General features: G+C 42.9%; 6 protein-coding genes across 9 annotated transcripts; 3 read left to right on the forward strand and 3 right to left on the reverse strand.

The window, feature by feature from the left end:
• Positions 1–21,009: 21,009 nt before the first annotated feature.
• On the forward strand, positions 21,010–28,906 carry LOC139377276 (diencephalon/mesencephalon homeobox protein 1-A-like). Its single transcript, XM_071120280.1, has 5 exons — positions 21,010–21,095; positions 26,717–26,882; positions 27,030–27,208; positions 27,498–27,876; positions 28,167–28,906. The coding sequence occupies exons 2-5, from the start codon at positions 26,729–26,731 to the stop codon at positions 28,589–28,591; spliced, it is 1,137 nt and encodes a 378-aa protein (XP_070976381.1). The 5' UTR covers positions 21,010–21,095; positions 26,717–26,728; the 3' UTR covers positions 28,592–28,906.
• Positions 28,907–45,340: 16,434 nt separating this feature from the next.
• On the forward strand, positions 45,341–46,968 carry LOC139377277 (cytochrome b-c1 complex subunit 6, mitochondrial-like). Of its 2 annotated transcripts, none has more exons than XM_071120281.1 (4): positions 45,341–45,478; positions 46,059–46,118; positions 46,271–46,432; positions 46,589–46,968. In XM_071120281.1, the coding sequence occupies exons 1-4, from the start codon at positions 45,431–45,433 to the stop codon at positions 46,619–46,621; spliced, it is 303 nt and encodes a 100-aa protein (XP_070976382.1). In that variant the 5' UTR covers positions 45,341–45,430; the 3' UTR covers positions 46,622–46,968. The 2 variants fall into 2 exon arrangements, with proteins under 2 accessions (XP_070976382.1, XP_070976383.1); XM_071120282.1 differs by having other exon boundaries at positions 45,342–45,478; positions 46,281–46,432; positions 46,589–46,634.
• A 1,963-nt stretch (positions 46,969–48,931) lies between these two features.
• On the reverse strand, positions 48,932–58,869 carry LOC139377278 (PIF1 5'-to-3' DNA helicase homolog (S. cerevisiae)). Its single transcript, XM_071120283.1, has 13 exons — positions 58,832–58,869; positions 57,916–58,500; positions 57,562–57,691; positions 57,305–57,430; positions 56,872–57,025; positions 56,569–56,683; positions 56,181–56,287; positions 55,687–55,826; positions 52,666–52,772; positions 52,399–52,486; positions 51,858–52,003; positions 51,174–51,365; positions 48,932–49,222 (listed from the first exon to the last, which is right to left on the reverse strand). Exons 2-13 carry the CDS (start codon positions 58,480–58,482, stop codon positions 49,175–49,177), a joined length of 1,920 nt encoding a protein of 639 aa, XP_070976384.1. The 5' UTR covers positions 58,483–58,500; positions 58,832–58,869; the 3' UTR covers positions 48,932–49,174.
• Positions 58,870–120,735: 61,866 nt separating this feature from the next.
• On the forward strand, positions 120,736–122,386 carry LOC139377279 (prostaglandin E2 receptor EP4 subtype-like). Its single transcript, XM_071120285.1, has 2 exons — positions 120,736–121,587; positions 121,763–122,386. Exons 1-2 carry the CDS (start codon positions 120,736–120,738, stop codon positions 122,384–122,386), a joined length of 1,476 nt encoding a protein of 491 aa, XP_070976386.1.
• Positions 122,387–123,859: 1,473 nt separating this feature from the next.
• Positions 123,860–145,122, reverse strand: LOC139377280 (artemin-like). The gene is made up of 4 exons (XM_071120286.1): positions 144,871–145,122; positions 129,134–129,225; positions 128,761–128,959; positions 123,860–128,333 (listed from the first exon to the last, which is right to left on the reverse strand). The coding sequence occupies exons 1-4, from the start codon at positions 144,959–144,961 to the stop codon at positions 127,858–127,860; spliced, it is 858 nt and encodes a 285-aa protein (XP_070976387.1). The 5' UTR covers positions 144,962–145,122; the 3' UTR covers positions 123,860–127,857.
• A 17,082-nt stretch (positions 145,123–162,204) lies between these two features.
• On the reverse strand, positions 162,205–239,953 carry LOC139375919 (CMP-N-acetylneuraminate-beta-1,4-galactoside alpha-2,3-sialyltransferase-like). 3 transcript variants are annotated; one of them, XM_071117883.1, is made up of 14 exons: positions 239,698–239,921; positions 221,280–221,392; positions 220,939–221,087; positions 208,081–208,134; positions 207,554–207,601; positions 205,728–205,770; positions 203,150–203,242; positions 198,513–198,607; positions 193,422–193,485; positions 191,769–191,864; positions 189,776–189,962; positions 170,878–171,024; positions 167,992–168,138; positions 162,205–164,834 (listed from the first exon to the last, which is right to left on the reverse strand). In XM_071117883.1, exons 3-14 carry the CDS (start codon positions 221,045–221,047, stop codon positions 164,745–164,747), a joined length of 1,173 nt encoding a protein of 390 aa, XP_070973984.1. In that variant the 5' UTR covers positions 221,048–221,087; positions 221,280–221,392; positions 239,698–239,921; the 3' UTR covers positions 162,205–164,744. The 3 variants fall into 3 exon arrangements, with proteins under 3 accessions (XP_070973984.1, XP_070973983.1, XP_070973985.1); XM_071117882.1 differs by lacking the exon at positions 221,280–221,392 and having other exon boundaries at positions 239,698–239,953; XM_071117884.1 differs by lacking the exons at positions 208,081–208,134; positions 221,280–221,392 and having other exon boundaries at positions 239,698–239,909.
• Between the last annotated feature and the right edge of the window lie 32,662 nt (positions 239,954–272,615).

A 272,615-nucleotide genomic window follows, 5' to 3' on the forward strand; every position in this document is an offset into this window, starting at 1 on the left:
CAATCAGTCGTATATTGCACAAATCTGGCCTTTATGGAAGAGTGGCAAGAAGAAAGCCATTTCTTAAAGATATCCATAAAAAGTGTTGTTTAAAGTTTGCCACAAGCCACCTGGGAGACACACCAAACATGTGGAAGAAGGTGCTCTGGTCAGATGAAACCAAAATTGAACTTTTTGGCAACAATGCAAAACGTTATGTTTGGAGTAAAAGCAACACAGCTGAACACACCATCCCCACTGTCAAACATGGTGGTGGCAGCATCATGGTTTGGGCCTGCTTTTCTTCAGCAGGGACAGGGAAGATGGTTAAAATTGATGGGATGATGGATGGAGCCAAATACAGGACCATTCTGGAAGAAAACCTGATGGAGTCTGCAAAAGACCTGAGACTGGGACGGAGATTTGTCTTCCAACAAGACAATGATCCAAAACATAAAGCAAAATCTACAATGGAATGGTTCAAAAATAAACATATCCAGGTGTTAGAATGGCCAAGTCAAAGTCCAGACCTAAATCCAATCGAGAATCTGTGGAAAGAACTGAAAACTGCTGTTCACAAATGCTCTCCATCCAACCTCACTGAGCTCGAGCTGTTTTGCAAGGAGGAATGGGGAAAAAATTTCAGTCTCTCGATGTGCAAAACTGATAGAGACATACCCCAAGCGACTTACAGCTGTAATCACAGCAAAAGGTGGCGCTACAAAGTATTAACCTAAGGGGGCTGAATAATTTTGCACGCCCAATTTTTCAGTTTTTGATTTGTTAAAAAAGTTTGAAATATCCAATAAATGTCGTTCCACTTCCTGATTGTGTCCCACTTGTTGTTGATTCTTCACAAAAAAATACAGTTTTATATCTTTGTTTGAAGCCTGAAATGTGGCAAAAGGTCGCAAAGTTCAAGGGGGCCGAATACTTTCGCAAGGCACTGTAGGTACACTTCAACTATGAAAAAATCTAGAAAATCACATTGTAGGATTTTTTATGAATTTATTTGCAAATTATGGTGGAAAATAAGTATTTGGTCAATAACACAAGTTTATCTCAATACTTTGTTATATACCCTTTGTTGGCAATGACAATGGTCAAACATTGTCTGTAAGTCTTCACAAGGTTTTCACACACTGTTGCTGGTATTTTGGCCCATTCCTCCAGGCAGATCTCCTCTAGAGCAGTGGTGTTTTGGGGCTGTTGCTGGGCAATACGGACTTTCAACTCCCTCCAAAGATTTTCTATGGGGTTGAGATCTGGAGACTGGCTTGGCCACTCCAGGACCTTGAAATGCTTCTTACAAAGCCACTCCTTCATTGCCCGGGCGGTGTGTTTGGGATCATTGTCATGCTGAAAGACCCAGCCACGTTTCATCTTCAATGCCCTTGCTGATGGAAGGAGGTTTTCACTCAAAATCTCACGATACATGGCCCCATTCATTCTTTCCTTTACATGGATCAGTCGTTCTGGTCCCTTTGCAGAAAAACATCCCCAAAGCATGATGTTTCCACCCCCATGCTTCACAGTAGGTATGGTGTTCGTTGGATGCAACTCAGCATTCTTTGTCCTCCAAACACGACGAGTTGAGTTTTTACCAAAAAGTTATATTTTGGTTTCATCTGATCATATGACATTCTCCCAATCTTCTTCTGGATCATCCAAATGCTCTCTAGCAAACTTCAGACGTGCCTGGACATGTACTGGCTTAAGCAGGGGGACACGTCTTGCACTGCAGAATTTGAGTCCCTGGCGGCGTAGTGTGTTACTGATGGTAGGCTTTGTTACTTTGGTCCCAGCTCTCTGCAGGTCATTCACTAGGTCCCCCTGTGTGGTTCTGGGATTTTTGCTCACCGTTCTTGTGATAATTTTGACCCCACGGGGTGAGATCTTGCGTGGAGCCCCAGATCGAGGGAGATTATCAGTGGTCTTGTATGTCTTCCATTTCCTAATAATTGCTCCCACAGTTGATTTCTTCAAACCAAGCTGCTTACCTATTGCAGATTCAGTCATCCCAGCCTGGTGCAGGTCTACAATTTTATTTCTGGCATCCTTTGACAGCTCTTTAGTCTTGGCCACAGTGAAGTTTGGAGTGTGACTGTTTGAGGTTGTGGACAGGTGTCTTTTATACTGATAACAAGTTCAAACAGGTGCCATTAATACAGGTAACGAGTGGAGGACAGAGGAGCCTCTTAAAGAAGAAGTTACAGGTCTGTGAAAGCCAGAAATCGTGCTTGTTTGTAGGTGACCAAATACTTATTTTCCACCATAATTTGCAAATAAATTCATAAAAAAATCCTACAATGTGATATTCTGGATTTGTTTTTCTCATTTTGTCTGTCGTAGTTGAAGGGTACCTATGATGAAAATTACAGGCCTTTCTCATCTTTTTAATTGGGAGAACTTGCACAATTGGTGGCTGACTAAATACTTTTTTGCCCCACTGTATATCCTGTCTGTCCATCTCTAACTGTCATACACACACACATACAGTACACATGCACCCACTCCATACCTATTCAATCACACTCTTGTTATGTCTCTCTCTCACACGCATGCACACACACACACACACACACACACACACACACACCAAATGGCAGGCGGGGATGCTGTGTCCTGAAGTGGCAGTAAATAGGAGCTCGGGAAAGTACATTATGACACTAATCAGCCTTCGTGCCGCATTTCCCCCGAACCCCTCCGACTGAGCCTCGCCGACTGAGCCTCCCTCTCATTGAGAGGTGGAACGAGGAAGGGAGTGGTGAGGAGGTGGAGGGGCATGGCCAACCACGTTTAACAGCGCGGGCGCTGGCACCAATTGTGACCGCAAAAAAGACCAGCTATTGCCGGGATGCAACAGGTGTGACACCAAAAAAGGTTACAGTGAGGTTGACACAAAAAGAGATAGAGAGAAGTAGACATAAAGAGATAAAGAAGTAGTAACTCACCCTCGATGGTGTGGTAACTCAACCTCAATGGTGTGGTAACTCAGTCTCGATGGTGTGGTAACTCAACCTCAATGGTGTGGTAACTCAGTCTCGATGGTGTGGTAACTCAGTCTCGATGGTGTGGTAACTCAGCCTCGATGGTGTGGTAACTCATCCTCAATGGTGTGGAAACTCAACCTCGATGGTGTGGTAACTCAGTCTCGATGGTGTGGTAACTCAGCCTCGATGGTGCGGTAACTCAGTCTCGATGGTGTGGTAACTCATCCTCAATGGTGTGGAAACTCAACCTCGATGGTGTGGTAACTCAGTCTCGATGGTGTGGTAACTCAGCCTCGATGGTGTGGTAACTCATCCTCGATGGTGTGATCACTATCTTGAGACCACATGATTGCAATCTGGGTCTGGTCCTTGGGTCCCTGGATTTTGGAATCAATTATGTTGGTGTGGGCCTTGTTTTCTTACATTTCTCATCAAGGTCTCAATAATACACAGTTTCTCGGTAGGTCTGTGTCGAGGGCTCCTGTCATTTCTTCATCTCTGACGTAGAGTGATCAGAGAGATCATTAGTGACCTATTCAGTAAACCCAGCACTATCGGACAGCCCTCATCACATAGCAAACCATGGCCTCATTGGCATTGGGTCTCTCCAGTCTCCGGCCTCCACTCAGGCCGTATTAGTGTTCACCTCCCTGGCCTGAAGCCCTTATTTCCTCTTGATGGTTGTTTCTGCTGCTGCAAGCTCACCCATCACTCCACATTGATCGACCCTTCATCCCCAAAGTCCTTCCTGTATACCTGGCTAATGCTGCCTCGCGCCCTCTTCATCCAGAGTGAGAAATATATAACAGAACCAAGTGGGTGGGGTCAGGGGTCGACTAGGTCCTTAACAAGTGTGTCGGGGGAGGGAGGTGTGTATGTGTGTGAAAGGGGAAAGGAATGGCCTAGTCTCACAAACACTCAAACTGGACAGTTTGATCTCAATCCCTTCATTCAAAGACTCAATCATGGACACTCTTACTGACAGTTGTGGCTGCTTCGCGTGATGTATTTTTGTCTCCACCTTCTTGCCCTTTGTGCCCAATAATGTTTACACAATGTTGTGTTGCTACCGTGCTGTTGTTATGTTGTGTTGCTACCATGTTGTTGTTATGTTGTGTTGCTACCACACTGTGTTGTCATGTGTTGCTGCCTTGCTATGTTGTTGTCTTAGGTCTCTCTTTATGTAGTGTTGTGTTGTCTCTCTTGTTGTGATGTGTGTTTTGTCCTATATTTTTATTGTAATTATTTTTGTATTTTTAATCCCAGGCCCCGTCCCCGCAAGAGGACTTTTGCCATTTGGTAGGCCGTCATTGTAAATAAGAATTTGTTCTTAACTGACTTGGTTAAATAAAATAAAATAAATAAAATAGGCTATCTGTGATGAGGCTAAGGTTGTATGGGTGTGTGTTGTAGAGGCTATCTGGTGAGGAACCCGTGTGTGTTACTATGTGATTAGTAGGGGAACACATGGTAGAAGGTGAGCAGTCATCTGATCAGCAACGTTATATCCAATGAGGGAAATGTGTTAGGTAAAGACTCTACAACGGTCCGAACATTTCCCTCCATTTGACATGCCCTGGATTTCAGTATTCTGAAAAGTATACTATCAAAGAGAAAAACAGGTAATTGGTCCACCCACCCATCCATAATCCATCCATAAATCAATCAAAACCATCCATAATCCATCCATCCATAATCCATCCATCCAGCCATCATCCATCCATAATCCATCCATCCATAAATCAATCAAAACCATCCATAATCCATCCATCCAGCTATCATCCATCCATAATCCATAATTCATCCATCCCGCCATCATCCATCCATAATCCATCATCCATCCATAATCCATCCATAAATCAATCAAAACCATCCATAATCCGTCCACCCATAATCCATAATCCCATCCATAATCCATCCATCCAGCCATCATCCATCCATCCATAATCTATCCAACCATTTCTAATCCATCCATCAATAATCCATCCATCCATAATCCATCCATCCATAATCTATCCATCCATTCATAATCCATCCATCCATAAATCAATCAAAACCATCCATAATCCATCCATCCATCCATCCATAATCCATCCATCCATAATCTATCCATCCATTCTAATCCATTCATCCATAAATCAATCAAAACCATCCATAATCCATCCATCCACCCATCCATAATCCATCCATCCAGCTATCATCCATCCATAATCCATCCATCCATAATCCATAATTTATCCATCCAGCCATCATCCATCCATAATCCATCATCCATCCATAATCCATCCATAAATCAATCAAAACCATCCATAATCCGTCCATCCAGCCATCATCCACAATCCATCCATAATCTATCCATCCATTCATAATCCATCCATCCATAATCCATCCATCCATAATCCGTCCATCCATAATCCATAATCCATCCATCCATCCAGCCATCATCCACAATCCATCCATAATCTATCCATCCATCCATAATCCATCCATCCATAATCCATCCATCCATAATCCATCCATCCATAATCCATCCAGCCATAATCCATCCATCCATAATCTATCCATCCATTCATATGCACTAACCTCCAGTTCCCTCTGTAGTAGTACTGCTGTAACCACACAGCTCTCCGACAGCTCTCCTGAGATTGCAGCACTTAGCGATCCCCCTCTGCTGCTCAATTTGGCCGCTCTTTTCCCACTGTTTAATTCCCACTGCAATCTCCCCAGTCCTGCTCAATCACCAGACTTTTCTATTCAGGAATCAGCTCAGGTTGGGAGTGTGTGTGTGTGTGTGTGTGTGGATAAGGGTGAGTGTTAATAGCCACAGTTAAATGACTGCCATCTTCATCATGCGAGTAATTATCACTGATGTACTCCCACAGAGAGAGAGAGAGAGAGAGAGAGAGAGAGAGAGAGAGGAGGGGGAGAAGGTGAGGAGGGGTTCTCCCCTCTTAACATAATGACATGATCATGGAGTGGGGAAACCCCACACATGTAACTCACTCATGAAAGAACAGGGACACATACAGTTAAATTGAGAGACAATTCCACCATCTGTGAATATGAAGTGAAACTTCTTGATAGTAAATTAATCATTCCATAACTCTTAATTAATAGGCTAAAATAATTAATAGGCTAAAAACTGGTCTTACCAATATATTATTTTCTTGGCTTCTATGTTTATTCATAAAACTTGAAGCAGGTGTGTGTGCTACAGAGGTGGTGCATGTGCTTCAGTAACGATGGAAGGGAATGGGGCTGGGGAGAATCCATTTGCAATTTAAGTGGAAATTGTATGACCCCATGGTGGCAGTGAATTAGCCTGCTGATCAATTGATCATGTCAAGGATAAATAGGTAAACAAACATGTCCATTAGCTCTGTACCTCCTCCTCCTACCCTGACCCTAACCCTCCCTGCTGGGGAAGAATGCTGGGGGATCACTGCATACGCATGCTTTCACACACACACACACACACACACACACACACACACACACACACACACACACACACACACACACACACACACACACACACACACACACACACACACACACACACACACACACACACACACACAGTCTCCCCACACTCCCCGCTGATACGGACCTGCCCACCTCTTTACACGGGCAGTTGGACTCAGCAAGACTCCTTTGAGACATGTTGGAGAGGGATGGCAGTGGAGGGAGTGAGGAGGCCTCAGAGACACTACAGAACAAGTGAGGAGGGTCCCAGAGCACAGCCAAGTGGAACCAGACCTGCTGCCAGGTCTCACCCAATCTGCCCCGCAAAAAGAGGCATCTGGGAGAGGATGAGGTTTGTGTGTGTGTCTTGGAGTTCCAGGGAACCCTTGGTTATTGTTAATTGGTATGGAAGATGGGTTTGATGCTCAGTAATTGTGGGCAACTGCCATGACGGCATATGTCTTACCGTTTGTTAAAAAGGGGGACCCTGGGGTCTATTGTTCCAATGCTGCACAAATTCAAGCATGACATTTATAAAAGAAGACGAAAGCACTGGGATCTACAGCCTTCAGAAAGTATTCACACCCGTTGACTTATTCCACATGTAATTGTGTTACAGCCTGAATGTTTTATTTATTAAATTTAGATTTTATATTACTGGCCTACACACAACACCCCATAATGTCAAAGCTTTTTTCGAAATGTTATACATTTATAAAAATGAAAAGCTGAAAGGCCTTGAGTCAATAATAATTCAAACCCTTTGTTATGGCAAGCCTAAATCATTTCAGTAATACAAATGTGCTTAATAAGTCAAATAAAAAGTTCCATGGACTCACTCTGTGTAGAATAATAGTGTTTAACATGATTTGGGAATTTCTACCTCATCTCTGTACCCATACATACATAATTATCTGTAGGTCCCTCAGTCAAGCAGTGAATTTCAAACACAGATTCAACCACAAAGACCAGGCAGGGCAAAGAAGGGCACCTGGGTAAAAAAAAAGCAGATATTGAATATTCCTTTGAGCATGGTAACTAAACTTCGGATGGGGTGGCAGGTAGCCTAGTGGTTAGAGCGTAGGGCCAGTAAACGAAAGATTGCTGGATCAAATCCCCGAGCTGACAAGGTTAAAAAAAAATCTGTAGTTCTGCCCCTGAACAAGACAGTTAACCCACTGCTCCCCAGGTGCTGTGGATGTCAACAGCAGCCCCCTGCACCTCTCTGATTCAGAGGGGTTGGGTTAAACGCCTCACAAGTCCTCAACTGACAGCTTCATTAAATAGTACCTGCAAAACACCAGTCTCAATGTCAACAGTGAAGAGGCAACTCTGGGATGCTGGCCTTCTAGGCAGAGTTCCAGTGTCTGTGTTCTTTTGCCCATCTTAAACTTTTCTTTTGAGATATGTTTTTTTTTACTTTGCAACTCTGCCTAGAATGGGGCGCCAACCCAGACAGGAAGATCAGAGAGAGACAGCAAGGGCGGTTCGTTGCTGCAGAGCCTTTCCGTTCACCTTCCCACTCCTGGGCCAGACTACACTCAATCATATGACCCACTGAAGAGATGAGTCTTCAGTAAAGACTTAAAGGTTGAGACCGAGTTTGCGTCTCTTACATGGGTAGGCAGACCATTCCATAAAAATTGAGCTCTATAGGAGAAAGCCCTGCCTCGAGCAGTTTGCTTAGAATTTCTAGGGACAATTAGGAGGCCTGCGTCTTGTAACCGTAGCGTACGTGTAGGTATGTACGGCAGGACCAAATCAGAGAGATAGGTAGGAGCAGTGTTGTACCAGATCTTCAGTTTCTTGGCAATTTCTCGCATGGAATAGCCATCATTTCTCAGAACAAGAATAGACTGACGAGTTTCAGAAGAAAGGTCTTTGTTTCTGGCCATTTTGAGCCTGTAATCAAACCCACAAATGCTGATGCTCCAGATACTCGACTACTCTAAAGAAGGCCAGTTTAATTGCTTCTTTAATCAGTACAACAGTTTTCAGCTGTTAACATAATTGCAAAATGGTTTTCTAATTACCAATTAGCCTTTGAAAATGACAAACTTGGATTAGCTAACACAACATGCCATTGGAACACAGGTGTGATGGTTGCTGATAATGGGCCTCTGTACGCCTATGTAGATAATCCATTAAAAATCAGCCGTTTCCAGCTACAATAGTCATTTACAACATTAACAATGTCTACACTGTATTTCTGATCAATTATATGTTATTTTAATGGACAAAAAAATTTGCTTTTCTTTCAAAAACAAGGACATTTCTATGTGACCCCAAACTTTTGAATGGTAGTGTATGTAAATTAGATATTTCTGTATTTCATTTCCAATAAATGTGCAAACATTTCTAAAAACATGTAAAAACATTATGGGGTATTGTGTACCTATTTTGGTTAGGCCAGGGTGTGACTAGGGTGGGCATTCTAGTTTCTTTATTTCTATGTTTTCTATTTCTTTGTTTTTGGCGAGTGTGGTTCCCAATCAGAGGCAGCTGTCTATCGTTGTCTCTGATTGGGAATCATACATACAGTGCCTTGCAAAAGTATTCGGCCCCCTTGAACTTTGCGACCTTTTGCCACATTTCAGGCTTCAAACATAAAGATATAAAACTGTATTTTTTTGTGAAGAATCAACAACAAGTGGGACACAATCATGAAGTGGAACGACATTTATTGGATATTTCAAACTTTTTTAACAAATCAAAAACTGAAAAATTGGGCGTGCAAAATTATTCAGCCCCTTTACTTTCAGTGCAGCAAACTCTCTCCAGAAGTTCAGTGAGGATCTCTGAATGATCCAATGTTGACCTAAATGACTAATGATGATAAATACAATCCACCTGTGTGTAATCAAGTCTCCGTATAAATGCACCTACACTGTGATAGTCTCACAGGTCCGTTAAAAGCGCAGAGAGCATCATGAAGAACAAGGAACACACCAGGCAGGTCCGAGATACTGTTGTGAAGAAGTTTAAAGCCGGATTTGGATACAAAAAGATTTCCCAAGCTTTAAACATCCCAAGGAGCACTGTGCAAGCGATAAGATTGAAATGGAAGGAGTATCAGACCACTGCAAATCTACCAAGACCTGGCGGTCCCTCTAAACTTTCAGCTCATACAAGGAGAAGACTGATCAGAGATGCAGCCAAGAGGCCCATGATCACTCTGGATGAACTGCAGAGATCTACAGCTGAGGTGGGAGACTATGTCCATAGGACAACAATCAGTCGTATATTGCACAAATCTGGCCTTTATGGAAGAGTGGCAAGAAGAAAGCCATTTCTTAAAGATATCCATAAAAAGTGTTGTATAAAGTTTGCCACAAGCCACCTGGGAGACACACCAAACATGTGGAAGAAGGTGCTCTGGTCAGATGAAACCAAAATTGAACTTTTTGGCAACAATGCAAAACGTTATGTTTGGCGTAAAAGCAACACAGCTGAACACACCATCCCCACTGTCAAACATGGTGGTGGCAGCATCATGGTTTGGGCCTGCTTTTCTTCAGCAGGGACAGGGAAGATGGTTAAAATTGATGGGAAGATGGATGGAGCCAAATACAGGACCATTCTGGAAGAAAACCTGATGGAGTCTGCAAAAGACCTGAGACTGGGGCGGAGATTTGTCTTCCAACAAGACAATGACCCAAAACATAAAGCAAAATCTACAATGGAATGGTTCAAAAATAAACATATCCAGGTGTTAGAATGGCCAAGTCAAAGTCCAGACCTGAATCCAATCGAGAATCTGTGGAAAGAACTGAAAACTGCTGTTCACAAATGCTCTCCATTCAACCTCACTGAGCTCGAGCTGTTTTGCAAGGAGGAATGGGAAAAAATGTCAGTCTCTCGATGTGCAAAACTGATAGAGACATACCCCAAGCGACTTACAGCTGTAATCGCAGCAAAAGGTGGCGCTACAAAGTATTAACTTAAGGGGGCTGAATAATTTTGCACGCCTAATTTTTCAGTTTTTGATTTGTTAAAAAAGTTTGAAATATCCAATAAATGTCGTTCCACTTCATGATTGTGTCCCACTTGTTGTTGATTCGTCACAAAAAAATACAGTTTTATATCTTTATGTTTGAAGCCTGAAATGTGGCAAAAGGTCGCAAAGTTCAAGGGGGCCAAATACTTTCGCAAGGCACTGTAGGTAGCCTTTTCCCCACCAGTGTTTAGTGGGTAGTTGTTTTCTGTATAGTTTGTTTGCCTTACAGAACTGTTCGTGGTTCTCTTTGTTATTTTGTTTCGAGTGTTTTGATCAATAAATATCATGAACATTTACCACGCTGCGCTTTGGTCCATGCTTTCCGACGAGAGACGGAACACTACCAGTCACCGTTGCTTAGTTCTTTTATCAGTCAGATTTCAATGTTCTATGAGAACTCTTGGGCCGGTCAATCTCTTAACATAATTTACCCTAATGGGAAACTGATAAAGACTTTCTTTGGCTTGATAGGGTTTCAAAAGATCTTGATTACCACAATATGGCAGAAGTCTGCATCAATAGCTCTAGGAGGAAAAGCACCACTGCTAAACAAAAACAATCAATGGATGCAATTGGGCTCAACAGATAGGTTAAGGTTCTGAGGAACTTTTAACCTGTATCTTTTAAAGTTTCAGACGTATCGCTGCCGAATGCTGTGGTAGCCTTGCTGGTATCTTTGAAAGTTGGTCCCCCGAGTTCCTTATTTTGGGTTCTTTTGCTAAATCTCACCAGCTCCAGGTGGCCTTTTCCAGGTACCTGCTCAGCTAATAGGGTGGCAGGTAGCCAGGCGATTAGAGCATTAGAATATAGGGCATACTTTACTTTTACAAAGAGCCTGCTTCTGAAGCAGAATATTACCCTCAGCCTTTGAGGGCAAGGACATACAGTACCAGTCAAAATTTCGGACACCAACTAATTTAAGGGTTTTTCTATATTTTTACTACTTTCTACATTGTATAATTATAGTGAAGACATCAAAACTATGAAATAACACATGGAATCCTGTAGTCACCAAAAAAGTATTAAACAAATCAAAATATATTTTAGATTTTAGATTCTTCAATGTAGCCAAATCAAATCAAATCAAATTTTATTTGTCACATACACATGGTTAGCAGATGTTAATGCGAGTGTAGCGAAATGCTTGTGCTTCTAGTTCCGACAATGCAGTAATAACAAGTAATCTAACTAACAATTCCAAAACTACTGTCTTGTACACAGTGTAAGGGGATAAAGAATATGTACATAAGGATATATGAATGAGTGATGGTACAGGGCAGCATAGGCAAGATACAGTAGATGGTATCGAGTACAGTATGTACAAATGAGATGAGTATGTAAACAAAGTGGCATAGTTTAAAGTGGCTAGTGATACATGTATTACATAAGGATACAGTCGATGATATAGAGTACGGTATATCCGTATGCATATGAGATGAATAATGTAGGGTAAGTAACATTATATAAGGTAGCATTGTTTAAAGTGGCTAGTGATATATTTTACATCATTTCCCATCAATTCCCATTATTAAAGTGGCTGGAGTTGAGTCAGTGTGTTGGCAGCAGCCGCTCAATGTTAGTGGTGGCTGTTTAACAGTCTGATGGCCTTGAGATAGAAGCTGTTTTTCAGTCTCTCGGTCCCAGCTTTGATGCACCTGTACTGACCTCGCCTTCTGGATGATAGCGGGGTGAACAGGCAGTGGCTCGGGTGGTTGATGTCCTTGATGATCTTTATGGCCTTCCTGTGACATCGGGTGGTGTAGGTGTCCTGGAGGGCAGGTAGTTTGCCCCCGGTGATGCGTTGTGCAGACCTCACTAGCCACCCTTTGCCTTGATGACAGCTTTGCACAATCTTGGCATTCTCTCAACCAGCTTCATGAAGAATGCTTTTCCAACAGTTTGAAGGCATTCCCCCATATGCTGAGCACTTGTTGTCTGCTACTCCTTCAATCTGCAGTCCAACTCATCCAAAAACCATCTCAATTGGGTTGAGTTCGGATGATTCTGGAGGCCAGAACATCTGATGCAGCACCATCACTCTCCTTCTTGGTCAAATAACCCTTACACAGCCTGGAGTTGTGTTTTGGGTCATTGTCCTGTTGAATAACAAATGTCCCACTAAGCGCAAACCAGATAGGATGGCGTATCGCTGCCGAATGCTGTGGTAGCCTTGCTGGTTAAGTATGCCTTGAATTCTAAATAAATCACAGACAGTGCCACCAGCAAAGCACTCCCACACCATCACACCTCATTCTCCATGCTTCGCAGTGGGAACCACACATGCAGAGATCATCCGTTCACCTACTCTGCGTCTCACAAAGACACAGCGGTTGGAACCAAAAATCTCTCATTTGGACTCATCAGACCAAAGGACAGATTTCCACTGGTCTAATGTCCATTGCTTGTGTTTCTTGGCCCAAGCAAGTCAATTATTTGTATTGGTGTCTTTTAATAGTGGTTTCTTTTCAGCAATTCGACCATGAAGGCCTGATTCACACAGTCTCCTCTGAACAGTTGATGTTGAGATGTGTCTGTTACTTGAACTCTGTGAAGCATTTATTTGGGCTGCAATCTGAGGTGCAGTTAACTCTAATGAAGTCATCCTCTCCAGCAGAGGTAACTCTGAGACTTCCTTTCCTGTGGCAGTCCTCATGAGAGCCAGTTTCCTCATAGCGGTTGATGGTTATTGCGACTGCACTTGACAAAATGTTCCTGATTGACTGACCTTCATGTCTTAAAGTAATGACGGACTGTCGTTTCTCTTTGCTTATTTGAGTTCTTCTTGCCATAATATATATCTTCTGTATACCACCCCTACAACACAACTGACTGGCTCAAATGCATTAAGAAGGAAAGAAATTCCACAAATTAACTTTTAACAAGGTACACCTGTTAATTGAAATGCATTCCAGGTGACTACCTCATGAAGCTGGTTGAGGGTGGCTACTTTGAAGAATCTCAAATATGAAATCTATTTTGATTTGTTTAATACTTTTTTGGTGACTACATTATTCCATATGTGTTATTTCATAGTTTTGATGTCTTCACTATTATTCTACAATGTACAAAACATTTTAAATGATGAAAAACTCTGGAATGTGTAGGTGTGTCCAAACTTTTGACTGGTACTGTATATAAATAAGAATTTGTTCTTAACTGACTTGCCTAGTTAAATAAAGGCTAAATAAAATAAAATTAAAATAAAAAGGTATTTGAGAATTATAATATCTTGGATACTGTGCTATTTGGATTGCATGACAAGTTCTATACTATCCACTATTCTGCGACCACTACAAATTCTTCAGGATTGGTGCCAAAACCTTGTATCCCTACAGAGCTAGCTTCTGAAGCAAGCCTTTACAGAGTCTGGTCTGACCACTGTCATAGCACACCCGTAACACAACTATGACAGTCTTACGAGTCGCATATCAGGCCATGGTGTCTAAAACACAGTGAATGAAATAAGAATCGAAAGCCACAATCCAGAAAACGACGAGACAGTAGGTTAACACAGGATGAGGTTTTTATTCGATACAAGGCAAATAGCTTTTAAAAGGGCCATTTGTAAAACAAGAAGTTTAAACCCAGATTATAGGACAACAATAACCCAATCCCTTATGTTCATTCCCATAATACGCTGTGAAGAAGAGGATTTGTACTTATTGTGGCGCTGCAGAGCATCAGGCAGCTTCACTGGGAAACATTTGCTCCTAAGGCCAGGTTTAATCCCTGTGTGGCGAGAAGCTGTGATTTGATGAGCCAAAATGACAGCAGTATTAACACTTTACCGCTAAGGGGGAAAAGTAATTAAATCCACCAGTCTGGTTGGGTGGTTGATGATGCCATTGTGACTCTTCTCAACATCTCCCTAAGAGTTGGATTGCATTGGATTGGCTTAATTGGCTCTAATGGCTAAATTGTCCTCGCTTCTCGCTTCATTAGCTTAGCGTTAGCTCTGTTTAAGTGGGAAGAGAGTCAAAGGGAGACGGTAATTGTCTGACTGTTAATGAAGGCATCACAGGGAAAGCTTCTAAATGTAACTCTTCTATAAACGTACAACGCTGCTAAGGTCTGCTGAAATGTCCCATCGTCAAGTGTATTTTTACCTTGCAAGCTTTCGTCAGATGTATTCCTCAATATCATTTTAAAGCTGACAGTTTAGCCAAATCAACTGCAATCTGAGGTTTTAACCAAATGGATGCACTGTGACTACCTGTATTTAGGTCATAACGAGAGTGATGAATAGTGTGAACAACAGGTGGGCTCAACAGTATGAACACAGGAGTCCCAGACAAAACATCTAAGTGTTTGTTTTATCTGTATAAGATACTAGTCAAAACAAAACCCACTTTGCTACGTTCGAAAGTTGCATCAAGTACAATACACAGAAATGGTCTATTCAGCACTACGACAATTATTGTATATTTTCATGTTGATCTTCTTGCTAGATCTCCTTCAAGATATCTAGCCTACCTGGTAAAAAAAAAAAACTATGCCTACATTCCCAGTGCAGAATGATCAGTCCCTTGCCTAAATTGCCTCACTATCTAGTGCAACAGGTAATACCAACTAGATGACACCCTATCCTCCACAGCCCTCACTAAACCCTCCCCACACGAGCTTCCATTCTCTAACCCAGATTACGGGTTGATATTCCAAAGAGGAGCAGATACAAAGGGATTTGGGAAAGTAAAGACATATGTTTTAGGCGATCAACAGGGAGGGATTTTGCCTCAGGGGAGCAGAGGGCTTTGTCATCGTCAGGCAGATTGGCCCTTATACTGAACCCATCCCTTTAAATGGGGGAGGAATTTTGGACAAATTCAGATCACAGCCTTATCTGGCTATGCATATTAGCAGAGTGGGGATGAGGGCAGACCTAGCATTAATTCCCTATTTATTTATTTATTTATGTAACCAGGCAAGTCAGTTTCAGAACACATTTTTCATTTACAATGACGGTCTATCCTAGGCCAAACCCTAACCCGGGCGATGCTGGGTCAATTGTGTGCCACCCTATGGGACTCCCAATCACGGGCAGTTGCGATACAGCCTGGAATTGAACCAGGGTCTGTAGTAATGCCTTTAGCGCTGAGACGCAGTGCCTTAGACCCCTGCGCCACTTGGTAGCCCAAACATATATATAGGGTGGATATATGGCGTTGTCTTCTATCAGATGGCATCATTCTAACGCAGTTGCCAGGAGCCATCAGTGCAGACGGACCTCGCGCTATCTGACGTTAGACAATGGGACATATGGTAGATCAGGGAGCTCACAATGCCAATTCATCCACTGTCTGTTATTGGGCTAAAGGTATGTAACAGAACCTGGTCTAATTAAGCCCCCATATGGGTACTAAATAAATATGCATAATCTTATATTTACTGATATGTTATAATTGGCTCTAAAAGCCTGTTGTAGGTTCAACTATTTCTGCACTGGTCAGAACATACCGTTTCTATCCAACCCAATAACATAAACCCTCAGTACTGCAGTTGGCTGCTCAAAATGGCTACATTACTTTACATGGGAGGCCACAAATTAATAGGTGCTCTGTCTGGGGATGCTGGTATTCCCACCCTGTAGCCCACCACCACCACCACTTCTCCTCCCTGCTGGCCTTCCCATTATAAGCTGCTGATTCAGTACTAATCACCCAGTCAGTGATGAGGTTGAGTCCTGGGTTCTCCAATCATCCTCCGTACTGAGCCCTCTCATTCTATAAAACTAACTGTGAGTATAAGGCTACAGCAGCTGATATGACCTAAAAAGAAACCATTGTTTAACATTGACTAGATATTTCTGACATTTCCAACACCTTTGGTGACTCTGAAGTGAATACTTTTAACACTAACAGGGAGGCCCTTTTTGTTGTGACAGTGCATAGGAACCCATGTCATTCAAACTAGTAACGCCTCGCACACTTTGTGTCAGAAATATGTTGACTCAAAATAACATACCCAGGCTGTGAGTACATACTGGAAACAGCTTTCTTGACCCTGTGGGAGAGCCAGGCTCATTTTAGTGCCTATATAACCTGATACAGAAAAATGCAACCATCTCTCAAGTGCAATGCAAACCGTAAATGACAATAAGCATGCAATAACTTTATTTTGTGGTTACCAGGGGGCAATTTCATAACTGATGACAAAAGCTTGTCAGTAATGGTTAGTTTCTCCAGGAAATTCATTCCTTTGGGTCTTAGCTCCCTGTTCAACCCCAGAGTGTGTGAGATTTTTTCACCCCTCTCTGTTTTTTTTTTGCCCCTTTTCTTTTTTCGAAGAGAAGGTGGATTATGGCAGAGGGGCTTTTGTTTAGATAAAGGGAGGGATTAGGAAGAGATTTGCCCCCATAAAGTTGTGGGCTTGATGGGCCTTTTATCCCTCCATGTTGCTAAAGCTGTGTTGCCTCTGGATTAGGATTTTACAATGGGGCCCCTTGTGCTGAGAGATCCGGGCCAGAGAGAGAGACAGACAGAGAGAAAGATAGAGAGAAAGAGAGACAGACAGAGAGAGAAAGAGAGAGAGAGAGAGAGAGAGAGAAAGAGAGAGAGAGAGAGAGAGAGAGAGACGGAGAGAGAAAGAGAGAGAGAGAGACGGAGAGAGAAAGAGAGAGAGAGAGACAGACAGAGAGAGAAAGAGAGAGAGAGAGAGAGAGAGAGAGAGAGAGAGAGAGAGAGAGAGAGAGAGAGAAAGAGAAAGAGAGACAGAGAGAGAAAGAGAGAGAGAGAGAGAGAGAAGGGTGAGAGAGAAGAAGGAGAGGGTGAGGAGAAAAAAGAGAGAGAAATAAAATGGGGTAAAAGGTACAAATAGAAAGAACCGAGGGTAGAGAAAGGGGTGAGACAGAAGGATAGAGAGACAAGGGTAATAAGGGAGGGTGAGAAAAAAGAGAAAGGGATTGAGTGGAGAGTGAAAGAGGGGGAATTATACAGCTTTTAGAGAGAACTGACAGGTTGAAAACTTTTAGTGTGGGATTTGCTGAGGAGATCCTGAGATCTTGTCGCCAATAAAAGGATATCACCAGGATTCGGAGGAGTGGTGTTGACCATAAAACGAAAATTGGAGGTGTTCTTTAACGCAGGTATCTAATTAGGGAAATAAGGGAGTAAGTACATGGGGTTAAGATGGTTTGCTAATAACGTGTCTAAGAGATAGCTCCTGGCAAATTGCTTTGTTATTCTTGTCAAAAAAAGGTCTATTGGAAGTAGTCGATTCTAAACTACACATCAAAATGATTAATTGCCATGGGATGAACAGATGCTGAAATACCCTTGAATGGAGCCGCGGAGGCTAACGCTGGCTGGATTGCAGGCCTTATTAGTATTCATGAAGTTGCAGAAACACCATTAGGACTATTAATTAGCTATTAGCGAGCAGTATTCACTGTCAGTAATACATTTTTCCCTCTTCTATCCCCCCCCACCCACAAAAAAGTAGCCTACTATTTCATTCGTTTTCATGTAAATAGAATTGCAGGCAATCATCCAAAATTGAAAGTTCCCATAACCGCGCCATTATCAACGTTTTATAGGCTGCCATCATACAACATAAATGTTTTCAATTGGCGAAACACTTACATGACTAGACATAATATGGAGATCAATGAACAGGACATAGGCAATTAATACATGTATAGACGATTAGGTCTAAAAGCAACTCACATCAAAATGATTTGCATGATGTAAAGGCGAGAGTAAGATAAATCGTAAACTCAAGGGTCTAAAATAACAAGTGACAAGCCGCAAAAAAACCCAGGATGAACCTTGGGATAGCTCCAGTCCCAGGACCGTGGGGTCATAATTCGGAGAGGTGAGGACACTTGGCAGGGCTCGAGAGGTATTCTTATTGGGAAGCTCTTGTGACACTTGGGCGTTTAAACCTTTCAGATGCGCCGGACAGTAGTCGCACTAAGCCCAGCGCAAAGCAGCTTTGGAGAAGAGGCGCTGAGAAGAACGCGTTCTCGCTTTAATTGCTTTAGAAACGGTCCTCACAAAGAGACACTGCCCAGATTTACCTCCCGTTTAAGTTCTTATTTCCATTGGTTCACAAGTTAATCCTCTTTCTTTCTCAGACCTCAAGAAGAAACCGAGTGATAGACGAAGGCAACAGAAACCAGAGAGGGACAAGAGTTTGTTTGCGGGGCAGATTGACAGTTGAGCCAAACTTTTTACAGTTGAAATGACTATACCATAACTGTAATAGTCTATGTATGGACGGTATATATCTGCAGATATACACAAAGACATAGCATAATAACCATAATAATAATTATTATTATTATTAATACTGGTAAAAACAGAAATAAAAAAGGTAATTATTGTTGTGGTGATTGAATGTTATGACGTTGGAATTATATTCATTTCAATCACGCTCATTTAGCCAAGTAGCCTATGCATCATTTAGTTAACTAAGTAAATAGTCAAAAGCTTCACTTTTACAGTTGTACAAACCCGAGCACATAATTGAACCCCAAAACAGCCTAATTTAAAGCAAAGATGAGGACCAACTTCTAAGCGTGCAACTTCAGAATCAGAATTCTGTATTTGGACCATAAGGAGCAACAATAGACCTATACCACCTAATTGGAATATAGACAATATGTAACCCTTATATTACCTATTGTCTAAAGATGATGTGTAAAAACTACGTTATACCTATTTTCTTGGAAAATCGTAATCCTGTTTACTGCACAAATGTGCTATTGCTACCAGTTTCTCTAACTTTCATATAGAAAAACAAAAAAACGCATTAGGATTCATCCCATGCAAAATCATATTTCATGTGGTTTAGTTTCAGACTGCAGATACTGACAGCAGTGCCTTAATTGGAATAGTAATTGTATAACATTGTTTACAGTGTGTAATTCGTGCGTAATGTCTACCAGTCTTTGGGTACCTGCAAAATACCTCTCACTCACTCTCTCTCTCTCTCTCTTTCTCTCTCTCTCTCTCTCTCTCCCCCTCTCCCCCCCCTCTCTCTCTCTCACACACACACACACACACACACACACACACACACACACACACACACACACACACACACACACACACACACACACACACACACACACACACACACACACACACACACACACACACACACACACACACACACACTCTCTCGGACAGAAGTATGCTCGGACAGAAGAACTATACTAGTCCATACATATTCATGCGTTTGAGTGCCATACATATTTCAAAGGGGGCATGTGTTATATAGAGGGTGAAAATGCAATATTCTCTACTCCATAGGATATTTTGTTTGCAATTCAAATGTATGTGGATGAGAAACATGGTCAGAGATAAAACTCCGGCTAGGATTTTGTCCCTGGCCCGCTTTCCCAAAGACATTTTTATAAAATATGCAAGCTTTACGTTAAAAGGCTACTTGGCGCTGCCCTTAATTCCCACCTAAACGGTTTTGCTCCGGGAGAAGAGATCTTCTCTACGACCCCTTCAAGAAGAGGAGGGCATTATTGTTTTAATCCTCTTACCCGCAGTCATTTGAAGACAGGGGTTTTTGGAGGCTGAGATGGCGTCTTGTCTTCCCTATCCTAGCCCAAATCCTTCAAGGCCGGGTGAGATTCTAAAGGCACTAGCCTGGCATCTATTAGCAATCTCTCCAAAAGTCTTTGCACCGCGCTCTCTCCTCCAATGGCATGAGGAAAGCCGAAATACAAATAAAACCACCGTATGAGGTTTTCCAAAACCCAAAGAGATCCATGTACATCACTAATGCCAAAGTATTCTGAGGAATATACATTTCATTTCTCAGAAAAAATACATTCAGAAATATTTGATAAAAAAAAAACACAAAATAATGTTAGACCCTGCAACCACAATGTCTGTCACTGGTCATAGGAAACACTGACGTTACCACACTGAAGTTAAAACAGGCTCCTTTGTCAATTTATAAATCAATACAATTCATTATTATAAAATTATCAAAAATATTAGAAAATAAGTATTGAATATTGTTTTATCTTTTTAAAGATAATTGAACAGCGTTTAAATTCTGGAAATGTCATCCATCTCCCAATTAGGGGCTACTCAATTCACTGATCCAATATCCCTCAAAGGCAAGAAAAATCGAAGTATACTTGTTTTTTACGTCTTGCTTTCCAGAATTTAAAGGAGATGATACTCTTCTTAATCCATGAATTGACTGAATGTTTATCAATTCAAACGCAAATGCGAAACAAATACATGTTGATTGCATATGGGAATCCGCATACATTATGTTCTGAAGTTGATGATTTCGAATATAGGTATGGTCATTGGCCAAACGTCCGCTACTAATGGTGGAGAAAGAGCCTCTTTATTTGATTGACAGCTTCAAGGACCACTAGAAAGCTAACATGACCTCACAGAGCACGCTTTAAAATCCCTCATCAGCTCATGGCCCAGTAGATGGCAGCCTACAATGTTTAGCGCGAGACGCACAGGATTCAGACACGCGTAAAGTAGCAGAGCACGCGTTTCACACAGAACTATATGGACTTGTAGTCGTTCGTTCCCAATCGCATGAAGAGCACGAGAAAGGTGGACATTATTAACAAGGAGCCATAGCAATAATACGAATCTTAAGAAAATCACTTCAGAATCGGGATACACTTCCAAGCAGCACAACATCCAAAGACAACTCGGCTGACTAAGCAAGAGGTAAGAACTTTTAGGACATCTCTGGGACTGGGTCAACTTGTTAACAGCATTGACAGGTTGGTTACAACAGTGTTGATACACATGTGGTGGAACAATATTTACATTATTGGTGCACACTTTAATCGTATAATAAACCTAATGGTAATTGCACGATATGATATTATGTTTTACAAGACGTTGTCGAACAAATATCGAGCAAGCATTTACAGTATAGCGAGCACAGTAAAAGTATGTTTTGGCTGCAGATGTGAAGGACTTGACATAAGTGATAAAGTAGGCCTATTCAATTGGTAAAGATTCAAGTACATTTTTGTAGAATTAAAATGAGGACATCCAAAAGGGAATGAGAGATCTTGCAAAAAAAAATGGTACATTAAAAAATAAATCAAATTAATATGTAAGATATACAGGGTTTTGTGGAAGTACTTCAGTCATTTCCATCTGGGAATTATGACGCAATAATTTGTTGAGCGCATGAGGATTTCATGGCCTGGTATTGTAACTGATATAGGCATAACAGCTACATTTCATGTCATTTCCCTTTCATAGTTATTAACATTCAGGATAATGAAGTACATTTTCAACCCTCAGATCTATAGGTTCAGATTAAACAAAAAAAAAGTGTTTTATTTTATCTTTCGTTTAGCAGGGAGTCGCCATTGAGACTGGTGTCGCTTTTTAAAGGAAGCTCTGCATATACAATTTCATGGAACTATAAAATCAAAAACAATATCAAATAAGTAAAATACAAAAAACAACACCAATTGCACAGACCCATGCCATTGTGTCCATGTAAAATTGCAATTAAATTGTTTAAACTAATTGTAAATGAACGAATAGTTTGTCAGGACTAGTGGTTAAGGCTACGTTGTTAACCCGTGTTGCCTCCGCCTCCTCACGTTAAATTCGCTAATCAAATACTTTTCTCGCGGATATGAACAGTCTGGAATACAAAATATGACTCTGACACCCCAAAGGGCAGATTGTCGCTTGCCATCCACCTCCGGCCGAAGGGTTTTTAGCAATAACATTTTTCCTAATTTAGTCAGATCAAAGGGTTGCAATGTACATGCCAAATTTCATAATGCGGTTTTAATAACCGAAGCTTTGAACAGTGCTGCCTGGGGCACTCAAAAACATACAGCCCGGAGAAGGGATAGGCATATAAATAGACAACAATGGCAGCTAGACAGAATAAGTAGGCTTGTGTGGTAAATATGGTAGGCCTATCATAACAGTACAAATATCAATAACAATAAAATGCATGAAAAACGTGAAAGTACAAAATAAGAATTAGTATGAGTAAGTAGTCTCGGTATCTTTCGCTCTACTCATGCACGTGCACATGGACGCACACACACGCGCGCACGCTGTTGAACCGCACTGTATGTCCGTCGGTGTCAGCGTTGATGAGAAATGGAGAGCCTCGCAGTCGAAACCTATTTGCACTTCCATTAGACGGGGAGCCAAATGGGGATCAACATGCATATTTTACCCACGGAGAAGCCATACATCTCAGCCAAAACGTTGCCCCGCGGGGCGATGTGATAAGAGACCGAGAGAGAGGGGAGGGAGGAAAGCGGGCCCATTCAACTCAAATACTTGGGGGACCAAAGTAAATGTTTAGCGAAGCACCGTCCTTCTGTCCAGGCGAATTAACCTATTCCCTCTTGCCCTGTGATCACATTCATTAGGCACTGCAGTGTAATAGGTTGGAAATAGGCACTGCGGGCGTCATTCATACACACAGCTCCCTCATGCACACACAGCTCCCTCATGCACACAGCTCCCTCATTCACACACAGAACATGGACAGCAGCTTCACGGTGTTATAGGTCTGATTTTATTGCTCAGATTAGGAGTTGTTACAAAAAGTTGCATAATGCAAAAAGGGGAAAAATGGCAAATTCCTATTTATTTGGATGGAGTGTTTGATTCGTTCATTTGATTTAATTGTTACTCAAACACATTTTTATTTATTTTATTTTTACGGAGTCAATGCTGAGACCAACGTCTCCTTTCCTCCAGATGAGCCCTGTTTAGCACAACAATGCACATCAAAAAATAATATACACATCCACATTCAAATACACGTTATTATAAACAACAATACATGAAAAGCAAAACGCAATGATAAAAAACAGATACATTCTGTAGTGATGGTGCTTTGGCCTAATAGAGATCTCTATTTGAACGCAATAAAATATTGAAATAAACGTTGTAATAATACAACTGTCAAAATCATTCATAATGTAATAACGATAGGTCTAACATTATAAAATAACAATAATAGAAAATAACAGTTTACCAGGCCTATTACATTGTTGTGTAGGTTACAACTATATCATTTAAGGTCTTACTATATCATAAATTAACATCATTAAGGGATTAAGTGACCTTGAATGAAGTATTGTCAAGGGTATTGAAGTCAATGAACTTCAAGCAAAGGCTTACTTCTCAAGCATGTTAGCAATTACAGTTAATATTCAATTAAATACATCAATTTGATCCTTATCACAGACTGCATTAAGTGCAGCGTCACAAAAAAAATTTGAATTGCGTGTGGATTAAATTCTTGACTGAATTTGAATTATCACAGCCTCCTTTAGCCTTGGGCAAGACTTGAGGCAGTTCATTCTGTTGTATAATGTTCTTATGTACAATTTAATATGTATAAATTGACTAGAATAAATATGAGTCTCAATGCGCTCTTATATCAAGCTTATCTTCTAGGTTGTGGTGATAGAATCAAGATACAGTCAATGAGCAATTGAGCACCATGATATTTCGAAAACGACTAACTATTTGAATGACTTGAATAGGCCGACGTACATTTTCAATCAGCCGAATAACGCATGGACATATACCCTTTTTGGTTTAATTTCAATCAAAACATTCATATTATACATATTCTTTTTTGAACTTCGATTTGAACTTCCCCAAATCAAATCGTATTTGTCACATGCGCCGAATACAACAGTATACCTTACCGTGAAATGCCTACTTTCAAGCTCTTAACCAACAATGCAGTTAAGAAGAATAAGAGTTATGAAAATATTTACTAAATGAACTAAAGTTAAAAAATAGTAACACAATAAAATAACAATAGGAGGCTAATGGCTGGAGTCTTTAGCCATTTTTAGGGCCTTCCTCTGACGCCTGTTATAGAGATCCTGAATGGCAGGAAGCTTGGCCCCAGTGATGTACTGGGCCATACGCTCTGTAGCGCCTTGTGGTCGGATGCCGAGCTGTTGCCATACCAGGTGGTGATGCAACCAGTCATGCTCTCGATGGTGCAGCTGTAGAACTTTTTGAGGATCTGAGGATTCTTTATCGCCCATCCTGAACTGGCCAATGAAAATAGACCTAAAGGAGCACAGACACCAGCAAAGATGAAAACATTAGAGGCCTAGCATGTCAAAATGCTATAGTGAGGCAATTTAAAACTTTAGGAAACCTTTCCCGCTTCCAAATCTCCTGATGCCTGCCATGCATGGGAATATTTATATATTTTCTCTCTGTTATAATCATAACCGCTTGAGCCTCGAAGATGTCTCTTCTTGTCAAAGACCTCGACACTAACATGTATCTATCTAATCGTGTCCTGAAGCATTTCATTTTATCTATGAAAATCTTAAAGGGGCAAATAATAACCTACAAAAATGCAGGATGAGATATTTTGCCTCGGAGACCTACATATAACCCACTGGCCACAGACGTCAGTCAATTCAACGAATATTCCACGTTGGTTCAACATCATTTCATTGAAATGACGTGGAAACAGCGTTGTTTCAACCAGCGAGCCCAGTGGGAAGGCTTTGATTCCTTTTCTGAAAAGTTGTTCTGTCCAATAAAATGAAGGATATACTTTTAATTAGACTTATTATAAAACACATTTTCTAACCTTTATTTAACTAGGCAAGTCAGTTAAGAACACATTCTTATTTACAATGACGGCCTTGGAACAGTGGGTTAACTGCCTTGTTCAGGGGCAGAACGACAGATTTGTACCTTGTCAGCTCGGGATTCGATCTAGCAACCTTTCGGTTATTGGCCCAACACTCTAGGCTACCTGCCACGAGAAAAGTGTTTGATTAGCGAATTTCACGTAAGGAGTCAACACGGGTTAACAACGTAGCCTAAATATAAACCAACATGGTCCAACAAATAGTAGGCCTAGTTAAAAAGAACTAAAGTGGCTACTAAAATTCATAGGCTAACCGAATGAGATAATTCAGTAGGCCTAGCTAAAGCATTGGTATTGACAGAACCGCCTATCATTACCGTTCAATATAATACATTTTCGTCATTTAGCAGACGCTCTTAATTAATCAGAGCGATTTACAGTAGTCATTTTCTTACTTGCATGTACTGGTCCCCCGTGGGAATAAAACCCACAACCCTGGCATTGCATGTGCCATGCTCTACAAACGGAGCCACACGGGACCTCTTTGACTTCAGGTTGCCATCCCGGCGTGGAACAAATCTTGTTATATCATCTCCAAAGCGTTTCATCAACGCAATGATCTCTCAACGCGGCGCTTTCAAAGGGGATTTGCGCTTTTGCTGCGATCACAGGGAAAGTAAGTAAATCAATTCCTTCATAAGGCATCCGTTACGCTTTACTACGTGAACGAGTGACACTTACACCCTACCCCAATTCAAATAATTGTGTATAATGAATGGCTTGAACCAAGCGATAATTGGATATGAATGGTTAACGTTTTTGTCCAGATATTAAAATGTATTGCCCCTGAGCCATACGTCTACCTTAACGAAATGCGTCTGTATGCGATTCAAATGACCTATGGCTATTACAAGCACCACACGACTCTGATAACTTTAACATGAACAAATTAAGTCATGGTTTGTCAAGGATTAACCAACCTTGGTTGTACAGATAAACACAAAGGTCTGCATAAACTGCAACTTTATATGAGGTGATCATATTATGAACTGCAATATGCATAAACTGCAACTTTATATGAGGTGATCATATTATGAACTGCAATATGCATAAACTGCAACTTTATATGAGGTGATCATATTATGAACTGCAATATGCATAAACTGCAACTTTATATGAGGTGATCATATTATGAACTGCAATATGCATAAACTGCAACTTTATATGAGGTGATCATATTATGAACTGCAATATGCATAAACTGCAACTTTATATGAGGTGATCATATTATGAACTGCAATATGCATAAACTGCAACTTTATATGAGGTGATCATATTATGAACTGCAATATGCATAAACTGCAACTTTATATGAGGTGATCATATTATGAACTGCAATATGCATAAACTGCAACTTTATATGAGGTGATCATATTATGAACTGCAATATGCATAAACTGCAACTTTATATGAGGTGATCATATTATGAACTGCAATATGCATAAACTGCAAGTGCACCACTGTCTCACAACATACAAAATATCCTGAACTGTCAGATCACTAAACCAACAGTGAATTTAGACCGTTCATTACGCGCGTATCTAAAATTGGAACGTTTACGCATGCAACAATAGCCTGTCAAACTCTCCGGACAGATAGCCAAATGGAAACATTCAAGCAAATGCTAACATGATCTATGCTTGTTTTCCAACAGGTAGTGCCCGTCATGCAGCACTATGGAGTGAACGGCTACTCTCTCCACGCGATGAACTCCCTGAGCGCAATGTACAACCTGCACCAGCAGGCCGCGCAACAGGCGCAACACGCGCCAGACTACCGACCTTCTGTGCACGCGCTCACCCTCGCGGAGAGACTGGCTGGTAATTTAGTCCAACAAACAAACTTTTACACACACTAGGCATCACCTTTGATGATCACTTTCTGACATATCCCCCTATAGGATAGGGTACTATCCAATTAATTAAACTTGCCGTGTTTCTTCTCTTCCAACGGCTGCACATTTCAAGACATCATTCTGGAGGCTCGCTACGGGTCCCAGCACCGCAAACAGCGCCGGAGTCGCACCGCGTTCACCGCACAGCAGCTCGAGGCACTGGAGAAGACCTTCCAGAAGACCCACTACCCCGATGTTGTGATGCGCGAGCGCCTGGCCATGTGCACGAACCTCCCCGAGGCCCGCGTGCAGGTAACTAATTCATTAACATTCCGAATGCATGGTACCTGTAGATTGAAACACAAACAATATTGGTTATTGTACCTGAATTATAATTCATGAAATATATTTACCACTGGGTAAACATTGCAGAAAAAAATGACTTTAGTAATTTGCAATTCTTCTTGGCTTGTCTTAAAGATAAACAGTAGGCAGACCTACACCAATGTAACACACATGTACATCCACAACCATTTGGCTTAATCTCTTGCACACTGAGTATGCTTCTGACTGTCTCCCAATATGGCAACCTTTCAAACAGGTGTGGTTCAAGAACCGCCGGGCCAAATTCCGCAAGAAGCAGCGTAGCCTGCAGAAGGAACAGTTCCAGAAACAGAAGGAGGCCAACATAGAGGGAGGTGACGAGGAGGAGGCTCCCACCACCATCACTCCAGGGAACCAGCTCCCCCCATCCTCTTCCTCCTTGGAGGTTGAGGGTCCGCCCCTTCTGTTGGTGCCGGAAATTAGCGTGGAGTTGAACGTGACCTCGGCGGAGCAGTCAGGCAGCGAGTCGGCCACAGAGGACAATGCCACCGATAAGGAGGAGGAGTCTAACCCACAGAGGGAGGAGTTAAAAAGTGAAAGGGTGATGACGCCCGGCAACGTCTCTCCACCCTGCAAACGACTTAGCCCCAAACCTGGTAAAGGACAAGCTCTTGTGACTGGCACTTGTACAGCTCTAATATACTGTAGCTGGGGGGGCATTAGAAAACAGAAAGTCAATCAGAGAATTCCTTTAGGATGGTCAATAAAGAGTAAACATATGAAAAGCTCACATTGTTGCCCAACATCAGTTCATTTGTCATACTGGCAAATGAAGAGTGGCACAACAGCTTTGCTGGTTCTTTGTTAGTTCTACATATGTCTGCCTCCCTGCCCACCAGTAAAACGTAGTTTAATGTTATTGACTCTGATTTTTCCCCTTACCCAGAATCCCCTATGGTCTCCCGGTCTGTGACGCCCTCTTCCAGTGGTGTCAGCGGTGGGATCTCCCAGAGCCACTCCTACTCCTCCTCCCCGCTCAGCCTCTTCTGCTTGCAGGAGCAGTTCCGCCAGCACATGGCTGCCACCAACAACATGGCACTCTACCCTTCCTTCGACATGGGCACCACCCCAACTCTGCCCTACCTGGGCATGAATGTCAACATGTCTCCGGCGCCGCTGGGCTCCCTTCCCTGCCAATCCTACTACCAGTCCCTGTCCCACCACGCAGCGCAGCAGGTGTGGAACAGTCCCCTGCTCCAGGCCTCCGGAGGGCTCCCCAGCCAAAACAGCAAGACCACCAGCATCGAGAACCTCCGGATGCGGGCCAAGCAGCATGCGGCCTCCCTGGGACTGGACACGCTGCCTAACTAAGCCCAGGATCTTAGTGCGACCTAGCTGGGAGATCGGTACTACATCCCACCCATCCCTTGTCTGTAACCTCCGTAGCCCTACAGGAACCATATTCTCCAGCAGATGGTTTCGGGGCATTAGTAGCCAGAGTTTTGAAAACCAAAATGGCAAATCACCCTGGACCGAGTTCTCTCCTGCTTCTTGCTTTATCAGTTGCCTAACGTCTGGGATTGCACAGGCTATACACAGGATCTCTAAAGCAGAGCAAATACACTTCATACGTATTTACCTGTCTAGTGTTGCACTTGGTGATAAAGACTTTGCAATGTTTACAGATAAAAGATGAATTTAGACCGTTTTAAGGGAATTTGGCTCTTCAAGGGGGAAAAAACATTTGTGCCAGCATTGGTGGCATTGAGAGACTATTTGTACCGTGGGGCCATTACCATTTCAATTAGGTCATGTAGGTACATAGCACATTCTAAAAACGCAAGCACATACATAAATATAAACTCAAGCCATGTTCTCCTCAATATCCTAATTAGAAGTGACTAATTTACCAGTTTAATGCCCAGTATTAAATCATGTTGTACAGATACTGGCTTGGTAATGAGAAAATAATTTCAGTGACTAAATGTGCAAAACTTTTAATTACATTTTGCCCTGGGCAGAGGGGAGGGGAGCATATGCAATTATGAACATGCACACTATTTATGATTCCCTTATACGTAACTTGGTAACAGCATCCCTCCACAAACAGAATAGGGGGCCTTTAGGGCTGGGGGGCGGGGGTAGTCTCCAGTCCTTTCTGTTGTACTCTTTAAGCACTTTAAGGAGTGGCCAATCTTTAAATTGTAGTCAATTATGCACCTGAGATTCTCTCTGTGCTGGGATCCCATCAAGTCCATCCACTCCGATAATGTAAATAATTGTAATATGTAAATTAAGAAGAAAAATAAGTATATCTATTAATGTTTACTGATAAGGCAAATGTAAAAGTGTTCATATGTTGTTAATTGATCATAAACTGTCCAAGTTGGCAATTCCTATAGTTGTCAGAGTTGTACAATAGTATTTAAACGGCTCACGCCATTCCATTACCTTCTATTCCCTGGACTACTGAAGCTATACTGTCTGGTAGTCTACATATGAGTTCCATTGTGGCTCTGATTGTAAAAGTTCTACTGTTTCTCTCCAGCCTGTCATACTAACTGGTCCCGTGGTAGATTTTAAATGTTGGCGAGACTAATCTGGAAACCATAGGCATTATAATTTTATCTCTTTAACAATGTAAGTTTGAAAAGTGATGTTGTAAAATAAATCCTAAATAAAGCCATGCTTGGTCTTTACATACTGTAGCTTCCTTCTCTCGGTTCTTGTTCTCACATGACAAAGCCACAGCTAAGGATTTTACATCAGTCTTCTTCCAGGGGAGGAAGCAGTGCAGTGTGGACGAAGGGAATTCACTTTTAGAGGAAGAGAATGTGAGAAACGAGGGGGAAAAGGAAGGTGACAGGGATAACGAGAGGGAAAGACAGGCAATATACAGTATGGTAACACTTTACTTGACACCCAATGTCATAACACATTAGGACACGGTCATAACCTGTCATTATGGTCATAACAATCATGACCCATACATTTACACTTGTTGTGACATATATTGCGTTATTTTACGTCTGGTTATGACACCTACATAAGTGTGTCAAAACCCACATTTATTCAAATTAGTTTCTTTCCCTGCCAAGAAGTTTCCTTCCGTTTTGAAAGTTAAAAAAAAAAAAAAAAAAAAAAAAATCAGTTGTAATGAATTCTTGTAGAAAAGAGACTTCATGACACTGTTCTGACCATCATAATCATATAAGCCAGATAGGCCTATCATGTACATGCCCATATGTCAGTAGTCAGTCAAAAAGAGGGTGTCTTGTCCTGCTCCTGAAACCTGCTCCTGCATTCATCCCAGTCATCAGCAGCAGAGCATTGGGCTAGGTGCATGTCTGACCTCAATGTGTGTGCAATTACAATAATAATTGAATATGGTAAATAAAATAAAGATATATAACATAAAAATACTGTTGACACATAGGCTATGGTGTAATGGAATGTTCTGCCTTGTGTGCTAGGTTTTGGGTTTGGGTTTTACACTCTTATGTAGGTGTCAAAACCAGTCATAAAATAACACAATATATGTCACAACAGGTCTAAATATATGTGTCAGGAGAATGTTATGACCATATATTAACAGGTTATGACAAGTTAGGTCAGCTGTTCTGACATATTATGACATGGTTATGACTGTGTCATAATGTGTTAGGACGCTGGGTGTCAAGGAAAGTGTTACCCTGAAAATATATATATAAAACAGGAAAAGGTCAGAGAGCGAGAGAGAAAGAGAGCGAGAGAGAAGAAGGTAATCAGGAGAAATAAACAGCACAGGGGACATAAGCCATCCCCGATGAATAAGCAGCCTATTATCCTGAAGAATGGTGACCTGGGGCGGTGATTATGCTGCTATTATATCTTAAACAGCATGGTTTGTCAAAATGCACAAGACCCCCCCCCCCCCCCTCCTCTCTCACACACCTTCCCCCCTCTGATAGCGTTCTAGGTTAGGATCGCTGCAATCCCCACCAACACCATGTTAACTGCCTCCTAGCTCTGCCTACTAAACTGCATGTTGATTGCCTGGCTGTGACATTGTTCAACTGCTAATTGATTTATCCTCGTTAGATATATCCTCCCTAACGGTGTAAAATGCAACCAGTCATGGATAAACACTTCCTCAAAAGTGGATACATGGGACAACAACCCAGATTAGCATAGTGTTAATGTGAATGTAACAACTTCACACTTCACACAACCTTGCTGTGTGTTATTACATTGTAGGTGTCCTATTTAAAAGGGCATTCTTGCTATAACACAGATATGCCTCTCGATATGTAAAGCTGAATTTCCTTGTTATTCCGGGTAGCAATTTTCCCCTGGGATGATTTTGAACCAGCAAACTATGACAACACTACCAAGTGGTCTTTATCCAACCCCCAAACACATCAATGTAGGGACACACAGATACACACACCAGTGCCTGAGGGCCCAACGGGGACTGATGTAGCGTAGATTGTAATGCCGCCGGGTCAAGCGTTTTCAGCCTTGATGCAGGATAAGGTGCTCTTCTCTAATATCCTACCTCCCAATCCCCAAAAATCCCTCGACATCCATCGAGCTGGAATAAGCCTCTATTCCTGTATACCTCACCAGATCATTTAGTTGAGATAAATCAGTAAGAACATGACCCTTATCTAGCCAAATACTGCTTCACTAGGTAAAGATGTGAATCTGGAACCCTAAAGGAGGGTCAAATCCCAAAAGATAAACCTGACGATGTGGGCATACTGTAGTGTAGATGCAGCTGAACTTGCAGATTGCTGAACTCTCAGGACAAGAGATGTCCAAAACGTTGTGAGGAAAGATGCACCCTGATATTTTAATTAGTCTGGAGCCCTCCTGCACAAATATCACAGGGTACCATTCAATCAAGGTTTTTTCTCTCCCGCCTCCATGGTTAAAGGTTTTAACCCAGCCAAGAATGAAAAGTGCCACCGTAAGAAACCCGGCCCATTGAGGTGTGACAGGCTCTGCCAGAATATGATTCGAATCCTGTTTCCAACATTCTTTTAGCCCACTGGCATCGCAATTTCGCCACATATTCTCCGAGCTGTCAACCCAGGGAAATCCCTCTAATAGCACATTGCCCAGATACACATTAAAATGCTCCTGGAAACCACCGGGAGCTTAGTGACACACACACACTTCTGATGTTCAACAGGCTTTTAAACATTGAAGTATTGAACGTGTGAAGACTACCAATCCTTTAAAAAAATATATTTTACCTTTATTTAACCAGGCAAGTCAGTTAAGAACAAATTCATATTTTCCATGACGGTTAACTGCCTGTTCAGGGGCAGAACGACAGATTTGTACCTTGACAGCTCGGGGATTTGAACTTGCAACCTTTCGGTTACTAGTCCAACGCTCTAATCACTAGGCTACCCTGCCGCCCCTTGTACTATTTCAAATTGTATGCAAGACCATGCTCCGAATAAATGTATTGTCGTTCTACATTTTTGTTGAAAAAAAGAAACAGTTCTGGATAAAAAGAAAGGAAAAGGAGACAGAGGACAAAAGGGGAGGAGTGATGGCCACAAGAGGACAAAGGAGAGGAGTGATGGCCACAAGAGGACAAAGGAGAGGAGTGATGGCCAGAAGAGGACAAAGGAGAGGAGTAATGGCCACAAGAGGACAAAGGAGAGGAGTGATGGCCAGAAGAGGACAAAGGAGAGGAGTAATGGCCACAAGAGGACAAAGGAGAGGAGTGATGGCCAGAAGAGGACAAAGGAGAGGAGTGATGGCCAGAAGAGGACAAAGGGGAGGAGTGATGGCCAGAAGAGGACAAAGGAGAGGAGTGATGGCCACAAGAGGACAAAGGAGAGGAGTAATGGCCAGAAGAGGACAAAGGAGAGGAGTGATGGCCAGAAGAGGACAAAGGGGAGGAGTGATGGCCACAAGAGGACAAAGGAGAGGAGTGATGGCCACAAGAGGACAAAGGAGAGGAGTGATGGCCAGAAGAGGACATAGGGGAGTAGTGATGGCCACAAGAGGACAAAGGGGAGGAGTGATGGCCAGAAGAGGACAAAGGGGAGGAGTGATGGCCAGAAGAGGACAAAGGGGAGGAGTGATGGCCAGAAGAGGACAAAGGGGAGGAGTGATGGCCAGAAGAGGACAAAGGAGAGGAGTGATGGCGAGAAAAGGACAAAAGGGGAGGAGTGATGGCCAGAAGAGGACAAAGGAGAGGAGTGATGGCCACAAGAGGACAAAGGGGAGGAGTGATGGCCACAAGAGGACAAAGGGGAGGAGTGATGGCCAGAAGAGGACAAAGGGGAGGAGTGATGGCCAGAAGAGGACAAAGGGGAGGAGTAATGGCCAGAAGAGGATAAAGGGGAGGAGTGATGGCCAGAAGAGGACAAAGGGGAGGAGTGATGGCCAGAAGAGGACAAAGGGGAGAAGTGATGGCCAGAAGTGGACAAAGGGGAAGAGTGATGGCCAGAAGAGGACAAAGGGGAGGAGTGATGGCCACAAGAGGACAAAGGGGAGGAGTGATGGCCAGAAGAGGACAAAGGGGAGGAGTGATGGCCACAAGAGGACAAAGGGGAGGAGTGATGGCCACAAGAGGAAAAAGGGGAGGAGTGATGGCCAGAAGAGGACAAAGGGGAGGAGTGATGGCCAGAAGACGACAAAGGGGAGGAGTGATGGCCACAAGAGGACAAAGGGGAGGAGTGATGGCCACAAGAGGACAAAGGGGAGGAGTGATGGCCAGAAGAGGACAAAGGGGAGGAGTGATGGCCACAAGAGGACAACAGGTGGTTGACACTCTTCTTTAGTTCCACTTCATCTCCCATTCTATTGTTGGCCGTTTTAAATACTCAGCCTGCCATCTCAAGGATAATCCTCTTAGAGGAGGAAAAGAAAACAGCAATGTGAGTTGGGAGCAGTGCATTGCCAGTCCCTGGCCTGGTTGAGACACTGTGCAAGGCACGAATAGTTACACATCACACTATTCCATACTATGTTGAGATGATTTTCCATCCCGAGTTTGTTTACTATTTGTTTATGTAAAGTCAGTTGAAGACCAACAAGTACAGAGCAGTGTTAGCCCATCCCAAGTTTTGTCAAAGTAAGACCATTTACTGTAGCCTATGTCAAGTCAGTTAATACCTAATAACGTTTTCAAAGCCACTGAAATAGTGTAGCGCTGATCGGGAGGCCACGCTGTGTCGTGTTTGAGCCCTGTGGCGGGTTGGTTGCCTGCTGGGCCCACTCTTCACAGTGTGTCTGGGACAAAGACCCCCGCTGGTGAGATCCTCTCACTCACAGCGGACTGGGCCAGCCGTCTGATCCTCGCCTGTGGGCCTTAACACCCAGCAGAAGTTCCTATATGAACACATAGGCCTTGGGGGCAGGATCACATATCTGTCATAACCTTTAAAGGGGGGTTGCCTTTTGTCCTGACATCCCGTCTGATGGTTGTGGTATCTAAAAGGGAGTAAACATAGCTGTGTATGCAGTCACCAACACAGTAGGCCTATGTCTCAAAGGTTTCTGCTCGTTCAGCCCAAACTGTTATTACGTCGTATGCTGATATCACACCACAACATAAATGTACCATCTCATAGGGACACACAAAAGTCCCACTACACTCATTCACTTATCTTGGCTTACTCTCAATCTTCCTCTTCTGCTCGCTCCCTCCATCCCTTTCTCCTTCCCTCCCTCTCCTAAACAGACCAGACACACACATCCTATTGATATAATTCCCCTCTCCCATACCTAGGCCTACAGCAAAGGAATACCATTGGCTAATTCAATAAGGAACAACCTAATACAAAGGGAAGAGAGGAGTAAGTCATTCCTAATAGTCTCTGGTCTCCTGAGCGTTAAAACATGTAAATGTATGTAAAACCCATAGGAAACATATTTACAATACCTTTAGGTAATCAGAAGATGCGGCCGCGGCGTCCTGGGCCCGCCGACTGAAGCAGTCAATACAGAAATAGTTTTAGTTAATGTGTCATTAATTCCCTTTGCATTCGCCGATACATCCTCTGTTACCGTGGTAATACAGTAATCACTCACAATCACATAGTGAAAATATCTGCACTCATCTGTGGAATAAAAAGACCATACCATTTTAGCATCTCTCTTTCATCCTTAATGTACATCTGGGAGACGCCGAGCAAACAGCCTCTCTTCTCCCTTCGTGGCGACAGGGGCGCCCGCTTAATGGCAGCGGGAAGTCGATGACACTCGGCGGCACCGCTCGTTAGCCGTGTCCACACCGCTTTCATGCTACATTGCCCAGTTGGTGCAACAACAGAGAGGGTCATCAGCGGTGTGATGGGAGGAGAGGTACTATACTATACTCACGTTAGATCTGAGAAACAAATACGTTGTAGGCTGCCTTTAAGTGACATTAAATAGTACATTGAGAAAATGCAACTGTTGTAACGACAGGCCTAGAGATTCTCAGAGAGATTCTCAAATGTGACAATGATTGTTTGAGTGTTCATTATGAAAATGTTTAGAATCTGAATGAAAATGTCATGATGGTATTACATTTAAAAGAAAGAGTTCCAATGACATCAGAAAATTATAAAATAATGAAGGTCACTATTGGACCACATCAACCAGATTTGAATTGGTTTATTTCAACCTCAGTGACTGGGCAAAATGATCTATAAGCAAATAAACATTCTGTTTATTTGATAGGGCACTGTTTCGAGTGTAGGTTGAGTTTATCCTCAAAATAATTTAAAGCTAATCTATGGGTCTAGTAACTTCAAGCCCTGTTTTCAATACAGAGAGCTCGGACTTGTATAATTGTCTAATACTGACACCTAGAGGTCAAAGGTAGCACTGCATACAAATGCATAAGTCCGTTGAAAAATGACTTAAAACCGGTTAAATCAGGTCGAACCGAAGGGGTCAATAAGATAAGGTACTGTAGTGAATCCATGTCCATCAGTTCTAGTTTAACCTCTGCAGCTTGTACATGTAGATGGGCCCAAAGTTAGTGGTGAGGTGGGCAGGACCAGCTGTCCCAGGTTGGCCTGGAGCCAAGTGGAAGGTGTCCTTAAAGAGGTGTGTGAGGGGTCGAAGGTCAGCTACCTGCAGGCTGATGCCATGTTCCTCCCGGGCCAAGTGCATGGCGTGCTCCACTACGCACTAGTTCTGCAGCTGGGACAGGGAGCAGGTGGAGTAGACGACCTCTCCCCGCAGACGAACTGCCTCGATACCAGGTGAAAGAGGATCAGGGAGAGAGATATGTGATCAAGTATTATCAGATATCATATGATCAAAATAGGACCGCTGAAATACAAAACTGGCATACATTTTAGCAGACACTCTTACCCAGAGATACAAAACTGCCATACATTTTAGCAGACACTCTTACCCAGAGATACAAAACTGCCATACATTTTAGCAGACACTCTTACCCAGAGATACAAAACAGCCATACATTTTAGCAGACACTCTTACCCAGAGATACAAAACTGCCATACATTTTAGCAGACACTCTTACCCAGAGTGACTTACAGTTAGACCATGCATACTGTAGAAAACATTAAAAGATACAGTCCCTTCAGAAAGTATTATCATATTGTTGTTACAAATTGATTTGTCAAAAAGCATTTTTACATAAAATTAAAATACTAATGTCAAAGAGAAAGAAAAATTCTAACATTTTTTAAAGATTTCTGAAAAATAAAACACAAATATATCTTAATTAGATAAGTATTTAACCCCCAGACAATACATGTTAGAATCACCTTTGGCAGCGATTACAGCTGTTCGTCTTTCTGGGTAAGTCTCTAAGAGAATTGCATTTCTGGGTTGTACAATATTTGCCCATTACCCTTTTTTAAACTCTTCAAGCTCTGTCAAGTTGATTGTTGATCATTGCTAGACAGCTATTTTCATGTCTTGCCATAGATTTTCAAGACGATTTAAGTCGAAATTCAGGCTGTAACACAACGAAATGTGGAAATGTCAAGGAGTGTGAATACTTTCTGAAGGCACTGTACATAAATACAATCATAAACATATTTAGAAATTAGGAAAAAAAATCACAGAAGATATTGTAAATTGCATTTCTTTTAAAGATAACATGAATAATAATAACTCCTAACACTTACAGGAGGAGTTCTATCTGCAGCAGAGGCAGCCTCCCCTTCGTCCTGGCCCTCTTGAAGATGTTGTTCTCCACCAGCTTCACCTGGAATGCTTTTCCTACAGCCTTGAAGGAGTTCCCACATATGCTGAGCACTTGTTGGCTGCTTTTCATTCACTCTGTGGTCCAACTCATCCCAAACCATCTCAACTGGGTTGAGTACGGGTGATTGTGGAGGCCAGGTCATCTGATGCAGCACTCCATCACTTTCCTTCTTGTTCAAATAGCAGGTTACACAGCCTGGAGGTGTGTTGGGTCATTGTCCTGTTGAAAAACAAATGATAGTCTGATAAGGGAATTATATGCTTAAAGGTAATGATTAAAGAATTCCACCCTGAAACATAACTATTAGCGATTATTAGTTTATGTAGCATGTATAATGAATTATTAAAGTACTAAACGTAAGTCCAATAAGGTTTGGTAGAGACATGTGAGGGAGAGAAATGTGTGTGTGTGTGTCTGAGAAAATACAGAGAACAATTCAACTGTGTTTGACCCGACCTGGCTAGAACTCTGAGAAACTTATGATAGGACAAGGAGTCCTTTCAAGGTTCCTCTAATCTCGGGGGAATGGAACTGTCGGCTTGGTAGTGATAAACAGTGGTGAGAACTATGGGGAAAGATACAACTCATCTACTGTTCGTGTGTATGTATGTGCGTAGGATATCTACTGTTTGTGTGAAGGTATGTGCGTAAATAGGGAGTGAGTTATAAAATGGATGTCTTTGTATTATGGACTTCAGAGCGCTCTCATGAATAAACTGCACGAACCTTTTGCATAAGCTGAGTCTTTGCCTAATTATTATTAAACCCAGGGTATTACAAACCTCGGGGATTGGTCAAAGCTTATTGATTGTTAGTTATTATTATTGGGATTGAAAATTCTCGTGACATAGTCCCACTAAGCGCAAAGCTGATGGGATGGCTTATCGCTGCAGAATGCTGTGGGAGCCATGATGGTTAAGTGTGCCTTGAAAAAAAGTGGGTTAAACATTATGTAAACATTGTGATCAGTGTTCAATGACTATGTATATAGTGCAAAGCAGCCTAAAGTGCAGGGTAGAGTACAGGGTGGTAACCGGCTAGTGACTTAGGTTCAGGGCAGGGTACTGGGCGGAGGCCGGCTAGTGGTAACAGTCTGATGGCTTGGAGATAGAAGCTGTTTCTTAGTCTGTCCGAGCTTTGATGCACTTCTACTGTCTCCTACTTCTAGATCAAGAATGGGCAACTTTGATGGGGGTGGGGGCCACAAAAAAATGGATGTCATCATGATGGACCGCAGTGCTTTGTGGTTCTGCCTACCCACAAGCCACTGCGGAAATTTGACCATGCTTACTACAGGTTTAGATAGCTGACCACTAGACTAAATTACCAATCAACAAAAGGTGCCATTTATAAATGTGGTTGTGCTTCAGCAGTCAATTAGCCAAATTTTTAAAAATTATATTATTCTAACAGTAAGTTGAGATGCCAACTGAGTTCTACACAAAATACAATTTTGCCAGTTGCCCAACCCAGTTCTAGACGGTAGAAGGGTGAACAGGCCATGGCTATGTTGGCTTTAGGTCCTTGATGATCTTCTTGTCTTTCCTGCAACACTGTGTGCTGCATATGTCCTGGAGGGCAGGCAGTGTGCCCTTAATGAGGCGTTGTGCTGAATGCACCACGCTCTGGAGAGCCCTGTGGTTGCAGCCTGAGGTTGAAGAGGCACTGTTGCGGCTTCTCCACACTGTTTGAAGGGACCATTTCAGTTCATCAATGATGTGCACGCCGAGGAACTTGAAGCTTTTGACCCCCCGTTGATGTAAATGGGGGCGTGCTCTCTCTGCCGTCTCCTGTTGTCCACGATCAGCTCCTTCGTTTTGTTGACGTTGAGGGAGAGGCTGTTTTCCTGGCACCACTTCGCCAGGCAGGGGCACTGCCAGGGATTTTGGGCCCCATGAAAAGATATCACATTGGGCCCCACCAACCCTGCGCAATTGCTGTAACCACACACCTCCAGAACCCAATCAACCCATTCAAAGCTTTAAATAACTCTACCTTTGCAGGCTTGCAACTCTCTTGTAGTCCAATATTTACTGTACAACATTTACTGACAGTGAGCTGTGAAAATATAACACTGTGCCGACATGCATGCAACATTCTGCATACAGTGGAATTCACTATTTGATGCAGGACTGATCCCCTCTATAAGAAATGTGCTAAAGGCCATCTTTTACAGTAAAATGTCATTTTAATGGTAAAATTCTTGAATGGAAAATTCTTAACATTAATGAATAACTTAAAATAAATATAACTTAAATATACATTAACCTCTTAAATTAAAATAAATGTACATGATCATCTATAGAATGATATAACAAACAAAATAATAAAATCAGCAGCAGATTTTTGAACTAAGTACACATACCGACTAGAAAATAAGCAGCTGTAAAAATGAAAAGGCCTGATGGTGGCGCTAGAGGAAAGGTCAAGAGGTCACCAAATCAATAGGTTTCTTCCACTTGGGGTCTTGATTGTGCACAACAAATTTTACAGCAATCCAGCCATTACTTTGAGATTTATCTTGTTCTGTCTTGTTCTCAGCCTGTTCTCAGTCTTGTTCTCAGCCTGTGGGCATCACGTGTGTAGTGATCCAATATCCATAGCCATGCCATTAAACAGTTATCACTGGCCCTTGCTCAGCCTTACTCACCAAGAGCCCAGCGCCGAGCCTTCTTGCTAGCAATGTCACTGATTAAGTCTTTGAAGTCCAGCTTTCTAGCTAACTGACTTTCAATGGACAGCTTGGCAAGACTGCAAAGCCTGTCCTGGGACATAGTGGACCTCAAATAGTTTAGTAGTTTTAACTTACTGAAAGCTCTCGCCACCAGCAAGTCACAGGCAGTGTGCAAAATATACGTAAAGCAATGCACACTTTTCCAAAAATGCTTTGCAGCTGCATCTTCCAAATTGCATTCAGGAGCCCAAGAGGGGACAAGTTAGGGGGGAAAGTGGCAGAATATACAGTGTTCAGGTGGCTTCATTTTGAAACTCAGGTGTCAGATCTCTGGAATACTTCATAATCAGTGGTTGGCACACAGAAGAGACTTTATCCTCACTAATCTGCCCGACTTTCAGAACAGCAGAAAATCATTCTACAATTTTTGCAGTGGTGTGGAACCCAGTGTCCAAGTCACTTATGATGTTGTCCATAGCAGTAAAAAATACTATGTTCTGAAACACCGTTGCTGCACTGTCCTGAGCTGTCTCCTCTTGAGGTCTCATCATGGAATCAGAGGCTCTCTGGATGTTTACTTTTTGCCAAAAGCAAGAAAAGAAAAATAGATCATTAGTTTTATTAGCAATATGTAAATAAAATATTATATTAATGATGATTAACCTGTCATTTAATTTTGAAAAAAAATGTACATAATGTTCTAATAATTTTTTAGGGCCCCTGTCAGCCACAGGCCCTTAGAATAGTCCTAACTTTCCCCTCCCATACGGCGCCAAAGCCGCCTGGGCCCTCACCTCCTCTCTGTAGACTGTCTCGTCATTGTTGGTAATCAGGCCTACCACTTTTGTGTAGTCAGCAAACTTGATGATTGAGTTGGACACGTGCGTGGCAAGTCGTGGGTGAACAGGGAGTACAGGAGGGGGCTGCCCCTTGTGGGGCCCCCATGTTGAGATTGGCATCAAATAATATCACAATACAGGAGATATGTAGCTACAGTAAATTGTGGTGATGAAACAGACTGAAGCCCAGATTTCAGCAATTTCTTCTCTCGTGTCTGTAACAGAAGTGTTGCAAATCTCACCTGGAAGGCTGGAATCTGGAGATGTCTTCACTGGGGGGGGGGGCACTTGATATTGGTGCTGGGGTGAGGAGGAGCCATATCTTGACTGGCACCAACAGACTTGAGTGATGAAGGGTTATCGTGGGAAGGAAATCCAGCTGCCTGCAGTCTCTCCAGAGCTTCTTCTCCAACTGGCTGTCTGACAAAGTCTCTACATCCCTGGGAATGCAGGTCCGCGATGACGGCATGTTGAAAGATTACAAAAGATTTGGAGGCGTTGAATACATGGAGTTATTGATGTGTTTGTTTTATGCTCTAATTTGTTGGGGGGGGGGTTCTATGGGCTGTGTTTAAAAAGGCAGCCTTTCCTGATCTTTTTTTCACCTTTTTGTTCCAATCAGATCAGCTCTGAAAAAGCTGTAATGTGAAAAGATCCGATGTGATTGGTGAAAAGAAAAATTAGTGGGGAAAAAAGATCAGAATTGGGCCGTATGTGTAAACGTAGCCTATGCAGTATGTATCTATTTTAGATCCTGCATGAGTGCTGGGGGGAGAGACTAGGAACCAATTTGGAACTATTGTAATTCGAGATATATATTTCTGAATGATCCACAATGCAACACAAGCCCTGAGTGCACCTTCTGCCCAGGTGTGGCAAATCAACCTTAACTGGGGAGTCAAATTTTTTCACAAAGATCAAACTTTGTGCTTTGGCAAGTTCACCCTTCCTTTGTAATGTTTGTCTTTTTATTTCTCTTTTATGTGTAAAAAAAAGTGATTACCGTGGCAAACAATTTTCCGCATGTGACACGAGTTCAGTATAGGGCCATTTCCATGGTAACGGAATTATGCTGACTCAGATTTTTCACTTTAAAATGTATACCCAATGCACAAAGATGACATTTAACAATTTCCACAGAATTTGACTAAATATTTACAGGAATAACTCTACATATACAAGGTTTGTTAACAGAATACAATGAGGATGATAACCATGGCATCCTCTTGTAACTAGCTAGCAAGAGCCAATTTATGCTCGATCCGAAAATGTGGTCGGAGGTGCCGCCGTATGGATGGTGACGCAATTGTGAGGCCTAATTGAGCTAAGTACCACATCAATGTGCACCTCTCAAATTTTGTAACAATGCGGAGGGCTCCGTATAGCGCCGCATTGACATGATTGGTTGACGGTAGATGAGGACAGGAGATCCTGTATAAACACAAACTCATTTTCTCACAGTGGCGTGTATTCACGGATGCCAAGGGAAGCCAGGCCTCCCCCAAAAAATGAGCAAGAAAAATGTCCATAACATTTTTTACCTTTCAATGTTTTTAAAATTTTGTCTCTGTGTTTCATAATTGTCCTTCAATTCGCAAGAGGCTGAATGTATCGCTCAGGAGAAAGAATCAAAGCGAGCAAAACAGAGCCACACTCGACGTGTAGGTCATCCATCTGATGCTGTCGGGTCCAAACGAGTATGACATTGTTGCCACCCATAGCATTGAAGCAAGCATAGAAGTAGTTTAGCTCGTCTGGTAGGCTCGTGTCACTGGGCAGCTCTCGGCTGTGCTTCCCTTGTAGTCCGTAATGGTTTGCAAGCCCTGCCACATCCGACGAGCACCGGAGCCGGTGTATTACGATGCAATCTTTGTCCTGTATTGACGCTTTGCCTGTTTGATGGTTTGTCGGAGGGCATAGAGGGATTTCTTATAAGCTCCGGGTTAGAAAGCGGCAGCTCTAGCCTTTAGCTCAGTGCGGATCCTGCCTGTAATCCATGGCTTCTGGTTGGGGTATGTACGTATGGTCACTGTGGGGACGATGTCATCGATGCACTTATTGATGAAGCCAGTGACTTATGTGTACTCCTCAATGCCATCGGAGGAATCCCAGAACATATTCCAGTCTGTGCTACAAAACAGTCCTGTAGCTTAGCATCTGCTTCATCTGACCACTTTTTATTGATCTAGTCACTGGTGCTTCCTGCTTTAATTCTTACTTGTAAGCGGGAATCAGGATAGAATTATGGTCAGATTTGCCAAATGGAGGGTGAGGGAGTATGCGTCTCTGTGTATGGAATATAGGTGGTCCAGAGTTCTTTTCCCTCTGGTTGCACATTTAACATGCAGATAAAAATTTGGTAAAAACTGATTTAATTTTCCCTAGATTAAAGTCCTAGTGGGGCTAGGAGTGCCGTCTCTGGGTGAGCATTTTCTTGTTTGCTTATGGCGGAATACAGCTCATTCAATGCCATCTTAGTGCCAGCCTCTGACTGTGGTGGTATGTAAAACAGCTACAAAGAATACAGATGAAAACTCTCTCTGTAGGTAGTGTGGTCTACAGCTTATCACGAGAAACTCTACCTCCGGTAAGAATTAGCTCGAGACTTCCTTAGATATCGTGCACCAGCTGTTGTTTACGAAAATACATAGACCGCCGCCCCTCGTCTTACCAGACGCCCCTGTTCTATCCTGCCGGTACATCGTATAACCAGACAGCTGTATGTTGATGTTGTCGTCGTTCAGCCACGACTCCGTGAAGCATAAGATGTTACAGTTTTTAATGTCTCGTGGATAGTTTAATCTTTTGTGTAACGCGTCAATTTTATTGTCCAAAGATTGCACATTTGCAAGCAGAATGGAGGGAAATGGGGGTTTATTCGATCGCCTGCGAATTCTCAGAAGGCAGCCGGACCGTCGGCCCCTTTCTTCGCCTCCTCTTCACGCAGATCACGGGGATCGGGGCCTGTTCCCGAGGAAGCAGCGTATCTTTCTCGTCAGGCTCGTCAGAGTCATGAAAAGAAAAAGAGGATTCTGCTAGTCTGTGGTGAGTAATCGCAGTCCTGGTGTCTAGACACATAGGTTGCAATATGGCTTCCCCAATGATTTTACCCACACACCGCTGTTTCCTTGACAACTAATCTGGACTGCTCTGCCCGGACTTCTGCAGAAGCCATATCAACTTAAATGCCACATGGCCAATGCAGATGTCGGAATGGCAATGCAGCCAAATTATGCAGATCCTTTAATGTTAAGTTTAAAGCCAATTTATGCTTGATCTACGAGTTGTATGACGCAAATACGGAGTCTCTGGAGGCATGCAGAGGTCAAATGGAGCTCCATTCTGCATCGCTGTGCACCTCTGAAATTCTGTAGCATTGCGGAGGGATCCATAAACTGTAGCTCTATATAGCTCCGCATTGACATGATTGGCTGAGAGAAGGCGGCGACGGGAGGTCCCGAATATTAACAAACTCACTTCCTTGACAACAGCTCTGCACTGCTCCGCGAAGCATGAATGCCTTGATTTTGCAGAGGCTGCACAGCCAATGCAGACGGTGGATTGACCATGTAGTGCCTTTTAGATAGTGAGCACTAGATCTGCACCGTGTGTGCAACATCCCAAACTGTCCATAAACAGAAAATGGTGGTGGATTTTTAAAATGTTATTAAGACATTACAGATTTTCACTTTTTTTGTGTTTTCGGTGGCTCGCCATTAAAATATAGTTAAGGAAGGGAATTATGCCTTTTCAACCTGAATGGAGGAGGGCGGCGCATAATTGGCCCAGCGTCTTCCGGGTTTGGCCATCATTGTAAATAAGAATTATCTTAACTGAATTGTCTAGTTAAATAAAGGTTAAAAAAAATGATGGTTTATGTCCAAGCCGTTCCCTAGTGTATTACAGAGAATGCACATAAATCCTAGACGATAGTGCAGATCCAGGACCCATACCCTAGGCTAATTTAGAGACTAACTTGGTAACATCCTTGTTGCCAGTAAATAAGCAGTTCTCACTCTGTTGACTCCTTCATCGGTGATGATTAAAATATGAAGGTATACAATTGTGCGCGAAAAAAATACCCTCCTCACACAAAGTGAACGGGTGCTAGATTTTTTTTTTCGCGAACTTGTTTTGTGGATTTTTTGTTGTTGCTTAAACCAGTCTACACGTTATACGTACAATTTTGCTTTCACGCGATTCCGTTAGACACCGTAGATCTTAAATTTTTCTAAATCATATTCTCGTGTCCATGGACGCTGCCATGTTGGTGTACGACACTGTTTCCAACCCGTCTTGCCATCGGGCAGAATATATCAGAACATTGGTTCCCCCAGCGCATGGAGATGGTTGGAGGGCTGCCATCTAGTGAACGAAAAGAAACATTCTTCCGGCGAACTTTCTAGCTAGCTATTTCCTGCGTGTGACGTAACACGTCCTCCAAATCAAAGCTGGTGTTCTAACGTTAGGTCGTGTCTTCTGCCGGTGTTGTCCTTGCCAATTTTAGGACTAAAATCATGGTTTTCGAAAACAAAATGATAATGAATGGGGAGCCTGATGATGAGGTATTGCACAATATCAAAATCTTCCTATTGCTATGTAGTTTTCTCTGCGAATCCTACCAATATATCAAGTTATGCAACCCGAATGCTATCAGTTAGCTAGCTAACGGTAGCTGCACACAGTAACTTGCTAAATGCATGGCTAGCCAGGCGTGCGTCCTTGGCAGCTAGCTCTGGACACCCCTCGTTTAATTAACATGGAAGATTGAGATTGGTGTAACGTCGTTACCACTTGTTATTTACACCTGGATTTTATATTTAGAAACAAATTAGTTTTAGTTCAAATGTCAACCTAGGTTTGAAAACTAGTTTTAGATCATTTGAATAAATCAAGTTGATGAGTTATATATATATATATATATATATATGGAACGCTATTCAACCCATAACCTAATATTGTTGTTTGCTTTTACAATAGATCAACTCATTCACTTCCTATAGATCTCATTCAGAAAGTTAGTCCTGTCAGATGGAACCTTATTGTGTAGAACAGAAATGACTTTTGTAGAATTAATAATTGATAATTGATAAATGTTTATATGCAAGGTGTATGTTGCACCCCACTAATGTTGTCACTGACCAGGAGGAAGAGGCACCGGCAGAGGAGGAAGGAGATGAGGAAGAGGAGGAAGAAGACATGGTGGTAAGACAGTTGAACTTACATTTACCACACTGTCCTTTGATGACTAATATTTGAATATGAACACACACATTAAGATTCCCTGACTTTTTTTTGTACATTGAGAGGTACTGTTTTTTTTATGAGTCATCTGCAGCTGTGTTGGTCTCTGCCAGGATCCCTTAGAAACAATACGGGCAAAGTGTGAGGCGTCAGAGCACTGCACCCACACAAGGGAGAGGCTGGAGGCCTGCACGGCCCGAGTGGGCTCAAGATCACACACACAGGAGGAATGCACAGAGGAACTCTTCGACTTCCTACATGCACGGGACCACTGTGTAAGTGTTTTTTTTAAGGAACCCTGTGAGCACACACACTACTGCATGCAGGAAAATGTCAGGCTTACATGTGATCAATTTATTATTTGGGGTAATAATCTGTAAATTACAATACATTATCATATTGAACTAGTTATTTCTCCTTTTTTCTCACAGGTAGCGCACAAGCTCTTCCACAACGTCAAATGAACTTCTCCATTCTCCGTCAATTCCAGTAGTTTATTGCAGCTGTGGAATCTGTTATAAATACTACAGATGTGCAGTGTCAGGGAAAGCTTGAGACCAGAGCCTGTGTTCTACCCATGAATGTTTAATAAATTAGATCTTGTTAGTTTTTTTCTGGACAAAATGCAGTTCTGTATACACCAGCAACCTGAGCCATTACACATATGTACATTTTAGACTGTATATGGCCAACCTGCTGCTTGTATTGGTAATAGATGCAAACTTCTCAGATCTTTGTGGCCAGTAAATGAAGACTGGCCAGGTGACTAACCACTCAGGAGTTTTACTGCATTAAAATTTCAAGCACTGCAGACCCTGTGTCCCCTCTACTTCTTCAAACCGTACATTTATACATGAATGTGTTGGTCCAGAGAAGAAGAAGGATGACCAGTGAGATACCTGCTGGAGCATGTGCTGCTATGGTGACCAGTGAGCTGAGAAAAGGCGGGGCTTTACCTAGCAGAGACTTGTAGATGACCTGGAGCCAGTGGGTTTTGCGACAAGTATGAAGCGAGGGCTAGCCAACGAGAGTGTACAGGTCGCAGTGGTGGGTAGTATATGGGGCTTTGGTGACAAAACAGAGACTGCATCCAATTGGTTGAGTAGAGTGTTGGAGGCTATTTTGTAAATGACATCGCCAAAGTCGAGGATTGGTAGTTTTGGGTATGTTCGGCAGCATGAGTGAAGGACGCTTTGTTGCGAAAATAGGAAGCCGATTCTAGATTTAATTTTACATTGGAGATGCTTAATGGGAGTCTGGAAGGAGAGTTTACAGCCTAACCAGACACCTAGTTATTTGTAGTTGTCCACATATTCTAAGTCAGAACCGTCCAGAGAGCAGTGATGCTGGACGGGCGGGCAGTGATCGGTTGAAGAGCATGTATTTAGTTTTACTAGCATTTAAGAGCAGTTGGAGGCCCCAGAAGGAGTTGTATGGCATTGAAGCTCGTCTGGAAGCTAGTTAAGTGTCCAAAGGGCCATAAGTATACAGAATGGTGTCGTCTATGTAGAGGTGAATCGCTCGCAAGAGCGACATCATTGATGTATACAGAGAAGAGTCGGCCCGAGAATTGAACCCTGTGGCACCCCATAGACTGCCAGAGGTCCGGACAACAGGCCCTCCGATTTGACACACTGAGCTCTATCAGAGAAGTAGTTGGTGAACCAGGCGAGGCAGTCATTTGAGAAACCAAGGCTGTGGAGTCTGCCGATAAGAATGTGGTGATTGACAGAGTTGAAAGCCATGGCCAGGTCGATGAATACAGCTGCATAGTAATGTCTCTTATTGATGGCGGTTATGACCGCAATCAATTCACATATGATGTCCAGGGCACAGCTGGGGGCAGAGGGTGGTCTATAGTAAGTGGCAATGGTGAGAGACTTGTTTCTGGACAGGTGATTTTTAAAAGTAGAAGCTCGAATTGTTTGGGTACAGACCTGACCTATTAAACCACATTGAAGCAATCAAGGAGCCCCGAGTCATCTTGGAAATCAAACAAGATGTTTCTTGGTACTAGGAGTATGTAAGCCCGAGAATGTGATGCTCTAAATACCTCAATCGAATGTCTTTTTGGTTTATGACCTTACAATATAGGCCAAGCCTTGAAATTATCTGGTCATAGTTACTGTACAAAGTCTACTGGGGAAAATAAATATGCAATGATTTCATATGAAGGAAATCTGTCAATTTAAGTTAATTAGACCTAATTGATGGATTTCACAACTGGGCAGGGGCACAGCCATGGGAGGGCATAGGTCCACCCACTAGGGAGTGAAGCCCAGTCACTCAGAATGAGTTTTCCCCTCAAAAAAAGGACTTTATTACAGACAGAAATAGTCCACAGGTTCATCAGCTGTCCAGTTGGACATATTGCCAAATTCTCTAAAATTACAGGTGGTTGATGGTAGAGAAATTAACATTAAATTCTGGCAACAATTCTGGTGGACATTCCTGCAGTCAGCATGCCAATTGCACACTTCCTCAAACTGAGACATCTGTGGCATTGTGTTCTGTGACAAAACTGCACATTTTAGAGTGGCCTTAATGTCCCCCGCACAAGGTGCACCTGTGTAATGATCATGCCGTTTAAAATGCCACACCGGCCAGGTGGTTGGATTACCTTGGCAAAGAAGAAATGCTTACTAAACAGGTATGTAAACAAATTTGCGCACCAAATCTGAGAGAAATAAGCTTTGTGCAAATGGAACATATCTGGGATCTTTTATTTTAGCTCGTGAAAACAAAACTTTACATGATGCTTTTAAACTTTTCAGTTTAGTTCTACTAAAACTTTATTTGCTTAAAAAAGTCATAAACATTCCCACATGGTCAAGATCATGACAATAAATAACAAGTATAAAACTAAAGTTGGCAGTACAAAAGTCCATGATGTGTATACACTTTTTTAAAAAGTCGACAGCCCGAGACAATCACTTGAAAGATGGAAATAAAACCACAAATCAAATGTTCAATTAAAATAGTTGGCACGGTTTGGGTTGTTGAGGGGTTCCTTCTCATCAACGATTCGCCTTGTTACTTTTGCCCACAAACTCATTCATTGAAGCCTGCAGAGATACAGAGTGTTATACAAGCCCTTTGCTTTGGACACTGTCACACAGCTGTGGATGGCCACACCCAACAAAGATCATTATTAGACCTAACCCACCCTCAGAGGCCAAATCTCTGGAAAGCATTGCACCTCTTGACACAGGGTGGCAGTACACAGCAGGATACTATTAAAGCACAACTAAACTGCTAAGGTCACCAGTCCCCCCCCCCAAAAAACACTGAGAAAAGGCTATTCTCATTGCTTTAAATAATTCGTATTTTTACACAATGCCTTCAGAAAATATTCACACCCCTTGACTTTTTCCACAATGTTGTCACAGCCCGAATTTAAAATTGATTAAATATATTTTGTCACTGGCCTACACACACACACACACGTCAAAGTTGAATTGTGTTGACATTTCGACAAATTAATTAAGAAAAGCAGAAATGTCGTGAGTCAATAAGTATTCAACCCTTTTGTTATGGCAAGCCTAAATAATTTGAGTAAAAATGTGCTTAAGTCACATGGACTCACTGTGTGCAAGTGTTTAAAATGATACTTGAATGACTCCTTCAGCTCTGTATCCCACACATAGATAACTAAGGTTCCTCAGTCGAGCAAAGCATTTCAAACATACTCCACCACAAAGACCGGGGAGGTTTTCCCAAGGCCTTGCAAAGAAGGGCACCCATTGAATATCCCTAAGATGAATATCTGAAAATGTGTGGGCAGCGGCGGAGAGAAAATAAATGGTGCAGTTTGAGACCATGTGGCGGAGAGTGATGCGGGCGCTGGAGATGTGAGCAGGCGGGTCTGGGCAGGTGTGATGTAGTTGATGTTTCATGCATGGATGGATGGATGTTGTCACACACACACACACATCATTTGAGCATGCTGAAGATATTACACTTTGGATGGTGTATAGACATACCCAGTCACTACAAAGATAGTTGCTGGAGAGGAAGGAAACCACTCAGGGATTTCACCTTGAGGCCAATGCTGACTTTAAAAACAGAGTTTAATGGTTGTGACAGGAGAAAACTGAGGCTGGATCAACATTGTAGTTACGCCACTATACTAACCTAATTGCCAGAGTGAAATTATAGTAAGCCTGCACAGCATAAAAATATTTATTGCAACAAGACATTAAAGTAATACTGCAAAAAATGTAGCAAAGCAATTAACTTTGTCCGGAATACAACACATTTCTGATTACCACTCCATATCGTCAAGCATAGTGGTAGTTGTATAATGTTACGGACTCGGGAGTTTCAGGATTTAAAAAAAAGCGCAGGCAAAATCCTGGTTTAGTCTGCTTTCCACTAGTGACTAGACACAGTGAATAATTCACCTTTTAGCAGGACAATCACCTAAACACACAAGGCCAAATCTACACTGGAGTTGCTTACCAAGAACACAGTGAATGTTCCCGAGTGGCTGAGTTAGTCTTGACTTAAATCTGTGTGAATATCTATGGCAAGACCTGAAAATGGTTGTCCAGCAATAATTAACAACCATTATGACAGAACTTGAAACAAAAATGTAAAAAGGCAAATATTGTACAATCCAGGTGTGCAAAGCTTTTAGACTTACCCAGAAAGACTCACAGCTGTAATCACTGCCAAAGGTGCTTCTACAAAGTATTGACTCAGGGGTGCAAATACTTACATAAAACATTTTGAAAAATGAAATACGGAAATCTAATTTATCTAAAAATGTCTAAAACATGTTTTCACTGTCATTATGGGGTATTGTGTGTAGATGGTTGAGAAATGTATTTAATCCATTTTGAATTCAGGCTGTACCTACAAAATGTGGAACAAGTCACTATAGGTCTATAAGCCCTTTGACCTATTCTGGGACCTTGTTAGATAACCCCTGTGAGGACCCAGACGACCCAGACTGGGTCAAAGAACATTAGGCCCTACGGTCAATACAAATGAAGCATACAGCCAGAAACTTACCTGCAACAGTAGCCTCTCTTTCCTCAGCTTGCTGTAGAAGTGCAGCACGTCGGGGTCGGCACGGACCACGTGGGGGTCAAAGTCCATGACCCTTAGCCCCTCCAGGCTCTTGGCCCGAGACAGCGCCACATAGGCCTGGCCCCTCTCAAACACACGTGCCAGAGAGATCTCCACACAGTCCAGCGTCATGCCCTGACATACAGTAGGTAAGAGACATGCCACAAATACAGACGCATGGACATAGACAGGATGCGGTAGACAATCATACAGACAGGAAGACATGATACACGTGAAATCAGTCAGCCTGATATGTAGTGAAAACCATATATCATTGACCAGATATCACATTTATCTGCGCAGTAACAGTTTGGTAGGGGTGCGTCGTCGCAGCCAAAGGGAGAGGATTGCGTTTTGGGAATGTGATCAAACATAGGACGCAGGTCCATCACATTTGTCGTCGGAGAGAGAGGGCGTCATCAATGATCCAAGATTATTGGACAGGAGAAAGCAGCAGTTGCACTGCATAACTTAAACCAAATAAATTGTATCAGGTCACCTCCAAGAAGAGATGGAAGGATGCATTTTCTTTGTATTTGAATGGCTCATATGTGGAATCCCTACTCCGTTCTAGAGCGTTTAGCCAAGCACACCGTAGGGTCTTACATGGTCATTGCCATGCCTCACCTGGCTCTTGTGGATAGAGATGGCCCAGGCCAGTTTGAGTGGCAGCTGCTGGCGGCTCAGATAAAGCCCGCCTCCGGCCTTGAACATCCAACGCTCTGGCTTCAACGCCTCAGTGGTGCCGCACAGGAAACGCACGCGTGGGAGCCCTGAGGAATCAGAAAGGACTGATGGACTGCTACTATACAGAGTTAGGGAACACCGTCAATGAGTCGATCATAAATGCACAGCTAAAACAGATAACCGCAATGAAATTTGAGGGTTATTAGGCATTAAAGTATACTTCTGGGTCACTATTTGGATAGTCTGGATTTTCCATCTGTAGATGCTGTACAGATGGTCATACCATCTGTTGATAAGCAACTGCTTGATAAGGTTAGGGTTATAATAAGGGTTACATTTAGGATAAGGGTTAAGATTACAGCTAGGGTTAGTAGATAGTTGAAATGTTACCGAGTATGTTAACCAAGACCTGAACCACATACTTTTAAAACCTCAATCCTACTGTTTATTGATGTGTAAGTGTACGGTATATTGAATCTACCTAGTTTCCCCGGCTGAAAGTCCACCACGACACCTCGAGCCCCGTTGACCAGGCCACGCTGGACATCTAGGTTCTTTGTTAGCATGACCTGGGGATAGGAATCAAATCAGTTTAGTCAGTGAGTGGTCATATTACAATGGAAAATAAAAATGACTTTTAAAAAAACACTATGCATCTAATCAATGATTCAAGCTAGTTCAACAGGTTAAAGATGCATGTGTCTCTATTCAGCTGTGACCACTGAGGGAGTAGTCTCCATGCACTGACCTGAGCGCCCACTTTAAGCTGCAGCAGCCTGCTGACGGGACTCTGGCTGTCTATGGTCTTCACCAGTGCAGGGTCGCTGTCCACAGCCTCAAACACCCGCACTGACCCTGCAAGCAAGAAGACCCCTTTAAAATGTTACACACAGTTCAAGTCTAAAAGTTATCATCAAGTTCACTTAAATTTGCCCCAGAAGGCATTGGGCTTTGCATCAGGGGGAGCATATGGAGACAAACTAAGTCCACATAGATCCAATGGGCTACTACAGTCATGGGCTGACAGGATCATTTCAATGGAGACCTAGACAACCAGGTGAGGGGAGTTTAACGAATTAGTCAAACAGGTACACAGGTGGAGTGAACTGCAGACAAAGCGGCACTCCGTGGAATGAGTTTGACACGTGTTCTACACCGAGTTCCATCCTGTCTGACTGTGCAACATGAGCAGCAGCACATAAAGCAGTCGTAAAATGACCCAACAACATTCTCAAATTATCACGTCAACATCAAGAATATGCTGACAAATAAAATCAGCAGCAACGTCATTACCACCATCATCCCCATGTTATGACAACCAAGGACAATGAAACCAGTTGGGCAGAGTAGCCAACCTCTTCCCTGTATTGAAAAGGGCAATGACCGTAGCAATAAAGGAGTGCTTGTACCAGTTAGTCTTGACAGTGGGGACTCTAAACCGGGAGCAAGAGGGTAGGCCTTGCAACTCACAGTGTAGAGGGTGGGCACAGTCAGACAGGATGGGAAGAGTGTAGAGGGTGGGCACAGTCAGACAGGATGGGAAGAGTGTAGAGGGTGGGCACAGTCCTGCCTTCCTCACCACTTGTCTGTTGTACAGGTCAGACTACTCTGCGGGACTCCTGTGAGCTTTCACCATTCTAGCTAGTGGATTTTTAGCTTTGATACTAAGGTTGCCATACCAACAGATCAAAGAAAATGTTAAGCCTGCATGATTTCTAAGAGAGTCAAGGTCCTGTCAACCTGGATCTTTCCTAGTTTCCTGTGACAAAAAAAGCTGTTGCTTGTCATTCTTACACAACACGCCAGTGTTACACTGAGCTGAATTTAGCCAATTACAATCATTTTGGCACCATGATTGACTATTGTCTACCCCTTGGTGACTGGTCTGTAGTTATTAAAAACCTTTGAGTGGTTGTCCTTGGCAACATGGATCCCAGTAGACTGTTAATACGCCATTTAAACAAATAAAGGTCTAATTGCTCAGCAGGAGAGGGGAAACCAGGTGACGATTGGCAAGGGCTGTGTGCCACAGGCTCCTGACATCTTACACCTGTACCAGTTGACTGTCAGAATTAAAACCCATCCAATGTCAAAATAAAAAAAAATCCTTACTTTTGTCCTGCAACCCCACAACAGTTTTCATACCATCCCGAGCCTAAATTATTAGAACCACATTCTTCAAATGTGGTCCTTGCACATCCGTTTAGCTCGCCTGATATTACATCACTTTTTGCAGCCTATTTAACTCAGTATTGGTTACCCTCTTCCTGTTTAATAGCTCACCGAGAGACATGCTAACAGAGGGCTTACTATTGGAGTCCACCTTCACAACCCTCTTCACAATATGACACGCAGGAGATCCCAGATCTGTAACCTAAAGTCCGTAGGCAGCAAACAGCTACAACATAGTATTTTACTTTGAGTCACAGACAGGGGACATGTGGTCTCCTAACAAAAGCAGCACATGGATGTTGATTTTGTTGAGACATTGGGGTAGAAATTGTTTTCACACCAAATATTTTTGCAAGTGACAACCCTACTTTCGATTTTCATCTCAGTAAGACTCCATGACCGTTGAAACCAGCACGACAGAGAGCACTCATGGTAGCTGCAGGCAAACACTCACCACAGGTTGCCCAGTAACAAGGGCAGCACATGGCTGGGTTCACATAAATCAAAAACAAGACCGTCTTTTCATTGGTTCTAGCTTACTTAATCATGTGGTGTGTCTACGCTTGAGATGTGCCAAATGTACAATTTCACTTAACTATAAACTGCCTTTTTTTTCTCCAAAAATGAACTGATTTTTTATTTATTTTTCAAAATGACAAATTCAAAATTCTAATATGCTCGTGTATGAGGGGGAAATTAAGTTCAATATACAGCAGTTCTGGGTACCTACGAACTAGATGGCACTCACCTTACTGCAGTCCCTCACCTACTCAGCAACAAAGGTATTAATGTAATTTCAGGTGGTTGTGAGCCTCTCCTCCAAGTTCTCAGTACGTGGGACTTCATGTCCCACTTCTAATCAATGTGATGGCTCGTTGCAGTGATGCATGACAGCGTGTTCATAGACGGCCAACAATCTTAAAACCATGTGTTTGAGAGCTCGTACTTTGTACTCGCAGAGCAATCATTGTACAATTTCTACATCTGGGCTGTCACGGTTTTAGATATGCCAGATATTTTTGCCTTTATGATGATCGGGACCTGTTAATGGAAGTTGTGATAATCATTTAAATCACTGCAGTTATTTTTTTTACGACCCCAAATTCCTGAAATGGCCTGCTAATTGTGTTAGCACCCAAAAACACCTTTGGAAGCGAGACCCTCAAGGTCCTGTGCGGTCATGAGGCAGCCATTTTTGGGGCCCCAAGCGAAATTGTTGCCCCCCCCATCTAGCGAGCAAAACATTTGTGGTCTCCACTGCTCTTGACAGCAAAGGTTAATCAAAATAATTTCCCGCAATTCTAAACATTTTCACATGACTTACGCCATGTTAATATATCTGAGTGAGTGACTAAAAGTCAGTGGCTTATTTATAAAATGCTTTGGTCTGGGGCCTCCTAGTGTTCATGGGGCCCCAAGTGGTCGCTTCAGTCACTTAGAGGCTTGGACCAGCCCTGTCAGGAGCTGACTCAAGCCTGAGACATACAATAATGGCCAATTGTCACTTGCCTCAAGGCAACAGTTTGTTTCACAACAACGGAAGAACTGTAGGCAATAAGTCATTAAAATGATCAAAAATAGAAGAAAAACACCAAACCTGGCAGCTGCTGGAGCTTGTTGTCGTTAGTGAGCTCTACATCGTCCTTGTGAGTGCAAAGCCTGGTTGCCAGGATACCATCCCGCTCGATCTTGTGATAGGCGCTCTTTATCAACTTGGCAGTGACTTCCTCTGTGATTCTGGGATTTAATGATGGACATTGAAAATACAATGATTTAGAATATTGCATGATTAGGATTCCATTTTACTAAATTGCTCAAACTCTATATGGTATACTGTAGAACTGGCATTTTGTCACGAGACCATGGATATCAGTTGGTTGGTGGCACACTGGGTGCTTCTCAACGGTCTATAAAGTGGCTCTCTCCTCTCGTTCCAAGTCACATTTTGTGAAAGCATGAATTTTTACCAATCTTTCATTTCATGTGACAAGGAGAGGAAGCTGCATCAGACTATTGAGATACACCCATTGAAAAAGCCCAGAACAGACATCCAAAATGGCTGCCTAGTGTCCACTGCTCAGCGTACTGTACCTGCCCACCCTCACTGCCTGCAGGAGGGAGATGAAAGACTGGTCAGTCTGTCTGCGCACCTCAGTCAGCTCCATGTTCAGATGGATGCACTTCCGCCAGCTTCTAGACTAGAGGTCAACACGAGGTCAGCATTTTCAATGTATCTTCATCATATCAGGTATCATCTTAGACAACAACTTGAAATACTGTACAAGTTAAACATAACTCAAAGGTTTACCCCAAATCTGCCAGGGATACTAGTAATGCATTAATTATTCACATGTACACAAGCTTCTGTGTTAGAATCCCAACATGGCTAGAGACTGACATGCTGTAATGAGAAAAGCTCAAGGTGGGAGTCAGTGGAGCATTATCATGACATGTCACCATTATCACCAGGATTTCTGACCTGGAAGCAGAACGTGGCCTTGTCCTTTTCCTTGGAGATCGGGGGCAGCTGGAGGAAGTCCCCACACACTATCAGATGGATTCCTCCAAACGGCTCTGTGGACCTCCTCAGACACCTGGCGCAACGACATGTCAATGGAAGAAATCATAGCAGAATTACACACAATGAACTCGAATAGAAACACGTCGGTTGATACGTGTACATAATTCTTACAATTGTGTATTGAAACAATGGGACTGGCAACTTAATTATATAATACAACACTAAATTCTATAGGGTGCGAGTGGGTGGTGATTCTAGTACCTGGCTATGGCCTCCAGCTTGTCGAAAAACTGGGCCTCAACCATGGAGATCTCGTCGATGATGAGGTGGCGACAGCTAGTCCAGTGCTGCAGGACCCCGGGCCTCTGGGCCAGCTCTATACACTGCTCCAGAGGGGCGGAGCCTGACCCGATACCTGAGACAGAGACAAGAATGGGGTAAGACAAGGTTAAAGAGAATTTGGAAAAGGTGGGAATGAGACAAGGAAATAGAGAAGGTGAAAGATAGCGAGATGAGGGTGTTCAGCCAACCCTCCACTAAAGGCTCCCAGTACAGTTCTGGTAACCGGCAGTAAACCATTTTGTGAAGCTAACTACGGGGACTATCACAATGTGTCAATTGAAACAACTGTTAGAGTTGAGACTGCCATTTCTAGACAGACAGCTCGCTCCTATTCGGTGGTGTGGTGACTAACCAGCAAAGTTGTGTAGCGTTGTCCCCCCAATGTGACACGCCGCCACGCCCGTGCTGGCCGTGGCGTAAGTGCTTTTGGGCGGCAGAGAGCCCACAATCCTCTTCAACAGGAAGGACTTCCCTGTGCCTGAACAAAAAGACAGAACAGTCTTGAATAGCCCAAAACACTATGTGGGGGTCCTGAATGTATGAGTCATTGTATGAATCAAACTCATACAATGAAAGTAATGACTTCAGCTTGGAATGGAAGGTAGATACCTGCACTGCCGGTGAAGAAAACATTCTTCCCACTCAACACAGCACTGAGGACAGCGGCTTGTTCTTTGTTCAACTTCCGTGCCGCCGGTAGAGACAGGGTGGGCTTTTTGCTTGGGTGGAGTGCCTTCAACTGAAGACGGAGCATAATAAATAACTTCAAGGACTAGCCTAACAACTAACAAAATGTTGGACATCAAACCAATCTTATGTCTAACGAAACCAAATCAGTGATAAACACACTAGGCTGAACGGCATGCAATGCATTCCCACTACCAGGGTTGTTAAGTGCAAACCAGGTTGAATATCAGCTTGGGGAGCAATGACAAAGTCACTGAGGATATGAACTCAACTCACTGGGCTAGAGTCACAGTCCGTCCTTTGTCTCTTAACCTGCTGTCCCGGTGGTCCTCCTGTCATCTTATTACCAGTCCTCACTACCAGACCTTTAGAGAGCACTGGTGCATTCACTTTGCTCCTCAGCTCATTGGCCTTCTGTACATCCTTCTGCTGTAATGGGCTGATGGTCTCGAAGCTGCGGGGCAAACAGGCTTTCAGCTTCTCTCGGTCTGTCATAGGTTTGCTAGTCTGCCAGGCCTGGTGTTTGATACTCAAGGTCTTCAGGAAAATGTTTAGTAGGTGGGGCGGGCAGTCAGAGATGAGCACTTGGACGTTTTCGGGGAGCAGTTTGACGGTGCACTTGCCATCCTTAGCAAACCGGGTAAAAAGCTGGAACTCTTTGAGCGTGTAACTTTCGGTCACTTTGCCGTTGTGCACGCGCAGGATTATCTCCTGGAACTCGTTGCGACCGAGAAGAACAGCTGCCTTCCGGATGACTTGGCGTTTGGTGGCCTGGCCAGAGGAGTTCAGGCGCTCCACCACGACACTGCACTGGAGCTGGGCACCGTCGTCCCCTTGCATCATTGTAACAATGTGCGGGCTCTAATGTTAGAAGAGGTAAAAGTCACATGAAACAAACAATGAACACTGATCAAACGAATCGCACATCTTACACCAGCTAGATAACGTAATCAACTGGACCCTAAATGCCACGGCTGTTTTGTAAATTATTTAATCAATACACGTCTGCAAGTAAATCAATATTTGGCTACCTACTAGCCATCTGGGTTTCGATTGAAAGCAAATAGTGGATCCCTTGGCTAGAGATGCATGCAACAAAACATTAAAATATACTTTAAACGTACCATGTATGAAAAACAGATTAACAAACACACAGGGTCGCTCCAGAATTCGATGTAGTAACTTTATTTACCTCTTTGAAGAAAAATGTAGCTAGAGCAAAGACTGATGCCTTGCGTTGTAGTTTGTGCTTTCTGAAGTAAAATGCAGTTTTCAAAACTGTCGGTGTTTGTAATATAAACCAATGGCAGCGCAACATATTTTGACCAGTAACAGCAGGGTCCTTTAAAGGATTTAACCAATGAAAGACTCGTAATGCCATTTGACGTAAATGACCCCGCCCATACATTTGCCATACTGACCAATTGCTGCGATTGTGGAGCCATACTTCATGTATTTCAGTATTTGCGAAGCGTTCATTTTGGAGATACCTCGGCCCACCGATTAAAACCGGGTAGATAGTGGGCCATTCGTTTGGTTTTAAAAATTCCAATCATGATTACAAAGAAAAAACATGTATGGCTATGTTTCTGGACGATGCTTAGTTTAAATGTGAGTCGGTACAGAGTATCTTCTCGATTTGAATTTGACGTTCTCCCTTCACTGGTTTTCAGCAAAATCAATCAACGCACCTAATCCGCTTGCTCAGCATATTTCTAATCTGCATATCTCTATCTCTTTACAGTCGTGTTCTATAACATACATCTGTTTTGCCTTGTTCTAGAGAAAATGTATGTATAAACATTTTTAAAAAACAATAGGCCTATGCTATGTCTCCAAGAGAGAGACAATCCCTCTGCAAAACGGCAGTAGAGCTAAACACCGGAGAGAGAGTGTAGGCTCTCAATTGGTTGGCGCTTTAAATGAAGAACAATAGAAATGCAGAAAAAAATGTTGTTTGCAAAACATATTTTATTTTATGATCAAAATACTTTGCACAATTTTGGCTATTAAATGATCAATCAGTGGGCCTATTGCATTTTATTGTAAAGTATCCTACATGTTCGCATGTCATTCTTCTGAAGTGCCCCTTAGTTTTTTTCTCTCCAATTTTGCTTGAATAATGTCGCAGTACTGCGTGATCGAACTGTATGGATAAAGGTTGAGTTCTGTATGACAGAGAGGGCCGTCTGAATTATATTTGAATGACCGGATCTCAATTAAGAGTTTTTTTTTTTTTTTTTTTACCTTAATGACCTTGACAAGAAGGAACCCATGGGCTTCCCTATGGTGATGAGTATGCCTATGCTGGAAAAAGACGGGCGGCGGGGTATGTTTCATGATTAATGACTCCTGGTGTGATAACATACACAAACTCAAGTCCTTTTGTTCATCCGACCTAGAATACCTCACAATCAAATGCAGACCTTATTATCTCCCCAGATAATTCTCTTTGAATATAGTCACAGCCGTGTATATCCCCCCTCAAGCCGATACCACAACAGCCCTCAAGGAACTTCACTGGACTTTATGCAAATTGGAAACCATATATCCTAAGGCTCCACTGCTACAGGTGGGAGGAAGAAGACTGTAGGAACCGGCTGCATCCATGGACTCTGGAGAGCACTGAGAGAGGAGCAGAGGAAAGGAGAAGGAGCCTGTAAGCATTACTAGTCACTGTTGTACTGTTATTCTGTATTTCAGTTCTCTAATATTGTTGCAACACATACTGTCAACACAGAATATTAAAAAGATGATGTTGTGAACTGTTTCATCCTTTTTTGTCTTTATTTTTCAGGCTCACTGAGTTGCTCAGGCAGATGAGAAACTCCTGCACTCAAAACAGGAATGAATTATATTTATTTAGGAACAGAAAAATGAAAATGCTAACTTTTGTAATTTATTTGGAAACGTAATTTTGTTTTCCTTGAAACTGTCTAATAACCTCTGATTTCTCTGTTCCTCATCATCATCCACTAATGTTGCATAGGTTTCTAGGCCCTCTGCATGTCTGATACAATGCCCAGTACGTCCACTGTTATGTATGTCCCTCCTACAACACCGTAGTAGCAAAACTGCAGTAAATAGAACATCAATGTGAATAGGCTATTCAATAGCCGAACGTACACCGGAACCTCTTTTCTTTTTTAACATTCCCACCCACCATAACATCCAATAATCCGGTAGGCTACGCTATCTTCACATTTTGATGGTGCACAAAATACTGTCAGGAAATTACCAAATAAGTTATAAGCACAACTTCCCTAATTACTTTGTTGCTCAGCATCCAAGTTTGATACGTCCACCTGTCCTCCCACAATTATATTTATGACCACTCAGCTCATATGGCAGCAGGCCATTCATCAGTTCTGCATACCTGTGCTTTCCGTAAACCACAATGCCTGTGCGTAGGCTGGCGAGAATTTCCAGGCACGAGTGATTATCAGTGTTTGGGCATTGGACAGGGGCCATGAATTGTGATAGCCTAGGTATTGACGGATGATGATTCTGGGAAATCACCCTCTCTTCCCCCTCCTCCCACACCTATTTCCCACCCATTCTGCACCCCAGCTGTTTACTGTACAGCTCATTATGAATGTCTTTAGGGAACCTGAGGGGAAATGGAGTGAAAGAGATGGATAGAGCAAAACAGGAAGCGATGAGGAGGGAGGAAGAAGAGAGAAAGAAGAAATTGGGAGAGTGGAAGACAAAATCCAGTTAGGAGAGAGAAGAGATAAGGGTACCGGTATTGATTTCACTTTTGCCATTTGGAACCGGTTAGGTTCTATAAAATGACTGTAGTGAATTAGAAGGGTATTGGTTATGGCAGGGGTTCCCAACATTTTCCCCCAGGGAGCCCTATTTCACATTTGATCAATTTCACATATTTTTTTGTAAAAATAATTCAGGGTGCCCATAATGAAAATACTAGGAACCTCTGCACTGCTAGTGCATGAGTTATTAGCCCATTATATTCCCACTGGTGCCTGGGTCACATGAATGGCCAGGTATGTGTTGTAGACTGCATCCAACCCAGAAAGGGAAAGGCTTTGTGTCATGATATTAGGTAACATGAGAAATCATGACCTGGCTAATGTTAATCCTGTAATGTCAATGAACATAACAACAATGTACATCAAACGCCACAACATTTAAGTAGCTTTATGAAATAGCCTATACAACCATGGTAGCACTCTGTATTTTTTCAGAATATATCCTCCCAAATACCAGTATGCATTTATTTACCTATGACATAATTTGAGAGTCACATATCCATAGTTAATCATCTGAATGATTAAACATTGTCACAAGAATCAAGATACCATATTAATGACACACACAATAGCCCATTAGTTACCATGCTATGACACATAATGGACAGTGTTTATTTGCCTAGGGAGAATATGATCTAGCATGGGGACAGTGTGACTGTGTCTTCATCCTAAATGATACCCTATTCCCTATACAGTGCACTACTTTTAACCATGCCCCACAAGGCTCTGGTCAAAAGTAGTGTACTAGTATAGAGGGAATAGGGTGTCATTGGGGACACAGCCTGTGACTGTACTGCAAAGTTTATGTGTAAGCACTTGGGACAACCTAATGGCTTTTCAGTACCCATATCCATATCCACTTGAAGAGTAGACGTTTAAATCCTTTGCCCTCCTTCAACCATAATACATTTCTGTTGTCAAGAACATCCTATTTAGCCTCCTGAGTGGCGCAGTGGTCTAAGGTCACTCCATTTGCAGTGCTTGAGGCGTCACTACAGACCCGGGTTCGATCCCAATCTGTGCCACAGCCTAGCCGTGACTGGGAGACCCACGAGGCGGCGCACAATTGGCCCAGCGTCGCCCGGGTTAGGGGAGGGTTTGGCCGGGTGGGATTTCCTTGTCCCATCGCACTATAGAAATTCCTTGTGGCGGGCCGTGCGCCTGCAAGCTGACTTCGGGCGCCTGCAAGCTGACTTCGTGCGCCTGCAAGCTGACTTCGGGCGCCTCCAAGCTGACTTCGGGCACCTCCAAACTGACTTCGGGCACCTCCAAACTGACTTCGGGCACCTCTAAACTGACTTCGGGCACCTCCAAGCTGACTTCGGGCACCTCCAAACTGACTTTGGTCGCCAGCTGGACTGTGTTTCCTCTGACACGTCGGTGCGGCTGGCTTCCGGGTTAAGCGAGCAGTGTGTCAAGAAGCAGTGCGGCTTGGCAGGGTAATGTTTTGGAGGACGCATGCCTCTCGACCTTCGCCTCTCCCGAGTCCGTAGGGGAGTTGCAGCAATGGGACAAGACTGTAACTACCAATTGGATATCACAAAAAAGGGGTAAAAGTACAGCAAAAAAATAACATCAACAAGAATTCAGGTCAGGAAGTTTCTCAACCCAGAAGCCGTATTGGAAATGTACTTAATGTGTGAGAGAAGAGAAGCTGCACAAATAAGCCTGTGCTAATGATTGTAGCTGTATTCAGAGGGACCTTTAATGGATTTCCTGCTCATGAGTTGAAAGTGATTTACCTCATTCAATTAAATGGCCAATTTGCTCTTTCCTTTTGCAATGGCAATGTGCATTAGTGGCTGTTTCATTAAGAGCAGTGTTTTTATTTCGGTGGCTTAGCTTCCCTTTCAGAATACAACAAGAGTGAGTCTTGAGGCTACGAAACAAAAACTCAATTTCCATTTTGCCCCCAGACTAGCCACTTGCTCATCCATTACAGGAAAGGCTGCTGACGTACTTACATTTCCTAATTTTATAAATCCAACATGAACAGATAATTACTACATGGTTTAACCACAGGGGAAAGTCATTTTGGTGTGGTTGTAGTGGGGTAATATTTATTATATACAGTATCTCACTCATGCGACCCATAATAAGATCATGCATTTAATATGATCAAAACCTACTATAGCTGAGTTACAGTAATAGAAAAGCCAAGAAAGGAATAAGAATTGTCTATGTCAAAGGCAAATATTTAATAACGTTGTAAAATGAATTAAAGCACAAAGCATAATGCTTCAGTTAAAAAGCATTAACAAGCTTTACAAATAATAATTCTAGACATGAAGATCTCACAGTTACAAAGCATTAACAAGCTTGGCTTACGAGGCCCATCGAATTACATTCCGAAGCCACTAGCTAGCAGTCAGCTATCCTTTGCTAGTGGTCATCAGCTACCTTTATCCCGGACAACTCTCGCCAGTCTGTACAGCGCGACTCAAACCAGACCTAGTCGGTCTTATTCTTCTCGATATCTCCGGATTCCTACCGCAAGCTCTGAACCTATTTTTTTGAATTTTTATTTAATTTTTATTATGATTATTTTTTAATATTTTTTAGCAGCTAACGACCCCTGAACACACAGCCACTAATCTGCGACCTGCTAGCTATCTGAAACACATTGGACTGCTGGCTTAAGAGGCCCTTCGGACATATTTCTTCGGCCACTACACATATTTAGCCAATTGGCCTGGTTTACCACACGGAGCCCTGCTGATATGATGTAGCTGCACGAGGGGGCCACAACAGACTTCCCTCCGTCACGTCATCCCTCTAAGGCCGTTCTGTTAGCCTGCTAGCCCGTGCCGCTAGCTGCCTGAAGCCACGCACTGGACTTTTATGATCACCCGGCTACGCATGTCTTTCCCTAACGTCACCATGCCGTGTCGATTGCTGTTCTGGTTTGTAACTATTGTTTTATTTCACTGTAGAGCCTCTAGCACTGCTCAACACGCCTCAGCTAACAATTTAGTCCCACCCCCCACACACGCAGTGACATCACCTGGTTTAAATGCTATTTCTAGAGACAATATCTCTCTCATTATCACTATATGCACAGGTTTACCCCCACTGTATTCACATCCTACTATACCTTTGTCTGTACATTATGCCTTGAATATATTCTACCGTGCCCAGAAATCTGCTCCTTTTACTCTCTGTTCTGAACGTACTAGGCGTCCAGTTCTGTTAGCCTTTAGCCGTAACCTTATCCTACTCCTCCTCTGTTCCTCTGGTGATGTAGAGGTTAATCCAGGCCCTGCAGTGTCTACCTTCACTCCCATCCCCCAGGCGCTCTCATTTGTCGACTTCTGTAACTGTAAAAGCCTTGGTTTCATGCATGTTAACATTAGAAGCCTCCTCCCTAAGTTTGTTTTATTCACTGCCCTAGCACACTCCACCAATCCGGATGTCCTAGCCTAGGAAGACCACCAAAAACCTTGAAATTTCCATTCCTAACTATAACATTTTCCGACAAGATAGAACTGCCAAAGGGGGCGGTGTTGCAATTTACTGCAACGATAACCTGCAGAGTTCTCTCTTACTATCCAGGTCTGTACCCAAACAATTTGAGCTTCTACTTCTAAAAATTAACCTTTCCAGAAACAAGTCTCTCATCGTTGCCGCTTGCTATAGACCACCCTCTGCCCCCAGCTGTGCCCTCGACACCATGTGATTTGATTGCCCCCCATCTATCTTCTGAGCTCGTGCTGCTAGGTGACCTAAACTGGGACATGCTTAACACCCCGGCCATCCTACAATCTAAGATTGATGCCCTCAATCTCACACAATTTATCAATGAACCTACCAGATATAACCCCAAATCCGTAAACACGGGCACCCTCATAGATATCATCCTAACTAACTCCCCCTCCAAATACACTGCTGTATTCAACCAAGATCTTAGCGATCACTGCCTCATTGCCTGCATCCGTAATGGGTCTGCGAGCAAACGACCACCCCTCATCACTGTCAAACGCTCCCTAAAACACTTCTGCGAGCAGGCCTTTCTAATCGACCTGGCCGGGGTGTCCTGGAACGACATTGACCTCATCCCGACAGTAGAGGATGCCTGGTTATTCTTTAAAAGTGCCTTCCTCACCATCTTAAATAGGCATGCCCCATTCAAAAAATGTAGAACCAGGAATAGATATAGCCCTTGGTTCACTCCAGACATGTCTGCCCTTGACCAGCACAAAAACATCCTGTGGCATTCTGCATTAGCATTGAATAGCTCCCATGATACGCAACTTTTCAGGGAAGTTAGGAACCAATATACACAGGCAGTTAGGAAAGCTAAGGCTAGCTTTTTTTAAATAGAAATTTGCATCCTGCAGTACAAACTCAAAAAAGTTCTGGGACACTGTAAAGTCCATGGAGAATAAGAGCACCTCATCCCAGCTACCCACTGCTCTGAGGCTAGGAAACACTGTTACAACCGACAAATCCACTATAATTGAATTTCAATAAGCATTTCTCTACGGCTGGCCATGCTTTCCACCTGGCTACCCCTACCCCGGTCAACTGCCCGGCACCCTCCACATCAACCCGCCCAAGCCCCCACCATTTCTCCTTCACCCATATCCAGATAGCTGATGTTCTGAAAGAGCTGCAAAATCTGGACCCCTACAAATCAGCCAGGCTAGACATTCTGGACCCTCTTTCTTAAATTATCTGCCGAAATTGTTGCAACCTCTATTACCAGCCTGTTCAACTCTCTTTCACATCGTCTGAGATTCCCAAAGATTGGAAAGCTGCCGCGGTCATCCCCCTCTTCAAAGGGGGAGACACTCTAGATCCAAACTGTTACAGACCTATATCTATCCTACCCTGTCTTTCTAAGGTCTTCGAAAGCCAAGTTAACAAACAGATTACTGACCATTTTGAATCACATCGTACCTTCTCCGCTATGCAATCTGGTTTCCGAGCTGGTCATGGGTGCACCTCAGCCACGCTCAAGGTCCTTAACGATATCATAACCGCCATCGATAAGAGACATTACTGTGCAGCTGTATTCATCGACCTGGCCAAGGCTTTCGACTCTGTCAATCACCACATTCTTATTGGCAGACTCAACAGCCTTGGTTTCTCAAATGATTGCCTCGCCTGGTTCACCAACTACTTTTCTGATAGAGCTCAGTGTGTCAAATCGGAGGGCCTGTTGTCCGGACCTCTGGCAGTCTCTATGTGGGTGCCACAGGGATTCAATTCTCGGGCCGACTCTCTTCTCTGTATACATCAATGATGTCGCTCTTGCTGCTGATGATTCTCTAATCAACCTCTACGCAGACGACACCATTCTGTATACTTCTGGCCCTTCTTTGGACACTGTGTTAACTAACCTCCAGACAAGCTTCAATGCCATACAACTCTCCTTCCATGGCCTCCAACTGCTCTTAAACGCAAATAAAACTAAATGCATGCTATTCAACCTGCCCGCCCATCCTGTATCACTACTCTGAACGGCTCTGACTTAGAATATGTGGATAACTACAAATACCTAGGTGTCTGGCTAGACTGCAAACTCTTCTTCCAGACTCACATTAAGCATCTCCAATCAAAAGTTAAATCTAGAATCGGCTTTCTATTTCACAACAAAGCTTCCTTCACTCATGCTGCCAAACATACCCTCGTAAAACTGACCATCCCACCGATCCTTGACTTCGTCGATGTCATCTATAAAATAGCCTCCAACACTCTACTCAGCAAACTGGATGTAGTCTATCACAGTGCCATCCGTTTTGTCACCAAAGCCCCATATACTACCCACCACTGCGACCTGTACGCTCTCGTTGGCTGGCCCTCGCTTAATACTCGTCGCCAAACCCACTGGCTACAGGTTATCTACAAGTCTCTGCTAGGTAAAGCCCCGCCCTACTCAGCTCGCTGGTCACCATAGCAGCACCCACTCGTAGCACACTCTCCAGCAGGAAAATCTCACTGGTCAACCCCAAAGCCAATTCCTCCTTTGGTCGCCTTTCCTTCCAGTTCTCTGCTGCCACTGACTGGAACGAGCTGCAAAAATCACTGAAGCTGGAGATTCCCATCTCCCTCACTAGCTTTAAGAACCAGCTGTCAGAGCAGCTCACAGACCACTGCACCTGTTCATAGCCCATCTGTATACAGCCCATCTATCGACCTCATCCCCATACTGTATTATTTATTTTGTTCCTTTGCACCTCAGTATCTCTACTTGCACATTCATATTCTACACATCTACCATTCCAGTGTTTAATTGCTATATTGTAATTATTTCGCCACCATGGCCTATTTATTGCCATAACTCCCTTATTTGACCTTATTTGCACTCACTGTATATAGACTTTGTTTACTTTTTTTTCTACTGTATTATGTCTTGTTCATTCCATGTGTAACTCTGTGTTGTTGTATGTATCGAACTGCTATGCTTTATCTTGGCCAGGTCGCAGTTGCAAATGAGAACTTGTTCTCAACTAGCTTACCTGGTTAAATAAAGGTGTTCTTAACTAGCCTACCTGGTTAAATAAAGGTGTTCTCAACTAGCCTACCTGGTTAAATAAAGGTGAGAATAATAAAAAAAAAGCTTTACACGGCATTATTCTAGGCATGAAGATCTCACAGTTACAAAGCAAAGAATGAACATAACAGGCCGACTCATGCCGAAGGCCGAGCAGCCTACAAGAGAGATGTTTTTATTTATTTTATTTAACCTTTATTTAACGAGGCAAGTCAGTTAAGAACAAAAGACAAAAGGCCTCCTGCAGGGAAGGGGGCAGGAATTAAAAATGAAATCGAAATATAGGACAAAATACACATCATGACAAGAAAGACATTACAACACCACATAAAGAGAAACCTAAGACAACAACACAGCATGGTAGCAACACAACATATCAACAACATGGTAGAAACACAACATGTCAACATGGTAGCAGCACAACATGGCAGAAGAACAAGAAGAACTTCCGGCGCCGACAGAGATGGCCGCCTCGCTTCGCGTTCCTAGGAAACTATGCAGTTTTTAGTTTTTTTACGTGTTATTTCTTACATTAGTACCCCAGGTCATCTTAGGTTTCATCACATACAGTCGAGAAGAACTACTGAATATAAGATCAGCGTCAACTCACCATCAGTACGACCAAGAATACGCTTTTCGCGACGCGGATCCTGTGCTCTGCCTTACAAACAGGACAACGGAGTGGATCCCATGCAGCGACCCAAAAAAACGACTCCGAAAAAGAGGGAAACGAGGCGGTCTTCTGGTCAGACTCCGGAGACGGGCACATCGTGCACCATTCCCTAGCATTCTTCTTGCCAATGTCCAGTCTCTTGACAACAAGGTTGATGAAATCCGAGCAAGGGTAGCATTCCAGAGGGACATCAGAGACTGTAACGTTCTTTGCTTCACGGAAACGTGGCTTACTGGAGAGACGCTATCCGAAGCGGTGCAGCCAACAGGTTTCTCCACGCATCGCGCAGACAGGAAAAAACATCTTTCTGGTAAAAAGAGGGGCGGGGGCGTATGCCTTATGACTAACGTGACATGGTGTGATGAAAGAAACATACAGGAACTCAAATCCTTCTGTTCACCTGATTTAGAATTCCTCACAATCAAATGTAGACCGCATTATCTACCAAGAGAATTCTCTTCGATTATAATCACAGCCGTATATATCCCCCCCCAAGCAGACACATCGTTGGCTCTGAATGAACTTTATTTGACTCTTTGCAAACTGGAAACCATTTATCCGGAGGCTGCATTCATTGTAGCTGGGGATTTTAACAAGGCTAATCTGAAAACAAGACTCCCCAAATTTTATCAGCATATCGATTGCGCAACCAGGGGTGGAAAGACCTTGGATCATTGTTACTCTAACTTCCGCGACCTGCCCCGCCCCCCTTTCGGAAAAGCTGACCACGACTCCATTTTGTTGATCCCTGCCTACAGACAGAAACTAAAACAAGAGGCTCCCACGCTGAGGTCTGTCCAACGCTGGTCCGACCAAGCTGACTCCACACTCCAAGACTGCTTCCATCACGTGGACTGGGACATGTTTCGTATTGCGTCAGACAACAACATTGACAAATACGCTTATTCGGTGTGCGAGTTCATTAGAACGTGCGTTGAAGATGTCGTTCCCATAGCAACGATTAAAACATTCCCTAACCAGAAACCGTGGATTGATGGCAGCATTCGTGTGAAACTGAAAGCGCGAACCACTGCTTTTAATCAGGGCAAGGTGTCTGGTAACATGACCGAATACAAACAGTGCAGCTATTCCCTCCGCAAGGCTATCAAACAAGCTAAGCGTCAGTACAGAGACAAAGTAGAATCTCAATTCAACGGCTCAGACACAAGAGGCATGTGGCAGGGTCTACAGTCAATCACGGACTACAGGAAGAAATCCAGCCCAGTCACGGACCAGGATGTCCTGCTCCCAGGCAGACTAAATAACTTTTTTGCCCGCTTTGAGGACAATACAGTGCCACTGACACGGCCTGCAACGAAAACTTGCGGTCTCTCCTTCACTGCAGCCGAGGTGAGTAAGACATTTAAACGTGTTAACCCTCGCAAGGCTGCAGGCCCAGACGGCATCCCCAGCCGCGCCCTCAGAGCATGCGCAGACCAGCTGGCCGGTGTGTTTACGGACATATTCAATCAATCCCTATACCAGTCTGCTGTTCCCACATGCTTCAAGAGGGCCACCATTGTTCCTGTTCCCAAGAAAGCTAAGGTAACTGAGCTAAACGACTACCGCCCCGTAGCACTCACTTCCGTCATCATGAAGTGCTTTGAGAGACTAGTCAAGGACCATATCACCTCCACCCTACCTGACACCCTAGACCCACTCCAATTTGCTTACCGCCCAAATAGGTCCACAGACGATGCAATCTCAACCACACTGCACACTGCCCTAACCCATCTGGACAAGAGGAATACCTATGTGAGAATGCTGTTCATTGACTACAGCTCGGCATTCAACACCATAGTACCCTCCAAGCTCGTCATCAAGCTCGAGACCCTGGGTCTCGACCCCGCCCTGTGCAACTGGGTACTGGACTTCCTGACGGGCCGCCCCCAGGTGGTGAGGGTAGGCAACAACATCTCCTCCCCGCTGATCCTCAACACTGGGGCCCCACAAGGGTGCGTTCTGAGCCCTCTCCTGTACTCCCTGTTCACCCACGACTGCGTGGCCACGCACGCCTCCAACTCAATCATCAAGTTTGCGGACGACACAACAGTGGTAGGCTTGATTACCAACAACGACGAGACGGCCTACAGGGAGGAGGTGAGGGCCCTCGGAGTGTGGTGTCAGGAAAATAACCTCACACTCAACGTCAACAAAACTAAGGAGATGATTGTGGACTTCAGGAAACAGCAGAGGGAACACCCCCCTATCCACATCGATGGAACAGTAGTGGAGAGGGTAGCAAGTTTTAAGTTCCTCGGCATACACATCACAGACAAACTGAATTGGTCCACTCACACAGACAGCATTGTGAAGAAGGCGCAGCAGCGCCTCTTCAACCTCAGGAGGCTGAAGAAATTCGGCTTGTCACCAAAAGCACTCACAAACTTCTACAGATGCACAATCGAGAGCATCCTGGCGGGCTGTATCACCGCCTGGTACGGCAACTGCTCCGCCCTCAACCGTAAGGCTCTCCAGAGGGTAGTGAGGTCTGCACAACGCATCACCGGGGGCAAACTACCTGCCCTCCAGGACACCTACACCACCCGATGTCACAGGAAGGCCATAAAGATCATCAAGGACATCAACCACCCGAGCCACTGCCTGTTCACCCCGCTATCATCCAGAAGGCGAGGTCAGTACAGGTGCATCAAAGCTGGGACCGAGAGACTGAAAAACAGCTTCTATCTCAAGGCTATCAGACTGTTAAACAGCCACCACTAACATTGAGTGGCTGCTGCCAACACACTGACACTGACTCAACTCCAGCCACTTTAATAATGGGAATTGATGGGAAATGATGTAAATATATCACTAGCCACTTTAAACAATGCTACCTTATATAATGTTACTTACCCTACATTATTCATCTCATAGGCATACGTATATACTGTACTCTATATCATCGACTGTATCCTTATGTAATACATGTATCACTAGCCACTTTAACTATGCCACTTTGTTTACATACTCATCTCATATGTATATACTGTACTCGATACAATCTACTGTATCTGCCTATGCTGCTCTGTACCATCACTCATTCATATATCCTTATGTACATATTCTTTATCCCCTCACACTGTGTACAAGACAGTAGTTTTGGAATTGTTAGTTAGATTACTTGTTGGTTATTACTGCATTGTCGGAACTAGAAGCGCAAGCATTTCGCTACACTCGCATTAACATCTGCTAACCATGTGTATGTGACAAATAAAATTTGATTTGATTTAGCAGCACAAAACATGGTAAAACATTATTGGGCACAGACAACAGCACAAAGGTCAAGAAGGTCGAGACATGTCCATACAACCTTTCTGCAGAGCGGATAACTGGTGCAAGAGAGTGAAGAAAATATTTTGTTTCCATTTCCATTTCTGACTTGTTTATATTCAAAATCAGTTTTTCAAAATCAGTTTTTGACCAATCACAGACCAAACCAAAGATAAGAAAAATTAAGATATGCAATCAGATTAAACCAGCCAACATCCTCTAAGAAAGGTGGTCTGGCTAGAATAGAGACTGAGACAGCATTCCTGAAGGGACAAAAGAGATCCTTGCATACAGTGTCGTCAAGTTCACTCTGCGTAACCTAGGGTAACCACAGACATCTTCCATCCATATAGATAGCATCAGAGATGCAGATAGATACCAAACGTGGCTGCAGTAATATTATCCTATTAGACAGTCAGTCTACTGGATACTGTGTGCAAGAGAGAGACATTTTGTCCTCTCAACTGGCCATTTGCCATGTGGCCAGAGGTGACAGAGAGCACACAAGTTAGGGCCATGCCTACAAGGTTGGTGTTCAAGGTCCAATGCAGACGTTTTAATCTCAATATCAAACCCTTTCTGGGTAACAATTAAGTACCTTACGGTGAGTGTTTTCAATTAAAATGATCAAAAAGAAACAAAAATAGCTTCTTAGCAAAGAGCAATTTCTCAAGAAAGCATTTTACTAGGACTGTCTGGGAGGGGTCCGATTCATCGGGGAGGGGAAAACTGAAAACTAGCTCTTATTGGCAGAGAGGTTTGGAGCTCTTGTTCTTATGCCCCTTTCAGATTTATGGAATGTGGTGTCTTGAAAGCACCTAAGCTACGACACGTTTGTTTGTCTGTAAGGTTTTTTAAAAAAAATTAAATGCCGACACGAAACCTCCTCTGGAGCTCGTGTTCTCCGCCCCCCCCCCCCCCCCCCCTTTCCCCCCACAAACATAACGATGGTCATTATGGCCAAACAGTTCTATTTTTGTTTCATCAGACCAGAGGACATTTCTCCAAAAAGTACGATCTTTGTCCCCAAGTGCAGTTGCAAACCGTAGTCTGGCTTTTTTATGGTGGTTTTGGAGCAGTGGCTTCTTCTTTGCTGAGCGGCCTTTCAGGTTATGTCGATATAGGACTCGTTTTACTGTGGATATAGATACTTTTGTCCCTGTTTCCTCCAGCGTCTTCACAGGGTCTTTTGCTGTTTTTCTGGGATTGATTTGCACTTTTTGCACCAAAGTACGTTCATCTCTAGGAGACATAACACGAGTCCTTCCTGAGCGGTATGACGGCTGCGTGGTCCCATGGTGTTCATACTTGCATACTACCTTCAGGCATTTGGAAATTGCTCCCAAGGATGAACCAGACTTGTGGAGGTCTACAAAATTATTTCTGAGGTCTTGGCTGATTTCTTTTGATTTTCCCATGATGTCAAGCAAAGAGGCACTGAGTTTGAAGCTAGGCCTTGAAATACATCCACAGGTACACCTCCAATTGACTCAAATGATGTCAGTTAGCCTATCAGAAGCTTCTAAAGCCAGTCAACTTATAGTGTATGTAAACTTCTGACCCACTGGAATTGTGATAAATTCTAAGAAATAATCTGTCTGTAAATAATTGTTGGAAAAATGACTTGTGTCGTGCACGAAGTAGATGTCCTAACCGACTTGACAAGACTATAATTTGTTATCAAGACATTTGTGGAGTGTTAGAAAAAGTAGTTTTAATGACTCCAACCTAAGTGTATGTAAACTTCCGACTTCAACTGTACAATGACTTACCAATACATTTAGTAGAAAAGAAAACTAATCTAGTTACCCTAACATAAAAAACAGCATAAAAAAACAACACAGCAGCACATCAATCAGCAATGTTTAAAGTTGTCAGGGAAACAATAGAACTGTCACGCCCTGATCTGTCACTTCCCTCGGGTGTCGCCCATTTTCCCCATTATCCCCTGGGTACTTATACCTGGTTTCTCTGTCTGTTACCAGTTAGTTTTTGTTTCGTCAAGCCTACCAGTGTTTTTTTCCCTCTGTTCCTGCCTATTGATTCTTCCGGTTTTGACCTTTTCTGCCCGCCCTAACCCTGAGCCTGCTTGACGTCCAGTACCGTTGCCCCACTACTCTTGATTATCGACCCCTGCCTGCCTTGACTTGTCGTTTGCCTGCCCCTGTTGCTGTAATAAACATGGTTACTTCAACAGTCTGTATTTGGGTCTTACCTGAAACGTGATAAGAACATTATATGTCAGAGCAGAATTCTGCTGTCTGAAAAGGTACAGATGCTTCTGAATCAGCACTTTTTTAAATGATCTATTGCTGCTATTGTTCTGTGTGTGTAAAGGGTATTATTGATCTATGAATTTACCACCTAGTGATATCACCAGGCAGGCCAAAACTCCATTCCTTTCAAAACAGGCTGAAATGTCAGGCGGTCTTTTTAAACAGCTCTTACACTAAAAAGGCATTATCCAACCTCATAGTGTGGAAATAAATACACTACATGACCAAAGCTATGTGGACACCCCTTCAAATTAGTGGATTTGGCTATTTCAGCCACACCGTTGCTTAAAGGTGTATAAAATCGAGCACACGGCCATTGCAAATCTCCAAAGACAAACATTGGTAGTAGAACTCTGCGTGGCACCGTCATAGGATGCCATTTTTCCAACAAGTCGATTCGTCAAATTTCTGCCCTGCCCCGCCCCGCCCCGCCCCGGTCAACTGTAAGTGCTGCTACTGTGAAGTGGAAACGTCTAGGAGCAACAACTGCTCAGAGGTAGGCCACACAAGCTCACCAAAACGGGACAGCCGAGTACTGAAGCGTGTAACTCGGTTGCAACACTCACTACCGACTTCCAAATTGCCTCTGGAAACAACTTCAAGAACTGTTCGTCAGAAGCTTCATGAAATGTGCATCCATGGCCGAGCAGCTGCACACAAGTCTAAGATCACCATGCGCAATGCCAAGCGTCAGCTGGAGTGGTGTAAAGCTTGCCTCCATTGGACTCTGGAGCTGTGGAAAAGCGTTCCCTGGAGTGATATATCACGCTTCACCATCTCGCAGTCCAACGGACAACTCTGGGTTTCGTGGATGCCAGGAGAACGATACCTGCCCAATTGCATAGCGCCAACTGTAAAGTTTGGTAGAGGAGGAATTATGGTCTGGGGCTGTTTTTCATGGTTCGGGCTAGGCCCCTAAGTTCCACAGAAGGGAAATCTTAACGCTACAACATACAATGAGATTCTAGACGATTCAGTGCTGCCAGCTTTGTGGCGACAGTTTGGGGAAGGCCCTTTCCTGTTTCAGCATGGCAATGCCCCATGCACAAAGCGAGGTCCATACAGAAATGGTTTGTCGAGATCGGTGTGGAAGAAATTGACTGGCCTGCACAAAGCCCTGACCTCAACCCCATCAAACACCTTTGGGATGAATTGGAACAGCCAGGCCTAATCGCCAAACATCAGTACCTGACCTCACTAATGCACTAATGGCTGAAAGGAAGCAAGTCCTCGCAGCTATGTTCCAATATCTAGTGGAAAGCCTTCCTCGAAAAATGGAGGCTGTTATAGCAGCAAAGGGGGGAACAACTCCATATTAATGCCAATGATTTTGCAATGAGTTGTTTGATGAGCAGGTATACACATACTTTTGGTCATGTAGTGTATATAAAACACAGGAATTCACATTTTTGACTGCACTGGGCCTTTAAAGCTGTAGAGACCAGGCGGGTTGACATTTCAATCATTGTTTGATCTGAGTTCTTTGAGTGATTGTGTGGCTCTTTACCAGCCTTGATTGACTTGTGATGAAGCAGCAGTGTATAACCCATTTCATTAGTTGACATTTATTGGGATGACTCGTGTACTGGAGGCAGCTCTGCAAAATAGTCATTAGATGGAACAGCCACAAAGTCATAAAATCTGATTTTAAACCCGAATCATAACCTTATCCCCACTGCTAACCTTTTGCCTAACACTAACCTTAAATTAAGACCAAAAATATATTTGTAGTTTTCATGAATTTTAACGATATATAGCCAATTATGATTTTGCAGGTGGCCCATCTAGTGGAAAGTGCTCAGTTCCCGGGGCAAGACTCACAACATTAAATGTCAACCTGCATGAAAAGATAGGCACAAAGCGAAGCCTGGACAATATTGAATTCTGTACATCATTTGCATGTTGAAATGAGGTACATATAAAAGCTTAGCCATTCAAATGAGATGGCTTCCTCAACGATGTCTGATGAAGACGGTTGTGACCAGAAATTGTCCTTGCAATCTGAATGCAATATATCATTTAATGGAGAGAGTAGTGCTGTCCACATTCAATATTTCACAGAGCTTCTTCCATTTGTATTCACCATCACCAGTTGCTTAAGAACAAACAACTCTCCTTTCAATGATGAATGGAAAAAGTGGACGTCGAGATGTGACTCAGCCCTCATATCCAAACAGAAGATTGTCTTTAGATAGAGGAGGAGCTGTAGGCATCTATGTTTGTTTTGAGGAGAGATCGCCTCTATAGACATGTGCCCTGCAGAGCCCCTCACATAACCAAAGGTTAACACTCACTGTACTCTCTATTCAATCTAGAAGGGGGCTTTCTGTAAACACTGTACGTACTGGCTTGTTCAGATTGAGAGAGAAATGAGGAGGAAGGAATAAAGAGGAATGAAGATTATATTTCCTCACACCTTCACATGAGAGAGAATGCTAGAAAAAGGAATAGCAAAAATAATCAAAAGAATCAATCAATATAATTCATTCATTTATTCCCTTATGAAAAAATACTAGTTTACCATGTAATACTAAAGTACATACTATATAATTATTTTGTAAACTGTCATTTACTGTAGAATACTGTAGTACTCCTCGATCATGTGTGTAGTATTTAATGTAGAAATGTGTAGAATACTGTAGTAAATAAATCAAATCAAATTTTATTTGTCACATACACATGGTTAGCAGATGTTAATGCGAGTGTAGTGAAATGCTTGTGCTTCTAGTTCCGGCAATGCAGTAATAACCAACAAGTAATCTAGCTAACAATTCCAAAACGACTACCTTATAGACACAAGTGTAAGGGGATAACGAATATGTACATAAAGATATATGAATGAGTGATGGTACAGAGCGGCATAGGCAGATACAGTAGATGGTATTGAGTGCAGTATATACATATGAGATGAGTATGTAAACAAAGTGGCATAGTTAAAGTGGCTAGTGATACATGTATTACATAAAGATGCTGTAGATGATATAGAGTACAGTATATACATATACATATGAGATGAATAATGTAGGGTATGTAAACATTATATTAGGTAGCATTGTTTAAAGTGGCTAGTGATATATTTTACATAATTTCCCATCAATTCCCATTATTAAAGTGGCTGGAGTTGAGTCAGTGTGTTGGCAGCAGCCGCTCAATGTTAGTGGTGGCTGTTTAACAGTCTGATGGCCTTGAGATAGAAGCTGTTTTTCAGTCTCTCGGTCCCAGCTTTGATGCACCTGTACTGACCTCGCCTTCTGGATGATAGCGGGGTGAACAGGCAGTGGCTCGGGTGGTTGTTGTCCTTGATGATCTTTCTGGCCTTCCTGTGACATCGGGTGGTGTAGGTGTCCTGGAGGGCAGGTAGTTTGCCCCCGGTGATGCGTTGTGCAGACCTCACTACCCTCTGGAGAGCCTTACGGTTGTGGGCGGAGCAGTTGCCGTACCAGGCGGTGATACAGCCCAACAGGATGCTCTCGATTGTGCATCTGTAGAAGTTTGTGAGTGCTTTTGGTGACAAGCCAAATTTCTTCAGCCTCCTGAGGTTGAAGAGGCGCTGCTGCACCTTCTTCACGATGCTGTCTGTGTGGGTGGACCAATTCAGTTTGTCTGTGATGTGTACGCCGAGGAACTTAAAACTTACTACCCTCTCCACTACTGTTCCATCGATGTGGATAGGGGGGTGTTCCCTCTGCTGTTTCCTGAAGTCCACAATCATCTCCTTAGTTTTGTTGACGTTGAGTGTGAGATTATTTTCCTGACACCACACTCCGAGGGCCCTCACCTCCTTCCTGTAGGCCGTCTCGTCGTTGTTGGTAATCAAGCCTACCACTGTTGTGTCGTCCGCAAACTTGATGATTGAGTTGGAGGCGTACATGGCCTCGCAGTCGTGGGTGAACAGGGAGTACAGGAGAGGGCTCAGAACGCACCCTTGTGGGGCCCCAGTGTTGAGGATCAGCGGGGTGGAAATGTTATTGCCTACCCTCACCACCTGGGGGCGGCCCGTCAGGAAGTTCAGTACCCAGTTGCACAGGGCGGGGTCGAGACCCAGGGTCTCGAGCTTGATGACGAGCTTGGAGGGCACTATGGTGTTAAATGCCAAGCTGTAGTCGATGAACAGCATTCTCACATAGGTATTCCTCTTGTCCAGATGGGTTAGGGCAGTGTGCAGTGTGGTTGAGATTGCATCGTCTGTGGACCTATTTGGGCGGTATGCAAATTGGAGTGGGTCTAGGGTGTCAGGTAGGGTGGAGGTGATATGGTCCTTGACTAGTCTCTCAAAGCACTTCATGATGACGGAAGTGAGTGCTACGGGGCGATAGTCGTTTAGCTCAGTTACCTTAGCTTTCTTGGGAACAGGAACAATGGTGGCCCTCTTGAAGCATGTGGGAACAACAGACTGGGATAGGGATTGATTGAATATGTCCGTAAACACACCAGCCAGCTGGTCTGCGCATGCTCTGAGGGCGCGGCTGGGGATGCCGTCTGGGCCTGCAGCCTTGCGAAGGAGAGTCTGCATGTTTTAGTTGCGGGCCGTGTCAGTGGCACTGTATTGTCCTCAAAGCGGGCAAAAAAGTTATTTAGTCTGCCTGGGAGCAAGACATCCTGGTCCGTGACGGGGCTGGTTTTCTTTTTGTAATCCGTGATTGACTGTAGACCCTGCCACATACCTCTTGTGTCTGAGCCGTTGAATTGAGATTATATTTTGTCTCTATACTGACGCTTAGCTTGTTTGATTGCCTTGCGGAGGGAATAGTTACACTGTTTGTATTCGGTCATGTTTCCGGTCACTTTTCCCTGATTAAAAGCAGTGGTTCGGGCTTTCAGTTTCACGCGAATGCTGCCATCAATCCACGGTTTCTGGTTTGGGAATGTTTTAATCGTTGCTATGGGAACGACATTTTCAACGCACGTTCTAATGAACTCGCTCACCGAATCAGCGTATTCGTCAATGTTGTTGTCTGACGCAATACGAAACATATCCCAGTCCACGTGATGGAAGCAGTCTTGGAGTGTGGAATCAGATTGGTCGGACCAGCGTTGAACAGACCTCAGAGCGGGAGCTTCTTGTTTTAGTTTCTGTCTGTAGGCAGGGATCAACAAAATGGAGTCGTGGTCAGCTTTTCCGAAAGGAGGGCGGGGCAGGGCCTTATATGCGTCGCGGAAGTTAGAATAGCAGTGATCCAAGGTTTTTCCAGCCCTGGTTGCGCAATCGATATGCTGATAAAATTTAGGGAGTCTTGTTTTCAGATTAGCCTTGTTAAAATCCCCAGCTACAATGAATGCAGCCTCCGGATAAATGGATTCCAGTTTGCAAAGAGTCAAATAAAGTTTGTTCAGAGCCATCGATGTGTCTGCTTGGGGGGGAATATATACGGCTGTGATTATAATCGAAGAGAATTCCCTTGGTAGAACATGCGGTCGACATTTGATTGTGAGGAATTCTAAATCAGGTGAACAGAAGGACTTGAGTACCTGTATGTTGTTATGATCACACCACGTCACGTTAACCATGAAGCATACGCCCCCGCACCTCTTCTTACCAGAAAGATGTTTGTTTCTGTCTGCGCGATGCGTGGAGAAACCAGCTGGCTGCACCGACTCCGATAGCGTCTCTCCAGTGAGCCATGTTTCCGTGAAGCAAAGAACGTTACAGTCTCTGATGTCCCTCTGGAATGCTACCCTTGCTCGGATTTCATCAACCTTGTTGTCAAGAGACTGGACATTGGCGAGAAGAATGCTAGGGAGTGGTGCACGATGTGCCCGTCTCCGGAGTCTGACCAGAAGACCGCTCCGTTTCCCCCTTTTACGAAGTCGTTTTTTTGGGTCGCCGGCTGGGATCCATTCCGTTGTCCTGGGTGAAAGGCAGAACACAGAATCCGCTTCGCGAAAGTCATATTCTTGGTCGTACTGATGGTGAGTTGACGCTGCTCTTATGTTCAGTAGTTCTTCTCGACTGTATGTAATGAAACCTAAGATGACCTGGGGTACCAATGTAAGAAATAACACGTAAAAAAACAAAAAACTGCATAGTTTCCTAGGAACGCGAAGCGAGGCGGCCATCTCTGTCGGCGCCGGAAGTAGGGTACTACAGTATTATCCGCAAAAAACACTGAAGTAAATACTGCAGTAATGTCCACAAAAACACAACAGTCTGTCACGGCTGTTGAAGGAGGGGGACCAAGGTGCAGCGTGGTGAGCGTACATATTCCTTTATTTAGGAACAAAGACGCAGAACAAAACAATAAACACTACAAAACAAACCATGAAGCTAAAGGCTATGTGCCCTAAACAAAGTCAACTTCCCACCAAGAAAGGAGGGAAAAAGTTCTACCTAAGTATGGTTCCCAATCAGAGACAACGATAGACAGCTGTCCCTGATTGAGAATCATACCCGGCCAAGACATAGAAACACCAAATCATAGAAAGCGAAACATAGAATGCCCACCCCAAATCACACCTTGACCAAACCAAATAGAGACATAAAAAGGCTCTCTACGGTCAGGGCGTGACACAGTCTGGAAGAACACCACAGTTTTTTAACTGTAGTTAATAATACAGTATTTAATTTGTATATACAGTGACTTGCGAATATATTCATCTCCTTTGGCATTTTTCCTATTTTGTTGTCTTATAACCTGGAATTAAAATGGATTTTTGGGGGTTTGTATCATTTGATTTGCACAACATGCCTACCACTTTGAAGATGCAAACTCTTTTAGATTGTGAAAAAAATAAAAACTTGAGCGTGCATAACTATTCACACCCCCAAAGTCAATACTTTGTAGAGCCACCTTTTGCAGCAATTACAGCTGCAAGTCTCTTGGGGTATTTTGCGATAAGCTTGGCACATCTAGCCACTGGGATTTTTGCCCATTCTTCAAGGCAAAACTGCTCCATCTCCTTCAAGTTAGATGGGTTCTGCTGGTGTACAGCAATCTTTAAGCCATACCACAGATTCTCAATTGGATTGACATCTGGACTTTGACGAGGCCATTCCAAGACATTAACATGTTTCCCCTTAAACCATTCAAGTGTTGCTTTAGCAGCATGCTATGGGTCATTGTCCTGTTGGAAGGTGAACCTCCGTCCCAGTCTCAAATCTCTGGAAGACTGAAACAGGTTTCCCTCAAGAATTTCCCTGTATTTAGAGCCATCCATCATTCCTTCAATTCTGACCAGTTTCCCAGTCCCTGCCAATGAAAAACATCCCCAAAGCATGATGCTGCCACCACCATACTTCACTGTGGGGATGGTGTTCTCGGGGTGATGAGAGGTTTTGGGTTTGCGCCAGACATAGCGTTTTCCTTGATGGCCAAAAATCTCAATTTTAGTTTCATCTGACCAGAGTACCTTCTTCCATATGTTTGGGGAGTCTCCCACATGCCTTTTGGCGAACACCAAACGTGTTTGCTTATTTTTTTCTTTAAGCAATGGCTTTTTTTCTGGCCACTCTTCCGTAAAGCCCAGCTCTGTGGAGTGTACAGCTTAAAGTGGTCCTATGGACAGATACTCCCATCTCCGCTGTGGAGCTTTGCAGCTCCTTCAGGGTTATCTTTGGTCTCTTTGCTGCCTCTCTGATTAATGCCCTCCTTGTCTAGTCCGTAACCCAACCCTGATCTGTACTTCTCCACAACTTTGTCCCTTACCAGTTTGGAGAGCTCCTTGGACTTCATGGTGCCGCTTGCTTGGTGGTGTTGCAGACTCTGGGGGCCTTTCAGAACAGGTGTATATACTGAGATCATGTGACAGATCATGTTGCCCCTCTGATTAGTGCCCTCCTTGTCTAGTCTGTGAGTTTTTGTGGGCGGCCCTCTCTTGGCATGTATGTTGTGGTGCCATATTCATGTGAAACTGTGTGCAACTAAATATGTGACTTCTGAAGGTAATTGGTTGCACCAGATCTTATTTAGGGGCTTCATAGCAAAGGGGATGAATACATTTGCACACACCACTTTTGTTATTTAGAATTTTTTGAAACAAGTTATTTTTTTCATTTCACTTCACCAAATTTGGATATTTTGTGTATGTCCATTACGTGAAATCCAAATAAAAATAAATTTAAATGACAGGTTGTAATGCAACAAAATAGGAAAACCGCCAAGGCGGATGAATACTTTTGCAAGGCACTGCACCCTGCCTATTCCCCTCCCCCATATCCCAAATGAGCCACCCGTAGGTGAGAAGCCTACATGCCAAGTATAGGCCATATAATGTGTTCCCTACAGGTTAAAGAAAAGAGCAGGAGTGCTGAACTATCTGTCCCAAAATCAAATCAAATTTATTTATATAGCCCTTCGTACATCAGCTGATATCTCAAAATGCTGTACAGAAACCCAGCCTAAAACCCCAAACAGCAAGCAATGCAGGTGTAGAAGCACGGTGGCTAGGAAAAACTCCCTAGAAAGGCCAAAACCTAGGAAGAAACCTAGAGAGGAACCAGAATATGTGGGGTGGCCAGTCCTCTTCTGGCTGTGCCGGGTGTCCCAGTCCCAGACCCCCAGAGCACCAGACGAGGTGCGGAGGAACCAAAGATCACACCTTAACCCAGAGCGAGCAGACCACAGGGAGGTACCACCATTGACCTCTGAGTCTAGGGCTCCCTTATGTGTCTTCCTCCACTCTACAGATCCCAACCCAGCACCAGCACTGATTTCCGGTTCATGTTTTTCCCAGGCCCACAGTCCCAGCACCAGACCGAGCTCCAACTCCTGGTTTTCCAGCACAAAATTCCAAACTGGTGCCAACACCAACCAAGGTTTTCCCAACACCATCACCAACCGTGGACGCTGCACAGACCAACCACAACTGCCAGCGCAGACCCCATCCCTTCCCCCAAAACAAAGGCACAAACACACTGCCAACCAGTAGATTTCATCAAGGAGAAATCCTCCACTTCTATGTCAAAGATAAAACAAAAGCACTATCGTAAATACTACCGCAATGTCCACAAAAACACTACAGTAAATACTACAGTAATGTCCACAAAAACACAACAGTAAATACTACAGTAATTTCCACAAAAACAACAATAGATTACTAAGCAGGACAATACAATGGAGTGCAATACAATATGACTTGATTCATCCCCCTATTATAATGATCAAATTACAACATGTGATACGCATGACTCATTTCAGAAAGGGCAGTGGGTGCAAACAATGCTTTCAGAGAGACAGTTGTTCACATTCATATTGGCATTATGCCAAATATTTCAAGACATGCTCTAGGTGAATAAGAACACAACAACCGACAATAAATATAAATATATCTCTTAAAATAATGACTCACTTTAAGTGCTAATACCATCTAGGCCCTAACCAGGTTTCAAGAAAGAAAGATGACACATGTCAGAGACAAGTATCCAATTCAGTCATCCAGACAGTCAGTCAATACACCGACACAGACCATAAAAACTAATGCAAACAACAACCAACCATCAATAACTTACACCCATCTGTCACGCCCTGGCCATAGAGAGGCTTTTATTCTCTATTTTGGTTAGGCCAGGGTGTGACTAGGGTGGGCATTCTAGTTTCTTTAGTTCTACGTTTTCTATTTCTTTGTGTTTGGCCAGGTGTGGTTCTCAATCAGAGGCAGCTGTCTATCATTGTCTCTGATTGAGAATCATACTTAAGCAGCTTTTTCCCACCTGGGTTTTGTGGGTAGGTGTTTTCTGTTTTGTGTCTGCACCAGACAGACCTGGTTCGTTTTTGTTCCACTTTGTTATTTTGTGTCAGTGTTCAGTTTGAATAAATTATCATGAACATGTACCACGTGGCGCTTTGGTCCTCTTCTTCAGACGAGCGTTACACCATCTCACAATTAAATCTACTGTGAGAATAGAGAGATAAAAAGAGGGAGAGAGACATCAAAAGGAACATAACATTTGGCATACCAATTAAGATCTGGCTAAAAATACTTGAATCAGTTATAGAACCCATTGCCCTTTGTGGTTGTTAGGTCTGGGGTCCGCTCACCAACCAAGAATTCACAAAACAGACAAACACCAAATTGAGACTGCATGCACAATTCTGCAAAAATATCCTCTGTGTACAACGTAAAACACCAAATAATGCATGCAGAGCAGAATTAGGCCAATACCCGCTAATTATCAAAATCCAGAAAAGAGACATTAAATTCTACAACCAACTAAAAGGAAGCAATTCCCAAACATACCATAACAAAGCCATCACCTACAGAGAAATACACCTGGAGAAGAGTCCCCTAAGCAAGCTGGTCCTGGGGCTTTGTTCACAAACACAAACAGACCCCACAGAGCCCCAGGATAGCAACACAATTAGACCCAACCAAATCATGAGAAATCAAAAAGATAATTACTTGACACATTGGAAAGAATTTACCAAAAAACAGCAAACTAGTATGCTATTTGGCCCTAAACAGAGAGTACACAGTGGCAGAATACCTGACCACTGTGACTGACCCAAAGTTAAGGAAATCTTTGACTATGTACAGACTCAGTGAGCATTGCCTTGCTTTTGAGGAACTCACTCCACTCACTGCCTCCAAAGACACCAACCCAATCAACCAGAACAGGATAAGCTATCTTGTTTTATTAATGTTCCCGTGCCTTCTCCTAATCAGGTACAGAGTATTACTCTGTGGGAGGATTACTGGAAGGCCTGAAAAAGTCCAAAATACATTTTACTTGTAACAGTAAAGGAGCTTTTTTATTTACTTCCATTGTCCTCCTAGAATTGTTCAATATCTCTACTTCAGTTTGTTTGCTCCTCATTTCATGCACCTTGGTTGGAGAGTGAGGTAGCGACAGTGCTCCCTTTGCAGGATTACTGCTAGACAGTAAAGCAATGTCACAATGGTATTGATGAGGTCATGTTCAGGGGAGAGAGCAGAAGGCAGTGACTCCCAGCCAGGCCCTTATCCAGCCACTGAGAAGACCATGTTAGTGTCACAAATGACACCCTATTCCCTAGTGCACTACTCTTGACCAGAGAGCTCTATGTGCCCTGGTCAAAAGTAGTGCTCTATAGTACTTTCAGAAAGTTTTCACACCCCTTGACTTTTTACCACATTTTGTTGTGTGATAGCCTGAATATAAAATGCATTAAATGGACATTGTAGTTACTCCAAAATACTAACTTAAATGAGTGAAAAGAAGGATATTCCAAAGAGGCACTAAAGTAATGGCAAAGGAATTCACTTTTTGTCCTTAATACAACATGTCTGCATCATGTTATGGGTATGCTTGTCATTGGAAAGTACTGGGGACATTTTCAGGATAAAAATAAATGGAATGTAGCTAAGCACAGGCAAAATCCTAGAGGAAAAACATGGTGCAGTCTGCCTTTCAACAGACACTGGGAGATAAATTCACCTTTCAGCAGGAAAATAAACTAAAACACAAAGCCAAATCTACACTAGAGTTGCTTACCAAGACGACATTGAATGCTCCTGAGTGGCCTAATTACAGTTTTGACTTAAATCTGATAGAAAATCTATGGCAAGACTTTAAAATGACTGTCTAGCACGGATCAACAACCAACATGACAGACCTTGAAGAATTAAAAAAATAATAATGGGCAAATATCGTACAGTGCAGGTGTACAAAGATCTTAGCGACTAACCCAAAAAGACCCACAGCTGTAATCGCTTTAAACGCTGCCAAAGTTGTTGCTCAGGGGGGTGAATACTTATCTAATCACAATGTGTTTTACATTAGTTTTCATTTCTTTAAAAAAAAATTATCTTCCACTTAAACATGACAGAGTAATTTGTGTAGATCGTTGACAAAAAAAAAAGACAATTAAATCCATTTTAACACAACTTTGTAACACAACAACATTTGTGAATACTTTCTGAAGGCCCTGCAATATATAGGGAATTAGGGTGCCATGTGGGACTCACCAGCCTGTACTACACTCCATCTGCTCTGCACTGATAAATGGAGGGGAGAGCTTCAACAGGAGCTCACATACGCTGCCTGGACCTGATTTGTTGGCCAGTGAACTTCACCTTGATAAATGGGGCTCTGGGCAACAGTGGACCTTCGCTCGTTAATTTCTACCCAAACACACACGACAGAGCAGTGACAGAGTCTCCAGTCAGCAAGCGGAGATCAGAGAGGAAGGCTGGAGAGGACTGAAGGAATTTCAGTCATCAGCCAATAGACAATGTGGGTGTGTGAAAGGTATTCATATAGGGGAAATCTAAAATAGCAAATACTGTACCTGTTTATAGCACACACGTTGTCGAAAATCACATTTGTTTTTTGCGAGAGGAGAAGCATAAACAGATGTTTTTGCTTGATAACCAGTCCTGCGTATGAGTATGTATAGCATCAAAGGAGAGAGAAATCAGAGCAGGAAGGACTGCAGATGTCCAAGTGTGAATATACAGTGCCTTGCGAAAGTATTCGGCCCCCTTGAACTTTGCGACCTTTTGCCACATTTCAGGCTTCAAACATAAAGATATAAAACTGTATTTTTTTGTGAAGAATCAACAACAAGTGGGACACAATCATGAAGTGGAACGACATTTATTGGATATTTCAAACTTTTTTAACAAATTAAAAACTGAAAAATTGGGCGTGCAAAATTATTCAGCCCCTTTACTTTCAGTGCAGCAAACTCTCTCCAGAAGTTCAGTGAGGAAAATGTGCTCTCTCGTCAGGACACTGTTGTTCAGAGGAGCTAGCCAACAACACAGCTAACACAATCACTTCAAACTGAAGCTGGAAAGATTGAAAACTAGCTGCACTTCGTTTCGGTTGACCTTTTTTCAATTTACCTTTTTTAAAAAAATATATATCCATATACATATATTATGCCATCTGATTCATGATTTCAACTTGCTAAGAAAAGCTGCCTGCCTGTCTGTCTCATCCCGACTCCCAACACGTTCATTACTATGGGACAGCTGGAGATCGAATTTGAATATTGGAAACAATGTTGCAAATGTCGGAGAGACAGATAGCAAGGTTTATACAAATCTCCGCGGTTGTCCTACAATCTAAGCTAGATGCCCTCAATCTCACACAAATTATCAAGGAACCCACCAGGTACAACCCTAAATCTGTAAACATGGGCACCCTCATAGATATTATCCTGACCAATTTGCCCTCCAAATACACCTCTGCGGTTTTCAACCAGGATCTCAGCGATCACTGCCTCATTGCCTGCATCCATTATGAGTCCGCGGTCAAACAACCACCCCTCATCACTGTCAAACGCTCCCTAAAACACATCTGCGTGCAGTCCTTTCTAATCAACCGGGCCCGGGTATCCTGGAAGGATATTGACCTCATCCTGTCAGTTGAGGATGCCTGGATGTTCTCTAAAAGTAATTTTCTCACCATATTAACTAAGCATGCCCCTATCAAAAAATGTAGAACTAAGAATAGATACAGCCCTTGGTTCACTCCAGACTTGACTGCCCTCGACCAGCACAAAAACATCCTGTGGCGTACTGAACTAGCATCGAATAGCCCCCGCGATAAACAACTTTACAGGGAAGTCAGGAACCAATACACACAGTCAGTTAGGAGAGCAAAGGCTAGCTTTTTCAAACAGAAATTTGCATCCTGTTGCTCTAACTTCAAAAAGTTCTGGGACACTGTAAAGTCCATGGAGAATAAGATCACCTCCTCCCAGCTGCTCACTGCACAGAGGCTAGGAAACACTGTCACCACCGATAAATCCACGATAATTGAGAATTTCAATAAGCATTTCTCTACGGCTGGCCATGCTTTCCTCCTGGCTACCCCAACCCCAGCCAACAGCTCTGCACCCCCCACAGCTACTTGCCCAAGCTTCCTCAGCTTCTCCATCACCCAAATCCAGATAGCAGATGTTCTGAAAGAGCTGCTAAACCTGGCCGTAAAAATCATCTGGATTATACAATTTGGACCCTCTCTTCCTAAAATTATCCACTGCCATTGTTGCAACCCCTATTACTAGTCTGTTCAACCTCTCTTTCATATCGTCCGAGATTCCCAAAGATTGGAAAGCTGCCGCGGTCATCCCCCTCTTCAAAGAGGGAGACACTCTAAACCCAAACTGTTATAGACCTATATCCATCCTGCCTGCCTTTCTAAAGTCTTCGAAAGCCAAGTTAACAAACAGATCATTGACCATTTTGAATCCCACCGTACCTACTCCGCTGTGCAATCCGGTTTCCGGTCATGGGTGCACCTCAGCCACGCTCAAGGTACTAAACGATATCATAACCGCCATTGATAAAAGACAGTACTGCCATCTCCATCGACCTGGCCAAGTCTTTCGACTCTGTCAATCACCGTATTCTTATCGGCAGACTCAACAGCCTTGGTTTCTCAAATGACTGCCTTGCCTGGTTCACCAACTACTTCTCAGATAGTGTTCAGTGTGTCAAATTGGAAGGCCTGTTGTTCGGACCTCTGGCAGTCTCTATGGGGTACCACAGGGTTCAATTCTCGGGCCGAATCTTTTCTCTGTATATTTCAATGATGTCTCTCTTGCTACGGGTGATTCCTTGATCCACCTCTATGCAGATGACACCATTCTGTATACATCTGGCCCTTCTTTGGAAACTGTGTTAACAAACCTCCAAACGAGCTTCAATGCCATACAACACTCCTTCAATGGCCTCCAACTGCTCTTAAACGCTAGTGAAACTAAGTGCATGCTCTTCAACCGATTGCTGCCCACACTGACCTGCCCGACTAGCATCACTACTCTGGATGGTTCTTAGAATATGTGGACAACTACAAATACTTAGGTGTCTGGCAAGACAGTAAACTCTCCTTCCAGACTCATATTAAGCATCTCCAATCCAAAATTAAATCTAGAATCGGCTTCCTATTTCGCAAAACAAGGCCTCCTTCACGCATGCTGCCAAACATACCCTCGTAAACCTGACTATCCTACTGATCCTCGACTTCGGCGATGTCATAGTCTATAGTTTCTCGTGACAGACTTTTAAACCTAAATATTAATGTCTATCTGTGATTATTAATGAACTGAGATTCCATAGGTTCCTTAAACTATGACCCACTTTGACCCACTTTATCCCTGAAATTATAGTTCATCAACATGTGATGTTGGTGGTTGTAATATTGTTTGTGATGCTGTGGTGTTTGAGATAATATTCAAGAACAATTACCCAAAAGGGACACAATAAATCAAATCATTTGTGCACCAGTGTTTCTCAACCACTGGTTGCTGCTAGCCAGCCAGTTTATCAGCTAGTGAGCTAGCATCTCTTTAATACAATTTCAAGAGCCAGTCATGACTTAGGTTATCCTCATAGGAAAAGTTAGGTTATCCCCCTATGTGGCAGTCCCTGGTACATAAAGTGTTGAGAATAAAGAAGCACTGTTGCTACCATAGCTAATATTGTTGTTTCCCAAATGTCTGGGTTTACCTATTAACAAAGCAAGCTATCTGCCTTCCTCACAGCGCAACTCATCTCCCCTTTCCCTTGTTCAGGGATGATGTTTTGTTTCTTTAAAAAAAAGAATGATGTAAAATGTCTGGCGTTAGTGGGAGCTTTTGGAGCAGTAGCTTTTGGCATGCTGCAGTCCTTTTCTTTCTTTTTCCCTTTTTTCCACCTTTTTCTCACCCAAATTTGTGGTATCCAATTGGTTGTTACAGTCTTGTCTCATCGCTACAACTCCCGCACGGAGTCGGGAGAGGCGAAGGTCGAAAGCCATGTGTCCTCTGAAACACAACCCAACCAAGCCGCGCTGCTTCTTGACACAATGACCAGTTAACCCGGAAGCCAGCCGCACCAATGCGTCGGAGGAAACACTATACACCTGGAGACCGTGTCAGCATGCACTGCGCCCGGCCCGCCACAGGAGTCGCTAGTGCACGATGGGACAAGGACATCCCTGGCAGCCAAACCCTCCCCTAATCCAGACGACACTGGGCCAATTGTGCGCCACCCCATGGGTCTCCCAGGCGCGTCCGGCTGTGATAGAGCCTGGCCTCGAACACAGAATCTCTAGTGGCACAGCCTTAGACCACAGCACCACTCGGGAGGCCGCTGCAGTCCTTCTCTGTATCAAAATTAGTAATTTGCCACAGAGAGTTCAAATAAAATGATCTCTTGCTCTCTCTCTGGGTAATGACTGAACTGTCTGGGTAATAACTGAACTGTCTCTCTGGGTAATGACTGAACACAGTCTCTCTGAGTAATGACTGAACTGTGTCTCTTTGGGTAATGACTGAACTGTCTCTCTGGGTAATGACTGAACTGTGTCTCTAAGAGCTATTGTGTAAATTCCCTTCTTGTTATTTGGTCTCTCTCTGTGGTTGGTTGGTGTTGTTTGATGGTGTGGTTGGTTGGTGTGGTTGGTTGTTGGTGTGATTAGTGTGGTTGTTTGGTTGGTTGGTTTGGTTGGTTGGTTGGTGTGGTTGGTGTGTTTGGTTAGTTCTAGTGGTTGGTTGGTTGGATGGATGGATGGATAGTGTGGTTAGTTGTGTGGTTGGTTGGTTGATTGATTGGTGTGGTTAGTTTGTTTGTTTGTTTGCTATGGGGTGTGCATTCAATCATTATACAATTGGAATAGGAGAGTGTATAAAAACAGACCATTGCTGTAGATGTGTAACAGGTGTGGTTTTGGTCTGATGTTATCATTATTGTAAATCCCTCCATGAGAGCATTTGGTGAAAGTTTGATTAGCATATTTATCTATTATTAAAGCAGGCTGTCTTCCTCTCCTCTCTCTCCCTTTATAATAATAATGCTGTCTTCCTCTCCTCTCTCTCCCTTTATATTAATAATACTGTCTTCCTCTCCTCTCTCTCCCTTTATAATAATAATGCTGTCTTCCTCTCCTCTCTCTCCCTTTATATTAATAATACTGTCTTCCTCTCCTCTCTCTCCCTTTATAATAATAATGCTGTCTTCCTCTCCTCTCTCTCCCTTTATAATAATAATACTGTCTTCCTCTCCTCTCTCTCCCTTTATATTAATAATACTGTCTTCCTCTCCTCTCTCTCCCTTTATAATAATAATACTGTCTTCCTCTCCTCTCTCTCCCTTTATAATAATAATGCTGTCTTCCTCTCCTCTCTCTCCCTTTATAATAATAATACTGTCTTCCTCTCCTCTCTCTCCCTTTATAATAATAATGCTGTCTTCCTCTCCTCTCTCTCCCTTTATATTAATAATGCTGTCTTCCTCTCCTCTCTCTCCCTTTATAATAATAATACTGTCTTCCTCTCCTCTCTCTCCCTTTATAATAATAATGCTGTCTTCCTCTCCTCTCTCTCCCTTTATAATAATAATGCTGTCTTCCTCTCCTCTCTCTCCCTTTATAATAATAATGCTGTCTTCCTCTCTTCTCTCTCCCTTTATAATAATAATGCTGTCTTCCTCTCCTCTCTCTCCCTTTATAATAATAATACTGTCTTCCTCTCCTCTCTCTCCCTTTATAATAATAATGCTGTCTTCCTCTCTCCCTTTATAATAATAATGCTGTCTTCCTCTCTTCTCTCTCCCTTTATAATAATAATGCTGTCTTCCTCTCCTCTCTCTCCCTTTATAATAATAATGCTGTCTTCCTCTCCTCTCTCTCCCTTTATAATAATAACCTGACAGTGACATGTACAGATAATCACAATATTAGTTTCATAACGCAGATGTGATCACATGCCCATCTCATTTACATCCAAATTATAGAAAGATGATCTGTCTGTACTTTTTCATTTGGACACCTACAGAGTGATATAAAATCTTACCTCGGTGCCCTCCATGTCACTGTCGTAAATACATTTTTATCAAGCGGAGCAGTAATACTCAGCTTGTCAATAATCTTGGACTAAATCGATTGCTCCTTTATTTGTTCTCACCAGTGGCAGACAGAACCAAATGTGATTAAGATTATATGATGTGTTTTCAGACACCTTGATTCAATGAACACATGACTGTGTCTATACAGACAGACAGGCAGACTTGGGAGCTATCATGTAGTTGGAAGATACCACAAGAGGCTTGGTAGAGGGAATTGGGCACTACAATTAGCCTTTACATTCCCACATCTTGTTCTTTTTGTCAATTCATGCCAACAACTTTATGTTTGAGTGCTGAGTACTTGAAGGCTACTATGCCACATACACTGTGAAGGAGAGACATCTGTTTCATTCTCCAGCCATGTGTTTTTTATAAGTACACACACACAGGAAGGAGAGGAGAGGACATTGTGAGACTGGAGAAGGGAGAGGACATTGTGAGACTGGAGAAGGAGAGGACATTGTGAGACTGGAGAAGGAGAGGACATTGTGAGACTGGAGAAGGAGAGGACATTGTGAGACTGGAGAAGGGAGAGGACATGTGAGACTTAAGAAGGAGAGGACATTGTGAGACTGGAGAAGGGAGAGGACATTGTGAGACTGGAGAAGGAGAGGACATTGTGAGACTGGAGAAGGAGAGGACATTGTGAGACTGGAGAAGGAGAGGACATTGTGAGACTGGAGAAGGGAGAGGACATGTGAGACTTAAGAAGGAGAGGACATTGTGAGACTGGAGAAGGGAGAGGACATGTGAGACTGGAGAAGGAGAGGACATTGTGAGACTGGTGAAGGAGAGGACATTGTGAGACTGGAGAAGGGAGAGGACATGTGAGACTGGAGAAGGAGAGGACATTGTGAGACTGGAGAAGGGAGAGGACATGTGAGACTTAAGAAGGAGAGGACATTGTGAGACTGGAGAAGGGAGAGGACATGTGAGACTTAAGAAGGAGAGGACATTGTGAGACTGGAGAAGGGAGAGGACATGTGAGACTGGAGAAGGAGAGGACATTGTGAGACTGGAGAAGGGAGAGGACATGTGAGACTTAAGAAAGAGAGGACATTGTGAGACTGGAGAAGGGAGAGGACATGTGAGACTGGAGAAGGAGAGGACATTGTGAGACTGGAGAAGGGAGAGGACATGTGAGACTTAAGAAGGAGAGGACATTGTGAGACTGGAGAAGGGAGAGGACATGTGAGACTTAAGAAGGAGAGGACATTGTGAGACTGGAGAAGGGAGAGGACATGTGAGACTGGAGAAGGAGAGGACATTGTGAGACTGGAGAAGGGAGAGGACATGTGAGACTTAAGAAGGAGAGGACATTGTGAGACTGGAGAAGGGAGAGGACATGTGAGACTGGAGAAGGAGAGGACATTGTGAGACTGGAGAAGGGAGAGGACATGTGAGACTGGAGAAGGGAGAGGACATGTGAGACTGGAGAAGGAGAGGACATTGTGAGACTGGAGAAGGAGAGGACATTGTGAGACTGGAGAAGGGAGAGGACATGTGAGACTGGAGAAGGAGAGGACACTGTGAGACTGGAGAAGGGAGAGGACATGTGAGACTTAAGAAGTGGGAGGACATTGTGAGACTGGAGAAGGGAGAGGACATTGTGAGACTGGAGAAGGGAGAGGACATGTGAGACTTAAGAAGTGGGAGGACATTGTGAGACTGGAGAAGGAGAGGACATTGTGCGACTGGAGAAGGGAGAGAACATGTGAGACTTAAGAAGGAGAGGACATTGTGAGACTGGAGAAGGGAGAGGACATGTGAGACTTAAGAAGGAGAGGACATTGTGAGACTGGAGAAGGGAGAGGACATGTGAGACTGGAGAAGGAGAGGACATTGTGAGACTGGAGAAGGGAGAGGACATGTGAGACTTAAGAAAGAGAGGACATTGTGAGACTGGAGAAGGGAGAGGACATGTGAGACTGGAGAAGGAGAGGACATTGTGAGACTGGAGAAGGGAGAGGACATGTGAGACTTAAGAAGGAGAGGACATTGTGAGACTGGAGAAGGGAGAGGACATGTGAGACTTAAGAAGGAGAGGACATTGTGAGACTGGAGAAGGGAGAGGACATGTGAGACTGGAGAAGGAGAGGACATTGTGAGACTGGAGAAGGGAGAGGACATGTGAGACTTAAGAAGGAGAGGACATTGTGAGACTGGAGAAGGGAGAGGACATGTGAGACTGGAGAAGGAGAGGACATTGTGAGACTGGAGAAGGGAGAGGACATGTGAGACTGGAGAAGGGAGAGGACATGTGAGACTGGAGAAGGAGAGGACATTGTGAGACTGGAGAAGGAGAGGACATTGTGAGACTGGAGAAGGGAGAGGACATGTGAGACTGGAGAAGGAGAGGACACTGTGAGACTGGAGAAGGGAGAGGACATGTGAGACTTAAGAAGTGGGAGGACATTGTGAGACTGGAGAAGGGAGAGGACATTGTGAGACTGGAGAAGGGAGAGAACATGTGAGACTTAAGAAGTGGGAGGACATTGTGAGACTGGAGAAGGAGAGGACATTGTGCGACTGGAGAAGGGAGAGAACATGTGAGACTTAAGAAGTGGGAGGACATTGTGAAGGAAAGCCAGTTGTTTACATTTTTTATTTGTATTTATTTAACTCGGCAAGTCAGTTAAGAACAAATTATTTAGAACAGTGGGTTAACTGCCTGTTCAGGGGCAGAAGAACAGATTTTTACCTTGTCAGCTCAGGGATTTGAACTTGCAACCTTTTGGTTACTAGTCCAACACTCTAACCACTACGTACCCCTGCTGCCCCTGCCACTACCCTGCCGTTTTTGACTCCAGCCAAGTGATTTTACTTTTTAGTTTAAAAAATAAATGAAGTACTTTTATAACTATTTATTTATATTTCTCTTTTAAGCCTTTTAGATGACAAGGTATTGGCCAGCCTGTCACACAAACACACTCACACTCATTCAAACACACACACACAGGAGCGTATGCACACACACGCTTCCTTGCCTCAGGTACCACAGATTTCACACTCTCGCTCTCTGTCCTCCACACAACACACACACACACCCACACCCACACACACACAGCTAACCTTTCCAATATAGTGAGGTGAGAGAGTTCCCTTTTTTCAGAGCTCTCTTTCTAGAACAGTCCTCATTATCTTCCACAGACAACATGCACCATCTTTCAAACAAGTCTCCAAACATTACACTGACACTCCAGACCTACCATTTAGAGAGTGATTAATCCTTTTATAAATCTCTCTCTCTCTCAATTACATTTCAATTTAAGGGCTTTATTGGCATTGGAAGACATTTCAAATGTCATATTATGTCTATATACAGTGCCTTGCGAAAGTACTCGGCCCCCTTGAACTTTGCGACCTTTTGCCACATTTCAGGCTTCAAACATAAAGATATAAAACTGTATTTTTTTGTGAAGAATCAACAACAAGTGGGACACAATCATGAAGTGGAACGACATTTATTGGATATTTCAAACTTTTTTAACAAATCAAAAACTGAAAAATTGGACGTGCAAAATTATTCAGCCCCCTTAAGTTAATACTTTGTAGCGCCAACTTTTGCTGCGATTACAGCTGTAAGTCGTTTGGGGTATGTCTCTATCAGTTTTGCACATCGAGAGACTGACATTTTTTCCCATTCCTCCTTGCAAAACAGCTCGAGCTCAGTGAGGTTGGATGGAGAGCATTTGTGAACAGCAGTTTTCAGTTCTTTCCACAGATTCTCGATTGGATTCAGGTCTGGACTTTGACTTGGCCATTCTAACACCTGGATATTTTTATTTTTGAACCATTCCATTGTAGATTTTGCTTTATGTTTTGGATCATTGTCTTGTTGGAAGACAAATCTCCGTCCCAGTCTCAGGTCTTTTGCAGACTCCATCAGGTTTTCTTCCAGAATGGTCCTGTATTTGGCTCCATCCATCTTCCCATCAATTTTAACCATCTTCCCTGTCCCTGCTGAAGAAAAGCAGGCCCAAACCATGATGCTGCCACCACCATGTTTGACAGTGGGGATGGTGTGTTCAGGGTGATGAGCTGTGTTGCTTTTACGCCAAACATAACGTTTTGCATTGTTGCCAAAAAGTTCAATTTTGGTTTCATCTGACCAGAACACCTTCTTCCACATGTTTGGTGTGTCTCCCAGGTGGCTGTGGCAAACTTTAAACGACACTTTTTATGGATATCTTTAAGAAATGGCTTTCTTCTTGCCACTCTTCCATAAAGGCCAGATTTGTGCAATATACGACTGATTGTTGTCCTATGGACAGAGTCTCCCACCTCAGCTGTAGATCTCTGCAGTTCATCCAGAGTGATCATGGGCCTCTTGGCTGCATCTCTGATCAGTCTTCTCCTTGTATGTGCTGAAAGTTTAGAGGGACGGCCAGGTCTTGGTAGATTTGCAGTGGTCTGATACTCCTTCCATTTCAATATTATCGCTTGCACAGTGCTCCTTGGGATGTTTAAAGCTTGGTAAATCTTTTTGTATCCAAATCCGGCTTTAAACTTCTTCACAACAGTATCTCGGACCTGCCTGGTGTGTTCCTTGTTCTTCATGATGCTCTCTGCGCTTTTAACGGACCTCTGAGACTATCACAGTGCAGGTGCATTTATACGGAGACTTGATTACACACAGGTGGATTGTATTTATCATCATTAGTCATTTAGGTCAACATTGGATCATTCAGAGATCCTCACTGAACTTCTGGAGAGAGTTTGCTGCACTGAAAGTAAAGGGGCTGAATAATTTTGCACGCCCAATTTTTCAGTTTTTGATTTGTTAAAAAAGTTTGAAATATCCAATAAATGTCGTTCCACTTCATGATTGTGTCCCACAGTTTTATATCTTTATGTTTGAAGCCTGAAATGTGGCAAAAGGTCGCAAAGTTCAAGGGGGCCGAATACTTTTGCAAGGCACTGTACAGTGTTGTAATGATGTGAAAATACAAAAGGTAAAATAAATAAACATTAATATGGGTTGTATTTACAATGGTGTTTGTTCTTCACTGGTTGCCCTTTTCTTGTGGCAACAGGTCACACATCTTGCTGCTGTGATTGCACACCGTGGTATTTCACCCAATAAATATGGGAGTTTATCAAATTTGGATTTGTTTTCAAATTCTTTGTGGCTCTGTGTAATCTGTGTGGCTCTAATATGGTCATACATTTGGCAGGAAGTTAGGAAGTGCAGCTCAGTTTCCACCTCATTTAGTGGGCAGTTTGCACATAGCCTGTCTTCCCTTCAGAGTCAGGCCTGCCTTCGGTGGCCTTTCTCAATATCAAGGCTATGCTCACTGAGTCTGTACATATTTCTCTGTAGGTGATGGCTTTCTTATGGAAGATTTGTTAATCACTTCCTTTAACTTTAAGGTGGTTGTAGAATTTAACAGCTCTTTTCTGGATTTTGATAAATAGTGGTTATCGGTCTAATTCTGCTGTGCATGCATGATTGGGTGTTTTATGTTGTAATTTTCTCACTCTCACTCTCCCCCTCTCTCTCTCTCTCTCTCTCTCTCTCTCTCTCCCTCTCTCTCTCTCTCTCTCTCTCTCTCTCTCTCTCCCTCTCTCTTTCTCCCTATCTCTTCCCCCCCTTTCTCTCTCTTTCTCCCTCTCTCTCTTCCCCCCCTTTCTCTCTCTTTCTCCCTCTCTCTCTTCCCCCTCTCTCTCTCTCTCTCATTCCCTCTGTCTCCCTCCCTCCCCCTCTCTCCTTCCCTCTGTCTCCCTCCCGCTCTCTCTCCCTCCCTCCTCCTCTCTCCTTCCCTCTGTCTTCCTCCCTCCCCCCCTCCTTCCCTCTGTCTCTTTCTCCCTCTCTCTCTCTCTCTCTCTCTCTCGCCCCCCCTCTCTCCTTCTTTCTGTCTCCCTCCCTCTCTCTCTCCCTACTTCCCCCTCTCTCGTTCCCTCTGTCTCCCTCCCTCCCCCTCTCTCCTTCCCTCTGTCTCCCTCCCTCTCTCCCTCCCTCCCCCTCTCTCGTTCCTTCTGTCTCCCTCCCTCCCCCTCCCTCCTTCCCTCTGTCTCCCTCCCGCTCTCTCACCCTCCCTCCCCCTCTCTCGTTCCCTCTGTCTCCCTCCCTCCCCCTCTCTCCTTCCCTTTGTCTCCCTCCCACTCTCTCTCCCTCCCTCCTCCTCTCTCCTTCCCTCTGTCTCCCTCCCTCCCCCTCTCTCTTTCCCTCTGTCTCTTTCTCCCTCTCTCACTCTCTCTCTCTCTCTCTCTCTCTCTCTCTCTCTCTCGCCCCCCCCTCCCCTCTCTCTCCCTCTGTGGTTAGACTGGTGTGGAGATGTTAATAATAGTAATAATAATCATTATATTATGTGTAATCACATGCCAATCTTATTTACATCCAAAATATAGAAAGATGATCTGTACTTCAATGATTTGGACACCTACAGAGCGATATCATTTGATTGCTTCCTTTATTTGTTCTCACCAGTGCCAGACAGAACAGTCATTAAGATTCTTAACTTCGACTGTGTCTATGCAGACAGACAGGCCGACTTGGGAGCTATAATGTAGTTGGAAGATACCACAAGAGGCTTGGTAGAGGGAGTTGGGCACTAGTGAGCCTGTACATTCCCACATCTTGTTCTTGTCAATTCATGTCAACAACTTTATGTTTGAGTGCTGAGTACTTGAAGACTACTATTCCACACACACACGCACGCACACACACACACACACACACACACACACACACACACACACACACACACACACACACACACACACACACACACACACACACACACACACACACACACACACACACACACAAACAGTCTTGTTTAACTAACCTTGTGGGGACACACAGTATTTCTACTGTCAAGGAAGTTTTACTTTGTGAAGAGAAAGTCTTGAATTTTTTTATTTTGTCTTTGGTGTCATAAACAATTGTTGGTTCCAGCCTGTGCCTGGTAAAGATATGAGGGGGGCCGTCATGACCTCTTCCTTAGGACCATCTGGCAGAACCCCCAGAATTTGTTCAATAAGTTAAGATAGGAGACGGTGCCAGACACATGCAGGAACCAAACCTATGCCTATGTAACATGTCTGTAACCAGTTTATATGGGATCTAACGGGACTGCCCCGTTGGAGCTCCTGATCGACATGTGTATTTGGTGCATTGAGTTGGCTGGATCCTCTCCAGCGCACTGATAATAAAGAATGATTAATTTAAGACTGACTTTGAGTGTCCCTGTGTAAGAATTACCATGACACCACCTTAACCCTAAACACCCTAGAAATAACATTTGAACTTGTGGGGACATTTTTGTTGTTGTTTACTATTCTGGTGGGGGCTTCTGGTCCTAGCTAAACACACACACACACACACACACACACACACACACACACACACACACACACACACACACACACACACACACACACACACACACACACGCACGCACGCACAAGCACACATGCACACATGCACACAAACATACACGCACAAGTACACACACACACACACACACACACACACACACACACACACACACATAAGGACAAAGGCACAAGCACACATGTGCACAAACATACACGCACGCAGCACAAACAGATGAACCCAGCAATGCTTCTGAATAAAACATGTATTGAAGTTTCACATCAAAGGATTGGACTAATCACTCTCTAAATGGTAGGTCTGGAGTGTCAGTGTAATGTTTGGAGACTTGTTTGAAAGATGGTGCATGTTATCTGTGGAAGATAATGAGGACTGTTCTAGAAAGAGAGCTCTGAAAAAAATGAACTCTCTCACCTCACCACATTAGCTGTGTGTGTGTGTGTGTGTGTGTGTGTGTCCGTGTGTGCGTGTGTGAGTGAGCCTTCATGATACAGTATGTATGTATTTGTGTATATCTGCGCAACCTGTGTGTGCATGAGTTTGTGTTAGACATGTGTGTGTCTATTAATTGGTTTCTGTGATCAGGCCAAGCGTAGCATGATGAAGATGTCCAATATGGCGCCAGCCACCTGGCAGAGTGAGTGTGATGAGACAGACTCCCTGTGAAGGGACCATTAGAGTGAATGTCTGTTTTCAATCATTGGAGGACGTTGACTCAGCCTCTCCACATGAGAAAAGGACCAAAATGGATCCGTTAGTCCCTGCACAGTAACCAGAGCACTTGTACACACACACACATCTGTTGACATGTTCTGTAGGGAGACCATTAGGGGGATTTTGAAGCTGGAGTAGTGTCATTACAGTCCTCTCCAAAGAATAACAAATGGAAACGTATCCTTAAAACAACAAAACATCTTAAAGTGCAAAATGTAATATTGATATATTGTTCTTTGTGATAGACTTTCTCCTCACTCTCTCTCATCATCTACCATGTGTTATTAAAGTAATAAAGCCTGAGGGGGTGTGATGTATGGCCAATATACCACGGCTAAGTGGTACGACGCAACGACAACGTGACTTATTCCTTTTATAAACTGGTTACAAACGTAATTAGAACAGTAAAAATAAATGCTTCGTCATATCCGTGGAATACGGTCTGATATACCACAGCTTTCAGACAATCAGCATTCAGGGCTCAAACCACCCAGTTTAATATCTTCTAAATACCGCTTTACTCCATTGAAAATAGACACGTACAGCGAGTCATTTTTCCTCTGATCCATCTGTACACAATACACAGCAATATAACATAGACATTTTACCCTCTCTGGGTGCCATTTTGATCATTTCATCTAACCTTAAAATGTCAAATAGACAGAATGTGTAAAATAATAAGCTGACGACGATGACATCATTGCGAGAGGAAATGTTCACCTTCTGCTTCCTCCCTCCTCTAATACCACAGTATTATCAGACTACTACAGTTGAAGTCTGAGGTTTACATACACTTTAGCCAAATACATTTAAACTCAGTTTTTCACAATTCCCTTTCCCCCCCAAACATAACGATGGTCATTATGGGCAAACAGTTCTATTTTTGTTTAATCAGACCAGAGGACATTTCTCCAAAATTACATCCAAAATTACATCATTACATTCCCAGTGGGTCAGAAGTTTGCATACACTCAATTAGTATTTGGTAGCATTGCCTTTAAATTGTTTAACTTGGGTCAAACGTTTCAGGTAGCCTTCCACAAGCTTCCCACAATAAGTTGGGTGAATTTTGGTAGGCCTCTTTGCTCACACATGCTTTTTCAGTTCTGCCCACAAATTTCTATAGGTAGGATTGAGGTCAGGGCTTTGTGATGGCCACTCCAATACCTTGACTTTGTTGTCCTTAAGCCATTTTGCAACAACTTTGGAAGTATGTTTGGGGTTATTTTCCATTTGGAAGACCCATTTGTGACCAAGCTTTAACTTTCTGACTGATGTCTTGAGATGCTGCTTCAATATATCCACATACTTTTCCTTCCTCATGATGCCATCTATTTTGTGAAGTGCACCAGTCCCTCCTGCAGCAAAGCACCCCAACAACATGATGCTGCCACCCTCGTGCTTCACGGTTGGGATGGTGTTCTTCGGTTTGCAAGCCTCCCCCTTTTCCTTCAAACAAAACTATGGTCATTATGGCCAAACAGTTGCAAACCGTAGTCTGCTGTTTTTATGGCGGTTTTGGAGCAGTGGCTTCTTCCTTGCTGAGAGGCCTTTCAGGTTATGTCGATATAGGACTCGTTTTACTGTGGATATAGATACTTTTGTACCTGTTTCCTCCAGCATCTTCACAGGGTCCTTTGCTGTTGTTCTGGGATTGATTTGCACTTTTCACACCAAAGCACGTTCATCTCTAGGAGACAAAATGCATTTCCTTCCTGAGCGGTATGACAACTGCGTGGTCCCATGGTGTTCATACTTGTGTAATATTGTTTGTACAGATGAACGTGGTACCTTCAGGCATTTGGAAATTGCTCCCAATGATGAACCAGACTTGTGGAGGTCTACCATTTTTTTTCTGAGGTCTTGGCTGATTTATTTGGATTTTCCCACTGTTGTCAAGCAGTTAGGCCTTGAAATGCATCCACAGGTACACCTCCAATTGACTCAAATTATGTCAATTACACCCAATGAGGGTACTCATAAGCAATCATTTCTGACGGAAAAAACACAAATGTGAAAAAATGTTGGATATAGCGTTTTGGGAATAAACTTTTTCAATTAGAGTCATATCTATCTGTCCTGCTATCTATCTGTGTGGGGGTGTGACACACCACACAATGATTATGTATCACGGAGCCTGCAGGGGTCCATTCCACACTACCCATCCACGCATCTATTTGACCTGACTACAGTTTAACCATGCAAATTGCTCCTCCATTCTATGAGAATATTGTGCTATAGAACGTATTGCAAGACAGTGAGGGCACTACCTCACCAACTACCTGAAGAGAGATAGAGGGAAATAGAAAGATACATACAGGGAAATCTGACAGTGAAAGAGAGAGGGACAGAGTGAAAGAGAGAGGGACAGGGTGAAAGAGTGAAAGAGAGTTATGAGTCATAGCCATCTATTTAATGAGCTTGGCATCGGGGGCAGCCTGCGGGCTCAGCTTTGCTGCCCCAAAACACTATCAACATCATAATGACGCTGACGTTACGTTACGTCTACCTCTACGAGCCAACACCGCTCGCTAACTCTTGTCTCGATGCGGGCATGCAGGGAACGCAATGGGGCATCACAAGCTTATGGGTATTGTGTCATATCATCAGTGTGCATCTGTGTGTGTGTGGTAGGGGGTGGGAGACAAGAGGAGGCTACACCTAATTTAATCTAGTCTTCTGACTCCCTCCTCTTCTGAATTCCCTCTGTCCCACTAGGGCTACCATCTCCCTCAGCAGTGTCTCAATCCAAGCAGTCTCTATTTTCTGTATTAATAAATAAGAAAAAATAAATGAAGTGCACTCATCTCGCTCTTAGCAGCCAAACTGTCCAATGCAGACACATAATGTCTATTTTCATGTTTCAATAAAAATCATCTCGGTTTTCTTTATTAAAAACCTGCAAAACAAACAAATTAACGGTTTTGACATCTTTGATTTTCTCGTCTAGAGATTTAGGACACGGATTTGTGTCTATTCTGCTACTGGTTCAAACCCCCCTGGAGCAACTGAAATACTCAAGCAGTGAAACCTGCTGAAGTTATTGCTGTAATAAATAACAAACCACACCTACTGTAGACACAGAACATCTTTACCAGGCAGCACTCAGTGCTCATGTAATTAAGTGTTGTCTTTTCCTGTCAAGTGTTCTGTGTTTGTCTGGCAACCACACTGAGAGGGGTGCAGGAGAGGTGTCAATTAAAGCAAACAGAACGTTCGAGAGGTGGAATATTACCTCTTCATCCCGAGATGATCAAAAAAAGAACTGCTTGTAGGTGGCTGAAATACGTTATGCGTTTAGCTACCAGTCAGTTGTCTAGGGATGACGTAAGGTCTTTATTGTTATGTTAACAACAACTGTTTATTTCTGGAGACTCGTGGCACCACTTTGTCCCTGTGCTGAAGATCTGCACGGTAGCTACCGCATGTCAACGAGTCCAACCAGGCTTGAATTAAAAATAAAAAAAAACTGAAAACTTGACCGTGCATAACTATTCACCCCCCAAAGTCAATACTTTGTAGAGCCACCTTTTGCAGCAATTACAGCTGCAAGTCTCTTGGCGGTATGTCCCTATAAGCTTGGCACATCTAGCCACTGGGATTTTTGCCCATTCTTCAAGGCAAAACTGCTCCAGCTCCTTCAAGTTGGATGGGTTCCGCTGGTGTGCCGCAATCTTTAAGTCATACCACAGATTCTCAATTGGAATGACATCTGGACTTTGACGAGGCCATTCCAAGACATTTAAATATTTCCGCTTAAACCACTCAAGTGTTGCTTTAGTAGTATGCTTAGAATCATTGTTCTGTGGGAAGGTGAACCTCCGTCCCACTCTCAAATCTCTGGAAGACTGAAACAAGTTTCCCTCAAGAATTTCCCTGTATTTAGAGCCATCCATCATTCCTTCAATTCTGACCAGTTTTCCAGTCCCTGCCAATGAAAAACATCCCCACAGCATGATGCTGCCACCACCAGCATCATGTGGGGATGGTGTTCCGGGATGATTAGAGGTTTTAGGTTTGCGCAAGACATAGCATTTTCCTTGATGGACAAAAAGCTACATTTTAGTCTCATCTGACCAGAGTACCTTCTTCCATATGTTTGGGGAGTCTCCCACATGCCTTTTGGCGAACACCAAACGTGTTTGCTTATTTTCTTTCTTTAAGCAATGGCTTTTTTTCTGGCCACTCTTCCGTAAAGCCCAGCTCTGTGGAGCTTAATGTGGTCCTTTGGACAGATACTACAATCTCCACGGTGGAGCTTTGCAGCTCCTTCAGGGTTATCTTTTATCTCTTTGTTGCCTCTCTGATTAAAACTTCTTCAGGTTTGGTGGGTCCCCTGCAGGACGGTTGAGCTAATGCGATTAGCATGAGGTTGTAAGTAACAAGAACATTTCCCAGGACATAGACATATCTGATATTGGCAGAAAGCTTAAATTATTGTTAATCTAACTGCACTGTCCAATTTACAGTAGCTATTACAGTGAAATAATACCATGCTATTGTTTGAGGAGAGTGCACAGTTTTGAACATGAAAAGCTCTTTGAAAGGATCTTCAACTCAAAACACATGTCCCTCTCTTCAACCTAATGAATGTGTAGTCTCAGTTCCGTATACTCTGCCTCTAGGATGGATATTGACTTGCTAAGCCAACCTATCCATTACTTCTCTAAGAGTAGATTGGAGTGAGAGGTAGACTAAATTGTTCTTATTTGGAGAGGAATCCCCAAGGCATGTTCTGTGTGGAATGGTAATGAGATGCGTTCGATGCGTACATACACACGTCACTAACATACAAACACACACACACACGCACACACACACAGATGGCATAACCCTCATTAAACCCATACTGTCGGACACAGCCGAGCGTGGGGGTGGCGATCTGTCCCTCAGGTACTGTGTGTGTGTGTGTGTGTGTGTGTGTGTGTGTGTGTGTGTGTGTGTGTGTGTGTGTGTGTGTGTGTGTGTGTGTGTGTGTGTGTGTGTGTGTGTGTGTGTGTGTGTGTGACACATCCAAAACCAACCAACTCCTCAATTTCTGCTAGCCCCATACTCTCTCCTCTATTGTCCCTCCACTTCAGTTGTGAAAAACACAAGGATCAAATAGATTGCAGTTTTTGCGAATAAAATCCGTTTTTACGTCAGTTCAAAGCCGTAACATAGATTTTTGTTGTTGAAATTACGTGGAAACATCATTGATTCAACCAGTTTGTGACCAGTGGGAACAGCCTGTGGATATTGGTTTTCTATTGACAAATGGTCAGACCTTCTAGTTTCTTTGCAGCAATTACTTCTACTTTGGGAATGATGTCACATCTTAGGAGTGAGCCCTGCATTTTCTTTGTCCTTTGTAATATAATGATGTAATACAATATTGTAACATAATAATATAATATATACCATTTAATAGACGCTAATATTCAAAGCCACTTACTGTCATGTGTGCATACACTTTATGTAAGTGACTTCACCATCACCTTTTGACCCCTGACTAGAAAACGTGTCCATCAATTTTGACTTTCAATCATTAAAGAGGACAGTCCCGTACTGTGGCATCATATACAACTAAACCTTCAGGCGAGGATGAAGGAAAATATAATTGTTCTTCCAGTGCTAGAATGGCAAGGTGTATAATGCAGAAAATCTATAATTGAAGGCATGACCTCTGAGTGAATTATGTGGGGATGAACGTGTGAAAACAGGCCATTAACTGTGGCAAGTACTATAATTCAACCAGTTGTATTTTTCAACATGGGTTCATTAATTTAAAATAATGTCAATATACTTTAAAATGACTAAAACCCAATCTACACTGTCTAGAAATCATACTGGACCTACATTCAAACATTTTAATGACTGTGTCCAGCTCGCTAATGACCACCGAAATGTAAACTAGACACTCAGGGAGAATAGAACATTTAAAACATGAGAGATATAGGACTATTTTTGCAAATATTGACAGCGAATAAATATATTTTCAGTGAGGCCCTCCGTACTTCGTTGAAGACCGAATGAGGACCCCTGGGTAAAATGGGTTTGACACCCCTGGTATAGGCTATAGCCCACTTAAAGGTGGCATGCCTTAACACATACCGTACTAGCAGGGGATCTTCAACTCAAAACACATGTCCTTCTATTCAACCTAATGAATGTGTACCCTGATATCCCTACTCTACATCTAGGCTGGATATTGACTTCCTAAGCAAACCTACAGCTCAAAGAGTTGTGTGGAGAGAGAGGTAGACTAAATTGTTCTGATTAGGAGAGGGATCTCCAAGGAACGTTCTGTATGGAATAGTAATGACATGCTTTCCTTGTGTACACACACACACACGCACGCACGCACGCGCGCACGCACGCACGCACACACACACACACACACACACACACACACACACACACACACACACACACACACACACACACACACACACACACACACACACACACACGGCAGAACCCTCATTAAACCCATACTGTTGGACGTAGTGGAGCATGGGGGTGGCAATCTGTTCCTCAGGTAGTGTGTGTACGTGTGTGTGTGTGTGTGTGTGTGTGTGTGTGTGTGTGTGTGTGTGTGTGTGTGTGTGTGTGTGGGCATGTATGTATGTGTGCACACCAACACACACAAAACCAACCAACTCTCCAATTTCTGCTAGCCCCATACTCTCTCCTCTATTGTCCCTCCACTTCAGTTGTGAAAATCATAAGGAACAAATAGATTGCAGTTCATTTTCTGGTCTCTAGCTATGAGTCAATTTGCTAGAAACCCACTTGGCACAGAGGTCAGTTCAACATCTAGTTTTGATTTACATTTGATTGAGTTGTCAAATAACATGAATTCAACAAATAAATGAACCGTCTTATTGGATTTAGTTTCAAAGTTGGGTAGAAAAAGACAACAGTGCACAAATTCCTTTCCTTGCGAATAAAATCAGTTCCCAAGTCGGTTCAAAGTCTTCACATAGATTTTTTTGTTGAATAAATGTTGGTTTAAACAGTTTATGACAAGTGGGAACAGCCCGTGGATATTATATTTATCATTTATTTTAACAGGGAAGACATATTGAGACCTAGGTCTATTTTTCAAATGATACAACATAAATATATATATTATACCCAATACAATTGAAGTCGGAAGTTTACATACACTTAGGTTGGAGTTGTTAAAACTCGTTTTTCAACCACTCCACAAATTTCTTGTTAAACTATAGTTTTGGCAAGTTGGTTAGGACATCGACTTTGTGCATGACACAAGTCATTTTTCCAACAATTGTTTAAAGACAGAATATTTCACTTATAATTCACTGTATCACAATTCCAGTGGGTCAGAAGTTTACATACACTAAGTTGACTGTGCCTTTAAACAGCTTGGAAAAGTCCAGAAAATTATGTCATGGCTTTAGAAGCTTCTGATAGGCTAATTGACATAATTTGAGTCAATTAGAGGTGTACCTGTGGATATATTTCAAGGCCTACCTTCAAACTCAGTGCCTCTTTGCTTGACATTATGGGAAAATCAAAATAAAGACGTACATTTTTTTTTGCAGACCTCCACAAGTCTGATTCATCCTTGGGAGAAATTACCAAACGCCTGAAGGTACAGCGTTCATCTGTACAAACAATATTACGCAAGTATAAACACCATGGGACCACGCAGTCGTCATACGGCTCAGTAAGGAGACGCCTTCTGTCTCCTAGAGATGAATATACTTTAGTTTGAAAAGTGCAAATCAATCCCAGAACAACAGCAAAGGAACTTGTGAAGATGCTGGAGGAAACAGGTACAAAATTATCTATATCCACAGTAAAACGAATCCTACAGTGCCTTGCGAAAGTATTCGGCCCCCTTGAACTTTGCAACCTTTTGCCACATTTCAGGCTTCAAACATAAAGATATAAAACTGTATTTTTTTGTGAAGAATCAACAACAAGTGGGACACAATCATGAAGTGGAACGACATTTATTGGATATTTCAAACTTTTTTAACAAATCAAAAACTGAAAAATTGGGCGTGCAAAATTATTCAGCCCCTTTACTTTCAGTGCAGCAAACTCTCTCCAGAAGTTCAGTGAGGATCTCTGAATGATCCAATGTTGACCTAAATGACTAATGATGATAAATACAATCCACCTGTGTGTAATCAAGTCTCCGTATAAATGCACCTGCACTGTGATAGTCTCAGAGGTCCATTAAAAGCGCAGAGAGCATCATGCAGCCAAGAGGCCCATGATCACTCTGGATGAACTGCAGAGATCTACAGCTGAGGTGGGAGACTCTGTCCATAGGACAACAATCAGTCATATATTGCACAAATCTGGCCTTTATGGAAGAGTGGCAAGAAGAAAGCCATTTCTTAAAGATATCCATAAAAAGTGTTGTTTAAAGTTTGCCACAAGCCACCTGGGAGACACACCAAACATGTGGAAGAAGGTGCTCTGGTCAGATGAAACCAAAATGGAACTTTTTGGCAACAATGCAAAACGTTATGTTTGGCGTAAAAGCAACACAGCTCATCACCCTGAACACACCATCCCCACTGTCAAACATGGTGGTGGCAGCATCATGGTTTGGGCCTGCTTTTCTTCAGCAGGGACAGGGAAGATGGTTAAAATTGATGGGAAGATGGATGGAGCCAAATACAGGACCATTCTGGAAGAAAACCTGATGGAGTCTGCAAAAGACCTGAGACTGGGACAGAGATTTGTCTTCCAACAAGACAATGATCCAAAACATAAAGCAAAATCTACAATGGAATGGTTCAAAAATAAACATATCCAGGTGTTAGAATGGCCAAGTCAAAGTCCAGACCTGAATCCAATCGAGAATCTGTGGATAGAACTGAAAACTGCTGTTCACAAATGCTCTCCATCCAACCTCACTGAGCTCGAGCTGTTTTACAAGGAGGAATGGGAAAAAATGTCAGTCTCTCAATGTGCAAAACTGATAGAGACATACCCCAAGCGACTTACAGCTCTAATCGCAGCAAAAGGTGGCGCTACAAAGTATTAACTTAAGGGGGCTGAATAATTTTGCACGCCCAATTTTTCAGTTTTTGATTTGTTAAATAAGTTTGAAATATCCAATAAATGTCGTTCCACTTCATGATTGTGTCCCACTTGTTGTTGATTCTTCACAAAAAAATACAGTTTTATATCTTTATGTTTGAAGCCTGAAATGTGGCAAAAGGTCGCAAAGTTCAAGGGGGCCGAATACTTTCGCAAGGCACTGTACACCTACACTTATTTATATCAAATCACAATCATAAAACATAACAAATTACCCAGAAAAACAGTTACATTGTCCACATATAAGTCCCCAATTAATACTTTAAATTGCCCGAACGTTACCAGAACATGAAGATCAAATGTATTTGGAATTTTGTTCCAGCCATAGAGTGTATTAAACCTATAAGCAGATTTACCTAGCTCGGTGGAGACCGTAGGAACCGCAAGAGTTAACCAATCCTGTGAACGGGTTAGGCAACCGAGGTGTCTATACTTCAACACTAAAGTTAGATAAGATGGGAGTTTATGAAGTAGGGCCTTTTTGCTATTGACAAATGGTCAGACATTCTAGTTTCTTGAGCAATTACTTCTATCTTAGGAGTGAGGCAGCCCTGCATTTTCCTTGTCCTTTGTAATATAATAACATAAATGTAATATATACCATTTAGTAGACACTTTTATTCAAAGCCACTTATAGTCATGCCTGCATGCATTTAATGTAAGTGACTTCACCATCACCTTTTGACCCCTGACTAGAAAACGTGTCTATCAATTTTGACTAACAATAATTAAAGAGGACAATCCCGTACTGTGGCATCATATACAACACCACCTTCAGTCGAGCATGCAGGAAAAGATCATTGTTCTGCCAATGCTAAAATTCAACCAGTGGTATTTTCTTTTACATGGGTTCATTGTCTATGTAAATTCACTAATTTAAAGGAGTGTATCTGTTATGCGAGGTGGAGCAGGTGAACCCAAGATCAGACTCAGATGAGGAGACAGGGATAAGGTAACCAAGGTATTTATTGAAAAGCGGGGGTGGGGGGGTGGGGTGCAGGCCAGGGGGAGCTCGGGCGGGTAGCAGGGAACCAGGAACAGACTGCAGCAAGAGAAGCAGGGTAAGCAGGTCTGGAGCAGAATCCAAGGAAGCAGTAGAGCGGGGTTCCAGCGCAGGTCTCCAGCACACAGACAAGACAGAGAGAGAGGGCAGGTTAGGAAGACACCAGATGAGAAGTATAGGGCGTGGCAGGGGCAGATGTAACAGTACACCCTCCCCCGGCACCCAACCGGGCATAGCTTATCTGGGTGTGAGGTACGGAAATTACGTAACAGTGAGGGGTCCAGAATGTGACGGCGGGGAACCCAACAGTGTTCCTCAGGCCCGTATCCTTCCCAGTCCACCAGGTACTGCCAATCACGACCCTGACGGCGCACGTCCAGAAGCTGCCGGACTGTATAGGCAGATGGTCATCGATGAGCCGAGGTGGTGGAGGAGCTGCTGCAGGAGGAGACAGGACTGGAGCAGACAGGTTTAAATCAGGGATACATGGAAGGTAAAATGGATCCTGAGAGAGTCTGGGAGTTTCAGGCACACAGCAGAGGGGTTAATGACATGGTCAATCTCAAATGGACCAATGAATCAGGGGGAAAGTCTCTGCGATGCCACTTGCAATGGCAGGTCCCGCAAAGAGCAATACCTTTTGGCCTGAGGTGCTGAACCCATGTGCAGACTCAGACGAGGAGACTGGGATAAGGTAAACAAGGTATTTATTGAAAAACGGGGGTGAGATGGGGTGCGGGCCAGGGAGAGCTTGGGCGGGTAGCAAGGAACCAGGAACTGAGGCTGAGGCTGGGGCAAGTGGAGCAGGGGCAGGATTAGCAGGTCCGGAGCGGAATCCAAGGAAGAAGTGGAGTGGGGATCCAGGGCAGGGGAGCAGGACTGACGAGACCAGGGACTGACAAGACCAGGGACTGGCGACAGGGACCAGAGTCAGAGCGGAAAGAACTGTAGCAGTGAGAAAAGCAGCGTCAGGCTAGGGAAAACAGGCACCACAGGATAATAAGATCTATGCAGGAACAAACGGCTAGCAATGCTGACTGACTGAACAGAGGCTACGATCTGGCAACGTGGAAGTGGCAGGGCTGACACCGGATGAGAAGTAGTGGGCGAGGCAGGGGCAGATGTAACACCATCTGTGAATTGTCACATTTCTTTGTTGAGCTTGGACCTCATTTGTTTTTAATTGCAGCTTTTGAATGCAGTACGACAAGAACATGACAAAAGACACAGCTCATTACCATAACAGTTACCAACCAGACAACATACTACACAACATGCCTTATGAATAGTACATGAAAAGAGACTCAGCTCATTACCATAACAGTTACCAACCAGACAACATACTACACAACATGCCTTATGAATAGTACATGAAAAGAGACTCAGCTCATTACCATAACAGTTACCAACCAGACAACATACTACACAACATGCCTTATGAATAGGGGTGAGATAGCAGAGGCTCCACAATCCCTAGTGAATGAAATGGTTGGAGGGTATAGGCCAGGGGTGTCAAATATACTGGCAGCAGGTGGTTTGAGTTTTTTTGTTGTTTTAATTTTTTTGGGGGGGATAGGGGAAACAATATACTTTAAAATGACTAAAACCAAATCTAAACTGGGTTAGAAATTATACTGGACCTACATTCATGCATTTTATTGACTGTGTCCAGCTCGCTAATGACCACCGAATGAAAACTGGACAGTGAGTACTTCGTTGAAGACCGAATGAGGACCCCTGGGTAAAATGGGTTTGACACCCCTGGTATAGGCTATAGCCCACTTAAAGGTGGCATGCCTTAACACATACCGTACTAGCAGGGGATCTTCAACTCAAAACACATGTCCCTCTATTTAACCTAATGAATGTGTACCCTGATATCCCTACTCTACATCTAGGCTGGATATTGACTTCCTAAGCAAACCTATCCACTTTTCATTACGGCTCAAAGAGTTGTGTGGAGAGAGAGGTAGGCTAAATTGTTCTGATTTAGATACGGATCCCCAAGGAATGTTCTGTGTAATATACACATACCATACATACGTGTGTGTGTGTGTGTGTGTGTGTGTGTGTGCGCGCGCGCGCTTGCGGGCGGGCGGGCGTGTGCGTGTATGAGTGTGTGGGCGGAGGGAGCTGACGTCCGAAGGAGGGCTCAGGGTTATTACTAAGAGGAGTACAGACAGTGCGTAAAACCACACACACACCCAGGGGGATCTGTCCGATAGCTCGTCACACTAGGAAGAGAGGAATCCACTTACACAGACAGAGACAGAGAGCCACGGCCATATTGTAGGCTACCGTTATAGCCTCTACCATTGGATATGATACATTTTTTCATTATTCCAGATTAGATTATCCAGCCCTGGTTTGTGGGGCTCATATTGGCTGTGGTATACTTGACTGTGTGGAGTCTCAGAGTCACAGTGAGCCTCCTTGGCAGATTAATAAACTCACATGGAAGGCCATCCAGTTGCTATCTGACCAATCTCTATACAGCAATCTCAACCCTGGGTCATCCATTCCCATGTGGATTTTGACACATGTTCTATTTTTTGCAAAGATACAAATAGAATGAAAGAAAGCACTCAGTGTATACCAGAATAACATTTTTACCACTGGTGAGATACATCTGTATATGTAAAGAAAGTCAATGGCCTTTCACTGTTTGCGGCTCTAAAACGTGATCATGATTGAAAGTACTATACAAGATGTTGTAAAAATAAATAAATAACGGTCTGGTTCATTTTTGCAAAACTGCATGCAAATTTTTATTTTTACTATATTCATGATTCATACTATATTCATGATTCATACTATATTCATGATTCATACTATTTTCATGATCATATCCATGTACTATCAGCATTTGTCCTGCAATTTGAACAGATAATCCTGGCTTGGTTACACTTTAACTATAACGATGTTCGTCTGAGGAAGAAGGAGGAGACCAAAGCGCAGCGTGGTACGTGTTCATATTTCCTTTAATTAACTGAACACTAAATACAAAAAAACAAGAGAATAAATGAAAACAGAAACAGTCCCGTCTGGTGCAAACACTGAAACGGAAAACAACTACCCACAACCCATAGTGGGAAAGCAGGCTGCCTAAGTATGGTTCTCAATCAGAGACAACAATTGACAGCTGCCTCTGATTGGGAACCATACCAGGCCAAACACCAAGAAATATAACACACAGAACCAAAACATAGAATGCCCACCCCAACTCACGCCCTGACCAAACTAAAATAGAGACATAAAAAAGGAACTAAGGTCAGGACGTGACATTAACAGTGAAATAAAGCAAGTAGTTTCATTAAACTTTCATCAGACAATTAAAGGTATAGTTCATCCTCACTTTTAGACAATCAAAACACACTTAGGTCATTTTGTGCAGTTTGCACAGTCATGTTGACTCAAAAGGCAGTGGCAGCTAGACAGATACACAGAAGGAATAATGTTCAGTCTGAACTTTTCAAGAATAGGGAGTAAGTATTCTCTTCTTCATTAATTGTCAGGGAGAATGTCAGATTAGAGAGAAAGGAGAGATAATCGTTTATGAAACGTCAAACAAGCTTTGTTTTTTCTGACAAGCTCCATCAGAGGAGTGAAAGAATGGCCTCCAAACTTAGCTTTGGCACAGATTTACTACATACTTCCTCCAGCTGCAAACCTTGCACCTGTTTCTTCAGCCCGGGATAAAACATAAAAAAACAAATGCTAAAACATGAAAATGTCTCCAATCAAATGTATTTATAAAGCCCTTTTTACATCAGCAGGTGTCACAAAGTGCTTGTTCAGAATCCCAGCCTAATGGACTTCTAGACAGAGTTTCTCCCCAGACTTTCCCAAGAAACCCAATCAACCAGAACAGGATAAGCTATCTTGTTTTATTAATGTTCCTGTGCCTTCTCCTAGTCTGTCACGTTCTGACCTTAGTTCCTTTTGTATGTCTTTATTTTAGTTGGTCAGGGCGTGAGTTGGGGTGGGCATTCTATGTTGTTTTTCTATGTTTTGTTCTGTTATATTTCTATGTGTTTGGCCTGGTATGGTTCTCAATCAGAGGCAGGTGTCAGTCGTTGTCTCTAAATGGGAGCCATATTTAGGTAGCCTGTTTTCTATTGTGTTTTGTGGGTGGTTGTATCCTGTGTTAGTGTTTTCACCATATGGGACTGTTACGGTTGTTTGTTTGTACTTTTGTTATTTTGTTCAGTGGTCTGTTGATTTATTAAATATATCATTATGGACACTTACCACGCTGCACATTGGTCTGATCCTTGCTACTCCTCCTCTGAAGAAGAGGAATTCCGTTACATAGTCAGGTACAGAGTATTACCCTGTGGGAAGATTACTAGAAGGCCTGAAAAAGGCCAAAATAAAGTTTCACTTTTAACAATAAATAGGCTTTTTTTATTTACTTCCATTGTCCTCCAAGAGTTGCTCAATATCTCTACTTCAGTTTTCTACTTCATACACCTTGGTTGGAGAGGGAGAGAAAGGGTTGAAACGACAGGTCTGGGACAGGTAGCACGTCCGGTGAACGGGTCAGGGTTCCATAGCCGTAGGCAGAACAGCAGAAACTGGATCATCAGCACGACCAGGTGGACGGGACAGGGACAGCCAGAAGTCATCAGGCCAGGTAGTCCTGAGGCATGGTCCTAGGGCTCCGTCCTCCGGAAGGGGGGGAGAGAGAGATGGGTGAATTAGAGGGAGTATACCTAAGATCACACAGAACACCAAATAATACAGGACGATTACACCAGATAGGCCAGACTGACCCTAGCCCCCCGGCACAAAGACTATTGCAGCATAGATACTGGAGACTGAGACGGGGGTCAGGGGACACTTTGGCCTTGTCCAAAGTAACCCTGGACAGGGCCAACCAGGTAGGATATAACCCCACCCACTTTGCCAAAACAAAGCTTCCACACCACGAAAGGGATATCCACTTGACCACTAACTTTCTACCCTGAGACCAGGTTGAATATAGCCCATGAAGATTTCCTCTACCGCATGAGGGGAAGCAAAACCCAACAGGAAGATCACGTTAGTGATTCAACCCATTCAAGTTGAGTATAGCGAAAAAAGCTTGGCACTACGTGATGCTCCCCTCCTAGAGACGGCACGGGAGAACGCAAGCAAGCCAGTGACTCAGCCCCCGTAATAGGGTCAGAGGCGGAAAATCCCAGTGGAGAGACGGGAGCCAGCCAGACAGGTGGTTCTTCACTCCAGTGCCTTGCTGTTCACCTTCGCACCCCTAGGCTAGTCTACACTCAACCATAGGAGGTCATTGGCTGGTCAGCTCTGTTAGCTTGACTCAATGTGTCATTTTGTCATTTTTATTAGGATCCCCATTAGCTCACGCCGTAACGCTAGCCAATCTTCCTGGGGTCCAACACCAATTAACAAGACATTACAAACAACCACAATCAAGACTTCACAAACATTCAACAAGTAGACAATACAGATAATTAAAATACCTGACAGGAAAGACATTTAACATTCAGTTGATGCTTTCCATTTCCTGTCCAGTCATATGATCTATCGCAGTAGATGTTCTTTTATTTCTTTCTTGAAGGTGGATTTACTTTTGCCTGAGAAATATGGATTGGTAAAGAGTTCCATTCAGCTATGGCTCTATATAAAACTGTAGATTTAAAGTGTTTTGTCCTTGGCTTGGGTTGTTTAAGCTACCCTGAATTTGCCTGTCTAGTTTGGTGGTTGTGCGTGTTGCTAGTATGTACTGACTGAACTGAAAAATACTGTGTTTTTAAAAAATATAACATTCCTAAAGAAAATCAGAAGACTAGATAGTCATTTGTTTTTAACGTGAAGCCATGAGAGATTCTGATGCATTTGGATAATACCATACAACCAGACAGTACTCTAAGTGTGATAGGACCAGGGATTGACCATATAACTGGACAGTACTCTAAGTGTGATAGGACCAGGGATTGACCATATAACTGGACAGTACTCTAAGTGTGATAGGACCAGGGATTGACCATATAACTGGACAGTACTCTAAGTGTGATAGGACCAGGGATTGAATAACCTGTTTCAGTGTGCTAGATGTTACATACTCTGAAAATGTTCTTGTAACAGCAATTCCCTTACCCATCTTAATAACAATATTATTTATGTGTTCTGACCATGATAAAGCTACGTCCAACATGACTCCTAGTAGTTTCATTTTTTTCACTTGCTCTACATGCGTTCTATTCATTGACAAATTAAATTGGGGGTCATCAGCAAGCATATATTTTGAACCAAACAGAATACATTTAGTTTTAGAAATGTTCAACATCAATTTGTTCATATCAACCCACTCAGACACCATTCTTAGTTCACAGCTCATTACATTCAGATGCTGTGCTATACGTTGTAGAGTCATCTGAATACATGACCACTCTTGCTTTGTTCATTATTGAAGGTAAATCATTAGTAAAGATAGAGTAGAGAAGTGGGCCTAGGCAGCTTCCTTGAGGAACACCACAGTGTATATCTTTACTGTTTGAAACGCTACCATTAAAGAACACTTTTGGCCTTCTCCTGGATAGATAGCTTTCCATCCAGGATAGAGCTGCAGACTTAAAACCATAACATTTGAGTTGACCTAGTAACAGTTCATGATCAATTACATCAAAAGCAGCACTGAAATCTAGCAACACTGCACCAACTAACTTCCTGTCATCCATACTCTTTAACCAATCATCTGTCATTTGTGCTAAGGCCGTGCTCGTAGAATGCCCTTCTTTGTATGCATGCTGGAAACCAGTTATCAGACCTTTAATTGAGAAACAATCCTTGATTTCTACAGATACAATTTGATCTAATAATTTACTCAACACAGGCAGCAAGCTTAATGGACGACTATTAGGACCAGTGAATGCAGATTATTGTATCTTTAGGTAATGGAATAACCTTTGATTATTTCAGGACTTCTGGGCATACCCCATACATCAAGCACTTATTAAAAATATGAGAGATTGGTGTAGATATTTGGTTAGCTGTAACTCTAAGCAATTTGGCGTCAAGATTATCTGTACCAGGTGACTTGTCATGCGAAAGAGACAACAGCATCCTTTCTACTTGATGAAATTCTAACATGCATTGCCTCTCCTTCATGATACAATCTTTTTATAAGGGTATATGACTCTGTCGGACCTGCGGTAGATTATTTTAGGGCCAGCCTTTGGTATTTTAGTTTTCCTAATGAGTGCAACCAGGTTGTGATCACTGTAACCTAGTGCCACTGATACAGCTTTAGAACAATGTTCAGCCATGTTAGTAAAAATGTGATCGATACAAGTTGATGATGTGATACCAGACCTAATAGTGAACGTTCTGGTTGATGATGTCACAACTTGGGTCAGGTTACATATATTGGCAACAGAAATACGTTTCTTTCTCATTGGACAGTTGGTGTTCAAAAAAATCTATATTCATATCTTCTAAAAAATATATTTCCCTATTTTCATCAGATACCTTATCCAACATTTCGCAAATTCCATCAAAATATTTCACATCAGCACTAGGTGGCCTATAGCTGCAAACCAACTACTATAGGTTTCAAATGTAGTAAATGCACCTGTACCCATAGTGCCTCTAATCCATTCAACATTAAGTCATTACGTTGTTTTGCTGGAATATGACTCTGGATGTAAACTGCAACTCCACCCTCATATCTATTTCTGTCCCTCCTGAACAAATTGTATCCATGTATAGAGATCTCAGCATCCTCAAAAAAAGAGTCCAAGTGAGTCTTTGATATTGCCAATACATGAATATTGTTTGACTAAACAGCATATTTCATGAATTTTGTTCCTTAAACTGCATATATTCAAGTGAGCAATTAACAGACCTTTCTTTGGTAGATTTGCAGTATTTATATGTCCAAACATGAATCAGCAGTTGGAATCTGAGAGAGAGATCCTCAGTGTGTGTGTGTGTGTGTGTGTGTGTGTGTGTGTGTGTGTGTGTGTGTGTGTGTGTGTGTGTGTGTGTGTGTGTGTGTGTGTGTGTGTGTGTGTGTGTGTGTGTGTGTGTGTGTGTGTGTGTGAGGCTGGAATTACTTGTGTCTGTCGCTCCTCCTAACTCCATGGGAGGGAGGGTGAACAATCAGTTTGTCATACCTCAGATATGCTATGTCACCTCGTTCTCTTGCAGCCTTCATAGCTGGTTTTAGTTTCTTTCTTCTTTGATGGACTGCATCTGACAAATCCTCATTGATGAAGACGAAGGACCCTTTAAGGCGTTAGGCTTTTTACAAGGACTGAAAGCTTATCCTTGAACCTGAGAAATGTCACTACAATTGGCCTGGGTCTGGTTCCATTGGCACCACCATTGGCGCCACTAGTGACCCCTGGTTTCCCAGACCGGTGAGCACTTTCCAGCTCTACCTGTTGATCCAGTTGTAGCTCCTCAGAAAACAGCTTTCAAACTTTGTCCTCTGATTCAGCCCATGTCCCACTTTGGCTCTCCTGGATACCATCTATTACAAGATTATTTCTCCTCGATTGTCCATCCAGGTAATCAGCCTTCCCAGACATGTTCTGTGGGCCCTCCCTGACTGTGGTGATTTCATTCTGCCTTCCCAGACATGTTCTGGAGGTCCTCCCTGACTGTGGTGATTTCATTCATTTCATTTCATTAGAGGAACAGTTTATGGAAAGTGTATCCTGTGTGGTCTTCAATACATTCACATCCTTCGGTGTGAACTGAAGGCTTGTTTTAATGTCTTGTACATCTTTAGTCAGGTCGTCCAGCCGTTTGGTGGTAGACTCCATTATCATTTGTATGAAGCTTTTAAAGTTATTTTCCTGCAAAAGTATCATTTCCTTATAGAAAACGTTCTGCTTCTCCAAGAGTTCAAGTACCTGCCCAGCAGAGATGTGATCCTCGTCATTTTTCGGAGGCATGATAGTTATGATAGTAGGACGAGCCTATTCCGTGAAATGAGAGACGCCAGCAGTAGAAACCTCTGGAAATCGGTGGTCCTAAAAACGAGACAAATTGAAGTACGGTCCTAGCCACAAGGGCTAACTGCTTAGAGTGCTTGGTATCCAGCAATAGTAGCCCAGGTTGCCTAGCTGATAGCTAGCAGCTAGGCTAGCTGCTTTGCCAATGTATTACCACCTTGTTTGAGCTAGGATCCCTGGACATATATCAGCGGTCCCAGCATTAACACTAACTGCGTCCCAGGATCCAGATATGAATAGGAAAACTATTGTAAACTTTTATTAGCTAACTAGGTAATTTGTTGTTAAAGTAAAACAAACAGAGTCTCTAGTCTTGTTGTACTGCTCATATTGAAGTGGAAGAGGTTAGCTAATTGCCAATTAAACACCAGGAACTGACCCACCAAAAACCTGAAGAGGTGGGAAAAGGGTGGTGGTTTTATCAGAAGAGTTAATAAGAAACATTACTGCATTGGGGCTTTTCAGTTTCAGGTTGATTTAGTGTGAGTGGTGTGTTGGGTAGGCATAGATCGTGGCATTGATTATTCCATTGGTCCCATTGTACCAAGGAAGCTAAGATTCAATCATTTCAGCATTAACCCACGATAACCATCAACTGTGCTGTGTCGGAGGTGACAGGTATCTTAGGTTGAATCTAGGCTGTGGCCTTTGACTGCCGGAAATGTTTTGTGCCACAAAAATAGAAAATAAGTAATGGTAGTGCTTCTTCAGTGCCAACCTTTCTTGAATCACAACAACAACGCCACCCCCGAGAGACTATCTGTACTTAAAGGTTCCCAGCATCTTACAAGTTCAAGTCCTGTAATCATTCGCAATATGTTCTCAAGAAGAAGAAATTCCTGCCTGCAAATGGATTGCTTTCAAGCGTTCTCTATTGCATTTGCATACCAACATTCTTAAAAGCCAGTTTATGCAACTCTTACCCTTGGTAGCCCAATGTCAGTGTTCTCATTTGTTGATTGGGAATCCATGGTGGCACCTTTCAACATCCAGTAAATATTTCCTCGAGCAACATTGAGTGACAGTTTTGAGTGTCAGTCTATCCAACAAATAGGCTATGTTTCCTCAAATCAATAGTGAAGCTGCATAGTCTTGACTGGTTAGTTGCTGTCCATGGTCCTGACGTGCTAGGGGACCTTACATACCTGACATAAAGTAGCTACTCCCGACTGTAACATTAATAAAAGCATAGATGTGGTTCAGAACACCTGGCTCTGTTGCTGGGCTGTGCACTGAGTAGACCGACTACATGTCTACTGTTGAATAAGTGCATGTATGAAAACAAACGGTTGAACGTTTATTGTAAAAATTGTCACGCACTTACTTTCCAAGGATAGACGTTTGTCATAATTGGTCTATTTCTGTGCTGAAGTCGTGCAGGGTCCAATATTGAAACTAGAAATATCGTAGTAGGCGATACCTCGTGCACCTGACGTCACATTATTGACATCAGTAGCTGTGCGCGAGCGAGCAGCCTGTAGCTTAAATACCAACAGCAGCAGGTGCAGTTGTAGAAACAACACAAACCAAAGCACACTGTTGTGGGAAATGTTGGAAACTGCTGGTAGAAGAAAATCAAAGCTCAGAAACATGTGTTCTGTGGTGTCGTAGGCTACGTTTTTTATATATATATATATATATATTGCTTTTGATGTGTTCATAACTTGTGAAGAGACACTACTGGAAATTTTCGGAAGGGAACGTTTCTAAGAACTTGAAGCTATCAAGCTATTTTGTTTCAGTTAGGAATTATGAATAATTCCGTCTATGGCGATGGCTCGAACATTTCAGAACTAGTTCAACCGCTCTGTGTCTCCCACAACCAAAGCACTTTCCCGCCACTGCGACTGGAATCAAAATCGCTGGTCACTTCAGCCACTATGTTCGCTTTTGGAGTCATGGGGAACCTCATTGCCATTGTTGTGTTATGCATCTCAAAGAAAGAGCAGAAGGAGACCACTTTCTATACGCTGGTTGTTGGAATGGCTATCACGGACCTGTTGGGCACCTGTTTCACCAGCCCGGTGGTTATCGCCACCTACATAGCCCAGAGGTGGCCCGGTGGAGAGCTACTGTGTGACTTTTTCTCGTTCTCTATGCTCTTTTTCGGCTCGGCTGGAATGTCCATTCTGTGCGCTATGGCAGTGGAACGATACCTGGCCATAAACCACGCGTATCTTTACTCCCAATACATTGACCGGACGACGGCGCGTTTGGCGCTCATGGGCATCTACCTAGCTAACATTGTGCTGTGCATCATGCCCAGCTTTGGTTTCGGGAAGCATGTGCGCCACTTCCCGGGCACTTGGTGTTTTTTGGACTGGAGGGCGACGGACCCCCTCGCTGCCTCGTACTCGTTTCTGTATGGCGGGTTCATGTTGGTGTTGATTGCGGTGACAGTTGTGTGCAACTTCGCAGTGTGTCGGTCACTTGTGGGGATGAGCCAGAAGACGCGGATAGTGAGAGCGAAGGTGTCCGCGCAAGTAGGCTCACGGCGCGTGTTCCTGCCCTCCGTCACCTGCCCGTCCGCGGCTGAGATCCAAATGTTCTGGCTGCTGATATTTATGACCATCGTTTTCCTGGTGTGCTCCATTCCTTTGGTGGTAAGTGAAATGATAATATTGGAAATGTAATTTAAGTTATTGTACATGCATTATGTTATGGGCATGAGTTTCAAATATGGCCTAAACTATCCAACACAGACACAAATTAATAGTATATTGCTGAAAATTGGTTTGCTTTTTCCACATATACAACTTTTATATATCAATCTGACAGGTGCGCATCTTTGTAAACCAGCTGTATGGTCCTTCCAACATCTGTGCCGGAGTGAATCCAGATTACCGCAGTGATCTGATGGCCATTCGCTTCGCCTCGTTCAACCCCATTCTGGACCCCTGGGTATACATCCTCTGTAGGAAGAACCTGTTGGTCAAGGGCTGTGAGAGGGTAAAGAATACAGTTGGACAAGTCAAGGCGGGCCGCGGGCGTAATTTAGGCTGGGTTGGCACTAGCAGTCATCATTCACTCCCGTCGTTTGAACACAGCAACGAGACCAGTTATGCGTCATTACGCACGACCAACTACAGAAACGATTCGGAGAACCAGGTTACCACCAAAAATAAATCGTTTACAGACTTTACCATGCGACAAGCCTGGGACCTTGACACGGCGCAGGCGAACTTCCATCCGTTTAGTGTAGACCAGACTACCGTGATCGGTTTCGAAGCGGAGATAGCGGTGGTGTCCAAACCGGCCATGATCGCGTCACAGCTCGGAAGCAGCGAGGCGCTTCCGGAGATGTGCTCACCAGCAGGTCTTCATAGCCACGTCAGTAAAGTGGACATAGTCACCTGTACCTTCAGCACACTAAGCTCCTGTCAATCGGAGAAGTGCCTCTGATCAACTGTTTCCCAACAAACATAAATGTTTTCATATAGACTTTTACAGCAAATGTCTGAGATGCTGAACACAGACAGCCAGGCAGACACAGGTCATTTACCTTGATGCAGCCTACAGGCCAGATTACAAAGGCTGGGCTTCTGCACACAGGAGATTTTACAAAATGGACCCATTTGGACATTTTAAGATGCACTTTATGAATCTGTAATGTGATTGTACTATGATCATACTCTAAGGGGACCATATACACCTACTTGCCTTCAACACAGCATTATCTTTATGCTTTTTGAATTCAATGAATTTAAGAATTATATTTTTACACAGTGGTCCATTTTATTTGATCTTCTCAATATATTCAGATATCAGTCTTTGATATATGTATTGTTTTCTGTTAAATGATGCGCACAACTTAATGCAGACAGACAATAATGCACTGGCTTAATCACGTATTGGAAATGATGCTTCTTTCTGTGCCATTCCAGTGTTGCATGCAGGGAATAGTAACTGAATGTACCAACATGTCAAACTTAGTTTTGTACTGTTTCATATTTTTGATAACATAACTGTGAGTGATGATTCACTTTCCTATTTAAATGTGTTTTAAAGCTATTGGAAAATGTATTGTGAGCTCTTTTGAAAAATATACATCATTAGTGTTGTGTATTTTTGTATTAATGGGGAATTAAATCAGCTAAACAGCACACGTTGTTTCCTGAAATATGTTTAACTAAATGCACTTCATGACTAGTGTGTGAATGACATAACAAGCAAGTTACGGAAAACACACATTTAAAGCTGATCAAGGTTAAACAAGATCGGTTCCGACAACAGTTCAGAGTCAAGTGACTTGTCATCAAGTTGTGGTCTAATTTATTAAATGAAGCGTGGCTCCATACATGTTTTTGGTGTTGTTTATTGTCTATTATTTTCCTGAGAACAATATCAATGAACACTTGTGTTGAGAGATCGTCAACCTAATAATGGTCACACACTCTGAGACCATTGATGACAAGTGTGAAGGAGTGTGATGCCCTCTTGAGATGAATAGTGTGAAGGAGTGTGATGCCCTCTTGAGATTAATAGTGTGAAGGAGTGTGATGCCCTCTTGAGATGAATAGTGTGAACTGAACACCTTTCGCTCCATGTTCCTGTATTTATATATCCAACCTGTAGGGAGCCCTATAACACAAGAATGAGTACCTGTAAAACAACTCGAGCTGAAAAGGACTGTCTCCATGGGTACATTTACAACAGTCTTAATTTGCAACTCTCGCCTCTATTTCTGCATTGATCTGAAAGAAGTGGACATGCGAAAGCAAAATCCCACTTTCTTGTGTTTTCTTTCCTGTTTCAGGTCAATGCAGATGAAGGATTTAAATGCACCCCTATGATGGTGAGATATAGGACTCCCAACCCAGCAGAGGTGAAGCAAGGGTTATGGGGTCAACCTTAGAAAGAATAAGAAATCCATTATATATTTAGAAATACTTTATTCCTACACAGAGTAATGCCATTGTACAAAAATACAGGAAACCATTTCAATAATGATTATAATAATAATAACATTAATAATATTGACTGTAATATTGCTCTGAAATACTGAAACAACAATGACAAATAACTCAACTAAGCTTGTAACCTGGTAAGTGTTCCACCTCTGAACTATTAACTTCCTTTGTGTGAAATGAGACATACTCTATGTTGAGGTCAGGGTTGGCTAGGTTACTTACTAAATGTAGTCTGTTACAGTTAGTAGTTACCTGTCCAAACACTTTCATTTGTAAGGTAACTTTTAGATTACCCCAACTCAGTAAAGTAATCTGATTACTTTCAGTTACTTTTAGTTTACTTTCCCCTTAAGTAGCACTAGAAGAGGACAACAAATGAATATTACCAATTGAATGACATCTATTGCAGGATAAATCAATGTTAGAGTTTAAATAGCCCACCATATATGGATGTTATATTTTACTTTATGGGTTGGTTATGTAGGCTTCTTCTAACACATTGCTTTCTACTGTAATACAGATAATAATACGATTTCGCTAAATCTTTACTTTTAAAACCAAAGTCTGTCCGATTTTCAGTCATTCCAATTATCTTAATACCCCTTCATCTTCAAGAATAGGACTTGGATATATGGAAATATAGATGAGCCAAATCGTTTTACCTGAGCATAACCCAAAAACGAAAGGCCTGTTGATTATGATTGTGTTGTCATAGAGAACTGATTGGGCTCGTTGCTTCGAGTTTAAAAAGAAATGCTGCTCTCATGGAATCGCATGCTTTGAGCACTACCGAAAAATGAATGCATATGCTGCATTTATAGGCCTATTATTTACGTTTTTGTTGGTGGCACTTTGATATTTCGATCATTTGCAGCTGTTTAATGTAATTACGTCTACTAAAAGTGCGTTAGTGTGAGCATGTGTTCATTTGACCTATGGACATGTTTTTTTTATCAACACGAATTATATTGTGCAATAAAATCCCCACTTGTGGTCTCCTTCAATTCAACTAGTTTTGACAGTATGGAGCACAATACCATGGAGGAGATTAGAATGGAGGAACTCATTTAAACTTGTATTCCATTGGCTGGGATCAGCATTATATATGCAGCTGTTTCAAGAGCGCATTTTTCACTGGCTGTCAACTGGTCGCAAAAACAATGATTGATAGTCAATTTAGACTTCTTCAATTCCACCATTATTGGGTTAAAATACACATATACACGTGTGAACAGACATCCACAACAACCACAATCCGTAAGGCAAATAGCGAAATGAGAGAGCACCAGTGTGATTCACATCAATGCACTATGTAGATAACAATAATAAATGATTTCGGTATGGCCTGTGGGCTACACCACTGCTGTCTTCCTTGTGCTTATTTAAATGGGATAATCTTTGGATGGCGACAGCAGTAGCACCATTGGAAGACGTAGCTTGCTTGCACTGTAGCCAACAAAAGCCTATGCCTGCTCTTTTACCACGACCCATCAAACACATTTGGTGTGTCAACATAGTGATCTCAGACTCAAGCGGAAACACGTGTATTTTCGGCTTTTTTCAATGGTGATTTGAACGTAATTGTGAAAACAGAAAGGTTTCATAAATACTTTGTAAACACAGTCCACAGCCATCAATGTCTGTCATAGGTGTGTGTACACGTGTGCTTGTGAGCAATGAAGAGAAAGAGGAAGAATGCTGTAGCATGCCACAATCTACATGGGTTTAAAACCAAATAATTTTAGACTTATACTCAAATAGGATGTTACTGGGCGACTTTTACTTGAGTCATTTTCTATGAAGGTATCTTTACTTTTACTCAGGTATGACAATTGGGTACTTTTTCCACCACTGGGATGTCTTTAGATATTGTTTTTAGATGTATATATTGGTCCAGAAAATCTATATACCAAACATTATTAAGATGGGGCTCCCGAGTAGTGCAGCAGTCTAAGGCACTGCATCTCAGTGCTAGAGGTGTCACTACAGACCCTGGTTCGATTCCAGGCTGTATCACAACCGGTTATGATTGGGAGTCCCATAGGGCGGCGCACAATTGGCCCAGCGTCATCCCGGTTAGGGTTTGGCTGGGGTAGGCCGTCATTGTAAATAAAAATGTGTTCTTAACTGACTTGCTTAGTTAAATAAAAGTTAAATAAAATAAAGATCTGATCCTTTGAACATTCACATGACTTGACCAAAGAGGAACTATTGTACGATACAGAAACGTCTGTAGTTTACAAACAACAATGAGTTGAATCATATATTTGGGCTTTGAACAGGTCACATAACAACACTATATGCTTTTCAACTATTTCATTCTGAAATGTATTTCAAAATACATAGTCATACTAATTACTTTTTCAGATTTTCTCAAAATCCCAATTTTGATTGTCATTATTTGTGTCCTGTCTAGTTGTCCACTTGCAGTAACTATGTTGACACCACATTTCATGCATTTACACCAAACAGAATTAGTTCAGTGGTGCATTTTTAATATTGTACTAAATATAGTACAAGGACGTGAATGGGGTAAAAGTAATCCTAGAAGTAATCATTTAGTTTTTTCAAAAGTATCTGTAATCTGATAACAATATTTTTGCTGTTAACATAACGGATTACAGTTTATAAAAAATTTAATCCGCTACATGTAATCCGCTACATGTAATCCGCTACATGTAATCTGCTACATGTAATCCGCTACATGTAATCCGCTACATGTAATCTGCTACATGTAATCCGCTACATGTAATCCGCTAAATGTAATCTGCTACATGTAATCCGCTACATGTAATCCGCTACATGTAATCTGCTACATGTAATCCGCTACATGTAATCCGCTACATGTAATCCGCTACATGTAATCCGTTACATGTAATCCGCTACATGTAATCCACTACATGTAATCCGTTACATGTAATCCGCTACATGTAATCCGTTACATGTAATCCGCTACATGTAATCCGCTACATGTAATCCGTTACATGTAATCCGCTACATGTAATCCGCTACATGTAATCCGCTACATGTAATCCGTTACATGTAATCCGCTACATGTAATCCGCTACATGTAATCCGCTACATGTAATCCGCTACATGTAATCCGTTACATGTAATCCGCTACATGTAATCCGCTACATGTAATCCGTTACATGTAATCCGCTACATGTAATCCGCTACACCCCCAACCCTGGTTGAGGTTCTTGCCACTTCTTCTGATATTTTTGATGTTTCAAAACAACATCCCACACAATTCAATGACAAAGGACCCAGCAACACAACCCACAGGATATGTGATCATGACAATAAATATAAATCTACAGTCCATCTCATATGAAACAATAATAAATAAATAACTTATTTGTGATAAATATGTTGGTTATAATACAGTAATTCAAAGAGATGCATGGCATCCATTTGGTAAAGTTCAAGTCAACACTGAAAAATGCAATTATGGTATGGAAGATCTCTGTTTTGAAGGAATTAACATACTGTATGTTGACATTGTCAAAAGTGTTTTGAGCTTGTCGACCTGTGGTCAAATGCAATGAGATGTGGTCCTCTTTTAGTCAATATTTTCAGCAGTACCCCAGGTCAGTCCTATACATATCCCAACTGCTGTGAATATTCAAATCCCACCATTGTGTGGTCACCGTCTTGCCATTCACTCGTGACAGTTTCCCATTGCCAACAAATCCACTTATCCTCAACAGGAGAGTGACAACGGGAAGAGGCGTGGCCTCGCTCCACCATCATAGACACTACAGAATCTCCATTCTGCTTTGTACTGGGGACCAGCCCCGCTGCATATGTTTCGGAGCGACCACTTCTGCCCTTCCAGAACCCAGAGGCTCTCCCTAGACCCAGCCTCAACGGCGAGCCACCATCTGTATATTCTCAGGCAGGGGTGAGTGACAGCCAGTCGCCACCCCCTCCTATTCTCCCTCCTCCAGGCTGGCTCCCTCAGCCCATACACATGCAGCTGGCCGCCGACAGCGACTGGATGGTCTGCCACGCGGTGTGGGTGTCCATGAAGGACACGGGCTCGTAGCTGTCGGGCCGGCAGCAGGGGTGGGCGCTGACTCGCCGGGAGGTCCTCCGCGGCAGGGACCCGTCCTCCATCAGGGCCCTTAGAGCCAGGTCGTAGTTGGTCCTTGACGACTGGCAGGAGCCCACGCAAAACTTGAATAGGACGATCTCGTCCGAGTCGAAGCCCAGGCCCAAGTCCCGCACCCGCATCTCTCGTTTCTCCACCCTGCAGTCTGGGCTGCTCTGCTGGGGCTGCCGGCCCTTCCCTTTGCCCGTTCTATCCCTCTCTTTCTTCTTCCTCCTCTTCTTTTTCTTGGCCGAGCCTTTTGGTTCGGCGTCGGAGTTGCGAGGGGAACGTCTCCCCCACCGGCCACTAGGGTGGTCGTCCACTTCGTCCATCACAGAGAGGTCTGAGAGAGAGAGGGAGAGAGATTTTGTTGTTTTATTTATTTTAATCTTCTTTTATTTAAAATCAATTTATTGACCTGAAAATTAGACAATACAATAGCAGTAGTGTTGTACTTGCATACATTATTATATGTACTATTATTATTACTACTACTGAATTGTATTTCATTTCCTCATTGCAATGTACTTAATTTTCTGAAATGCTGTACAATTGCTTTGGCAATATCTACAAATTGTACTTCATTCCAATAAAGCAATATGAATTTGATAGAGAGAGAGAAAGTTAAGATCAGTGGCTTATACTCTAGAATCGTGTTGCACACCCTTCGTTTACTCTTCTCTTTTCATGGAGAACATCATGCCTGATTAACAAGTGCAAGGCTTAAATTGAAGGTCCTGTTGAACATGTAGATCTAGTTCCACTCTTACCATAGAGGCCATGCCAGGGGGAGTACGGGTCACTCTTCTCCTCTTGTTCCTCATCCACCTCAGGTAGAGTGTCTGGGAGCTGCCTTTCCCCCATCCCTCCCACCAGTCCCACAGCCTGGACAGAGTCTGCCTCCAAACCAGCGCCCATACAGGCCCCCTCCACCAGGGGCAGCAGAGAGACAACCACATACAGCAGCACCTACAGGAGAGGACAGTCCATGAGAATTGGTACACAGAGCAGAGGACCAATGCAGCCAACAATATGACAACTATAAATAAGGAGGATGATAAATATGATGATTATGGATGATGAAGTAAATCATGATGAATCTGGTGGTTATTATGATGACGGTAAAGCTAATAAGTAACTCACCTTCACATTCCTCAGGTGGTAAGGTGCACCTGCTGATGGTCTGGTGGTCACCCCTGGTCTGTCTCTCCTCCTCGTCCTCCATCTTGGCCCACCTGGAGAGAAAGCAGAACAAGGCCTCGCTCTGTCAATTGTCCCGACCTTAAAGAACACACTCTTACAAGAATAACATAAACGAACAGCATGATGCGGGCTGCTAGTGTCATCTTGTCGGTACATACAGACACAGAACGGCTCCTGTCCAGATAAAGGCTACCTGCAGTCAGATACCAGTCAGATACTTCTTTAGAAGGAGGTAGAGCTGGTTCTGGTGAAGGGGAACACGGGGATCACATACAGCGGTGATGCTTCACAGAGATCTTAGAGGAAACCACAGAGATGAGGAGGTCGTGATAAGGGGTTTGAGCATGGATTAAATGTAGATGTTTATATAGGAGGCGTACGGTGTGACCGGGTTAGCTGTATGTCAATGATAGCTCCGCACAGCTCACCTAAGGACTGTTACTGTAAAGAACCTTCAAAGGCTCAAACACACATTTGACTGGCTTCAGCACATCAGCTGAAGGTCCCTGGTTTGACCCCGGGTTTTCGGCACCAACTTTGAGGTGAACAGTAAAGGAAAACAAACAAGTAAATAGCACTAATAGTGCAGATTCACACTCACTGAACTTGAATACAGATTATGCTAAAAAAAAAGAAAGGGTGTTTGTTCCACTTCATTTGTTAAGACAGTCAAGCACCTTTTGCTAGAACAGCAGACTATTACATAAATACAGCTCAGAAACAGAAACCAGTTACATCACCTTTCCGTCTCTCTCCAAAGGGCTGAGGTGTCCTCTCAGCTCTCCATATATACTCCAGCCGATGTGCCATTTAAGTAACACCATAGGAAACGTGTGGAGGGATTGACTAGAAACAACTCGTGTTCTCGAGAAAATCTTTATTCAATCTCCTCTGGGAATCTCAAAGCCCATTTAAGATTGATTTCGACATCATCAACAGATGGTATGGCGAAACAAAATTCATCCCAGAGAGACCAAAAACAGCGACACATAACATAACATGATTCAGTGAAAACAAGCATAGGCCTATCTATATAAGATGCATCAACAGTAATCTATCATCCATCAGATAGAAGCGAGGTATGTAAACTCTGCGGCAATGTTTCTAAATACAACCCTCAGGGTACGTCTCCAGTGGCACCCTATTCCCTTCATAGTGCACTACTTTTGGCCAAGGCCCACAGGGACCTTGGTTAAAAATAGGGCTCTGGTCAAACGAAGTGCTCCATCAATGGAATAGGGTGCCATGTGGGAAGCATCCTAGACGATCATCACAATGCTATCTTTACCCAGGACGAGGGAGTACTGACAAGATGACAGTACAAACGTTACGATAGGGTCTGTGTGTGCATCTCCAACCTGCTTCAGAGGCTTGACTATATCAATATAGTTACTGAGAAACAGTAAGTCAAATCAGGGCCAGGGAGAATGCAGACGTCTGTCTCTTACAAAATGGAACCTGAAAAGCAGAGGGAAATGTGTGTGTGTTTGTGTGTGTGTTTGTGTGTATGCGGAGAGACTGCAATCCAACTCCCTCTCCCCTAACCTGATTTAAAAGCTGACCATTGAGAGAGAGAGAGGCTAAAGGGGCTTTTTCAACAGATCCCCTCTTGGTCCCTTGAGAGGCCTTGTTTTGAGTCCTTAATGCCACAGCTGGGAGCGTTTAGCCTCCTTTAGCCTTGTATGCTGGGTGTATGTGGGCCTGTCTGCCCGGCTCATTTCACCCCATTGCTCTGGAGCTGTTTACAGCCCAACGCCTCCAGCCCCTCAGGGGGTAGAAGGTGGAGGTGGGCTAGCCGAGTCCTGAAGACCTCCAGAACTTCAGAGCCTGTGTTCATGGTGTGTGTGTGTGTGAGAAGTGTGTGTGTATGTCTGTGTGTGATTGGCCTCACTGGTCTGATTAAAGGCTTTGGTTTGGTCAGCAGCCTCTTCATTCGCAGAACTGAAACAAGGAGAGTTGATTGCTTGTCACCTTATATTTGTGTTGTTGGTACAGTTTCCTCCCCTTATTGAATACACCCACAAATTACAGTACCAGTCAAAAATTTGGACACACCTACTCATTCAAGGGGTTTTCTTAGTTTGACTATTTTCTATATTGTATAATATTAGTGAAGACATCATCACTATAAAATAACACATATGGAATCATGTAGTAACCAAAAAAGTGTGATGGAGTGCTGCATCAGATGACCTGACCTCCACAATCGCCCAACCTTAACCCAATTGAGATGAACTGGGATGAGTTGGACTGCAGAGTGAAGGAAAAACAGCCAACGAGTGCTCAACATAGGTGGGAACTCCTTCAAGACTGTTGGAAAAGCATTCCAAGTGAAGCTGTTTGAGAGAATGCTAAGAGTGTGCAAAGCTGTAATCAAGGCAAAGGTTGGCTACTTTGAAGAATCTAAAATCTAAAATATATTTTGATTTGTTTAACACTTTTTTGGTTACTACATGGCTCCATATGTGCTATTTCATAGTTTTGATGTCAATATAGAAAATAGTCAAATTAAGAAAAACCCTTGAATGAGTAGGTGTGTCCAAATCTTTGACTGGTACTGTACATACGTACACATTGAATTGTAAATTTGCTCTGAGTAAGGTTAGGTTTGCAATGAGATGGGAAGAAAAATGTAAGCTATCCTTATTGATGAGGGTGGCAGGTAGCCTAGCGGTTAAGAGCTTTGGGTCACTAACCGAAAGGTCGCTGGTTCGAAACCCCAAGCCGACAAGGTGAACTAAATCTGTCGATGTGCCCTTGAGCAAGGCACTTAACCTTAATTGCTTCTGTAAGTCGCTCTGGATAAGAGCATCTGCTAAATGACTGAAATGTTTATATACAAATATTGTAAACAGTATTAAACAATAAATAATTACACATTCATAGTAAATAAACTAAGTTGATATTTGCTCTTGGCTAGAGTGTGTTCCACCCAATACTAATATATGGACAAATGATATCGCTTGAACATAAACATGTTTCACATTATCATCACTGAGTTGGGTATAGCTAGCTATATCCATAACTACTTTTGAATTTTAGTTAGCGGTGGTTAAAGTTAACTGAAGTTTGAAGTGGCTGAAGAAAACCAGACCATGGATTACAGTTTCTCCAGGTCACTTTTAAGGTGAGGAACCATCTAACATCAAGTTGTAAAATCCTGAACTTCGCCTTTAACAGCCCAGATCCAGTCTCTCCAGAACAGAACAATCTTCTGTAAGGAAGCCCATTAGAGGTGTTCTATCCTCCAGCATTACCTGTCGCAGACAGAGCCCTAAAGCAGGGGGGACGGACCTCACTAAGTCACCATCACAATAAAAGGGGAGAAAGAGGAGATTCAATTACTAGCCACTAACTATCGTGTCTTCCCCTGATCATTACCAGACACACTTTTATCTGGGTACAGACACTTCCATAACACCTATGATGATATACACGGCATGTACGTTCCTTATTCATTCTGGTTCCTGTGCAAACCTGTTCTAATATGTCCAGTCCATCCAGTCAGAACAGACCATTTGTACACCTGGCGGTTGACAACTTGTTGCTTTTCAGATTCTGTACTATGCTGGTAGCAAACACACACACCCATAATCTCCACAGTCCCGTACTGTGTGTTCTTATGTGTTAAAGTGGTGGGTTTGGGTTTGATTCATCCCTTAAAGTGGTGGGTTCGGGTTCGATTCATACCCTCCCTCACATCACCTCTTGTTGAACGCGGAACGAGGAAGCTGCGATTTTGATTGTTTGGAAAGTTTGTTGTTTGAAAGTGTATTGGAAAGTTCTTGGTAGCTAGCTAGCTAGCTTCTTAGTTTGGATCCCGCGACGCATTTGGCATCAGTTGCTGGGACTGCTTGTCTCTTTCCAGTGATCCTGCCGACCAAGGACGGGTCTGAGGAGCTATCTGGCGTCGAAGCTAGCCTAGCTGCTAGCTAGCTGCATATCAAGCTAGCAGGGTAGCCTTGAGCGCAGCCCACAACGCGGTAAGCCATTATGGTTGGGACTGCGGAGCGGCCCGGGTTTGTGTCTGTCTAGATCCCTGCTGTTTGTTGTTTTCAATCTTCGCTGTGACCTGCCCTGTCTGGAACTGCGAGGAGTAACAGCATAACCTACGTTGCTAGCTACCATGACAAAGGCCAAAGCCAGCGGGAGTACTGTTGAGGACAGTGGTGTCTCTCTATCACACGTGTAGGATCCTTTAAACGAACAAAAAGAAACCTACAGTACAATCAAATGTTACAACAACAAGACATTAGCTTCAAGTGTTTTGCCAAATACTCGTGGAGTCAACTAATAAAAGAATGGACGAGCTGACCAGAGGTCCAGGACCTGAAGAATAGTTTGCAGTTCTCCCAGGGTCAGCTCGATGAGTTGAAACAGGAGGACGGCAAAATGACAGCAATCTGTAAGTCATTGAGAGAGGACATCAGTTCTGTGTGTGAATCCATGATAACAATGACGGATAAATCTCGAGGGACAAATCTCGAGGGACAATCAAGGCGGAACAACATGGTTGTGGATGGGATTGCAGAATCTCCACATGAGACCTGGACAGAGTCTGAGGACAAAGTGAGGGAAATGATCTCTGAGAAATTGAAGATGGACCACAGGAAGATTGAGGTGGAGCACGCCCACAGGACTGGAAAACCCACCACCGGCCCAGGTGACAGGCCCAGGCCGATAGTGGTCAAGTTTCTGAGGTTCAAGGACAAGGTAGCTGTTCTGGAAAGAGCCAAGTACTTGAGAGGAACTTATATCTTCCTCGACGAGGACAATCCCGAAGCTGTGCGCCAAAAGAGGAAAGAACTGATCCCAGTCATGAAAGCTGCCAGAGCGAGTGGGGACATTGCTTACATCCGCTATGACAGGCTCATTGTCCACCAGAAGCCTGGAAGGGATGAGAGAGCCAAGCCTATGGGTTCGTAGCTTCAACACGCAGCACACACACACACACCAATTGATTAATGAACTGCAGAATGTGCTTTGTTTGCTCTTTTCAGTATTATGTCTATCTCTGATAAGCTACCCAGGAAAGGCCTGAAAATAGCCCATATTAATATTTGTAGCCTTAGAAATAAGGTTAATGAAATCAATAACTTGTTAACATCAGATAACATTCATATATTAGCCATTTCTGAGAATCACTTAGATAATACATTTGATGATACAGCAGTAGCAATACAAGGATATAGCATCTATAGAAGAGACAGAAATGCTTATGGGGGAGGTGTTGCTGTATATATTCAGAGCCATATCCCTGTAATGCTTAGAGAAGATCTTATGTCAAGTGTTATTGAAGTGTTGTGGTTGCAGGTTCACTTGGAACATCTAAAGCCTTTTCCTTTGGGGTGTTGCTATAGGCTAACAGTCAGTATCTCAATAATACGTGTGAAATGTTTGATAGTGTATGTGATATAAACAGAGAGTTAGTTCTACTTTCTTTGGGACCTGAATATTGACTGGTTTTCGTCAAGCTTCTTACTGTAACCAGTGCCTGTCATCTGGTTCAGGTTATTAATCAACCTACCAGGGTGTTTACAAACACTACAGGAACAAGATCATCCACATGTATCGATCACATTTTTACTAATACTGTAGAACTTTGTTCTAAAGCTATATCCGTACACATTGGATGCAGTGAACACAATATAGTGGCTATATCCAGGAAAGCCAAAGTTACATAAACTGGGCCTAAAATAGTATATAAGAGATCATACAAAAGATTTTGCTGTGACTCTTGTGTGGATGATGTTGAAAATATTTGTTGGTCTGATGAGGAGCATCCAGACGCTGCACTTGATGAATTTATGAAATTGCTTCTTCCAATTATTGATAAACATGCACCTGTTAAGAAACAGACTGTTAGAACTGTTAAGGATCCATGGATTGATGAGGAATTGAAAAACTGTATGGTTGAAAGAGATGGGGCAAAGGGAGTGGGAATTAAGTCTGGCTGCACATCTGACTGGCTTACTTACAGCAAATTGAGAAATTATGTGACTAAACTCAACAAACAGAAGAAGAAACTGTATTATGAAGCCAAGATCAATGATATAAAGAATGATGGAAAAAAACTTTGGAGTACTTTAAAATAAATTATGGGCAGAAAGACAAATTCAACTCCATCTTTCATCCAATCAGATGGCTTATTCATCATGAAAAATTTGATGTTGCCAATTATTTTATTGATCATTTCATTGGCAAAGTGGGCAAACTTAGACAGGAAATGCCAACAACGAACAGTGAGCAATTGTATTCATGCAAAGGAAAGTATTGCAAGTTTGAATTTTGTAAAGTTAGTGTGGGAGAGGTGGAAAAATTATTGTTATCGATCAAGAATGACAAACCTGGCATTGACAATTTAGATGGAAAGCTACTGAGGATGGTAGCTGACTCTCTAGCCACTCCTATCTGTCATATTTTTAATCTGAGTCTAGAGGAAAGTCTTTGTCCTCAGGCCTGGAGGGAAGCCGTTAGTAATTCCGCAACCCAACAGTGGTAAAGCGGCCTTTACTAGTTCTAACAGCAGACCTATAAGCTTGCTGCCAGCTCTTAGCAAACTGTTGTAAAAATGGTGTTTGACCAAATACAATGCTATTTCTCTGTAAACAAATTAACAACAGACTTTCAGCATGCTTATAGAGAAGGGCACTCAACATGTACTGCACTGACACAACTGATTGATGATTGGCTGAAAGAAATTGATAATAAGAAGATTGTGAGAGCTTTACTGTTAGATTTCAGTGCAGCCTTTGACATTATTGACCATAAGCTGTTGTTGAAAAACTTATGTGTTATGGCTTTTCAACCTCTGCCATATCGTGGATTCAGAGCTATCTACGGTATCTAATAGAACTCAAATGATTTTCATTAATGGAAGCTTCTCTAATGTCAAGCATGTAAAGTGTGGTGTCCCGCAGGTCAGCTCTCTAGGCCATCTACTCTTTTCTATTTGTACCAATGGCCCAGAACAGAGCAGCACGTTTTGCTCTTCATTGTAATCAATACTGGGGCTGATATCAATACTATACATGCCAGTCTCTCTTAGCTAAGAGTTGAGGAGAGACTGACTGCATCACTTCTTCTTTTTATAAGAAACGATGTGTTGAAAATCCCAAATTGTTTGCATAGTCAACTTATACACAGCTCTGACACACACACTTAGCCCACCAGACATGCCACCAGGGGTCTTTTCACAGTCCTCAAATCCAGAACAAACTCAAGAAAGCGTACAGTATTATATCGAGCCCTAATTGCATGGAACTTCCTTCCATCTCATATTGCTCAAATAAACAGAAAACCTGGTTTCAAAAAACAGGTAAAGCAACACCTCGTGGCCCAACGCCTCTCCCCTATTTGACCTAGATAATTTGTGTGTATTCATTGATATGTAGGCTATGTGTGCCTTTAAAAAAAAAAGTAGTTCTTTGAGCTGTTCTTGTCTATTGATGTTCTGTATTATGTAATTCTCTATTGTGTTTCATGTTTTCTGTGGACCCCAGGAAGAGTAGCTGCTGCTTTTGCAACAGCTAATGGGGATCCTAATAAAATACCAAATACCACTCTGACCACAATGTGCCAGATATGTCCTTCTAACTGACGCTAGACTAAACTGTAGTCAGCAGCGACAAAACCAGAGGATCTGATTATGCTGCATAATCCCCTAATGTCTTCCAGGCTGGAGAGAGGAGGAGGTAATTGCTTGTTAGTGCCAGTTTCCACTCTTTAGCTCAGCTGTCGCCTGTCAAAAACCCACAGAACTCTGCCTAAAATGAGAAACAGATACCTGCCAATGTTTGCGGCTCAGTTAACCCTGGTCAGAAGCAGCCAATCAGAATGTGTGTACAACACTTCCCTGGACTGGAGATCCCTGGAGGAGATGCTAGCTAGAGTATCCGGATAGACAATGTCAGTGTGTTTTCTTGCATTGAAGAGTTCTATGAAAGTTAGTCTCTGGTGAGCAAGATATGGTTTTGGGTTCTACTTACTGGAGACTTTTCTGCCCTATGTGACCATCTTGACATAGTCTTAGGTAAGAGGGCTGTATTTCTCAGGTATATCACACGAAGATACACAACAGAAGAGCCATTACATATCAGATCAAAGACGGCTAATGAGATATTACTGCTTTCATTCATACTAAGAGATTAGTATCAAAAGTGCTTCATCAAGCTGAACAGCCCCAGCCTGGTGCCATATATATTTGTGTCGTCTTGCCAACTCCTAAGGTAACTGTCACACCACATTGACACATTCATTTTCATGCTAGGCATTGGCAAGACAGCACAAACAGATCTGAGATCAGGCTATACCAGCGCAGGGTCATTGTTAAGACAACCATGAGGACTGAAGACTAAGGTAGAGAGGGTCCACTATCAATGTTTTGGACATAGTGGCTCTGGATGGGAGAGAGAGTAGTACAACTTAACTTCAACCCTTAATGCTGAGAGAAGCATAAGGTGAAACAGCGCCACTGGTCACCCCAGGAGCATTTGTTATTGTTTCTGACCTAAACTGGGATATGCTTAACCCCCTGGTTGTCCTACAATCTAAACTAGATGCCCTCAATCTCACACAAATTATCAAGGAATTTACCAGGTACAACCATAAATCTGCAACCATGGGCACCCTCTTAGATATCATCCTGACCAACTTGCCCTCTAAATACACCTCTGCTGTCTTCAACCAGGATCTCAGCGATCACTGCCTCATTGCCTGTGTCCGTAATGGGTCCGCTGTCAAATGACCACCCCTCATCACTGTCAAACGCTCCCTAAAACACTTCAGTGAGCAGACCTTTCTAATCGATGTGGCCCAGGTATCCTGGAAGGATATTGACCTCATTCCGTCAGTAAGGGATGCCTGGTGCCACTTTAAAAGTGCTTTCCTCACCATCTTAAATAAGCATGCCCTACTCAAAAAATGTAGAACTAAGAACAGATATAGGCTCTGGTTCACCCCAGACTTGACTGCCCTTGACCAGCACAAAAACATCCTGTGGCCTTCTGCATTAGCATCGTATAGCCCCCATGATATGCAACTTTTCGGGGAAGTCAGGAACCAATATACTCTGTCAGTTAGGAAAGCGAAGGCTAGCTTTTTCAAATAGAAATTTGCATCCTGTAGCAATAATTCCCAAACCTTTTGGGACACTGTAACGTCCATGTGCAGCTGCACACTGCACTAAGGCAAGGAAGCACTGTCACCACCGATAAATCTACGATAATCAAAAATGTCAATAAGTATTTTTCTACTGCTGGCCATGCTTTCCACCAGGCTACCCCTACCCAGCCAACAGCTCTGCACCCCCTGCTGCAACTTGCCCAAGCCCCCCCCCCCACCCCCCCGCGCTTCTCCTTCACCCAAATCCAGACAGCTGATGTTCTGAAAGAGTTGCAAAATCTGGACCTACAAATCAGCTGGGCTCGGCAATCTGGACCCTCTCTTTCTAAAATTATCAGCTGAAATTGTTGAAACCCCTATTACTAGCCTCTCTTTCGTATCATCTGAGATTCCCAAAGATTGGAAAGCTTCCGCAGTCATCCCCCTCTTCAAAAGGGGGAGACACTCTAGACCCAAACTGTTATAGACCTATATCCATCCTGCCCTTCCGTTCTAAAATCTTGGAAAGCCAAGATAACAAACAGATCATCGACCATTTAGAATCCCACCGTACCTACTCCGCTATGCAATCTGGTTTCAGAGCTGGTCATGGGTGCACCTCAGCCACGCTCAAGGTCCTAAACAATATCATAACCGCCATTGATAAAAGACAGTACTGTGCAGCCCTCTTCATCGACCTGGCCAAGGGTTTTGACTCTGTCAATCCCCACATTCTTATCGGCAGACTCAACAGCCTTGGTTTCTCAAATGATTGCCTCGCCTGGTTCACCAACTACTTCTCTGACAGAGTTCAGTGTGACAAATCGGAGGGCCTGTTGTCCGGACCTCTGGCAGTCTCTATGGGGGTGCCCCAGGGTTCAATTCTCAGGCCGACTCTTTTCTCTGTATATATGAATGTTGTTGCTCTTTCTGCTGGTGATTCTCTGATCCACCTCAACGCAGACGGCACCATTCTGTATACATCTGGCCCTTCTTTGAACACAGTGTTAACAAACCTCCAAACGAGCTCCAATGCCATACAACACTCCTTCCGTGGCCTCCAACTGCTCTTAAATGCTAGTAAAACTAAAGGCATGCTCTTCAACTGATTGCTGCCCGCACCCGCCCGCCCGACTAGCATCACTACTCTGGACGGTTCTCACTTAGAATATGTTGACAACTACAAATACCTAGGTGTCTGGTTAGACTGTAAACTCTCCTTCCAGACTCACATTAAGCATCTCCAGTCCAAAATTAAATCTAGAATCGGCTTCCTATTTCGCAACAAGGCCTCCTTCACTCATGCTGCCAAACATACACTTGTAAAACTGACTATCCTACCGATTCTTGACTTCGGCGATGTCATTTACAAAAATAGCCCCCAACACTCTACTCAGCAAACTGGATGTAGTCTATCATAGTGCCATCCATTTTGTCACCAAAGCCCCATATACTACCAACCATTGCGACCTGTATGCTCTCGGCCCTCGCTACTTATTCGTCGCCAAACCCACTGGCTCCAGGTCATCTATAAGTCTTTGCTAGGTAAAGCCCCGCCTTATCTCAGCTCACTGGTCACCATAGCAACACTCACCCATAGCAAGCACTCCAGCAGGTATATTTCACTGGTCATCCCCAAAGCCAACACTTACTTTGTCCACCTTTCCTTTCAGTTCTCTGCTGCCAATGACTGGAACGAATTGCAAAAATTACTGAAGCTGGAGTCTTATATCTCCCTCTCTAACTTTACCTGTACACAGCCAATCTGTAAATAGCACACCCAACTGCCTCATCCCCATATTGTTATTTATCTTCTTGCTCTTTTGCACCCCAGTATCTCCACTTGCACGTCATCATCTGCACATCCATCACTCCAGTGTTTAATTGCTAAATTGTAATTATTTCGCCTCTATGGCCTATTTATTGCCTTTCCTCACTAGTCTTCTACATTTGCACACATTGTATATATATTTTTCTACTGTGTTAGTGACTGTACGTTTGTTTATGTGTAACTCTGTGTTGTTGTTTTTGTCGCACTGCTTTGCTTTATCTTGTCCAGGTCGCAGTTGTAAATGAGAACTTGTTCTCAACTGGCCTACCTGGTTAAATAAAGATTACATTTTTAAAAAATTAAAAAGGGAGAGACAGAGGCAGAAAGGGAGAGATAGGGAGAGTGAGAGAGAGAGAGAGAGTGATGGAAGAGAGGGAGAGGGAGAGAGAGAGGGAGAAAGGGAGAGATAGGGAGAGTGTGAGAGAGAGAGAGAGAGAGAGAGAGGAAGAGTTGGAGAGAGAGAGAGAGAGTGATGGAAGAGAGTGAGAGGGAGAGAGAGAGGGATAATGGGAGTGGGAGAATGAGAAAGGGAGAGAGCGAGAGAGGGAGAAAGGGATAGAGAGGGAGAATGAGAGAGGGAGAGTGGGAGAGAGTGAGAGGGAGAGAAAGAGGGATAATGGGAGTGGGAGAATGAGAAAGGGAGAGAGGGAGAGGGAGAGAGAGGGAGAAAGGGATAGAGAGGGAGAATGAGAGAGGGAGAGTGGGAGAGAGAGAAAAAGAGTGAGAGAGAGTGAGAGAGTGAGAGAGTGATAGAGGGGGAGAGTGAGAGAGAGAGACATACAGTTGAAGTCGAAAGTTTATATACACTTAGGTTGGAGTCATTAAAACTTGTTTTTCAACCACTTCAAAAATGTCTTGTTAACAAACTATAGTTTTGGCAAGTCGGTTAGGACATTTACTTTCACAAGTAATTTTTACAACAATTGTTTACAGATTATTTCACTTATAATTCACTATATCACAATTCTAGTGGGTCAGAAGTTTACATACACTAAGTTGACTGTGCCTTTAAACAGCTTGGAAAATTCCATAAAATTGTGTCATGGCTTTAGAAGCTTCTGATAGGCTAATTGACATAATTTGTAAAGTGGTGATCCTAACTGACCTAAGAGAGGGAATTTTTACTAGGATTGAATGACAGGAATTGTGAAAAACTGAGTTTAAATGTATTTGGCTAAGGTGTATGTAAACTTCTGACTTCAACTGTATATATATATATATATATATATATATATATATATATATATATATATATATAGAGAGAGAGAGAGAGAGAGAGAGAGAGAGAGAGAGAGAGAGAGAGAGAGAGAGAGAGAGAGAGAGAGAGAGAGAGAGAAAATGTTGGATACATTATATAGAGATATCTATAAAAAAAACTAATAAAGCAGAAACAGCACACAAACACACACACACACAACCCCCCCCCCCCCCCCCCCCCCCCAACTCTACCCCCAACAAACCTTCCCTTGCCCTCCCTCACTAATTGATTTAAATTCAGTTCAGTGTGGGTCCAGGCCCAGGGAAAGCTGACCATTAGTGTGTCTGGATGAACAAATGCCTTGCAAAGCATTTCCGTGTCGCCCACTTGTCTTGAGCCCCTCTCGTAATGACCTGCTGGCCCGTCAGTTCAAAGCAGACCGGGACACCATGATGAATGGAGCTGACCCAGCAATTTCAGAAGAATACAGCTGTGGTAACTATCGCTTTGTTCTAAATGTAAGTCGGTTAAATCAGCAATAGACATTAAGAGCAATAATACATGTATAATTCTAGTATACTTAGCAGTTTGTGTCAACTGCAAGAAAGTAAGACACAAATGGAAGAGTGAGCAGTTGGTTTTTTTTAAGTACAAATTGAAATGTATTTTAGTCAGAGCATGCCCCCTTCACTTCACCCCAAAATACGTATTGTGGCTCAGTGAGTTCTCTAAACAATTCCAGATTGAGGTTGAGGTTGCCCTGTGGCACTCCGGGTTGCATAATCTATTTCTCATGACTTATTCTCCTCCATCTCATCTTAAAGGCTCAATCAGGGTGACATTATCCAGTAACGTCAGTCACACTCTCACAGACAAGGCAAGCCAGACACACCACCCCTGCGTAGACTTCTACATAGAAATCTATTACACTGGATTTCTAGATCTTACAGGAAGTCATATGTAAAACCTGCAGTTGATACCAATTTTTAAATGATCTAATATTTGCTTACCACTAGGGGGAGGGACTAGAACTTGAATAACACTTGAGCTTAGTGACTAGCGAGTTAATAACAAAATATATAACATGTTGATCCATTTTTACATTGCGCTGGAACTAACTGCCTGTCAGAGGCAATACAGGTAGATATTAAGATGCAATGAGCAATGAAAGAGGTGCGAAGAAGAAGCATCAGAGTGTAGAGATATACACCTCCAAACCAAACAGCAGCTTTTCATACCCATAAACTCCAAGCGTGTTTAAAAAGACCATGCAGGCCAGAAGGAGGTCGCAGTCAAAGGGAAAAGGAGTGTCCAGTTGATCTGACCACTACTAACCGAGGTGCAGACCTCCATGACCTTTGACCCGAGGAAGTGGAACCAGTGGAGGCTCAGTCCCATTCAAAATCCAATTTTCCCTAACGCTAACCCATACCCTAACCCAAAAATGTACCTTAACCCTAGCTTCTAACCCTAAACCTAATTCTAACTCTAACAATAATTCTAACCTTAACCCTAAACCCCCTAGAAAAAGCATTTGACCTTGTGGGGACCAACAAAATGTTCCCAGTTGGTCAAATGTTTGTTTGTTTACTATTCAAACACACACACACACACCACTACCCGGGAGTGAGATTCCAAAGTAAATGGACAGTCTTAAATCAACATAGCCCAGTTCCCTGACCTCCCAATCTACACAGTGCTGCTGGCCGAATGCTGAGACCGAAGCCGCCACTGCATCAGCACGCAGCCTTCCCATTAGAGGTGAGTATGAGGTCAACTGACAGAAGACCAGTAGTTAGAGACCAGTAGTTAGAGACCAGTAGTTAGAGACCTGTAGTTAGAGACCAGTAGTTAGAGACCAGTAGTTAGAGACCTGCAGTTAGAGACCTGCAGTTAGAGACCAGTAGTTAGAGACCTGTAGTTAGAGACCAGTAGTTAGAGACCAGTAGTTAGAGACCTGTAGTTAGAGACCTGTAGTTAGAGACCAGTAGTTAGAGACCTGTAGCTAGAGACCAGTAGTTAGAGACCAGTAGTTATAGACAAGTAGTTAGAGACCTGTAAATAGAGACCAGTAGACAGACCAGTATTTAGAGACCAGTAGAGACCAGTAGTTAGAGACCAGTATTTAGAGACCTGTATTTAGAAACCAGTAGTTAGAGACCAGTAGTTAGAGACCTGTAGTTAGAGACCAGTAGTTAGAGACTAGTAGTTAGAGACCAGTAGTTAGAGACCTGTAGTTAGAGACCAGTAGTTAGAGACCAGTATTTAGAGACCTGTATTTAGAAACCAGTAGTTAGAGACCAGTAGTTAGAGACCAGTATTTAGAGACCTGTATTTAGAAACCAGTAGTTAGAGACCAGTAGTTAGAGACCTGTAGTTAGAGACCAGTAGTTAGAGACCAGTAGTTAGAGACCAATAGTTAGAGACCTGTAGTTAGAGACCAGTAGTTAGATAGCATGAAGAGAAACATGTAGGGCACAGGGTTTTGACAGTCCCGAGAGCACCAGAACATCAACATGACACAGCATCAAAAGAAAAGGCAATGAAGCGTTTCGCATGTATGTGTTTGCTTATTGATTACCAATAAGAGGGCATGGTCAGATTGAAAGAGGTTTGCCAATCAGACAGGTACAAACAGCTGAACACCATGCAGGTAACCATGAGGAGGTGAGAAACTACCCGAGAGAGACCAGCCAAGGCCAATAATTCTCACAGTTCTCTAGCACCTGGGAGGCAATGGAAATCAGAGAAAATGCATACTCCTGTGTGTGTGGCAGTATGCATGCTCTGAGGGGGACACACATTGAACATTATCAGGTGTGTGTGAATGACGATTTGATATTCAAATTGCAGCCCACCGCTGGGGAGGGTCACTCACTAATACTTCCTGACTGCCACTATTTCCTCAAAGTAAGAGATTATCTGGCCCTACTAGGGAATTGGCACAAGAACAAAGGTCAAGGAGAACATATATTGTAGTCAATCTAGCCTACATTGGGCAGGGCCATTGTCAATGTACACACAGAATGAGCTTCTCAGAGCCCATTTGAAACACAAAGATGAAAGGGCTGAATTATTAATATAAAGATAGTTAGTGTTCAATAGGTTTACAGATACACAATCAGTAGAGGGTATAATAGATTAAAAAAATTATGAAAAAAATACCAATAGGTCTGCATAGAAAATCTGGTGACTCATAAAGTCAGGGCAATATAGGTGGCAGCTGTGAGCAAAGAGTTATGCATGACAAAAACAGCTGATGTGAAAAGAATGCCTTTGACATCAAACCAGCTATTGAATTGTTGTCAAAGCAAACACTAAGACAAGGGAAATAACGAATGACAGGCGAGGACTGTAGCTTTCATGGCAACCGTGTACAATTACGCACAAGTAAACGAATAGGAATGTAATTAAATGTAATTTACATGTAACCTATGTCACAATTTTAAATGAATGATATGCCTAATGTAGTCGTAATGCATTATTTCCTACTCAAACAAATATTATTATTTGTAGAATTCAATAATAAATTGTGCGTTACTTTACCTGCTATCCAATGCGTTTTAGTCCAATCTGCGTGCGCGCCAGTGAGGTCAGACACTTTTCCCCAGCAAGCCCCTCGTCGGCTGTGGAGCATGGCTTGGCGGTGAAAATTCACACAACGATGTTCTTTAAAGGTACATCATTCTCATGCGTCCAACTTTTCAGGTTATGTCCTCTTTGCTTGAAGTTTAAGAAAAAAAATCTTCAAAGGCTTTGGTTTCAGGAGAGCACTAAAGGCGCCTCCCTCTATGCGGCCAAGCCTTTCTGTTCTGCTCTCCACCAAATCCTTTCAGTTTCACCCTGCATAGGAAGAGAATAAATATCATTCTAATTACACCCTGCTTAGGAACAGAATAAATATCATTCTAATAGGAACAGAATAAATATAATTCTAATTACACCCTGCATAGGAACAGAATAAATATCATTCTAATTACACCCTGCATAGGAACAGAATAAATATCATTCTAATTACACCCTGCTTAGGAACAGAATAAATATCATTCTAATTACACCAAAAGTTGAATTGTACACATAAATACGCACATTACCAAAATATTTATGCTGCAATCTTGTGGGATAATTCCGTTGATTATTTCATGATGAGCACATCTGTGGACATGTCAAACAATGCTTTATCAGTTTAAACAAACAATTGCATGAACACACTTTATTTTCTGTGTGTGTGTGTGTGTGTGTGTGTGTGAGAGAGAGAGAGAAGGGGGGGGGGGGGCATAAAAACATAATGGAGCAGAGAGACTTTGGGTCATGTATGATGAGTTACAGGTGACTCAACGTCTTAAGTTTCATGCATTGTTAGTGACATTTATTTCCCACCGCTGAACAAGTAGGCCCAAGGCAAAATGAGGTTTATAAGACAAGCATTTCGCTACACCCGCAACAACATTTGCTAAATATGTGTATGTGACCAATAAAATGTTATTAGATTTGATTTAGGTTATATGTGTAGTTTCTTCCCCCATACTCGGACTTGCTCAGTCTTGCCTCCTAACATTGATACAAATACGAGTAAACAAAGCGCCAGGAACGCGCATAACCTTAAGGCTTTTCCAGGATTATTCCACAATAAAATGTTCAAACAAAAATGTTCCAAGGTACAAGTTATGTTTTGGATATAGAACCGCAGCCCGGCTATGTCCTTGGTATGGAAACGTTGCGTCTCACATTCAGACAGTGTCCCTCGCCCAGAACTTGGAACTCGATGGCGTTCTTGCATTCAGAACAGTTTTTTTTGTCTTTGGTACCTGTTGTTTTTCACAGATATAGTACAGGTTAACAAAAAAACTATTGATGTGACCTCCACGTCAAAATCTACTTCACCGCAACTGAGGATAAAGTATTTTCAACATTGCATCTCCATGCGTCATGCCATTACGCGGTGGCAGTGCAACTGTTACCAAATCCTCAATGTAGGCTATCGCATCGATCTTTGTTGAGTGGGTATCCGTCACTAAAAGGTATCCAATATTCAGCGACTTTGTTGAAGCTCTTTTGTGTATTTGGGCGCACACTAGACAATACACAAGCACAGGAGGCGATATGTTCACCACGCTGCTCTGCCTGTCAAAATCATTGTGAGACGGGAGCGCACTGACGCTCTTGAGAGTGCTGTGATTTTTCCTGCCCCTCTGCATGGTTCAAATATATTTTTGTTAATGGGGAGGGCGCATTGGAATTGTCATATCTGAAAGGGTTTGGATATGGATACAGTGCCTTGCGAAAGTATTCGGCCCCCTTGAACTTTGCGACCTTTTGCCACATTTCAGGCTTCAAACATAAAGATATAAAACTGTATTTTTTTTGTGAAGAATCAACAACAAGTGGGACACAATCATGAAGTGGAACGACATTTATTGGATATTTCAATCTTTTTTAACAAATCAAAAACTGAAAAATTGGGCGTGCAAAATTATTCAGCCGCTTTACTTTCAGTGCAGCAAACTCTCTCCAGAAGTTCAGTGAGGATCTCTGAATGATCCAATGTTGACCTAAATGACTAATGATGATAAATACAATCCACCTGTGTGTAATCAAGTCTCCGTATAAATGCACCTGCACTGTGATAGTCTCAGAGGTCCGTTAAAAGCGCAGAGAGCATCATGAAGAACAAGGAACACACCAGGCAGGTCCGAGATACTGTTGTGAAGAAGTTTAAAGCCGGATTTGGATACAAAAAGATTTCCCAAGCTTTAAACATCCCAAGGAGCACTGTGCAAGCAATAATATTGAAATGGAAGGAGTATCAGACCACTGCAAATCTACCAAGACCTGGCCGTCCCTCTAAACTTTCAGCTCATACAAGGAGAAGACTGATCAGAGATGCAGCCAAGAGGCCCATGATCACTCTGGATGAACTGCAGAGATCTACAGCTGAGGTGGGAGACTCTGTCCATAGGACAACAATCAGTCGTATATTGCACAAATCTGGCCTTTATGGAAGAGTGGCAAGAAGAAAGCCATTTCTTAAAGATATCCATAAAAAGTGTTGTTTAAAGTTTGCCACAAGCCACCTGGGAGACATACCAAACATGTGGAAGAAGGTGCTCTGGTCAGATGAAACCAAAATTGAACTTTTTGGCAACAATGCAAAACGTTATGTTTGGCGTAAAAGCAACACAGCTCATCACCCTGAACACACCATCCCCACTGTCAAACATGGTGGTGGCAGCATCATGGTTTGGGCCTGCTTTTCTTCAGCAGGGACAGGGAAGATGGTTAAAATTGATGGGAAGATGGATGGAGCCAAATACAGGACCATTCTGGAAGAAAACCTGATGGAGTCTGCAAAAGACCTGAGACTGGGACGGAGATTTGTATTCCAACAAGACAATGATCCAAAACATAAAGCAAAATCTACAATGGAATGGTTCAAAAATAAACATATCCAGGTGTTAGAATGGCCAAGTCAAAGTCCAGACCTGAATCCAATCGAGAATCTGTGGAAAGAACTGAAAACTGCTGTTCACAAATGCTCTCCATCCAACCTCACTGAGCTCGAGCTGTTTTGCAAGGAGGAATGGGAAAACATTTCAGTCTCTCGATGTGCAAAACTGATAGAGACATACCCCAAGCGACTTACAGCTGTAATTGCAGCAAAAGGTGGCGCTACAAAGTATTAACTTAAGGGGGCTGAATAATTTTGCACGCCCAATTTTTCAGTTTTTGATTTGTTAAAAAAGTTTGAAATATCCAATAAATGTCGTTCCACTTCATGATTGTGTCCCACTTGTTGTTGATTCTTCACAAAAAAATACAGTTTTATATCTTTATGTTTGAAGCCTGAAATGTGGCAAAAGGTCGCAAAGTTCAAGGGGGCCGAATACTTTCGCAAGGCACTGTACGTGTCTGTCTGTTGGTATTGACAACAACAAGGTTCCTAGCAAAAATATAAACAGGAGGCCTACATATACTTTAAGGAAATGTACTCCGCCACGGATGTCAATTCAATGCCTATTCCACATTGGTTGGAAACAACATTGATTCAACCAGTGTGTGCCCAGTGGGCATGGACTGACTCCCAAGTTGTTTATGCTCTGTCCCATAAACTTGAGTGATTGTACTGCATTCTTACATTCTTCATGAACTAACAAAGGATACTGTACACACACGTGTATTTGCCACCCTCCTCTCAATGTTTGCATAGCCATGGCAAGGCCTCCCTTATAGACTGTCATCAAGTCTACTGTAATCCACAGAGAGGGATTGATGGAGGGCAGAGAGAGGGATTGATGGACGGCAGAGGGTGGAGAGAGATATGGAGGGGGGGCAGAGGGTGCAGAGAGAGAGGGATTGATGGAGGGCAGAGGGTGGAGAGAGAGATGGAGGGAGGGCAGAGGGTGCAGAGAGAGAGATGGAGGGAGGGCAGAGAGATAGGGATTGATGGAGGGCAGAGGGTGGAGAGAGAGAGGGAGGGAGGGCAGAGAGAGAGGGATTTATGGAGGGCAGAGGGTGGAGAGAGAGATGGAGGGAGGGCAGAGTGTGGAGAGAGAGATGGAGGGAGGGCAGAGGGTGGAGGGAGAGAGATGGAGGGAGGGCAGAGTGTGGCGAGAGAGATGGAGGGAGGGCAGAGGGTGGAGGAAGGGGGATTCCTTCAGAAAGGGCCTGCCTGACATACTTCAGATTCAGCTGCTGCACTGTACGGCACACACCTCCCCTCCCCAAACGACCCCACCCCCTCTATCAGGCCAGCTCCAGCACTCCCTCCAGGGCAAACACTGGGGCCCGCGGAACACAAAAGCCTGGGCAAACAGCGCCTCGCTCACCCAGCTCTCCTCTCTACCACACAGAAGGCAGAGACAAACGCAAGGGAGGATCCCCGCCCGCGATCCCTATTAATAGAACCCAGGTAACTATACACACACAGCTGAGCATGGCAGGTTCAACAACATAGTGGAACCTGTGGACTGTACTGTGCCTATGCCAGAGAGGGACCCTAAGGCAAGGGGACACCTGGGCAAGGTGAGACAGATGGGAGGATTACACAATACATGTTTACTACATTTTACAGGATGACTCTCTCACACAGTCAGAGAAGGGATTGTGAAAGCATATGTATTAAAGCTGCATCAATGCAGAAGAGTTGTATTTAACCATGACAACAAGGAAACTAATGAATGACAGTTTCAAAGCTCTTTGAAAAAGAGATTGACAGGGTCTTCTGAGAACATGCCTCTGGCATATAGATGCTGCCTACATACAGTGGTGTAAAGAACTTATACTTGAAAGTATAAGTACTTAAGTTGTTTGGGGTATCTGTACTTTATCATTTATATGTTTTACTACTTTTACTTCACTACATTCCTAAAGAAAATAATGTACTTTTTACTTTAATTTCCGACACCCAAATGTACACTTTATATTTTGAATGCTCAGCTGGGCTAGAAAATGTTCAAATGAACACATTCACGCATTTATCAAAAGAACATCCCTGGTCATCCCTACTGCCTCTGATCTGTCGGACTCACTAAACACCCATGCTTTGTAAATGATGTCTGAGTGTTGGAGCTTGCCCCTGGCCAGCCAAGAATACAATTAAAACATGAAAATTGTACCGTCTGGTTTGCTTAATGTCACGTTGGTTGTATGGAGGAGACCAATGCGCAGCGTGATAGGAATACATTCTTCTTTTAATAAAGAAAGAACACTAAACAAACGTGAATCTATATAGAACGAGTGCTGACATGCAACTACACAGACAATAACCCACAAAATACCCAAGCAATATGGCTACCTAAATATGATCCCCAATCAAAGACAACGATAAACAGCTGCCTCTGATTGGGAACCAATTCAGGCCACCATAAACCTACATTACCTAGACATACAAAAAACCCATAGATATACAAAAACCCTAGACAGGACAAAAACACATATACCCATCCTCGCCACACCCTGACCTGACCAAAATAATACATAAAACATAGATAACTAAGGTCAGGGCGTGACACTTAATATGATCAATTTGAAATGATTTATACTTTTCCTTTAAGTATATTCAAATCGAAATACTTTTAAACATTTACTCAAGTAGTATTTTACTGGGTGACTTTCAATTTTACTTGAGTCATTTTCTACTAAGTTATGTTACTACAGTATGAAAATGGGGTACTTTTTCCACCACGGCCTACATAAAGGTCTGAATACTTATGTAAATGTAATATTTCACTTTTATATTTTTTTTAAATTTGCAAACATTTCTAAAAAACTGTTTTTGCTTTGTCATTATGGGGTATTGGATATTTTTTTCAATAATAAGGATGTAACGTAACAAAATGTGAAAAAGTCAAGGGGTCTGAATACTTTCAGAATGAATTGTATATGTTCTCTCACAGGCTACTTTACTTTACAGCCATGACATCAGTGCTTCGGCATTGTCACTTGATAAGAAGAATGTGCTTTGATATGCATAACTTTATGACAAGAGCCATGAGCACCTCTGTGACTGCATGCCAAGCCATCACACTGACAGATGGTAATGAACTTGTACGGCATTTGTGTGTACACCCATTGCTAAGCCCCATGAGCACAAGGACAACACACTCAGGCATGCAAAACGCACACACACTCAAACACATGCACGCACACACAAATTAAGCTGCGCCAACAAGCAGAACGCTGTCACTGAACCAAACTTTGGGCAAATGTCACCTCGCTACTCTCATCCCCACAGAACAGTAATGTCAACACGTGAAACCTCTCCCTGTAACTCTGAGCCCTGTGTCCTCCAGTTCTCCCAAGAGTAGCCGAGTCAGAGAAATGTAGTTAACTAAGGTTTTGGATAAATGACAAAGTTACATGACTGCTAAACTGTTATATAAACACTCATTAATCCTTATCTCTCATGAATATGACATCCTGACTCAACCTGCAATGACAGACATTCCAAACCCGTACGTTGTACAACACTAAATCTGATACTTCACATACAGTATAACAGGGTTCCCAAACTGACGGCCCATTTTATTTACCCAAGTTTCATGAGCAAAAAAAAGATTAGACATAAAAGACTAAGGAAATCAGCTCCTATTGATTTTAATTAGGGAAATCTGTTCAAGTATTCACACACATAATAGAGAGACACGTGATCGTATTCAAATGTAAGCAAGTTTTATAATGATTATGTTTTAGTCAAATATGATATATTTTGGGGATTCTTGCGGTCAATTTGCAGTCTACAAATGATTTGTAATTTTGTTCTGGCACCCACCATCCGCTCAAGAAACAAATCGGCCCACGGCTGAATCTACACTGAACAAAAATATAAACACAACATGCGACCATTTAAAATATTTTAATGAGTTACAGTTCATAAAAGGAAATCAGTCAATTTAAATAAATTAATTATGCCCTAATCTATTGATTTCACGACAGGTCACAGATACCTTAAAAAAGGTATGTGCATGGATCAGAAAACCAGTCAGTATCTGGTGCGACCACCATTTGCCTAATGCAGCTATCTCCTTCACATAGAATTGATCAGGCTGTTGATTGTGGCCTGTGGAATGTTGTCCCACTCCTCTTCAATGGCTGTGCGAAGTTGCTGGATATTGGCGGGTACTGGAACACGCTGTCCTACACGTTGATACAGAGCATCCTAAACATCCTCAATCAGTGTCATGTCTAGTGAGTATGCAGGCCATGGAAGAACTGGGACATTTTTAGCTTCCAGGAATTGGGTACAGATCCTTGCAACATGGGACTCTATATTATCATGCTGAAACAAGAGTTAAAGGTGGCGGATGAATGTCACGACAAACGGCCTCAGGATTTCAGCAGTCCTGAGCATTCAAAATGCCATCAACAAAATGCAATTGTGTTCATTGTCAGTAGTTTATGTCTGCCCATACCATAACCCCACCATCACCCTGGGGCACTCTGTTCACAACATTGTCTTCAGAAAACTGCTGGCCCACACAATGCCATACACGTGGTCTGGGGTTGTGAGGCCAGTTGGACATACTGCCAAATGCTCTAAAACAACCCTGGATGTGGCTTATGGTAGAGAAATTAAAATAAAAGTATTTGACAACAGCTCTGGTTGACATTCCTGCAATCAACATGCCAATTGCACGCTCCCTCAAAACTTGAGACATCTGTAGCCTTGTGTTGTGACAAAACTGCACATTTCAGAGTGGCCTTTTATTGTCCCCAGCACAAAGTAGACCTGTGTATTTTTATTTATTATATATCCCCATTGGTTCCAAGTATTCAGACCCCTTGACTTTTTACACATTTTGCTATGTTACAGCCTTATTCTAAAATGGATAAAATCGTTTTTTTCCCCTCATCAATCTATACACAATACCCCATAATGACAAAGCAAAAACAGCTTGTTTAAAAAAAAAAGCTAATATATAAAAAAATAAAAAAATAATAATATAACTTTTTCATGTATTCAGACCCTTTACTCAGTACTTTGTTGAAGCACCTTTGGCAGCGATTACAGCCTCGCTACAAGCTTGGCACACCTTCACCCCAGTCTGAGGTCCTGAGTGCTCTGGAGCAGATTTTCATCAAGGATCTTTCTGTACTTTGCTCCATTAAACTTTCACTCGATCCTGACTAGTCTCCCAGTCCATGCCGCTGAAAAACATCCCCCAGCATGATGCTGCCACCACCATGCTTCACCATAGAGATGGTGCCAGGTTTCCTCCAGACGTGACGCTTGGTATTCAGGCCAAAGAGTTCATTCTCGGTTTCATCAGACCAGAGAATCTTGTTTCTCATGGTCTGAGAGTCCTTTAGCTGCCTTTTGGCAAACTCCAAATGGGCTGTCATGTGCCTTTTACTGAGGAGTGGCTTCCGTCTGGCCACTCTACCATAAAGGTCTGATTGGTGGAGTGCTGCAGAGAAGGTTCTCCCATCTCGATAGAGGAACTCTGGAGCTCTGTCAGAGTGACCATCGGGTTCTTGGTCACCTCCCTGACCAAAGCCCTTCTTCCGCAATTACTCAGTTTGTCCGGGAGACCAGCTCTAGGAAGAGTCTTGGTGGTTAAAAACTTCTTCCATTTAAGAATGATGGAGGTCACTGTGTTCTTGGGAACCTTCAATGCTGCGGAAATTTGTTTGTACCCTTTCCCAGATCTCTGCCTCGACACAATCCTGTCTCTGAGGTCTACGGACAATTCCTTCGACCTCATGGCTTGGTTTTTGCTCTGACATGCACTGTTAACTGTGGGACCTTATATCGACATGGTTTGGAAAGGTACACACCTGTCTAATTAATTTAATTTAGCACAGATGGACTCCAATCAAGTTGTAGAAACATCAATGATGATCAATGGAAACAGGATGCACCTGAGCTCAATTTTGAGTGACATAGCAAAGGGTCTGGATGCTTATGCAAATAAGGTATCCATTTGTATTTTTAAGATATTTTCACAAATTTCTTAAAGCCTGTTTTCACTTTGTCATTATGGGGTATTGTGTGTAGATGTATGAGGATTTCTTTTTTTAAATCCATTTTAGAATAAGTCTGTAAAAGGCCAAGAGGTCTGAAAACTTTCCAAATGCACTGTATATACAATTGAAAATATTACATGACATTTTATTTCATAACACTTTACCCAATACATTTACTGTGTTCCTCAGGCCACTACTCCACTATCACATATTTACAATACAACATCCATGTGTACGTGTGTGTAGAGTGCATGTCTTATCACGTGTACGTGTGTGTAGAGTGCATGTCTTATCACGTGTACGTGTGTGTAGAGTGCATGTCTTACCATGTGTAAGTGTGTGTAGAGTGCATGTCTTATCATGTGTAAGTGTGTGTAGAGTGCATGTCTTATCATGTGTAAGTGTGTGTAGAGTGCATGTCTTATCATGTGTAAGTGTGTCTCTTCACAGTCCCCGCTGTTCCATAAGGTGTATTTTTTACCTGTTAAAAAAAAATCTGATTCTACTGCTTGCATCAATTACCTGATGTGGAATAGAGTTCCATGTAGCCATGGCTCTAAGGAGTACTGTGCACCTCCAATAGTCTATTCTGGACTTTGGGACTGTGAAGAGACCTCTGGTGGCATGTCCTTGTGGTGTATGATCGGGTGTCTGAGCTGTGTGCTAGTAGTTTAAACAGACACCTTGGTGAATTCAGCATGTCAACACTTTTTTACAAAAGTCAATCTCTCGTCCACTTTGAGCCATGAGAGATTTACATGCGTATTATTAATGTCAGCTCTCCGTGTTCATTTAAGGGCCCGCCGTGCTGCCCTGTTCTGAGCCACATGACTGAACAGTAGTCCAGGAGCGACAAAACTAAAACCTGTAGGACCTGCCTTGTTGATAGTGCTGTTAAAAAGGCAGAGCAGCGCTTAATTATGGACAGACCTCTCCCCATCTTAGCTATTGTTGTATCAACATGTTTTGACCATGACAGTTTATAATCCAGGGTTACTCCAAGCAGTTTAGTCACCTCAACTTGCTAAAATTCCACCTTATTTATTACAAGATTTAGTTGAGGTTTAGGATTTAGTGAATGATTTGTACCAAATACAATGCTTTTAGTTTTAGAAATATTTAGGACTAACTCATTCCTTGCCACCCATTCTGAAAGTAACTGCAGTTCTTTGTTAAGTGTTGCAGTGATTTCACTCGCTCTAGTAGCTGACCTGTATAGTGTTGAGTCATCCGCATACATAGACACACTGGCTTTACTCAAGGTCAGAGACATGTCCTTAGTAAAGATTTTTAAAAAGTAAAGGGAGCTTCCTGAGTGGCGTAGTGGTCTAAGGCACTGCATCACAGTGTTGCGGCGTCACTACAGCCTGGGGTTCGATCCAAGGCTGTGTCATTACTGGCCGTGACCGGGAGTCCCATAGGGCGGCGCACAATCGGCCCAGCGTTGTTAGGGGAGGGTTTGGACGGGGGGCTTTACTTGGCACATCGTGCTCTAGCAACTCTTTGTGGTGGGCCGGGCCCTATTGTCAGGGCCTATTGGCCGGGCCCTATTGTCAGGGCCTATGGGCCGGGCCCTATTGTCAGGGCCTATTGGCCGGGCCCTATTGTCAGGGCCCTATTGGGGCCTATTGGCCGGGCCCTATTGTCAGGGCCTATTGGCCGGGCCCTATTGTCAGGGCCTATTGGCCGGGCCCTATTGTCAGGGCCTATTGGCCGGGCCCTATTGTCTGACTTCGCTCGTCAGTTGAATGGTGTTTCCTCCGACACATTGGTGCAGGTGGCCTCTGGGTTACGCGAGCGGGTGTTAAGAGGCGTGGCTTGGTGGGTCCTGTTTCGGAGGACGCATGACTCGAGCTTCGCCTCCCCCAAGGGTGTTGGGGAGTTGCAGTGCTGAGACAAGATCATAATCACAAAATTGGGGAGAAAAAGGTGTTAAAAATGACAACCGCTGCCATGGGGAATTCCTGATTCTACTTGGATATTGCTGGAGGCTTCCATTAAAGAACACCCTCTGTGTTCTGTTAGACAGGTAACTCTTTATCCAAAATTTAGCAGGCGGTGTAAAGCCATAACACATACGTTTTTCCATCAGCAGACTACAAGTCGATAATGTCAAAAGCCGAACTGAAGTCCAACAAAACAGCTCCCAAAAACATTTTATTCTTAATTTCTCTCAGCCAATCATCAGTCATTTGTGTAAGTGCCATACTATTTGAATGTCGTTCCCTATAAGCGTGCTGAAAATCTGTTGTCAATTTGTCAATTTGTTTACAGTAAAATAGCATTGTATCTGGTCAAACACAATTTTTTCTAAAAGTTTACTAAGGGTTGATAACAGGATGATTGGTCGGCTATTTGAGCCAATAAAGGGGGCTTTACTATTCTTGGGCAGTGGAATGACTTTTGCTTCCCTCCAGGCCTGAGGGAATACACTTTCTAGTAGGCTTAGATTGAAAATATGGCAAACAGGAGTGGCAATATTGTCCGCTATTATCTTCAGTCATTTTCCATCCAAGTTGTCAGACCCCGGTGGCTTGTCATTGTTTATAGACAACAGTAATTTTTTCACCTCTTCCACCCTCACTTTACAGAATTCAAAATTACAATGCTTGCGTTTCATAATTTGATCAGTTATACTTCTGTGTACTGTAGTGTCAACATTTGTTGCTGGCATATGATGCCTAAATTTGCTAATCTTGTCAATGAAAAAATCATTAAAGTAATTGGCAATATCAGTGGGTTTTGTGATGAATGAGCCACCTTACTCAATGAATGATGGAGTTAAGTTTGCCTTTTTGCCCGAAATGTAATTTAAGGTGCTCTAAAGCTTTTTACTATCATTCTTTATGTCATTTATGTTTGTTTCATTCCAGCTGCACCAATGTGTGGGAGGAAACACGTACAACTGGCGACCGTGTCAGCGTGCACTGCGCCCGGCCCGCCATAGGAGTAGCTAGTGCACGATGGGACAAGGACATCACTGCCGGCCAAACCCTCTCCCCTAACCCGGATGACGCTGGGACAATTTTGCGCCGCCCCATGGGCCTCCCGGTCGCGACAGAGCCTGGACTCGAACCCAGAATCTCTAGTGGCACAGCTGACACTGCCGCGCCACTCGGGAGGCTAATCGACATGGATTTAATGGTTTTAACAGTCATTTTCTTAATGGGTGCGTGCTTATTAGTAACTGGAATAAACAATTTCATAAATGTGTCAAGTGAAGTGTCTGGTTGCTCCTCATTACATACTATTCTTTACATCAACAACTTAGGAATCACTACAAAACACATTGTATGACCTCTTATACACTATACTAGGCCCAGCCTTTGGATCTTTGGTTTTCCTAGATATGGCTACTATATTGTGATCACTACATCCGATGGATTTGGATACTGCTTTAAAGCACATGTCTGCAGTATTAGTAAAGATGTGATCAATACATGTTGATGATTTCATTCCTGTGCTGTTTGTAACTAAACTGGTAGGTGAATGATAACCTGAACCAGGTTGCAGGCACTAGTTAACCAGTTTGAAGCTTTTTCTTGAGTGGGCAGCTTGATGAAAGCCAGTCAATATTTAAATCACCCAGAAAATATACCTCTCTGTTGATATCACATACTATATCAAGCATTTCACACATGTTATCCAGATACTGACTGTTAGCACTTGGTGGTCTATAGCAGCTTCCCACCAAAATTGGCTTTAGGTGAGGCAGATTAACTATTACTTAAACTAAATACTGTTTAAGTTAAGTTTGTGGTTCTGAATATAAATGGCTACACCTCCACTTTTGGCATTTCTGTCTTTTCTGTTGATGTTTTAACCATTGTTGCCACTGTATCATCGAAGGTATTATCTAAGTGAGTTTCAGAGATGGTCAGAATATGAATGTCATTGATACAATTATTTTATGAACCTTGTTTCTTAATGTTGTTAACATGGGCTATTTGTAGAAATGTTCTGGGATGCTTGATTGTTTTCATTGCTTTACTGGGAAGCTTAGCAGAAGTAGACATGCTCATGTTATTTATGTTAGTGCAGGGTGAGCTGCACACAGTGGGTTTCCTACTAGTGCACACCGCCTCAGTGCTAATAGTATAACTCTAGTTCATAGGCACATGATTACTGCATACAATAGCTGTAGGATAAGCCGAGGCATTCAGGGCAGTGAGAGGGACATACATTAGATTACTTACATTGTGTCTTCCAACGCCCCTGGGATAATGTACATTTGCTGTAACATTTTGACAGCTCAGCAACACAATGGTAGGGATTAACTGAGCTAAGCTTGGGTCATTGATAAACTATTGTCTCAATGCAGCCTTATAATGCTGTGAAAGGATCCAGGAACCCAAATGATTTGGGTGGATCCCATCTCCATTTAAAATGATCTTTGTTTCCAGAAGGTGTCAAAATGGTCAATAAATGTTACCCTCAGATTTGCAATAGCGGGAGGGCTAAAAGTCTTAGTCTGCTGAAACGCTCAATGCCACTATTTAGGAAGGGCACAGGGACAGATATTATGGGGTGTTTGTTGGTGTCAAGCAGAGACCCAGTCAGTTCTTTAAAATCCATCTCCAAATCAAATCAAATGTTATTTGTCACATGCGCCAAAGTAAAAAGTTTTAAAGTAACAAATAATTAAACATCAGCAGTAAAATCACAATAGTGAGGATATATACAGGGGTACCGGTACAGAGTCAATGTGCGGTGGCACCGGTTTGTCGAGGTAATTGTGGTAATATGTACATGTAGGTAGAGTAAAAGTGACTATGCATAGATAATAAAGAGAGAGCATCAGCAGCATAAAAGAGGGGTCTGGGTATCCCTTTGATTAGCTGTTCAGGAGTCTTATGGCTTGGGGGTAGAAGCTGTTAAGAAGCCTTTAGACCTAGATTTGGCGCTCCGGTACCACTTGCGGTGCGGTAGCAAAGAGAAAAGTCTATGACTAGGGTGGCTGGATAGGTCCAGACCTCCCACAGCAGGCAGTGCTCCGTCAGATCCAGAGAGAGGGAAAGGACCCGAACTCGACGACGAGGCCGCTGCTGGAGTCAGCACAGCCGTCGCAGACACAGGCAGTCCCAATGAAGGCGGTGCAGGTAGATCAGGCACCAGTGCGGCAAAGCTATTCCTTGTGTCAATCTGCTCCAAAGCTCTAGCAGACACTCCACTCCGCTTAGCAGCAGGCCGCTGCCATCGGTTTCCATGACTTGTGACATTGGACCAGCGATGATTTGAACAATCCTCTTGCTGTTCTCCGTCTACTTCACTACAGGATGGGGGAGGAGAAGCAGATAGAGACGACATCCTTGGTCGGCAAGTTCCAGGTAGCACAGGCCATTTGGATAGGAACAGATCAAGCCCGAGCGGCGTCCAGCCACAGGAGTTGAGAATAAGAGAGTTCCAATTTGCGTTTTCCACAAGTTTGCGCAGAATTGAAATTTGCTTGATAAGGATAGCCACCTCATTCCTGTAATCCTCTGCAAACAAACAGTTGCCGCATTGGAACTCCGGATGATCAATATTGTCCGGTACAAGACTCCAGGCGAAGTGGCTCCATTACAACCTAGCTAGCCAACAAGCTGGTAGCAGGTGTTGACAAAAACACTTACGAACAAAATCAAAATAAAACAGGCCAAAAAAAACAGGTTGAGGCGCAGGAGGTATCCGAGTTTGTGACAGGGATGATCATGCTGTTTAATCAGCTTCTTGATATGCCACACCTGTGAGGTGGATGGATTATCTTGGCAAAGGAGAAATGGTCATTAACAGGGATGTAAACAAATGTGTGCACAACATTTGAGAGAAATAAGCTTTTTGTGCATCTGGAACATTTCTGGTATCTTTAGTTTCAGCTCATGACACATGGGACCAACACTTTACATGTTGAAGTTATATTTTTATTCAGTATAGTTGATGACCACTGCAGGATAACATGCTCATTCCCATTCCATAGACTACTTATACTCTGAAACTAATTTATTCATCACACTTTGCAACAAATGTTGCATAGTCACTTAAAAGAGAAAAAGCCTTTGAGATGAAAAGCTGAATTTAAGAGGGCTTCTCACTCCAGCGCACAGGAGTTCTCCTCCTTTGTGATCCTCTTTGAACACAATCTACCCAATTTGTCTGCTGCTTATTTATTGAGCCGGCATGTGTAAAGAAATTGGTTGGGAAGCTGGCAAAGCTCAGGCAACACAGGGATGGGCTTACATTTTCAAAAGATTCTTCTCGAGGACTATTAAAGGATTTGTCTTTTGGACATGGTTGGATATAAGGAATAGATGACTATCATACTTCATTATTACAGAAATGCTTCCTTGCTGACGCTGAGTTCTCAAGTTCCTGTACTGCTCAGCAGGGGGTTGTCCAGAGCAGTTTCCATGGTTACTGGATGGACGTCTGGGCCGTTGGACCTGACCGTGTCCCCGCCATGTTTCCAGACAGGATGGGGGGGGGATGATAAGGATGGAGGGGGTTAGAAGGAGTGTGGTGCACACTCCAGATGTGAGGGACAGTTAAGAGAATTTGGTTCCCTTTTGGTTTCTCCAGTTTTATCTAATGCACAGGTCCACTCACTGCCCCACCCTCGTGTATCCCAAGGTGCCTTTCCTCCTTGGGTCTTGTCCAACTGTCCTGTGCAAGTTTGTTTTCTCTTTACAAGTGGGAACCTCCATCGAAGTCACTCAGAACAGTCCCAATTTACATCATTTCAGTCCTCAGTTTATGAAATTACTCTGGGTGTTTTCATTTCATGAATGGTATTTCAAGTGTGCAGTCTCAAGACGTATGGTAGTGTTTATGCAAACAGACAATAAAATACAGCCTACATACTGTATGGCTTTGATTGCGAGGCTGTAATCCCACTATGATCATGAGCACTATTGGGGATTCTTTAAGGTTGGAAAAGCTAACGAACCAACCCTGCCACTTTGTCATAATAGTATTTTGGGGGAAATAAATATAAAGTTGTTTTTAAGGCATAAGCCTTGGTAGCGCGTCAACCACTGCAATGGTAATTAGTGAATGTTCCAGTGTTGACAGACGATACTAGGCTGCTACTATTCCAGATGTTTCTCTGTCTTTTTCTGAATGGTTCCTGTTGTGGCCATTTTAATCACAGAGGGCCGTTGGGGAATTTTAAAGAACCAACTCTTTGTAAAGTATTACATGAAATACTGACGAGGAGAATACGGTATAATTGAGAATACGGTTATATTTAGCCCTAAAGTATGTGTGAATGTCAGTGGGGTGCCAATTACAGACAGTATTGGGGGGAAAAAGCTTTCTGAAGATCGTTAGTCACACGGTCGATCCAGTATTCCCTAAAAAGTCCTAACCTTGACACTGATTACATATGGATCGAAGAGAGGGATGGGTACAAAGAGACAGCGAGGGTCAGAGACAAAAAGAGAGGACAGAGAGGCTGCTCTCCGTCATCTCAGTTGACTCTAAAGTAAAGTGAGTGAAAGACAGATGTTGTTCTCCCATCTGTGCGCGCGTGTTCTTTCCCTTCCAGCACTCTGACTTTTACCAGGAGTTTAGATTTCGGGCCTAGGGGTCACAGCCTTCCCATTCCAAGCCCATGGAGAGGAGGCGGAGTGCAGAACCTGTCGCCAGGAATAAAAGGGGAGTCTGCTGAAGGGGTGCAGGCGCCGCTGAGAGCCGGAGCATTGTTACGTATCGCCGGCAGGACAGTGAGGTCTGTGGAGTCAGAGCCATCAGTGCAGAGTTTTGGTGACCAGCAGCGCGACGGGCCGGGTGTTACTGGCACTCTTTTAACAGCAGCATGGAACAGCACCAAATGCCCTTTAAAGAGCTCCAGTTTCCCCCACTCACTATTCACTTACAGCACCAGCAGCTGTGCAGCAGTGCTTTCTCACCCCCCCTCCCGTTTGCATATATATATATATGCTAATGTACGTGTGTGGGTATTAAAGTATCACTGCAACAGTGTGTCTCCTGGTTTGGATGGGTCCCTCAGGGCCACTACAATGAAACTAGATGCTCATATGGGTTTGGCAGGTGAAGAAGAGAGAATGAGAGTGAGAGACAGCAAGAGTGCTAGAAAGGAAGTAGAGTGGATAGGGGATTGAACCATTATTTCCCCTCTCTCAGCAGGTGGGAGGGAATGAGAGGAAATCCTTCTCCACGCTTAGACCCATCCTCTTCTGTGGAGTCTATAAGCTCTTAAACAGAATAACAGACACTACGTTTCCTGTGGAGTCTAAACGCCAACAGAATAATGGACAGAGCTATAGTATGAGTGCTGCACAACAGGAAAGAACACCAGGGCCTTGTAACCCCATAAAGGCCTTACATTTGGTGCAGAGGGTTGCCTGCATACCAGAGACCACCCGTTGACAGTGTTGTGTGATCACATAAAAACAAAGAAATACACACACCATCAGCCACCTTACAAAGCGACAAAAGGGTCAACGTATTTATTAACAAGTTGCAAATATGACAGTCTCCATTTCATATAATATAGAAAAAGAAAACAGTAACACTTGTGATTTGATCTGTAACGACCTTGCCAGTGATTGATTGTTAGGGCAAGGTGATGACTGATTTTGGCCTCTCTCGTTGGATGATATGGTTTCCTGTATGATGTCATTGTCGTCTCCAGTTCTAATAAATGACATTCTGCCTACAGACCAGGCTGGGGTCAATTCTGTTTCAATTCCTGCCCATTCCAGGGTGCACATAATTCATTTTTTATTCATGAAAAAAATCCTAATTGAAAATGATTGACTACTTAACTCGTCTATATTTGATATGGAATTGACTCCAACCCTATAAACGCAGCCTGAAAGGGCCTCGCCAGGTGGCAGTGCATAGGTGAGCTGTTCTTAGTACCCTAGCAGTGAACGTCCAATGCATGGTTCCATTTCTGAAAGATCCATCCCTTCCCTCCAACCTAGATAACAAAGGCAAATTTACACAGGCAGCCCAATTGTGATCTTTTTTCACTAACTGGTCTTCTGACCAATCACATTTTTTCACAAGACAAATTAGTGGAACAAATATCAGAACTGGGCTGCCTGTGTAAAAGCAGCCTACTTTTCCCTAAATAATTTGAAGGGCCTGGATAGGTACACCAATATGGTAGGCTAGGTTAAGATTCCTCCATATTGTTTTATTTTCCCCATCGTGAACAGAAGTGAGAAAAGTTTTGTTGAGGGAGCCCAGCAAGAGAGAGCAGTGACGCCTCTCTGAAACTGGTTAGTGTTCATTACAGTACACAAAGGAAAACTATTTAAAACCTTTCGCAATAGAACACAAATTAGCATTTGGAATTTGAAGTCCAGTCAGTCTCAACATTTTAGTATGTTTTCTTCTATTTCTCGCCAAATGAACACAACCCTAATACCTTACTACTGGACAGGAAGATAAGTGGATACAGGTGTACAGTAAGTATGCACCTTCATGAAAACAGTATAAAAAAAAATTAAATACAAAAATTAAGCAACAGTCAAAATGTCATCCAAAAAAAAAGGTAGAAAGAACTAAAAAAGCTGATTATGACATTCAGTTGAAGTGTAGTTGATGAGGGAAGCAGCGGGTGAGGCTGTAAACATAGCGTGGTGTCTCATCTTGTAATACTGAGCCACCGGAGCAACACTTAAATACTGATCCGTTAATGCTGGAACTGTAACTACTAACCAAATGGGCCTTTCACTGAGAAACAGTGGACCAATAAGCTTTCACATTGTAATACCAATTTGGGTTTAATATCACAAACCAAACAGGATATAACTGAAATATGGTTTAATATTGTAATACGACTTACTACAATCTGACTGAAATATTGGACCCCTTGGGTTTTTATTGAAATACTTGACAAGTGGAGAATTATTCTGAACACTTGAGTGTGAACAGGAACACTATTCCCAGACCATTGGTTCTCTCTCTCTCTGTAATACTGATCTGTTGGGGCTTCATCTTGTGATACTTTGTCATGGTCATTAGAGCACAAAGGAAAACATAAAAAATAAAAATTTCACAACACAAAAATCTGACTGAAATATTGGACATGAATGATAATACTGACTTGGGCTTATATTAAAGGCATACTGGAAATACTAGGGTCTCAGGTTTGAGGGATATCCACTCAACAACTAATGACACCTCAGTGAGTCATTGAGGAAGCACATCGTGGCGAACTAGAACAATTGCACCAATTCTCAGCCTATTTATAAATAAATGAAACCTAAATTAAATAATCCAGGCCTCTTGTCTTGCTGGATATTAACATCGGTAATGATAATCTCAAAATGCAGGGCAGCCTCAAAAAGGCCTGCTGATATGGAAGCGATAAGGGTGAGAGACAAAGGTTTAAAAAAAGGCCTTGTGTGGGTCTGAGGTGAGATATGTACTGTATGCCGATACCCGGATGGAGGGAGGCTCGCCAATGCCCGGATGGGGGGTTGCTGCAGCTTGGTAATGATCTTTGATATTTACATTGTTTTGTGAATACATTCAGGCAGTACAGGGAGAAGGCCTCTGCTCCCCCCTTTGTAACGAGGTACGTACGTTTGGCACTGCTGTAACCATCTGTCCCTCTCTTCTGCAGATTGTCCGCCTCTACAGCCGTCCGTCAGGCCTTCCATCCATCATCATCCTCTTCCATATCACTTGTTCGTTCACGTGATTTTCAGGGGTATTGAAACGGTAAACGTGGTTGTCGGATCGTCCGTTGACTGTCCTGAAGATGTCCGATCCAGGCCTATGTCTCTCCTGACACAGGAGCCTCTGGGTCAGAAGGCAAGTATGTGCGTCTCTCCACTGAGTCGTCCGTTTAAATCTTCTCTTCATAAAAACTTAGGCAGTATACAGACCACCAGGGTCTGGGTCTGGGTCCCCCCCCCCACCACCCATCCAGGTTAATTCCCAGAATCCTCTGTTCTGTGGTTCTTTTGGAAAAAGGCAAAGCTCTGGGACAGTTAGACTCAAATGCCGTTGGTCAGGTCCGTGATGACGTTGGCCTTCACCAGCTTGCGGAGGAACTCCTTCTCCTTGGATATGTTGTGTGTCCAGGACTGGGGAGATGAAGGGGAACAAGATGAGAAACAAGAAGATTGTCAAAGATCAGTGGGGGTCAGGGTCAAAGACAAGAACCGGGTCTCAACAACCTATGAAGGAAATGTTTTTGATAAAAGAAAGAATGGAGTTTATACAAAAGATGCCTGGAATATTTCAACTTTTGAGAATCTCTTATAAAATGGGTTAAAGTTATGTATAGTAACCCTAGGTGTAAAATAGTAAATAATGTCTACATCTCATAAACTGTCAAGAGGAGTAAAACAAGGTTGCCACTATCGGCATATCCATTTATTATTGCCATGGAAATGTTAGCTGTTAAAATGAGATCCAACATATTAGGGACTAGAAATCCAGGGCTTAAAAACAAAGGTGCTTTTACTCTGATTCATGTTTTCATTTAAAACCACAAATATAATCCCTCCAAGGCCTCATATAGGATCTAGATACTTGTTCTAACCTCTCTGGATAACTGTACTATATTACATATTGGATCACAAAAAAAATGCTACTTTTGCATTACTGTGTAGTTGACCAATAAAATGGTCTGGCGGTGATGTGGACATAATCGGTATGCAAATCCCCAAAGAAAGAAATTCTCACTCCAATACATTTTAATAGAAAGTTGCCAAAAATAGATACGATCTTGCTACCATGAAAAGGAAAATACCTGTATTTGTGGAAAAATCACCCTGATGAACTCTTTAGTCATATCACAGTTTACCTATTTGCTTATGGTTTTGTCAACACCTAGCAACCTGCTTTTTAAATTATATGAGAAAAAAATATTACATTTTATTTGGAATGGCAAGCCAGACAAAATTAAAAGGGCCTATTTATAAAATGAATATGAATTCAGTGGGTAGAAATGATTAAATATTCAAGCATTAGACCTCTCACTAAAGGCATCAGTCACACAAATGTTATACTTAAATCTGAAATGGTTCTCCAGTAAATTAGTAAGAATGTCTCACCCCATGTTCAAGAATGGCCTATTCCCCGTAATTCAGATTACTCACTTTCAGTTATTTGAAAACAAAATCTCCAAAATATTATTCTTTTTTAAACAAGCCATAGAAAGTTGGTTGCAATTTCAGTTTAAGCCACCTGAAAACACAAAACAAATAATACAACACATAGTGGTTAAACTCAAATATACTAATTGATAAAAATAAAAATAAAAGTATAATTTTTGTAAATTATATCATAAATAGGACTGGTGGAGATATGTCATTTAGTCATATGGAAATGTCTGCTCTACCCAAATTTCCACAAAAATGGAAGAGGCAAGTGGAAGGCGGAAAAGGTAAGGAACTTGTCTGTCTGTCTGTCTTGCATTAAAGAACAGAAATGGTTAAAGAAAATGGGGATAAATAAAAACATATACCAGTTTCATTTAAGGACCAAAAAATGACAAAATAGTTGGGAATGGATGTTAAGAGATCGATGAGTTGAATGGAGCTGAAGGGTGGGACTAATAACAAGATAACCAATGTAAAACATACAGGGTCTGTAAAATCTATATAGGTTAAGCAACTATTGTGAAATAGCACAGTTACAAATAGAAATCAAACTGGATGGACATCAGAAAAAGAGGAAGGACTACAAACAAACAAAATAGAACTATTGTAAAATAGATTGTGTCTGTAAAATGTGTATATTATGTATAAACTGAAGGTAGAAGCCTAAGTGTTATTGTTTATTAGTTTACTCCAATTGGGGGAAGGGTGGTAGGGTTTGTGGGGAATAATAAAGGTGTATATTCTAAAAAAAAGTGTGTGTGTATGAATGAATGAATGAATGAATGAATGAATGAATGAATGGAGCGAGACATATATCTCCCAAAAATATATGGGGAGTTGGAAATGATGCAGACAATTACATTGATGGAAGCATCAATCTATCCGCAATATTAAAGCTGATCCACCCCCCAATTAAAATAAATAAATAAAAGTGATAAAAGTGCGTTTGTATCGAGTGCGTGTGTCTGTTTGTGTGAGAGTGGAGCCACATTGGGTCAGTTTCCTTCCCCACTGTGCTCCGGGCCCGCAGTCTAGTCAGCAGTGTGTAACTAGAGTCCGGTATTCCTGTGGGAGGCTCTAGGGCCTGAGAGTGGGAGGACCTGGCTGGGTTAGGCTGAACCCGGGCCCCAGAGCCCTGCCTGGGTCCTGGCTGTGGGGCCGAGCCTCTCCTGAGAGCCACTGGCCTGTCTGGATTGGCCTGGCCCTGACTCTGTGACGGATCACACTCATATACAGAACCACACGGATCCATGGCTAGGGTTTCACTGCTTTACTACAGGGAGCAGGGCCGGGAGTGCCATGTGAGCAGTAACACCAGGGTGTGTGTGTGTCTTCAGGCCTCGCGGTCTGGGATGACGAGCTAGGTCAGAGAGAGGATGACGAGGATAACAACCTCCTCTCTTTGACATGCTGGCATCTACAGAACACATACGAATGGTGTGTACAGACATACTGAACAGTGTGGCATTCTACAGTCACTCCTATTCGGTCCCTTCACACCGACATACAGAAAGTTGAAGCACCTGGATCCATCCTGAGCTTAAGCCGAGTAGCCCTGTTTTATGAGGGGACTGGTTCAAGTCCGACAGTGAGTAAGGATACTACTGCATCTCACACCCCCTGAGGTGACCTCAGCATATTACCACCAGTGGAAGGACATGACATGAGGGAGCGGAAGTCTTTCAGTGTTCCAATGGCGATAGACCTACTAGATGAGGTTTCCATTGATTACATGAAAATAGTTTATTGGGAGTTCAGACAAAAGTTATCATTCTGAGTTCATACGTCAGCTGCCCTCTGTGACATCTGGCATAATAGAACACAGAGGCAGTCAGGAGTGGAGGATTAAAAGGCTCCATCTTGGGGTCATTTATTTGGTCCTAGTTGGAAGGGAGGAGGGGGATGAGAGAGCCAATCAAAAAAGGCACAGGGGGGAGCCAATATTAGCCTAATAGGTCTAGGGGGGAGCCAATATAGTCTCTCTAATCTGCACTTTCCTGAAAACAATATGGTGGGTTTGTCTACTGAGAATGCATTTTCACTTTTCTAGTTCTTTGACACATGTAGACAAGGAGAGGAAACACCACTCTAAGACCCATTTCCAGTGGATTTGAATGCAACAAAAAACAGGCACCTCTTTGATGGCGGACATCTTGACCGTCTCGTAGTAGTGCAAGGGCGCGTGGGGCGTGTTCATGTCGTAGCCGAAGCCGGCCACCGCCACCTCGTCACAGTTATGCAGGGCCATCGTTATGGCGACCGTACCCAGGGTTGGAATGTTCTGAAGAGGGAAAAGCACGAAAAGGCCATGTCACTTCTTTATAGTGTGTCGTACAGACAGCTGCCAAAATAAAGGAAAGTCTTAAGGAAATGAGGGATACAAAGTATATTAAAAACAGGTGCTTCCACACAGGTCTGGTTCCTGAGTTAATTAAGCAATTTACATCCCATCATGCTAAGGGTCACGTATAAAAACACTCAGTCGCCCATGATTTTTGCTACCATTATTTGTGTGACTGTCCTTGTCTATCAGTGCTTTGTTACAAGTCCTGTAACAAGTCCGGTGCCTCCGGAGGCATGTAGAGGCCAAATGCTGTACGGCCAATGCAGACGTCGGGATTGACCATGCAGCGCCTTTCATTCACCAAACCTCAACCCAATTTGAACACGGGAAAATGGAAAATTCTGGAGGGGCGCCTGAGACAGCATTTTCCAACAAAACACCAAATTATGGAATTTCTCAAGGAAGAAAAGTGTCACACCCCGTCGATAGAGTTCCAGACACTGGTAGAATCTATGCCAAGGCGCTTTGAAGGTTTTCAGGCTCGTGATGGCCCAACGCCCTATTCAGACACTATGTTGGTGTTTCCTTTATTTTGGCGTTTACCTGTATATTGTATCTTATGTTGGGGTGCATTATAGTAACACAACATTATTATTAGGGGAGATGAGAGTGTAAACAAGCCAACACCCTTTCCTCTAACAGTGGTATGTAGTAAAAGCAAGCATTGAAAATGTCTATATTAACGTCATGTTTCTTTACTGCCACTATCTTGGCCCTAGTCTATGACCGGTATGCACCACCCCACCTTTCCTCGTGTTCATGGCTTCGTCCTGGGCCGGAGTTGTTAACTCGTCCTGAGCTGAGAGTGATTAACAACTTGCTTAAACAGACGCACCCGCACAATGACACAGCGGTTTGAGAGGGCAGACCTCCACTTCCTCAAACCCTAGGGCCTAATGGGGAGGAGATGGGGGGGCTCTAAACCATTACCTTGATTTTCAAGCCCTAAGGGTGGGTGTAGCTTAAGCCCCCCCCCTGCTGCGTGAACCTGCAAACACACATATCATACAAACACACCGCACTAATCAGGGGAAAGGCGGGCATTTTAGGGGAAGGATGTGTCAGGCTGTATCCCGTCTTGATCAGTATTATATATGAGACAAGTCCCCCCAACACCAGGGCAACTCACATGTTCCACACATGTTCCTCCTGTACACCAAAGTTCGGCCAGGGGTGTCCTGGTGGTCACCCCTTCAGGGTAGAAGGCTGTACACACTCCTTGTACCCCTTCCCATCCTTCTAATGCCTGTTGAAGCATGTTCCCTACCCCCTGCACTCCTATGTAGAACTTCATCAGCCTCTCAAGCTAGTCTGCTGCATAGTTCCAGTCCAGGAGGGGTGACAGCATCTGCTGGTCTTTATCTAACCTATTCCCTTTGATCAAACAGCCATAGTCCTGGTAAATCAGGTAAGTGGCCTCATGAAGCCAATCAATGCGTTTGATTGATTAGTTACGTGCCAAGGAGAGAAGAAAAGCAGCAGAGCCTGTGGCAGTCCAGAATCTAAAGTCTCATCTGATAACTCCTCATTTTGGTTTTGAGGGGGTTAATGAGGTAATACGCCCAAAGCTTAATTTTACCTCCATAAATCTCTCCTTTTCATCGAGAGCAGGGGTCTGCAACGTGTGGCTCTGGAGCCTTATGTGGCTCTTTAGTTACCCCTTTGTGGCTCCATGACAAACTATTCAACACAATTCTGTTTCCTTTAGTTTGAAATGCGGTCAGGTGCCCAATGTCTCTGTCTCGCTCTCTGAATCATGAGGTTCATTCAATGCAGCTACTAGAGCACAAGGTATTTGTAATCATTTGAAGAAATGTCTCTTGTCACTTGGGTTCCGGACCCTTGATCTAGAGAGATGTTTGCAGAGTTGTTATAACAATTTAATTTCCTGTGATGGCATGGCAAGGTGCTGCCTTGCAGCGGTTGTCATAGGAACAGGGGTTCTATTGGCAGCGAGGTTTGAGTTTGGGGCCTGAAGTGTGTCAAACACACTTTGGTTATGACCGTGCAGTCGGTCATCAACTCCCGGGCTGCATATGGGTTGTGTACCATTTTGTAGCATGTGTGTGAGAGTGTGTGAATGTTTGAAAGAAGGATTGTCAGGGTGTGCCTGTGTGTGTATTCTTGAACTTAATATACATGGGTGTGAGTAAGAGTCTATGCACTCTTGTAGGGAAAGGGGGATACCTAGTCAGTTGTACAACTGAATGCATTCAACTGAATGTGTCTTCCGCATTTAACCCAACCCCTCTGAATCAGAGAGGTGCGGGGGGCTCCCTTAATCAACATCCTCGCCTTCGGCGCCCGGGGAACAGTGGGTTAACTGCCTTGCTCAGGGGCAGAACGACAGATTTTTACCTCGTCAGCTCAGGGATTTGATCCAGCAACCTTTCGGTTACTGGCCCAACGCTCCTAACCGCCAGGCTAACTGCCTCCCCAGGTACTGCTTGCATGAATGCATGTCTGCATATGTGTTTGCATGTAGACTGCAAACCGAGTTTATCCACCATAAACCAGGTGACGGACATCATACTTTCCTCAAACGTCTACATAGCACCGTAGATGGGTTCTGCCAACATTCTGATGGTTCATCTCAGAACATTCCAATGCAGAAATTGTTAGATACATTTATATTTCTATCCAACTAGAGCGGGTTTCTGTCTGAGTGTCACTCACCCCTTTCCCCATGAGGCCGTTGTTGAGTGGCAGGCCGATGAACTGGAAGGCAGCCTCCTGGATGAAGTAGGGGTTGAGGATGCGCATCTCTGTGGGCTTCTTCGGGACGTAACGGGCCACTGACTTCCAGAAGCCCTCTGTACCATGCTAAGAGAGAGGGAGAAGAGGAGATTGTGAGTTTCAGGAGGCATTGAAAGTAACAATTTTCATTCAATTTATCATTTTGGGGGTAAAAAAGGAGTACTTCTAAGTATGAGGTAGACAGAGATTTAAACAAAGAGATTATCTTCAATAACATTGACATAAAACCACAGGTCACGTCACCCAGAGAGGCCCACCTCCAAACTGTCTCCCTACATTGATTGGGAGAATGGCTCTGAGCCTTGGGGGTAACATGGAGGAAGGCCAATCTTGGTCATTAAATGTCACCCTTTTTACCTACCGTAGGGGGGGCTCAGGGATTATTCCCACAGATGTGTACATCGAGACCCAAACTGACACCAAAAATGCTAATCAAAGATCTTCATTGGCAGATTTCATTATCGTGGGGGACCTTAACTTCTTTGGGAACCGTGAGAGCTAGCTGCGTTCCTTTTCATTTCTAAAGACAAAGGAATTGTCCAGTTGAAACATTAGGATGTTTTTAACATACATCTTCAATAAAGATTGATTCTATATATCGTTTGACATGTTTCGTCTGAACTAATTGCTAGCGCACTGTGCATTTGGATTACTGGGCTAAACGCGCAAACAGAAAGGAGGTGTTTGGACATAAATTATGGATTTTATCGAACAAAACAAACATCTATTGTGGAACTGGGATTCCTGGGAGTGCTTTCTGGTTGGAACATCAATGAATACTCCAACTCAGTTACTGGATTCATAAAAAAATAAGACATAGGATGTGATATCAATGGCATCTTTCAATTTTTTCTCTCCCAAATCAAAAAAATGTGGATTGATGGCAGCCTTGTCGGGAAACTGAAGGAGACATGCTGCTTATAAACAGGGCAAGATGAGCAGGGACAATAGTATGGTTACACAGCACAAATACAACCTACGCACATTGATCAAGGTGGCGAGACATCCCTTTAGGGACAAAGTGGAGGAACACTTCAGCGGGTTGGACACGAGGCGTATGTGGCACGGCTAAGTATCATGGATTACAAAAAGAAAGCCAGCCACGTAGCGGACACCAATGCTGCCCTACTGGACGAGCTACAGTAAACACCGTTTTCTCACACTTCAAGCATATGACTGAGCTACTGAGGAGTGTCCCGGAGGACAACGAGGGCTACATTCTTACGATCTCCACGGAGTTTGTTTGTAAGTCATTCAAGCGTGTTAATCCTCGTAAGGCTGACGGCTCATTGTCTGACTTCATATGCTCTAGAATGCCAAAACATACTTCACTCAAGGCACATCTAAAGCCAGAAAATGAACATTCAAATCTGATTAGTACATTTAAAAAAAAAAAAATGATACCTTCCAAATCCACAAAAATATTTTAAAACGTTAGCCAAGTAGCTACGGCTAGCCCTAGTCCTCTGTATGTCGACATCCCTCATCAGGCATCATCAGGCGTGATGTCCCACACAAATTACAGTAGCTTTCTGACACAAACACTGGCTGACACTTGCCTGACTGCTTGCCTGACTGACTGACTACCTGGCACAAAGGGGTCAGCAGATGTAAATGAGAATCACCTGTTCAAATAGTCCTGCCCTGCCGCCTTTGATATTGGGAGGGGGGGGGGGGGGGGGGTGGCAATGAGAGAGGCAGTTGGGTGGCTTTGAGCAGCGTGTTTTCAACCAGGGGCCTCCGCCTCCTCGGCAAGCCGTGGCAGGAAAACCTAATCTCTCCTGTCAACATACTGCTTGTGTTTGGGGATCTGTTTAGCAGGAAGCGCTGCAGAAGCTGTAAGTAATGCTTTTTATTGTGGAGAGCAGGGACGGAGCCGACTCAAATACACCGTACAGCCAAGAGTGTCACGTATGACGTAGGAGTCAGACAAATGAGTAATAAGAGAAAGTTCAGAAAGATACATCCAAGAGGACAGCTAATTAGCAGGTAACAGCACTGCTTTTCAATGCACACAGATCATTTCCAATGAAGCTACTAGGCCTATAAACATCAGATTAGATTTGAATTATTGAATTAAGTTCTATCACTCAGAAGCCAGAGAACAGTCTCTGAACAGGCCCCTGGGGGACAGGAAGTGATTTCCCCTGCGCTGTGACCCTTGGACCAGTCAGTCAGGAGAAACTCAACTGATGGTCTGTTTGAAAAGATAAAACAGGAAGCTGCAGATTGATCCTGTCCTACTCGCTCACACGCCATACTAAACCTGAGTCAACCATACTTACACACAGATGAATGTGTGTGCACATACACGCGGACGCACACACTGGGGTGAGCAGGAGTGTGTATGGCTTGTTGGGCGATGGCAGTGAGGAAATGGCTGTTTCCCTTCTCTCACGGCAGGTTTTTGGTTAAATTAGTCTAGATTATTAGATTGAAGTGTGTGCACGAGGCTGTGCCCTGACGCTGGCACCTGTTAAAACAGCCCTTAATTGGAAAGGTAATTGTTTGCATAGCAGGGAGAGAGAATGGGAGTACGTTTAAGATTTCTCATCCAGACAAGGGCCTCAGATCTGGCCAAACTACCTCAGTTCCACCAGTGTTGACCTTGGTTTACCAGGTTACCATTTTTCAATGCCTAACAAAGGCTCATCAATTCCTCTTCCACAGCCCCAGCATCCACAAGTGTACGTACTCATTGTGTGTATTGCAAAACTATTTCCATGGCAAAAAGCAGACCAAACTTTTGGGTCCAAGGTTATTATAGTTGTGATTTTCTATTTGTTTTCAGATTTTTATTTGATATTCAGTTTCAGTTCGTTTTCAGACTTGATTCACTTGTTTATATTCAGTTTCAGTTAAAACATTTTTTTATTTTTTTTATTTAGTTTCAGTTTTTTGTTTTAAGTGTTAGGGACAGAATGTAGGGAGGCATAGGAGGCTAGGAATGATTTACAATACAATGATCTACACCTGCTCGTCGAACATTCATTCCAAAATCATGGGCATTAATATGGAGTTGATCCCCCCTTTGCAGCTATAACAGCCTCCACTCTTCTGGGAAGTCTTTCCACTAGATGTTGGAACATTGCTGCGGAGACATGCTTCCATTCAACCACAAGAGCATTAGTGAGGTCAGGCACTGATGTTGGGCGATTAAGCTTGGCTTGCAGATGGCGTTCCATTCATCCCAAAAGTGTTCGATAGGGTTGAGGTCAGGGCTCTGTGCAGGCCAGTCAAGTTCTTCCACACCGATCAACAAACCATTTCTGTAAGGACCTCACTTTGTGCACAGGGGCATTGTCATGCTGAAACAGGAAACATCCTTCCCCAAACTGTTTCCACAAAGTTGGAAGCACAGAATCGTCTAGAATGTCACTGTATGCTGTAGCATTAAGATTTGCCTTCACTGGAACTAAGGGGTCTAGCCCAAAACATGAAAAACAGCCCCAGACCATTATTCCTCCTCCACCAAACTTTACAGTTGGCACTATGCAGTCGGGCAGCTTGCGTTCTCCTGGCATGCGCTAAACCCAGATTTGTCCGTCGGAATGCCAGATGATGATTCATCCCTCCAGAGAAGGAGTTTTCACTGCTCCAGAGTTCAATGGCGGCGAGCTTTACACCACTCCAGCCGACACATGCGCATGGTGATCTTAGGCTTGTGTGCGGCTGCTTGGCCATGGAAACCCCTTTCATGAAGCTCCAGATGAACAGATATTGTGCTGAAGTTGCTTCCAGAGGCAGTTTGGAACTTGGTAGGGAGTGTTGCAACCGAGGACAGACGATTTTTAAACGCTACACGCTTAACAACTCGGCGGTCTCGTTCTGTGAGCTTGTGTGGCCTAACACTTTGCGGATGAGCCATTGTTGCTCTTAGACGATTCCACTTCACAATAACAGCAATTACAGTTGACTGGTGCACGAACTGACTTGTTGGAAAGGTGGCATCCTATGACGGTGCCACATTGAAAGTCACAGAGTCCTTCAGTACGGGCCATTCTACTGCCAATGTTTGTCTATGGAGATTGCATGGGTGTGTGCAGATTTTACACACCTGTCAGTAACAGGTGTGGTTGAAATAGCCAAAGCACGCGACCGGGAGGTCCGTGGGGCGACGCACAATTGGCCTAGCGTCGCCCGGGTTAGGGAGGGCTTGGTCGGTAGGGGTGTCCTTGTCTCATCGCGCACCAGCGACTCCTGTGGCGGGCTGGGCGCAGTGTACGCTAGCCAAGGTGGCCAGGTGCACGGTGTTTCCTCCGGCGCATTGGTGCGGCTGGCTTCCGGGTTGGATGTGCGCTGTGTTAAAGAAGCAGCGGCTTGGTTGGTTGTGTATCGGAGGACGCATGACTTTCAACCTTCGTCTCTCCCGAGCCCGTACGGGAGTTGTAGCGATGAGACAAGATAGTAGCTACTACAACAATTGGATACTACGAAATTGGGGAGAAAAAGGGGTAAAATTAAAAAAAATAAAATAAAAATAAAAATAAAGAAATAGCCAAAGCAACTAATTTGAAGGGGTGTCCAGATACTTTTGACCATGTAGTGTATGAGTTGTAGGTTTACAGCAGTGGTACCCAAGTACTATTTTAGATGGTCGAGACGCACAAATTTCCTAGGTGGCAAAGGTCCGGATGGATATATAGTCAGTCATTGGGGCGGCAGGTAGCCTAGTGGTTAGTGCTGGGCCAGTAACCCAAAGGTTGCCGAGCAGACAAGCTAAGAATCTGTTGTTCTGGTCCTGAACAAAGCAGTCAACCCACTGTTCCTAGGCAGTCATTGTAAATAATATTTTTTTCTTAACTGACTTGCCTAGTTAAATAAAGATAAAATATATATTTTTTTAAATGATTGGCGTAGTAACAAACCCTCATCTCACAGCCCATGCGACACCACTTGTTGACGGAGAGAAATGTGCAGTTTAAAAGCACAATCTCTGCAATTTCACACATTATGTCATTGAGTGGAGAAAAGTTAGCAATTTTAGCACACATCTCCTCATTTCAAAAAATGTCCATGTCTTATGTGTTCATATTATACCAGGAGACTAATCCTGACTGAATTCCAAAAATAAAATAATAGCAGCCTCACCTCGTCGTTATCCTGAAATTCTTTGTGGGTGCGGTTCAGATGTGTTTTTCCCTTTTGTCTCTGTTCTACACACTCTGCCATCTTCTGACAGTACAATAAATGAGCTTATGTCCTTTCCAGCAATAATCCCATACAGGGTTTTGCGTTTTCAAATCTAATCAAATTGTATGTTACATGCTCTGAATATAACTGGTGTAGAATGTCCTGTGAAAGGCTTACTTACGAGCACTTTCCCAACAACGCAGAGCTAAAAAGAACCCCCCAAAAATTTGCAAAAATAAAAAGGAAATAGTAACAATAAAATAACGAGACTCTACAGTCGTGGCCAAAAGTTGAGAATGACACATTCATTTTCACAAAGTCTGCTGCCTGTTTGTATGATGGCAATTTGCATATACTCCAGAATGTTATGAAGAGTGATCAGATGAAATGCAATTAATTGCAAAGTCTCTTTTTGCCATGCAAATGAACTGAATCCCCCCAAAAAATTCCACTGCATTTCAGCCCTGCCACAAAAGAAAAAGGGCTTCACAGGCAAGGATATTGCTGCCAGTAAGATTGCACCTAAATCAACCATTTATCGGATCAACAAGAACTTCATGGAGAGCGGTTCAATTATTGAGAAGGCGGCTTCAGGGTGCCCAAGAAAGTCCAGCAAGCGCCAGGGCCGTCTCCTAAAGTTGATTCAGCGGCGGGATCGGGGCACCACCAGTACAGAGCTTGTTCAGGAATGGCAGCAGGCAAGTGTGAGCACATCTGCACACACAGTGAGGCAAAGACTTTGAGGATGGCCTGGTGTCAAGAAGGGCAGCAAAGAAGCCACTTCTCTTCAGGAAAAACATCAGGGACAGACTGATATTCTGCAAAAGGTACATGGATTGGACTGCTGAGGACTGGGGTAAAGTCATTTTCTCTGATGAATCCCCTTTCCTATTGTTTGGGGCATCCGGAAAAAAGCTTGTCCGGAGAAGACCAGGTGAGTGCTACCATCAGTCCTGTGTCATGCCAACAGTAAAGTATCCTGAGACCATTCATGTGTGGGGTTGCTTCTCAGCCAAGGGAATGGGCTCACTCACAATTTTGCCTAAGAACACAGCCATGAATAAAGAATGGTACCAACACATCCTCCGAGAGTAACTTCTCCCAACCATCCAGGAACAGTTTGGTGATGAACAATGTATTTTCCAGCATGATGGAGCACTATGCCATAAGGCAAGTGGCTCGGGGAACAAAACATCGATATTTTGAGTCCATGGCCAAGAAACTCACCAGACCTTAATCCCATTGAGAACTTGTGGCCAGTCCTCAAGAGGCGGGTGGACAAACAAAAACCCACAAATTCTGACAATCTCCAAGCATTGATTATACAAGAATGGGCTGCCATCAGTCAGGATGTGGCCCAGAAGTTAATTGACAGCATGCCAGTGCGGATTGCAGAGGTCTTGAAAAATAAGGGTCAACACTGCAAATATGGACTCTCTGCATCAACTTCATGTAATTGTCAATAAAAGCCTTTGACACTTATGAAATGCTTGTAATTATATTTCAGTATTCCATAGTAACATCTGACAAAAATATCTAAAGACACTGAGGCAGCAGACTTTGTGAAAATGTATATTTGTGTCATTCTCAAAACCTTTGGCCACGACTGTACACAAGGAGTATCGGTACAGAGTCAATGTGCAGGGGTATGAGGTAATATGTACATTGCGGCAGGTAGCATAGCGCTTAAGAACGTTGGGCTAGTAACTAAAAAGTCGCTGGTTCGAGTCCCTGAGCGGACTTGGTGGGGGGGGGGGAAAATAAAAAAAATACAAAAAATAATAATAAATCGATGTGCCCTTGGGCAAGGCACTAAACCCTATCTGCTTCTGTAAGTCGCTCTGCATAAGAGCTTCTGCTAAATGACTCAAATGTCAAATGTAGGTATGGGTGAAAGTGACTAAGCAATCAGGATAGATAAACAGAGTAGCAGGAGCCTATGTGAAGTGTGACCGTGTGTGGCGTCAATTATGCATGTGTGTGTTTAGTGTGTACACTGAATATACCAAACATTAGGAACACCTTTCTAATATGGAGTTGCACCCCCTTTCCAGGTTCCCCACAGTTGTCAAGTTGGCAGGATGTCTTTTGGGTGGTGGACCATTATTGATACAGCGTGGAAAACCCAGCAGCATTGCAGTTCTTGACACAAACGTGGGCTCCTGGCAGCTACTACCATAACCCGTTCAAAAGGCACTTAAATATTTTGTCTTGTCCATTCACCGCCTGAATGGCACACATACACAATCCTTGTCTCAAGGTTTAAAAATCCTTATTTAACCCATCTCCTCTTCATCTACACTGATTTAACAAGTGACATCAATAAGGGATCATAGCTTTCACCTGGTCAGTCTGTCATGGAAATAGAAGATTTGTTTTGTATACTCAGTGTAAGGTCCCACAGTTGACAGTGCATGTCAGAGCAGAAACTGTACCATGAAGTCCAGGGAACTGTCCGTAGATCTCCGAGAGAGAATCGTGATGAGGTATATCTGGGGAAGGGGTAAAATAAATGAATAAAACACTATTTCTAGAGTGTTGAAAGTTTCCAACACCACAGTGGTCTCCATCGTTTGGGAAATTGAAAAAAATATGGAACTACCCAGACTCTGGTCGGACGGCCAGCTCTATGCAAAATGAGTAACCAGGCAAGAAGAACCTTGGTCAGGGAGGTGACCAAGAACCCAATGACCATTCTGACAGAACTACAGAGTTCCTTGGATGAGATGGGAGAACCAGCCAGAAGGACAGTCTTTACAGCACTTCACCAATCTGGGCTTTATGGGAAAGTGGCCAGATGGAAACCACTCCTGTGAAAAAGGCACATGACAGCATGCCTAGAATTTGTAAAAAGGCACATGAAAGACTGAAATAATGAGGCAAAAGATTGTGTGGTCTGATGAGAAACATTCTACTATTTGGCCTGAATGCAAAGTGCTATGCCTGGAGAAAACCAGGCACAGCTCATCACCTGTCTAACACCCTCTCTACCGTGAAGAATGGTGGTGGCAGCGTCCTGCTATGGGGATGCTATTTAGCAGCAGGGACTGGGAGACTGGTAAGGATAGAGGAAACAATGAATGGTGCCAAATACAGGCAAATCCTTGATGAGAACCAGAGTGCAAGCGACCTTCGACTGGGGGGGGGGGATTTACATTCCAACGGGACAATGACCCCAAGCATACAGCTAAAGCAACACTGAATTGGCATAAACATTTTACAACCAAGTAAAGGAATTACAAAAGACAGAAATAGCGATAAAATTAATCACTTACCTTTGAAGATCTTCATATGGTTACAGTCACAAGTCCCAGCTACACAATAAATGTTCCTTTTGTTCGATAAAGTCCCTCTTTATATCCCAAAAACTCTGTTTGGCTCCAAGGCTCCAAGGAGGTCAAAACGTGCAGACGAATACATCCTAATAGTACCGGTAAAGTTTGTCGAAACATATCAAACAATGCTTAGAATTAATCTTCAGGTTGTCAATTGTCTAAATAATCAATAATATTTCAACCGGACAATAGCGTATTCAATAGAAAGGAAAAACAACGGTGCGAATATCGGTCATGCGCACAAACCAGCTCTGCATTCTTCCTCAGTCCACTGACAAAGGTCTCATTCTTCATTTTTCAGAAAACAAGCCTGAAACAAATGTCTAAAGACTGTTGACATCTAGCGGAAGCCATAGGAATGGCAATCTGGGTCCTAACCCATTAGATACTCTATAGGCATTCAATTGAAAATACCCAGATCAAAAAATCTCACTTCCTGGATGAATTTTCCTCAGGTTTTCACCTGCCATATCAGTTCTGTTACACTCAGACAATATTTTAACAGTTTTAGAAATGTTAGTGTTTTCTATCGTAATTTAGCAATTATATGCATATCCTAGCTGCTGGGCCTGAAGAAACAAGCAGTTTACTTTGGGCACGCTTCTCATCCAGACGTCGAAATACTGCCCCCAAGCCATAAGAAGTTAAAAACTGTTCCCCGGTAGGCCGTCATTGGAAATAAGAATTTGTTCATAACTGACTTGCCTAGTTAAATAAAAGGTTAAATATAAAATAAACATAAAAAAAAAAAAATGTTAGGATTGGGGAGTGGCAGTGAACAGCATCTAATTTAACAGAGCTTGAGAAAATCTGAAAGGAAGATGTGCAAAGCTGACACAGACATACATACACAAGACGTATTGTGTGTAGATGGGAATATTTAATCAATCTTGAATTCTGGCTGTAACAACAAAATCTGGAATAAGTCAAGGGGTATGAATATTTTCTGATGGCATTGTAGCTGTTACCATCTGGCTAGTACTGTATCAACAAGGGTTTCTACAAAATAGCAACATTAGCACAGATAGCTTGAAATCTAGGCCATAAGCAATACGCACAGATATGCATTGCCAAACAACACTACTGCCACCTTCTGGCTTGGAGTATTTTAACAAGTTGATTGGCTGACTACTTCTAAGGTCTTTGCTGTGTGAACACAAAAGAGATTGAACAGTGTCGGCAGTCAGAGGTGCTAAGTACTGTCAGCAGGCAAACGTTTGACAATCCTACCAGTGCGTCTGAGCTTTAATTTCTTGGCCTCCTACTCAATGACTCAGTCTCTAAAATCTTCCCTCTTCAACAGTCTCAATGCACCAAAAAAACAAAAAGACTGCTTAGTTTAACAAATCTGAGTAAAAAAAATGAATAGAAAGTCCCTTCATATCTACTCTAACTACCAACAACAATCATAAAACAGGTGCAAGACTTGGTAAGGTAAACACTTTTCCCCCATGATTAATAACAGGTTTGTCTGTGGAAGACAGAATGTGTGTATGGATGGTAAACACTAGTGACCCTGAGGAGATACATTCCCAGAAATGCTCCCATTTTAGAAAATTGTGTTGAGGAGACCGAACAAATATCAAAATGTCAAGTAGTGTGTTTTTTTCTAGAGACTAACTAGGAATGTCTGGATACTGTTTGTATTTGCAGGAATAGTCTAATACTTGAAAAACATCGACTGCCTCATAAATCAACTGCTGAGCGCACTACAGAGGCTCTGGTAAGTGGCTCCGTCTAGGAAAAAGATAAACCTACACGAGAGAGTCAAGGGCAGGATTAGAGCAAGACAATGACAGACCCGGGAGAATAAGATGTACAGAGAACAGGGGATCAATCGGAGTGGAAAAAAATGATGGCAACCAACAGTCTTGATGAAAGTGGTGTTTGAGGACAGGTGTGTTGAAAAGACTAAAAAGGCACAAATCCCAAACAAGATTTTGAAATCGCTCACTGGAAAAAGTGGTGGCGGAACATAAGCATCTAAACACTGGAGGGGATGGAAGATTTCCTCAAAAAGGTCTGCATGTTCCTGACTGATTTGTAATCGCAGCGATAACCCTTCCAGCCTCTACAGCCCACACACCCCACCCCCCCCCCCCCCCCCAGATAACATGTGACCTGTTACAGAAAGCTGGGCATATGACAGACATCACGAGAGGCATTTCATTTGAAAAAATGCATTCTTGAACATGTGAACTGTCAAGTCCCTTAATAAAACATTTATGTAATCTGTAAATCCAAATAAAAATGTTCAATTACGAGCCTAGTTGGTTTAGAAACAAAAAAGACAGGAACCTTCCCGCTACCTTCTGTCTATTACATAAGCTGCTCAGAATCTTTGCTACCATGAGTTTTTGAAAGATATAGCCATAGAGAATTGCAAAAGTGTTTCTCCTGCTCTCAGCAACATTGCTGCCCTAAATTTCACAGGTGGTATTGACAAAGACTAGTTGGAAAAAGTTGTGATGGAGGACGATCATGCCATGCTGACTCTGAAAAAGGAATCCCTGACTTAAGTAAAAACATTTTAATTTAACCCGACATTGTAGAGTCTTCTGATGACAGTGATGGGGACAGTGTTGTCACGGAAGAAGTTGACAGAGTTTTGAAATCAGCGGAATGCCCGCTGGAAGCGGAGTATGAATACATTCTGAAGTTTGATTGAAAATGCAGAGGCAATCGAAAAGAGAAAACAGAAGGCTGTTGTATGAAACACCCGTCGTCAAATTACATCTTCAAACTAAAAGCAACCATGTCAGTGAAGCATTCATCCATGTATACCTGTAAGAGTCAAGCTACATTTTCAGAAATTATACATTTGTAATTTTGTCATTGCAAGTTAAAGCATACTACCTAGCTAATGTTTAGCTGGCTAGCTTGCCAACTAAATGTATGATCTTTGTAAACAAATCAAAAAAAAAAAAAAAAAAACGTCCTCTCACTGTCAACTGCGTTTCTTTTCAGCAAACTTAACGTGTAAATATTTGTATAAACATAACAAGATTCAACAAGACAAACTGAACAAGTTCCACAGACATGTGACTAAGATAAATGGAATAATGTGTCCTTGAACAAAGGGGGAGTCAAAATCAAAGGTAACAGTCAGTATCTGGTGTGGCCACCAGCTGCATTAAGTACGGCAGTGCATCTCCTCCTCATGTGCTGCACCAGATTTGCCAGTTCTTGCTGTGAGATGTTACCTCACTCTTCCACCAAGGAACCTGCAAGTTCCCGGACATTTCTGGGGGGAATGGCCCTAGACCTCACCCTCCAATCCAACAGGTCCCAGACATGCTCAATGGGTTTGAGATTTGGGCTCTTCGCTGGCTATGGCTGAACACTGACATTCCTGTCTTGCAGGAAATCACACACAGAACGAGCAATATAGCTGGTGGCATTATCAAGCTGGAGGGTCATGTCAGGATGAGAATGCAGGAAGGGTACCGCATGAGGGAGGAGGATGTCTTCCCTGTAACGCACAGCGTTGAGATTGCCTGCAATACGACAAGCTCGGTCCGATGATGCTGTGACACACTGCCCCAGACCATGACGGACCCTCCACCTCCAAATCGATCCCGCTCCAGAGTACAGGTCTTGGTGTAGTGCTCATTGTTTCGATGATAAACGTGAATCCGACCATCACCCCTGGTGAGACAAAACCACGACTCGTCAGTGAAGAGCACTTTTTGCCAGTCCTGTCTGGTCCTGCGACAATGGGTTTGTGCCCATAAGCGACGTTGTTGCCGGTGATGTCTGGTGAAGACCTGCCTTACAACAGGCCTACAAGCCCTCAGTCCAGCCTCTCTCAGCCTATTGCAGACAGTCTGAGCACTGATGGAGGGATTGTGCATTCCTGGTGTAACTCAGGCAGTTGTTGTTGCCATCCTGTACCTGTCCCGTAGATGTGATGTTCGGATGTACCGATCCTGTGCAGGTGTTGTTACACGTGGTATGCCACTGCGAGGACGATCAACTGTCCGTCCTGTCTCCCTGTAGCGCTGTCTTAGGCGTCTCATTGCAATTTATTGCCCTGGTCACATCTGCAGTCCTCATGCCTCCTTGCAGCATGCCTAAGACACGTTCACACAGATTAGCAGGACCCTGGGCATCTTACTTTTGGCGTTTTTCAGAGTCAGTATAAAGACCTCTTTAGTGTCCTAAGTTTTCATAACTGTGATCTTAATTGCCTACCGTCTGTAAGCCGTTAAGTGTTCTAACGAATGTTCCACAGGTGCATGTTCATTAATTGTTTATGGTTCATTGAACAAGCATGGAAAACAGTATTTAAACCATTTACAATGAAGATCTGTAAAGTTATTTGGATTTTTACGAATTATGTTTGATTAATTATCTTCGTCCTGAAAAAGGGACGTTTCTTTTTTTGCTGAGTTTAGTAATATTAATCAAATCTCAGAAAGCCGTTTGCATTGCTAGTTATAGCCTGATGATTATATAACCCATCAATTTAGCCAGGTGTCTAGGGGTGATTACGGCCATCTATTGTATTTCATGAACATGTGAACAGGTAGAGAATCATCCACTTAGCTAGATGTGGCTTGTGGGTGGTTAGAGCCGCTCTTTCACATGACCCATCAATTTAGACAAGTGTGTCTGGGTAAGCCTAGTCTAATAATGCTAAAATATATGTATCTATAATTTGTCTTTCAGCAATAGCAGAACACACCCGACTCTCCTCCCCCAGTCATACAAGGAGAACAGTCTAATGCCTCCCATCAAAAAGAGAGCCGGACCAAGCAAGCATAGGTTACACCTGAAGCATGAAGACTTGCAGCAAGTTGTGAACTTCATCAATAATTGTGCAGAGGATAACGCAATAGTATTACCAGGACGCCACCCGGGACAAAACGTTTGGTGGAAATCTGCTGCCATCTCATGTGACAAACGCAGCGGTGTGGTGTCTCTATAAGGAATCCATGACAACACTTGGTATGTAAAGCATAAACATTTTGATTATTTAATTGACCACCAACATGATTTACACAACTTTTACTGATCTTACATTATTTTGTAAAGTGTATTTTTACCTGGAGTTTTTCCTTATTGTAGACTACTTTCACCACTTTTAGTCTTAATCTTCGGTTGTTTACTACACTACCTCACTCTGTTTAGCACATGGCTTCACATGTGAATCCTTAAAGAGAATGGGTGGGGCTAAGGCTTAAGAGGGTGTGAACAAAGAAGTGTAAAAACTGAACTAAAACATTTCTCAAAAGTGGGATTACAAGTTTATCAACTTTCCAAGCAGCATTACTTTCCCATTGTTCCTCAAATTGCAGTGTGTGATATACCACGTTGAAGCTCTGAGTTTTTATCCAGTGTCAAAAAAAGCATTTCAAATTTTGGAACTTAAGACCGAAAAGAGATGGGGCTCATAAAAATATAATTAAAAAGGCCTAATAGTTGCCGCAGGTGCTTCGCAGGGCGGACGTACACAAACACAATATAACAAAGTGCATTCCCTCCATAGATGTGCAATTGACGATAAGCCACTCAAGTTATGTTTTTCTTCTCAATGGGATGAAGGAGGCCCCAGAATAGAACACCCTGGAGATGTCTAGCCTATATGGCGTCCTGTTTGCATTTCAGTTCATGAATAGCAGGAACAAACTGTTAAAGTGAAATTAGCCGGTTTTTATACAGTACGTATTCTAGTTAACTCATTGCTTGACGTATAGAATGAGAGAGGGAAGGAAGGAAGGAGGAAAGGCAAAAGGAAGAAAGGGAGGGAGGGAAGGAGGAAAGGCAAAAGGAAGAAAGGGAGGGAGGGAAGGAGGAAAGGCAAAAGGAAGAAAGGGCGGGAGGGAGGGAAGGCAAAAGGAAGAAAGGGAGGGAGGGAAGGCAAAAGGAAGAAAGGGAGGGAGGAAATGCAAAAGGAAGAAAGGGAGGGAGGGAGGGAAGGAGGAAAGGCAAAAGGAAGAAAGGGAGGGAGGGAAGGAGGAAAGGCAAAAGGAAGAAAGGGCGGGAGGGAAGGCAAAAGGAAGAAAGGGAGGGAGGGAGGGAAGGAGGAAAGGCAAAAGGAAGAAAGGGAGGGAGGGAAGGAGGAAAGGCAAAAGGAAGAAAGATCGGGAGGGAAGGCAAAAGGAAGAAAGGGAGGGAGGGAGGGAAGGAGGAAAGGCAAAAGGAAGAAAGGGAGGGAGGGAAGGCAAAAGGAAGAAAGGGAGGGAGGGAGGGAAGGAGGAAAGGCAAAAGGAAGAAAGGGAGAGAAGGACAAGCAAGTGAGAGCGTTCACATCTGCAGGCCATACGCAGATCGTCATAAGGCCCCCCTATGCAAATGAAAACAAACACGCTTCACCCTGCACCCAGCCACAAGCAGCCAGCCGAGACAGTCAGTCCAAGTTGGACAGGGAGAGGGATGCTGCCTCCCTGTCCAAAAACAACCCCCATACCCCGTCCCAGTAGTCCTACTCCTTGGGTGTTCTGAAGGTCTGGAGGGCACAGCTACACCGTAGGTGTACTGTAAGCGATAGGTGTTGGGCTTCCAATGGTTCTTCTTTTTTTTCAACCTTTATTTAACTAGGCAAGTCAGATAAGAACAAATTCTTATTTTCAATGACGGCCTAGGAAGTGGGATAACTGCCTTGTTCAGGGGCAGAACAACAGATTTTTACCTGGTCAGCTTGGGGATTCGATCTTGCAACCTTTCGGTTACAAGTCCAACGCTCTAACCACTAGGATACCTGCCGCCCCAACGGGCTCAGGAGCGCTTCCAACGGGCTCAGGAGCGCTTCCAAATAAGCAATTAAACTGGCCTTAAGACTAGTTGAGTATCTGGAGCATCAGCAATTGTGGGTTCAATTACAGGCTCAAAATGGCCAGAAACAAGTACCTTTCTTCTGAAACTCGTCAGTCTATTCTTGTTCTGAGAAATGAAGGCTATTTCATGCAAGAAATTGTCAAGAAACTGAAGAACTGGTACAACGCTGTGTACTACTCCCTTCACAGAACAGCGCAAACTGCGCAAAAGGGGAGCCAACTCCATTTAATGCCCAAGATTTCAGAGTGAGATGTTCAACGAGCAAGTGTCCAAACACTTTTTTTTATGTAGTGTTTTCAACACCTTTCATTTTAATTCATTCACTTTACTCAATTTTTTACTGCAACGTCAAACTTCCTGACTTCTCATGGGACGTCTCTAAATAACAGTTTACTGAATAACATCGTTGCAAATTATTATGGCATTTCCAAATCCCTCTGGGCAATAAAGGTTACGACTCTTCAACCTCTGATGTCTTTTAGTAACAAGGTTTCAGTCAGTTACTCATCCAAACACTTCCGCCATGAGAAAGGGGAAGGGGACTGCCATGACAGGGGAGTCACTTTAATTAGCATTATTACCTCCCACCCACCTTAAAGAAGCAATGAGAAACCTTCCCTTTCAAAGCTGGTGAGAGATAGGCATCATGAAAGGGCCTCGCATTCCTTTCACCTGTCAGCGGCCACGCCACACAAAGGACATCAAAGCTCCCACAGCGCAACGGTTCAAAGTTAAATATAAAGGGAGGAGGGGGCTGTGTGTAGGGATCAGTATACCAGGAGTCCAAAAACATGATATTTCTAAAGCTCGTGGTCTTTGTACAGTTGCTCATGCTCTGGTATTAGAGGTGAAAATGCGAGGGGTTAAAAACATGACAGCACAATGAAGCTTGCTAGCCGCAGTCCCTGAAGACATAATGTGTGTGTGTGTGTGTGTGTGTGTGTGTGTGTGTGTGTGTGTGTGTGTGTGTATATCTATATGTATGTATTTCCACAGCAATAGTTTAGGCCACTTATGATGCAGTTACTTCGGTAGCAATGAAGCTACGCTAATAGTCAGTCAACAGGATTTACTTGTCTTCTGATGAGGTTTTCCAAAATGACTAAAAAGCAGATACAGTTAAACAGTTTCCAGTCAACAGATATGACTGCCTACACTGTTACCATGGTAACTGGTTGTTTACTGAGAATATATCATGTTAAGCATCTTCAAGACTCATTTCCCCCAAATCACCCATAGGAAAATACTGTCTCTACTCAGGTGAATTGAACGTAAATACCTGATATTAGTTGAATGTCTGGTTGAACATCTAAATGTCATTCCTTTTTATTTACCCGTCAAAGAAAAAACATCCAAAGTTAAACAAGCTGAGAAACTGGTTGCGGCAATAACTGGAATGTGTGTGCATGCGCGCGCGTGCGTGTGTAAAATACTAATCCATCTCTAGGAGCGAACAGAGAATCTAGGATCATTTTTCATCAGCAGGAATTCACAATGATGGGCCTCATTTGTCAAGTGACAAAACACTTAAAAAGACACTTCAAACCTCGATACACTTACTACATACGAACGTATTGAAGTGGACTCGCTGGAAACACAGTGTACAACTGCGGCGTTCCCGGTCTGTGTGTGTCAGTAGAATAAAAGTAAAAGTTACAAGTAAAACATCTCAGCAGTCAGCACCAATTTAAAACGTTTCAATACCTTCGCTAAAAATAGTTTAAAGTATTCACTTAAAAGCAAATTATCTTGGGTAACTAGTGTAATATTGTTCTGTCTACCTTATTTCCCTTTGTGCCGTTGTCTGTGCCCAATAATGTGGGTACCATGTTTTGTGCTGCTACCATGTTGTGCTGCTACCATGTGGTGTTGCTACCATGTGGTGTTGTTGTCTTAAGTCTCTCATCGTGGTGTGTGTTTGGTCCTATATTTTTAAAATCGCAACCCCTGTCCCCGCAGGAGGCCTTTTGCCTTTTGGAAGGCTGTCATTGTAAATAAGAATCTGTTCTTAACTGACTTGCTTAGTTAAATAAATAAAATAATGCCTCACGTTGTTCTCAGAGACCTATTATGGTTGTCAGTGATTTCCGCAGTTTCAATAAAAAAGTCCAGCTTCTAAAATTCACAGACATTTGCGTAGTTAATTACAATGAGCTCCATGGGGCAAAGTCAACCCGAAATAGTGAGCTGGTGTGACTATGAGTTCAGTAAAGTAGTGAGTTGGTGTGACTATGAGTTCAGTGCATGCGCACCATCACAGCTAAAACGCTGTCATGGAAAAGAGCTGGTACTTTTGAACAGCAATTTACTTCATGAGAAAAATTATTCCTTCCCCTGCAGATCAAAGGCTGATCTGTCAGGAGACAGAGGCCAGATCAATTATCTCCGTCCGCCATTTCCACTGTCCCGCTACTTACCAGCTGATTAGTCCAGACAAATCTGCCCAATTCAAAAGGCTAAGGGGCTATCAAGCAGCCAACTATTTCTCTCTTTCTCACTTACTAGTACCCCCCCTCACTCTAACCCTTATTTTACCCCCTCTTCTCTCCCTCCTCCTAACCCCTCTCTCACTCCCTCCTCCTAACCCCTCCATCTCTCCAGAAGCTTGTATTTTGAAAAATGTCACCCAGTAAAAATTCCTGCTGGCCACTGGTCCCTGAAAGTCACATAGCTGTGCTGGATAGGAAGTCGGTTCCCAAGACCCTGGCTTGCCAGATTTGTAAGAATAATCCCTGTAGAAAATTAGCAGGAAGCCCCCTATATGGAGAAACTCAACCCAGCCAAGATTGAAGTTCAAAGACAGGCACCGTTTTTGCGCCATCGGGAATGTCCTTGAATTGAGCATACCCTACCCTGACTGCGGTGGAGTGACTACAGACAAGCGAGAGTGCTTGTGCAAGCTCTTTCAGTGATAACAGATTGTGTCCTCTCTCAGAGTCATTAAAATGTCTGCCATCCTTCCTGTCAGAGATAAGGAAAGACCCATTCAGTCACCCAGCCATAGATTAAGAGGGCAATTCACCGGCTGTCACTCAAGCATGGAAGTCAGTGGCCTGTCAAAAGGTCCTTAAAATGGGAAAAAAAATTATGTCATGGCAGAATGAAAAGCAGAGAGAAACACAAATTCATAAAGTTTTTTTCTATATAACCACAATTTAAAGTGATTTCCATATTCATGATAAAATGGGAAAGCATTGTGAGAATTCACAACCACATCTATTAAATGTCACAGGACGAGCAAGTGACTGCGACAGAAGACAGTCTGTTTACGACCAAAATGGCATTAACAAAAAAAGAAACTAGTCACTCAGTGCCACAGAAAGCACGTAAACTAGCCAAAACATCCAGTGGGATTCATGCGTATGTGGTCGCTTCAATGTTATGAAGCAATGGAAGACCTAGAAAGGAGGTGGGGCTGGACAATATGCAGAATAAATAATGATCATCTTTCAGAGCAGTGGAAATGCACACAAGCTCATAGTAACATGACCAACTAACTGTCTGTGATGGATTTCTTAGTGGTCCCAATGAGCAAAGGTAACAACAGTCAGCCTTGACTTATGCCTCACCAGCTTCTCTCTGAAGACCATCTGTCTGAGCCACTTGAAGTCCAGCGGTTTGAAGGCAGAGAAGACGAAGAGCGAGTCCTTCTCGTATCGCTCAGGCTTCTGGATGGCCCCCTCGGGGTAGGTAATACGCATGGTGGTCTTGGTGCCCACGTCCTTGCCGAAACCAGTCACCGGAGCCTCGTTCAACCTGCGGTTGGAGAAGAAGCGCTATGTGGGCGAATAGAGTACCACAGTATGAGTCATAATACCCATAAAACCTAGCAATCAAACAAAAATCGTTTTTCTACCATTCATTTTTCCCATAGGGGATTTTAGAAACACTTAAAATAATGGCTGTTTCATGTAGGCTTACCCTGGCGTGGCGTTTTGAGAACCATGTAAATCTCTCTAGGACAACACGACTTTTATCAATATATTTGCCTGTATTTATCCCCCAAAAATGAAATGCTAATTAGCTGCTAATGTGGCTATCATAAAGAACTACAAATGCCATGATGATCTGGACGAGACTGCCAAATCAAGGCAAAGGTAAGAATCTCTGGATTAACTATCTAATAGCTAAATTTAGTAATGAATAAGTCGGCTAAATTTCTTTAAATTGACAATTCCGTGAACTGTCTCTTGATAGTTTTAAATTGACACAATACCCATCAGCAAAGATGCCGTGCGGGAGCATAGTCTTGAATGTTGTCTACTTTGATGCTAATTAGCATTTTAGAATCTGAGAGTAAATAGAGCCAAATATATTAAAGTTACCTTGTCCGAGAGATTTACAAGGTTATCAAAACAGGGATAAGCCTACACAAAACACAACCCTGATTTGAAATGTTTCCAAAATTCCCTATGGGAAAAATGAATGGTGGAAAAACGATTGGAACCATTCCCTGTTTGACCGCAGGTTTTATGGGTATTATGACAGCTCCACTGTGGGGCTCTATACATTGTGTGTTGACATCATAACAAGACTGGGGACTTGAGAATTTAGTTTCACTCCCTTTCAAATATGACTACAATTTTTGCCAATCAAAACAATAAAATGGTCATTTAGCTTCTATTTAGTTTCTTTCTGATACTGGGCTTGCCAACAAATGCCCAGTACCCTTCATGGTGTACTGATAAAACAGTAGGTTTAGACTCATATCAATCTAAGCCCTAACCTAAGTCAATCAACATTAACAAGCTTCAGAGTTCAGGAGGAATTGACAATAAGCAGGATGTAATCACATCAAATTCAGTGTTTTTGGAATTTTAACGTTTGTGCTTTTCTTATAACTAATTTCTGTCTTCTATTCATGCGCTGATCTAATAACCAATTTCTGTGTTCACGCAAGTGACTGACTGAACGAATCCTCACTCATCAGTATCTGCAATTTGTCAGGACTTGTTTTGAGAACGAAAGATCTCTCAGTTTCAAGGTCTTAGCTTAAAGAGAAGAAGCCTTATGAGGTTTTGGTCTGTCACATGTTATGAACCAGTATTGGTTGGTCACATGAATGAAACAAAATGGTAATGATTAATTAAGCTAAATCACAAATATAACTTGTATTATGTACAGAAGTCTCATCCAGATCATCATGGCATAAGACAACTGCTGGGACTGCCCAAGCAGAGCTCCTGATTGATTGGGGCGGCAGGTAGCCTAGTGGTTAGAACATTGGGCCAGTAAACAAAAGGTTGCTGGATCGAATCCCTGAGCTGACAAGGTAAAAATCTGTTGTTCTGGCCCTGAACAAGGCAGTTAGCCCACTGTCCCCGGTAGGCCGTCATTGTAAATAAGAATTTGTTCTTAACTGACTTGCCTAGTTAAAAGATTAAATTAAATAAATAAATTGACGTGAGGTGCTGACAAACAATGATTGATTTAAGATTGACTTCGAGTGTCCCTGTGTAAGAATTTCAACAACAAGGACTTATTATTATTATATTATTATGACTCATTATTTTTCCCCCCTGGAACTGGCATCGCGTTGCCCTTTCATTAGTAAAGACTCACCTCACCACAATGTCGTAATCATCGATTCGGGAGCCCAGAGACTTATTAGCCAGGATACCACCATTGCCCACGATAATGCATCTTTTACAAATTAAACTGGAAGAGAAGAATGTCTGGCCAGTTAGAATGTTTGAAAAGAGAAAGAATGTGTGTAAGTGCTAGTATGTACAGTTGAAGTCAGAAGTTTACACACTTAGGTTGGAGTCATTAAAACTCATTTTTCAACCACTCCACAAATTTCTTGTTAACAAACTATCGTTTTGGCAAGTCGGTTGGGACATCTATTTTATTCATTTTTCAAACAATTGTTTACAGGCAGATTGTTTCACTTATAATTCACTATATCACAATCTCAGTGGGTCAGAATGTATTTCAAGGCCTACCTTCAAACTCAGTGCCTCTTTGCTTGACATCATGGGAAATTCAAAAGAAATCAGCAAAGACCTCAGAAAAAAAATGTACACCTCCACAAATCTGGTTCATCCTTGGGAGCAATTTCCAAACGCCTGAAGGTACCACGTTTGTCTGTACTAACAATAGTATGCAAGTATAGACACCATGGGACCACGCAGCCGCCATACCGCTCAGGAAGGAGACGCGTTCTGTCTCCTAGAGATGAACGTACTTCGGTGCGAAAAGTGCAAATAATCCCAGAACAGGAGCAAAGGACCTTCTGAAGATGCTACGGAGGAAACGGGTACAAAAGTATCTATATCCACAGTAAAACAAGTCCTATAATCGACATAACCTGAAAAGCTGCTCAGCAAGGAAGAAGCCTATGCTCCAAAACCGCCATAAAAAAAGCCAGACTACGGTTTGCAACTGCACATGGGGACAAAAATAGAACTGTTTGCCCATAATGACCATCATTATTTTTGGAGGAAAAAGGGAGGTGATGGAGGCCCAAGAACACCATCCCAACCGTGAAGCACAGGGGTGGCAGCATCATGTTGTGGGGGTGCTTTGCTGCAGGAGGGACTGGTGCACTTCACAAAATAGATGGCATCATGAGGTAGGAAAATTATGTGGATATATTGAAGCAACATCCCAAGACATCAGTCAGGAAGTTAAAGGTTGGTCGCAAATGGGTCTTCCACATGGACAATGATCCCAAGCATACTTCCAAAGTTCTGGCAAAATGGCTTAAGGACAACAAAGTCAAGGTATTGGAGTGGCCATCACAAAGCCCTGACCTCAATCCCATAGAACATTTGTGGGCAGAACTGAAAATGCGTGTGCAAGCAAGGAGGCCTACAAACCTGACTCAGTTAAACCAGCTCTGTCAGGAGGAATGGGCCAAAATTCACCCAACTTATTGTGGGAAGCTTGTGGAAGGCTACCCGAAATGTTTGACCCAAGTTAAACAATTTAAAGGCAATGCTACCAAATTGAGCGTATGTAAACTTCTGACCCACTGGGAATGTGATGAAAGAAATAAAAGCTGAAATAAATCACTCTATTATTCTGACATTTCACATTCTTAAAATAAAGTGGTGATCCTAACTGACCAAAGACAGGGAATGTTTACTAGGATTAAATGTCAGGAATTGTGAAAAACTGAGTTTAAATGTATTTGGCTAAGGTGTAAACTTCCGACTTCAACACTTTGCGTTTGTGTGTGGGAGAGTTTTACTTCGTTCCTGTGGTAATTACCTGTCAACGTCTTGACCCAGCCCATAGTTCTTTGTGGCAGTTAGAATAATGTCTATGATTGTTTCTGAAAAAAAAAAAAAGAGTTTAGATATCAACTACAATGAATTATTATTGCTAGTTCACAGACAAAAATAATAATGAAAAGGATTAATAGCTCCTCTTCAATAAACAACTGTCGAGAACTTCAACTCCCAGAAAATGCTGTAGCAGGCTAGGTGGTCCTTGGGAGAGTTGGAGGTCTGGAGAAGAGAACATCCCCCACATGTTTTCAATTACAGATAAGGATAAGCCACAGGCCAGGTGACTAACGTTGTAAAATACATATATCAGAAGTCTTACGTTGTAAGACATATTGGTCTTCGCCCCCACAGCCCACTAGCACCTCTTGGCTCTTTGCTTCTCATATTAGTCATAGATCTACCATGGCCAGATTATTGGGAGATCTACACTACTGGTCAAACGTTTTAGAACACCTACTCATTCAAGGTTTTTTCTTAATTTTGTACTATTTTCTACATTGTAGAATAATAGTAAAGACATCAAAACTATAAAATAACATATAGAATCATGTAGTAACTAAAAAAGTGTTCAACAAATCAAAATACATTTTATATATTTGAGATTCTTCAAAGTAGCCATTCTTTGACTTGATGACAGCTTTGCACACTCTTGGCATTGTCTCAACCAGCTTCATGAGCTATGATAAACCTGGCTCTCATGAGGACCGCCTCCAACTCAATCATCAAGTTTGCACACGACACAACAGTAGTAGGCTTGATAACCAACGATGACGAGACAGTTTACAGGGAGGAGGTGAGGGATCTGGGAGTGTGGTGCCTGGAAAACAACCGCTAACTCAACATCAACAAAACAAAGGAGATGATCGTGGACTTCAGGAAACAGCAGAGGGTGCACCCCCCTATATACAGGACTGCAGTGGAGAAGGTGGAAAGCTTCAAGTTTTGTACACATCACTGACAAACTGAAATGACAAACCACCCACAGTGTGGTGAAGAAGGCGCAACAGAGCCTCTTCAACCTCAGGAGGCTAAAGAAATGTGAGTATCACCTAAAACCCTTTACGGATGCACAATTGAAAGCACTCTGTCGGCTGTATCACCGCCCGGATGCCACCGCAAGGCTCTCCAGAGGGTGGTGTCGTCTGCCCAACGCATTACCGGGGGCAAATTACCCGCCCTCCAGGACACCTACAACACCCGATGTCACAGGAAGGCCAAAAAGATCATCAAGGACATCAACCACTCGAGCCACTGCCTGTTCACCCCTCTATCATCCAGAAGGCGAGGTCAGTACAGGTGCATCAAAGCTGGGGCCGAGAGACTGAAAAACAGCTTCTATCTTTGTTTAACACTTTGTTACTACATGATTCCATATGTGTTAATTTGTAGTGTTGATGTCTTCACTATTATTCTACAATGTAGAAAATAGTACAAATAAAAACTCTTGAATGAGTAGGTGTTTTAAAACTTTATACCGGTAGTGTATATCTTTTGTCCAAAAAAGTCATATTTGAAAGTATCACTCATGACCGAAAGTATCACTCATGACCAAAAGTATGTGGAAACCTGCTCGTTAAACAGCTCATTCCAAAATCATTGGCATTAATATGGAGTGGATCCCCCACTTGCTGCTGTAACAGCCTCCACTCTTCTGGGAAGGCTTTCCACTCGATGTTGGAACATTGCTGCGGGGACTTTCTTCGATTCAACCACAAGAGCATTAATGAGGTCGGCACATGTCTCATTCGGCGTTCCAATTCATCCCAAAGGTGTTCGGTGGGGATGAAGTCATTGTTCTGTGCAGGCCAGTCAAGTTCTTCAACACTGATCTTAAACTATTTCTGTATGGACCTCACTTTGTGCACGGGGGCATTGCCATGCTGAAACAGGAACGGGCCGTCCCCAAACTGTTGCCATAAAGTTGGAAGCACAGAATTGTCTAGAATATCATTGTATGCTGTAGCATTAAGATTTCCCTTCACTGGAACTAAGAGGCCTAGCCTGAGCCATGAAAAACATCCCCAGACCATTATTCCTCCACTACCAAACTTTACAATTGGCACTATGCATTGGGGCAGGTAGCGTTCTCCTGGCATCCGCCAAATCGTTGGACTGCCAGATGGTGAAGCATGATTCATCACTCCAGAGAACAATGGAGGCAAGCTGTACACCACTCCAGCCGACGATTAGCATTGAGCATGGTGATCATAGGCTTGTGTGCGGCTGCTCTGCCATGGAAACCCATTTCATGAAGCTCCAGACGGACAGCTCTTGTGCTGACATTGATTCCAGAGGCAGTTTGGACCTCGGTAGTGAACCGAGAAGAGATGATTTTTACATGCTGTGCGCTTCAACACTCGGTGGTCCTGTCTGCGAGGCTGCGTGGCCTACCACTTGGTGGCTGAGCCGTTGTTGCTCCTAGACGTTTCAATTTCACAATAACAGCACTTACATTTGACTGGGGCAGCTCTAGCGGGGCAGAAATTTGACGAACTGACTTGTTAGAAAGGTGGCATCCTATGACAAATCTGGCATTACTTTCAACATGACGGTGCCAAGTTGAAAGTAACTGAGCTCTTCAGTAAGGCCATTCTACTGCCAACGTTTGTCTATGAGATTGCATGGCTGTGTGCTCGATTTTATACACCCGTCAGCAACGGTTGTGGCTGAAATAGCCGAATCCACTCATTTGAAAGGGTGTCCACATACTTTTGTATATATAGTGTATAATCACATTTAAGCATCTACATGGGTCTCTTGCAAGAGTAATGCAGAAGGCTTACAGCTTTATCCCTCTAATGATTAAAAAGCAGAAAAAGAGCAGCAGCCCATTGTTTGGACAAGGTGTCGATGTCCGGCATCAAGCATCACCTCGGGTAGCAAAAACAGAGGACCAGACCACACCCGACTCGAGGGGGTGCGAAATCGCAGAAGGGAAGTTTTCTTCAAGGGGGGAGACATAACGGCTAATTGTTATTAGCGACTAGGATAAACACTTCAGCAAAGTATGTCTGGGCAGCAGCTCAGACAAATAACCCTCGCCTTGACGTACACGGTTCTGCCGATGAAAATCTTCAGCTGAAATATGGAAGAGGGACTGGAGGTCTCTGATAATTATGCTACAGCATGCAGCTATAGAGCAGAGTAGACAAAAGGTAAAGGGAAACACCGGAGACTGGTCAGTCTAACATTAATACATCGTCAATGCTTATGAATCACTTGGGATTGGCAAAGAGCATAATTGTATACAGGTCAGAAATCTCTCAACTTTATCAAACTATCTATTCTAGGTGCATTGTGGTCTGGTCAGTTGGTATAAGCCAGCGGTCCCCGGCCCGGTGATTGGGAAACCCTGGTCTAGGACAGCGGTCCCCGGCCCAGTGACTGGCAAAGCCTGGTCTAGGCAATCCAAAAGCTTAGCTCCGATGCACATGGGGATATCCTTGGTTTGTCTATATGACAGTCAGAGGCTTAGACATGACTAGCTAAAGTCAAGGGGTACAAAAAGGAGAATAATTCAAATGGACTTTGTTTAAGATACCTTCCCATTCAATGGGTGACACTGTAGCAATAATTGAGCTATTCCCTTTATGCAACTAAATTGATACTTAAATGTATCTAAATAATATTTTAACATAATAGTTACATTTAAAGAATTAGGGCTAGGTTTTATTTGACCGTATTATCCTGAATGAACTAGCCCCATCCAAAATATGTCATGAGCCATGTTAATGTAACATGGCAGGGAATATTAGCTTAAAAACTGACATTTCTCTAAACAAAAAAGCTAAACAAATGAATAATTAATTGGGCGTTGGGGGAGGGCATGAAATAGGGGTACCTGAAATGTGGGGGTCTTGAAATTGGGGTCCCTGGGGGGGGGGGGGGGAATGGTTAGGAACCCCTTGCTTTAGGTAGTAAAAAAGGTCCCTTTAAAAAATGCTCCCCATGCTGGCTTATAGCATGATGGAGGGGCTTTCACCTGCATAAAGTCTAGCGAACAAGACTGTGTTTCAGGTAAACCTCCATGGCAGCTTGGCAGCAAAAAAAGCTCAAATAAAATGTTTATTTCATGCTTAACATTTTGTAGGGATTCTAATTTGGAATCCTTTGTGGAGTAGGTAACATTCAGTGTACCTTTACGCTCACTTCGTTCATAAGTATTGGAAAATATGCGAGAGGATGCACTCAGGCCACAGCCTTTTAACCTCATCTTCCCAATTCGGATGTGCTGAAGTTTGATTCATGAAATGCATAGATTCTTGTCAGTCTTTTGGCTGTCAGTGAGCTACCTAACCCCATATTGAGACATGACTACTTCACAGTCGAGGAAAGAACGGTAGGTAGCCTAGCGGTTAAGAGTGTCGGGCAAGAAACCGGAAGGATGTTGGTTTGAATCCCCGAGCCAACTAGCTGAAACATCTGTCAATGTGCCCTTGAGCAAGGCACTTAACCCTAATTGCTCCTGTAAGTCACTCTGGATAAGAGCGTCTGATAAATTATTATTATGTTAAGTAGCTTTATAGTTTAATGCATTTTGCCATACATTTAGAATGGGTGTTGAAGTTGGAAAATGCCATAGAAGTTTGTAGAAGTTCAGAGAAACTGAAAAGTGCTGTCTCGCTATCCAGATGTTGCCGTAGCAAGAAATGTCCTGTAGTATTCATGCATCCCATTCTCACCCTCTACCCTGCCCCCCACCCCAGGTAATGGCACAGTCAGAGGCAGTGTGTAGAGACATCAGAGTGCATGACAGGAGCAGAATTAGACCAAGTATGCCAGGAGGGCTGTTCTGCCAGCTCTATCACCAAGAGTAAAGATGTGCTAACTGACGCATGGTGATAAGGATGGTAGAGCCCTGGCACCCTCTTCTCTTTAGCTTACCTATCCAGCTCAAACCACCATCCATACACAGTTCCAAAACCACCATGACAAGTTAATGACACATCCATTGACATCAATGAGATACATGGATGGGGGCATAGTGATTTACAGGATAAATTAGGGTTAAGTGCCTTGCTCAAGGGGGCATAATCCAATTTGTGCACATTAGACACGCAATGTGTCTTACCTTGTGTTTTGAATCCAAATGGAGGTAAGTAACTGCTGACTTTGGCCAGACGCTTGAAGTTCCGGTCGAGAAACATGGGAGCTGGCTTCATGAACCTGTGAGAACAGCAGAGAGAAGAACGGGAGAGATTATATTTTACAGGATTTGTCTGTTCAACCATGTGCAGGTCCAAGAGGACTAAAGTTAAACAAAATAGGCCTACTTTTGTGTTGTGTTGACTTAGTTGCACCCTCTCATTTCCAGATGCATAGTTCAAAAGCCAGCCAAACCCTTGTCCTATTCCAGATAACGTGCCGCGAGAGGTCCACCGCAGATAACGTGCCGCGAGAGGTCCACCGCAGATAACGTGTCGCGAGAGGTCCACCGCAGATAACGTGCCGCGAGAGGTCCACCGCAGATAACGTGTCGCGAGAGGTCCACCGCAGATAACGTGCCGTGTTAATCAAGTTAGATTGACACTCGTCAATGAGCAACGGAGTTAACCTGAACGCCCATGCAGGGGTGAGTGAGTGAGGGATCAAGCAGAGAACATGTGTCTGGGGGTACACCACAATGTCTCGCAGGACACTAGTTTTTTTCTAAAAGTGTTTCTTCTCTCGTTCTCCCCGAGAAGGAAGTGGCCCCCACTCATCTCTGCCGTGACCCCTAGGGCTCTGGTGTGAATGTCCTGCCAGGAGTTAAAGACACTGGTCCGTAAGAGGAGACGCTTGTTCCACTCATCAATCTAACAACGTCATCCCACTTTTCCGCTTCGCCCCGTTCCCCAAACCAATCCTGCACACACAGAGAGCAAAACGGGCTGGCTCAAGGGAGGAAAAGACATAACACAGGGGAGAAAGAGAACAAGCCTCCTGCATGTACCCTCATTGACAAAGTTTTTTTTCCCAGGAAAAGGTCTAAATCATTCTTGACGCATAGTTTGGGTATACGTGTCCTGACGATGTATTGATGTCAGTGTTTTTCTGTCCCAGATGATTTGGGGCCTGGCTGTTTCGAGGAAGGGGCCGTTTTACTCAAGAGGGCAGTGTTGATTGGTAATCTGTGCAGAAACAGTTGGCGCACTAGAAAAGTATTCCCACACCAACCTAGTTAGTTACAGGTATACAGACTGGGGTTTGATGTACAGAAACAAAAGCAAACAACAAAAATCATCCTTTGAAGATTTTAAAACATTTTTAGACTTCAGGAAAATGTGCCATGACATTACAAACCCACTTCCCCTGCCCTCGGAGGCTTCAAATAAAAATTGTGTTTGGCATACTCAAAGAAGCTGTGACTGTTAAGGGTACACGGCACATTTAAGCATTTCCACCCCCGGCCCCTGGCTGTGACGACCCCCCTTTGATAAAGCCCTCTCAGAAGTAGCCACCTCCCCTGGTCAGGCCCCTCGGACCTGGGCTGTACGTGCTGCTTCTGGAAGTGTGGCCGGACGATGGATGTCTGTTTTTATGACCTGCTGTCTCGCTGGGGAGAGCACAGGGGTTGTCGTTTAACAAGCCTGCAGCTCCAATGCTCCACTTTTACAGCTTGCAGTGAAGGTTTTCACAACAAGCTCGCAGACTGGCATTTAAACAGAGGGGGATAACAAGGACATTACTGGTCCTAGGATGGTTCATGTCAGACACTATTCTTGCGGATAAATTATTTGTATGATTAGTAGCCATTTTTTTTTTTTAAGTGAGTTTGGTAAAATGTTGTTTACATTTTGGAGATTCTAGTCAGAAAATGTTGTATGAAATACAATATTAATTACATGATAAACCCATTTTAAGTACTTACCTTCCTAATAAGAACAATTCATTTGGCCTCACATGAAAACTTAACGCTCCACAAGAGATCCTAATTATATGTCTATACAACACCGGTAGCTTCTCAGTTTAAACTGACAATAACAAGACATTCTCTACAACTCACAGGTCTAGGGCGCAAACCACAACATGTCCTCCACATCTGAAGGAAGAACTCAGAGTGGCTTAACTAACCCTTAGTGGGGCTGTGTTTACAGCCATGGGCCATTTTAACCAACCTCTAGTTATGGCTGCCCACAGTTTAAAGTTTAGTAATTTAGCAAACACTCTTATCCCAAGCAATTTACAGGAGCAATTAGGGTTAAGTGCCTTGCTCAAGAGCACATTGACATATTTTTCCACTTAGTCTGCTAGGGGATTTGAACCCGCAACATTTAGTTTTCTGCCCCAATGATCTTAACCGCTAGGCTACCTGCCGCCAGTTAAGTGTGACAAGTCAAGCGGAAGATGGCTAACACCAAAGGAATCCGAGTCCGCTATCAGATTACCAGACTTCACTTCCTACTAAGCGTGTCTGAAATCAATGACCAAACATGTTTAACAAGAAGAGCCTCTTTTCAACTTCCCAAAATGTTACACTTCCCATAAAACTCCTTAATTGCACTTGAGGCACAAGTTGTACCCGTGTCAGAAGGGATAAAATAAAATAAAAAGTCAGTCATGTCTGACTCTCCATCTCTCTCGATCTCTCTCCTCACATCACCTGACAGAGAAGTAGACCCTTGCCAAAACAAACCGCAATTCATCAACATGTGGCTACAGGGGCCCAGCCGCGGTATAAATAACTGGGACAGTCAAGAGTCTCCCCGTCCATGGACAGACAGGGATCTGGTCTGCTGGTCTTAAAGAGAGAGGGCTCCCAAAACGTGAAGCCAGGGCACATTGTGCTCATTTCCTCTCACTGGGGGCCATATTTTCATAACCGCTCCGCTCAAGTTCACCGCCAACACTTGATTTAGGGCTCCAATACAAACAGTTTGGCGTGAGGGGAGGTGTTGAATATATTGTATTCTGTGGGGCCTTTTGGAAGAGAACAAACAAGGAGGATGGAGGGGGTGGGCTTTATCTGGTCAAGTTAACAACTGTCAGTGTATATACACTTTGTTTCTACTACAGATTAAATAATTCAGTTTGCCAAGAAGAAAAAGTAGGCAACGTTTTTACATGAATCATCAACTTATTTGGTCATGAGAGTGAGACCAAAAAATGGATTTAGATGTGGCATACAGAGCTGGGGATGCCACTCATCTATGTAAGTGGCCTGACAGGGAAGTGGCCAAGAAGAGGTAGCCATTTGCTTATTTAGAATCTGTGGTTGCACATGTCATGCATGAACGAACCAGACATTTAGCTTTTTAACACATGGCACTCATCAAACTCTAACAGGACATCTAACAGACACACAACTTTGTCACTATAAGTCATTAATTGTACTAACTGAATTGTGTTACTGATGTGAATGTGGTAATAATCAATGCTGTCCCGGCGGGGGCTGTTTGTAGGGAACTTTGAATCGACACGTGTGGCTGATTAGAGGAAGTCGTTGGGAGACATTGTTAACACACAGCCTCGTAGTTGGACGGGCCTGAAAACCGTAGGGCTTCTTCTTTAACGACTGCTGTAATTTAGCAGCGCCCCAACGTAGCTCGCCCAAAGTTAGGATTACTATCTGACTCCAGAGAAAAGGCCTAAGACTATTTGTGTAACATACCATGATGACCCCTTTTGGTTTCCGTATGAGTCATAGTTAACCATACAAATAACACAAAATACAAGAAATATCCTGTCATTGCTGGTCTTCTTCGTTATTCAAAACTGTCTAACCCAATTGAAGCATTCTGTGCAACTACTAGCTGTCTTTTTGAAGACTATGTATGCATCATCACAGCATCATCGTACATTATGTTAAGATGGAGTCGCCATCTTCCACATTTAGGGGCAGCTGAGGAAAAATGCCCCGGGCCATTGTTCTGCTATGTTCAACATGCCCCTTTACTAGCCAGACCTGCTAAGCACTCATGAGACAATGACCCATGGCTGGAGAGGAGACGGTTTTGGGATGGCATCAAAGGCCCAGTGACATCATGGAGGGCCGTTGAGTGTTCCGTGAAGGAAGATCTGATGAGTCATGCCCTCCTGGACAGGAAGTCATTGCCCCTCAGACAAAAGGCTAATTTCTGGCATCCATTTCAAATGGGGTAGGACAGGGCTACGCTCTCCCAACAGAGATGCTTTTGTGTTTGGAAAGCTGACGAGGACATGGCATAGTGCAAGGTTCCTCAGCTGGCAGCCCGATTCTATTTGTCCCTGAGTATTCCCACGCATAATAGAGAGATATCTGTGATCGTATACAAATGTAAGCAAGGCCTGAAATTACATTTTAGTCAAATATTATATCCATTTGGGATTCTTGCGGTCAATTTGCAGTCTACAAATGATTTGTAATTATGTTCCAGCCCCCTGACCATCTGCCCACGGCTGAATGTAGTTGATCCTGGTATAGTGTGTGTGTAGTGAGGATATAAATTAATGACTAAAAAGATTGTGTGGAAATGTGGGGGCTTTTATTCCTGAGTTGATCCCCGTAGGCCATGCTGGCTGGAGTAATGTCATAACGTCTCTAGGGGTGCATCTCAATAGCTTAGAGTTGCTTCCTCTCCTGAACTCCTCTCCTTCAATGGCACTAAACTGATATAAAACATTTGGCTTCACCTGACCAGTTTTTTTCAGCAGTGCAAAGTACAAAGGAATGGAGACAAGGAGAGGAATCCTCTTAAGATTCAACATGCACCCAAGGACTCTAATCAAACCCTGGAGAGAGTTTCTCACTTTGGATAGATGGCAGTCATCTTGGCAGCTGCGTAGCCTGGCTTGCACACTCCTTCGCTGAGGTTGCCATACTTGTACGCCAATTCTGCTGACCTGCAAATGTCACCAAGAGGGAAGGACAAAAGGTTATTAGATGAGACTGAGAACAACATGACCAGATAACACTGCACTTCCACACAATCCAATTTAGACAAAGATCTCCCAGGAAGAAATAACTAAAAATAGTTTGAGATGATGTGGAGAGGAGAAAATAAAATCAACATGTTCCCTTCAGCCCATCCCATGCCTGTCCTATCCTATTTAGAGGTAATGTAGGACGAGAGAGGTCACGTTCTAACACTCCATCCAGCAGCCCATTTGACCTCCTCCTCATTACTATCATGCTCATGAATTAACCGCTATATGGCACGTGACTAGTTCAAATAAACAGGGGGGGGCTGCACTATGGGAGGCCTATCCGTCACACATAGGGAGTGTTGATGAGATGGGGGCATGGCAGGGTGAAGAGGGTGCGTGCCCATGGACAGGCTACAGCTGGATTGGACTGGGCTGGAGTCTCTTTGCTAACGGGCCATCTTTGCTAGGTCAGAGGAAGTGATCAGTTGGTGACCACTGCTGTAGGCAGTTGTAATAGCAGGTCCAGATGATGAGAACCAGCATTTAAACCCTCTCCTGAAGTTGTGCCTATAGAGAGAGTTTCTTCAGAAAGTATTCACATCCCTTTACTTTTTCCATTTTGTTGTGTTACAGCTTGAATTTAAAATAGATTAAATGTTGATGCTTTATCACTGGCCTACACACAATTCCCCATAATGTCAAAGTCAAATTATGTTTTTAGAATTTTTACAAATGAATTAAAAATGAAAAGCTGAAATGTCTCGAGCCAATAAGTATTCAACCCTTTTGTTATGGCAAGCCAAAATAAAGGTCAGGAGTAAAAATGTCGTTAAGTCACAGAATAAGTTGCATGGAGTCACTGTGTAATAGTGTTTAACATGATTTTTGAATGACTACCTCATGTACCCCACACATACAATTATCTGTAAGGTCCGTCAGTCGAGCAGTGAATTTCAAATACATTTTCAACCACAAAGACCAAGGAGGTTTTCCAATGCCACCTATTGGTAAAAATAAAAAGCTGACATTGAATATCCCTTTGAGCGTGGTGAAGTTATTAATTACACTTTGGATGTTGTATCAATACACCCAGTCACTACAAAGATACAGGCTTCCTTCCGAAGTCAGTTGCCAGAGAGGAAGGAAACCGCTCAGGGATCTCACAATGAGGTCAATGGTGACTTTAAAATAGTTAGAGTTTAATGGCTGTGATAGGAGAAAACGGAGGATGGATCAACAACATTGTAGATACTCCACAATACAAACCTAATTGACAGAGAGGGAAAAGAAGGAAGTCTGTACAGAATTTTAAAAAAATCCAAAACATGCATCCTGTTTGAAACAAGGCATTAAATTAATACAGCAAAAATAATGGCAAAGCAATTAACACTTTGTATTCTGGGCAAAAAGTTGTTTGTGGCAAATCTAATACAACACATTACAGAGTCCCACTCTCCATATTTCAAGCATAGTGGTGGCTGCATCATGTTATGGGTATGATTGTAATGGACTGGGGAATTTTTCAGGATAAAAATAAAACGGAATGGAGCCAAGCACGGGCAAAATCCCAGAGAAAAACCTGGTTCAGTCGGCTTTCCACCAGACACTGGGAGATGAATTCACCTTTCAACAGGGCAATAACCTAAAACACAAGGCTAAATCTACACTGGAGTCGCTTACCAAAAAAATACAGTAAATGTTTCTGAGTGGCCGAGTTACAGTTTACATAAATCTATGGCAAGACCTGAATTTGTGGTCTGGCAATGATCAACGACCAGATTGACAGGGATTGAAGAATTTTGAAAATAATAAAATGGGCGGCAGGTAGCCTAGTCATTAGAGCGTTGGGACAGTAACCGAAAGGTTGCTAGATCTATACATTTTTTTTTTGCACAATCCAGGTGCAGATAGCCCTTAGAAACTTACCCAGAAAGACTCACACGTGTAATCGGTCTACAAAGTATTCACTTCTGTAAGTTTGAATACTCATGGTGGAAGGGTGATGAGAATTTAAGTTTACAGTGGGAGCATCAACACACAGACATGCCAACAAAATACAATTACTCAAGTTTGCATATAAGCCATACCAACACCTATTTATCTAAACACACATCAACATTTATTAGTCATATAGGGATTGATGAGTGGTTATAATAATTCAACCCAGCATAATTGCTTGGTGTAAAGTTGGCAAAAATAATTCAAATTAATTATGTTTATTTGAATTGACTAGCGATGCAAATTAGATTAATAGGCCACAATACTAATATTCAGGCAACTAGTTCCAGTTCAGTTTCTGATTTGTTAAAACTGAATTTAGCCCATTAAGATCAGACAACTAGCATATGCATCTGCTAAATTAGCACATTTAGCATCTGCTACAACTATCAATTGGAGATGAAAGATGTTTCCCTTTGGGTTTAAAATGACATTTTACTTTACAAAATGTAATTTTACTTACAACTTTGCATCCAGCTTCAGCAGAAAGCCCTGCTTATCATACACTATAAAGAAAGAAAGAGACAGAAAAGGGGTAAGAAAACTGAAATGAACAAACAGGATTCAAAATGGCTTGTGAACCAAGACTCATCCCGTTGACGAAGACAGAGTGATCATCCATCCTCATCTTGAACATAGTCAACTATCAGCGTCGTAGCCATAGTTGTATGTCTCTCGCCAAGTAAACAGCCTGTGGATTTTCATAAAGAAAATAAACCAAAGTAAAACACTCTGTTGAAAGCAGGTTAGAGATCTTCGCAGCCGGTCAAACAAGCGGGGGTTAGGGAAAGCCAAAAACATTCCGCCGTGTCTCAAGTCCAAATGATAAGTTAAAAACAGCAGTTGTGGTTCACCTATGGAGGAGGACCGTGTGGGGTCGGTCCATAGGTGCCGTTTCCAGCCTCATCGGCATTTAGGCTTTTTTAGTAGCGAAGGGGAAAGAAGCGAAAGCCTAACGTCTTTAAAAAGATCTACCTGCTTTTTTCTGCTTGGACAAGAGAAAACGGTTAACAGCTTAGTAATAGTGTCCTTCAACAGGGAAAACAATTCCGCAAGACAGTTATTAGAATTCCACTTCAGTCCGTTTGTGTACACATGTATCCATCATTGTGACCTGGATGTGTTTCGGCATGACGCCAATAGACTACGAGGCATGCTGACTTAGTTCATATATCATTCTATGAAAGCGTTAGGTCAACACAATGCCCCAGGTTTCTGGAACCTACTACTACTGAACAATTTCCATTGATCTGTGAAACACAGTGAACACGTGTTACTAGTGAATCTCTACTAGCTACTACAGCCTGCAATTATCCAGACCGTCACCATTACTCATAACTGAACAGCATCTTCTGATGAAGCCAGTAAATACTGCATATCTGTGACTGAGTAAACATGTAAGGACAGCAATTACATAAATGACCGCTCATCAAAATAACACAATAAGCAAAGGGGGAGAAAGGGAAACAGTTCTCAGCACTCCTATGGTTGCACTGTGCCTTCAGAGGGATGCTAGAGGAGAGAAGAGGAGGAGGCTGCCTTGAAAGATGGGCCATGGGTTTTAATGCAGCAGCTATGAGTGTGTATTGTGTGTGGAAGGAAGCGCGCCGTAGCCGGAGCTGAGCAGAGGAAGCAGCAGGCCCCTGCCTGTATCATAAACCTCGGCCACTGAAACCACCTAGTACCAGACACCCTTTAGACTCTTTGTCACTGCTTAACCTTTAACTTGATGCTCCTTTTTAAAAGGCTGATATAGAGCTGCTGTTCTATGCTCAACAACAGAGGGAGCTGTTGCATCATTCAATGGAGTGACATGAATGATTCAGCTGTGCTTTATTTGCTCCATTCACATTGGGATTATCAAACCAACTGAAACCCCACGGACACCAGTGCCGTCCGGTGTCTGTGACTGGGGGGTGTGTGGTTGTTGACTTGGTTCAAAAGGTTGACGAGAAACAGAGTCACATTTGCCAGTCACACTCATTTCTCTCACCATGCCAATGGGACGCATTTCAAAAACAGTTGCACCCTGTAGCACTTGCCATCTGTCAAAGATCCGATTTACTGATAGTTTCATCATAAATTACACCTTTAACCTTTGAAAACATAACTTGTAATTGGGATGATGTCGACCGCAGAGAAGCTCTCTCTGCAAGAAACAAAATAGTGTAGGATTAAGCATGAACATCTTCTAGATGAGGAACCCCCCCAACCTGGCCGGTGGGGTGTGATGTGTTCCAGGAGGAACATGGAGCTGTATTATTAAAGAGCGAGGGGGAAGGTTTGTACCTGAGCCTACTATTTGTCCCACGGTGAGAGCAACGTCCGCTTCCAACTCTGAAACACAAAAAGGGTCAGTTAGGCCCGGTCCGGTGGGGTTAACCACAGCAACCAGTGTCCGCAGCCCGATAGGTTAAGGCAGGAAATGTGCACAAGACACAAATCCCTAATACCACAGAGGCCAATGAGGAAGAGGTTAGTGACGTTAGTAGCCCAAGGTTCCATTAAAAACCAAGAGTCTGATCCCCCAAATCAAGATGCCTACCCACTGTGCTGGTAATCATCTACGAAATGCACATTTACGATTATTTTTGTATTTGTGGTTGTGGTTTCTGAAAGGTACCAGCAAAGACCACAGTACATGAGTGAATGAGTAAATTCTGGTCAGAAAACAAGAGGAGAGGATCAAATGCAAGGCTTTTGTTGTTAGTGGAAAGTTGTGGAAAGTTGTTATTCCAAAGTGAGCCCCTAAGCAGCCAGGTTGCACCACTTTCCCACCACCACTCAATGTAAAGGGGGCTAGCGCCTCAGTCTACCTGTGGTGCTTTGACCTTTAGTTGGGACTATGAGAGTGGACTCCGAATCAATCTCTGCAAACAGAAGGGTTAGAGAGGACGTCAGATGAGACAGAATGTCCGCTCAGCAACTGAGACCGAGAGGGCTGGACAGGAAGAATAGGCCTGGGAGTCAGGTAGAGCAGACAAGGACAAACAGACAGTCAGATAGAAAACTCATTAACAGAGACGCATCTTATTGACCGTATTGTTTCTTTGCCAAACAAAGTATTTTCAAGACAGAGGCGGCTACTCCTACAATCTATTAGACTTTTAGGCAGGTTGAACTGGCCCATTACAGAATGCTGGACTCATAAATGCAACTGTTGCCCATCGGGCGGGTAAGGCACTGCAGACCCACCCTGACCTGTGAATCCCCCTGCTCCGTTCACGAATGTTGTTTGTTATCTTTACCAGTTGGCAACAGATCCACATTTCCTTTACATATTTGTCTTTTTAATTTGTATTTCAAAGAGATTTAAAAAAAAGAAGAGTGAACTCTTGCATAACGAAAGCTCAAGTTCAAACAGAACCATCCCAGGTCTTCAAAAGCAACAAAATGTTCCTCAATCAAAATAAGCAGAGGACAGCTGTCGTGTTCTTTTATCTAACTGCTGATGATTAAACCCAACCAACAGGCCTCTGCTGAACAATGAGAAGGAAGACATACTGCAGTCTGTGTGAACATGAAAGCAGAGCAGGGGGCAAAGGGATTCTAGGCCGGCAAACACTGGGTTGTTTGGTACTATCCTTTTATTTAAGTGGAGACTGCACTAAAACTGCCATTTTAACAAACTTAAAAACTATCCCTCAGTGGTGCAACAAGTCGGTGTTAACTTACTAATTGAGTATTTCATGTGTTATCTAATTGTATAGCCTAGCGTGCTTGCTGCCTTGCCCAAATTAAAACCTAAGTCATGGGTAAGGCATCATCACAGTAGACAGTCTACCACAAGAGAGTGATGCACCAAACATAGCAGTTTGAAATCCTGTCGGGCCACATAAGTCCAAACTGTGTGAAAAAATATATCTATCCACTACATAACCAAAAGTATATGGACACCTGCTTGTCGAACATTCATTCCAAAATCATGGGCATTAATATGGAGTTGGTCCCCCCTTTGCTGCTATAACAGCCTCCACTCTTTCCACTAGATGTTGGAACATTACTGAGGGGACTTACTTCCAGCCACAAGTGCATAAGTGAGGTCGGACACTGACGTTGGGCAATTAGGCCTGGCTCGCAGTCAGCATTCCAATTCATCCCAAAGGTGTTCGATGGGGTTGAGGTCAGGGCTCTGTGCGGACAGTCATGTTCTTCCACACCGATCAACAAACCATTTCTGTATGGACCTTGCTTTGTGAACGGGGGCATTGTCATGCTGAAACAGGAACTTCCCCAAACAGTTGGAAACACAGAATTGGAAATTCAGAGTTGGAAACACAGAATAGTCTAGAATGTCATTGTATGCTGTAGCGGTAAGATTTCCCTTCACTGGGACTAAGGGGCCTAGCCCGAACCATAAAAAACAGCCCAAGGCCATCATTTCCCCTCCACCAAACTTTACAGTTGGCACTATGCATTCGGTCAGGTAGCGTTCTCTTGGCATCTGCCAAACCCCAATTTGTCTGTTGGACTGCCTGATGGTGAAGTGTGATTCATTACTACAGAGAACACGTTTCCACTGCCCCCAGAGTCCAATGGAGGCGAGCTTTCCACCACTCCAGCCGACGCTTGGCATTGCGAATTGTAATCTTAAGCTTGTGCGAGGCTGCGAGGCCATGGAAACCCATTTCATGAAGCGCCCAACGAACAGTTCATGTGCTAACGTTGCGTCCAAAAGCAGTTTGGAATTCGGTAGGGAGTGTTGCAACTGAGGACAAAACTAGTTTTAAGCGGTACACACTTCAGCACTCGGCGGTCCCATTCTGTGAGCTTGTGTTGCTTACCACTTCACGGCTAAGCAGTTCTTGTTCCTAGACATTTCCACTTCACAATAACAGCACTTACAGTTGACCGTGGCAGCTCTAGCATGGCAGACATTTAACAAACAGACTTGTTGGAAAGGTGGCATCCTATGACGGTGCCACGTTGAAATTCACGGAGCTCTGTGGAGAATGCACGGCTGTGTGCTCGATTTTATAGCCGAATCCACTCATTTGAAGGGGTGTCTACATACTTGTGTATATAGTGTATATTATTATTGTATAAAATAGTTTTAAATAATAACATCTTTGAGAAGAAAAATAAATACATCTACAAAATAAAAGCTAAACAGTCAGGAAGAATTGAAAATTCCAAAAACAATTCAGCAGTATTGATTTTGTTACTATGTTTGAGCATAACACAGCATTAGCCATGGCAAAATGCATAGAATTGCAGGAAATTAGCGTAACTGCAAAATTCTCACTTCTATTGAAAAATGTGAAGAATTGCAGAATATTGGCTTAAAAACGCAAAAATGTCAGTCATCACAGGTCTGACGGGGGCTACTAGTGGAGACAGACAGGGACGCGACTGTGCGCGTCCTTATCAAGTTCCGAGGCGCATATTGAAGAACTGTCCACGTTTACTTTTCGTCAGTCAACAAGATCAGTATTGAACAGCAAAATAACTAGCCTGTCAATCTACTATCCCCATAGTACAAAAGTTTACCCATTCTATTAGTCAGCTTGTCGTTCTGTGTGAGAAATAAAAAAAAATAAAAACTGTCTCTGGGACAACAGATCAAGTTAATACAACCACTTTCAAAAATAACTTAAAAGCAAATGAGGCTGAAGCAACAGATCAGAACTTTAAGCTTAAAATGTGAATAAATTAACTAATTTCTTAACATAATAAGAGCAACAATGATCACATGGCAGTAGTCTAGAAGCGCAAATGTTTCAAAATATAAAGGGAAAATACCATTCTCCAAAGCACAAATGCGAGCAGTTTCATATGACAGTGTTTAAACAACTAGCAAATGGTTGTTAATATGACAGACTCAAATATCATTGGGAAGTGTTTAAACAGGGAAGATGTAAATTATACAACTAGCATGGGATGTTAATGACAGGGATTGTGTCGTTGGAAAGAAAGTTGAGAACATGAGATAAATACTGGTTTCAATGGCATAAGAGGAAGAGGTTATGAAATAATCCCCTTAACATTCCTATGGTCGGAACACGGTAAGACATGCCTCATAAAATTACCCTCAAAAAAAAAAGTCCAGGTTAAAGAAATTACGTTTATGGTTCAAAAGTTTTAAAATGTTGACTGCCTCCGCTCAGATTGTGGTGTGTGGTGTTGTGGTGTGCAACAGGCACTGGACTTTCTGTCCTATTGAGCGAACAGTGCCTCGAGTATGACAGACTCAAGCCTTTAGACATAAATAAAATAAATTATATATATATATAAATAATGTAGGATCATTCATATCTGTCAAACATGACTGCCGTTTAGACTATATACAGTGCTTTCAGGAAGTATGCATACCCCTTGACTTATTCCACATTGTTGTGTTACAATCTTAATTCAAAATGGATTTTAAAAAAATAATCTCACCCATGTGTACACAATAACCCATAATGACAAAGTGAAAACACACATCTATATATAAACTCAAAAAAGAAAAGTCCTCTCACTGTCAACTGCGTTTCTTTTCAGCAAACTTAACATGTGTAAATATTTCTATGAACATAAGAATCAACAACTGAGCCACATGTCTATGGAACTTGTTCAGTTTATGTCTAACAGATATGGAATAATGTGTCCCTGAACAAAGAGGGGGGGTCAAAAGTAAAAAGTCAGTATCTGGTGTGGCCACCAGCTGCATTAAGTATTGCAGTGCATCTCCTCCTCATGAACTGCACCAGATTTGCCTGTTCTTGCTGTGAGACGTTGCCGCACTCTTCCACCAAGCACCTGCAAGTTCCCAGACATTTCTGGGGGGGAATGGCCCTAGCCCTCACCCTCCGATCCAATAGGTCCCAGACGTGCTCAATGGGATTGAGATCCGGGCTCGTCGCTGGCCATGGCAGAACACTGACATTCCTGTCTTGCAGGAAATCACGCACAGAACGAGCAGTATGGCTGGTGGCATTTTCAAGCTGGAGGGTCATGTCAGGATGAGCCTGCAGGAAGGGTACCACATGAGGGAGGAGGTCTTCCCTGTAACGCACAGCGTTGAGATTGCCTGCAATGACAACAAGCTCAGTCCGATGATGCTGTGACACACAGCCCCAGATCATGAAGGACCCTCCACCTCGAACCCGCTCCAGAGTACAGGCTCATTCCTTCGACGATAAACGTGAATCTGACCATCACCCCTGGTGAGACAAAACCGCGACTCGTCAGTGAAGAGCACTTTTTGCCAGGCCTGTCTGGTCCAGCGACGGTGGGTTTGTGCCGATAGGAGACGTCGTTGCCGGTGATGTCTGGTGAGGACCTGCCTTACAACAGGCCTACAACTCAGTCCAGCCTCTCTCAGACTATTGCGGACAGTCTGAACACTGATGGAGGGATTGTGTGTTCCTGGTGTAACTCGGCCAGTTGTTGCCATCCTGTACCTGTCCCGCAGGTGTGATGTTCGGATGTACCGTTCCTGTGCAGGTGTTGTTACACATGGTCTGCCACTGCGAGGATGATCAGCTGTCCGTCCTGTCTCCTTGTAGTGCTGTCTTAGGCGTCTCACAGTACGGACATTGCAATTTAATGCCCTGGCCACATCTGCAGTCATCATGCCTCCTTGCAGCATGTCTAAGACACGTTCACGCAGACGAGCAAGGACCCTGGGCATCTTTCTTTTGGTGTTTTTCAGAGAGTCAGTAGAAAGGCCTCTTTAGTGTCCTAAGTTTTCATTACTGTGACCTTAATTGCCTACCGTCTGTAAGCTGTCAGTGTATTAACAACCGTTCCACAGGTGCATGTTTATTAATTGTTTAGGGTTCATTGAACGAGCATGGGAAACAGTGTTTAAAACCTTTACAACAAAGATCTGTCAAGTTGGTTGTTGATCATTGTTAGACAGTCATTTTCAAGTCTTGCCATAGATTTTTAAGCCGATTTACTAGGCCACTCAGGAACATTTGATCATCTTGGTAAGCAACTTTAATGTATATTTGGCCTTGCGTTTTAGGTTATTGTCCTTCTGAAAGGTGAATGCTAAATGACTAAAATGGAGAAATGGAGAAAAAGAGCCAGACACTCTTATTAAGAGCATCTTACAGTAGTGAGTGCATACATTGTGATACTTTTTTGTACTGGTCCCCCGTGGGAATCGAACAACACTGGCTTTGCAAGTGCCTTGCTCTATCAACTGAGCCACACGGGACTACAGCGCCTGTTGGAAAGCAGGCGACTAAGTTCTCTCGGATTTTGCCAGTGCTTAGCTCTATTTAGTTTCTTTGTATCCTAAAGAAACTCTCTAGGCCTTGCCGATGACAAGCATACCCATAACATGATGCAACTACCACGACGCTTGAAAATATGAAAAGTGCTACTCAGTGATTTGATGTGTTGGATTTGCCCCAAACACTTTGTTTTCATGACATAGTTAATTTCTTTGGCACATTTTTTGCAGTTTTACTATAGTTCCTTATTGTCAACAAGATGCATGTTTCAGAATATTTGTATTCTATACAGACTTCCTTCTTTTCACTCCGTCAACTAGTTTAGTATTGTGGAGTAACTACAATGTTGATCAATCCTCAATATAATTTTTTTATTTAACCTTTAACTAGGCAAGTCAGTTAAGAACAAATTCTTATTTACAATGATTTCCTACCCTGGCCAAACCCGGACCAATTGTGAGCAGCCCTATGGGACTCCCAATCATGGCTTATTGTGATACCCTGGTTTGAATCCAGGCCGTGTCTCAGTGCTAGAGGCGTCACTACAGATGAAGTGCCTTAGTACCCAAGTGGTGCAGCGGTCTATCACAGCAATTAAACTCTGTAACCATTTTAAAATGTCACCATTGGCTTCATGGTGAAATCCCTGAGCGGTTTTCTTCCTCTCCGGCAACATTTTTTTTCAGTTTTCAAATCAATTTAATTGACTATTTTGGTTAAAGGCCTTGGTGACCTAGCAGATGGCCTTGGTGCCCTGGCAGGTTGGACACCTATTGAAGGGCAAATGGCCTTCCCCCTAAAATCCCAAGCCTGTCCACCACCTAAACCCCTTATTGATCCAGAGAACCCTGCACAGGTGTGGCCTTTCATAGTTGATACCCTCAGGTGATGTACCAGCAGACAGAAACAGTGGGTGTCCACTTTCGGTCACACCTGCATGACAGTGCTGAGGGTAGGCAGCAAGGTAGCAGGCAGCAAGGTAGCAGGCAGCAAGGTAGCAAGCAGCAGCGCTGAGGGCTGGGAGAAGAACACGTCGAGCGGTCCTCTACATTTCTCTCTAGCAACAGCTCCTCTTCAATGCTAACTACACCAACATCATACAAAAATTAGTGTGAAAATGTTCTCTCACTTCATATCACACCCTCAATCTGTTTCCTGTCACTACATTATTTTGTCTGTGGTGGAGGACTACTTACAGTTAGGTGGTGGGCCGTAGCAAGCCATCTGCTTTAGTTATCAAGATGATCTATCTCTGTCGATGGAGGAGCAGGTGTAGATTTATTTATTCTGAACACATTTCTGTTTGTTGGCAATGACAATTCTTGCAACAATTTTACATTTTTTTTAAATAAAATTGCAATACTTATGTTTGCTAGCTGGGACAGGCGAATGCCGCAGAGTACTGAACTGTAAACCAAGCTAAACTTGTGTACTATCCATGGCACTCCCTGCTGATCATGTCTGCCAATCACATTATTCGTATCTAAGGTAGTAGACAGCTGGTGATTACAGCTCGAAAGAGAGAACTCAGTCCGACAAACTGCTACCAGGTAAGACTTTTTTTTAAATGTGTAGTCTATTTAGTTATAGAAACATGATACCATCAATGCAAGCTGTAAAATGACTACCAACTTAGAACACAAAAATAACCGTAGTAATGTAGCTAGCAATGTAAATTACAACACGTAGATCTGTTGCTATATAGCAGGAGATGATGTCATTCCAGGTCAAGGAGTGTTTAGCTATCAGTTTATTCCAAGTAAAAATTTAAGACCACAAATCTAAAAGGATAAGGATTGTAAATCTAATCTAGCATTGGCTAGCTTTCAAAAAAATAGTCTACAGAGTTACCTATTCATATGATCAAGACAATTCGTATTGCACGCTGCTGATTGGTTCCAATTTTATTTTTATTTTTTTACACCTTTATTTAAAAATAGGCAAGTCAGTTAAGAACAAATTCTTATTTCCAATGACAGCCTACCCCAGCCAAACCCCAACAACGCTGGGCCAATTGTGTGCCGCCCTATGGGACTCCTAATCACGGCTGGTTGTGATACAGCCTGGAATCGAACCAGGGTCTGTAGTGATGCCTCCAGCACTGAGATGCAGTGCCTTAGACTGCTGCCCCACTCGGGAGCCCAAAGTTTAGAAGTTCAGCAAATTTGCCTGGGCGGCCAAGAATGATCCTTTTTATGAGAAAAAAAAGTGCAAGAATTGAAGGTGCCAACAAATGTATATAGTCATAGTAAGAATGTTTTACTGTCATATACACAAACATTATGATCATCAGCTCCTCCCTTGAAGGGGATACATCAACTTCACATTTTCAGTCTTCAGCCCACCACTTAAGTAACTAATTACAATTCAATTTTAATCCCACTTTGTAAGACAAAATGTGAAGAAATCCATGGGTTCTGAATACTTTTGCAAGGCACTGTATAGGCCCCGAGAGGCTCTGATATCAAACTGACAGACTGACTGAAGCACTCACTCAAATCCATCTTGATGAATGAGTTCCCATAGTCAGTGGTCATTTAGATTTGTGAGAAGGGGTTCAGTCTCTTGACACTACAACCAGACTATATGGGCCAACCTCACTACTCTAGTCCTGAAATTAGAGTGGGAAACCAGAGACCCTAAATATTGACAGTGTAAAGGCAATGCACAAAGGGGTCTTGTCACAGAAACTTCAGAAGTGTCAAAACATCATCTGGAGTTGCTGCAGTGGGAATAAAAACATCAATATCTACTTGTTTGAAGTTCAAGTTGCCAGGTCGACCATGTCCACATGCTAAGAAATAGCCTATCAGGGTTCCAACATGACTCAGCCCTGTGGCCTAGCTGCTCTGTTGATCATTAGTGACACACCAGTTTAGTGCTTTACATTGTAGAACATGAAGTCAATTCACTGGTGGTCAGCAAGTTAACAGCATATTCACTGTAGGGATAAATATTTACATAAGAGTAGATAGAAAAAGGGTATCTTTTCACCATAACTCATACACAACACAATGTGCTGAACGGTGATTTAAAAAGACTCCCAGAGTAGAATACCTCAAAAGTATAGAACAGGGATTATTCGGTTCGATCCTCTGTAGTGATATAACAGATAAAGTCGGGGAGAGTACACAAAAGGGACGTCAACATGCTCCCTGTCCTCTTGGACAAACAGACCTCTTAACATCTGGCAGCAGTGTGCAAAAAGCCACAACTCCCAAATCCAGGGTTTTTCTGGACTAAATGTTTATGGTCTTCGTGTTGAAAAATATGATTGGAAACAGTCACTTCAGAATCATCTATGAATAAATCAAAAGGACATATTAATAATTTTGGAATAATTAAAATGACAAACTTCGATCCAAATGAAAAATACTCAAATGAGTTATTTTGAAGGGGCATGAGTAATGCAAATTACAATGCTTACTGGGAATGTAATGGAGTAAGACACCTTAACTGGAGCTTCTGATAAAGTAATGAACTTCTTTCAAGTTATACTGCAGAAGAAGCTTGGCCTCCCCTCTCGGATGCCAGTCTCACTGTGGGATTTCAACGCCCTCTGGTGTTCCAAAATGTCCCTCTTAGCTTCTCAAGCTTCCTTCAATGTCTCAGGCTACAAGTTACTCATCAGAGGCAACCACAGTCTAAAGCACAAACTTCAACTTCAATTCAAACACTTCCTGTGAAAAGTGCATCTACAGTGTTTCCTACTGGCAGACAGTTCTAAAAGTTCCAGGGAATGTTTAGGGGAAATATTTTAGCCCCCTCTGCTGGTTACAAAGATACATTTCAGTGACCACTCAACAGTGAAACATCACCCAACCACCCACACCCTGGGAGAGTCAGGTTTTCCACCATTACGTAGCCCTCTTCATTACCATCCCTGATTCATAACCAACAGACACCCAAAACATGCCAGGCGGGTACAGAGCTGACCACAGGGCTCTCACAGCCTTCAGCCTGTAGTGGTACCCTGCAGCTGGAACTTTAGTCCTCATCAACTACAGGAAATAGATGAGAGAAATTGGCTTCGGCTACCTAGGGAATGGCAATACACACATATAGATTCAAGTTTTATTAGCCGTATGCATGTGATATGCATGGTATACATCGTCCATGAAACCTTACTTGCAGGTTCCTTCGACAATGACACAATAAGAAATAAAATAATATGAAACATAAAGTAAATGTCTCAGTAGAATATAATAAATATTTTAGGAACAGGAAGGAAGGAACAATTTATAGTCCAAGATGTACACGTGTATTGAGGGGATGGGGGCAGTGTACAAATTGAGCAGTATAATAAGTCTGTTAGCAGCAGTTGTGATGTGTGTGTGTGTGTAGCATGAATCTATAGATACAGTGGGGCAAAAAAAGTATTTAGTCAGCCACCAATTGTGCAAGTTCTCCCACTTAAAAAGATGAGAGGCCTGTAATTTATCATAGGTACAATTCAACTATGACAGACAAAATGAGAAAATCAAACCCAGAAAATCACATTGTAGGATTTTTAATGAATTTATTTGCAAATTATGGTGGAAAATAAGTATTTGGTCAATAACAAAAGTTTCTCAATACTTTGTTATATACCCTTTGTTGACAATGACAGAGGTCAAACGTTTTCTGTAAGTCTTCACAAGGTTTTCACACACTGTTGCTGGTATTTTGGCCCATTCCTCCATACAGGACTCCTCCAGAGCAGTGATGTTTTGGGGCTGTTGCTGGGCAACACAGACTTTCAACTCCCTCCAAATATTTTCTATGGGGTTGAGATCTGGAGACTGGCTAGGCCACTCCAGGACCTTGAAATTCTTCTTACGAAGCCACTTGCCCGGGCGGTGTGTTTGGGATCATTGTCATGCTGAAAGACCCAGCCACGTTTCATCTTCAATGCCCTTGCCGATGGAAGGAGGTTTTCACTCAAAATCTCACGATACATGGCCCCATTCATTCTTTCCTTTACAAGGATCAGTTGTCCTGGCCCCTTTGCAGAAAAACAGCCCCAAAGCATGATGTCTCCACCCCCATGCTTCACAGTAGGTATGGTGGTCTTTGGATGGAACTCAGCATTCTTTGTCCTCAAAACACGACGAGTTGAGTTTTTACCAAAAAGTTATATTTTGGTTTCATCTGACCATATGGCATTCTCCCAATCTTCTTCTGGATCATCCAAATGCTCTCTAGCAAACTTCAGACGGGCCTGGACATGTACTGGCTTAAGCAAGGGGGACACGTCTGGCACTGCAGGATTTGAGTCCCTGGCGGCGTGGTGTGTTACTGATGGTAGGCTTTGTTACTTTGGTCCCAGCTCTCTGCAGGTCATTCACTAGGACCCCCGTGTGGTTCTGGGATTTTTGCTCACCGTTCTTGTGATTATTTTGACCCCACGGGGTGAGATCTTGCGTGGAGCCCCAGATCGAGGGAGATTATCAGTGGTCTTGTATGTCTTCCATTTCCTAATAATTGCTCCCACAGTTGATTTCTTCAAACCAAGCTGCTTACCTATTGCAGATTCAGTCTTCCCAGCCTGGTGCAGGTCTACAATTTTGTTTCTGGTGTCCTTTGACAGCTCTTTGGTGTTGGCCATAGTGGCGTTTGGAGTGTGACTGTTTGAGGTTGTGGACAGGTGTCTTTTATACTGATAACAAGTTCAAACAGGTGCCATTAATACAGGTAATGAGTGGGGGACAGAGGAGCCTCTTAAAGAAGAAGTTACAGGTCTGTGAGAGCCAGAAATCTTGCTTGTTTGTAGGTGACCAAATACTTATTTTCCACCATAATTTGCAAATAAATTCATTACAAATCCTACAATGTGATTTTCTGGATTTATTTTCTAATTTTGTCTGTCATAGTTGAAGTGTACCTATGATGAAAATTACAGGCCTCTCATCTTTTTAAGTGGGAGAACTTGCACAATTGGTGGCTGACTAAATACTTTTTTGCCCCACTGTATGTGCGCAGACCCTTCAGAAATGTAGTTCAAAATATAAACTCACCCATCTACACACACACACACAATACCTCATAAAAATGAAGTGAAAATATGCATATTTATTGAAAATGAAATACAGCAATATCTCATGTTCATAAGTATGTGTGAATGTTAGAATCCCCTCTGGCAGTGATTACAGCTATGAGTCTTTCTAGGTAAGACTAAGCCTTGCATTCAATGTCTGTTTTTAACCATCTCCCAATAGGTGCTCTTTTTTGTGAGGCATTGGAAAACCTCCCTGGTCTTTGTGGTTGAATCTGTTTGAAATTCACTGCTCGACTGAGGGACATTACAGATCATTGTATGTGTGGGGTACAAAAATGAGGTAGCCATTCAGACATTATGTTATATAATATTGCACAAAGATTGAGTCCATGAAACTTGTTAAGCACATTTTGTCCCCTGAACTTATTTAGGTGTGCCATACCAAAGGAGTTGAATACTTGACTCAAGACATTTCAGATTTTCCTTTTTTATAAATGTGTAAAAAATATAATTCCACTTTCACATGATGTGGTAGTGTGTTTAGGTCAGTGACAAAATCTTAATTATATCAGGTTGTAACAACAAAATATGGAAAAAGTCAAGGGGTGTGAATACTTTCAGAAGGCACCTTGTGTACTGATCATTGAACATCATGAGAAACATAGCAACAGTGTGGTCTCTGAACAGGAAGTGTAAGACTTCGTCATCTTGATTTCCAGCAAAGATAAGAACCTAAGAACTCATCTTCAGTTACAGGGAAAAAAACATTATTCTGTTTCATTTCCTTAATTCTTTGTTTGAAAATCTTCCTTACAGTTTGTGTGCTGATATGCCATAGTAACATAGCCAATCACAGTCCTTGTAGTAACACTACCCACTGGGCACAGACATCAGTTCAATGTCTAGTTTTGATTTACATTTGGTTGAGTTGAATGCTATGTGAAATCAACAAGAAATGTCACCATGTCATTGGATTTAGGTTAAAAGTTTGGTGAAAGAGACAAAATTCCCCTGAGGTTGAAGACTTTAAAACATCCAATCAGTTTTCCACATTGATTCAACATCATCACACTGATTCAACATCATCACATTGATTCAACATCATCACATTGAATACTTTGGTTGAAATGACGTGGAAACAACATTGATTCAACCAGTTTCTGACCAATGGGTAGCAACTATGAAACCTCAGCCTTCCCCAATGTGACTTGTTAACATTTGCTTTTCTCCTGAACTTATTTAGGCTTGCCATAACAAAGGCATTGAATAGTTATTGACTCAAGACATTTTAGCTTTTCATTTTGTATTAAAAATAAATCCACTGACATTATGGGGGTATTGTCTGTAGGCCAGTGACACAGATCTTGACTGACAAGCAGAGACAAACACAGAAAGACAGGAGTAAATCAACAGGCTGAAAAGTATATAGATAGATTGCTGGTCGGTCTCCTCTCTAACATAGACAGTACGATAGACAAATGGATGGATGGATGAGTGGAGAGAGGCGTAGGCTGTCTAGTGTAACTCACGTGGCTTCTGGCCCCATACGTGTAGGTGTAGCTTCCCAGAGGAGTAGTAGATGAAGCCCAGGACCAGCATGGGGCACAGGACGAACAGCAGCTTGTGTGACGACTTCATTGTGGTTCTGTCATTCACATGGCACCATGCAGCACATCACCTACAAGGATACAGGAGATGCAGAGAAGTGAAAGTACAAGAGAAATGAGGAGTCAGTAATGTGTGCAAATAGGCTGTCTGGCTATAAGAAATGGCTTAGGCTGTTAAACGTTTCCCAATCTACTCTCTTTAAATGACAACTGATCGAAGACTAGCTTACCCAATGAGGTGATTACACAATAAGGTGGCTCACCAAACCAAGTTATTAGTTCCAGCTTTCCATTACTCAGTGCTCATGAAGGGAGGGAGAAGATGAGAAGCCAGTGTGTTGCAGAAGGTGGCACACACTGCCTGTCAGCTGCTTAACTGCAATTGTTGAAATTAGTTAACAAAACGTTTCCTGCTGAGCAAACATCCAACTAGGCTGAGCCACAGACGTTGTTATATTTCAAAAACTCTCCATAACTGAGGTAATATGATCCAACTGGCCTCCCCAACCATTGGTTCCCACTAGAGGTCGACCGATTAAATCGGCATGGTCGATTTCAAGTTTTCATAATCAGTAAAAGACCTTTTTGGACGCCGATTACATTGCAATCCATGAGGAAACTGCGTGGCAAACTGACCACCTGTTACACTGGGTGCAGCGTCAAAAGGACCTTATAGCTGCAATGAGCCAGGGTAAGTTGCTAGCTAGCATTAACCTTACCTTATAAAAAACAAACTACACATGGTTGATATTACTAGGTTAACTAGCTTGTCCTGCATTGCATATAATCAATGCGGTGCCTGTTAATTTATCATCGAATCACAGCATACGTCAACTTTGCCAAACGGGTGATGATTTAACAAAAGCACATTTGCAAAAAAAGCACATTCATTGCACAAATATACCTAATCATAAATGCCTTTCTTAAAATCAATACACAGAAGTATTATTATAAAAAAATTTAAACATGCATATTTAGTTAAAATAAATGCATGTTAGCAGGCAATATTAACTAGGGAAATGATGTTACTTCTCTTCCATTCAGTGCAAGCAGAGTCAGGGTATATGCAACAGTTTGGGGCGCCAGGCTCGCTGCGAACTGTGTTTCTTCCTAAAAAAGACCGTAATTAATTTGCCAGAATTTAACATAATTATGACATAACATAGGTTGTGCAATGTAACAGCAATATTTAGACTTAGGGTTGGTTCCGTATTTCACTGAAAGAAAAGTACATTTTTTTCGAAATTATAGTTTTCCAGATTTGACCATATTAAATGACCAAAGGCTCAAATCTGTGTGTTTATTATAATTAAGTCTACGATTTGATAGAGCAGTCTGACTGAGCGGTGGTAGGCAGCAGCAGGCTCATAAGCATTCATTCAAACAGCACTTTACTGCGTTTGCGAGCAGCTCTTAGCAAATGCTTGAAGCACAGCGCTGTTTATGACTTCAAGCCCATCAACTCCCGAGATTAGGCTGGCAATACTAAAATGCCTATAAGAACATGTAATAGTCAAAGGTATATGAAATACAAATGGTAGAGAGAGAAATAGTCCTATAAATACTATATTGAGACCGTGTCTGTGCCTTGACCTGGGTTGGGCAAAACTAAACATGGCAGTGTTCGCCTAAGCAATCTCACTAGGATAAAGACCTCCTCCATTCCTGTCATTATTGAAAGAGATTGTGATACCTCACATCTCAAAATAGGGCTACTTAATGTTAAATCCCCTTACTTCAAAGGCAGTGAAAGTCAATGAACTAATCACTGATCATAATATTGATGCGATTGGCCTGACTGAAACATGGCTTAAGCCTGATGAATCTACTGTGTTAAATGAGGCCTCACCTCCTGGATACACTAGTGACCATATCCGCCGTGCATCCCGCAAAGGCGGAGGTGTTGCTAACATTGACGATAGCAAATTTCAATTTACAAAAAAAATAATAATAATAACTTTGTCTTGAGCTTCTAGTCATGAAATCTATGCAGCCTACTCAATCACCTTTTATAGCTACTGTTTACAGGCCTCCTGGGCCATATACAGCGTTCCTCATTGAGTTCCCTGAATTCCTAATCGGACCTTGTAGTCATAGCAGATAATATTCTAATTTTTGGTGACTTTAATATTCACATGGAAAAGTCCATAGACTCACTCCAAAAGGCTTTCGGAGCCATCATCGACTCACTGGGTTTTGTCCAACATGCCTCTGGACCTACTCACTGTCACAGTCATACTCTGGACCTAGTTTTGTCCCATGGAATAAATGTTGTGGATCTTAATGTTTTTCCTCATGATCCTGGACTATCGAACCACCATTTTATTACGTTTGCAATTGCAACAAATAATCTGCTCAGACCCCAACCAATGAGCATCAAAAGTCGTGCTATAAATTCACAGACAAAGATTCCCGAATGCCTACCCAAGGACAAAAATCTGTTAACCACCTAACTAAGGAAACTCAACTTAACCTTGCGCAATACCCTAGATGCAGTTGCACCCCTAAAAACATTTCTCATAAGAAACTAGCTCCCTGGTATACAGAAAATACCCGAGCTCTGAAGCAAGCTTCCAGAAAATTGGAACGGAAATGGCGCCACACCAAACTGGAAGTCTTCCGACTAGCTTGGAAAGACAGTACCGTGCAGTATCGAAGAGCCCTTACTGCTGCTCGATCATCCTATTTTTCCAACTTAATTAAGGAAAATAAGAACAATCCTAAATGTATTTTTGATACTGTCGCAAAGCTAACTAAAAAGCAGCATTCCGCAAGTGAGGATGGCTTTCACTTCAGCAGTAATAAATTCATGAACTTATTTGAGGAAAAGATCATGATTATTAGAAATCAAATTACGGACTCCTCTTTAAATCTGCGTATTCCTTCAAAGCTCAGTTGTCCTGAGTCTGTACAACTCTGCCCGGACCTAGGATCAAGAGAGACACTCAAGTGTTTTAGTACTCTCTCTCGACACAATTATGAAAATAATCATGGCCTCTAAACCTCCAAGCTGCATACTGGACCCTATTCCAAATAAACTACTGAAAGAGCTGCTTCCTTTGCTTGGCCCTCCTATGTTGAACATAATAAACGGCTCTCTATCCACTGGATGTGTACCAAACTCACTAAAAGTGGCAGTAATAAAGCCTCTCTTGAAAAAGCCAAACCTTGATGAAGAAAATATAAAAAACAAAAAAAATCGGCCTATACCGAATCTTCCATTCCTCTCAAATTTTAGAAAAGGCTGTTCCTGAAGACAAACAATGTCTTCAGTCTGTCTTCAACGAAATGCTTCAGTCTGGTTTTAGACCCCATCATAGCACTGAGACTGCACTTGTGAAGGTGGTGAATGACCTTTTAATGGCATCAGACCGAGGCTCTGCATCTGTCCTCGTGCTCCTAGACCTTAGTGCTGCTTTTGATACCGTCGATCACCACATTCTTTTGGAGAGATTGGAAACCCAAATTGGTCTACACGGACAGGATCTGGCCTGGTTAAGATCTTATCTGTCGGAAAGATATCAGTTTGTCTCTGAATGGCTTGACAAATCAACTGTAAATTTCGGTGTTCCTCAAGGTTCCGTTTTAGGACCAGTATTGTTTTCACTATATATATATATTTTACCTCTAGGGGATGTCATTCGAAAACATAATGTTAACTTTCACTGCTATGCGGATGACACACAGCTGTAGATTTCAATGAAACATGGTGAAGCCCCAAAATTGCCCTCTCTAGAAGCCTGTGTTTCAGACATAAGGAAGTGGATGGCTGTAAACTTTCTACTTTTAAACTCGGACAAAACAGAGATGCTTGTTCTAGGTCCCAAGAAAAGGAGATCTTCTGTTGAATCTGACAATTAATCTTAATGGTTGTACAGTCGTCTCAAATAAAACTGTGAAGGACCTCGGCCTTACTCTGGACCCTGATCTCTCTTTTGACGAACATATCAAGACTGTTTCAAGGACAGCTTTTTTCCCCATTTACTTAACATTGCAAAAATCAGAAACTTTGTCCAAAAATGATGCATAAAAATGTATCCATGCTCTCGTTACTTCTAGATTAGACTATTGCAATGTTCTACTTTCCGGCTACCCGGATAAAGCACTAAATAAACTTCAGTTGGTGCTAAATATGGCTCCTAGAATTCTGACTAGAACCCAAAAATTTGATCATATTACTCTAGTGCTAGCACTGCACTACACTGGCTTCCTGTCAAGGCAAGGGCTGATTTCAAGGTTTTACTGCTAACCTACAAAGCATTACATGGGCTTGCTCCTACCTATCTCTCTGATTTGGTCCTGCCGTACATACCTACACGTACGCTACGGTCACAAGACGCAGGCCTCCTAATTGTCCCTAGAATTTCTAAGCAAACAGCTAGAGGCAGGGCTTTCTCCTATAGAGCTCAATTTTTATGGAATGGTCTGCCTACCCATGTGAGAGACACAAACTCGGTCTCAACCTTTAAGTCTTTACTGAAGACTCATCTCTTCAGTGGGTCATATGATTGAGTGTAGTCTGGCCCAGGAGTGTGAAGGTGAACGGAAAGGCACTGGAGCAACGAACCGCCCTTGCTGTCTCTTCCTGTCCGGTTCCCCTCTTTCCACTGGGATTCTCTGGCTCTAACCCTATTACAGGGGCTGAGTCACTGGCATACTGGTGCTCTTTCATGCCGTCCCTAGGAGGGGTGCGTCACTTGAGTGGGTTGAGTCACTGATGTGATCTTCCTGTCTGGGTTGGCGCCCCCCCTTGGGTTGTGCCGTGGCGGAGATCTTTAGGGGCTATACTCGGCCTTGTCTCAGGAAGCTCTGAAGATATCCCTCTAGTGGTGTGGGGGCTGTGCTTTGGCAAAGTGGGTGGGGTTATATCCTTCCTGTTTGGCCCTGTCCGAGGGTATCATCGGATGGGGCCACAGTGTCTCCTGACCCCTCCTGTCTCAGCCTCCAGTATTAATGCTGCAGTAGGTTGTGTCGGGGGGGCTAGGGTCAGTTTGTTATATCTGGAGTACTTATCCTGTCTTATCCAGTGTCCTGTGTGAATTTAGGTATGCTCTCTCTAATTCTCTCTTTCTTTCCCTCTCTCGGAGGACCTGAGCCCTAGGACCATGCCTCAGGACTACCTGGCATGATGACTCCTTGCTGTCCCCAGTCCACCTGGCCGTGCTGCTGCTCCAGTTTCAACTGTTCTGCCTGCGGCTATGGAATCCTGACCTGTTCACCTATTATTTGACCATGCTGGTCATTTATGAACATTTTGGCCATGTTCTGTTATAATCTTCACCCGGCACAGCCAGAAGAGGACTGGCCACCCCTCATAGCCTCCTCTCTAGGTTTCTTCCTAGGTTTTGGCCTTTCTAGGGAGTTTTTCCTAGCCAACGTGCTTCAACACCTGCATCGCTTGCTGTTTGGGGTTTTAGGCTGGGTTTCTGTACAGCACTTTGAGATATCAGCTATAATCATCAAATCAAATGTATTTATAACTACAACCTAAAAGCTCTTACCTTGGAATATTGAAGTCTCATGTTAAAAGGAACCCCCAGCTTTCATATGTTCTCATGTTCTGAGCAAGGAACTTAAACGTTAGCTTTTTTACATGGCACATATTGCACTTTCACTTTCTTCTCCAACACTGTTTTTGCATTATTTAAACAAAATTGAACATGTTTCATTATTTATTTGAGACTAAATAGATTATGTATTAAGTTAAAATGAAAGGGTTCCTTGTTCATTCAGGATTGTTGTAATTGGCATCATTACACACACACACTTTTAAAAAGATTGGCCGATTAAGTCGGTATCGCCTTTTGGTCCTCCAATAAATCAGTATTGAAAAATCAAACGGTTGACCTCTAGTTCCCACATTGTTTACACCTTGACAAAGGAAGAGGCACTATGCCCACTCACTCGTGCCCTGAGATCTGAATGCAGCACTGATGAGTGAAGAGATGGTGGTCATATCTGGGATATGAACCCATCTCTTAATCGCATTCATTTAGCTCTTCTGTGCAGTTTACAAATCACCCCGGCCCGGATGTCTACCGTAAAAAAGAATGTAACCCAACACCAAAGCAATTTTGTCACACCAGCAAATTCCAAACATCTTCATTGACTATTATTATGCACAGAATAGTGTCACGATAACAGAATTTTAACTTCAATACCGGTACCTGGCTTAGTATCACGATACCACAAACAAAGAAATAATGCATATTAGGTAAAGTCACAGAATGGCACTTGATCCAGACAGAAACTCAGCAACTGCTCTGGGACCGGTTCTAACGATTAATCTCGGGAGTCCGGGCTCAATGGTTCTAACGAAATTAGCCTTAAGATGCTTTTGGGAAACCAGGCCCTGTTCAATCATTGGCAATCTTTTGAGCTCAATACCATTACTTTTAACAGACTCTGTCTATTATTTAGTGACAGCCATATATGCATTAATTAATCAATTATATGATCAATTTGACTTTGGTTAAAAACAAAATATAACTTTCAACTTAATTTAATATATTTTGCAAAACATTTCATAAAAAGGTAATAATTTATTTGATTGGTAAACTGGGTAAATCAACATGTAGCCTAGGTCTATTCACAGTGCATGCATTGAGTTGAGCTTGTTTTAGGACTTATTTTGTAAAGTGTTCTAGCCTGTATGGACACTGTTTTGCAAACTGTAATGAACAGTTTCAACATTTCTACATGCCGTGTTGCATTATTCAAGTGGATTAACTTATGTGCAGCATGAGTGGGGGCGCCAACAATGCAGCCCAGACAGCTCTAGCAATGAATGAATAGGTGGCACAGGCACTCTGCTCTTCACTCTATAAAGGGGCTGCACTGATTGATAGTCTTGATCCCCTCAGTCACGTGAGACACACTTGACAGTAGTACTGAGCGTAACAAATTCTAATGCCGAAAAGTTTCATTTTATGTACTTAAGTTTCGATATAACGTGCAATACTATCAGACCCTGTGGAGACACATTATGCCTTGGATTTGTGGGATGTGACATGTAAAACTCAAATCAAATTCCATTTCAGTGTCTTTTTTCTCTTTCCGAACAGCTGGGGGCATGTGCTAACGATGGTTTTAAAAGCCCGGTGGAGCGAGACAACTGTGCACAGAGCTGAATTACATTACCTCTTCACAGCAACCACTAGAACAGAGACGGTGCAGCATAAAAATGTAAAGAGCAACAGATATTCTCCAGGGGTTAAAAGAAAAGGCATACTGTATCCTGATTCTATAGGTATGACTAGAAGATTCTATCGGAGAGGACTATTCATAGCAGGATTAGGCTTCTCATATAGCACGCCATTTCATAAAAAAACAAGCAATAACACAACTTGATCTCTCGATCTTGCTCATAGCATATGTTCAATTAACGGTGTAAACTGACAGACACCGCTTTGGGTTGTTTCTCACAGAAACAGTCGAGTCAAAACAGAACATTCCATCCAGTGGGCACATCAGCGTTCTTTAATCAAAGTTACTCAACACAATCACACTCAAACTCCAGAAAACCATCAGATATGATTGCTGCCACGCACAACTGACTGACACCTATGAAGAAGCTGGTCATCCCACAGTGTGTAGTCTTGGCCTAGACTTTAGTCCTGAAATGAGGACTGTGAACAAGTCTGTAAAGGAAAGACTGAAGTCTTGCCTAGGCTAGAAATTAAGCATAAAACATGTGCACGTCATTTAGAGCTAAATATACAGTCGCTAGTGAAAGTCTACACAACCCCCCTTGGAAACTTACCACCTCTTGGAAAGTCATTCTGGTGTGTCTTTGGCATGCGAGTAAATGTCCTGCTGAAAACCGAAGCCTAGTTTTATTTTTCAGAAGACTATGGCAGGGTTAGGTGGTATCCAGATTTTCATACGTCATACTGCTTATACACAGTATTACTGGAAGTGCACACAACACACATCGGTGTGATAATATAATAGAATAAAAAGCTCCACAAAACATTAATTATGGTCTTTTAAATTATTTTAAATCTTAATAATAAACAGGGCTAGATCATGGGGAAGTAAATGTTCTTACATTGTTCTATAGGTAGGCCTAAAAGGTTTTAGGCAAAATAACTATCAAAACGTTTCTTGAAAGAGGTGATATGTCAGGCCTATTGGAGAAAAACAATGATTGCTTAATGCAGGGGTTGTCAACTAGGTTTGGTCCTGGGACAAATTTTTATTGAGCTAATAGTCGACGGGCCAGAACATAAATTAGTATATAATATTAGCACAATTAACTGGCCGAAACTACAAATTGAACAGTAGGCTACATAATAAATTCAGTGACAATAACATAATTTCGATCTGATTACGCTCATATTCAAATATGATTTAGTCTATTTCTCTGTGGGTTGATTGGTTGGGGAAAACATGTCTACGTAGCCTACACCTTTTTTTTACGTCAACATTTCATCAGAATCATTTGCTTGATAGAGAGAGAAAATGACGCTCTCAAAAAGTATCAAAAGTAAAAAGGTGGATAGTGAAAATCGCAGTTCCAAGGAACAACGTACAGAGAGATATCTTTTCCCAATACCAAGCCAGTGTGTCTTATTTTCAATGAAAATGTTGCTGTTTACAAAGTCTTTTTGACTCTAAGCATGGAACTTACAATTTGGCATGTGTCCTGAGATTCTCAAAAGGTTCTACAGCTGCAACATCGAGAGCATCCTGACCAGTTGCATCACTGCCTGGTACGGCAATTGCTCAGCCTCCGACCGCAAGTCACTTCAGAAGGTAGTGCGTACGGCCCAGTACAACACTGGGGCAAAGCTGCCTGCCATCCAGGACCTCTACACCAGGCGGTGTCAGAGGAAGACCCTGAAAATTGTCGAAGACCCCAGCCATAGACTGTTCTCTACTACTGCATGGCAAGCGGTACCAGAGTGCCAAGTCTAGGACAAAAAGGCTTCTCAACAGTTTTTACCCCCAAGCCATAAGACTCCTGAACAGGTAACCGAATGGTTACCCGGACTATCTGCATTGTGTCGCACCACCCGCCAACCCCTCTTTTTACACTTCTGCTACTCTCTGTTCATCATATATGCATAGTCACTTTAACGATACCTACATGTACATACTACCTCAATAAGCCTGACTAACAGGTGTCTGTATATAGCCTTGCTACTCTTTTTCAAATGTCTTTTTACTGTTGTTTTATTTCTTTACTTACCGACACACACACACACACCTTTTTTTTCCCTCGCACCATTGGTTAGAGCCTGTAAGTAAGCATTTCACCGCACCATTGGTTAGAGCCTGTAAGTAAGCATTTCACCGCACCATTGGTTAGAGCCTGTAAGTAAGCATTTCACCGCACCATTGGTTAGAGCCTGTAAGTAAGCATTTCACCGCACCATTGGTTAGAGCCTGTAAGTAAGCATTTCACCGCACCATTGGTTAGAGCCTGTAAGTAAGCATTTCACCGCACCATTGGTTAGAGCCTGTAAGTAAGCATTTCACCGCACCATTGGTTAGAGCCTGTAAGTAAGCATTTCACCGCACCATTGGTTAGAGCCTGTAAGTAAGCATTTCACCGCACCATTGGTTAGAGCCTGTAAGTAAGCATTTCACCGCACCATTGGTTAGAGCCTGTAAGTAAGCATTTCACCGCACCATTGGTTAGAGCCTGTAAGTAAGCATTTCACCGCACCATTGGTTAGAGCCTGTAAGTAAGCATTTCACCGCACCATTGGTTAGAGCCTGTAAGTAAGCATTTCACCGCACCATTGGTTAGAGCCTGTAAGTAAGCATTTCACCGCACCATTGGTTAGAGCCTGTAAGTAAGCATTTCACCGTACCATTGGTTAGAGCCTGTAAGTAAGCATTTCACCGTACCATTGGTTAGAGCCTGTAAGTAAGCATTTCACCGCACCATTGGTTAGAGCCTGTAAGTAAGCATTTCACCGCACCATTGGTTAGAGCCTGTAAGTAAGCATTTCACCGTACCATTGGTTAGAGCCTGTAAGTAAGCATTTCACCGCACCATTGGTTAGAGCCTGTAAGTAAGCATTTCACCGCACCATTGGTTAGAGCCTGTAAGTAAGCATTTCACCGTACCATTGGTTAGAGCCTGTAAGTGAGCATTTCACCGCACCATTGGTTAGAGCCTGTAAGTGAGCATTTCACCGCACCATTGGTTAGAGCCTGTAAGTAAGCATTTCACCGTACCATTGGTTAGAGCCTGTAAGTAAGCATTTCACCGTACCATTGGTTAGAGCCTGTAAGTAAGCATTTCACCGTACCATTGGTTAGAGCCTGTAAGTAAGCATTTCACCGTACCATTGGTTAGAGCCTGTAAATGAGCATTTCACCTTAAGGTCTACTACACCTGTTGTATTCGGCGCACAAATAAACTTTGATTTGATTCAAAGTGGCCTTCCTGCCCCAGACAGAGGCCTGACACAGAAACATTGAAGCATTAACTGCAAGCTACACAAACAGCTTTTTGGCCTGACATATTCTGTCACTTAAAATGGGTTACATCTGCAGTTACATGGAAGAGGGAAAACAGCCGTGGACATGGTGAAAAAACGTGAGGCCTTCACTAGGAAGCTTGAGTTGTTCCATTTGGACTTTTCATCTGGAAAGCTACTTGCACTTCAGCACATCCGGGATGTACTCAGGAGTGCCGAATCCTTGTGTGCGTTGTGGGTGGCATGCTCAGAGGAATACAGCACAATAAAGAAACATTTATTGTGTGTGTTAACAATGTTTGGATCGACTTACACCTGCAAGTACCCATTTTCCTCTATGAACCCAATATAGACTCACGACAGGAACCGGCTTTCACATAAGTCAATCGAGGACTGCCTGCGCATCAAAATCACACCCATCTCACACGACAACTTTTCCCATTGAGTAAGTCACTTAGTGGCCTATATTTAGTAAATACTAACATTATTGTGAATGGTTATCCAGGGATATTTAGGTCTCAAGCTGACAGTAATTTCTGTTTGTTCTGTCGTTAATTAGCAGGCTATCCCGATCAACACATCGCTTTTTTCTTTTAATGATTGTTTTATGTAGGATGCTACATTTTTGTTGAGTTGCAATTGTAAATAGGCCTAAAAAATGTTTTTTAAATTTATTGTGAAAGATGCTGTTGAGCCTCACAACTTAACTGGCTGAGGTAGGCTATTTTATATAGACCTAGGCTCGGAAGAAATAGACTCCAATTAAGCCCCCTTGTTTAGTAAAGTGAAATTAAAATGAAGATTGTTGAAATTAATTACTTGACTGGTATAGGTTTTTCCCCATCTGTTGCTATATTAACTATAACTTATTTATATTTTCAGTACAAGACACTGTTCACCTATTGATTGCGCTGCGGTTGAAGCATTACGTTTCAGCACCACAAAATGGTCACACAAACACACATTTGAAGTCGGAAGTTTACACACTTAGGTTGGAGTCATTTAAAACTCATTTTTCAACCACTCCACAAATTTCTTGTTAACAAACTACAGTTTTGGCAAATCGGTTAGGACATCTACTTTGTACCTGACACAAGTAATTTTCCCAAAATTGTTTACAGACAGATTGTTTCACTTATAATTCACTGTATCAATTCCAGTGGGTAAGAAGTTTACATGCACTAAGTTGAATGGGCCTTTAAACAGCTTGGAAAATTCCAAGAAAATTATATCAAGGCTTTAAAAGCTTCCGATAGGCTAATTGACATAATTTGAGTCAATTGGAGGTGTACCTGTGGATGCATTTCAAGGCCTACCTTCAAACTCAGTGCCTCTTTGCTTGATATCATGGGAAAATCAAAAGAAATCAGCCAAGACCTCAGAAAATAATTATAGACCTCCACAAGTCTGGTTCATCCTTGGGAGCAATTTCCAAACACCTGAAGGTACCACATTCGTCTGTACAAACACCATGGGACCACGCAGTCGTCATACCGCTCAGAAAGGAGACGCGTTCTGTCTCCTAGAGATGAACGTACTTTGGTGCAAAAAGTACAAATCAATCCTAGAACAGCAAAGGACCTTGAAGATGCTGGAGGAAACGGGTACAAAAGTATCTATATCCACAGTAAGACCAGTCCTATATCGACATAACCTGAAAGGCCGCTCAGCAAAAAAGAAGCCACTGCTCCAAAACCACCATAAAAAAGCCAGACTACGATTTGCAACTGCACATGGGGACAAATATCATATTTGGAGAAATGTCCTCTGGTCTGATGAAACAAAAAATGAAACTGTTTGGCCATAATGACCATTGTTATGTTTGGAGAAAAACAGGGGAGGCTTGAGAACACCATCCCAACCGTGAAGCACAGGGGTGGCAGCATCATGTTGTGGGGGTGTTTTGCTGCAGGAGGGACTGGTGCACTTCACAAAATAGATGGCATCATGAGGTAGGAAAATTATGTGGATATATTGAAGCAACATCTCAAGACATCAGTCATGAAGTTAAAGCTTGGTCGCAAATGGGTCTTCCAAATGGACAATGACCCCAACCATACTGCCGAAGTTCTGGAAAAATGGCTTAAGGACAGCAAAGTCAAGGTATTGGAGTGGCCATCACAAAGCCCTGACCTCAATCCTATAGAAAATTTGTGGGAAGAACTGAAAATGCGTGTGTGAGCAAGGAGGCCTACAAACCTGACTCAGTTACACCAGCTCTGTCAGGAGGAATGGGCCAAAATTCACCCAACTTATTGTGGGAAGCTTGTGGAAATTTAAAGGAAATGCTACCAAAAACCATTTGAGTGCATGTAAACGTCTGACTCACTGGGAATGTGATGGAAAATATTAAAGCTGAAATAAATCATTCTCTCCACTATTATGACATTTCATATAGTCTGTTAACAAGAAATTTGTGGAGTGGTTGAAAAAAAAACTAGTTTTAATGACTAAGTGTACGTAAGTGTCCGACTTCAACTGTATATATTTATCTTCATAATTAATTTTGGGGGGGGGGGGGGCAAATCTGGCCTGCCTGCAATATTATTTGGCCCCCCCAAATTAATTATGAAGATACATAAATATATATACAGAAGCCACCAGTTGGTGAACCCTGGCCTAATGAATAGATAATCGAACAAAAATCCAACTTAATAGATCAGATGCATGTACGCAGAAATACTTGCCACAATGACACAATTAGCTAGCTACCCACCTCATTCCTTTCTGTTAGCATGTCCCCACCATCATGCTTTTGGGATACGTCTTTTCAGATACCATATTCTTAAATTGTGGACACTACATCACCACAATCCCTTGCTTGCTGTTGGTCTCTCTCATTTTTGTAAGTCACCTTGATTTTGCACCTGTGTGTTTTATCAGTTTCTTTATGGAAATATTTGGCAGTAGTTAAAGCAATACGGATCTTGATCCAGAAGGGGATTGAATGTCTGTAGTCTGTCTGTAGTCTGAGTAGCAGTCTTTTTAGCTAACATTCCACTCCTTGGCACACCATCTCATTGCCAGAGACAATGAGTTGCTCATTGGTTGTTGAAAATAACATTTTCCATGACTATATGTGGAGCCTCATAATTTGAATAACAAAATAAAAAACATTTAGCTGTTTGCTAGGCTAGTTGTATTCTGATGCTTAAAATCTAAGCAAATAGGTTTTGTGGTTGGAATTGCAGTATGTATTTAGTTTGAAAATCTAGATGTGACCTAGCAACTTTTGACAAGACTGGTTTCATCTGGACAATCAAAAAATGGTTGCTTAGCAATCGGATACCAAGGTGTTCTGTGGAGAGAAAAAAAGTGACAGAGTCCCAGTACTTGGATAAATCATTGTGATTGGAGGATATCTGTGAGGGTTATCAAATCAGGATCAACTCCTCTCTTCACCTTCAGCTCATTAATGATTTTCTTCTAACTTTTTACCTGGGCGTTTGATCATGACAAACTCCAGTCCCTGCCGGTGACAAACATACCCATATCATGATGCTGCCACCACAACACTTTAAAATACATCTGGAATCAAGAACATTAAACTTACTCCACATTAATGGCCAGTATGACAAAGAGAAAAAGAAGGAAGCCTGTGCTAAAAGAATCCCCTCCAAATCATCTCTTCTGTTTGCAACAAGGCCGTTAATTTCTTTGGTGTCTTGCAAGATTACTTAACTTTTTGGCCTAAATTAAAAACTACAGGTTTGGGTCAAATCCAATACAAAGTTTTAAAAAAAACTGTATTTTCAAGTATTGTGGTGGCAGCATTATCTTATGGGCGAGGCTAGTGTAGAATGTATGTAGGAATACGATTATAATAACTCTTTACAGCAACCACTAGAACAGAGACGGAGCATAAAATGTAAAGAGCAACAGATATTCTCCAGGGATTAAAAGAAAAGGCATACTGTATCCTGATTCTATAGGTATGACTAGAAGATTCTATAGGAGAGGACTATTCATAGCAGCACCTAATCATACATTTTTTTTAAAACGAATAACACAACTGTCTCTCGGTCTTGCTCATAGCATATGTTCAATAAACGGTGTAAACTGACAGACACCGCTTTGGGTTGTTTCTCACAGAAACAGTCAAAACAGAACATTCCAGCCAGTGTGCACATCAGCGTTCTCTAATCAAGGTTACTCAACACAAACACTTTTGACAGAGAGTCATGCGGAGACCACGGTCTCTTTTACAGATGAGCCCTGTAATAAAAATATACACAATACAAAAAGCAAAACAGATTAAAAAAACAAAATCAGAAAAAAACATTTTTCAGAAAAAAAGGTACTTAATTAATCAGCCGTCTGAATTGCCCTAGAGGCACCAAGGTCCACAAATCTAAAAGCTGATTTACCTAAGGAATTTCCAGTTAGCCATCCCTGAGACAGGGTATGGTAACTCGCATGTACAGTACCAGTCACACGTTTGGACACACCTGATCAGAGAGCAGCTGCCTTTCTTTCAATCCTCTCAGTATCGACACATGCTCCAACGATGCCTTAGCTACTGTTGTGAGCCATGACCAGCCTTTCAAAGCATTTCATGGCTATAGATTTGAGTTGCAAAATCTTACCTTAACATTAGAAATATTTCACAATACTGACAACTGATCAACCATTACATTTGTATACATTGCTTGTTTGAATTAATTGTACTTTGTACTTGTAGTCAACTTCGTTCTGAAGTTATCGGTGGTCACAGTGAGACAAACCCTGTGATTCTATGTTAAGCAGATATCTTGCGTATAAAGTGACATGTAAGGGCAAAAAAAGCATCAAACAATGCACTTAGCTGTTCTACGAATGGTCTGATGCAGGCGTTAGATTATAAGTATTGTCAAGTGCATTTTAATAACTATGGTTTTGGGAAACAGCTCAGAGAATTACGACGCTCCTACGAAAGTTCTAACGGTTAACTTAGCCTTAAGATGCTTTTGGGAAACCTGGTTCTGAACAAAACAAATACCTATATGTAACCCAATTAAGGAAACTAGGCGTATGTCGCAAGTCACGACTTCACAGGAGAGCTGTTTGAACTTTATTATTTTTAACCAAAATGCATTTTTTGGCAGAAATGCCTTCTCTAACATGTGAACTTTCATGTGCCTTAATATCAAATTTGTATGCCATCTGTAAATACGAATAAAATTGTTAAGTTACGAGCAGTTGGCTAAGCCCCAGAAAAAGAGAGCAATCTTCCCGCTAGCCATGATTGGCTGAGATAATGAGTGGGCTGGACATGCCAAGAGATGGGTTTGAATTGGTCTATCACATATTGGAGCTGGTCATGTCTAGGTAATTGTGTCGAGCGCTGCTTTTTAAAAAAAAAAGTATTGTGTAGTAAAACTGCATAAACCTTATGTCAAGTTAAAGTGTACTGTTAGCTAGCTAACGTTAGCTAGCTGGCTCGCTAACTAACATTATGTGTATGCTCTCCACTTTCTGGAAGTGGAATTTGAGTATGATAGCTGAGGAGAAGACCCCAGCCTGGATTACATCGTAAAACTAAGGCAACCATGGCATCAGACAGGAGACGCAACCATAATGTATACTGGTAAGATTCAGATATTACACGTTTCTAATTTTGACAGAAAGTGGTTTAATTTCAGGTGTACTGTCAGCTAGCTTGGTCGGCTAGCTAACGTTATGTGTATGATCTTATTCTTCGTATCTCAGACACATTTGCTTGACTAGTTACAGCCATAGAACCTGGCTGATAAGCTACCTGCAGATTCATGCAGGGTAGTAACGTCATAAATTGTGATTATGGTCTATTGTTTAGCTAGCTAGCTCAATGTCTTAACAAAAGACACCACTCTAATTTTGACAAAGTATTTTCATTTCAAGTTAGTGTACTGTTAGCTAGCTAGCTAACGTTAGCTGGCTGGCTCACTAACTCACGTTACGTCATGCATTGTGAGTCATTGTTTACCTAGCTAGCTATCTAGCTACATTTCTTAACAAAAGACTTGTCTTAGTGTGCCAGAGCGCAGAATAACGGATGCATTTTTTAACGCTCAACGCCCGTTGAATATGTCCGGTGTCAGTAAACGTCGGCAACAAAGCATAATTCAATTGTTGCCAACAGCAGTTAGTCACCAACGCTCTGGATAACATGAAAAAAAGCCTAACCAGCTCTGCTAGGCTAAGTAAAATAGTCAGAGTGGGGTGTTCTCTCATTATGTGTCTGGAAGTAGCTAGCCGATGTTATCAAGTTAGCTTGGGTGCTTGATTATAATTTTATTTTTTAACTAGGCAAGTCAGTTAAGAACAAATTCTTACTTTCAATGACGGCCTAGGAACAGTCGGTTAACTGCCTGTTCAGCAGAACGACAGATGTGCAACTTGTCAGGTCGGGGGTTTGAACTTGCAACCTTCCGGTTACTAGTCCAACGCTCTAACCACTAGGCTACCCCTTGGTTGTGGGGTCAGAGCATTCGGAACAACCCTACTTATTGGCCCGTGTCCAGTGTGCTCTCTGAATGCGAAACCACAGAGCGATAGGGCGAGTAATGTTCAGTGAGCTGTGCTCTCTCTCTTAGATGTCTGGAAGTAGCTGGCAAGTTAGTGCAGAACGGTTGGATCAACCCTTAAAGAGGTTGGTGGGGCCAAGGCTTAAGAGGGTGTGAACAATGCTGAATGGGTGTAGACAAAGAAGGGCTCTCCAACAGTAATACCAAAACATTGAAAATTACAGTTCTCAAAAGTGAGTTTGTAAATTGATCAACTTTCAACGACAAATTACTTTCCCATTGTTTCCTAAAATGTAGTGAATGATATACCATTTTGTAGCTGAGTCTCTACTTTTATCCAATATAAAAAATAAAAAACTGAAATTCAAATGTTGCTACATAAAACTGAATCCAGGTGGTGAGTCACATAAGAATGCTGTTCATTGACTACAGCTCAGCACTTGAGTACCATAGACCCCTCCAAGCTCATCGCTAAGCTCAGGACCCTGGGACTGAACACCTCCCTCTGCAACTGGACCCTGGACTTCTTTACTAGCCACCCCAAAGCAGTTAGGGTAGGCAACAACACATTTACTCCATGAGTGCGTGGCTGTGCACAACTCCTACATCAAGTTGGCACACACACACACACACACTTCTGCTACAACTCAGTCTATTATCTATACTGTTGCCTACAGGGCTCTAAACTGACCCTTTTTACAAGGAGCACATGTGAATGTAGGCATCAAAATTTAGGAGAAAAATATTTGGCGTATTAAAGCTAGAATACTACAGTTTTCTAGGCCACTGGTGCTCCAAAATGTTTTTAAAAATCCAGGTCGCACATCAAAATATGTAGGCGCATATGCGAGTAAAATGGTCACACTGTATGAGAATGACAAATCTATTTGTTCGGGTCGCCCAAAAAGTTACATATTACAGCTTTAGTACAGGGAGTAGCTACTGGGTAATGTCAATGTAAATGGTGACGAGGGAGACCTACAGGGAGAGGATATTCACCCAACCCTAGATAAAGTACCAGATGATTATCGTTACTATCGTTCGTAACTGCCAGTCTAACGTCAGAGCCATATGTAACTCGATAGCTGCCTGGTTTGTTGGCTGGTTCGCCTTGCTAGTGCGCAGGGAAAATAACGGTATTGCTGGTCCCATAATCCCATTTCGCTATACTGATTATACCCGTGTTGCAATACAAACATCAATGCAGATTGTAAATTTAGCTAGCTAGTTAGACAAAATTATATTTCCCGGGATGTCAAGACAATTAAAAAAACGTTTGTATCCACCAAAACCCACAACAAAGATAAGACGGTGGATAGCTAACTTCATATAACTAGTTACTGTAGCTAACAGTAACAGGTTAAATTGGCACTCTTGCTAACCTGGAAATTGCCGTTTGGTTTTGTGAGGTTTCTATGCCTTAAAGATTTAACGTTAGCTAGCTATCGCAATCACCACAACCAAGGGTTAGGAACGACGACTGCAAACGATACACCATTGAGTAATTTACAAAAACATAGCTAGCTACCTAGATTAGCTACTTTAGATAGCTGGCTAGCTAGACGACAATGAATGGATTGGAAACAATGCAAGATAGCGGTTGTCTAAAACAAACTGGATAACGTTAACTAGCTAGCAGACGTTACAACGTAGCTAGCCAAACAACATTCACCACAACGTCGTATAAAAACAGGACGTTCCCAAAACGTAGAGCAGGCTACAAAAAAAACAGATTCGTTTTAATGTTTATGGTAGTTTACCTTATCGTCCCCTTTTCAGAACTGCCTCTTGTAGAAAAGGCTAGACGTAGCTAGCGCTAATTTAAAAAACGAAAAGGTCGCAACCGTATCGCCCCTACTTTTCCGACCATCATCATGAGAACTGTTAGCTGAAGATGTTCGAGAATCACCCTCCCATATTGCGCGCACCCCTTCTCTTCTCTCCAAGCTACTCTGGCTCAATGGTAGGTCTGTCACATGGTTATGTTACGTTTGCGATTATCTCCAGTACTTCAATTGAGTTGAATGCTTGAATGCACCTTTTCATTTGTTCAAACCTTCACGTGGCACTCTCCCAGTCAGCTTTTACATTATATTCGGCTTGTTGCGTGTGCAATGTTTGCAGTTTGCCTTTATGTACCCGATGGTAGCATCAAAATCCTTTCATTGTCACCATCGTCCTTTCAACGTTTTAGCTATCTAACTGGATGGTTCACGTGCAACATTAGAAATTGTATGTATTTGTTGCATTGTAGCCTACACAATCTATAGCTTTTGCTTGACATGCACATATTTTGTTACCATACACATGGTCAATTATAAACAGGTCTGTTCTGGCAGTTGTTATACCATTATTTGCTATTAGAAATATATGGCAATGTATTGCCTTTTTAAATTGACCCTCAACTACAGGGAGGGTAGGCCTATGATTTGAGAGATGGCCTAGTCAATTCAAACACATTTCTCTGTGCTTTCACATTGTGGCTTCCTGCTCACACAATTTTCTTCTTGAGATAGAATTTCTGAAGTCTCATGTCAAAACCTTTTAGAGAAATACCAATGGACATAGATCTATGCGTTACTGTAGCTAGAGGCCACAGCATAGGCTATTTGACCAAATGTTGCTGCTGGCACAGATTGTTGGAGCTCAGGATATCTATACTCTCACCTGCTCGGATTACACTCCTAATTCAGTTATCCTCTGAGCAGCCAAGTGATGTATGTGACATTTATAGGCCCATCCTATATTGGGCTCAGGGCCAGGATGAAAAAGGCATCTGCTCTGCCCTATGATGTATAGTAATATCACACACTGATCTATTAATATTGAATCAATCAAGAAACACAATCCGGACATCCAATGTTTTCCATCAGGTCCAGCCAGATTAGTGAGAGGATATAGGCAGGCACTTGTGTCCAACAACATGTTAACATATAAGAGCTGGCCTCATGAGAGTGTTCTCTGGTGGCAGGCAGATCATGCCCTCTATTACTGCTCAGTTACCTCAGCATCATCCATTACAAAGATCCATCTCCATCCATAGAACATGAAATGTTTGCTGAACAATGCTTACACAGAATTTCCCCAATTGAAGGTGGTTTGCAACAAGTTTACTGTAAGATCACCTGCCTGTTACCCTCTGGTTTCACACCGAATTTATGCTGTTGAAGATTTCGCCACTCTTGCAAGAACTTCATCACTCATGAAAAAGAGGCTTGCAGGAGTGTTAACTACTATTGGTATCTACTAATGTCCGGATTGTGGTTCATTGCAATAAATTCTTTACTTTTCCTCCCACTTCAAAAAATGACATGATACAATTTACACCCCCCCCCCCCCCCAAAAAAAAAAAAAAGACAACAACACAGATCTTGGCTCCTTTAAAATCTAGAATGGCAACATAGTAGTTTAAAATGTAGAAATGGCAGTTGACCATCAGTCTAAAATAAATGTGGATCTAATCTCACCTTTGATCTTTTTTTCAGATAAAACATGTAATAGGTGCACATATCCCAGCAGCAACACTTGTACAGCACCACCAACTCACAGCCATCTAGTTAGTAGACCTCTGGGAAGATGATCAGAGAGTGTATAAAAACAGCTGTGTGTTTTCTCCCAAATCTGAGTGAACATAAAGCTTTTTCTCTAGCCGCTGTCTCTTGACATTTGGGCCAGTTCTCTCAGCATGATAGACATTTGTCCCAGGGCTTTCATGGGGTTTGAGAGTGCCTTCTTTAATTGCATAATGCCCCCTTATGTTTCCTACGATCAACATCTCAGAAGATGTGAGATTCTTTTATGAAAGCTGTTACATCATTTAGAGATTCAATTGAGATCTTTGAACCATGATCTTTGAACCGACAACCATCTGTTGACAAGCAATACTCTCTACACAACAGACTCCCTAAAAGAGATTCTCCAATCTTTTTGTTTGCTTTTTAGCCAGTAGTTCTGCAAGTAGCGCTCACAAGCCAAAAGTGGCACCCGAAAATTGAGTACTATGTCACATGCGTGCAGATATGTACAGCACATCATTGCTCTCTGTCTTGCTCTGCTGTGTGTGCATCATGCTAGCTGTCACTCAAATGGCAAGGGCTGAAGCTCATTGGCTAGAACTACAAGGCTGGGCCATTTGGGGGAAATGAAGGTAATATGGAGCAGCACAGCTTCCATTTTGTGGCTAATTGAGGTAAAACAGTAATTCTGCTCATAGATTATGCATGTACTTAGTATATTTTACTTCATAAGGACTGAATGCTAAGGCTACCATGCTTGCTAGGACACAGAGATATAACTTCAATTAGCACTGACGTGTGAAGCGAGAGGTGTCGAAGCCTTTGAGCCCAACAAATGGCAGGCTACCCCACCCAAATCCAGAGGCCTTGAAGACCCCTCCTGTTGTTCAGAGCCTGGCATTTTCTACAAGAAATCTGACTCCAGAAATAAAAGCTTCTCCAAAGTGGGTGTGACACCTACTCCCGTTGCCTGCTGCACTGCTGCTTGGATTCCACCTGGCGATCTGTTCACCGTCTGCCCTGGTTGTCTGCCCCTGTCTGGTACAGGTATCCGGAAGGCCAACGTTAATTACTTTAAGGAGCAGTTCTCTCTCTGTGGGTCTAACCCCAAGAAGTTCTGGAAAACGGTTAAAGACCTAGAGAATAAACTCTCCTCCTCACATGTCCCTTAAAGTTGATGTGGTTGTTACTGACAAGAAGCACATGGCTGAGCTCTTTAGTCACCACTTCATTAAGTCAGGATTCCAATTTGACTCAATCATGCCTCATTGCCCGTCCAACATTTCCTCATCTTCCACCCCTTCTAATGCGACTATCCCCGATGCTTCTCCCTCTTTTTCCCCTTTGATCTCTACAACATTTCTCCCTGCAGGCAGTCATTGAGTCGGAGGTGCTAAAGGAGCTCCTGAAACTTGACCCCAAAAAAACATCTGGGTCAGATGGTTTAGACCCTTTCTTCTTTAAAGGTTGCTGCCCCTATCATCGCCAAGCCTATATCCAACCTTTTTAACCTGTCTCTCCATTCTGGGGAGGTTCCCATTGCTTGGAAGGCAGCCACGGTTCGTCCTTTATTTAACGGGGCGGCAGCGTAGCCTAGCGGTTAGAGCTTTGGACTAGTAACCGAAAGGTTGCAAGATCGAATCAACGAGCTGACAAGGTACAAAATCTGTCGTTCTGCCCAGCAGATCTTTTGACTTTATACACTTCACTCTTTGAGAGAGGTAGTTAGCAAACCAGGCCAAAGACCCTTCAGAGACACCAATACTTCTTAGCCGGCCCACAAACACGGTCTACCGTGTCTCAGCCACTGCCTTTGGCCAAGCGTTGGCCAAGTCAATAAAAATAGCAGCTTAGAATCAAGGACCAAGGCAGTTAACCCACTATTCCTAGGCTTTCATTGAAAATAAGAATTTGTTCTTAACTGTAATTAAAAAATGTATTACTTTTTTTTTTAAATGGTCCTTGATTCTATGCTGCTATTTTTATTGAAGTGTAGTGAAGTGAAGTGAAGTGTATAAAGTCAAAAGATCTGCTGTCTCAGCCACTGCCTGTCACCAAGGGAGTACCCCAAGGCTCGATCTTAGGCCCCACGCTCTTCTCAATTTACATCAACAACATAGCATTAGGCAGTAGGAAGCTCTCTCATCCATTTATATGCAGATGATACAGTCTTGTACTCAGCTGGCCCCTCCCTGGATTGTGTGTTAAATGCTCTACAGCAAAGCTTTCTTAGTGTCTAACAAGATTTCTCTACCCTTAACCTTGTTCTGAACATCTCCAAAACAAAGGTCATGTGGTTTGATAAGAAGAATGCCCCTCCCCACAGGTGTGATTACTACCTCTGAGGGTTTAGAGCTTGAGGTAGTCACCTCATACAAGTACTTGGGAGTATGGCTAGACGGTACACTGTCCTTCTCTCAGCACATATTAAATCTGCAGGCTAAAGTTAAATCTAGAACTGGTTTCATCTATCATAATCGCTCATCTTTCACCCCTGCTGCCTAACTAACCCTGATTCAGATGACCATGCTAGATTACAGAAACATAATTTATAGATCGGCAGGTCTATAAAGGTCTGTACTCTCGAGCGGCTAGATGTTTTTTACCATTCGGCCATCAGATTTGCCACCAATGCTCCTTATAGGACACATCACTCTCATCACATCACTCACATCACTCTGTAAACTCCTCTGTAAACTGGTCATCTCTGTATACCTGTAAAAAGACACACTGGTTGATGCTTATTTATAAAACTCTCTTAGGCCTCACTCCCCCCTATCTGAGATATCTACTGCAGCCCTCATCCTCCACATACAACACCTGTTCTGCCAGTCACATTCTGTTAAAGGTCCCCAAAGCACACACATCCCTGGGTCGCTCGTCTTTTGGGTTCGCTGCAGCTAGCGACTGGAACGAGCTGCAACAAACACTCAAACTGGACAGTTTGATCTCAATCACTTGATTCAAAGACTCAATCATGGACACTCTTACTGACAGTTGTGGCTGCTTTGTGTGATGTATTTTTGTCTCCACCTTCTTTCCCTTTGTGCCCAATAATGTTTGCACCATGTTGTGTTGCCACCGTGTTGTTGTTATGTTGTGTTGCTACCGTGCTGTGTTGTCATGTGCTGCTGCCTTGCTATGTTGTCTTAGGTCTCTCTTTATGTAGTGTCGTCTCTCGTCATGATGTGTGTTTTGTCCTATATTCATATTTTATAGATGTTTTTATTTTTAATCCCAGCCCCAGTCTGCCTTTTGCAAATAAGAATTTGTTCTTAACTAGTTAAATAAAAGTTAAATAAAAAATTGTTGCAAACGTTCCGGAGCATGTCTTTAAAGAAATACAGTATATATGGCTGCCCTTAATACTTGAGCTTCACCTACCAGTCTCTTTAGACCAAGTCTGTTATTAGCTAGGAATCTGTGTGATAGGCGATCCAAGCAGGTCTTAGAGCACAGGAGCAGAAAATACTGTTTGTCTGTTTTTGTTGACAAATGATTTAGAAAAACAATATAGAGTATTCATACTGGAGCACCCCTCACATTTATTTAAAGGAAAAGACACTGGTCAGAGACACCTGCATCTTCCTCAGAGGCCTGGATACAGCATTTGTTATTCAATAATCACAATGAGGTGAGTTAAGAAAGCCTTTGAAGTTTGGCTCAATTACACTCTGGCTGAGTGACCTTTCACCATAACATAAACTTTAACCAGTCAGAAACAACATGGAACCCCTAGACGTCTGATCTGACGAAAGGGTTGGCCAGACGACCATCCCTGCTTTGATGGTGATGGGGTTGATGGGGAAGGAGGATGGCATGCTGGCAGACACAGATTGCTCAAATGATTATGGGCTGGATCATACATCATGTGACGACTTTGTGCCTTGGGGGCTTATCTTATGCTGCTGCAGTCAGATGCTTAATGGGCTGGCAAAACAACAGAGGAGCAACACTATGAGAGAGATATCACAGAGAAAGAAGGCTGTGACACAACACCACAAAAGACTACAAGGAAATACGACAAGTCCAAAGCGATGGAATTCAAAATTATGCAATGAAATTAGATAATAATCAACTTTCTGAATAGGCCAGGTTTTAGATTAGAACACAGTGATAGAACACAACACATGCCACAATGGAGAAGCACAGAGCAATATAGCACGCAACGACAACACGCTGTGTTTATCTCTGGGAGAGAGAGACGACAGGGAGGACAGGCTTGTGAGCTAATCAGCCAACAGTGGTCTTCCTGGTGTGTTAATAGGTATACTGAAATAGGCAAAGACTGGCCACAGCCCTGCATGTTCCCTCTTTGTCTGTCTCTCTCTTTAAGGAAATGAGGATTCCTAGTCAGTTGTACAACTGAATGCATTCAACTGAAATGTGTCTTCCGCATTTAATCCAACCCCTCTGAATCAGAGAGGTGTGGGGGGGCCGCTTTAAACGACATCAACGTCATCGACACCTGGTTAACAGTGGGTTAACTGCCTTGCTCAGAGGCAGAACAACAGATGTTTATCTCGGCAGCTCTGGGATTCGTTTCAGCAACCTTTCAGTTACTGACCCAACACTCCTGCCCGGCTTTATCGGTACTCTCACTTCGCAACATTCAAACACGCTAACTTCGCACACAATGCAAATGGTCCAGGAGTCTTATGGCTTGGGGGTAAAAACTGTTGAGAAGCCTTTTTGTCCTAGACTTGGTACTCTGGTACCGCTTGCCATGCGGTAGTAGAGGGAACAGTCTGTGGCTGGGGTCTTTGACAATTTTTAGGGCCTTCCTCTGATACCGCCTGGTGTAGAGGTCCTGGATGGCAGGCAATTTTGCCCCAGTGATGTACTGGGCCGGACGCACTACCCTCTGAAGTGCCTTGCGGTCGGAGGCCAAGCATTTTCCGTACCTGGCAGTGATGCAACCGGTCAGGATGCTCTCGATGTTGCAGCTGTAGAACCTTTTGAGGATCTCAGGACCCATGCCAAATCTTTTTAGTTTCCTGAGGGGGAATAGGCTTTGTCGTGCCCTCTTCAGTTGGTGAGCACAAGATAGGACCCTGGGACTAAACACCTCCCTCTGTAACTAGATCCTTGACTTCCTGACGGAACGCCCCCAGGTGGTAAGGGTAGAAAACAACACATCTGCCACGCTGATCCTCAACACTGGGGCCCCTCGGGTGCGTGCCCCATCCCCTCCTGTACTCCCTGTTCACCCACGACTGTGTGGCCAAGCACGACTCCAACACCATCATTAAGTTTGCTGACGACAACCGTGGTAGGCCTTATCACAGACAACGATGAGACAGCCTATAGGAAGAAGGTCAGAGACGTGGCCGTGTGTTTTGCCAGGACAACAACCTTTCCTTCAATGTGAGCAAGACAAAGGAGCTGATTGTGGACTACAGGAAAAGGAGGGCCGAACAGGCCCCCATTAACATTGACGGGACTGAAGTGGAGTGGGTCGAGAGTTTCAAGTTCCTAGGTGTCCACGTCATCAACAAACTATCATGGTCCAAACACACCAAGACAGTTGTGAAGAGGGCCCGGCAACACCTTTTCCCTCTCAGGAGACTGAAAAGATTTTGCATGGGTCCCCAGATCCTCAAAAGTTCTATAGCTGCACCATCGAGAGCGGTAGTAGTGCGTATGGCCCAGTACATCACGGGGGCCAAGCTACCTGACATCCAGGACATGCAGTTGAAGTCGGAAGTTTACATAGCCAAATTTAAACTCAGTTTAAGGTGTTTCAAAATTCCTGACATTTAATCAGAGTAAAAAGCCCCTGTCTTGGGTCAGTTAGTATCACCACTTTATTTTAAGAATGTGAAATGTCATTATAATAGTAGAGAGAATGATTTATTTCAGCTTTTATTTCTTTCATCACATTCCCAGTGGGTCAGAAGTTTACATACACTCAATTAGTATTTGGAAGCGTTGCCTTTAAATTGTTTAACTTTGGTCAAATGTTTCGGGTTGCCTTCCACAAGCTTCCCATAATAAGTTGGGTGAATTTTGGCCCATTCCTCCTGACAGAGCTGGTGTAACGGAGTCAGGTTTGTAGGCCTCCTTGCTCGCACACGCTTTTTCAGTTCTGCCCACAATTTTTCTATAGGATTGAGTTCAGGGCTTTGTGGATGGCCACTCCAATACCTTGACTTTGTTGTCCTTAAGCCATTTTGCCACAACTTTGAAAGTATGCTTGGGGTCATTGTCCATTTGGAAGACACATTTGCGACCAAGCTTTAACTTTAACTTAATTAACAATGAACACTGAACAAACTAACAAAACAACAAACGAACTGTGACGCTATATGAATAGTGCAGACAGGCAACTAAACATAGAACAAGAACCCACAAACACCAAAGGGAAATGGCTACCTAAATATGATCCCCAATCAGAGACGACGATAAACAGCTGCCTCTGATTGGTAACCATATCAGGCCACCATAAACATACAAATACCTAGACCTACAAAACTCTTGACATACAAAATACCTAGACCTACAAAACTAGCGTATTCACCATAGTCACACCATGACCTAACCAAAATAACAAGAAAACAGAGATATCTCAGCTCAGGGCCTGACACAGGGTATCAGCAAAGCGGCTTTACGTGTGTCAAGCTGTCTGGTAGGAAGGGAGGAGGGAGGCGAAAAGCCAAAGTCATTCTCTTGCAGGCTGCATGCAACGTATGGCAGATCCACAACAGATATGTGGTTAAGAGTGTAACTGTTATTATAGAAACTTGTCAACCAGTGCAACCACAGCTGTTGTCTAATTTGGCGGATTTAGCTGTCTTTATATGCACCATAGGATCATCTAGAAATGAAGAGTGACACCACGGCTGTCTTTCAGGACTTTTATGTAGATCTGCAATGATATTATGAAAAGACAGAACAGGACACCACACATGGTTAGCAGATGTTAATGCGAGTGTAGCAAAATGCTTGTGCTTCTAGTTCCGACAATGCAGTAATAACCAACGAGTAATCTAACCTAACAATTCCACAACAACTACCTTATACACACACGTGTAAAGGGATAAAGAATATGTACATAAAGATATATGAATGAGTGATGGTACAGAACGGCATAGGCAAGATGCAGTAGATGGTATCGAGTACAGTATATACATATGAGATGAGTAATGATGAGTATGTAAACATAAAAGTGGCATTGTTTAAAGTGGCTAGTGATACATGTTGTCGTGTCTTTGGCTATGCCGGATTAAGTAATATGACATGCTATTCCATAAAATAATTTCTCCGTAATTACTATTACCTGATTGAGCTAATCATGTAAATGTAATTAACTAGAGAGTCAGGCACCACAAAATAATATTTAGAGAGCTGTTATCTTCCGAATAAACTCTTAAAGACCTAGTAATATTTTACATCAATAGCAGTCAATATCAATCGTCATCTTACTTCAGTCTCATCTGAAAGTTGTAAATTCTTGGTTATCTGCAAGAACCCTTGCTAACAATTTGAATCATCAATACAAAATTGGGTTTAATCATTTATTTACTAAATACCTAACTAATCACACAGAATTACACATACACATAATTAAATCATAACTTGATTATAAATTACGTCATAAAGGAAAACGTCCCTAGCGGGCGGAACAGATATGACAGCTTGTTACACAAAAAAGGGGATGGGTTTGAGTGAAGGAGCGGGAAGTCTGAGGAACAAAGGCCAAAGCTGTGCTATCGTAAATACAGTATCTTATGCATTCTAAATTACCGCCCATTTGGAAAAGAAAAACGCAATAAATATTTACTCTGAGCTGCGCTTCGGTAGGTTGGTGGTAGATGGAAGGCCGTGTTGCCCAACCGAGTCCTTTGAAGAATGTCTCTGGTTGTCAATTGGATACGTTGTAGTAACGTCGTTGTGTGGAAAACAGGATACTCTGTCTGTTCCTTCCTAACCTGCGTTTGCAGCTGCTGTTGCTAACTCAACGGCTAGGAGGTATCACTTCTGTAGTGAATAAGAGTTCAAAGCTCCTACCATTCGCAACCAAAGCTCCCGCTGATGTTGGCTTTGTTCTGTAGTTAATATCTGAACCATTTTGACATAGGACCGTTGTCCTACATCCCCGGAACAGGAAGTTATGTTGTCGTCAAGGGCTTATATAGGAAGGGAGAGGAGGGCGTGTTTGAAACGTTTTATAGCCCATGTCCCTTCACAGGGCCACTGATTGAGCAGCCCTATCTTATGAAAACCCACATCTCACATTTTAGAAGCTAAAATCACATTTCCAACCATCACAAATCATTTCATATTCAAACATTTCAATTGAACAACAATTCCATGTGAATCTGATAACTCTGATGTGTAGACTTTCCACTGTAGAGTTTATGTCATCTTATCATTGATGAGAATGTCTCAGATGACAACCGAACTGACATCATATTCATTAAGTACCACCGCATATGTTCAATTGTTCGGATTACCAGAATATAGTTCCTTTCCCCCACCTACTGATGTTCCCAGAATCTTTATGTTAACCAAGGGTTTTGCAAATGTAACATCAGTAGGGTAGAGAGAGGAAAAGGGGGGAAGAGGTATTTATGACTGTCATAAACCTACCCCCCCCCCCCCCCAGGCCAACGTCATGACAATGTATTACATAAAGTTGGCAAGATGCAGTAGATGGCATAGAGTACAGTATACATATGAGATGAGTAATGTAGGGTATGTAAACATTATATTAAGTGGCATTGTTTAAAGTGGCTAGTGATACATTTTTTACATCAATTTTCCATTATTAAAGTGGCTGGAGTTGAGTCAGTATGTTGGCAGCAGCCACTCAATGTTAGTGGTGGCTGTTTAACAGTCTGATGGCCTTGAGATAGAAGCTGTTTTTCAGTCTCTCGGTCCCTGCTTTGATGCACCTGTATTGACCTCGCCTTTTGGATGATAGCGGGGTGAACAGGCAGTGGCTCGGGTGGTTGTTATCCTTGATGATCTTTATGGCCTTCCTGTGACATCGAGTGGTGTAGGTGTCCTGGAGGGCAGGGAGTTTGCCCCCGGTGATGCGTTGTGCAGACCTCACTACCCACTGGAGAGCCCTACGGTTGTGGGCGGAGCAGTTGCCTTACCAGGTGGTGATACAGCCCGACAGGATGCTCTCGATTGTGCCTCTGTAAAAGTTTGTGAGTGCTTTTGGTGACAAGCCAAATTTCTTCAGCCTCCTGAGGTTGAAGAGGTGATGCTGCGCCTTCTTCACCATGCTGTCTGTGTGGGTGGACCAATTCAGTTTGTCTGTGATGTGTACGTCGAGGAACTTAAAACTTTCTACCCTTTCCACTACTGTCCCGTCGATCTGGATAGGGGGGTGCTCCCTCTGCTGTTTCCTGAAGTCCACGATCATCTCCTTTGTTTTGTTGACGTTGAGCGTGAGGTTATTTTCCTGACACCACACTCCGAGGGCCCTCACCTTTTCCCTGTAGGCAGTCTCGTCGTTCAAGCCTATCACTGTAGTGTCGTCCACAAACTTGATGATTGAGTTGGAGGCGTGCATGGCCACGCAGTCGTGGGTGAACAGGGAGTACAGGAGAGGGCTCAGAACGCACCCTTGTGGAGCCCCAGTGTTGAGGATCAGCGGGGTGGAGATGTTGTTACCTACCCTCACCACCTGGGGGCGGCCCGTCAGGAAGTCCAGTACCCAGTTGCACAGGGCGGGGTCGAGACCCTGGGTCTCGAGCTTGATGACGAGTTTGGAGGGTACTATGGTGTTAAATGCTGAGCTGTAGTCGATGAACAGCATTCTCATATAGGTCTGCCACTTGTCCAGACGGGTTAGGGCAGTGTGGTTACGATTGCGTCGTCTGTGGACCTATTGAGGCGGTAAGCAAATTGCAGTGGGTCTAGGGTGTCAGGTAGGCTGGTGGTGATATGGTCCTTGACTCGTCTCTCAAAGCACTTCATGATGACGGAAGTGAGTGCTACAGGGCGGTAGTCGTTTAGCTCAGGTACCTTAGCTTTCTTGGGAACAGGAACAATGGTGGCCTCTTGAAACATGTGGGGACAGCAGACTGGGATAAGGATTGATTGAATATGTCCATAAACACACCAGCCAGCTGGTCTGCGCATGCTCTGAGGACGCGGCTGGTGATGCCGTCTGGGCCTGCAGCCTTGCGAGGGTTAACACATTTAAATGTTTTACTCACGTCGGCTGCAGTGAAGGAGAGTCTGCTGGTTATGGTAGCGGGCAGTGTCAGTGGCACTGTATTGTCCTCAAAGCGAGCAAAGAAGTTATTTAGTCTGTCTGGGAGCAAGACATCCTGGTCCGCGACGGGGCTGGTTTTCTTTTTGTAATCAGCAATTGACTGTAGACCCTGCCACATACCTCTTGTGTCTGAGCCGTTGAATTGCGACTCTACTTTGTCTCTATACTGACGCTTAGCTTGTTTGATTGCCTTGCGGAGGGAATAGCTACACTATTTGTATTCGGTCATGTTTCCGGTCACCTTGTCCTGGTTAAAAGCAGTGGTTCGCGCTTTCAGTTTCGCGCGTATGCTGCCATCAATCCACGGTTTCTGGTTTGGGAATGTTTTAATAGTTGCTGTGGGTACGACATCGCAGATGCACTTGCTAATGAACTCGCTCACTGAATCAGTGTATTTGTCAATGTTGTTGTTGGACACAATGCGGAACATATCCCAATCCACGTGATCGAAGCAGTCTTGAAGCGTGGAATCAGATTGGTCGGACCAGCGTTGAACAGACCTGAGCGCGGGAGCTTCCTGTTTTAGTCTCTGTCTTTAGGCTGAGAGCAACCAAATGGAGTCGTGGTCAGCTTTTCCGAAAGGAGGGCGGGGGAGGGCCTTATATGCGTCGCGGAAGTTAGAATAACAATGATCCAGGGTTTTACCAGCCCTGGTTGCACAATCGATAAGCTGATAGAATTTAGGGAGTCTTGTTTTCAGATTAGCCTTGTTAAAATCTCCAGCTACAATGGATGCAGCCTCAGGATATGTGATTTCCAGTTTACATAGAGTCAAATAAAGTTTGTTCAGGGCCATCTGTGTCTGCTTGGGGGGGAATATATACGGCTGTGATTATAATCGAAGAGAATTCTCTCTGTAGATAATGCAGTCGACATTTGATTGTGAGGAATTCTAAGTCAGGTGAACAGAAGGACTTGAGTTCCTGTATGTTGTTATGATCACACCACGTCTCGTTAATCATAAGGCATACCCCCCTGCCCCTCTTCTTACCAGAAAGATGTTCGTTTCTGTCAGCGCAATGCGTGAAGAAACCAGCTGGCTGTACCGACTACGATAGCGTGTCTCGAGTGAGCCATGTTTCCGTGAAGCAAAGAACGTTACAGTCTCTGATGTCTCTCTGGAATGCTACCCTTGCTCGGATTTCATCAACCTTGTTGTCAAGAGACTGGACATTGGCGAGTAGTATGCTAGTGAGTGGTGCGCGATGTGCCCGTCTACGGAGCCTGACCAGGAAGACCGCTTCGTTTCCCCTTTTACGGCAACGTTGTTTTGGTTCGCCGGCTGGGATCCGATCCATTGTCCTGGGTGGTGGGCAAAACACAGGATCCACTGCTGGAAAGTCGTATTCCTGGTCGTAATGATGGTGAGTTGACTTTGAGTTGACTTTTGCTCTTATATTCAGTAGTTCCTCCGGACTGTATGTAATAAAACCTAAGATTACCTGTGGTACCAAAGTAAGAAATAACACGTAAAAAAACTAAATACTGCATAGTTTCCTAGGAACACGAAGCGAAGCGGCCATCTCTGTCGGCACCGGAAGTACAGATCAGGAACACAGTCTTCAATTCACCATCTGACAATTTGTCTATAGAGGACCTTGAAGAAAAGTAAAACACATATCCTGTCTCACATCTCCATAACGTGATCTCAGGGCAAATCGTATGATTCTGTAAGTAAATCTACGAAACTCGATTTAGTATGATATATGTTACGTTACAGTACGTTAGGATACATTATGAATGGAATAGCGATCGTACAATATCATACGAGTTAGTGGATGTATCTTACCATACATCTTGGAGGACGTAAAGTATTGCATATCATTATGTGGAAGGATCACCAGAAAGCAGGCTGCTCCCACGGACAGTAGCCCAGCCCGGCATGTGAGTCAAGGTGATCAGAGGCAATTAAGCACAGCTGAATGGACTAATGAGCTATTCTCTTTCCCCTACAAGAGCGAGTAGGGAACCGGCAGAGAGGGGAGAAAGAAAATAGTTTTTGCTTCTACAAAGGAGAGGACGTACCTTTTGGAAGGGAGAAGGGGACCCACCACCTCTTGGGGAGGGTCACCACGGATCCGGACAACCACCCGAAGGGAGCTCTCCATGGATGGACCGTTAAGGCGGTGACACACCTGTGATTTATGTTATAGTTTAAAGATGCTCTCCTTATGTTCCTTGTCCTTGGAAAAAAAATAAGATTTGTGTTTTCCTTGGGAGATCAACCTTGATTGTGTTGGAATGTTTAAGAAGAAAGAAATTCCTCAATAGAGAACTTTGTTCAATTAAGAAAACCTGCTCCTGACTCGTTTATTCCACCTTTCCGCTTTAGAGCAACCTCAAAGTACTTGGTCTGCTCACAGTTATCTGAGACCAGGTTGCTTGTTGTACCATAACAACAAAGGAGAATTACAGGGAGAATTTACATATCAGGTTAGGTGAATTGGATTACATTTAGAATTATGTTTAGGTTAAGAAAGGTTAGCTAAAATGCTACAGTTGTCCCCAACGTGATGTGAACATGCAATCCTTGAATTTCAAGACTGTTGTGAATTACGTTCACCCAAAACAGAAATAACTGTCAGTAAGAGTGTCCATGATTGAGTCTTTGAATGAAGAGATTACATTCAAACTGTCCAGTTTGAGTGTTTGTTGCTGCTCGTTCCAGTCGCTAGCTGCAGCGAACTGAACAGACGTGCGACCCAGGGATGTGTGTGCTCTGGGGACCTTTAACAGAATGTGACTTGCAGAACAGGTGTTGTATGTGGAGGACGAGGGCTGCAGTAAATATCTCAGATAGGGGGGAGTGAGGCCTAAGAGGTTTTTATAAATAAGCATCAACCAGTGTGTCTTGCGACAGGTATACAGAAATGACCAGTTTACAGAGGAGTATAGAGTGCAGTGATGTGTCCTAGAAGGAGCATTGGTGGCTCTAAACTCTCAGAGGTAGTAATCACACCTGTGGGGAGAGGGGAATTCTTCTTACCAAACCACATGACCTTTGTTTTGGAGGTATTCAGAACCAGGTCCATGGCAGAGAAAGCTTGTTGGACACAAAGAAACCTTTGTTGTAGAGCATTTAACACACAATTCAGGGAGGGGCCAGCTGAGTACAAGACTGTATCATCTACATATAAATGGATGAGAGTTCTTCCTACTGCCTGGGCTATGTTGTTGATGTAAATTGAGGAGAGCGTTGGGCCTAGGATCGAGTCTTGGGGTACTCCCTTGGTGACAGGCAGTGGCTGAGATAGCAGATGTTCTGTCTTTATACACTGCACTCTTTGGGGTACAGTGGGGAGAACAAGTATTTGATACACTGCCGACTTTGCAGGTTTACCTACTTACAAAGCATGTAGAGGTCTGTAATTTTTATCATAGGTACACTTCAACTGTGAGAGACGGAATCTAAAACAAAAATCCAGAAAATCACATTGAATGATTTAAAAATAAAAAAAATGGCATTTTATTGCATGACATAAGTATTTGATCACCTACCAACCAGTAAGAATTCCGGCTCTCATAGACCTGTTAGTTTTTCTTTGAGAAGCCCTCCTGTTCTCCACTCATTACCTGTATTAACTGCACCTGTTTGAACTCGTTACCTGTATAAAAGACACCGGTCCACACACTCAATCAAACAGACTCCAACCTCTCCACAATGGCCAAGAACAGAGAGCTGTGTAAGAACATCAGGGATAAAAATGTAGACCTACACAAGGCTGGGATGGGCTACAGGACAATAGGCAAGCAGCTTGGTGAGAAGGCAACAACTGTTGGAAGAAGTTCAAGATGACGGTCAATCACCCTCTGTCTGGGGCTCCATGCAAGATCTCACCTTGTGGGGTATCAATGATCATGAGGAAGGTGAGGAATCAGCCCAGAACTACACGGCGGGACCTGGTCAGTGACCTGAAGAGAGCTGGGACCACAGTCTCAAAGAAAACCATTAGTAACACACTACGCCGTCATCGATTAAAATCCTGCAGCGCACGCAAGGTCCCCCTGCTCAAGCCAGCGCATGTCCAGGCCCGTCTGAAGTTTGCCAATGACCATCTGGATGCATGACAACGACCCGAAACACACAGCCAGAGCAACTAAGGAGTGGCTCCGTAAGAAGCATCTCAAGGTCCTGGAGTGGCCTAGCCAGTCTCTAAACCTGAACCCAATAGAACATCTTTGGAGGGAGCTGAAAGTCCGTATTGCCAAGCGACAGCCCCGAAACCTGAAGGATCTGGAGAAGGTCTGTATGGAGGAGTGGGCCAAAATCCCTGCTGCACTGTGTGCAAACCTGGTCAAGAACTACAGGAAACGTATGATCTCTGTAATTGCAAACAAAGGTTTCTGTACCAAATATTAAGTTCTGCTTTTCTGATGTATCAAATACTTATGTCATGCAATAAAATGCAAATTAATTACTTAAAAATCATACAATGTGATTGTCTGGATGTTTGTTTCAGATTCCTTCTCTCACAGTTGAAGTGTATCTATGATAAAAAATTATAGACCTCTACATGCTTTGTAAGTAGGAAAACTTGCAAAGTCGGCAGTGTATCAAATACTTGTTCTCCCCACTGTAGTTAGCACACCAGGCCAAAGACCCCTCAGAGACACCAATACTCCTTAGCCGGCCCACAAGAATGGAATGGTCTACCGTATCAAAAGCTTTGGCCAAGTCAATAAAAATAGCAGCACAACATTGCTTAGAATCAAGCGCTATGGTGACATCATTAAGGACCTTTAAGGTTGCAGTGACACATCCATAACCTGAGCGGAAACCAGATTGCATACCAGAGAGAATACTATAGACATCAAGTTATTCCAACACTTTTGCTAAACAGGGCAAAATGGAAATAGGCCTATAACAGTTAGGATCAGCTTGATCTCCCCGTTAAATAAAGGACGAACCGTGGCTGCCTTCCAAGCAATGGGAACCTCCCCAGGGAGGAGAGACAGGTTAAAAAGGTTGGATATAGGCTTGGCGATGATAGGGGCAGCTACCTTTAACCTCACTAGGGTAGGGGGCAGCATTCTAAATTTTGGGCAGACAGTGAACAGAGAAGGAGGAGTGTGGTGGGGTACCTGTAACAGACAGGGGGAGACAGGCCAGGGCAGACAGTGAACAGAGAGCGCGGAGTGTGGTGGGGGTACCTGTACCAGACAGGGGGAGACAGGCCAGGGCAGACAGTGAACAGAGAGCGGGGAGTGTGGTGGGGGTACCTGTACCAGACAGGGGGAGACAGGCCAAGGCAGACAGTGAACAGAGAGCGGGGAGTGTGGTGGGGGTACCTGTACCAGACAGGGGGAGACAGGCCAGGGCACTCAGTGAACAGAGAGCGGGGAGTGTGGTGGGGGTACCTGTACCAGACAGGGGGAGACAGGCCAGGGCAGACAGTGAACAGAGAGGGGGGAGTGTGGTGGGGGTACCTGTACCAGACAGGGGGAGACAGGCCAGGGCAGACAGTGAACAGAGAGCTGTGTTTTCCATCAAAATAACAATTCTTGCGAGTTTAAGAATATGTCGGAAGAGAAAAGATAAATCGTCCTTATTAAATGTTACGTCAATTGATGTCGATTACATTTTTTAAAACTGCTATGAGTAAGCAATAAGGCCCGACCGAGGAGGTGTGGTATATGACCAATATATCACAAACCCCTGAGTTGCCTTATTGCTATTATAAACTGGTTACCAACGTAAATAGAACAGTAAAAATGTATGTTTTTGTCATTCCCTTGGTACATGTCAGATATACCATGGCTTTCAACCAATCAGCATCCATGGTTCAAACCACCCAGTTTGCCTCTTTTTTTCCCCATTTTTATTTCACCTTTATTTAACTAGGCAAGTCAGTTTAGAACAAATAGTTATTTACAATGACTGCCTACCCCGGCCAAACCCTAACCCGGACGACGCTGGGCCAATTGTGCACCGCCCTATGGGACTCCCAATCATGGCCGGTTGTGATACAGCCACTGCGCCACTCGGGAGCCCAGCTCTTGCTGCAGCACTCTCTCAACCAGTGCTCTCAACGCACACACACCCCTCCGGTCCTCCCCCATTCATTGACTCACTCACTCAGTAACAGCATGCTCACTGCCTGATAGCAGCAGGTCAAAGTGAGAAAAAAAAAGAACATTTCAAGAGAAATGCCATTTCGGCTGCAGTGCATTGCTAGGTCCTCTTAGTGTTGATCATATTAAAACTAGGGGCTCCCGAGTGGTGCAGCGCTCTAAGGCACTGCAACTCAGTACTAGAGGCGTCACTACAGACCCTGGTTTGATTCCAGGCTGTATCACAACGGGCCGTGATTGGGAGTCCTATAGGGTGGCGCACATTTGGCCCAGTGACGTCCAGGTTTTGCCGGAGTAGGCCGTCATTGTAAATAAGCATTTGTTCTTAACTGACTTGCCTAGTTAAATAAAGGTTAAATAAAGGTTATATAAAAATATATATATAAAAAATACAACTCGTGTACAAAAATAAACAAGCTACAATGTGAAGTGGCATTTATCCCATTCAGACCTAACGGGAGCTTTCTAAACCCAGATGCACAACATTGTGAGACTTCTGGGAACGCTTTCGAAACAGACCAAGCAGACCAGGCTGGGAAGTCAATGAGAGAAGTAAATAGTTATTTGACTACATACAGTGCCTTGCGAAAGTATTCGGGCCCCTTGAACTTTGCGACCTTTTGCCACATTTCAGGCTTCAAACATAAAGATATAAAACTGTATTTTTTTGTGAAGAATCAACAACAAGTGGGACACAATCATGAAGTGGAACGACATTTATTGGATATTTCAAACTTTTTTAACAAATCAACAAAAAAAAATTGGGCGTGCAAAATTATTCAGCCCCTTTACTTTCAGTGCAGCAAACTCTCTCCAGAAGTTCAGTGAGGATCTCTGAATGATCCAATGTTGACCTAAATGACTAATGATGATAAATACAATCCACCTGTGTGTAATCAAGTCTCCGTATAAATGCACCTGCACTGTGATAGTCTCAGAGGTCCGTTAAAAGCGCAGAGAGCATCATGAAGAACAAGGAACACACCAGGCAGGTCCGAGATACTGTTGTGAAGAAGTTTAAAGCCGGATTTTGATACAAAAAGATTTCCCAAGCTTTAAACATCCCAAGGAGCACTGTGCAATCGATAATATTGAAATGGAAGGAGTATCAGACCACTGCAAATCTACCAAGACCTGGCCGTCCCTCTAAACTTTCAGCTCATACAAGGAGAAGACTGATCAGAGATGCAGCCAAGAGGCCTATGATCACTCTGGATGAACTGCAGAGATCTACAGCTGAGGTGGGAGACTCTGTCCATAGGACAACAATCAGTCGTATATTGCACAAATCTGGCCTTTATGGAAGAGTGGCAAGAATAAAGCCATTTCTTAAAGATATCCATAAAAAGTGTCGTTTAAAGTTTGCCACAAGCCACCTGGGAGACACACCAAACATGTGGAAGAAGGTGCTCTGGTCAGATGAAACGAAAATTGAACTTTTTGGCAACAATGCAAAACGTTATGTTTGGCGTAAAAGCAACACAGCTCATCACCCTGAACACACCATCCCCACTGTCAAACATGGTGGTGGCAGCATCATGGTTTGGGCCTGCTTTTCAGGGAAGATGGTTAAAATTGATGGGAAGATGGATGGAGCCAAATACAGGACCATTCTGGAAGAAAACCTGATGGAGTCTGCAAAAGACCTGAGACTGGGACGGAGATTTGTCTTCCAACAAGACAATGATCCAAAACATAAAGCAAAATCTACAATGGAATGGTTCAAAAATAAACATATCCAGGTGTTAGAATGGCCAAGTCAAAGTCCAGACCTGAATCCAATCGAGAATCTGTGGAAAGAACTGAAAACTGCTGTTCACAAATGCTCTCCATCCAACCTCACTGAGCTCGAGCTGTTTTGCAAGGAGGAATGGGAAAAACTTTCAGTCTCTCGATGTGCAAAACTGATAGAGACATACCCCAAGCGACTTACAGCTGTAATCGCAGCAAAAGGTGGCGCAACAAAGTATTAACTTAAGGGGGCTGAATAATTTTGCACGCCCAATTTTTCAGTTTTTGATTTGTTAAAAAAGTTTGAAATATCCAATAAATGTCGTTCCACTTCATGATTGTGTCCCACTTGTTGTTGATTCTTCACAAAAAAATACAGTTTTATATCCTTATGTTTGAAGCCTGAAATGTGGCAAAAGGTCGCAAAGTTCAAGGGGGCCGAATACTTTCGCAAGGCACTGTATCTGATAATGACACGCTAGCAAATGGCAACATCCCAGATAGACATGCTAGTTAGCAACAGCAATATATTTTGGAACTCAGTAAACTAATAATAAAAGTGATAAAACCCAGAAAGTTACATATTTCAATAGTTTCACAATACCTTAAAAATGATGCACATAGCATTAACCTTGGGATGCTTCAAATAGGAACGTTTTGGACCTATACACAGGAGTTTTTTGCGACATACCTTTCTCTGGTAGGATACACGAGTATCCTCAATGAAAGTTGGCAGTTGAGAAGGGGAGGACACTATTCTGTTTGCCTATAACGAATAGACACACTCCTCGACCACTCAACTACTTCCCTGGTCACGGAGGAGAGAGGACAGAGGACGGATTGTTGCCCAAATGAGAAAACCCCAATGACTGTATATGTTGTGCTTGTGTCCGGGGTTCTGACTAGGTGCTATACAGCTACTACTGGAAGTTACTTTTTTTCGTAGCAGGTTAGAAGAATTAGGTTAAGGTCAGGAAAATGATTAGGGTTAGCTAAAATGCTCACCCTAACCTGCTATCAAAAGTCACCACCGGTCGTAGCTGTACTCCTGGTCACAACCAGTGTACGTGAAGGTGTTGTGGGAGACCTGGTCACAACCAGTGTACGGGGAAGGTGTTGTGGGAGACCTGGTCACAACCAGTGTACGGGGAAGATGTTGTGGGAGACCTGGTCACAACCAGTGTACGGGGAAGTTGTTGTGGGAGACCTGGTCACAACCAGTGTACGGGGAAGGTGTTGTGGGAGACCTGGTCACAACCAGTGTACGGGGAAGGTGTTGTGGGAGACCTGGTCACAACCAGTGTACGGGGAAGGTGTTGTGGGAGACCTGGTCACAACCAGTGTACGGGGAAGGTGTTGTGGGAGACCTGGTCACAACCAGTGTGCGGGGAAGGTGTTGTGGGAGACCTGGTCACAACCAGTGTACAGGGAAGGTGTTGTGGGAGATGCACACCAGCCTTACTAGCTCTGACTTTGCTGATAGCTACTTTGAGGAAAATGTACTTACTATGACGGTGATATGGGGTTGTCCCACCTAGCTATTTTTACAATGAATGCACTAACTGTAAATCACTCTGGATTAGAGAGTCTGCTGAATGACTAAAATGTGAAAAATGTCAAATGTAGATTAAGCTGATTAAACCAATGCCTATGTGTCAGGATATTCTCCCGGCTCTCTGTTTTGGCTAACTAAGGCCTCGTTTGACGCATTGGTCCATCGGACTCTTCACGCATTTGGGAATAATGCATCACTTTGATGGGTGAAGTTAATTGAACTTAGCCACAGCCAAATTCTTCTCTTCAAAAGAGAGAGCACTCTTTTAAATGAAACCTTCTTAAAAAAAACACTCTGTATCCAATGTGTTTGCTGGTGGTAAAGCAACCCCTTTATGCAGTGTTACTTATACTTTTGGACAAGAAGTAGATTGAGATGTTCTCTGAGTGGCGTTTCTTCATGAAGGCCAGAAGTAGGTTCCAGTTGCTCATGTCCGCCACCTTCCTCTGTGAAATATGTAGTTAGAATTTCCTCCCTCAAACTGAAACTGAAATTATTCTGTGTAACTGCACACAAAAAAAAGACTTCTGGGAAATTGAGATGGGTAACTGGTATAGATTTGATTTGCATGTTGCATAAAGACGTTTGGGTACAAAAGTCCTCCCTGGATAATGATTAAACCGCAGGTGTATTGGCCAGTATTCAGTGCCAAAATGTGACCGTTGAGTTGTTGATATCATAAGGGGGTGTACAGGGGACAGTCGCTATTCTGGATGTGACCAAGCCATGCATGTAAGTTCCTCTTAATAACATGACCTCTGCTAACTTCCTTATTAGTCACCAACAGCCTTATAATGAGGAAATTCTTCAACAGTTCAGCCTTACACTCTTTCATCGTGTCTAGTTACAGTGGGGCAAAAAAGTATTTAGTCAGCCACCAATTGTGCAAGTTCTCCCACTTAAAAAGATTAGAGGCCTGTAATTTTCATCATAGGTACACTTCAACTATGACAGACAAAATGAGAAAAAAAATCCAGAAAATCACATTGTAGGATTTTTTATGAATTTATTTGCAAATTATGGTGGAAAATAAACTTTTGTTATTGACAAAATACTTATCTCAATACTTTGTTATATACCCTTTGTTGGCAATGACAGAGGTCAAACGTTTTCTGTAAGTCTTCACAAGGTTTGGATGCAACTCAGCATTCTTTGTCCTCCAAACACGACGAGTTGAGTTTTTACCAAAAAGTTATATTTTGGTTTCATCTGACCATATGACATTCTCCCAATCTTCTTCTGGTTCATCCAAATGCTCTCTAGCAAACTTCAGATGGGCCTGGACATGTACTGGCTTAAGCAGGGGGACACGTCTGGCACTGCAGGATTTGAGTCCCTGGCGGCGTAGTGTGTTACTGATGGTAGGCTTTGTTACTTTGGTCCCAGCTCTCTGCAGGTCATTCACTAGGTCCCCCCGTGTGGTTCTGGGATTTTTGCTCACCGTTCTTGTAATCCTTTTGACCCCAAGGGGTGAGATCTTGCGTGGAGCCCCAGATCGAGGGAGATTATCAGTGGTCTTGTATGTCTTCCATTTCCTAATAATTGCTCCCACAGTTGATTTCTTCAAACCAAGCTGCTTACCTATTGCAGATTCAGTCTTCTCAGCCTGGTGCAGGTCTACAATTTTGTTTCTGGTGTCCTTTGACAGCTCTTTGGTCTTGGCCATAGTGGAGTTTGGAGTGTGACTGTTTGAGGTTGTGGACAGGTGTCTTTTATACTGATAACAAGTTCAAACAGGTGCCATTAATACAGGTAATGAGTGGAGGACAGAGGAGCCTCTTACAGAAGAAGTTACAGGTCTGTGAGAGCCAGAAATCTTGCAAATATTTATTTTCCACCATCATTTGCAAATAAATTCATAAAAAATCCTACAATGTGATTTTCTGGATTTATTTTCTCATTTTGTCTGTCATAGTTGAAGTGTACCTATGATGAAAATTACAGGCCTCTCTCATCTTTTTAAGTGGGAGAACTTGCACAATTGGTGGCTGACTAAATACTTTTTTGCCCCACTGTACATGAAGAGAACCCTCATGAAAAGATTCACACACCACTTCATAACCCCTCCCCCAATAGACCCCCAAAACTCAGATGGTAAACCATCGATGCCAGGGGCCTGATGAGAGCTGCATAACTGCAGTGGACAGCTCCTGTAGAGTAAGGTCAGAGTCCAAAGCAACTCTTTGCTCAGGGCCCTATTGAGGAAGTCCATGTAACAACTGTTCAGCACACAGAGGATCCCAATCCTCCGCCTTATAGAGGGCAGAGTAGAAATGCACGGCATGTTGATGTGTCTCACCGTCATCCGTGGTAAGCTTCCCATCAGGGAGACGAAGGCAGACCATCTGTTTGCGTTGTGATGTCGACTGTCCTAGTGGTTAAAAAAAATGCAAGGAGCATTAAATTCCTTGAGGGTAGCAAAGCGAGACCTAATCAAGGCACCCTTCACTCTTTCATGTAGAAATAAACCTCAGTTCAAGTGAATATCAACAGTCACATTATGGTGATCAGAAAAACCCACAGGAGTAATGTCACACCTTCCAAACCTACTACAGTAGTGATCAGATACATACAACCTGTCTAACCTTCCAACCCTACTACAGTAGTGATCAGATACATACAACCTGTCTAACCTTCCAACCCTACTACAGAAGTGATCAGATACATACAACCAGTCTAACCTTCCAACCCTACTACAGTAGTGATCAGATACATACAACCAGTCTAACCTTCCAACCCTACTACATTAGTGATCAGATACATACAACCTGTCTAACCTTCCAACCCTACTACAGAAGTGATCAGATACATACAACCTGTCTAACATTGCTGTACTGACACCACCTTCATTAACTTTTAGCCATGTGTACTGAATAACTTTTGCATTCCTTATGAAAGAAAAAAGAAAGAAAGAGATGCAGAGAGAGAGATAGACAGAGAGAAAGAAAGATAGAGACGCAGAGATAGAAAAAGAGAGAGAGAGAGAGAGAGAGGCGGAAGGAGAGAAAATGGGGCATAAGGAGGAAAAATAGGGAATATGGAGTGGGAGTGAGAAAATGGGGGTTTGGGTGAGAGAATGGGGGTTTGGGTGAGAGAATGGGGGTTTGGGTGAGAGAATGGGGGTTTGGATGAGAGAATAGGGGTTTGGGTGAGAGAATAGGGGTTTGGGTGAGAGAATAGGGGTTTGGGTGAGAGAATAGGGGTTTGGGTGAGAGAATAGGGGTTTGGGTGAGAGAATAGGGGTTTGGGTGAGAGAATGGGGGTTTGGATGAGAGAATAGGGGTTTGGGTGAGAGAATAGGGGTTTGGGTGAGAGAATAGGGGTTTGGGTGAGAGAAAAGGGGTTTGGGTGAGAGAATAGGGGTTTGGGTGAGAGAATGGGGGTTTGGGTGAGAGAATAGGGGTTTGGGTGAGAGAATAGGGGTTTGGGTGAGAGAATAGGGGTTTGGGTGAGAGAATAGGGGTTTGGGTGAGAGAATGGTGGTTTGGATGAGAGAATAGGGGTTTGGGTGAGAGAATAGGTGTTTGGGTGAGAGAATAGGGGTTTGGGTGAGAGAATAGGGGTTTGGGTGAGATAATAGGGGTTTGGGTGAGAGAATAGGGGTTTGGGTGAGAGATGAGCAAAGGTCCTTTAATTAAAAATATTTACTTCAAATACAGGGCGTTGCATTTATTGTAAATCATACAAACATTAACTGTGTGTGAAACACAAAACTGGGCATTAAAGGTAATAAGAAATGTTCTATTATGCATTTTTACATTTTCACATTTGAGTTATTTAGCAGACACTCTTATCCAGAGTGCCTTATAGTCAGAGACTCCAGACTCCCCAGTCATAGACTGTTCTCTGCTACCGCACTTCAAGCGGTACCAGAGCGCCAAGTCTAGGTCCAAGAGGCTTCTAACAGCTTCTACCCCCAAGCCATAAGACTCCTGAATACCTAATTAAATGGCTACCCAGACTATTTGCATTGCCCCCCTTCCTTTTACACCACTGCTACTCTCTGTTGTTACCATCTATGCATAGTCACTTTAATAACTCTACCTTCATGTACATATCACCTCAACTAACCGGTGCCCCCGCACATTGACTCTGTACAGGTATACAGGTATGACCCTGTATATAGTCTCGCTGTTGTTATTCCACTGCTGCTCTTTAATTACTTGTTACTTTTATTTCTTATTCCTATCTGTAATTTTTTTAACTGCATTGTTGGTTAGGGGCTCTTAAGTAAGCATTTAACTGTAAGGTGTTGTATTCAGCATTTAACTGTAAGGTGTTGTATTCAGCATTTAACTGTAAGGTGTTGTATTCAGCTTTTCACTGTAAAGTGTTGTATTCAGCATTCACTGTTATATTCAGCATTTCACTGTTGTATTCAGCATTTCACTGTAAGGTGTTGTATTCGGTGCATGTGACAAATAACATTTGATTTGACTTACAATTAGTGCATTGATCTTAAGATAGCGAAGTGAGACAACATCACAATCAAGTGCATTTTCCCTCAACAAAGCATTTATCAGCAAAGTCAGTGTCAGTGGAAAGGAGAAGGGCCTTTCTTCCCTTTAATTAAGAGAAGGGCCTTTCTTCCCTTTAAGAGAAGGGCCTTTCTTCCCTTTAAGAGAAGGGCCTTTCTTCCCTTTAAGAGAAGGGCCTTTCTTCCCTTTAAGAGAAGGGCCTTTCTTCCCTTTAAGAGAAGGGCCTTTCTTCCCTTTAAGAGTAGGGCCTTTCTTCCCTTTAAGAGAAGGGCCTTTCTTCCCTTTAAGAGAAGGGCCTTTCTTCCCTTTAAGAGTAGGGCCTTTCTTCCCTTTAAGAGTAGGGCCTTTCTTCCCTTTAAGAGTAGGGCCTTTCTTCCCTTTAAGAGAAGGGCCTTTCTTCCCTTTAAGAGTAGGGCCTTTCTTCCCTTTAAGAGAAGGGCCTTTCTTCCCTTTAAGAGAAGGGCCTTTCTTCCCTTTGACAGATCACTTCATCATTGACTGGTTCATGTTTGTATTACTGAATGTAAGCGGTGTAATAAATAACTCATTCAGTGGGATTGAGCAACAACAACAAAAAGTTATGAAAAAAATAAAAATAACTAAATAACATAGAAATCCATATAGCCTACAGTATAAGTAGAAAACATACACTTAGCAACTTGCCCTACTTAGTTTTCTCATTGCAACAATATATCATAATAAAATGTGTCACAGTTCAAAAAAGTTTTCCAATATAATATGTACATTTTGGGATGATGACAACTCCACTGGTGTTATGCAACCAGCACAATGGGGAGCAGTGAGTCACCTCCTCTCTTACCAGAGTTCATCAAGCACTGCTGCTCAGACAAAATATATTATACACTACGCTTTTACAGACCTCCGGTTCTGAGTAACATTTCACACCACAATGGCATCACCATTAGAGATGAACTACATTGACAACCTGGGGTACAGAGACAGTTTGATGATATCTATTGAGGGTCTGTTTCCTCTAGTCTCCAAAAGGACTTTGCGACTTTGAGCAAATAAAACATTTGTTTGTTTGCGGTGTACCTTCAGCTCTGAATCGCCTAAGGAAATATAGAAATGTTACTATGAATATGTCACATATAAATCTTGCTTTCATGCAAGTGTAGGCCCAAGTCATAACACATTTTCACTTTTGGGGAGTTTTGATATTAATTCTACTGAAATATAATTCAATTCAAACATCATTTAGTTAGAAAAGTATTTTCATATGGATATACAGTATTGTGGTTTGCCTCGTTTTTAAATTCTCAGACACAGGTGATCTTACGATTTTTTTGTTGTTGTCAGCGACCATTGATTTCTCGATCTGGCAGAGGCACATGGAAAAGGCAAACAAAGCTGCTCAGTTCAAGGCTCGGCATTTCTGCCTGTCCGTCAGCAGATGTTGATATGAACCTCTGCCGGGGCCCGGGGAAGGGTGGGGTGCGAGGGCACGCAGCCCAGCGGCAATGCTCATTAGCCAGTCATGTAGCTACAGGTGGCTCTCTGGAAGTCTCCCAGGCCCCCGGGGGAGATAGAACTGAACAGAGTCGATGAACCAACCACCTGAACACAGGCACTCTCCTCACAGCAAGTCTCTCTCTGCCCTACAGGGACAGAAACCTGGCAGAACTCTCTCTGGAGTTGGTTTATGCAATGCCTGTACATGTCAATGCCTGTACATGTCAGAGCACAATGGCCTAGTATGGTGCATGAGCTCAAGGCATGACTACTATGGTTGAACTAGTAGAACCCACATTACCTGGGAAACAGTCAGAGGTCGACCCAGGACATAAATCAGTAAGGGCATATGATATTTCACCCTCTCAACACGATGTACATAATGACATGTAATGAATATGATTACTACATATCTTTAAAAATTAAAGGAGAGCCGCACACTCCAGGAGCTCAGATGCAATAATTGAATAACCTAATATCCAACGTTTCAACAGACAAGCTGTCCTCATCAGGGTATAATGACAAATGCTGCGGGGTGACTAGTTTATATAGTGTCAAAGGACACACAGGTGTCTGTAATCATGGCCGGGTGTGGCCTGATCATTGGTTAATTGTCATATTAAAATTGCATACAAAAAAACACAAATGGATAGCATACGATTGATACAATTTTGCTACAAGAATGCCCTCAGATAAAATGTTTGACCGAAGGGAGCAAGGGTCTTTAAATTTAAGATTTTGTCCCTTTGGTCTCAACGTAGACTTTGATATGAAGCCATTCTTGTGATTATTGTGATTTTGCTATTCATTGTAAATGTTTGTAGGCTTATGTAACCAAATTGTATCTATAATCGTATGCTATCCATTTGTGTTTTTTGTATGCAATTTTAATACAGTGGGGAAAAAAAGTATTTAGTCAGCCACCAATTGTGCAAGTTCTCCACTTAAAAAGATGAGAGGCCTGTAATTTTCATCATAGGTACACTTCAATATGACAGACAAAATGAGAAAAAGAAATCCAGAAAATCACATTGTAGGATTTTTAATTAATTTATTTGCAAATTATGGTGGAAAATAAGTATTTGGTCACCTACAAACAAGCAAGATTTCTGGCTCTCACAGACCTGTAACTTCTTATTTTAAGAGGCTCCTCTGTCCTCCACTTGTTACCTGTATTAATGGCACCTGTTTGAACTTGTTATCAGTATAAAATACACCTGTCCACAACCTCAAACAGTCACACTCCAAACGCCACTATGGCCAACACCAAAGAGCTGTCAAAGGACACCAGAAACAAAATTGTAGACCTGCACCAGGCTGGGAAGAATGAATCTGCAATAGGTAAGCAGCTTGGTTTGAAGAAATCAACTGTGGGAGCAATTATTAGGAAATGGAAGACATACAAGACCACTGATAATCTCCCTCGATCTGGGGTAAGATCTCACCCCGTGGGGTCAAAATGAACACAAGAACGGTGAGCAAAAATCCCAGAACCACACGGGGGGACCTAGTGAATGACCTGCAGAGAGCTGGGACCAAAGTAACAAAGCCTACCATCAGTAACACACTACGCCGCCAGGGACTCAAATCCTGCAGTGCCAGGCGTGTCCCCCTGCTTAAGCCAGTACATGTCCAGGCCTGTCTGAAGTTTGCTAGAGAGCATTTGGATGATCCAGAAGAAGATTGGGAGAATGTCATATGGTTAGATGAAACCAAAATAGAACTTTTTGGTAAAAACTCAACTCGTTGTGTTTGGAGGACAAAGAATGCTGAGTTGCATCCAAAGAACACCATACCTACTGTGAAGCATGGGGGTGGAAACATCATGCTTTGGGGCTGTTTTTCTGCAAAGGGACCAGGACGACTGATCCGTGTAAAGGAAAGAATGAATGGGGCCATGTATCGTGAGATTGAGTGAAAACCTCCTTCCATCAGCAAGGGCATTGAAGATGAAACGTGGCTGGGTCTTTCAGCATGACAATGATCTCAAACATACCGCCCGGGCAACGAAGGAGTGGCTTCGTAAGAAGCATTTCAAAGTCCTGGAGTGGCCTAGCCAGTCTCCAGATCTCAACCCCATAGAAAATCTTTGGAGGGAGTTGAAAGTCCGTGTTGCCCAGCAACAGCCCCAAAATATCACTGCTCTAGAGGAGATCTGCATGGAGGAATGGGCCAAAATACCAGCAACAGTGTGTGAAAACCTTGTGAAGAGTTACAGAAAACGTTTGACCTATGTCATTGCCAACAAAGGGTATATAACAAAGTATTGAGATAAACTTTTGTTATTGACCAAATACTTATTTTCCACCATAATTTGCAAATAAATTCATTAAAAATCCTACAATGTGATTTTCTGGATTTTTTCCCCTTAATTTTGTCTGTCATAGTTGAAGTGTACCTATGATGAAAATTACAGGCCTCTCATCTTTTTAAGTGGGAGAACTTGCACAATTGGTGGCTGACTAAATACTTTTTTGCCCCACTGTATATCCAATGGTCCCCAGTCATAACTCTCTCACATGAGACCTAATCTTCTCTTTGTGCCAGACTGTATTTATAATTGTTGTTTGGATAACCTTATTTACTATTTATGTATTTTTATTTGATTATTATAAAAACAATTATGTTAAATATATATAAAAAACATTTTTTTGACTCTGTATGCGATACGCACTGCAGAAAACACCGGAAGAAGAATTACCACAGTGAATTATTGTAATGTTTGTTTGTGTTAATTAATCCCATAAGGAGTAGAAGTGCACTGAGTGCCAGGGGCCAACACTCACCAAATTGCAGTGGAGCTCTCCACATGGTATATTCTATGGTTATATTTACAGTGCATTCTGAAAGTATTCAGACCCCACTTTTTCCACATTTTGTTGCGCTACAGCCTTATTCTAAAATGGATTAAATAGTTTCCCCCCCTCAATCTACACACAATACCCCATAATGACAAAGCAAAACATTTAGTAACTGAGCTAATTTATAAAAAATGAAAAACAGAAATACCTTATTTACATAAGTATTCAGACCCTTTGCTATGAGATTCGAAATTGACCTCAGATGCATCCTGTTACCATTGATCATCCTTGATGTTTCTACAACTTGATTGGTAAATCACCTGTGGTAAATTAAATTGATTGGACATGATTTGTAAAGGCACACACCTGTCTATTTAAGGTCCCACAGTTGACAGTGCATGTCAGAGAAAAAACCAAGCCATGAGGTCGAAGGAATTGTCTGTAGATTGTGTCAAGGCACAGCTCTTGGGACAGGGACCAAAATAATTCTGCCGCATTGAAGGTCCAAGAACACAGTGGCCTCCATCATTCTTAAATGGAAGAAGTTTAGAACCACCAAGAGTCTTCCTAGAGCTGGCCGCCCGGCCAAACTGAGCAATCGAGGGAGAAGGGCCTTGGTTGGGGGGTGACCAAGAACCCGCTGGTCACTCTGACAGAGCTCCAGAGTTCCTCTGTGGAGATGGGAGAACCTTCTAGAAGGACAACCATCTCTGCATCACTCCACCAATTAGGCCTTTATGGTAGTGTGGCAAGACGGAAGCCACTCCTCAGTAAAAGGCACATGACAGCCCATTTGGAGTTTGCCAAAAGGCACCTAAAAGGACTGACCATAAGAAACAAGATTCTCTGGTTTGATGAAACCGAGATTGAACTCTTTGACCTGAATGCCAAGCGTCACGTCTGGAGGGAACCTGGCACCATCTCTACGGTGAAGCATGGTGGTGGCAGCATCATCATGCTGTGGGGATGTTTTTCAGCGACAGGGACTGGGAGACTAGTCAGGATCGAGAGAAAGATGAACATAGCAAAGTACAGAGAGATCCTTGATGAAAACCTGCTCCAGAGCGCTCAGGACCTCAGACTGGGGCGAATGTTCACCTTTCAACAGGACAATGACCCTAAGCACACAGCCAAGACAACGCAGGAGTGACTTCGGGACAATTCTCTGAATGTCCTTGAGTGGCCCAGCCAGACCCCGGACTTGAACCTGATCGAACATCTCAAATCAAATGTTATTGGTCACATACACATGGTTAGCAGATGTTATTGTGAGTGTAGCGAAATGCTTGTAAAAGAAATGGGTGGTGTGTGTGCCTCAAGTCTCACTAGAAGGCTGCTCCGGCTCCCTCTCCTCCAGCGGCATTGTTGCGAGTCGGCCTCTGGAATCAGTTCAAATGCCCTCGGTCGTGCGGACAAAGGGTCCGCTTCGGGAAAGTCGTATTCCTGGTCGTAGTGCTGGTAAGTTGACATCACTCTGATATCCAATAGCTCTTCCTGTATATAATAACACTTAAGATTCTGGGCTAACAATGTAAGAAATAATACATAAAAAAACAACATACATCTCTGGAGAGAACAAAAAATGTCTGTGCAGCAACGCTCCCCATCCAACCGGACAGGGCTTGAGAGGATCTGCAGAGAAGAATGAGAGAAACTTCCCAAATACAGGTGTGGCAAGCTTGTAGCGTCATACCCAAGAAGACAAGGCTCTAATCGCTGCCAAAGGTCCTTCAACAAAGTACTGAGTAAAGGGGTCTGAATACTTAAGTAAATTTGATATCAGTTTTTTTTATTTTTAATACATTTGCAGACTTTTCTAAAAACCTAGTTTTGCTTTGTCACTATGGGGTATTGTGTGTAGATTGATGAAGGGAAAAACGATTTAACCCGTTTTAGAATAAGGCTGAAATGTAACAAAATGTGGAAAAGTCAAAGGGTCTGAATACTTTCCGAATTCACTGTATGTTACAATAGGAACGTTCCATGGCATTGAATCCCAATGATTGAATATAGGCTATAGCCTGTGTTTCACGTTCCCCAGTTTCTGTATTGTTGTGTGTTTGTATGTGTGTATATTTCAGGAAATGGCTTCCTGGATTCTAAGCAGCTGATTGGTCGGCCCCATCGCAGATTGGAGTTCTGATCCCTCCCTCTTGTCAGAGGATACAGCTGTGTCTTCATTACCAACTCCTCCTCCGGCTTGATAAAAGCCAGTGTTCCTGCCCTGAGGAAGAGGGCTTATTTTTATGTCCTGTGTTGATTGTTGTGGCGGTCATGAAAAGTTTTGTGGATAATATTTTGTAGCCGCTCCTTCCGAGGTATGTTTGCCAATAGGACTTAGTGTTTTTGTTCATTGGAATTGTTCTGTTCATTTGTTCCCGGGGGGGGAAGCGGAACACACCTTGGGAGTGTTGAGGCAAGAGGCCAGCGGGCATACATAACCCGTAGTATTTAATCTGTCTATGCACACTAGGTAAGACCTGGGAGGACCACCACCTGTATTTTGGTTAGTGCATCAGGTGGTGCTAAAGGTTAGGTAAGTAGTGGGAAGGCAGGTAAGGTAGGAGAGGGTAAGTAGTGGGAAGGCAGGTAAGGTAGGAGAGGGTAAGTAGTGGGAAGGCAGGTAAGGTAGGAGAGGGTAAGTAGTGGGAAGGCAGGTAAGGTAGGAGAGGGTAAGTAGTGGGAAGGCAGGTAAGGTAGGAGAGGGGACTAACTTTTACTTTCTTTGCTTTGGTTCCATCCAGCCCCTTTTCCCAACTTCACAGTGTTAAGGAATAATACATTCCCTGTAAACTGTATTTTTCTCTGCCTCCGTCTAC

Source organism: Oncorhynchus clarkii, chromosome 20, assembly GCF_045791955.1.
Source record: "Oncorhynchus clarkii lewisi isolate Uvic-CL-2024 chromosome 20, UVic_Ocla_1.0, whole genome shotgun sequence".
Lineage (NCBI taxonomy): Eukaryota > Metazoa > Chordata > Actinopteri > Salmoniformes > Salmonidae > Oncorhynchus > Oncorhynchus clarkii.

Bases quoted from the DNA above. Each gene is read 5' to 3' on its own strand.
- LOC139377277 (XM_071120281.1), top strand. From the start codon at position 45,431: ATGGTTTTCGAAAACAAAATGATAATGAATGGGGAGCCTGATGATGAG. The intron at 45,479-46,058 runs GTATTGCACAAT...GTCACTGACCAG, and splicing joins ATGGGGAGCCTGATGATGAG to GAGGAAGAGGCACCGGCAGA. The intron at 46,433-46,588 runs GTAAGTGTTTTT...TTTTTCTCACAG, and splicing joins TACATGCACGGGACCACTGT to GTAGCGCACAAGCTCTTCCA.
- LOC139377280 (XM_071120286.1), bottom strand. From the start codon at position 144,961: ATGCTCCACAGCCGACGAGGGGCTTGCTGGGGAAAAGTGTCTGACCTC. The intron at 128,960-129,133 runs GTGAGTTACTTA...CCTCTCCTGTAG, and splicing joins ACCACCTGAGGAATGTGAAG to GTGCTGCTGTATGTGGTTGT. The intron at 128,334-128,760 runs GTAAGAGTGGAA...TCTCTCTCTCAG, and splicing joins CCCCTGGCATGGCCTCTATG to ACCTCTCTGTGATGGACGAA.
- LOC139375919 (XM_071117882.1), bottom strand. From the start codon at position 221,047: ATGAAGTCGTCACACAAGCTGCTGTTCGTCCTGTGCCCCATGCTGGTC. The intron at 208,135-220,938 runs GTGAGTTACACT...TTCTGTTTGCAG, and splicing joins CGTATGGGGCCAGAAGCCAC to AGATTGATTCGGAGTCCACT. The intron at 191,865-193,421 runs GTAATTACCACA...CTTCTCTTCCAG, and splicing joins CTGGGTCAAGACGTTGACAG to TTTAATTTGTAAAAGATGCA.
- LOC139377279 (XM_071120285.1), top strand. From the start codon at position 120,736: ATGAATAATTCCGTCTATGGCGATGGCTCGAACATTTCAGAACTAGTT. The intron at 121,588-121,762 runs GTAAGTGAAATG...TCAATCTGACAG, and splicing joins TGTGCTCCATTCCTTTGGTG to GTGCGCATCTTTGTAAACCA.
- LOC139377278 (XM_071120283.1), bottom strand. From the start codon at position 58,482: ATGATGCAAGGGGACGACGGTGCCCAGCTCCAGTGCAGTGTCGTGGTG. The intron at 57,431-57,561 runs GTATCTACCTTC...CTTTTTGTTCAG, and splicing joins TTTCTTCACCGGCAGTGCAG to GCACAGGGAAGTCCTTCCTG. The intron at 52,487-52,665 runs GTCAGTGCATGG...TCCTATCCCCAG, and splicing joins AGCTTAAAGTGGGCGCTCAG to GTCATGCTAACAAAGAACCT.
- LOC139377276 (XM_071120280.1), top strand. From the start codon at position 26,729: ATGCAGCACTATGGAGTGAACGGCTACTCTCTCCACGCGATGAACTCC. The intron at 26,883-27,029 runs GTAATTTAGTCC...GCACATTTCAAG, and splicing joins CCTCGCGGAGAGACTGGCTG to ACATCATTCTGGAGGCTCGC. The intron at 27,877-28,166 runs GTAAAGGACAAG...CCCCTTACCCAG, and splicing joins ACGACTTAGCCCCAAACCTG to AATCCCCTATGGTCTCCCGG.